The 283,611-nt window shown below is 38.5% G+C and overlaps 1 protein-coding gene across 1 annotated transcript; it reads left to right on the forward strand.

Moving 5' to 3' along the window:
* The first annotated feature begins 118,267 nt into the window (after positions 1-118,267).
* On the forward strand, positions 118,268-243,323 carry LOC120519065. The gene is made up of 22 exons (XM_039742152.1): positions 118,268-118,310; positions 118,899-118,949; positions 124,027-124,290; positions 137,637-137,915; positions 146,823-147,110; positions 148,359-148,634; positions 157,731-157,847; positions 164,578-164,727; positions 169,635-169,784; positions 179,813-179,899; positions 181,773-181,823; positions 195,823-196,110; positions 198,090-198,377; positions 199,599-199,874; positions 218,533-218,805; positions 225,496-225,585; positions 226,618-226,648; positions 228,646-228,719; positions 240,843-240,914; positions 241,145-241,207; positions 242,524-242,585; positions 242,895-243,323. Exons 1-22 carry the CDS (start codon positions 118,280-118,282, stop codon positions 242,898-242,900), a joined length of 3,267 nt encoding a protein of 1,088 aa, XP_039598086.1. The 5' UTR covers positions 118,268-118,279; the 3' UTR covers positions 242,901-243,323.
* Positions 243,324-283,611: the final 40,288 nt, after the last annotated feature.

Here is a 283,611-nt window from a genome sequence, read left to right on the forward strand (position 1 = left end):
TAATGTATGCTTACTCATCTACATATCTTTACCTACAAAAGGTGAACATAAACAAAATTGGACATGAGTGTCAGTAGGCTAGAAACCAAGTTATGCAAACTATTCTATAACATTTCAGTAATTATTTACTGCTTTAATGCTGATCTTTCCGATCATAAAATAGGTCATTACGACCCTAAAACGGCGAGATCTGTCAAAAACCGGGATCAAACTTTTTGACAAATCTAAAGTTTTCATTCTTCCCCCATAGACGATAGATTATGGTGAGGGACGGTGCAAATTAAAAAAATGTCTGATAGTTTTATTTTTAACTGATGATTGTTGTATAAGGCAAAAATGTGCTTAATGAAACAGACAAAAAAGCTTGGTTGGCAAATGGCCATTCACAGATATAAAACACTCCAGCAAAATCCCACAATAAGACTAAAAGAGAATAAATACCTCTTAAAATTAGTGAGTCAAATAATCAAAACTTTACCGAAATGTTTTGGTGTTGACTTGAAATGGGAGCACCATGTATGTAAAAAAGTCCCCAAACATTAGGCATATATAAAATTTCTAAGTCAGCCAATAAAAGGAACTGAAGACTATCTAACCACAGGGTGACACTCAAGCCACTGGAACAGTAGGGTATGAGATCATTTATTAGAGTTTCTATTCCAGACACAGGTGATGTTTTAATTTAAACAAGTTTAGTGCAAAAAAAATGTTCTCAGTCAGTCTGCCTTTTCCCACAGTTATCAGAGCTTGTGCCCTGGTTGTCAGACTTGAGTTTCTCTTTGTAACACATAGTATCTCTTAGCTATACTATACTAGGATCTTCCTCTATCTTTGTCAGAAGTAAATTGAACTCCCTTTCCAAAGTTATTTTATTCTGGATCTGAGTCACAAGTTGCATGTTGAAATGTTGGACTATCTTTTTGTTATGACCTTATGAAGTGTGGTTGTATTCTGCTATCTTTTCGTTCCCTTTATGTTTATACACCGTCCCTTCCAGTCCCCTCTTGTAAAGAGAGAGGAGCAAATTTTGAGGCATTTGGTAAAGTTCTCCTCTTCTTCCTCATGCTCGGGCTCTCCCTGTGCTCTTTTATCAGTCCTTACATAGAAAAGGGGTGAACTCAGACAACTGTTTCAAGAAATATTTACACCATACATTGAAACCAGAGATGTACTTACCGTTTTACAGTCACTCTGAGATTGTCACAAATAATAACTCACCATTCCAGAGTTCTGAGTTCCAACTTCATCTGAGTGAAGTTTGCATAGTCTGTGTGTGTTCACTTGAGTTCCACCTGGCTATCCCTCACATCTCATATAAGAGGTTGATTGGTACCAAAGCCTAATCTGTCAGCACAGAGACTAAGGCAGGGGAGAGCCCAGTACAGAGTGCAAGTCCATCGCAGGACCCACTAACACTCACACAGAGACATTTAGAAATTCCCAATTAAATCAGATTGCCTGTTTTTTACTGATGTGCAAGGGGATCCCAGACAGATACAGAAAAAACATGCAAATCCTACGCAGGCAACAACAAAATGGAGGATTTAGGTGCCATTATGATAAACCTGTAATGCAGAAACACCGAACACAATGCTACCATGCCATCCAGAAACCTTTTTTGGCTTTTAGCTTTTTCATTGAGACACCTAAAGGTCACAACCCATTAAGATGTCCCAAGAAAAAAAAAAAACACTAAATGGAAGGACTCTTCCAAGTGTATGATTAAATTATATTTTAATTTATAACCATTTTCAAAAAATAAATTATACAGTTCAGTAATAAAAACAGAAAACTGATTATATATTCACTGTACAAAAGTTATAAACAGAACCGGCCCTTCTTATATGCACATCATACACTGTGTGGGTCACGTGATCCTAGGACCAATTAGAGACGTGCCGCAGACATCTGCAGCTTTGCGATTCAGAAGCTCCACTAGACAGCCAATTGGATTGCATGTTTTTGTCACTTGGTTTACTTGACTTGAATCAGAAAACCCTCTCACCACCCTAATCTTAACCATAGTGAAATCAGTCGTATCGTGTAACATCACTTAAGATGATGTAAAGCAACAATCTCTTCAATGCAGCAGGGCTCTGGAGGTCCATAGCTAGACTTTGTTGGGGTTATTGCTGTTTCATGACATTGTTGACTGTCATCTGGCTTTCATTTATAGGGACATAAGGACATAAATCACTTTGTATGTCATTGTGATTAAATACCCATTGTAACAAAAGGCAATATATAGGCGCCTGACCCAACACAGATGGACATGGAGGCACGTATAAAATAAAAAGACTTTTATTCTTCTTCAGCTGGAGGGCACGTCTTCCCCTTGTCCCCCAGTCAAACACAGTCCCAAAAGCACCAACAAACCACTTTATTCTCCTGCACCACCACACATCCCAGGCAACCTCGTCGTCCTCCACCCGACTCTGGCTCCTGAGTGGTGGTTGCTGGCCCCTTTTATTGGGCACCCAGAAGTGATCCAGGTGCTTGATTGTCGACATCCGGCTGCACTTCTGGGTGTGGCTAAACTTGTGCCCAGAAGGGTCCAGCAGCTCCTGCTGCAGCACCCCTTGGTGGAACCTGCAGAACTCAACAGGGCTGCACAAAACTCTAACCCCGATGAAGCCCTGGGGGAGTCCAAGGCACCGCTGCAACCCAGGGAGGCTGCTATCTAGTGTCAAGGGGGAGATACTGGGTTTCCCATCCTTGCTCCCCCAGAATATATGCTGCAGGGGTGTCCGTCACACCATAAAGTCCAAAACTATGGATTGCAGCAACCCTTACAGCTACAGCTGCATCTCCCGAGCCAAGTTAAAAACATGTAAGCTCTTCAAGACATAATTGAGGACATCCTTGGAAAAAGAACGTATGAGCAGCTTGGCTGTCAACAGCATCAATTTAGACCTCACACAGATTTGTAAGCTTAATGCAGTTGTTGAGGGGACAATTCTTTCAGGCAGGGATTTTGGTTTATTAAAGTAGACCAGGCAGAGGCCATGAGTGAATAGAGCAGTTGCACTGTGAACAGATTTCTAAAAAAGATACTATTTGAGCCTAATAAGAGCAAAGTCCAAATATAACATAACTCAGATGGTAGTTACTCATATCTGGAAAGTTTAATAAAAAAACTTACTGAATATGCAAAATGTGTGAGTATTTAAAATGGTGGGGGACATTTTAGAAGATAGAAGCCATCTGCAAGAAGAATGCCTGCCTTCCACCAGACTTTATGTACAATCATCAGCATTCCCCACTGAAGAACTGGCTGATGATTGTACTGTTACAATGACTTCTCTTTGGCATTGATATGTATGTAAAAATGATTATATTATACTCTATATTGTGAGTGAAAGCTGCATTTTAAAGCAAGTTAAACATATGTGTATCTCTTTTTGTTTCTTATTTCTCTCGTCTGATCAATCAATCAGGTTTCTAAATTAATAATCACAGACCTAGTGCTATGTCTCTCTGACAGTGGAATAAAAAACATATTTAACATAAAAACAATCAGTGAGCATTATAATGAATGTGTCTGAATGACCATCAAAAATAAAATGCACAAAAATAAAACAAACTAAGATCTAAGAAATGTTCACATCTGGTTATAGTTAATACTTCTGACTCCCTTTCTGATAAGAATCAGTTTTTGCTTGACATACAAAGAAACAAGGAACTATTTTGAGGTCTCTAAAAATGGACTTCCTTATTTCTGTCATTAAAGGCAATCATGCTTTTTCTAGTTTAGAAGAGTTTAGACTAAAAGAAGCCACATCTGAAGATATGTTTTACCTTTGAAACAGACAATCGCATGCTAGAATCATCACAGCTCCTTTGGAGTCTCTTCATCTTTTTTATTTTTTGTGATTTTTAAAATGTGAAGTCTATATTTGTCCCTGTATCATTATGTTACTAGAGTTTATATACCTCTTTGTCTGATTCCTTTTCTAATCTGTTGTTATTTTCGTTATTTGATGAGGGTACACTTAGAAAATTAACTAAATCCACCATACAATAAAATAAAGTTTTTTGATCAGTTGACATTTTTCAAAGTAATAAATGAAAAGAGCTTGTATGTATTCCAGTCTGAAATTAAATATGTATAGACACAGAGAATACAGTCCTCTCTGTACTGAACAAGGTATTAGAATAAAACATGCCACTTATCTGACACAATGAAATTGGGAAGTGTGGTATTGTTGACAGTTCTTTGTAAATCAGGTTGAGATGATGATGATGATACTGTCAGAGGTGTTGAATGAAATAATTAATGAGTTGATTGATAGATTATCATCATTATGAAGACGCTAAGCAGTGGAACAAGTCTCATTTGAAGGTTAGCATATAACATCTTCTGCAAATGCAGTGGGCACTACAAATCTGACTGATCATGCAAACCGTGGCCATTTAGAAGGCAGAATCATGAGTGATACCCAATCTGGCAAACATTAGCTGCCTGTTAAATTCTGGCAGTTTAGTATGACTCCTTTTTGACTCAGTACTAAACTGCTGCACCATGATAATAAAAAGCCATCAGTCGTCAGTCGTCTTCCAACCCGCTATATCCTAACACAGGGTCATGGGGGTCTGCTGGAGCCAATCCCAGCCTGCACACGACTCAAGGCAGGAACAAACCCCAGGCAGGGTGTCAGCCCACCGCAGGGATAATAAAAAGCATTCAAATTAATTTTATAACATTGAAAACAAATATAGGAAACAAGTATAAAATGACAAGGAGGCATAGGTAAACTGTAACACATTCAAAGCAATTTCTGTCTCAGACCAACATCACTTGTGGTCATTTCCTGAAAGCTAATACACTAAAACCGTTGATTGGTACTTTTACATTTTTACACTCATGGTGTTTATTTCTGCTTGAGAACAAGTGCAGGATGCAGACTTCTGAACTTTGCCTCTTGATTTGTAAGTATGGATCTTAATAGTAAAGATTTTAATTGAATGCCTGTTTGACTAGAGTCAGATGCTAGTCTTTTGCAGTTGTTATTAAAGTGGCTTTGGTTAAAAAGAAAATTTCAATAGCAGAACATTCAAAATGATTAATCATTTAAGGAGTGGGTTATTAAAGCAAACTAGTGTGAGAGACATGGAGTAAACTTTTAGGGTTAAACTGTCTTTCCAAAAAGCAATTAAAAGATTTTATCATTGGAAAGCACTGTCATTGTGTTGAAGAATAATCTCAAGGTAAACATACAGAAAAAATCATCTGTGGGCATATGCAAAAATAAAGAAAATTAGGACAACATATAATTTAGGAAAAGACAAATATGATAATGTAAACAGAAATAGCACAGAGTGAGTTAGCTGTCAGTAACATACTGCATGTAGCTCTGTGGTTATTGCTGCAGTCCCAGAGTTGCCCCGTTTTTACATCTGATCAGTTTGTGATGTGTGTGGAGTTAGGGTGAAAGAAATGCATGTTTAGATAACTGATGACTCTTCACCTTCCTCAGTATAATTGAGTGTGTATACTTTGATGGGTTGCTGCCCCCATACTTGGTTTGTTGCTACTGAGCAACATGTAATGTCTACAAAAAATAACGAAGTTCTTTTTGTGCTCATTCTTACTTTGACAGTACATATTTCTCTCATTTTAAGCTTTACTCTGGGGATGTAAACATACACACTCCTTCAAATGGTCTGTGTAAACGTTAACTTTGAATGGACTGATTCATCTAATATGCTTCAGTTATTTAGGAGTTGTAGACAAACAAAAGGCTATGAGATGTAATTGGTGTTTATAGGAAACTCCTAATTTCCTCAATACTTATATTAACTTTAAAATTAAAAAGATGCTTAAAAATCTCAACAATAAGGTCTTATGCATTGATGGTTTACATTCTGTGTCTTTTTTAATCCAAAGACCCTGCACTTTATATAAGCTTGCTGTTTTTATTGATATGTCAGACAGCTCAGCTGTGAAGAGAAGATCCAATTTGTTGTTGTTCAACTGTGTTACCTGGACATCTACAGAAATATAATAAGGATGAAAGAGTTTTTCTTTTCAATCCAGGTCCTCCCATGAGCTTCATGCTTTATTTTACTAAAGATATTAGTGGTGAGTCCACTTCTGCCTCACATATTCAGTGTCTTCGGACCCAGTTGTTGTCTCTCTGGAGTTAACTCAATCTGTCTGTGTCTGTAAGGGTTAACCTGTTGGAACTCTGTTTCTTCTCCAACACACCAAAAGTAGAACGTTGTGTGTGTATGTGTGTATCTGCCTCATGATAGACTGATGCCCTGTCAAGGGCTGTTTCCCATCTTATGCCTACTGTAGAAATAACATGACGGGCACTGCTACCCACAACCCTGGATGTAGTTAATTAATTAATCTTAAGATGAACAGCACAAAAATACGACTCTCTTTTAATTGGTACCCCCCAATAACTTAATTCCTCCATAAATTGTATTACATTTTCTGGTCATACCATTATTTTCTCCCCTCCAATGGAAAAGGCAGGTGCCATCTCCGGGCATGGAAACCACTCGGTAAGTGACGGTTCTTTGATCGATGGTGATCACCTCGATAGACATGTTAATGCGGGTACGGTTGGAACGATAAAGGAAATGGATACCTGAACAATGTAAAGTAAGTCTAAAATACCTACACAATAACTATAATCATAATAAATGAACAATAAAGCAGCGGAGAAGCCGTGGATTAAATAAAAAGGCTGTTCCCAATCCCCAGTCCATGTGATTCAATATTACTTCCGGGTCAGGTACAAATCCTTCTTCTTCACCCCGGAAGCACGTCACTCTTCCTTTGATGCACTTCCGGATTATAGGGAACAAATAAGTCTTCGGTCCTCCCTGCAGCTCCCTCTTGCGGCCCCTGTAGTACCCAGCAGGGCTGAGGATAAAAACTACAAAGTCCATGACTCCCTGCTGGTCTTCAGGGCACCTCCATACTGCAGGGAGGGCTCCATCAAGCGGCCTGGGGGAATTGGCCGGGATGACAAGCCAGCCAAATACGCAGCCCGGACACAGACAGGTAGACATCGTTTTAAGCACCACAACACACGCTTATTTACAATATATACAATGGTGAACACACACAACCCAGTGCCGAAGCACCAATCACCCCTCAATGTCCAGGCCCTTATACAATGCCTTGTCTCTCTTCAGGTCCACCTCCACTCCTCTGCTCTGAGCTTTGTCCTCTTCCACCCGACTCCAGCCATCGAATGGAGGGAGGCGGCCTCTTATATACATGCCCGGATGTGATCCAGGTGCTTCGCGACACTCTTCCGCCGGCACTCTCCTGTGTGGCGGAAGTGCCGGCTGCGCACCCGGAAGCACTCCTGGTGTCCTCGGTCCTCTTCCCCCCAGGACTTCCAAGTGTGGCGTAAGTGCTGAGGTCCATGGCTCCAAAGGCACTGAGGCGCCCCCTGGCGGTCCCCAAAGCAACCAGGGTGGTCACCCCTTCGTGGTCTGGAGGAGGCGCAAGCCCTCCTCCGGTCCTCCTGGGCATCCTGGCTGGGTACCACCCCAATTTTTAGAAATTAGAATGGTATTTTTATAAGGCTCAGTTTTGCGTAACTAATTTTTTGAATGTACAAATGGAAATAAACTATCAAACTATAATAACTATGAGATAAACTGTTATTATTATATTTACTGTACATATACTCTTTAAAACATTTCTAATAATGAATTGCAAAAACCATTTAATACCTTCTAATATGAGTGTGTTGTTACCGTATTGTATTTATATGATGAACAAGAGAATCACCAGTAGCAGAGGGAATCAGTTGAAGCTCAAATTAATCTAATCTGACAGGTGTTACTTGCACATTTGCCTTAAACATATACATGGTGAATATATAGTATAGAAATTGGCATGCAAAAGTTTGGGCACAACTGGTGAAAATTTCTGGATTTAAGGTCTCAAACAACGTTTACCAAGGTCCTAGACCCTAATTAGCTCCATTGGGTTATGGACTGTTCACAGTCATCATTAGGAAAGGTCATGTGATGCAAACTTCAAGCTGTATAACTACTCAACTCCTCAAACCTTGCCCCAGAAGCAGTCATGGGCTCCTTAAAGTAATTGCCTGGCACTCTGAAAATAACACTAACAGTCCCATGACTTAAACATCACTGAAAATCTGTGAACAGACTTCAAAAGAGAAGTGCATTCATAATGGACCAATAAATCTTACAGAACTAGAAGCCTTTTACAATGATGAATGGGTAAAAGTCCTCCAAAAAGATCTGAAAAACATGTAGGTGGCTACAAGCAGCATTTACAAGTTGTGATATTTGCTAAAAGAAGTGTTACTAAGTAATGACAATGCCTGGTGCCCAAACATTTGCTTTGGGCCTTTTCCCTTTTTTGTTATTTTGAAACTGTAAATGATACAAAAAAAAAAAGTAATCTTGGTTAAATAATTGAAGAAATGTGTCATCTTTAACTTTATACCTTTTGGAAATCAGGTCATCTTTTACTTGCTTTGGGGTGCTATATGAGTTGCATTGTATAAAATTATGAAGATACAGGTCAGGAGCTTCAGTTAATGTTCATATCAAACACCAGAATGGGGAAAAATATGATGTGAGTGACTGCAACCATGATTGTTGGTACCAAACAAGTATTTCTGTAACTGCTGATCTATTGGGACTAACATGCACAACAGTCTCTAAATTTTACCATGAATAGTGCAAAAGACAAAAAACGTTAAGTGAGCAACAGTTCTTCGGACACAAATGCTTTGTTGAAGAGACAGGTCAGAGGAAAATGGCTGGACTAGTTTGAGCTCACAGAAAAGTGATTAGTACAACTCAGAGAATCACTCTGTACAACTGTGGGGAGCAGAAAAGCATCTCAGAATGAACAAGAGCTAAGGGTGGGGATCGATCTGTTCTTAGCATAATTCTTTTTTTTTTTGTAAAAACTTGATTGCTATGTATTGATTGTAATAAAATTAATAAATAAAAATAAAAAAAAAAAAAAAACAATGAACAAGAGCAGAAGGCCAGGTCAGGGTTTTTATTTACATTTTTATTTTCCACTCCTGTCAGTCAAAAATTGAAAGCGGAGGATGCAGTGGGCACAGGCTCACCAAAACTGTACAGCTGAAGACTGGAACAGTGTAGCCTATTCTGAAGAATCTTATATTTTTGCTGAGGCACACAGATAGTAGGGTTAGAATTTTGCACCAAAAGCATGAATCCATACACCCATCCTGACTAGTTCTAACTTTAAAGCTAGTGGTACTGGTGTAATGATGTGGAGACTGTGTTCTTCACACACTTTAAGGGTAGTTAATGCCAATCAGGTATCACTTGAATGCCATTGCCTATTTGAGCATGGTTGCATCTCTTAATGGCCACAATTTGCCCATTTCCAAATGTCCACTTCCAGCATTATAATCAGAGGTGGGTAGTAACGAGTTACATTTACTCTGTTACATTTACTTGAGTAACTTTTTAAACAAATTGTACTTCTAAGAGTATTTTTACTGCACCATACTTTTTACTTTTACTTGAGTACGTTTGTGAAGAAGAAACGCTCCTCTTACTCTGCTACATTGGGCAACACTCGAATCGGTACTTTTTTTCCATTATATACACTATATTTTTTCTGGAGAGAAGCCGCCAGTGGATCTATTGCATGACTGTTTCGCCAATCAGATGTAGCTATAATAATCACAAGACTCCGTTTCATCAATCAGATATAACAACAATAATACATGGCTCTTTTTCACAAATCAGACGTAGCCATAAAGTCACATGACCACACTCAAACTATGGCGGCACAAACTCCTCACAGACAGCGGACAGGGAAAGAAAGAATGAAAGATGAAAAATGAAAGCCAACTCCTGCTGAAGCTTAACTATCACTACACTGAGTGAAGAACAAGCTTGTTTTAACCAAACACGCACAGACACAAACAGTCAAGGTAAAGTGAGACTTCTTGGACGTGCACAAGCTGCCTTGTTCTGATGTTATTTTCTATCAGCTGTGCTATTTGGAGGGTAAGTGAATATGCAGTATTATACGGTCAGTGTACAGTCCGTATATCTCGTCACTGTAAGTAGTCTGCACTGTTCAAACACTCATGTCACCTACTGTAGGTATCGGCTTCAAAAGCTTTGTTGTGAAAAGCTGAGATTTGGAACTTTGTGTTATTTGTGCATCTTTTTCATAAAGATGTTATTTATTTTTACTCATTTTTTTATTTTATTATTTGGAAATAGCAGAATTTGCACATTATTTTATATTTTTGTCTATCTTATTACACTCAGTACTTGAGAAGTCTTTTCACCAAATACTTTTTTATTCTTACTTGAGTCATTTTTTGGATGACTACTTTTTACTTCTACTCAAGTAATATTATTTTGAAGTAACGCTACTCTTACTTGAGTACAATTTTTGGCTACTCTACTCACCTCTGATTATAATGCATCATGTCAGAAAGCAAACCGGTTTCATGAACATGGCAATGAGTTCAGTGACCTTCAGTGGCCTTCCCTGTCACTGGATCTGAATCCAATAGATCACTTTTGGAGTAGAACGGGAAATTCACAGCACAAATTTGCAGCTGAGAAATCTGCTGAGATTGTGGGATGCAAACTGTCAACATGGACCAGAAGTGGGGCCATTTTTGAGAGAAAACGGAGGCTTTACCCAGTATTAATATAGTATAAATATATACTGTATACTGTATGCATATATAGTTTTCTTATGACTTCATAGTTCTTCAAGTGATACATGACTGTGTCTCTTCTTTATGCTGCCCACTTTGCACTGCGCCGTATCCGAAAAGTTTTCCAAAAATGTTTGTAATAACTTTAAAAACCATTGGTGGCTTTGCTGCAATTCTGGTGTCTAAAAAGGGTAACATTAATAATATCAATACCCAGATACAGGAGGACCTTCACCACAATACACAATTCTATCCATCCTGTCACACATAGTCAATAAGCACAATTTTAAACCATTCTTTGGAACCAGTTGAAATGCCACAACACAGATTGACTAGTTTAACTAGCTTAACTTGTTTAAGATAGTAAGTTATACAATGTTAAAAGGAAAAGTGCCGATATATTCACTGCATAAAAAGACTATGTTGTACAAAACAGTTAAAATTTGTTATGTGTAAACAGTGACTTTTTTTAGTTAATATTTGTATTATATTGGTTGTTTATTGTTGATTTGGTTAATGTTTAGAAGGCTGTCCTTCCATTTTGAAGATTTATAATAAAACAAAAAAAAAATCTACTTGTGATTGAGAATAGTTATATAAATTATATATCAAGAGATTAATTACAGATGTGATCTCAATTGTCTAATTTCAGAGTTAGGGTTTTATTTTTCCAGACTAATGATGAAATGAGCTTGTAGATCAGGCAGTGACCCTGCTGGAGATAAACTGCACCACTACATGAATGGACTGCTTTTTTCAGGTTTTACTCTCATTAATTAAATTTAAACCGACTTCTTCTATTTTAGTGGACTATACGACAGAGAACAGCCTTCGACTTGGAGCATCAGGTCTGATGATGATTGTGTTGCTGATCATAATAAGCGAGTTTTTTTGGACCAGAGTGAGTTCAACCAGTGGATCCAGTGATGATAAATAAACTTTAGGCCAGCAGTGGGCTCAGAAAGATCCCTCAAAATGTAAGTGAAACAGAGACAGAAATTTGAGTTTCCTGTATAATAATAACACTTTACATTTATATAGTGTTTTTCTCACTACTCTACTCCACTTCAGCACCACCAATGTGTAGCATCCACCTTGAAGATAAAACGACTGCAGCCATTTTTGAACCAGCACACTCACCACACATTAGCTATTAGATGGTGAACAGATATGTGAAAAAGTCAATTAGTGACAGGGGATGATTAGAAGCCAGAATAACCAGGCAGAGCTGGGCGATTTAGCCTGTATTTCAGAATACACCATACTCTTTACAAAGGATGCAAAAGGATCTTTTGTGAACACAGTGAGTCAGGACCTTGGTTTCATGCCTCATCCGAAGGATGGTGACATTTGTATAGCAGAGTTCCCCTTTACTGCACCAGGGTATTGGGATCCACATTCATTCCACAGGGTAAGCACCGCCTGCTGGCTTCGCCAACACCTCTTTGAGCAGCAAGCCAAGCTTCCCATCCAGGCACTGGCCACACCCAAACATGGTTAGCTTCAGGTGGATGACCTGTTCTGAAGTGCATGTGTTATGGCTATATAGCATAATGTGAAACTATCTGGTGAAATCTGCCCTGTTTTAACATGTGATGTGTTGATTTACAGTCGGAGAGAGAAATGAATGAGGATGTCCAAGAACCAAAGTGAACAACATGAAGGAATGGATGAATGAGGAGGAGCAGCTGACCAAATGCTCAAAATCGCTGGATGTCATCTTTTATATACCTTATGTCACAATGTATACTATCACAATAATGTACGGTATATCACAATACTATACAACTCTGTGAGAAGAGATGAAGGGAAAGAAGAAGATGATGATATGTCATAACGTATAACATCAAAAAAATTCTGAAAACAAACTTTTACAAGCAGTATTGTTGATAAATTGATATGTCAGTTAGCAATGTGATTAAACCAGGGGTGTCGAACTCCAGTCCTGGAGGGCCGCAGTGGCTGCAGGTTTTCATTCTAACCATCTTCTTCATTAGTGACCAGTGTTTGATGCTAATTAACTTCTTTAGCCTTAGCTTTAATTAGCTTGACTCAGGCCCCTTAGTTGTTTTTTCCTTAATTAGCAGCCGGACAGTACTGACACATAAAACGAGCAGGACATGACCAGCTCACCCGTATCCATCAAATAAAATCTGAAAATAAAGATAAAGGTCTCAGTAAGGTTGATCCCTCAGGTTACCAAAACAGTTTAGGAGTTCTTAGAAAAAAACAGAATATCAACAGTTTTGGAAATGTCTGCTGTGGCAAAAAGAGAGCAGCAAAAAACCATAGAATTGAATAATGGGTTTAATTAACAACAAGAATCAGCTTCTCATTAAGGAAATGGCTGGAGTTTGAAGCCCCAATTTAGCTGGTCATCTGTTGGCTCGTTTCATGTCTCATTTCTGTTTGGCTGTTATTTAATGAAGAAAAGAATCAACTCAGAAGACTTAATCTTTAAAAACAGGGCTATTAAAATAGAGGGAAAAGAAGTTAATTAGCAGTGAAAACTGGGCACTGATTAGGAAAAGAGTTAGAAAGAAAACCTGAACCCACTGCGGCCCTCCAGGCCTGGAGTTTGACACCCGTGGATTAAACGTAACAACAGTTCAGCTCTGAATCACTACTTGTTTTGATACGATAGTAAGTGGTAGCCAATTCTTGCACCTTAATTACATTCTTATTTTTGTAAACTAGAGGGCTCTGCCACCTGATCGCTTTGCTCAACCACCCCGGGTTTAGTTTCATGACCGTGGTCTTGTTTGAAAATAGTTGTAAGTAGGGCATGACTTGAAAGAATCTCATGTTAAAAGTCTCTGTCTCCCAGGACTTCATACCGCAACAGTGTTTTTGGAATCTTTTAATTCTCGCTGGCAACACGAATTAGACTGTCTACATGTCTCCGATGTAAAGTTTAAATCCAAACAATATATTTGATCTCTTTTCCCTGTTCCGTTATTTCACCGAGTAATAATTTCTGTTTGTTTGCACTAATGCAATCTTTCCTATCCTTTTTTTGAGACTTTGGAATTTCCATACTTCCATTTTCTCTAACCTGCTGTGCATGTGTACCACACCAACATTTTTAAATCTGCATCAATCATTTAAAAGCCCGTACAGCAGCTGTCCTTTTGCCTCACTGCTTTGTCTCGCGTGATGTCAAAGTGTCTTCCGAGAAGATGACGTCTAGTCTCCCTTGTCTCCCTTGCAAGATTTTTTTTTTATAATAGAGAGATAGCATGTTTTGACTTGAAGACAATTTCATTACAAAGGGGTAAAATAAAATTTTAAAAAATATATGGTGACTAGACGGCATGGTGGCACAATGGTAGTACTGTTGCCTCACAGTGAGGAGAAAAGTGTTCACATGACGGATCCTACTTGGGTGGAGTTTGCATGTTCTCCTTTTGTCTACTTGGGTCTCCTTCAGATGCTCTGGTTTCTATCATTGTCTCAAGACACAGAAGTTAGGTGAATTAGCTATGCTAAATTGACCCTAGTATATTGATTAATGTTCACCTTGCAATTGACTGGTGTCCTGTGCAGGGTTTGTTCCTGCTTTGTACCTTATGTTTGCTGGGATAAGCTCCATTCCAAACCCCCACCCCCAAACCCAGCGATCCTGGTCTGGATTAAGCAGGTTAGACAATGACATGACAGGCTTAATGGCAACATAAGTACAACAGAAGGTTGGCCAGTGGACTGGAAATTTCTTGTAATTATGGCAATTCAAAATACTAAGGACTAACAATTGCAAAAAAATAAAAACATATAATTACAAGTTGATGGCATAAATATTTTTTTTTAATATTTCAAGGTTTTAAGGTACTCTTTTATTGTACTTGTGGTCTCATTTTACTTCAAAACAGGTTGTTTGCAATTAGAAATGCATGTAGAGGTAAATACAGTGTGTTTATTGAAAACACTTTTACTATTTTTTTTAAATCAAGAAGAAAAAATGGCAGTATGTCCTCCCAAACCTGCCTTATTTGTGCAGTTTTGTTGTAATGGGAAGGTTCAGTGTGTTGTGTTTCCCCAGTTATTGCTGTTTTACTTCTGTGGTGGTTGTTGAAAAAATTAAACATAATAGGAATATGAATGAAGGTCATGGCAGACAAATATTTTGCCAATTGTAAATGTGTAGTGATTAACAATGTTCTGTCATTTGAGCTAAGGTTTCTGTAACTTAACAGTAAAGCAGCTAATAATTTAGTCAAATATATTAATGTTGGACATCACATTGTGTACAGCAACCAACTGACTGATTGTCACTTCTCAAACTTTCATTACTGCTGCCATTATTCTTTAACATAGTCAAAGGAAAAGCAGCTTGCAGCAATGGAGCCTGCAACTCACTTAAAAAGGTCCTTTGGTAAGCAATTAATCTCAAACAATATTTTAATCCTTTGAATTGTAGACTTTGCACTACTTATTACATAGTAACTCTGAGATTTGGAGTCTCACAATGTTTCAGTTAGATAGATAGATAGATAGATAGATAGATAGATAGATAGATAGATAGATAGATAGATAGATAGATAGATAGATAGATAGATAGATAGATAGATAGACTTTTTTTGCCTCCGGGGGAAATTTGGCAAGCAAATTTAAAAAAATAAAAGAAGCAAAACAGTAGGGATGATTAGCAAAGACTTTGTGGATGAATGGATAGACTCATTTTTGTCAGTCTGATGTTCCTAATTTGTTCGTGTATCGTTTTCTTATTTTGCAGTGCAGGGTGCTGCACATTACTGGGCAATGTGTTGAATGGTCCTCCTATAAACACAGCAGGGATCACAAAGTGTCGAACTTTAAATTTTAAAACATTCAAAAGAAAGAGTTCAAGAACGATTTGTCTTTAGTAATAAAAAAATAATTAGTAACAATTTCAGTTTTGACTTCTTACAGCTGTGACCATAGCCTAGCACATTTACAATTGACTTTCGTCTCTCCTTTTTCTATACTGACCATTTTTCTTGTTTTTTTTTTTTGTTGGCTATTTCCTATAACTGAAATGACAAATCTGTTCTCTGTCACATTTTAAACCACTGATTGATTGTGATCGATTAAATTTACATCCAGCCCACCTGCCTGCCTGATATATTTAATATGCAGAAAGAAGCTGTTAGCCATCAATTAGCAAAATATTGTTAAAGATTTCAAAACTGACCATTAATTTTACTGACAGAATCTCACTGGACATGCCTGGAAATTGTGAATGTCTGAGCTAAAGCTTAAAGCAGAGCAGACAAAGACTATATTATTATTAGGAATGAAAAACCAAAAAAGAGATCTCCTTAATATGTTTTTGGTACAACAATGAGATCAGATAGAAATAAAAAGGAGTCATGTTCTTTTATCTCATGCTTCTCAGAGTTTTCTTCTAAGAAAAATGACTCTGGTATTCTTATAAGTGTCTTCTCTTGAGTTTCAGCAGAGATCTTAGCAAAAATCACATGATGGGCTCAGATTTTCCAAAGATTGTCTTGACAGATTTTTACAATATTAAAGTATTTGCATTGTGTGCTCAGTAATATATGATGAAATGTATGGGCAGTTACTTGTGGTAATGAAATACTTTACTAAGATTACAAAAACTGTAGTAGTTGTTGTAATTTATATTGCTGTGCTACAATTAGATCATACTTATTCTTGAAGACAATGCAGGCTGGGTGGTATAGTGGTTAAGATGTTGGTTTTCAAGCCCTGAGGGTGTGGGTCTAAGTCCTAATACTGACACTGTGTGACCCTGAGCGAGTCACCTGACCTGCCTGTTCTCCAATCGTAAAAACAAAAGAAATGTAACCAACTGTGTATCAAATGTTGTAAATCACCTTGGATAAAAGTCTCATAAAGTAAAAACATGAAGTCTTAAGAAAGATTAAAACAATACTAGAAAGAGATCTCACAAAATTCTCAATTTTGACTCCTTTTCTCTCAGTTGTATATCATGTCTCCTTTTTGTCTAAAGTTATTTCTCCTAAAGAATTTTAACAAAATTGAATGAAACAAAAATGAGAATCTCTATTAAGCCTCTTCAAAGCCATCAAAATCAGCTGTTGAGCAGTAAAACGTGCCAATGAGTGTTGCTGCAAACTTTATAGCATTTTCACAAATGATCAAACACAGAGAGCTATACATGGACACAGATGCTGTGGTTCATACTGCCTTATCATTGATTTGTTTATTTTTAAATGGGGAAGCTTAAATACCACTTTGGGTGGGCTGGTCCAAGAAAACCTCTCACACAGACACACAATACTGAGATAAATATCTCAACTGCATTATCTGAATTATTTACAAAAGAAACAAATATACTATACATAAAACATAATAATCAAACTTTCTCCTAATAACCCAAAACAAAGACACACAATAAACTGCTAAAGACATAGAAGGGCAGTCCCAAACAAAATCCAGACTGCAAAAAATTGCAAGATACAGATACAAATGAGGAATAGAAGTTGCCCCTGTGAACAGCCCTTTGGAAATGAGATAACTTTCTCCAGTGATGATTTGTGATGTCGGGTGTGCAGTCCAAACATGCAGTTCCAAAGCAATGGATTTGTGAATGCCCTTAAAACACTGTTGACATTATGTATTCAGAAGTGTCATGAGTGATGTGAGGTAAAATTGTCAGCAAGAGAAAATTACATACAAAAGCAAGTAAAAGGAAAAGGTGCAAATCCTGCCGTTGGTCAGAGGATCCAAACTTTGAACCTTATTTCTGCTGAGGAGTTTACGATGGATAAAAATGATGACTTAATACAACTGGAAACACCCACCAGTGTCATTTAAAAAGGACTTACCAGTGCACTGATGCTATGGAACAGGGGTCACCAAGTCCGGTCCTGGAGGACCACCGTGGCTGCAGGTTTTCATTCTAACCCTTTTTTTAATGAGTGCCCTGTTTGTGTTGCTATTTAACTTCTTGTGAATTCATTTTAGTTGAATTGCTTTTTTAAGATTTGTTCCCCTGAATTTCTTCATCCTTCCTCTGAATTGCTTCATTTCTTTCCTTAAATGGCACCCAAACAGAAATGAAATGTGAAGTGAGTGAGCCAACAGAAGACCAATAAAGTCAGGGCCTCAAACTCCAACCTATTTCACTCCAACCAGCTGTTTAATGAGGTGCCAATTCTTGTCATTAATTAAACCCATTCGTTAATTCTGTGGCTTGTCGCTGCTCTCGTGGTGCATTATCAGATATTTCTGAAATTGTTGATTTTCTCTTTTTAAGATGTTAAAAAGTTTTGGGGACCGGAGCAGACCAACATTCCTGAGACCTTCATCTGTATTTATTTTCAGATATTGTATGGTGAACACCAGTTGTTTTGGCTCATTTTGTATCTCGTTATTGTTTGGCTGCTAATTAAGGAAAAAGAAACAATTAAAAAGTCTGAGTCTTTAAGCGCAAGTCCATTAAAATTACTTCAAAAGAAGTTAATTAGCAGCAAAAGCAGGTCACTCATTAAGAAAAGGGTTGGAATGAAAACCTGCAGCCATGGTGGTCTTTCAGGACCGGAGTTGCGGCTCCTGCTATTGAATGATTTGTGGTTTACATGATCAGCCTCTAAAGAGCCTGGCAGTGCTGTTATTTTCAAAAAAGTGCCATCTATTGCACCTGTGATATTTGGGAAGGCTATAGAACAGGACAACTCAACTACGGTCCTGAAGGTCCACAGTGTCTGAAGGTTTTTGCCTGAACCAAAGTTTGAATTAGACCCTCTTTATTTGCTGCTAAAGCACTATGTATTTAGGGCCGTAGTTTTAGTTAATTCGTTTGTTACAATTCAAAACCATTAATTGCCTGTTTTATTTTTAAACAGCTGAATTAAGTTTTTAATTGTTTTCTTTCACCAGCCAGCAGTTAATAATGAGGTGCAACTGACAAAGAAACCAGCTGCTCTCCAGCTAATGTGCTCCCATTTACACCTGGGTATATTTATTATGAAGGACCCGTGTTAAAACAATGTTTTTGAAATAAGTGAGAGAGAAGGGAAGGACAGAGAGGTACAAATCTGGTCCAGACCACAAAACATATGGATAATGTTCTCAGAAAATGAAAAATCTATACTGTGGTTAAGAACTGTCTTGGAAGAATGAAAGCTCTACGTCTTAGAATTAAATATCAAGTTTTATTATCTGCTAGGCCTGATATCTAATTACGAAACTGATTGGAATCAAAACCTTTCAGAGTCCAGTACCCCTGCTAGAGAATATTATCTAATATCACTGATAAAACATAAACTTGGGATAAATGCTTTTTACTTTTCATTGGATACACAAACTAGAATCATTATTTGCTTAAAAAATTACAGTAATGGACAACTTTAATAGTTAATTTTCCTCTTGCAAAAATGGATTACTGTTTTCTCAAGTGCAGAATATTTTAGGTTTACATTCAGAAAGTAAAAATCTCCAGAGAATAATTTTTTTTATAATGGCTTGAAATGGAAAATCTTATTGTAAGAATAAAATTCCAAACAACTCAGAGCTTTAGGCTCTTAATTATCAATTATTGATCAATTTGTTATGTTGAGATATATCTGCATATATGAAGACACTGCGGATGCAGCCATTACCACACGTTAGATTGTGTTTGGGTTTTGTGGAGTAATGTATTATATCAAGTGTCTACTAAATTATATGTTTCTGAGTGAAAGGAACAAGAAGGCCTGATAGTAAAGTCAAGAGAGAAGCGTTAGAAGTATGCTTTATGGTGTACTTTTTAATTTTTAGCATTCTAAATAGTTTCTACTTTCTGTTTATCTAACAGGTCAGTTTGCACTTATTTTCAATACTAATTTTTATAAGAAAAGACTTTTCTTTACTTGCATTATTTTTACTTGTATTAAAGGTTACTATCGTGCACACAATCTGTCTTTTTGTTAATATTATTTAATACTTTGAGAACTGCTTTTCATCAGAGTACAGATTTGGCTTTTGGTGCCCCTCACATGTGTTTTACACGCATTCTGTTTTGTCTGAAAAAAACAAAAATAAAAACTATCAATCTGCTGATCCTCTCAAGCTTATCCCAAAACTGGTATTCAGCAGGTAGTTGTAGATTCCTGATAATTTGTCTCTTTTCTGTAGTGCTAGACAGAAACACAAAATGGTATTGTTCTCAATACTATCTGACCCAATTGAAGGCCACGGGGGACAGAGCCCATTTGGTCCACACTGGGTGAAAGGCTAAAAGAGCTCAGGACAGAACAGTCCATCAGAGTGCCAACTCACAAATACACCAACTTGTAAAAAGTTCAATTTGGAATTACCAGGTTGCCGAAACTAAACAGTTTTGGGAATGTCAGAGGAAACCTGAAATAATGAGGGAAAACCCCCACATTCACATGGGAGAATGTAGAAATTCCAAGCAGATAAAAGAGTGCAGAATTTGAACAAAGGATGTTGTGTCCATGAAGCAGCAGCACTAATCTACTGTACTGATATTATGGAGTGAATTTTATTTTTTCAAAATGCTATATCCTCTCTCAGACAAAGAAAAAAATTACAATGCCACTGAACCATTTTTAAGAAGCTTGCTGTCCTTAGGAAATCCATACAACTGTAGAAGACTTTTGTTTTTTATAGGCTGCTCTTCAGCTGGCTCTGAAGCTGCTCATTTGCATTATGGAAAGTGAGCTCATACTATTGATGATTTAACTTCTCAGAACCATTAACAGCCGTTTGAAGTCACTGTTCCCAGCAAACACTTCTAATTTCTTGCAATGGCAAACAAATTCTTAGAAACAGACAGGTGGTCTTCTCTTTCACTGTATTTATTTGAGTGGTGACAAGAGTACAAGAGAAGTGATCTTGAGCACTCTGTTGGCAGGTTGCAGAGCCCAGAGGTTAAGTGCTGGAGAGTTGTTATGTGGTGCACAAGAGGTGTTAGATCTTGCAGCTCTGTGCAGTTTTTGCAGGCAGGCGAACCTCCTTGTGTGACTATCTTCCCTCCTGAATCAGCATTCTGGATCTCAGATCTCTGCTTTGTGTCTATCCCTCCTGAACTGCTCTTGCGTTGTGCCTCATCCTTTGCCTGTGCATTCTTTTTTTCACACACTCCCCTGGGGTCATTGTCAATATGATTTGCTAGACGTTTTCCGTCTTCATGTGTAGATTCAAGCTAGGATTTTTTCCAAAACTCTGCTGGTATCTACGCACCCAGGCCAGCGGACCTTAACAGTGAAACAAGCATTGGTGGAGGTGCAAAGTTAGCATTCTCTTGGCTGTCTTGCTTCCTGTATTTGTTGTGAAAATCTGCCATGAGTGAAGTTGAGCAGATAAAATCGAACAGTTCAAAAGCTTTAACTAGCTGGCTGAGAATTGAGGATCCTGCAGCAAGGGTCTTCGTCTTCTTAATTTGAGACTTTCTGTAAATCACAAGAATATGTGAGGAAATGTTTGACACAGTCAGGCAGCCAAGTAGACTTAGTTCCCTTTCAGTGTGGTTAAATATAGAACTTTGAGGACATTTTAGAATGTAATTTCTTAGCATTTCTGAACATGTATCAACAAGATACATTGATCTTAAGTATTATTTTTAAATATTACACCGGAATTGGAATGGTCACAACTGTAATGGAAACTTCTTTTTAATGCCTTCACACTGCCCATATTAGGGCCGCAGAAATGAAAAAAAAAAAAATGAACACAGTGAACAAAAAAAAGATCCATGTTGAGATTAAAGTTGAAAAATCGACTGAACACTCTGTTGTGCTTTCTTACCTTTAAGTATATTTTCTAAGTTGAGTTTTCTGTACCGATTCTTGTATCATAAATCTACTGTTTAGCCATCCAGTCTCCCTAACCCTAACCCTGTCCTGTCATTACATGTTCATTCAGATTCTTTTGTTTTCTTTGTTGTCTATCATGTATATAATGATTTTGTGTTTTAACATGTTACATATTTTTCTTCAGGTTGCTATGTAATATAAGGATTGATTCATTATTTCTTTTCAAATTAATTGAAAATGATTTTTGGTTTTACTGAATATTTACTTAAACACTTCACAAAATAATTAACACAAAATATGACCCAGTAGATGTGGTTATAATTAATATTCTGATTCCACCAGCCTGTCTTCTGTGTTATTCCATACCCTTGAACAGTCTTGGATGAAGAAGAGGCACAGCAGAATTATCCTTTACTTAGAATTTTGTGTCTTAACTGAGACAATCCCTTAAACTTCAGGTGTGGCAGCACAGCAGTCTTATGGTTAGTACTGCTGTGGCTCATCTCCAGGACACTGGGTTGCAAAGATCACTTTCTCAATTTGAGATCTATCATAATTTTCACATATGTCATTCACAAGTATATGTGAGGAAAAGTTTCACATAGTGGACAGCAGCAAACTGAAACTTGTGCTAAAGCTCGATGGTTAAAAGTAGAAATGTGAGGACATTTAGATTGTCACGTGATGGGATTTTGAACACACTTGGTGAATAATATTATAAAAGCTGGTTTGCTCTTGTTTAAAAGATTATTATAGTCTTTAGTTCTCCAATAAAACACTTTGACCTAATGGCAAAAGTTGGAAAATTAAAGAATTATTTTTTTTATTTTTAGCAGATGTGTGATACTAAGTGACCTGGAATAAAGTTGGTCTGGTTGCCACTGTGCTAAAAACTTTTTCAGTTTTTAATGCCTGTGAGTTGCCCACACGATCACATTGAGCGTTTCTGACATTTTTGCCTTTGAGATGTCCCTATTCTTTTCCTTCCTTCTCCTTAAGTAAAATCCAGCAAATGGAATAATTTTCCTTGTACAACTTTATTTTATTTTGGTTCATATGTTTACTACCTGCCTTCCACCTACTTTAGATGTTTAAGTTTCTGATTTATATTTATGTCATTCTTAGTAAACGTTTAGTTTTGCTCTCAGTTATGTTATATGTGAAAAGCTAATAAGACAAAGAATAGTTGTACTAATGTTGCTGAACCAATTACATTGTCCCAAGACCCAAATTCTAGCTATGTGAGCAAAGATTTACATAACATCAATACCACATTGAAGGTGCAAAATATTTTTATTGTGACAAAAAAAAACAACAACAATTAAGACAAAGAAAAACAGAAATCATATATGTACATAGGTATTCAGCCCCCACAATTAAAACATTGTAGAGCCACCTTTAGCTACGATTACAGCTGCAAATCTCTTGGGGAATGTCTCTATTAGTTTAGCACATCTTGCCACTAGGATTTTCACCCATTCCTCAACAAGACTGCTACATTTCCTTCAAGTTAGATGGGTTGTGTTGGTGTACAGCAATCTTTAAGTCATGCCACACATTCTTAATTAGACTGAGATCTGGGTTTTAATCAGGCCATTCCAAGAAATATAAATGTTTCCCTTTAAACCACTCCAGTGTAGTATTGTAGCAGTATGTTTAGGGTCACTGTCCTGCTAGAAGGTGAACCTTCATCTGAGTCTCAAATTGTGGTCTGTATTTAGTGTCATGCTTCTTTCCTGCAATCCTGACCAGTTTTCTTGTCCCTGCTGATGAAAATCATCCCCACAGCATGATGCTGCCACCACCATGCTTCACTGTGGGAATGGTATTCTCAGGGTGAAGGGAAGTGTTGGGTCTGCATATTTAGACTCATGTGACAAGAGAGCCTTCTTCCATGTGTTTGGGTTGTCTATTACATGTTGTTGGGCAAACTCCAAGCATGTTTTCTTATTTTTTTCTTTAACAATGATTTTTTTTTTTTCTGGTCACTATTCTTTAAAGACCCACTCTGCTTCTGGTGCTGCATTGACATCATGCACCAGAAGGCGTGAACTTATTCAGTGCAAGCAGGAACACGCGGGTGGCCGGTTGCTTGTTCTATAACAAGCTTGACCTGGCGGCAATCATCGCACATGTACTGTATAAGGAATTTTTATACAAAATAAAAGTGAAAAAAAAACCACAAAGTTTTACAAGTAGTATGAATTTAAACCAGCTGTTACAGGTACAATTTAAATATATATGTTGTGACAGATAGGGGGTGCCGTCGTCCCCTTGAACCCTCAGACAATACGTCAGACACCAAGTAAAAGTCCAATTCTTATTTATTTGGACAATACAGTAGTGCACAAGCACCCTCCACTCCACAATACTCATATAAATCATGATCAATACTCCAATAATCACTACAATAACAATTCTCCAACTCCCAGATGTGTTGCCACCCTTCCACCCAGCTCAGCTCAACTCTGGGATCTCCCACAGTCCTTTATATAGTCCGTGACCCGAAAGTGCTTCTGAACCTCTGTCCATGTGACTTCCTAGCACTTCCGGGTCAGATGAAAACTCTTCTTTTCGTCCCGGAAGTACATCATTCCTCCTGTCGCTGTGACTAAGACGTACTTCCGGATTATAGGGCATGTAAGAGTCTCTGCGCCTCCCTGCTTTAATAGCGCACCCTGAAGTGCTGCAGGTGCTTTATGATCTGAATCTGGCTGCACTTCTGGGTGTTGCTGCATTGCTGCCCAGACTGGCTCAGGAAGCCAAGGAGCTCCTCCTTGTGGTGGCCACGGAGCCCAGCAAGGCTGAGCTCCAAAGTCCCATGCCTGTGGCCCCGATGCAGGTGGGCTGCCACCAAGCGTTCCAGGGAAAGTAGTGTGTAGCCCATGGCTGTTCTCTTGGACCAAGTGTCGAAGGGGCATCCCGGATGGTCATGGGCCCTGGCCATCTGCCACAATGTAAAATGTGAAATTGACACTTAATTAGTTTGGTTAAGAGAGCAAAATCTATAAAAGCTTTTGATGTGAGCCTACCAATAAAATTAACTAACATACTGAAATGCCAAAATGTAAGAAATATTTACCCTTAAATAAGAAGGAGTGAGGCACGGTGGCACAGTGGCTACCACAGTAAGGAGACGTGGATTCGCTTCCCAGGTCCTCCCTGCGTGGAGTTTAAATGTTCTCCCCATGTCTGCATGGGTTTCCTCCCATAGTCCTAAGACATGCAGGTTAGGTGAATTTGAAATCCTAAATTGTCCTTTAGGTAGGACAGTGTGTGTGTGTGTGTGTGTCCAGCGGTGGGCTTGCACCCTCCCCGGCATTTGTTCCTGCCTTGTACCCTGTGTTGGCTGGGATTGGCTCCAGCAGACCCCCGTGACCCTGTGTTAGGATGTAGCAGGTTGGACAATGACTGACTGACTAAGAAGGAAGATCAATTGATCAAGTATGACTCTACAAACTGCACATACCAGTTTATTTGTATGCAGGTTGTTAATTCCAATAAAAATGTTATCCATCTCTCAGTACTTCAATGACCTCCTATTCCAAGATATCCATGTTACTCTTCATCATTGTTTGTAACTGTGTGACTATGACTCTTAAATTAAGTCTGCTTCCTGGGGAGTGGTAGTGTATATATTTTAGGTCTTAACCTGCACATCTTTCTCTTTAGATACATGGCTAGCTTTTGACCACAAAGATCAAATGACAAGTGGTTCACAGACAGCACATCTACTAGAAAAATATGACAGCACTGAGCCAAGGAAGAATTTATAAGTTTGATGCAAATCCTTATTATGATCTATTGCTATGCGTGCAGGAGTCTGAGCTATATTTTACAGTTTATTTATATATTTGTTTAAAGTGTGCTTTGGCCTCTTATGGTCTGCTGGTGGTTTTACTATCATTAGCCACAACTGTGAGAGCATATGGCTGTGCAGTGGTGCCATTTGCTTGTAAGTCTGACAATGCTGAGAGTCTGAGTCAAAAATGAGATCAAAATGGAAAAAAATGTAACTCTTTTTATGTGTTTTGGAAAAAAAGTCATAGATTATCAAGCATGGAGGCACCACATTTTTTGTCCTCTCTCTGATTGGCTGTTGTTTAATTTGTTGTTTCTTTCATCTCCTGGCCTTCTTCATTTCTTTCCTCATTTTTTCACAGTGAATGTTTGTCTGATTTTTCCTCATCATTGCAATTTACAAAAATCACACTTTGTAAACTGGAGACCTGACTAAGAATGTCATTTCTTTTGATTTTTTGTTTTGATAAAATTGGAAGTGGAACGTCTCTCTGACAGTGAAAAAAAAAAATCAATCAGTGAGCATTATAATAAATATGTTCGAGTAACCATTAAAAAAACCAAAAATAAAATAAAAATACCCAGATTTTAAGGATTTTTTTAAATCTGCTTGTATTTAACCCTTCCTATACGTTTTCAGATCATCTGACTGTCTGACTGGAATCAGCTTTTGCTTGACAGACACAAGAACAAGGAACTGCTTTGAGATGTCAAAACATTGACTTCCTTATTTCTATCAATTAAGCAGTCCTTTCTTCCAATTTAGCAAGAATAGTTTGACGAGAATAAACTGCAGTATAAACAGAAAACTGAAGAAATTTTTGTCTTTGAAATCTAAAACTTCATGCTAAAATCATCACACATCTTTTGGAGTCTCTCCATCTTTTTTAATCTTGTCATTTCTAAAATGTATATTCTATAATTTGATGCATATTACAATAATACTACAGTTTATTTGTCTCCTTATCTTGCTCCTTTCTAAATGATTGTCTCCCTACTCTGTCCGTAAGGATACTTTTCAAAAAATAAATTAACTGAATCATACAGTACTATAAGATGAAGCATTGTGATCGGTCAAAATAAAATATTTGATAAGAGAAATGAGCCTTTAAAAGAAAGTTATGTTTTTCCTGTTTGAAATTAACTTTGTGCAAACACAAAGAACACTGAACTTTTCTGAACTGAACACGATTTTGAATGAAACACAGTCCTGATCTACAATTAGTTAGGTGTGCTCTTTTTGACAGTTCTTTGTTAAGCAGTTTGTGATTGTCCTTACAGTATATTGTGAAAGATATCAAAAGAAAAAATTAATCAGTTGGCTGATTCATAGATTATCATCATTAAGAAGAAGTTAGTCAGCTAAACAAATCGTGTGTGGAGACATCCATATAATATGTACAAATGCAGTGTGTGCTACAAATGTGTCCCGAATGTCAAATGTGATCATGCAAACTGTGGCCATTTGGACAACATAATCATAGCTGCCAATAAAATTCAGTTTAGACTCCTTCTTGACAAACCCCTGAAAGGACCAGCAGCCACGCCGCATTGTAACTCATTACAGTGATTGACATAAATTATAATAATAAGTCTCAAATCTTTCTCTAAATTTAATCTAGTTGAAATAATTAAAAACAACTGTAACTGCCTGCTTACACTACCTGTGCAATAAGTGAGTGAGGGGGTGAATAACCATTTACATTTATTTACATTTACATTTATTTGCAGACACTTTTTTCCAAATGAGACTCACAAAGGAAGTACACATAATCCAGTAACATCAGGTTAGGGCCTGTTTGTTCAGCATGTGTAATAGGACAGATAGCAAAAGATGATTGGCTCAAGTTAGAGATGTAATAACTAATAAATTTACATACATAGATTAAGAATCGGTAAAGCAATTAAACTTAATGTAAGAACAAAGCGACTAACAGTATGAAAGGTCACAGAGGGATTTTTTTCAATCAATTAGACAGATTTCCACAGAACAGATGGTTTTCAATTGTTTCTTATACACATTGAGGGAGTCAGCAGTTCGGATGAAGGTGGGCAGCTTGTTTCACCAACTAGGAACTACACAGGAATAGAGTCTGGATTGAAATGTGATACCACGCAGAGGCGGCATCACCAGATGTTTTTCCCTGGCAGACCTGGTCATGAGATGGTAGCAGAAGGGGCATATAATGAACCAGTCGAACACTGTATACCAGTCTACCTTGAGCCACACTCACACCCATTTGCTTTGCTTGGCCAACTTAACACAACCTCAAAAACACATTTGAGATGTGTGAGGAAACAGGAGTCTGCAATTAAACCCTTGTCAGTAACTCCAGTTGAAGTCCTCAGCAGCTTAGAGGCAGCAGTACTAAGAAACTGAATCATAATAAAAAAATTCACATACATTTTAAAACATTGAAAATAACTAAATTAGAAAAAGTAGCAAATGAGGAGGAGCCGTTGGTAAAGTGTAACAAATTTAAAGCAATTTTCTCCTTCAGACCAGAGTCACTTGTGGTCATTTCCTGAAAGCTAACAGGCTACAATTGTTGACTGACATCAAACCTTTTGCACCAAATGTGTGTTCATTTCTGTTTGAAGACAAGTTCAAGATGCAGACGTTTGAACTTTGCCTCTTGCTTTGTAAGTATGGGTCAAAATTTAAAATGTTTTAATTGAAAGCATGTTTGAAAGATGTACAGTATATGTGTATGTGATATGTGTCTTTTGTGGTCAGTAATAAAGTGGATTTGGTAAAAAAAGAAATTTATAATGGCAGAAAATATTTGATCATATGTGTGGTGGGGGGAATTAGAGAAAATATGTTGAGAGACATGGAGTCAAATTTTAGGATTAAACTGGTTCTCCATTAAAGATTAAAAAATGCAAAACAAAGGTCTTACTACTGGTAGTGATGTTCTAGAAAACAACCACCTATGTGATGAAAAATAATGAGGAACGTTGACATGCAGAAAAAATTTACTTTGAACAAATGTAATAATGTAGACAATAAGGACAACACATAGTTTAGGAGAATTGAACAGTTCTGATATAAAAAACAGTAAAGAAACAGCATGAAGTCAATTAATTGTCAAAGTAGCTCAGTGGTTATTGCTGCTATCCCAGAGCTCCAAAGACCAGAGTTTTACATCTGACGACATTGTTATATGTATGAAGTTAGGATGAAAAAATAATGCTAAATATAATTAATGACCCTTCATTTTCCTCAGTTTGATTGAGTGTGTATATAAATACTGTGATGGATTATTAATGGCGGCACGGTGGTGCAGTGGGTAGTGTTGCTGCTTCGCAGTTAGGAGACCTGGGTTCACTTCCTGGGTCCTCCCTGCGTGGAGTTTGCATGTTCTCCCCGTGTCTGTGTGGGTTTCCTCCCAAAGACATGCAGGTTAGGTGTATTGGTGATTCCAAACTGTCCCTAGTGTGTGTTATGTGTGTGCGCGCACTGTGGTGGGCCTGGGATTGGCTCTTTCCTGCCTTGCCCCTGTGTTGACCAGCAGATCTGTATTGTAGTTAGGATATAGTGGATTGGATAATGGATGGATTATTATCTCCTTCTTGGTTTGTGACTGCTTGGCACAGTGTAATGTCTACAAGAGGTAACACAATTTTTCTTGTGCTCACTCACTTAGTTTTAGTGTATTCTTTTTTGGTTGTGCCAGTGATCTTTACTTTGTGTTATTAGATATTCACACTCCTCAGATACTCTGTGTAAATCTTAACTCTGAATTGAGCGATTCATCCACTGCATGTAAATCCTATAAACAAAACAGACAAAAGCCTATAAGGTTAAATTAGTGTTTATTACTTCACTACTTTGTATACAACGTTTACATTAAATATTAATTGACCAAATAAACTATAAACTCTAAAATTACTTATGCAGTGATAGTTTACACTTTGTGTCTTTTTTAACTAAAGCACTTTATAGCATCTTTATGTTTTTAAGGCAGCATCAGAGAGCTGAGTGGTGTGGAGAATTTTCAGCATAAATAAAATTAGTTTGCTGTTTTGTGTGCAACTGTGTCCTCTAGACATTTACATTATAAGGATGTAATAAGGATGAGAGATATTGTTTTCAATTCAGATCTTTCTCCAAGTTTCATGCTTTATTTTACTGATGAGACATTGGTGGTAAGTCCTGCTGGCACACAAATTCAGTGTCCTCAGTATTTGTTTAATATGAAAGTACTAATCATTCAAAGTCCATTGGGTTAAACACTGTTATATATAAAACACTTCAACTATCAATCCATGGGCTGCATTTCCTGATGATAAAAATGACTTTGGCAGTAAGAAAATATTTGTTAACATTAATAAATAATACTAACTTCTGATCTGACCTAAAACTTGGAGGAATCTGCTATTATGCTTCACAATTTTTTTGTTTGTTTGCCTGCATGATTGTCCACAGAGCATCCAGTAGATTTCTTCAGTAATCTGCTTTTATCACATCTTACTAAGATTTTTTTTGTTTGTTTGCCTGCAGTGATTGTCTCAGCCTCATCCCAAGGTGCAGGAGATAAAGGTAACAGAGTGACGTTTCCATTGTCACACTCATCTCTCTTCTGCTACTCTGTGATAGCCCTGTAGTGTTTCTGTTAACCAGTGCGGATTTGTTTTCTCCATACATTTATTGTGAGTTTATCAGTGCTCAGAACACCATTATTTTGCACTGCATTTGTCTATAATGTAATACATATTATTTCAGGAATTTTATGTCTGTAGTACTAAGGTGTTTGATTACATCTTGCCTGAAATAGGGGCCTGAGTTGCCTCAAAAGCATGCATATTGTAATCTTTTTAGTTTGCCAATGAAAGGTGTCATTTTGCTTGACTTTTCAGGAATTTTAAGTGAAATTCTATGTTTGCTAATATTGCGTTCAGTATTGTATGGCTTTCTCATCCACCCCAAAGCTTCTTGTAATAGACATTTACCCAGGTTACCCCACAGCTCTAACATGCAAGATGTTGTTCAAAACAAAATTCAACACAAAGCATTGGAGAACTCTGAAATAAACAGAAAGAAGTTTGACTTAGTATACAGTTCAAATTCCTTACCATTACAGTATAAGTTGGTGAGAGCTTATTTTGGGACTCATAAAACAAAAATTGACTTTAAATCCTTCATTGTACTAATTTGCTGCAAGTATGTTATTTAAAATTAATTTATTTTCATATATTTTCCCCACCAGTGTAATATTCCACCCCTCAGAAAAAAACACTGTAATGGTAGCTTTAAAAGGTGACTGCTCTAGGAATCAAAAAATCCTACCTAAAATTCTTTTTTACCATAAATAGAGTGGAAAAGCCTGGCCAACAGAATCTTATTTCAGACTAAGCAGGTGTAGAGATTTTGTGGGTGAGAAGAACGTATTGATTGACATTAGCCATTTGAAATATTAATTACAGGTTTTGCCTTTGATAATTCACTATGTCTCATCCTTAATCGTCCTAGTATTCCTTGTAGTTGCCGTTTCCGGGCTGTTAGACTTAAGCACATTTGTTTTTTGAAACAAAGTTTTACAATTTATTGATAAGCACAAGTATATAAAAATACAGTAATCACTTAAATATCAATATAAAGGACGGGAGACAAGACAGACAAGAAAGATTAACAAACACATAAGGCAGAAGAGGCTAACAGTTCTTAATTCATTTAAAGGTTTTCTAGATTTATCGGTGTTAAAAGCTATTCAGTTTAGTGTTTCACAATTGGAACTGATCTTGTTTTACTGTGCAGTCCTGTGTGAATGATTCAGGGCTTTTTGTCTCTAAAGTTTTCAATGCTTGCAAAAGCTAGATGTTTAAATTACACAGCTATGATCACACATAAGAAAGGTGGTCTTTATCTGGCATTTTTCTAACTTTTAATAGTTCTGTTTTATCTTGCCATAAATAATGGCTTCTGATATCAGGCCTTTAAGGATGATATAAGACGGTGTATGGAGTTTCCTGTCATGGCTCCAGGTTTGAGCAGAGGACCCTTTTTCAAATGCAGAGTTCTTTTTGTCTTTTGCCATGTGGTCATTTGTACTTGGTATGGTGTTGCTGTCCTCAGCTTGCCATTAGACTTGTTGTCGTGTCCTCTAAGCCTCTCTGTTTTCCCAGAAACAGTTGAGTTTGAGCTTTGGTGCAGCCATCCATGAAAGAGGAGCAGTACTCTCATGTTAATGCACATGTAAATTGGTCTCAGCTTTTAATGAGGAGCCTGGCTCGGTTTACAAATGCCTCTGTATTACAGCTTCCATGTATATTTTTCCAGTGGTCTTTTCCAACAAGTAATAAGTAATAAGACGTGCTCTGCATCTTTGTCTTTCACACAAATGCTGAACACGTTTCCGAAAAGTGTAATTCAATAAAACTGGCACTTATTAAAATAAGGAAATCCCAACACAGAAACTTCATACTTAGCTAATATGGTGTAGTCGATGCTATTCACCATTTCACGTTGAATTCACAGGAAGATGTACACCACTATAACTGTTTCTGAGGTTTCAGCCAGCTTGCATTGACCTGCTCACTAGCGGAATATGAAGTTACTAGGAGAATGAAGTTGCACTCATGATGCAGCGAATAAAATAAATGTGTCACAACACAAATAACTTTATACAGAGATTATGTAGCGTACTGTAAAAAGTCAATGATCATTTTTATTATTTTTTTAAATTTATTTTTTATTTTTCCATGTTGAAATCAAAAGCAGCTGAACAGCTCTCTTCTGTCCTATGTTGCAAATAAACTTATTATGAGACAAATAATATTTTGATACTGAGTTTATAGCACACTGTGAATGGCTGCAATCTTTTTGTATAATTTTATATATTTGTGTACAAAGTTTTTTTCCTATACAGAGTTCAAATTCAGAAACATTACTTTCTTTTTTTCTCTCACAGTGTGTTATTTTACTTCTTGCAAATGTATGATGTTGTGTGCTTATTCTGTGCATGTTTCTTGCTCCGAAAATATCTGTCTAGTAATCCAGAAGTATATCTCTGCTTCGCTTCAATTGATGACTCTGGGTGGGTTTGTTACTTGATCGTAGGTTTGAATTGACCACCCCAGTACATATTCAGCAGACAGACACCATTGTCAGCTTTTCTCAAAATATAATATTAGCAAGAAAAGGATTTTAGCATGTTTTATGCTGTTTTCAGTTGATTATCTAAAATATACTTTATTATGTTCAGGTACTCAAGACATTGAAGAACAAACTTCAATTATCAAAAAGCTTTGCTACAATAAACTAATAGATATTTTCACGAAATTCCTGAAAATGTTGAGAACCACTGTGTATAATTTTTGCACTTTGCAGCAGTTAAGAAGCTGAATATAATCCTGGCTCACTTACTGTTTATATGTTATTGTAGCTGAATTTGTGTTGAAAACAAAAATATTTAACATGTTGGAATTATTATTTGAAAAGTTGATGAAATTTACACAAATGTCAGAGAATGGCTGAATCACCAAAGTTCTTTATTTTAATTTGAGACTGTAGTCAGTATGTGTGCCCTTGAAGTCTGCCATCTTCTTTTCACAGGTGGTTGAGGTTTAACGTATTGAGGGCTGTTTGTCTGTTAGCTTGGGTCTAGAAATGTCCTTAAATATGGTGACTGCTTTATTTTAATCATCGCTTATGTTGACCCTTGCATTCTCTAATCAGAATTCTGTCTTCCCCTCTGATTAAGACTCTGGTGTCATTTTATACACATCTAGATCTGATACCTACCTGCTCTGACATTAATTTCTGGTTGTTCCCGTCATCAATTATAATCTAAAAAGTGTATCACATTTTCTCAATAACCTCAGTTTTCATTCCAAATATAAATAAAATATGAATTTCTGTATTACTGAAGTACCCGTAACTTGAAAAAATAATTTAATTGACCCCGCTGTTCATTCATTTGCCAAGCTGAAAAGTTTGGCAAATGAAGTTAGAATGGAAATGAAATGGAAAATGAGTGAAAATGCAAAAACTCCAAAAGAGCAAACCAAATAATTCTCAAAAGCCCAAAACACTAACCTTTTTATCTAAACAGAAACCTAACTAGAACTGCAAAATCAATTTACTGTAATATTCATCTAGAAACTTGGACAGCTGGCAATAACAACTGCCACTATCTTAAATACTTGCAACCTGATGACATTATAATTTCTTGGAGACACGTTACAACAATGGGAGCCAATACTAACAACAAACAACTCAGAAAAGGCACAAAATGGTGGCACCCAAAAATGAAAGTGAGACCCTGTGAAATGGAAAATGGTTGATTATGTTTTTTTGGTCACAACAGACACCCTGCGCTCTGTGATACGATGGATCAGTGATTAATTATTAGATGACAGACCTGTGGCGGACATCACAAAGACAGTAATGAACGGTGCTTACAGTTGGCCAAGTCAGGACTTTCTGCTGTAACGCTTATCTTTCTCTCAGTGCTCCCCATCTGTGGGACACGGTAACCAAATTCACTGCACGCTCTTTGAGAACAGTCAAAGTGAGACTGTTGTATTATATAAGCAAGTGCTGCCGTTTGGTCAGGTATGAAGTATTGAGCTGTAAAATAATTTAAATTTTAAATAGTACTTTCAGCTTTTATTTTTCAACTTATATCACAGGAAATTTAATGAAAATACACAGCAAGAATAGTTGTGTTAGTGAAGAGACTGTATGCATTTAGACAGAGGAAATTATGCTTCACTTATTAAAATAAATAAATATGTACATCCATCCATTATGGAAGTGGATTCATTTATTCTGGCACTGTCTAATGCAGTGTATTACTCTCTGGTATATATGAGCCAGAGTGTCTCTCCTGGCTGGGGTTCAAAATATTCTATGTCCCTTTTGCTAATTTCTGATACATTTCTTTATATTAACCATTCTTTTGTTTATATTCTGTTTTGTTTATGTGCTTGTGTTATGGGCTTTGTGCTTTAAGAGTGGCTCCCCAAAAACAGAGACCATCTTCCAGTCACCAGCAGGAATTTCCCCTCTGCACTATAAATCTGGAGGGTCTCCCACAGTTCATTGCTTTTCATTTCAATTGTGCTTGGTAGTGCTTGGTGAGTTCTGTGATTCCTCCCTGATTATTGTAATTACTACATTGTTGAACCAGTGCTCTGTTTTTTGACTTTATTGGGACATTTTTTACTTTGGAGGTCCTTATTTCTTCAGGCAATTCCTTTCCCTTCGGTCCTTGATAGAGCTTGCTTTTGTTTCAGAGCATTTTTGTTACAAATAAATCTTTTACTTTGTAAAGAGTCTTTGGAGCCCTTTTTGTGTTTAGCACAGGTTTTTGATGGTGTTTCCACCCTAATGAGTATTGTTGGGGAGCGTTTTTGGAACATATTGGCTTTGGCACTCCCATTCATCATGTCCTAACTTGGACAGGTTGCCGTCCTTTCCAGGTTACTAAAGGTCACAACAGGCCTTTTTTGGATTTGACATGTCAAACTAATAAACTCATCTAATGAGAGTGAGGAGAAAAACAAAATACCCAGAGAAAAATGCAAATAGATACAGGGACAACATCCATACTCCATACAAACTGTGAATGGGACAGGATTTGAACCCAGTCTCTTGGAACTTAAAGGCAGTATCACTTACTAATATAACACTATATTACCTAAAGTGAAAACACCTTATTAAGAAAAAAACCTTAATTCGGCACTGAACCTTTTACCGTAAACCCCATCTCATCACAGACAGCACAATGCCATATTTGTTAAGAAAGTTACAATTTTAAAAGATAATGTGACTTATCCACATCATAGAATGAGCATTTAGTAATGGCTGAAGATGTAGCCTGAGGTTTTCAGGCTGCTTCCTCAGACAATAAGACACACTGCTTGAAGAATCCAGTTCAGGGGCACAGAGAGTTCACGGGCACAGAGTTCATGGGCACAAAGAGCTCATGCCAATGCCAACAGCACTGGGTGTAAGGGAATGAATACCCAAAGACAAGGTGCCAGTCCATCACAAGATTCACTGACACACACTAATACTTATATACTGAGCCATATTAGGTTTGCAAATAAATCTTATATGCACATCTTTTGAATAGAGAAAGAAAACTTGAGTATCTAGGGAGAAAAAAAAAAAACAAGTCAAACACCCAAAGACAAGATGGAGACTGAACACAAACAGCAGCCAGATTTAGGGGTCATGGACTGGCCTCTGAAAAGTTTAGGTGGTAGCACGAACCACTGCACCTCCACAACACAATTGCATAAAAGAAAAAAATCAACAGCAAATAAATATAAGTCACTGGATAAATGTGAAGGTCATAAATTAGTCATATTTTCTTCTTGATTTCTTTGCTTATTATTTTTAGGTAGCAGTTCTATTGTTTTGAATTCTATCAACTAACCCATGAACCTTCATTTTATTGAAATGTTCAGTGATTCATATTTAAATAATAGTTGATTTGCAAAATAAATCATTCTAGCGGTTGGTTTGAAACCTGAAATAAAATCACTAATATAGATGTTAAAAAATTGTGCTACTTAATGCAACATCATTGTCTTATCAGAGCAAGAACAGCTGCTGTGTACCTCTCTGTCAGCTCTGTTTCAATCTGTTATCCTGATTTTTTCTTCCATGCAGAGAAGCAAGTGTTGACAGTGAAGATCAAAAACGAGAATAAGCCAGTGTACATTGGAGACACAGTGACACTGGAATGCAGCATCGATATTGAGAAGAGTGACACTACAGGCTGGACATACTGGTGGTACAAAAATGAGGGTCAGTCATCAAAGGGCCAGCAGATTGAAGAAGTCACTGTGACTCAGTCTGGCAGCAGTTCATACCAGTGTATGCTTCAAAAAGATCATTCCCACTCCAGACATGACAGTGAAACTGTTACACTGAATGTACTGGGTGAGTATGCGACTGCAGGAATGTTTGTATTAATCTGCAGTCACTAACTGTATAGATGAAGAGTAGATTAGCTTGTCTCTCACAAGGTTGCTCAGTGGCTTTAGAGGAGGGAGGTTTACTTCACTGAAGGATTGATGGCTTTTTTTGATGAATTTCTACAATATTTGACAGCATTTTTGTACAAAATACAACTGATACACATCACGCTTGTGTCTTTGATTTTCTTTAAGCTCTCTGGATTCACTGCAAAGAAAGAAACATAAAGCTAGAAACAATTACTTAATTTATTTACATTCTCTTTTTAGTACGTCAATCAGTTAGAATTTTTTGTCACTTATTTATTTATGCAACTGTGGATCTCTGGATGATATTAATTTTTAATTGTAGTCCTGTTTGTTTAGCAGGTCCAGAGTTTCTGCTTTAGCTCAGTTAAAAATTTTAACATTCTCTTATAAACCACACAGAAAGATTACATTTTACATTGTCTTTACTATGCTAATGTGGTGCAATTCCTGTTTTGAAAATTAACTCTATTTTGGAAAGAGAAGTGACAGAGCTGGAGTCACAGAACAGCAGGATGACCACAGCATTCATAGTGGTGCTGGACACAAGAGCAACTCTGAATGTGATGCTCACGGCTGAATAAATCAACACAGGTGAAGGTTCAGTTAGGACTGAGATTTTCCAATAAGAATGTGTCCACTAAGGTAATGTCTACCCTGAGCTGTCTTCTATAAAACATTGTAGGAATTACACCTACTCAGGAAGTCATATGAAAAAATGACACCTGATGCCCATGTAGAATTGATACTGGCCAACTTCTTTTTGGTTAAGTTGGGGTACACAAGATAATCTCCCAGGTCACACTGGGACTGTGTCTTTCAGTAAATCTCACATCATCTCTTTGAGCTAAAAAAATCCACTCTATAGGTACAGAAGCAGAGCCATCTTGATTCAAATCTTGATCCATGTTCACTCATTTTGAGCCCAGGCTACACTCAGAAAGCTTCTCACATTTTGCTGTTTGAAGTTTTATAGAGTAATACTGTCATCTTTTCATTTTGTCATTTTCAGAGAGAACATCCAAACTTGTGAAGCCAGATGGACTGATATTTGAAGGAGACCAGGTGAGTCTCCATTGCAAGGTTGATGGAGATCCTGTTGGGTGGACATATGAGCTGTACAGGAGTGGAGACACATACCTTTATGAAACACGCACAGATTCCACCTTCACCATCAGCCCTGTGACTCTTTTACACAATGGGGAGTACAGATGTCGAGCTGTAAAAGGAGAGCTTAACTCGAAAATTAGTGAGACTGTTCAGTTAGCAGTATTAGGTAAGAGACTTTTTTTAAGGTAACACATTTTAATTCCTATTTTCTTCTTTGTAAGAAACCAAATCACCTAAAACAGAGAGTCTACTGCAATACCTGGCAATAAATTTTCTGTATTTGTGGATTTCTCTTGAAGAAATGTTTTGCAATATTTGTGTAAAATTTACCTTAACAATATCTCAGCTCATGTTTTTTCTGAAAAAACACATCTTAAAGAAACAGTTAACATCCACCATACCAGTTCATTTTATACTTTTAAGCACAGCTGTCTTGTCACCTTTTAATCTTTGAAAACATAAACCAAAAAGTGTTTCAACACCCTCAGTCTTTCCTCATAGTGCCTAGCAGCACTTCTCTAGTTTCTTTAGTGCTGACAAAACTGCACTCAAAATTCAAGATGTGAACTTGTAAATGTGTGGTACAGCATAAGAATAACCATCTTGACTTGTACTTAACATATTGAAGTTTCTAATCCATCCTTCTGTTACTGTTTTAGTCGCTTCTGAACTTTTTCATATCCTGTTTTTATATTTATATTATTACACATTTAATGTATATCATATCCATATGAGTCTTCCTCATATCCTGTATTTTCAAATTTCCATCCTTTAACTATATAATTTTATCACATTTTACTTCTTATCTGTAAAATTTCTCATTTGTTTACATTAAGCTTCATCTTCAAAACATTCACTCAAGTCTGAATTCTGACCAGTAACATCAGTTAGGATTCTCGTGTCAGCCATTGCATATAGTTTGGAGTCATTTTTAAATTCAATTAATTTATTAGGAACATTTTAGGCAAGATGATTTACTTAGATTAATTAGAGGAGTGTTCTCAGCACTGAAACCTGTGAGACCATATTTTATCAGAATCAACTTAATTTTTCTGTTGCAGTTGGCCTAAAGATTATAGTCCTACTAGGGCTGTGTAATGTTTTAAAGAGTCACATCGTCATTTCATAACATTAAAGGTGTTTATTACCATCATTTCTAGAGTAGGGATGCTTGTGGATTACAAATAATTAGCTGCTCCATCCATGTACTGCAGAAAGTGTCTACAATAGGGTGTGTGTAGTTGTTAGTTGGGAATTGGTGTGCAGGCATTTAGCTCGGTACACAGTTGTTTTGTGTCTCACAGGCTAATGCAACTCAGAACATGGCAACGGTATTCAGTAACATTGTGCCAATGATCCAAAGCTGATTCATTCCAAGTTAATTTAAAATTGCTACAAATCATGATGCTGTGTTAGTATGAAACTCTAAAATTAGATCTACCTCATCATAAAATGGATTTGAATAAATATTTACCAATAGGAAAGTAGAAGTTATTGATTACTTGTATTCACTCAAACACAGCATCCTCATTTGCTCTTTTTCCACCATCTTCTGAACTGAAAATGTCACTCAGCATGTGTTGTTTCATTGTGGCTTGGCTATAGCACATATTTTTCCATTTCTTGTTATGCTTTTAAATACATGCTGATGTAGGAAGTGCATAGCGGAGCACAATGGCAATGTCTTTGAAAAAATGTAGGGCACTGCTTTGATATACAGTGTAATTTGTTTTTTGTTTCAGATTTATTATCTTGTGAACACAGTACAACAGCATTTTTTAACCTTTAAGTATTTGCGACCCATGTTTTCATAACAGTTTTAATTGCGCCCCCCCACTAACGTTATTTTTGAAACGTTGATGCATAGTTTATTATACCTACTTAACTTTTATCAACATTTATCTAAATCTATATTTATTTTTCTAGTATCAGAATGTAGTTTAAGTTAATTTGTTTTGGTTTCAACAGATTTTTTTTCATATTTTTGCTTCGTTTTCTTTTTTTACATCTTCGCGCCCCCCTTTTTGTTACTTCGTGCCCCCCTAGGGGGGCCCACCCCACAGGCTGAGAACCACTGCAGTACAATTATACTCCTATTTGGCTTCAAGCTGTGCTGGAAGTAGAATCAACTTACTGGCCGTACTCTGTTTAGTCAGCATCTTGTTCCTCCTCTAGTTCGTCATTAGTTTTATACAACGGGTCAGGGGGCTTGCACTTTGAGTTTAAAGTGTATGTTTGTTATTATAAGATATCAAAGGGAGTGGATTCCACTTTAAGCTCCAAACACCATTAATACAAGCAGACTTCAAGCGCTACCCACCATGGTGCCACTTTCCTTGTCCAGCACCTGAATCTCACTGCATAGGTTATGTGAAATATAAAACCACAAGGATAGCATCCAGCTGCCGCGTGACCCAGCCTAGGATTAGGAGGTTAATTAAAAATGGTAAATGAAAAATATTGTAATGTTGCTGACAGCTTGCAGTTGCCTGGGAATCAGTCATCCACAGTTTGGGCTGACATTCCATCTTGCAAATGAGTGACTTCAGTGAAGCCTTTAAAAGGATAAAACCTTCCAAAGTCACAAAAGCATTCCAGCTTCTGTGGCCATGAGAAAACATTTTAAGGATAGAGAGATACCTGAAAGAGTGAAGTAAAGGATGAGAAATCATGGGCACATGGAGTCTATGAACACCAAAGTGATGTGGTGATACAAATATAATTGCACTCATCCCATTCAATCATTGTGCATGACACACTGACCAGGCTGTCTTCCCTCAGCTAGAGGTTACTCTTGATAAACTAGCATAGCACAGGAATTTCATGTGCCTCCTACTGCAAATATGAGTGTCTAAAAGGCTGTCTTTTGAGATGCACGAGATAAGGAAAAAAAATATGATGACAGTAGTTTGGTGCATTGAGAAAATTTATGCCAATGTTTGGAGTCAATTAAGGATGTTTATTTACATGGACGATGTGTCCAGCCAATCAGCAATGGACAATATCATAGACCATCTGCTGAGCTCTAGGTACTACAATTTCAAAATAACCCAATTTCACATCTTAATAAGAGGCCATTAAATTCTGATTCACTGTAAAACATCACCTAGAAAATAATGAATCATAAATGTATTACTGCATTATGTTAAGCCTTTATTTGATTAGTGTTAAGAAGAATCTGTGTTTAAATTCTGCTTCAATATACAATGCATCAGTATTTTGAAATCCTATCTTCTATAGGTACAGGATTAAAAGAAATATAAAGGAATGTGTAGAGAATAACAATGCAGGATTCATCAGGTGCTGAAACAATGAAAAGAGTAACTGTTTGAAATAAAACTTTGTTCAATTTCTTAAAAACAAATCCTAATCTAAAATAACCATCCTCTTTAAACATAAAAATTAAAGCAATGATAGGAGGCTTAATGGGTCCAATTTTTTTTTCTTTTAAAAAACTGATTTTTCTTGTATATTGCCTTCTCTTCTCAAATTCTAAAATCCAGACAGATGAGGTTTAGCCAAAGAACCACATGAAACTGTTCTCTTGCTGGTAACCCAAGAGTGAGGCACTTTGACTTCATTCACATGTTTGTATAAATGACAGCTTAGCTAATTGTACATCACTCGTAATTTCTCAGTTTCCATTATGAAGACTCACAGCCAGGCTAAGTGAAGGTCCTCTGAGTTTGATATCAGGCAACAGCACTCCTCGGTTGGCAGCGCTGGTGTAGAGACTCTCTTGTTGGAAAGTCCCTAGCTTTCTTTCTTTTCTGGAAATTTTCTTTTTACAATTTGATCATCCTCAGGCTTTCCACCTTGCAGGTTGATGTGTTATGTGTCCCAAAATTGAGAAACAGATGTAATTTAGTAAACTAGCAGGCAAATGGGTGTCTGGTGATCTGTGATGTTTACAGTTCTGTCTACTAGTTTTTTTATCTCCCTACTTTCGTTTTTCACACCTTGATTGCAGGCTGCTATCTGCTATCTTGTGGTAGTCACATTGACTCTCATTTATATTTGATATTTTTTAAATCCTTAAATGACGGCGGTTAAGTGGGTGGGAATGTTTTTAATGTATACTTTTTTTAAAGTTATTACCACGTTTTGGTCTTGTTTAGTTTTCTTAACTTTAGCGGAAATGTGATCACAAACAACGGAATAGTGACGGATAGTTTATAGATATTTAAAAGTTTTAATATTTGAGCCTTCTTATTTTTTTTGTAAATACTTTTGTTTGCATATTTTGGATATATGCACAAATGACTTTTTTTCTTTTCATGATCTTTATTCTATTTATTCTGCTATTATTGTCCTTAATAATTTGATTGTCTATTTTAAATTGTACCCTTTTTCACAGCTTTTGGTTACATTAAGGGCTGGGTGTCTGCTTAAAGGAAAAGATGAGAAGGGAAATGCAGTATACAAGGTCAAGACAGAATTTTGATTTGGGCTAGGACCACCAATGTCTTAAGGAATAAAGTGCAGGAGGGGCTGAACCACTGCGGCTTTCTTTCTAATCTGATACAATTAAAAACTGTGTACTGGTGAAGGTGCTTAATGACTCAATTGGGCTGTTATACTTACAATCAGAGGGACTGTGGTGTGCCAAGAATGATTTCTGTTTGTGGATTCTAATGCTCTTCACATTTGTGTGTCTATAGTTCTTCTCTTTGGTCTTGTTTGGATTGATTTAAGGATGCAGTCCAAAAAATATGCAAGGTTTGGTGTTTATCGGACAACAACAGAACAGGAACTTGCTAAAGGCAGTTGTGCAGGGGCCCAAGAATGAAAAGAGCCCACAAGAATATATTGAAAGAGAATCTCAAGCAGTTTTGTTTAACCCGAGATCACCAAACAAAACTATGTCTATTTTTAGGATATCATTTCAAGGACAAACTTCTCTTGACATAAAGTTTAATTTTCATAATTGTTATATGTAGCCATTTCTGTTATTGGCTCATGTTTTTCCCTGGAAAGGGTGTGACAGTCTCTGTAACCCTAAAAATGGATTAGGTGGATTTAGTAAATTGATACAGTAAGAAATAATTGAGCTTTAATGTGTGAAAAAATGAAGGCATGATGGACTGGCATCTCATTCAGCGTTGGTTTCTTCCTTATGCTGTGTGCTGCAGGAGTAAATCTGTGACTCACATGACCCTGTACCAGTTACACTTGATTTAATAATAAGTTAGATGAAGGGAAGAATGAATGAGTGTAGTAGTGTCTAGTGGCAGACTTGAGTCAAATACAGAGGAGGAAGTAAGGAGCACACACTGATACTGCAAATTGCTGCATCCTCCACATGACGAATCAACTCAGGATCCCAGATTGGAAGCTGAGTGAAGCCAAGCAGAGGGTGACAGAGTTGCATCTGATTTGTCCGTTTCTATTGCAGTGTAGTCTGGACACCAATAAACCTTTACTGAGTTCAGCTGTTTGGGAAATGAATAAACCAATGAAAGTACAGATTAGGAATATTGACTAAAAAAAACTAAAGAATGACTCGGATGTTCAATGACATAAAAGAAGCAACAGTGTTTGATGCCAGATGTTACCTGCTAAATGTGTGCTGGACTAAAATTTAGATTCTAACTTTAAAACCATCAGTATTTCTATTTCTAAGAACATTCAGGATTGTTTTTATCTGTTTCCTTATTGCTTGAACTTTGCTCCTTGCACATTCGCTGTACTTCACTCTGAATTTAGTTCTTTCAACAACAATATGCAAAGCAAGTTTATTTACTATCATCTTCGTGGCAACATACACTTCCTAATGGAAAAAAAGTGACAGCGCGCAATGTTTACTATAACCAATAATAAGACTTTATTACTGGTCTGTCTTGTAAAAAATATAGTTAAAAGCAGGCGCTCACCAGTTTTAGCAATTATTAGGGCCATTGCATCACTTCTGATTAGGAAAAGATGGGTGGTGAGGGTGCCCCTGTGTTTTTTGAGCAGTCAAAGAGCGTGAGGTGTGTTTCCTAAGGGGTTTTTGCACAGTTGAATAGCAGGTGGAGGGATTACTTGTGGGAATTTCCGTGCATATCAGAAAGAAGTGCGGGAGAATGTTGGGGGATTGGGGACAGGGCTCTCGAAGATTAGGGGTCAGGGGCTGGATTCTTTAGATCATAGAATGGGGTAGGGGTTTTCTCAAAGATTAGGGGCTGTAATCCTGAGTTTAAAGGCCATAACCTCAGAAGCACCACTAAGAAAACGACATCACTGTTTTAAAGGCCAAATGTTCAGTGCTGATTTTCTTAAGCATTGTGACTGACAAACACTATTTTAGACAGACTACAACTACCCAATGCTCAGTAACAGTCATCCCTTTATCATAATTTAAAGAAACTCTCTAATGACCCCTAGGTCATCTGTTTGTGGGCCATATATTGATGCCCAAGGGATATCCGAACTATTGGCCTAAACTACGTACTTTACCCTTCTCATCTTGATTAAAAAATGCAGCAATTCTACACCAAAATCCTAATGTATTGCAAAGGTTATCACCCTATAATGGCAATGGAGCCAAAGAACACCATAGCTTTATTTTGGATGACTTTACAAACAAATGACATTCTTTTAATCACTTCCCAGAATCTGTGGCTGTGGATGGAAAACTAGACTGACCAACAAATCAATACAGACAGATACAGAAACAGACAGACAGAGGCCTAGTAAGTGATATAATAATGGCTACTGTAGCAGTCAGTTGGTTAGTTTCATGATCACTCCACTGTTAAGACATGCAAATCATAAAACATCAACAATATTTATTTATATAGCACATTTTCTCAATGTGCTTTACAAGATGAAGAAAGAAACGTTTATATGAAATAAAAATAAGATTAGGCAATACTAAGTAACAAAGAATAAAGTATCTTCAGATGGCCAAGAGGACAGAAAAAAAGACAGACTGGAAAAAAACAAAATCTGCAGTGGTTCCAAGGCCAAGAGACCACCCAAACCCCACTGGCCATTCTACCTAACATAAACGACCTAAATCAGTCCTCATGGTTTTCAGGCTTCACATGAAAGAATTTGATGAAGATGGTCATGCGGACATCTGGCCTTCAATCCATAAATGTAGGGACTGTATGGTGCCTTCATAAAATCTGGAAAAAGAAGAGCAGAGAATAGCAGGGTTTAGTACAGATTGCAAAGCCTTGATGAAAATGGTAATTCAATGCATATATAGTTTAACAGGGATACACTAAAATGTAGCTATGAGAAAGCCATGTTAATATAATGGGTTTTTAGCATTTTTTTAAACACTTCTCCGTATTAGCCTGATGAATTTCTGTTGGTAAACTATTCCAGATTTTAGGTACATAACAGCAGAAAGTCACCTCACCACTTCATCTAAATTTAGCTCTGGACTTAAGCAGACAGTCATTCGAAGATCAAAGGTTACTATTTGTAGAGTAAGGTGACAGGCATTTGAAAATATAGGACAGAGCGAGATTATTTAAGGCTTTGTAAACCATTAGCAGTATTTTAGTCCATGTTGAATGGCACAGGAAACCAATGTAATGACATGAAAACTTGAGAGATGTGCTCAGAGATCATAGGTAATGCCCAAATTTACAAAATATATGTTGACTCTCATGTCCTATATATATCTGTGCAAGGACAAACATCCAGACTACTGTTCTACATGTTCTACAGACAGGACAGAACTTGCATCTTTTTCTCCAACTATCAAAAGTAGTCTCCCTTCCATTACACCAGTATAGACCTTCCAGAATTGAATAGTTTGATACCTTGGTAACTGAGCCATGCTGCTTGTCTTCTATTTCTGTCTCCATGTCTCTATCCAGAAGGCACCCAAAGCATTTGAGCACAGTAAGGTGACAATACTGTCTTGTACACCACTGTGCCACGATAAGAGCAAAACGTCAGATTTTATCAAGTCAAGATTGAAATTGCAATTTAAACCCACTGACTTGACTGACTCGGAGATACTGTTGTGTTTACTCTGTGAAACATCCAGTGGCAGGGCATGCTGTTACTGGCTACATATAAAATAAGTATGATTTGATTAATAAACACACATACATGGGTTCAATTCCCATCACTGTTAGATTCTCAGTTTAAATGTTGTCTCTTTGTCCACATGAGTTTTGCACAGGGATCAAATTTATTTCTGACATTCCACAGATGGAATTGTAAGTGAATGGTGATTGTTAATTGGCTTTGTGTAAATTACCCTGGCATTAACTTTCATCTTGTCCAGGCTTTGTTCCTCCTATTTCTCTCAGGTCAGGTTTTGTCATCTCAACACTGCTTTGGATTATGTTTCATAAGTGTAAGGATGAAATCATTTTCACATTTATTTGCTCAGGGATGGTTATGGAAGAGTTGCACTAATTTTGAAAGCTGCTACTAGAAAGAAGTGACTAGCCTGGTGGCACTTTGGTTTCCTTTGCTGCCTCAAACATCTAGCATCCTAAATTTAAATTATGCACTCAGTCACTGTTTATATGAATGTTGCACATTCTTACTGTGCTTATGCTGTTTTCCTCTCACATCTCCAAAGACATACAAGTTAGGTTAGTTGGAGATTCAAAATCAAGCTCATGTGTGTATGTGTGAGTGAGAGTGGGCTTTGCAAATGAACTAGTTGCTGTTTGTGCTCTGTGCTGTAATGATAGGCTATGGTTTTCTACAACTCTGAACAAGATAAAGTTCATTTCAAAATGTTTTATTTTTGAATATAAATGAAGAGAAATTTAACCAATATCTAAATCTGAATTTTACTTAGACATCCAGATTAAACATTTCACATATAAACATTTGCATTTCCATACATTCTAATGCCTTATCCATTATCAACTTTCAAACACTTTGCCCAATTTGTCTTACTCCACTCAATTGCCATCTGACTGAAACTTTTTCATTAACCCGCCTGGTACCAATTTGGGAATATTTCATTCTTCCTCGAGTTATTCTTTATGTAATGTTCACTTACGCTGAAAAAAGCAGAACATTTAGAAATGCTTAAGACAATCACCAAAGACACTTTCATGGTGGTCTGCTATTTGTGCTGTAGGAGGCACATAATATAAAAGGAATATAAAAGGCATCCTGGCCAACAGAGGGAAGGCTGTCCTAATGGGTCGATGAACATTCCAGCTATTCATTAGTAAAAATTACAAAATTCAAAGCCTTTGTGGAGATCAAGCATGCAATGAGAATGTGTCAACAAGCTGTGATGGGCAAAGAGTCTGCAGGCTGGGTAATAATTCCTGCTTCGAGAATAAGCCAAAGGGAAAACCTTATACTAATGAGTGTTAGTGTTCAGTCAGGCATAAATTATCAAATTTTGAATGAAGTTTGGTTCATGTCTTATTATTCAGATGCTATAATTTTTTTATCCGTTGCCTCACAGAGCCAGAGCCAGTCTTGGCAACATCAGGCACAAGGCCATTTATAGGGTACACTCACAGATGTACTCAACATGCATATCTTTGGAATGTGGAGGATAAATGGAAATGCATTGAGAAAAATCCAAAGGTACAGGGAGATCATGCAGATTCAGAAAATAATGAGCTCAGGACTTGGACCTAGTACCTTGAAGCTTTTAAGCAATGGTAGTGTGTATTTATTTTTTATCATTTCTCTTTCATTAATCACAGTACATTAGCAAACAAAAAACATTCTTTAATATTGTACATTTATATAAAACTCCACCTCATCAGGTATAGTACTGCACCACTTTTGTTACTAGTAGCATAATACTCACACCATGACACTTTAGAGTAACCAGGGTTTGGCTGCATGTCTTAATTCACTGAGTACAAACCTGTGTTCTCTGCCCTGTTATAACAACAGCTCCTTATGAAAGGAACGATAATCTGAAGCTTAAACAGGTCTGTAGGCTGGCAATGCCAATTGCTACTCCATTATGCTACTAAAAAAATAAATCCACCTTTAGTCGGCCATAATTAAAATGGCATTTTAATCTCCATAAGCAGATGTAATTTCAGTTCTGAATTTTCTCTATCAATTGTATTGTAATGGTATGTGTTTATAACGATGGTTTAAAATGGAGACTGAAGATGGTTATGAAAGAATGAATGTGGCTGTGAGAGGCTTATGAATAGCACCATGCATCATCGACATCAATTTATTTAAAGAATTATCATGTCCTTTAGAATTTTAAAATGTAACAATACAAATACATTTTACCAGATGCTTCCTCATATAGGTGTTATCGGAAAGATGTTTTAATGCAGCATGATTATGAAAGGAGTCACAGGTTCAAGCACTATAGTCATGTTAGCCAACATAGACAGAACAGGCCAGTATAATATTCAATTTGTGCTGATTTTATTTTTAAAGCCAGAATAATTAAATCAAACAAATTAGATGAGAAAACGCAACCATAAACCATTAGAGAGTCAAGCAAGCCTAAATAAATAATTGGCATCTTAACTAATGGTGTCAGTTCTTCCATTACCTAAATCCTAAATCCACAGAAAACTCTTCAGTGTGGTTTCTCTGTTTTTGAGTGTTCACAACTGAAACACTCTGTACAGTCCTTTATGTTCCAGAATATTTTGCTGTGTCTTTCAGGTTTTGTATTATCATTTATCATTTTACTATTGTGGAAGCCAGCCCGGACACAGACAGACAGGCACCTCCATGTCTACAAAAGCATACGTTTATTTACAGTACACTCCATAGCACACGGTGCCCCCGCACCAATCCTTCTTTTTCCTCTGTGCTTCAAAAGGTCCTTAATTGCCTCCACTCCTCTCCTCCAAGCTCTGTCCTCTTCCTCCCGACTACAGCCCCCGAATGGAGTGAGGCGGCCCCTTTTATTCAGGCCTGGATGTGCTCCAGGTGCCTGATGATCCCAGTGTCACGAAAATGCTGCCCTTGCTCCTGGAAGCACTCCAGTCATAAATCATCCCTGGTTTGTCAGCACTTCCTGGCATCCCAGAAGTGCTGTCCCCCAGGGATCAAGGACCGGCCAGGTACCCAGGGAAAAGAAGTGCTGCTCTCCTGGTTTCTCCTTCCTAAAGGGGATCCCGGCGAGGAAGGGCTCCTGGCCGTCTATCACACTATTTTGACTTTATGAAAAATTCACACTGAATTTTTATGAATTTCCAGTTAAACTACTTTTAGCTGTAAACATTTTATTACCTCCTCATTCCAAAACAAAACCTGTGACCTACAGGTAATGAGAAAAAATAGGGATGAAACATGCAGTCAGGCTTGTGTTTTCTTTACCAGGTAATTCAGACTAAATAAATTTCTTTTCTAAAAATATGTGGGCACTGAAAGACAAATGTGCTGTTTGAACAAATTACATTTTTTACAGAAAACTACAAAGAGTATTTCACACATATGGAAGGAAGTGAGAAGCACAGAATACATTTTATGTATGACTAGCAAAATACCCGCGCTTCGCAGCGGAGAAGTAGTGTGTTAAAGAAGCAATGAAAAAGAAAAGCAAACATTTTGAAAATAACGTAACATGATTGTCAATGTTAAGTTTTTGTCACTGTTGTGAGTGATGAGTGTTGTTGTCATATATATATATATATAAATATAAATATAAATATATATATATATTTACACACACACACAAACATATATATATACATATCTATACATATACACATACATATACATACACACATACATACACACACATATATACACACAAATACATATATATATACATACATACACACACACATATATAAACATATATATACATATACATACATATCTACATATATACACACACAGCTATTTCAGATCAGTGCAATACGCTGCTTGTTAAAATGGATAACTCCCGCTCTTACGTGCAAGTCTGCGTGGATATTATGAACTATCGTATTTGTTCAAGTTCTATTTAAATTTTAAATAGAAGGAATTTTGATTTAGTCGACAGAAATATCTTTGGTAGGAATGGTAAAACAGACAGGAATATTATTCCTGAATAAATCAACTCAAACCTTAAACAACTTATAATATTTTGCTCTCCATAAAAATATATCCTGTCTAAATTATACAAGTTAGAAATAAAGTAAACATTAAAAGAACAAACATTCAAATTTCTTTACTCTTATGTAATTTAATATTTTATAAAAAATAAACTTAGATTTTAAATATCCCAAAAGATTTTGCTCTCCATAAAAATATATCCTGTCAAAATTAGACAAATTCAAATATGAACATGCTGCATAACAAAACCTAGAAATATAAATAAAATGTGTTCCTTTCAGCAATAACAAATCATTCAGTTGTCTTTGCTCATATGTCATTTTAGAGCTGGACGCCTGGCATCTTTTTTTGGCAACAAGTTCGTTTCTGTTTGGTGTGAGGTTCTGTGTTGTGGAGATTCTCAGGATGGATTGCAGGGGCTCATCAGTGAGGCGACTCCTGTGAGCTGTTTTGTTAGTCTTTATCACTGAGAAGAGCTTCTCACACAGATATGTGCTACCAAACATGCACAAGGTTCGAACCGCATGTAGACGGACTTTTTTTGTTCTTCAAAGTCACCAAAGCGCCGTGCAAACTCAGTGCGCTCAGTTTATCAGCAAAGTGCGTATTTGGGAACACAGTAGTGACGACTTGGTTTAACATTACTTGGTAATAGGGAAAGTGGGGCAAGTGGTTGTGTCTCCCATAAAAGCAGCCTCAATTGAAATCACTTTGTGATTGTGCACGGGTAAAAACGTCCTCTGAAGTGTCAGATTCTTATTTAATTTTTCTGCTTTCTGTATCTTCTGCATTGCATTCAGGTCTTTCAGCCTCACTGATGAGCACCTGCAATCCATCCTGAGAATCTCCACAACACAGAACTCCCTGATGTTTTGTCTCATAGTGCCGTCTTAGATTAAATTCTGTAATTACAGCCACATTCGCTCCAGAAATGAGACACACGGGTTCAGTAAACATATACTCAGCCTCCCATCGGTTTTTAAAGGCTCTATTTTCAGAATCAACTTTTCTCTTCAGCATCGTGTGAGCTAGCTTCGCAATAACTTGCAGCATCTTAAGGTAGACTTGATTAACGCGGTAACTGTTCGGCAAGGCAGCTGAAGCGCTGCATTATGGGATCTGTAGTTTATTGTGTTACCAGCGCTTCATATACCCGGGCTTTAATAACAATAATACAGTATATAAAATGATCTCGGGGCGGATATAATTACACGCGGGCGGATGTGGCCTGCCCTTGAGTTTGACACATATGGTCTAAATAGAACTTGAAAAGATATATTTTTCAAATGTGATCGCAATTCAGATAGAGTTGACGCAAGACTACAGCCTGCATGCCTCAATGAGTCATCCTCCCCTTGCCCTTACTTTTTTACCGTTCATCTAATGAATACACTGAGTATGGCTTTACCAAAACAATCACTGATGGCGAATAAAGTATCCATTATTCGAGTATGTAGATCGGGTTATATATATATATATATATATATATATACATATATATATATATATATATATATATATACCCATATCAGCGAGAAGTAGTGTGTTAAAAAAGCTAGAAAAAGAAAAGGGAACATTTTAAAAATAACGTAACATGACTGTCAATATACAGTATTTGTTTTGTGAGTGTTACTGAGTGTTGCTGTCATCAAGGATTTGATTATCATTATTTCTTTCAATCAGGTTCGTATTTGTAGGATGTGTTGTGTTCAACTTACCTTCCGTGTTTGTCAATCGTCATAAAGATGACAGGTTTTATTCATCGATTCGTTTCTTACTGCATCAATAAACAGCTCGTCTTCTTCTTTATCTGAGACCTGACACACTGCATGCACGGGTTTTTTTTTTACACTGTCTTCCTTTAGCGGGACATTGACTTTTTCCACCGTGTGCTTTGTTTCCACAGTAGCTGCATTTATGAATATGCTTGTATGTATGAGACGCTTCATATTTTTGCTGCCTTTTCAATTGTGTAATTCGGTTTTGTTCAGCTCTTTGGAACTGTTGCCTTTTATCTGTACACTGCGTCAGTTCACGCGAGCCACTCGGTGTTCATGCATCGAAGGTTCCCAGCTGTGCTGGTGCCATCTCGTGCTATGTCCATGGCTGTATTTAATGTTACCTTAGTCCTGGCACTTAAAACTTTCTCTCGCAGTTTCGCTGAGTTTGTGTCAAACACCACCCTGACCATCTCATCTTCCTCTCCATAAGCACAGTCCTTCACCCGTGAATATTTACCCGTGGCAGTTTGCTATTGGATTGCCGCTGACGGACGGCCTTATATGGGCAGGCACTAAATTACAAACGCCAGCGCAGCCTGTCTATGAACTTAATTTAAAGTGTAGGTTTACATCGTGTTTTGTTTCCGAAGTAGCAGAACTCATGAATATGGTTGTATATGTCACTCGCTCGCTTCTTATTGTTTCGCTGCCTTCTCAATTATATAATGCATGTTTTCTTCAGCGCTTTTTGAGGTCTTCCTGGTTTTCTATGTACTGCGTGATTACGCGGGAGGCGTGATGATGTCACACGAAACTCCGCCCCAACGGCGTTGAAGCTCATCTCCATTACAGTAAATGGAGAAAAACTGCTTCCAGTTATGACCATTACGCGTAGAATTTCGATATAAAACCTGCCCAACTTTTGTAAGGAAGCTGTAAGGAATGAACCTGCCAAATTTCAGCCTTCCACCCACACGGGAAGTTGGAGAATTAGTGATGAGTCAGTGAGTGAGTGAGTGAGTGAGTGAGTGAATAAGTGAGTGAGTGAGTGAGGGCTTTGCCTTTTATTAGTATAGATACGTCACATCACTGTGTACACTGCACATTTTCATGCATTTCTCTATATCCCGTTTACTAAACCCTCTTAAAATCAGTTTGAGTCCTAAGCAGCAATCGGTATGAAGCAACCCTATAGTGTCCACTGAAGTGCATTTTTACTCACAAACTCACAGTACACCCACTCATATCATGCCAGTTTAAATCCATAAATCAACCTTTTGGTCCTTTTTTTTGGTCCAGTCCCAACAGAGCTTCTCAAAGTCTGATGTGCTTACTGATACTGCTTTGGGCAGAGGAAACTCTTCATTAGATACTGGGGTATCTCCAGGTTCTCTAAAGACTGGAAAAGCTGAACCCCAGTTCTACAAAAATAATCTTGAATCTTCTGTCTTGGCAATTTTTGATCTATTTTAACCATTTTTGTTAGGTAAAATTCTAGACAAGTTGTTTAACAATTAGGTGATTACTTGAATACCAATTCTGCTCTTGATAAGTTTCAGTCAGGTTTTAAAACAAATTACTGCCACTATTTAAAGCAGTAAATGACTTGGTAGTTAATGCTGACACAGGCCACATATATTTGTTCTTGTTGTATTAGACTTTAGTACAGAATATGACTCCAAAGACAAGAGTATTACCTAAATCACCTTGGACAATGGGTGGGCCTCTCTAACAGTGCATTAAATTGGTTTCTGCCTTGTACAACTGACATACGTAGCATTGCTTATCTATAGCACTTGAGGACCCCGACTCTCTAAGTCCTCTTATCCAATGTCTTGCTTGTGTTTCTGAATGGATGGGTGGTCATTTACTAAAACTAAATTGCAGTGCATACTGACACAAACACCCACTTTACAAACAAGCCTTTGAAATGTGGGAGAAAAAACAGAATCCCTGGAGGAAAACACAAACAGAGAGACAGGCAGAATATGCAAACACCACAAACTCAGTGTCTGAGTTCACTGCCATGACCTTTGTAAGTCACTACCAAAAACCATCTCACCACTCGTCTAACTTTGGGCAAGGAGATGATTATGAAAAGAATTATGTCCCAGAGAGGAATGTGAAAGTGATAATAAACTTGTCACCACCTCCTACTTATTATTTTTATACTGTTATTCTTTCCTGATGACTACAAAGATTTTTTGTTTTAACTAATGTCAAGTAGATATTGATCTTCCATTATTGAAATGTTTAATCATTCATGTTGAAGCAGGGAATGCTTTGTAAAAACATTTTTGATATTTCTCATTTGGAAAGGTAATGTGTAGAATGAGTAATTATTGATTGATATTTTAAAATGCCACAGTAAAGCACAGTGTCATCATTTAATCAACATAAGGGTGCCAGTTGTGTTTATCTTACTCAGCTTGATTTTAGCTGGTAATTCTGATTTGTCATTTCTTGTAGAAAACCCAAAGGCAACACTGAAGTTAACAAATTTGTGGAACTCCCTGTATGTTGGAGACACAATGACCCTGGAGTGCAGTATTGAGGGTTACGATACAGGCTGGAGATATCAATGGTACAAAGGGAGCAACATATACCAGAGATTTCTTATTGAAGGATTCACTGGACAGACTTATACAGTTCAGTCTGTAACTCAGCCAGACAGCAGCACTTACTGGTGTTCTGCCACAAGAGATGGTTCTCCTCGTTGCTCAAAGGACAGCAATGACATTAAAGTGATTATTTATGGTGAGTGTCTTATTGCAAAGGGCAGTAGTCACTCACTGTCCAGTACAGTCAGGATATTTGGGGAACTTTATCACCACATGGCTACTCAGACGTCTTACAGAAGGGAAGTTTAAAACATTTATTTATTGAAAGATGTTTTTATGAATTTATATAAAGTCTGACATAAGACTTCGGCAAGACATCATAGACTAGTTGTAAGGTGGCACTCATACAATTCACCTCTTCAGATTTTCTTTGAGCTCACTGATTTATAATAAAGCAATAAACACCAACCAGCACTGAAAACTCCAATACATTACTGAATTTATTGTAAATCTCTTGCTGATGACAAGCTCAGTTCCACTTTTTCTACTATTCATCTGTCAGTTTATGAAGTGCTGGATGCTATGGGCCATTTCCTGCAGTTTTTCTTGGTCAACCGTACTTCTGTATTTCAGATGTTAGATTTGCTGCTTGTGTTTTTGTATCTCTGTGAAGTTTAGTGGAAACATGAAAAATTAATTCATGCCTGACACATCAGTCTCATTTTAAACAGTCTCTACTATCTTAATCCTGTCTTCGTTGTCTATTTTCTTTTTTAAATTGTTTCTCAAGGCTGGACACACAGATTCAACAAAACTGAAGTGTCAGAACAGCTAAATGACCACAAAAGTCATAATGGTGATGGACGCAGCAGTAATTTGGCAGTTTAATCTCACAATAAATAAATCCATTGATCAGTTAGGATGTGAATTTTTTTTCCCAAACAACAGGGTGTCAATCTTGAGCTGACTGCTCATAATGTCAAACTTCCAAATATGAAATCTTGACTCTTCTATCTTTGGCAATTTCAGATCTATTTCTAACCATTGTTGTTAGGTAAAATATCTAGACAAGTGGTTTTTAGCAATTAGGTAATTACTTGAATACCAATTCTGCTCTTGATAAGTTTCAGTCAGGTTTTAAAATAAATGATAGTACAGAAACTGCATTATTTAAAGCAGTAAATGACTTGCTAGTTAATGCTGACACAGGCCACATATATTTGTTCTTGTTGTATTAGACTTTAGTGCAGAATATGACACTAAAGACAACAGTATTACCTAAATTACCTTGGACAATGGGTGGGCCTCTCTGGCAGTGCATTAAATTGGTTTCTGTCTTGTACAACTGACATACGTAGCATTATTTATCTATAGCACTTGAGGACCCCGACTCTCTAAGTCCTCTTATCCAATGTCCTGCTTATGTTTCTGAATGGATTGATTGTAATTTACTCAAACTAAATTGCAAAGCATACTGACACAAACACCCACTTTAGAAACAAGCCTTTGAAATGTGGGAGAAAAAACAGAATCTGCAGAAGAAAATGCAAACAGAGAGACAGGCAGAATATGCAAACACCACACACTCAGTGTCTGAGTTCACAGCCATGACCTTTGTAAGTCACTAGCATACACCATCTCAGCACTCGTCTAACTTTGGGCAAGGAGATGATTTTGAAAACAAATGATTACATCCTAGAGAGGATTGTGAAAGTGATAAACTTGCCACCACCTCCTACTTATTATTTTATACTGTTATTCTTTGTTAATGACTCCAGAGACTTTTTTTGAATTACTGTCAAGTCGATATATGATCTTCCATTATTGAAATGTTTAATCATTCATGTTGAAGCAGGGAATGCTTTGTAAAATACTTTTTGATATTTCTTATTTGAAAAGGTAATATGTAGAATGAGTAATTATTGATTGATATTTTAAAATGCTAAAGTAAAGCATAGTGTCATCGTTTAATCAACATAAAGGGTGCCAGTTGTGTTTATCTTACTCGGCTTGAATTTAGATGGTAATTTTGATTTGTCATTTCTTGTAGAAAACCCAAAGGTAACGCTGAAGTTAAAAAATGAGTGGAAACGTCTGTATATTGGAGACACAATGACCCTGGAGTGCAGCATTGAAGGTTACTATACAGGCCAGAGATATCAATGGTATAAAAGGAGCAACATAAACCAGCGGTTTCTAATTGAAGGATTCACTGGATCGACTTATACAGTTCAGTCTGTAACTCAGCCAGACAGCAACACTTACTGGTGTTCTGCCACAATAGATGGTTCTCCTCGTTACTCAAAGTACAGTAATGACATTAAAGTGACTATTTATGGTGAGTGTCTTATTGCAGAGGGCAGTGGTCCAGTACAGTCAGGATATTTGGGGAACTTTATCACCACATGGCTACTCAGAGTTCTTGCAGAAGGGAAGTTTAAAACATTTATTTATTTTAAGATGTTTTTATTAATTTATATAAAGTCTGACATAAGATTTCGGCAAGACATCACAGACTAGTTGTAAGGTGGCACTCATCCAATTCACCTCTTCAAATTTCCTTTGAGCTCACTGATTTATAATAAAGCAATAAACAACCACCAGCACTGAAAACCCCAATACATTACTGAATTTCTTGTAAATCTCTTGCTGATGACAAGCTCATTTCCAGTTTTTCTACTATTCATCTGTCAGTTTATGAAGTGCTGGATGCTGTGGACCTTTTCGTGCAGTTTTGCTTGGTCAACCGTACTTCTGTATTTCAGATGTTAGATTTGATGCTTGTGTTTTTGTATCTCTGTGAAGTTTAGTGGAACCATGAAAAATGAATTCATGCCTGGCACATCAGTCTCATTTTAAACAGTCTCTACTATCTTAATCCTGTCTTAGATGTCTATTTTCACTTTTAAATTGTTTCTCAAGCCTGGACACACAGATTCAACAAAACTGAAGTGTCAGAACAGCTAAATGACCACAACAGTCATAATGGTGATGGACGCAGCAGTAATTTGGCAGTTTAATCTCACAATACATAAATCCATTGATCAGTTAGGATGTGAATTTTTTTTTCCCAACAACAGGGTGTCCACCTTGAGCTGACTGCTCTAAAACATTCTTCACAGTAAGTTACACCTACTCAGGCTGTCATATGGAAAAAAATGGATTTAAGCATCCTCAAAAATCAACTTTTAGTTCAAATGTTGAGTAATTTATTGCTGCATAATGTCAAACTTCCAAATATGAAATCTTGACTCTTCCATCTTTGGCAATTTCAGATCTATTTCTAACCATTGTTGTTAGGTAAAATTCTAGACAAGTGGTTTTTAGCAATTAGGTGATTACTTGAATACCAATTCTGCTCTTGAGTCAAGTTTTAGAACAAATCATATTACAGAAACTGCACTATTTAAAGCAGTAAATGACTTGCTAGTTAATGCTGACACAGGCCACATACTGTATATCTGTTCTATTTGTATTAGACTTGAGTGCAGAATATGACACTAAAGACAACAGTATCACCTATATTACCTTGGACAATGGGTGGGCCTCTCTGGCAGTGCATTAAATTGGTTTCTGTCTTGTACAACTGACTTACGTAGCATTGCTTATCTATAGCACTTGAGGACCCCAACTCTCTAAGCCCTCTGATCCAATGTCTTGCTTGTGTTTCTGAATGGATGAGTGGCAATTTACTCAAACTAAATTGCAATGCATGCTGACACAAACACCCACTTTACAAACAAGGCATTGGAATGTAGAAGAAAAAACAGAATCCCTGGTGGAAAACACAAACAGAGAGACAGGCAGAATAAGCAAACACCACACACTCAGTGTCTGAGTTCACAGCCATGACCTTTGTAAGTCACTAGCATACACCACCTCACCACTCGTCTAACTTTGGGCAAAGAGATGATTTTGAAAACAAATGATTACATCCTAGAGAGGAATGTGAAAGTGATAATAAACTTGTTACCAACTCCTACTTATAATTTTATACTGTTATTCTTTATTGATGACTCCAGAGACATTTTTTTAATTACAGTCAAGTAGATATTGATTTTCCATTATTGAAATGTTTAATCATTCATGTTGAAGCAGGGAATACTTTGCAAAATACTTTTTGATACTTCTCATTTGGAAAGGTAATGTGTAGAATGAGTAATTATTGATTGATATTTTAAAATGCTGAACTAAAGCATAGTGTCATTGTTTAATCAACGTAAAGGGGGCCAGTTGTTTTCATCTTACTCAGCTTGAATTTAGATGGTAATTTTGATTTGTCATTTCTTGTAAAATACCCAAAGGCCACACTGAAGTTAAAAAATGACTGGAACTCCCTGTATATTTGAGACACAATGACCCTGGAGTGCAGTATTTAGGGTGACTATACAGGCTGGAAATATCAATGGTACAAAGGGAGCAACATATACCAGAGATTTCTTATTGAAGGATTCACTGGACAGACTTATACAGTTCAGTCTGTAAGGCAGCATGGCAGCAACACTTACTGGTGTTCTGCCACAAGAGATGGTTCTCCTCATTACTCACATAAGAGCAGTGACATTAAAGTGACTATTTATGGTGAGTGTCTTATTGCAGAGGGCAGTGGTTACTCAAAGTCAGGATATTTGGGGAACTTTATCACCACATGGCTACTCAGAGGTCTTACAGAAGGGAAGTTTAAATCATTTATGTATTGATAGATTTTTTAAATTAATTTATATAAAGTCTGACAGAAGTTTTTGGCAAGACATCAGAGACTTCTTTTGACATCAGAGTCCAATTATAAGGTGGCACTCATCCAATTCACGTCTTTAATTTCCTTTGAGCTCACTGAGTTATCAATCAATCAATCAACATTTATTTATATAGCACATATTCATACAAAAAAATGTAGCTCAAAGTGCTTTACAAAATGAATAGAGAAATAGAAGACACAATAAAAGATAAACATAAGTCAACATTAATTAACATAGAATAAGAGTAAGGTCCGATGGCCAGGGTGGACAGAAAAAACAAAAAAACTCCAAAGGCTGGAGAAAAAATAAAATCTGTAGGGTTCCATACCAAGAGACCGCCCAGTCCCCTCTGGGCAATCTACCTAACATAAATCAAACAGTCCTCTTTGTATTTAGCGTTTTCATCGAAGGACCTGATGATGATGGTCACGTAGACTTCTGGCTTTCAGTCCATCAATGTTGGTGCATCATGATGCTTTGAGTAGGTGGTGGTGCAGGCCGCCACCACAAAGAAACCGGAAAAAGAAACAGAAGAGAGAGTTGGGGTCAGCACGGATTTTAGAGCCACCATGAATAGTTATTATGAAGAATTGAACATACAGAGTATCAGTATTAAGTTAAAGTGAAGTTATAAAAAGGCCATGTTAAAGTAATGTGTTTTCAGCAGTGTTTTAAAGTGCTCTACTGTATCAGCCTGGCGAATTCCTATTGGCAGGCTATTCCAGATTTTGAGTGCATAGCAGCAGAAGGCCGCCTCACCACTTCTTTTAAGTTTAGCTTTTGGAATTATAAGGAGACACTCATTTGAAGATCTAAGGTTACGATTTGGAATATAACGTGTCCGGCATTCCGATATATAAGATAGAGCGAGATTATTTAAGGCTTTATAAACCATAAGCAGTATTTTAAAGTCAATCCTGAATGACACAGGCAACCAGTGTATTGACATCAAAACTGGAGAAATGTGTTCGGATTTTCTTTTCCCAGTTAGGATTCTAGCAGCTGCATTCTGCACTCGTTGCAAATGATTTATGTCTTTTTTGGGTAGTCCTGAGAGGAGTGCGTTACAGAAATCTAGTCTACTGAAAACAAAAGCGTGAATTAATTTCTCAGCATCTTTCAATGATATAAGAGGTCTAACTTTAGCTATGTTTCTTAAGTGAAAAAATGCTGTCCTAGTGGTCTGATGAATATGCGATTTAAAATTCAGATTACAGTCAACGGTTACCCCTAAATTTTTTACTTCCGTCTTAACTTTTAATCCTAGTGCATTAAGTTTATTTCTGATAACCTCGCTGAATCCATTATTGCCAATTACCAAAATTTCAGTTTTCTCTTTATTTAGTTTGAGAAAATTACTATTCATCCATTCAGAAATACCAGTAAGACATTGTGTTAGTGTATCGAAAGAGTCGGAGTCATCAGGTGCTATAGATAAGTACAGCTGTGTGTCATCAGCATAGCTGTGGTAGCTCACGTTGTAACCTGAGATAATCTGACCTAACGGAAGCATGTAGATTGAGAATAACAGCGGACCCAGGATAGAGCCTTGTGGAACACCATATCGGATATCATGTGTCTTCGAGTTGTAATTCCCACAACTCACAAAGAATTTTCTCCCTGCCAGGTAGGATTCAAACCAATTTAAGACACTGCCAGAGAGGCCCACCCATTGACTAAGGCGATTTCTAAGAATATTATGATCAATGGTGTCAAATGCAGCACTCAGATCTAAGAGGATGAGAACAGATAAATGACCTCTGTCTGCATTTACCCGCAAGTCATTTACTACTTTAACAAGTGCAGTTTCTGTACTGTGATTTGTTCTGAAGCCTGACTGAAAAGTATCAAGAATAGCAGGTTTATTTAGGTGGTCATTTAACTGCAGTTATAACAAAGCAATAAACAACGACCAGCACTGAAAACCCCAATACTGAATTTATTGTAAATCTCTTGCTGATAACAAGCTCATTTCCACTTTTTCTCTCATTCATCTCTCAGTTTATGAAGTGCTGGATGCTATGGACCCTTGACCTGTTTTTAGTATCTCTGTTTTAATTCTCTCTTAATGTTTATTTTTAATATTTTGCTTTTAGTCCTGCTTGTTGTAACTGTACAGCGCTTTGGTCAGTTGTAATGCTGTGTTTTTAAGCGCTCAACAAATAAATATGGTATGGTATGGTATGGTATGGACGTTTTCGTGCAGTTTTGCTTGGTCACCAGTAATTGTGTAATTGAGATGTTAGGTTTGCTGCTTGTCTTTTTGTGTTTCTGTGAAGTTTAGTGGAAACATGAAAAATGTCTTCATGCCTGACACATCAGTCTCATTTGAAACTGTCTCTACTATCTTAATGCTGTCTTCCATGTCCATTTTCTCTTTTAAAATGTTTTTCAAGGTTGGACACACAGATCCAACAAAACTGTAAATGTGAGAACAGCTAAGTGACCACAACTGTCATAATGGTGAATAACATAACAGTAATGTGGCAGTTTTATCTCACAATGAATAACTCCATTGATCTGTTAGGATGTCAAAATTTGTTTTTTTTCCCCAACAACAAGGTGTCCACCCTGAGCTGACTGCTCTAAAATATTTTTAACAGTAAGGTATACCTACCCAGAATGTCACATGGAAAGAAATGGATTTAATCATCCCCAAAAATTATTTTTAGGTTTAAAGCAATTCATTGCTGCAGAATGTCAAACTTCCTCATTTGAAATCTGGACTCATCCCACTCATAGTTGTGTCTTGTATAACTGATGAACTGCTAGTCTTAATTGCATCTGTTTGTCTCAGTAAATCTCAGTTTTCCTTACAAATCTCGATCCATGTTGTTTATTTTCCAATTCAGAATAAAGTCTTTGTTTTTACGTTCAGTAGATGAGATTGATGGTTGGTTTAAAGTTTACTTCAGTAATGCGGATCCTTTAATCTGTAATAAGAGTATGTGAAAACCACAGGAATTTTTTGTTTCTCAGGTTATTTTTACACTTACCTTTGATTTCTCATCCTGTCAACTTTCACTTTTAGAGAGGACAACCAAACTAGAAGTAAAGTCAAACGATACACATGGAGAGGTATATGAAAGTGAACAGGTCAGTCTGCACTGTGGGGTTGATGGAGATCCTGATGGTTGGACATATGAGCTGTACAAGACTGGGGATAGAAACCCTTATAAAACACAAATGGAGCACATCTTCACCATCAGCTCTGTGAATATCTCACACAGTGGAGAGTATTGGTGTCGCGCTGGAAAAGAAAAGCTTTACTCAAAAGCTAGTGATCCTGTTCAGTTACAAGTATCAGGTATGAGACTTATCTCTTGCATGCTTTATGCTCTTTGATTCATAGCAGTTACAATCAGATGTACACAAACTACTTCTGTTAATATTATTATAAATTCAGGTTCACCATATAGAATTTCTCTTCACAAACTGCTCCTGGATGTTCATGAACAAACTCTGGCTCTTTGGTCCTTTGCTGACATTTCATTCAGTGGAGTTTTAAAGCTTCTTTTCTGTTAAACCTTTTCCCTCACTCAGTCTACAAGGCTTTTTCTGTGATAATATTCAAATGATGCCTTCTATGTATGTTTTATTTTTCAAATTTTAGACTGTGTAGGACTGTAATGATTTTATTATCTACTGTAATTGACTCTTGTGTTCCTGTTGTGCTGAAACTGATCAATTAAGTTGTGTAAAACTCTTAGACATGGTGTACTTTTGGTACAATCACTAACTCATTGATTTTAGTTTTTTTTTTTTAAATCTACCATTTAATTTTTTTATAATTTATCTTCCATTTGCATTATCATTTATTGTGTTTACCCTCAGCACTGAACTTGAGTTAATGCCATTGTCAAGATATTATTCCCAGAGTTAACTTTAAAAGATCCCTACTCACCCTATTGCTCCTTCTTACTAGTCAGAGGTTTATCCTTCATTGTCCTGATCTGTTTAGAATGGCAGCAGACCTCAGTTACAGTGGTGTGAAAAACTATTTGCCCCCTTCCTGATTTCTTATTCTTTTGCATGTTTGTCACACAAAATGTTTCTGATCATCAAACACATTTAACCATTAGTCAAATATAACACAAGTAAACACAAAATGCAGTTTTTAAATGATGGTTTTTATTATTTAGGGAGAAAAAAAATCCAAATCTACATGGCCCTGTGTGAAAAGTAATTGCCCCTTGTTAAAAATAACCTAACTGTGGTGTATCACACCTGAGTTCAATTTCCGTAGCCACCCCCAGGCCTGATTACTGCCACACCTGTTTCAATCAAGAAATCACTTAAATAGGAGCTGCCTGACACAGAGAAGTAGACCAAAAGCACCCCAAAAGCTAGACATCATGCCAAGATCCAAAAAAATTCAGGAACAAATGAGAGCAGAAGTAATTGAGATCTGTCAGTCTTGTAAAGGTTATAAAGCCATTTCTAAAGCTTTGGGACTCCAGCGAACCACAGTGAGAGCCATTATCCACAAATGGCAAAAACATGGAACAGTGGTGAACCTTCCCAGGAGTGGCCGGCCGACCAAAATTACCCCAAGAGCGCAGAGACAAGGGGGCAATTACTTTTTCACACAGGGCCATGTAGGTTTGGATTTGTTTTCCTCCCTAAATAATAAAAACCATCATTTAAAAACTGCATTTTGTGTTTACTTGTGTTATATTTGACTAATGGTTAAATGTGTTTGATGATCAGAAACATTTTATGTGACAAACATGCAAAAGAATAAGAAATCAGGAAGGGGGCAAATAGTTTTTCACACCACTGTATACCATCCTGTTCTGCTCTTTGACATTGATAGACAGAAGCATAGATAGATAGATAGATAGATAGATAGATAGATAGATAGATAGATAGATAGATAGATAGATATGGAGATAGAAAGATAGACAGAAGCATTTACAGACAGACAGACAGATAGATAGACAGATAGATATTTGTCATTTTGCTTTTTACAGAAGCTTAATAAATAAATAAATGAATATTATATTATGGAAAACACCAACACATAAACAACCAACCCACCTCTCAGCTATACACCAGTATAACTAAAACAAATGAATACATCTGACTTGGCTAAAGGTAAAAAGCAGTTGATGCTAGTATGTCAGAGACAGGCAAAAGACACTCATCTCACCTTCAGGTTTGGATAACTTGATTTATGTGTGGCATTCATTCAGTAAAAGAGCCATGATGTCCTACCACACTGGGTTTCCCATAATATCTGAAATTGTCCTCATCTGCAGTGTATATTACATGCAATTGTTTGTGACAATTTGAATGTCAAGTCTGTAAAGTTGCAATAGAAAATTATAACATCTGATACAAAGCCTCTTAGTTCAATTCAATTCAGAGTCAAAGAGGCTGGAGCCTAACCTGGCATCAATTGGCACTAGGATGGAAACAACTCTGGATACAGGATGCCCATCGATCCTGCACCCCTTTATCACACCCCCACACACTCACATGTGTCCAATGTTTGATCACTTGTTCAGGTGTAGCTTGTATCAGTGGTTGGAAGGTTCGTCTTGTTGCAATCTCTAGTTGTAGATGGTAAAGGTTTTGGCACATATTTGTCTTTATTAGAACAATTGTGACAAGAACAGGAAGCAGACATTTTTCACCTTGTTATTACTTTAAACTGACGTTAAGTTTCAACTCACCAAGTTCCACTACAGCCTTACATCTCCTAACCAGCAACTCAATAAGATCCTGGACTATTAATGTACTCCAATTTATTGCTTTTAATCAAAAAGAACAGTTTTATTTCTATGGGATGAAATAATTATATTTTTTTGTAATATCTGAGTTAGCCTCTCTTAGTATTGTTTGCAAAGCTTTAGGTTATATACTGTGGCAGGTGGCCGGGGTCCATGCCCAGCCTGGATGCCCCTGCACTTTAAATTCAGGGGGAGCAAGCCTTGGACGGTGCAATACTTCCCCCTGGACACTAGATGGCCACCCGCCTGGGTTGAAGCGGTGTTTCGGTTTCCGGAAGGGCTCCATGGGAATTGGAGTTGGGTGCAACACTCGAGGCTCCCGTAGGCACCGCCAGGGGGTGCTGCAGCTTGGACTCCTGAGCCCGTATGGGCAACATATTCACCACACCGAGAAGTGCAGCCGGACTACGGCAATCAAGCACCTGGAACACTTCCGGGTGAACTATAAAAGGAGCCAGAATTGGGAGGAGGAGGACGCAGATGCCAGGAAGGAGTGGCGGAGGAAGAGAAAGAGTGCTGTATTGTGTGTGTTTGTGTTTGCGACTGTGTTGTGCCTGTGGGGATTATGGGGAAAATGTGCCCCACAGGTAAAGAAAAATAAAAGTCTTTTGTGTTTTTACACGTGCCTCCGTGTGAATCTGTGCCGTGTCGGGCACAATACAGCGCCTTTGTAACAATACGTACCCCTAAAAAGAAATATGACTAGGACTAATAGTTTATTTTCATTTTCTAACATTTGTGTGAAATTTACCCTTAACAAGTTTCAATCCATATTCCCATGTGTTTGTTGAAAAATGTATTTTAAAGTAACAGCTGGGATCCACTGTTGTAATTCCCTTCATAAATTTAAACTTCTTCAATCTCTCCTCATAATACGTACTTCTGGGTCCCAAAGTTAGCCTAGCTGCTCTTCTCTAGACATTCTTTCGCATGTGTATGTCTTTCTTGTAATAAAATAACATTTAAAGATAATGGATACAGTGCTTGAGAGGGTGGGACCGTCATTCTGCTACACAACTTGAATGTTCAAAGCCCTGAAAAGTGTGTGATTGAAAACTGCCTGCCAGATCTGGGTTTTTGTGTTAAATTATTATTGGATTCCTGTGCTAGTAATGGATTGTCCATAACAAACCCTATGTTTTAGCACAAGGCTGCTCATAACAGTAACTACAGTACTCTTGTATACAGGTCAATCATTTTTTTTGTTTTTGTGCCAACTCAGTTTGAGCAATATGTTATGGATTGTTGCAAAAAGACTAGTGCTAAACTGTCAATTGATCACCACTTAGAAGAGTCAGCTAATAAACCATGGAAGACCTAATAAGATTTTGAAGGTGTGGTAGGAAATTCTAAGGCATATATCATTTTTTTTAAATAATTTTAAACCTCACCTCTAGAATTGCTTCTCTTGTATAATTTTTTCAGAAGGATGGAGTTAAAGTGGATGCCAATTTCTCAGCAGTGGAAGCAGCAGGGAAGTATTGTCCTTTCTTGGCAACACTCTTAACACATGCTGCTCTACACCTTCTTCTTATTCTTTTTCTTTTGGCTGCTCCCATTTAGGGCTTGCCACAGTGGATCATCCTTCTCCATCAATCCCTGTCTTTTACATCATTTTCTGCCACGCCGACTGCCTTCATGTCTTAAACCTTTTCTTTTGCATTCCTCTTGCCTGGCAGTTCCATTCTCAGAATTCTTTTCACAATGAACCCCTAGCCTCTCCTCTGCATGTGCCCAAACCATCTCAATCTAACCTCCCTCACTTTGTTACCAAACTGTCATACCTGTGTTGTCTCACTAATATACTCACTCCTAATCCTGTTTACCCTAATTACTCTGAGCAAAAATCATAACATCTTCAACTCTGCCACGTGCAACTCTGTCTTCTGTTTTTTCATCAGTGCCACCATCTCTAAATCATGCAACATAACTGGTTTTGCTGCCGTTTTATAGACTTTCCCTTTCAATCTTACTCTTCTATCACAAATCACTCCTGTCACTCTTCTTCACCCAGTCCAAACTCTCATTTCCCCCTCTGTTGCACTCTCAGTTGCTTTGGACTACTGAACCCAAATATTTAAAATTTGTGTACTTTCACCACCCCTACTCCTTGCAGTTGCACCCTTCCGCTACCTTCCCTGTCATTGACACAAAGTCTTACTGACTTTCATTCCCCTTCTCTCCAGTGCATACCACATCAAAGGAGAATAAAGGGGTTAACTTAGGGCCAAGGCCTTCTACTTAGTATTAGTAGGAGGTTCTTCAGAAATTAGTTTGTCAAGACCACTGTGAATGACTTTTGAATGCCCTCAAATAGTGATAGAAGTGAAAAAACGTGATGGTACTTAAGTTGGGAGGGCCTCTCTCAGAAGATATTAGCTAAATAATTCAATAATTTGCTCACCATTTTCCATTCACACACACACACACACAAAGAGTGAGAACTAAATGCACATAATTAATGAAAGAGGGACCCAAAAGGGGACAATATGAAAACGAATTTGTCTTCTAAATTACAAAAATAAAAAGTAAAAAATTCCACATGCTGTCATGTTTGTCAGCTGATACTACCAAATCAAAATCATAGTACATTTTGAAATTTTCTTATGTAGTTACCAGGAGATACTACAAATGCTAATATTATTTGATCTTTAATAAAAAGTAGAGCATTTGCTGCTTTAACTGTCAGTCTGGCTGTTCATTATCTCTAATATTGTTGTTATCAGTACCTACAGTACATCAACAGGCTCTTTACTAATATTACTGATAGGGCAGGCACTCACTTGCTGAGACTGCTGACGGCGCTGACTACCAGTACTCACTTGGATTTTGAAGTGGTGATTTTTCTTTTCCCTTGGCTTTTATTCCTCATGCAACAAGGCACACATTACCTCAGACCTTCTTACCCTGTTTGCTACCAGCCGGACAGAAAAGAAGCAGGAAAAATGAAATAATGAAATGTATGCTAATTTGCAATACGTAGCACATTCTGGGTAATTAAGTTTAGCAAATACTTCATTTCCAGCATACAGTTCATACTCCAAAGTACCAGGACTACAAACTGGCAATCAGCGGCTAACTTTAAACATTGCCAGTATGCAAGAAAAACTCCCAGTTCTCCAAAGAGCAGAACATACATGTGCTGATATAGAGTAGTGGTGAGTACTGGCCCACTGGCCTCAATGAGATTTTGGGGAACCATTCAACCACATTGAAGGGAGAGGCAGGACATTCTTAGCAAGTACACAGAAACACTAGCAGTGAGTGGGGATGTCACTGAGAGATGGAAGGAGCACTCCTAACCCTAGTGGAATGAATGGTTGAAAGTATTTTTTAAATGATATTGCATGGCTAACTTAGTCAGTCCAACAAACCTCAATATCTTGATATGAAAATTTACATTAAAATATCCAGCAGTCACTTTTTTGGTATTTCAGTCATGGTCCTAGTAGTAGTTATGATTTTTTTTTGTTTGATTTCCTTTTTTCTCTGCCATTTCTAGTTAAGACATCATTGGGGAATGTTTTCGTTATTTCAGTTTATTTTTGGATGAATGACCAAAGTTAATTTTGATGTTATAAATTTTTATTATTACTTTCTTAGGTGGCACAAAGTGGATGACAGTAGCAGCATCCATTATCCATCTCACACCTGCATTTTGGATGTAAAACCTTAAACAACATGAGTTAGGGTGATTCTGTTCTAAAAGGCATGAAAATAATCCTTGATGACAAATTTGGTATGTGTGTCAGCATTAGAGACCCATACCTGCAAAAACAACTTTCCACTGTATACCTTCTAAAGGATCAAAGGCCTCATGTATAACACAGTGCGTTGAATTCACACTAAAGCATAGCGTACAGACAATGTGTGTACGCACAAAAAAATTCAAATGCACAAAACTGTGCCTAAGTCAACTTCCATTAACTTCTGCTCCATAAATCCCAATCAGCGTGAAAAGTAACATATATGCACGTGCCTGCCACCCTACCAAATCAATATAAATAGCCCCTTATGTTCAGCGTTTTTGTGAAAAGACAATGACAAAAGCACAACGAAAACAGAAGAATTTCAGCGAATGCAAGGTGGAGACAAGTAAAAACATACAACTCGTTGGCTTATGCTGTGCTATAAGCAACAAAAGTGTGTCGGGGACACTCTAAAGTTCAAATTCGCACAGTGCCCGAAAGAAAAGAGAAGTGGTCAGATATAGTCGATGTGAAATGGGCGAGTCATAGCCCACCATCTGAGTGTCATACAGAAGTGTATTAGGGCACTGAGAAAAGAAAAATATAGGGACAACATGAAGAAAGAAAAGTTTAAAATTTCGACTTTAATCTTGAGATTTCCACTTTAATTTTGTAATTTATTTTGTCATTAAAGTTGAACGTCGTAAACTTCTTAACATCAATGTTTCATTTACTAGTTTCTCAAATTTCATCTTTTACTAAAGTAGCATGTTAAATGCTTTGAATTCTAGGTGTTCTATGTGTGTGAATCACTACGTGCACCTTAAACGGGCTTTCTAGATGCAGGCAGGAGTGCACAGGTACTGATGTCCACACAGAATACATTACATTCATGATATTACAGCTCTCTGAACATTTTTGAATACTAACATGTATACTTGATCATTTTCATGATGAAATTCTTTAAAGCATGCATTAAACATGGGGGCATGGTGGCATATTGTGCAGAGAGTACAAATGGTTCATAAAGTGGCAAAGGCTGTGCAATATTACAGCTGTAGTGCAAGTTAACAGTGAGGTAATTGTAATTATAAGTACAAACAGTTCTACCGGGAGCACTTGATGAACTGATTGAGTGTTTATCTTGGGATGAAACTGTTTCTAAGCTTCGAGGTCCATGCAGGAAAGGCTCTGAAGCATTTGCTGGATGGGAGAAGTTCACATAGACTGTGTGCATGGCTGAGTGGAATTCATGTAGATCGTGGAGGCTTTCCTGAGGCAGCATGTGCTATAAATGTCCTCCATGGCTGGAAGCTGCATCCCGAAAATCCTCAACGCTTTCAACACAATCCACTGTAGAGCATTCTTATCAGCTGCTCTAGAGCTGCAAGTCCATGCTCAGATACAATGGGTTACAATACTCTAATAGGTGCACTTAGAGTAACAATGTTAAAGCAGCTGTGGTATTTGAAATAGCTTGGCTATCCCATGCACCATTATATTGTTACAGGTTGATTACAATCAGGTGACTTAAATTTCTAAACAATATGCGGTTAATTTCAATGTATTTGATAAAGCCTGAGTCATGGATGTGAATCTAAAAAAGAAAGGGAAACCACAACGGGACAGTAGCACTGCTTTGACACTGTGTGCCGCCAATTTGCAAAACCGAGCAGAAATGTGCATACGCAAAGGGGGAGCTGCTGTGAGAATTTGCCTGGCTTTATGCATAGTTTAGTTTCTATACATCTCGATGTGAGTGTGGAATCCGGCATACATATCATTTTTGTGCATACACGACGTTTATACATGAGCCCCCTGGTGCATGATCTCTTCTAATCAAATCCTATACACACCAAACCATTTCAGGAAATAAGAACAAATTAGCAAAGTGCAAAAAGGACAAGTTCATTTTAGAAAGATGCTGAATCAGCACTACTCACACCATGTCACTTTAGAGTAACCTGTCAAGTTGGCTGTATGCCTTTATTCAATGAGTGCAAACCCGTTATAACAGGGCAGAGAACACAACAACACCATATGAATGGATCAATAATCTGAAGCAGAAATAGGTTTACAAGGTGGCAATGCCAATTGCTACTCCATTGTGCCACTCAAAAAATTAATCCACTTTAGTAGTCATAATTAAAATGCCATTTTAATTTCACTAAGTAGATGTAATTTCACCTCTGAATTTACTGCATGACTTGTATTATAATGGTATGTGTTGATAATGATGGTATAAAATGGAGACTGAAGATGGTAATGAAAGAATAAATGTGACTGTGAGAGGCTTATGAATATCACCATTTATCATTAATTAATTCTTTTAAGAATTATTGTGTACTTTTTAATTTTAAAATGTAAAAAAATTATAATATATTTTACCAGATACTACCTCATATAGGTGGTATCACAAAGATGTTATGATGCAATATGATTATGAAAAGGAGTCATAGGTTTAAGCAGTTACAATATTCAAGGTGTTCTGATTTTGCATACTTTATTTTAAGCTATAATATTTAAATACGAACAATAAGAAAATGCAACAATAAACCATTAGAGTATGGAGCAATCCTGACATTACGATTGTCATATTAACTAACAATGTCGGCTCTTACATTACCCGGCCAAATCCATAGAAACCGATTCAGCATGCTTTTTCTATTATTGACTGGCCACTGCTGAAACACTCTGCAAATTGCTTTGTGCCCCAGGATATTTTCTAGTGCCTTTCAGTTTATGCATTTTCATAATTTTGTAATAATTTTACTATTTTGATTTCATGAGAAATCTGTACTGAATTATTTTACATTTCCAGTTCATGCACATGTAGCTGTACATGTTATTATGTCTTCACTGCACAACACTAAACCTGTGACCTACAGATGATGAAAACATAGCTGAAGATGTGAAAAAATATGGCTGAAACATGCAGTCAGGGTTTGTTTGTTTTCTTGCAGGTAACTCAGACTAAATAAATTGTATTCTAAAAAGGTGTGTGCACTGAAAGTCAAATGTGTTGTTTGAGCAAATTACCTTTTTCATTTTTTTACAGTAGTACTAGTGTGTTGTACCATGTTAGCCATGCAAAATGACACATTTTATTAGCTAACTAAAAAGATTACAATGATTTCTCACTACACTTTTTTACAGTAAAACTACAAAGAGTATGCCTCACATATGGAAGGAAGTGAAAAGCACAGAATGCATTTTCAGGATTATATGTCGCACCACTGTGTACAAAACAAAATGCTGATCACTGGTTAAAGAAAAATTCCACATTTCCTATCTGCAGAGCAGATGCTGCATCAAACATATTGTGAAAGACCACATGATGACACACCAACCTCTCTGGGTTCATGGCTTTATTTTGTTCGTATTTGTTGGATACTCAGGGAATTAATATCAAAATGTTGTATGTTGTCATTCTGTTTTTAATATATAATTGTGTGGAAATGCTTTTCTTTTTAATATTTAATTTTTCAAATAAAACTGTGTTCTCATTTTAGCCGGTCCAAATAAACACAAACTGCTAAACTGATGTAACAATTCAGGTTGTACTCTGCCAAGGGGCAGATGATGTGTAACATTAGTATTTTATATAATAAAACCTATCATTTTTGATAGAAAAATGTATATACCGTATGCACATTGTTTATTTTCATTTTTTCTCTTACATTTTTTTAAGATGCCTCATTTAATTTCAAGAAATTTATTCCATTTACAGGCAGATTTCTAATCAGTGAACTTGGTAGACTTTGGGACTAAAAAATAAAAGTTTCACATACTCTTGTTGGTCTTTTATTCTTTGAATTATTCTTAGACAATGTCCACAGATTTGTGAAATACCCTTGTCATTACATTCAGAGGTAATATTTTTTCATAATTGTGGATTAAGCCCCCACTTTTAGATGAGTTGCTTGTTCTGGTTTAAATAAAACAGTGAGGCCAATGAAAGTGGTAAGAATTACTTCCATAATGAACAAGAAATAAACCCAGCATACTTTATATAGCCACAGCTATGGCCTGGACTACAAACAATTATTTAAATAATTAGCCATTAAAAGATCTGTGAATGATAAGACAACTGTTGATGGAAAAAGTGACATTAACAAAGCTTTCAGAAATTACTGCTGCATACGAGAAAAGGAACAACTGCCAAAATGAACAGAGTGCAGTAAAAGACTGCCGCTAGAGAGGGGTGTTCTGTAAACCTGGTACAGTGAATTTCCTCTCACTAGTATCTTATGAATATGTTTGTAGACTTTGTCTGAAATACTAAATACAGTAAACGCTCCCTTCAATGAATCTGCCACGTAGTGTAATTTTGGAATGTGTTTTGTTTTTTTGCCCTGTGTATGTGATGTTAACGACATGGTGAAGATAAACTTTGTTGCCCTAAATGGATATTTCAGTTTGCCATATATGTTAAAATTAAACAGAAGTCATTATTTTTGGTCCTATCACATCTGCAGTTGAAATCGGCATGCACTTAGGACCAGTGGCAGCAATGATTCATAATGATATCAGAAACCTACGTATCATCTTTGAGTCATCACTAAGTTTTGAAAAACAAATCTCCATGGTTGGGCAGCATGGAGGCGCAGTGGTAACACTGCTGCCTCGCAGTTAGGAGACCCACGTTCGCTTCCCGGGTCCTCCCTGCGTGGAGTTTGCATGTTCTCCCCGTGTCTGCGTGGGTTTCCTCCCACAGTCCAAAGACATGCAGCCAGACAGGAACACTTACTAGTGTTCTGCCACAAGAGATGGTTCTCCTCATTACTCAAAGGACAGCACTGACATTAAAGTGACTATTTATGGGGAGTGTCTTAATGCAGAGGGCAGTGGTAAATCACTGTCCAGTACAGTCTGGATATTTGGGGATCTTCATCACCACATGGCTACTCAGAGGTCTTACAGAAGAGAAGTTGCTGGTTAGGTGCATTGGTGATTCTAAATTGTCCCTAGTGTGTGCTTGGTGTGCGTGTGTGTGTGTGTGGCTGGCACCCTATCTGGGGGTTTTTTCCTGCCTTGTGCCCTGTGTTGGCTGGGATTGGCTCCAGCAGACCCCTGTGACCCTGTGGTTAGGATATAGCAGGTTGGATAATGGATGGATGGATGTATTGAAAGACTTTTTTTTTTATTAATTTATATAAAGTTTGACAGAAGTTTTTGGCAAGACATCAGTGACTTCTTTTGACATCAGAGTCCAATTATAAGGTGTCACTCATACAATTCACATCTTTAATTTCCTTTGATCTCACTGAGTTATAACAGAGTAATAAACAATGACCAGCACTGAAAGCACAATACATTACTCTATTTATTGTAAATCTCTTGCTGATGACAAGCTCATTTCCACTTTTTCTCTCATTAATCTCTCAGCTTATGAAGTAGTTGATGCTATGGACGATTTTGTGCAGTTTTGCTTGGTCAGCAGTAGTTGTGTAATTGAGATGTTAGGTCTGCTGCTTGTGTTTTTGTGTCTCTGTAAAGTTTAGTGGAAAAATGAAAAAATTTTTCATGCCTGACATATCAGTCAAATTTTAAACTTTCTCAACTATCTTAATGCTGTCTTCCATGTCCATTTTCTCTTTTAAAATGTTTCTCAAGGTAGGACACACAGATCTAACAAAACTGAAATGCTAGAACAACTAATTGACCACAACAGTCATAATGGTGAAAGCCATAACAGTAATGTATCAGTTTAATCTCACAATGAATGAATCCATTGATCAGTTAGGATGTCAAAATTTGTTTTTTTTTCCAAAAACAAGGTGTCCACCCTGAGGGGACTGGGCGGTCTTGTGGCCTGGAACCCCTACAGATTTTATTTTTTTTCTCCATCCCTTGGAGTTTTTTTTTGTTTTTTCTGTCCACCCTGGCCATTGAACCTTACTTATTCTTTGTTAATTAATGTTGACTTATGTTTATTTTTTATTGTCTCTTCTATTTTTCTATTTATTTTGTAAAGCACTTTGAGCTACATTTTTTGTATGAATATGTGCTATATAAATAAATGTTGATTGATTGATTGATTGATTGAAATGAATGCTCTAAATTTTTTTAACAGTAAGTTACACCTACCCAGGCTGTCACATGGAAAAAAATGGATTTAATCATCCCCAAAAATTAACTTTTAGTTTAAAGTAATTTATTGATGCAGAATGTCAAGTTTCCTCACATGAAATCTGGACTCATCCCACTCATAGTTGTGTCTTGTACAACTGATGTACTGCTAGTCTTAATTGCATCTGTTTGTCTCAGTAAATATCAGTGTACCGTACAAATCTCGATCCATGTTGTCCATTTTTCCATTCAGAATAAAGTCTTTGTTTTTACGTTCAGTAGGTGAGGAGACTTAGTGTTGGTTTAAAGTTTACTTCATTAATGCTGATCCTTATAATATGTAATAAGAGTAAGATGAAGCCACAGGAAGTTTTTGCTTCTCAGGTTATTTTCATGCTTACCATTGATTTCTCTTCCGGTCAAGTTTCACTTTTAGAGAGGACAACCAAACTAGAAGTAAAATCTAGTATAGTATAGTATATGAAAAAGAACAGGTCAGTCTGCACTGTGGGGTTGACGGAGATCCTGTTGGTTGGTCATATGAACTGAACAAGACTGGGCATAGAAACCCTTATAAAACACAAAAGGAGAGCATCTTCATCTCTCTGTGAAAATCTCACACAATGGGGAGTATTGGTGTCGCGCTGGAAAAGAAAAGCTTTACTCAAAAGCTAGTGATCCTGTTCACTTACAAATATCAGGTATGAGACTTATCTCTAGCATGCTTTCGGCCACCACCCAACTCACACTGCACCCGACCTCCCTGGCCCCTCCCATAGGTGGTGAGTCCATGGGATGGGAGACCTACATTGCCTCTTCGGGCTGTGCCCGGTCGAAACCCATGAGTGCAGGCCCGGCCACCAGGCGCTCGCCATCGAGTTAACAATGGTACAGAGTATTTATTTTTCATCATTTCTCCTTCATTAATCATAGTACATTAGCAAACAAAAAACATAATTTAATATTGTACATTTATATAAAACTCCACCTCATCAGGTATAGTACTGCACCACTTTTGTTACTAGTAGCGCACTACTCACACCATGACTCTTTAGAGTAACCAGGTGAGTTGGTTGCATGCCTTTATTCACTGATTAGAAACCTGTGTTCTCTGCCCTGTTATAACAACATCTCCTTATGAAAGGAACGATAATCTGAAACTTAAAGGTCTTTAGGCTGGCAATGCCAATTGCTACTCCATTGTGCCACTAAAAAAATAAATCCACCTTTAGGCAGCCGTAATTAAAATGGCATTTTAATCTCACTAAGCAGATATAATTTCACTTCTGAATTTTCTCTATCAATTGTATTGTAATGGTATGTGTCTATAAGGATGGTTTAAAATAGAAACTGAAGATGGTTATGAAAGATTGAATTATGGCTGTGAGACGCTTATGAATTTTTTTCAAGAATTATCATGTCCCTGCGGTGAGCGGGTGCCATGCCCGGGGTTTATTTCCTGCCTTGTGCCCTATGTTGGCTGGGATTAGCTCCAGCAGACCCCCATGACCCTGTAGTTAGGATATAGCGGGTTGGATAATGGATGGATGGATTTTTTTAGGTACCACAATGTGGTTGACAGCGGTATCCATTATCCATCTCGCACCTGCATTTTGGATGTAAAACCTCAAACAACTTGAGTTAGGGTGATTCTGTTGTAAAAGGCATTAAAATAATGAAAGAGTTTACTTTGATAATGACTTGGTTGAGATCCTTGATGAGAACTTTGGTATGTGTGTCAGCGTTAGAGACCCTTACCTGCAAAAATAACTCTCCACTATATACCTTCTAAATTTTTTAAGGTCTCATGTATAACACAGTGCATTGAATTCACACTAAAACATAGCATACAGACATTGTGTGTACACACAAAAAAATTAAAATGCACAAAACTGTGCCTAAGTCAACTTCCATGCACTTCTGCTTCATAAATCCTTGTCATCGTGAAAAATAACGTATGTGCACATGCCTGCCACCCCACCAAATCAATATAAATAGCCCCTTATGTTCAGCATTTTTGTGAAAAGACAATGGCAAAAGCACAAGAAAAAAAGAAGAATTTCAGCGAATGCAAAGTGGAGACAAGGAAAAACATACTACTTGTTGGCTTAGACAGTGGCATAAGCAACAAAAGTGTGGCAGAGACACTCAAAAGTTCAAATTCAGAAAGTCACACAGTGCCCAAAAGAAAAGAGAAGTGGTCAGATATAGCCGATGTGAAAAGGGCGAGTCATAGCCCACCATCTGAGTGTCATACAGAAGTGCATTAGGGCACAGAGAAAAGCAAAAAAAAAAATAGGGACACAGTGAAGAAAAAAAGTTTGAAATGTTAACTTTAATCTTGAAATTTCCACTTTAATTTTGTAATTTATTTTGTCATTAAAGTTAAACGTCGTAAACTTCATCTTATAAATCAATGTTTAATTTACTAGTTTCTCAAATTTCATCATAACTAAAGCAGCATGTTAAATGCTTTGAATTCTATGTGTTCTATGTGTGTGAATCACTACGTGCTCCTTAAATGGGCTTTCTAGATCGCAGGCAGGAGTGCACAGGTACTGATCTCCCCACAGAATACATTACATTCATGATATTACAGCTCTCTGAACATTTTATAATACTAACATGTATACTTGATGATTTTCATGATGAAATTCATTAAAACATGCATTAAACATGGGGGCACTGTGGCATATTGTGCAGAGAGTACAGATGGTTCATAAAGTGGCAAAGGTTGTGTAAAATTACAGCTGTAGTGCAAGTTAACAGTGAGATAATTGTAATTATAAGTACAAACAGTTCTACCGGGAGCACTTGATGAACTGATTGAGTGTTTATCTTGGGATGAACCTATTTCTAAGCCTCGAGGTACGTGCAGGAAAGCCTCTGAAGCATTTTCTGGATGTGGGAAGTTCACATAGACTGTGCATGGCTGAGTGGGATTCATGCAGATGCTGGAGGCTTTCCTGAGGCAGCGTGTGCTATAAATGTTCTTCAGGGCTGGAAGCTGTATCCCGATAATCCTCTACGCTTTCAACACAATCCACTGTAGAGCACTCTGATCAGTTGCTGTAGAGTTGTAATACCATGGGTTAAAATACTCTAATAGGTGCACTGAAAGTAACAATGTTAAAGCAGCTGTGGTATTTGAAGTATCTTGGCTATTCCATGCACCATTATATTCTTACAGGTTGATTACAGTCCGGTGACTTAAATTTATAAACGATATGCGGTTAATTTCAATGTATTTGATAAAGCCGGAGTCATGGATGTAAATCTAAAAAAGAAAGGGAAACCACACCAGAACAGTAGCACTGCTTTGACACTGTGTGCCGCCAATTTGCAAAACCAAGCAGAAACGTGCATACGCAAAGGGGGTGCTGCTGTGAGAATTTGCATGGCTTTATGCCAAGTTTAGTTTCTTTACATCTCGATATGAGTGTGGAATCCAGCATATATATCATTTTTGTGCATACACGATGTTTATACATGAGACCCCTGGTGCATGATCTCTTCTAATCAAATCCTATACACACACCAAACCATTTCCATTCAGGAAATTAGAACAAATTAGCAAAGTGCAAAAAGGACAAATTCATTTTAGACAGATGCTGAATGAGGGTGCAGAGCTCTACTCACACCATGTCACTTTAGAGTTACCTGGTGAGTTGGCTGTATGCCTTTTTAGCGGTCAGGGGCCAGTAAGTTTCACACCGTCAATGTGACAGTGATTTATTTATTTTAGTGGAAGATTACCAGGGACAACCCCAGCCTTGGAACGACACACACACACACAAACACTACAGAGACCAAATAAAGCACACTGGGAACATTAAACGATAAAGAATATAATGAAATTAAATTACCTAAATAAAAACAATAAAACCACCCCTGACCCCTTCGGTGATATTACATTTAACATATAAACACAATAAACACACAGCAAAGTCCATGAAAAAACCAAACCGGATGAAATGAGAAGTGACAAGATTGAGTCCAGCGATCTGTATGTAGAAAGGCAATGGAAAACACAGTCCTACCGTTAGTTGCTGAAAGGATGACGACAGATGGATGGTTCAGGAGCGGTTCACTATTCCGGGAAAGCCAATGAATCCCAACACAGTCCTCAGTGCACAGGTAGAGAGACGATCCAGACCCCAACAAACAAATACAGTCCAGGACACAATGATTAATTAAGGTTCAAATAATAGCAGGCAGCACGACAGATAAACGTAACACACAACACAACAAAACAAACTTTTTTTCTTTTTCTTGACACCTGCCCTCCTTTAAAACCACTCTGGCCACCTTTGACCCCAACAGCCCATGCAAGGACTGCTGGGAGATGCAGTTCTAACTACTAGTAGCATTGCTACACCTTTATTCAATGAGTGCAAACCCGTTATAACAGGGCAGAGAACACAACAACACCATATGAATGAATCAATAGTCTGAAGCTGAAATAGGTTTGCAAGGTGGCAATGCCAATTGCTACTCCATTGTGCCACTCAAAAAATGAATCCACTTTAGTAGCCATAATTAGAATGCCATTTTAATTTCACTAAGATGATGTAATTTCACCTCTGAATTTACTGTATGGCTTGTATTATAATGGTATGTATTGATAATGATGGTATAAAATGGAGACTGAAGATGGTAATGAAGGAATGAACGTGGCTGTGAGAGGCTTATGAATATCACCATTTATCATTACGATTAATTTTTTAAGAATTATTTATTGTGTACTTTTCAATTTTAAAATGTAAAAAATTATAATACATTTTACCAGATACTACCTCATATAGGTGGTATCATAAAGATGTTTTGATGCAATATGATTATGAAAAGGAGTCACAGGTTTAAGCAGTTACAATATTCAAGGTGTTCTGACTTTGGATATTTTATTTTAAGCTATAAAATTTAAATACGAACAATAAGAAAATGCAACCATAAACCATTAGAGTATTGAGCAATCCTGACATTATGATTGTCATATTAACTAACAATGTCGGCTCTTGCATTACCCGGCTAAATCCATAGAAAGCGATTCAGCATGATTTCTTCATTTTTGACTGGCCACTGCTGAAACACTCTGTAAATTGTTTTGTGCCCAAGGCTATTTTCTAGTGCCTTTCAGTTTATGCATTTTCATAATTTTGTAATAATTTTACTATTTTGATTTCATGAGAAGTCTGTACTGAATTATTTTAAATTTCCAGTTCATGCACATGTAGCTGTACCCGTTATTATGTCTTCACTGCACAACTCTAAACCTGTGACCTACAGATGATGAAAACACAACTGAAGATGTAAAAAATATGGCTGAAACATGCAGTCAGGGTTTGTTTGTTTTCCTGCAGGTAACTCAGACTAAATAAATTGTATTCTAAAAAGGTGTGTGCACTGAAAGTCAAATGTGTTGTTTGACCAAATTACCTTTTTCATTTTTGTACAGTAGTATTAGTGTGTTGTACCATGTTAGCCATGCAAAAATGACACCTTTTATTGGCTAACTAAAAAGATTACAATGATTTCTCACTACATTTTTTACAGTAAAACTACAAAGAGTATGCCTCACATATGGAAGGAAGTGAAAAGCACAGAATGCATCTTCAGGATTATATGTCGCACCACTGTGTACAAAGCAAAATGCTGATCACTGGTTAAAGAAAAATTCCACATTTCCTATCTGCAGAGCAGATGCTGCATCAAACATATTGTGAAAGACCACATGATGACACACCAGCCTCTCTGGGTTCATAGCTTTATTTTGTTCGTATTTGTTGGATACTCTGGGAATTAATATCAAAATGTTGTATGTTGTCATTTTGTTTTTAATATATAATTGTTGGGAAATGCTTTTTAATATTTAATTTTTCAAATAAAACTATGTTCTCATTTTAGCCGGTGCAAATAAACACAAACTGCTAAACTGTTGTAACAATTCAGGTTGTACTCTGCCAAGGGGCAGATGATGTGTAACATTAGTATTTTATATAATAAAACCTATCATTGTTGATAGGAAAGCGTATATACTGTATGTACATTGTTTATTTTCATTTTTCCTCTTAAAGTTTTTTAAAGATGCCTTCATTTAATTTCAAGACATTTATTCCATTTACAGACAGATTTCTAATCAGTGAACTTAGTAGACTTTGGGATTAAAAAATAAAAATTTTACATACTCTTGTTGGCCTTTTATTCTTTGAATTATGCTCATGTGGAAAAATCGTAAATAAGACAATGTCCACAGATTTGTGAAATACCCTTGTCATTAAATTCAGAGGTATTATTTTTTCATAATTGTGGATTAAGCCCCCACTTTTAGATGAGTTGCTTGTTCTGGTTTAAATAAAACAGTGAGGCCAATGAAAGTGGTAAGAATTACTTCCATAATGAACAAGAAATAAACCCAGCATACTTTATATAGCCACAGCCGTGACCTGGACTACAAACAATTATTTAAATAATTAGCCATTAAAAGATCTGTGAATGATAAGACAACTGTTGATGGAAAAAGTGGCATTAACAAAGCTTTCAGAAGTTACTGCTGCATACGAGAAAAGGAACAACTGCCAAAATGAACAGAGTGCAGTAAATGACTACCGCTAGAGAGGGGTGTTCCGTGAACCTGGTACAGTGAATTTCCTCTTACTAGTATCTTAAGAATGCCCATGTCCGTAGACTTTGTCTGAAATGCTAAATACAGTAAACGCTCCCTTCAATGAATCTGCCACGTAGTGTAATTTTGGAATTTATTTTGTTTTTTTGCCCTGTGTATGTGCTGTTAACGACATGGTGAAGATAAACTTTGTTGCCCTAAATGGATAATTCAGTTTGCCATATGTGTTAAAATAAAACAGAAGTCATTATTTTTGCTCCTACCACATCCGCATTTGAAATCGGCATGCACTTAGGACCTTTGGCAGCAATGATTCATAATGATGTCAGAAACCTAGGTATCATCTTTGATTCATCACTAAGTTTTGAAAAACACATCTCAATGGTAGTAAAGTCCAGTTTTTACCAACTGAGGCAAATTTCTAAACTAAAATCCTTTCTATCATAGAAGGACTTGGAAACAGTCATTCATGCCTTTATTACATCTTGACTAGATTATTGTAATTCCTTATATGTGGGTCTGCCAAAATCTGCTCTGTCGCACCTTCAGCTGGTTCAGAACGCGGCAGCTAGATTTTTGATTGGGTCGAGAAAACGGGATCACATCACCCCCATTTTAGCCCCTCTCTCCACTGGCAACCAGTGAGGTGTCGCATTGATTTTAAAATCTTGTTGTTTGTTTTTAAAGCCTTGCATGGTCTCGCTCCAAAATATATCTGTGACCTCCTTCACCCCTATGTACCACCAAAAGTACTGAGGTCATCTGGATGACTGCTCCTTGTAGTGCCATGATCTCGGCTGAAGTCTTAGGGGAGACAGAGCTTTTTCAGTTCTTGCTCCTAGGCTTTGGAATGAATTGCTTCTGCACATCAGGTCTTCATCCTCGATCGAAGTTTTTAAAAGTCGCCTTAAGACCTACTTGTTTTCTTCTGTCTTTCATTGTGTATGATGGGATTTTGGTGGATGTTACAATTGGTTGTTTTATTAATCTGCTTTTGTATGTGATTGTTTGTATTGTGTTTATTTTAATGCTTTTTTGTACAGCACTTTGGCGCAACCTCTGTTGTTTTAAATGTGCTTTTATAAATAAATGATCTAATCTAATCTTGTCCATATTCCATTTGCTAAACCTTCTTAAAATCAGTTTGAGTCCTGGGCAGCAATCAGTATGAAGCAACTCTGTAGTGTTTACTGTATTACATTGTCACTCACACACCTACATTACACCAGTTTAGATCCATAAATCAACCTTCTTCATCTTCTTCTTCTTTCGGCTGCTCCCATTAGGAGTTACCACAGCGGATCATCTTCTTCCATATCTTTCTGTCTTCTGTATCTTGTTCCATTACACCCATCACCTGCATGTCCACTCTTACCACATCCATAAACCTTCTCTTAGGCCTTCCTCTTTTCCTCTTCCCTGGAAGCTCTATCCTTAGCATCCTTCGCCCAATATACTCAGCATCTCTCCTCTGCACATGTCCAACCCAACGCAATCTCGCCTCTCTGACTTTTTCTCCCAACCGTCCAACTTGAGCTGACCCTCTAATGTCCTCATTTCTAATCCTATCCATCCTCGTCACACCCAGTGCAAATCTTAGCATCTTTAACTCTGCCACCTCCAGCTCTGTCTCCTGCTTTCTGGTCAGTGCCACGGTCTCCAACCCATATAACATAGCTGGTCTCACTACTGTCCTGTAGACCTTCCCTTTCACTCTTGCTGATACCTGTCTGTCACAAATCACTCCTGACACTCTTCTCCACCCATTCCACCCTGCCTGCACTCTTTTTCACCTCCCTTCCACAATCCCCATTACTCTGTACTGTTGATCCCAAGTATTTAAACTCATCCAACTTTGCCAACTCCACTACATGCACCCTCTTCATTCCACTGACCTCCCTCTTATTCAAACACATGTATTCTGTCTTGTCTGACCTTCATTCCTCTCGTCTCTAGAGCATATCTCCAGGGTCTCCTCAACCAGCCCCCCTACTATCGCTACAGATCACAATGTCATCATATGTTCCGTACTGACCCCTTCTCTCTCTTCTGTTTCTTTTTCCGGTTTCTTTGTGGTGGTGGCCTGCGCCACCACCACCTACTCAAAGCATCATGATGCTCCAACAATGATGGATGGATTAAAAGCCAGAAGTCTACGTGACCATCATCATCAAGTTTTTCCGTGAGAACCCTAAATCCAAAGAGGACTGTTTCATTTATGTTAGGTAGAATGCCCAGAGGGGACTGGGCAGTCTAATGGTCTAGAATTTTTTTTTCTCCAGCCGTCTGGAGTTTTTTTTTTTTTGTTTTTTCTGTCCACCCTGGCCATTGGACCTTACTCCTATTCTATGTTAATTAATGTTGACTTATTTTATTTTCTTACTGTGTCTTTTATTTTTCTATTCTTCATTATGTAAAGCACTGAGCTACTTTTTGTATGAAAATGTGCTATATAAATAAATGTTGTTGTTGTTGATCATCAAACATCATAGTCCACGAGGACTCCTGTCTAATCTTATCTGTATCACAATTGCAAATAAGAAAGGGCTCAGAGGCGATCCCAAATTTAACCACTATAACAGCGAGATATGGCTTTCTAGATCATTAAACTTAATGTCGATTATGTATGCATTACAAAGGCAAAGGGTACAGAACAATAAACCTTTTAAGAAAAGGAAAATTTAAAAAATATATTTTCTTTTTTTTTTCTTTTGCACTAGCAACTCTGACTGGCCCTGCAAGTTCAGAGTTTCAAAATGAGTACTGTAAGACAGCACACAATCTCCATGTCTCTTAAAGTTCTCCATTTGACAACTCTGTTCTCTGCTGTAGTCAACTAGACATGAATTATGGAGTTCATGCACCAATCAGTCCTACCTTGATCTTCTCCTACATTTCATGTACTGATACTCTTTGTGTTCTTTTTTCAGCTGTGAAAGTCACTTTGTCAGCATCTCCTAGCAGATATGTGAAGGTTGGGGACTTCCTAAACCTGACCTGCACATGGGCAGGGAACCAAAGCTCTGTCTCAACTTTAAAGTTCAGCTTTCTAAGAAATAATGTGACTGTGAAGAACAGCAGTGACTCAGCAGTGTTTAGCATCAAGCAGTTTAATGCAAGCCAGATTGGGAAATACAAGTGTGCTGTAGAAACACCAGGAGGAGGAAAAGCTTACAGCAATGAAATAGAGATTGAAGTGAAAGGTAAGAAGAAACATCTAACATGGAAGGTCACAGCTGGTGTGCACAAAAAAAAAAACAGAATTGGATACAGTAAAAAGTTTGTTTTTCATATTGTTAGAGCATAATGAAAAACTTGCAAAGCATTTCTCGTTGCTTTTCTTAACTTCATCTGAATTTCTAATCTCTATTAGGACTTTCAAAGTTTAGGCTCACCTTACACACCCTTTTCTTAGCCAGATTTTTTTTCAGAACTTAAGCCTAAAATAATTTAATACTGCTTTGTGTTGGTGATAAATTTAATTCTAGTATCTGTTCAATATCGTAAACAGTATGTATTCATATATAACTGTTACAAGCTAATATTGAAGTGTTTTTTTTCCTTTTCCTTCAGATCTTTTAAGTTGGCTCTGTTTCTCAGCTCATAAAGCTGTGGCCTCAACTAATGCTCTTATTTAGCCAAAGATTTTGGCACAACCTAAGTACAAAATACTACTTGTGTGTAAGGAAAATTAAACCTAAGTTCCCAATGCTTATTTACAAGTATAACATTCTTTTATAACCAGGCCTTTCAAAATCAAAATTATTAAAATGCCCTTATCTAAAAGTATGCAATTGAAATCTTTTGTTTAAAATGCTGGCAAAATTGTAGGTACTCTGTGTCTGTCCTGAGACACAGACTGGCCTTTTTCCATTTATTTATTGTAAATAAATTTATCAATTTATATAAAGCATGTTGTTGGGCAAAAAGTAAGCCTCTTCTGATAGAAAGAGGAAATGGACCTCACACAACCTCAGGTAAAATAAGTGTGTTTCGGTCACTGAAGTATAGCACTTGATGCTTATTGAAAGTCTGAGAGAAATGTAGCAGGCCTCAACCAGTATACACAACAATGCAAAATGGCCGTAAAATAGCACTGGGCCTATTTCCTTCAATTTTAGACAGCTGCTTTAAAATATAAACAAACTACAAATTTATTAAAGTGCTTTTCACAAATTTTATTTTCCTACCAGATTTACAGGGTACATATCAATATTAGACTATTATTGTCACATTAATTAGTACATCTGCCTCACAGATCTTAAGTTTTCGGTTTGAATTTTGTCTCAATTTCTGTCAGTGTGGAGTCTGTACACTCTCCCTGTGTCTCAATTGCATTTTCTTTGAGTACTCAGATTTTTTTCTTGCCTACATCCTAAAAGCATACATCAGGCTAATTGGGAACTCTTAATTGGGCCAGTATAAGTGAAGGTGGTGGATGCGTGTGTATCTGCTGTAATTGTCTGGTACAGAACTGGATCCTACCTTGTACATGATGCTGCGAAAAGGTACCAAATTTCCACTCCCGTTAATGAATAAGTGGGTTTTAAAATGGATGGATGTTGTTCTATTTTGACACAGATATGATTTACACCAAGATGAGTAATAAAAAGAAAAAGAGAAAAAAATTAAAGTGAGCAGAGAAACAAAAAGCACCACTACATCCAATGTGTGGCTCATAAATATGTACTGTATGTGTTAATTGTTTTGGATATGTTGTGATGAATATCTTCTGTATAAGTACTTTAGTTATTCTGATTTCAATATATTTTACTTCTTTAAACTTTATACTGCAGATCTTAAGTGCTAATCATATGGTTAGGAGGAGGTTTAATGATTGGTCTGATGTGGACCTTATGGTCCTGAAATCTTCAGTTACTTGGTTTTATTTTAGTCATTGTGATAGATACATTAAATTTAGAAAAAATTAACAAATCCAAAATAAAAATTATCAACACACAAAAACAAAAGTAAACCCCTTATAGTAATTTTACATGTCAGTGAAATTCAGTTTGTCTAAACCGTCTTTTTTTGTTTTGGTTATTAGGAGATTTATTGATATTTGCTGAAATCCTGTGGCCAGGTGTTGCCTGTGTTCATTTTTAAAGTTTTTTCTTTTCTGCCAAGTACTCCAGTATTCCTTCCGAATCTTTAAAGAAATGCTGGTTAGATTTATTGGCAGCTCCAAAATGGCCCTATGTGAGTATGAGTGGATGCATGAGTGGGTCCGGCAGTAGACTGACAACCTGCCTAAGGATAATTCCTGCCTTGCACTTAATGTTGCCATGATAAGCTTTGGTTCATCTCACTCTGAATATGTTCTGTGTTATGTTGTTTCAGTTTTTTAGGCTTTAGGTTACCCTGACCTTAGTCTGATTACAAATAATTTTTAGAAGCCTCTGTAAAATGGACTGTACTGAGTTTTAAGGGAAGTTCAGTACCTTTTAAATAATTTTGTATGCATTTTTCTCCAGACATCAAACCTCTCACTTCCATACAATGCATTTTTAGCCTTCATTTTAAAGATTATACCATATGATTAAACCTTACAGAGACACACAGATTGTACTATATCATAGTCTAAAACAGTTGTGCCACACAGAAGCACTCCATCTGTCATTTCTGTCACTTGGTTAGACAGTATATGGTATTTTAGCAAAGGTGATATTTACTTTCGTATTCCTATATTTTGTAATACTAGCCCAATGTTTTTCATTTGTGTAAACCGTAGAAGGTTTTTGACATTTTCTGTGTGATTTGACACGGGGTAGAAGAGCTCTGTAGATCACTGAGAAAAATAATTCCCAATTTAATTTCAAATATAAAATCTGAAGCATCACAATAAGAAGAAAAAATGCTGGACTCTGTTGTTGATTTTTAAGTTAATATAATATTTCTGAAATGGCAGAAGTAGTTGCAAACCAAGAACTAGCCAAGTATGGAACACAACAACAACAACAACATTTATTTATATAGCACATTTTCATACAAACAGTAGCTCAAAGTGCTTTACATATTAAAGAATAGAAAAATGAAAGACACAATTATAAAACAAAATAAATCAACATTAATTAACATCGAATAAGAGTAAGGTTCAATGGCCGGGGGGACAGAAAAACAAAAAAACTCCAGACGGCTGGAGAAAAAATAAAATCTGTAGGGATTCCAGACCATGAGATAAATAAAATGAAACAGTCCTCTTTGGATTTAGGATTCTCACGGAAGGGCTTGATGATGATGATGGTCACGCAGACTTCTGCCTTTTAATCCGTCCATCATTGTTGGAGCATCATGAAGCTTTGAGTAGGTGGTGGTGGCGCAGGCCACCACCACAAAGAAACCGGAAAAAGAAACAGAAAAGAGAGTAGGGGTCAGTACCGATTTTAGAGCCACCATGAATAGTTATTTTGAGGAAATTGAACATATAGAGTATCAGGAATCCATTGTAAACCTCTATCACATACAAAACCAAATGTACAAACAATATGCAGTCATTAGCATTAGCATTAGGAATGTGGGAAGAAAACCAGAATTGTTTTAGATAAAGCAATAAGCTAAGTAAATATAATGCATCAAATGCTGTACTGATTCTTATCATCATAAACATGTTTTTTTTTCTCTTCTCAGGGTCTCCTCTTGCCATTATTTTAGCTAGCGTTGGATTTGGTCTGTTTCTTCTAGTAGTTCTGCTGCTGTTTGTATACCACAGGACTCGAGGTGAGTGGACATCAATTATTATTCCATTGAATTGTGGGTCACTCATTACACTGTAGCTTTTGTTAGCAAACTATCATTCCTCGAGACTAAAAAACAGACTAAATGTGTCAGTGAAAAAGTGCTTGGAGGTCAAGAACATAAAGGGGGTCAGGGAGATGGAAGGGCCTTTAGATTGTTGCAGAATATTCTCCCAAGCCAGGGAATCATGCGGATTCTAAAGCCTTCTGGTTTCAGTCAGACTTTATTAAAGGATAACTAAGTCCTGCTTGGTCCAAGGGGAAAGCCACTATTTCAAGGCATGGAGGGATCTTTATACAAAACTTAACATAGACAAGATACTTAGATACTCATACTGCTTATGCTAAAGGACAACACCTAATGGCATTTCATCACTATTATCTGATCACCCTTCACTGAAGCCCACTTTACATTAGGTTATGCCCATTCATGTACAATATTCATTATGCTAATGGACAACACCTTTTGGTATTTCACCACTATTGTTTCTCAACCTTTCAATCATGCCTAGTTTCCATTTGGTATTGCCCATTTTTCCACCCAATCTTTGGCATCAGCTTTCAATGTGTCATTTTATATTGGTGGAATAGTTACATGTAAGACTTACTTAAAACACTGGACTGCACTTATATGCACTATCCAGTGCCTAAACTATATTGTTGTTGAGATTACAATATATTTTAAAAATAATAAATTCCTCAATGGTGCAGAATCACATAGTAGTATAAGTGCTTAATTATAAATTCTAATTTCTGTGCCAAATTATCCAATGTATTTTATGCAGATATTCCCATAAGATGAGTAACTTTTAAGCAAGTCTGCTGCAGAACGATAAGATTATAGGAGATACTAAAGAAAGTGAAGACAAAGTTTGGCATTATTGCATTCCAAGCTCCATTTCTAGAGATCTGACCTCACCTGTTGCCCATGTTTAATGTGCTCATCAGCAGTAAAGCATAATGCTTGCACAATGAAGATTTTTTTTTTTTTTTTTACAACAGGTTTCCCAAGCTTTGGTGGTATAAAGTGCAGGTGAGTCTTCCTAATGTCTACAAATTATAATTTATATCACAAGGGACCAGGGAATTAATCTTACCCAACTAAATTTACAAAAATAATGTATTTTCTTTATAATAACATTTCATTAACTTTACAAACAGTACAAAACACTGCAACTGCTAAAAATGGCTAGAAGACTTCTTTTTGGAGATTAATATATCAGCTAAAGGCAAAATTTGATTTCATTCTTCCTATTAACTTCGTTTTAAGGAATCCTTTCAAAATTGCTTACTAAAAACACGAAATTGGCAACCTTCTCAATGCTCTGGCTTACTTTTTCAGTGCCGCATAATAAATTTCCTTTCCGTCATTGGAAATCAGTTAAGGAGGCATGGTGGCAAATGCTGATAATGAGTGTTCCACCATGACCATCTGCCTAAGTAGAAAGTTTATAGTGGTTTGCAAACAACCAGTTATTCATGCAAGTGCACCCTATTTATGGAGGCATCTGCATAGGGATCTTGTCTTCAGACTGGTACTGATGATTGGATGAGCAATTCCTCATTATGATACACTAGCCAACCCGCAGCGTACCATACGCCGCATAATCAGGCCGGTTTTTTAATGATTTTTAAGCACAGGGAGAAAATTAACATTTGAAAAATCGGTAATGAAATAAATAAGCAAGAAAAGCAACATTGTAACAATGCACGGAACGAACCAACACACAATCGTCCGTGACAGAAAACTGGTGGAACGCCATCGCTCATGTGCCCACCTCCAACTCGTCACTTGAGTCGTTGTCATCTTTGCACAGTCCAGATGCACGTGTGACTCACGTAGACTTTCCGTGTTCCTCCAGGAGCATCCAAGAAGACGCACGTTTGTCGCGGATGAGAATTGCTGTATGTAGCGTATAAAACAGTTTGCTATGGTGCACGCGGTCTTGCGTCGTAACCGAAAACTCGGTTTTTAAAGACTGCTTACTTCATTGTGTTTCAACCTCAGTTGTAAAGGATTGTTTTAAGGATCCCATGAAATACCCCTCGCAAACCGTTTTACACGCTGCATGTGGCGATTCATCTCCGCGAGAAACATGCCTCTATGAACAGTCAACGTGGCTCGGAGGTGCAAGGAGTTGGTAGGCATGGCTCCTTCCTGCATGCGCCATAGGTGTCTTACTTGTCCAATTGTATCCGGCTGCTCAGTGACTCCACGCCCCTTCCGGCGTGCTTTCCATGGTTGTCTTGCCTTAGTGAATTATATATATATATATATAGATAATGACACATACACTAATCAACCATGAAAAAAGCTATAATCCCTAAAATCCATGAGCATTGATACCTACCTTTACTACAATATTAAGTTTGGCAAACCAATCCATATTTTTGTTTCATGTGGAACATTTCATAGTTAATTCCAAAACCAGGAAATATAATGGCTCTACTGTTTTGTTAAGGGGGCGGCATGGTGGCGCAGTGGTAGTGCTGCTGCCTCGCAGTTAGAAGACCTGGGTTCACTTCCCAGGTCCCCCCTGTGTGGAGTTTGCATGTTCTGTGTGGGTTTCCTCCCACAGTCCAAAGACATGCAGGTTAGGTCCAGGCCTGGCGCCCTGTGTTGGCTGGGATTGGCTCCAGCAGACCCCCATGACCCTGTGTTCGGATTCAGCAGGTTGGAAAATGGATGTTTTGTTAAGATTTTTTTTACGCTTTGTTTATTCTTAAAATGATCACTCATTTTTACAAAGAGCTAAAAATGATCCCTTTCAAATGTCCAATTAAACTGTTGTTGTCTTAAACTAATGGAAGTGACAGTCAAAGTGCTGGGTGTCTAAGAGCCATGACTGATGAGCATTTTTATGTAAATCCTCTTCAAATCAGCCTAACACTTAATTCAGAATTTTCATATGTAGATGATTTATGTTTATCTTAAGGATGACCACTTGTAGCATAAAAAAATCATGTACTACTTTAACAGAAATTAAAGAGAAGATGCTAACCCAGACAGCATTGTGGTGTTGAACTATCCAAGACCATTCCAGATTCTTCCAGAATATAAGTGTACCTGTTTGACTTAATTACTGTATATTTCAGTATCCTTATGTATGCATAGCAATGATATAGTATTTGCTGCTGCCTTTGCTACTAAAATGAATGTATTCTATCTTATCTGTTTTAACTTAGTAGTTAAGTTTTTAGCGCTATGTGCAAGGAAATCTAACACATAAAATAATTTACACAATTAATTCCTATTGATTTGTAGCATGGACTATTGCAGTGATTTGTGCTACCATCTCACACACCCAATGTCCAGAGTTCAATTTCCACCCCTAGTCTGTTTATATGTATTTTACATTTTCATTCTGTATGAGATTTTCCTCCAGTCTTCCATCCTTATGAAGTTAAAGTTGATTGAAGATTATAAACTTGCACAGTGAATTAGTGCAAAAGTGGGCCCTGGATGGACTGGCACCCTGTTCAGGGCTAATTCCTGTGTTGTATCCAGACTTTTCTTTGTCCATCCATGTACCTAAATTGGATTAGGTTGTTTGGAGAATGTTATGTTACTTTGTTCCTATTGACTCAAGCTGTTTGTTTCAAACTTTTACAATACATTTTGAAGCTTAATATAGACATAAAGCTTCTTGCAGCTGCAAAAATCAGTCCTAAAGAGAAGTCACTGGATGGTGCAATTGGCGGTCTATCCAAAAAAAAAAAAATTGAGAAGAAGGCAAATACAGCCTTTCTCAGTCCTCTGTGTAATACAAATGAAATTTGGCTTCAATCAGCATTTTGTTTTATAATTCATGTTTTTCACAGCAGAGAAGAGAAGGGAGCAGATGCGATTACCCCTTGTGGAGGAGCTATGCAAATGGATCCACTCAATAAGGAAGGTGTGAGAGTTTACATCAGTTTATTTTTGCACTGGCATAGGGGGACAACATTGATTTATAAATATAATGCAACAACAGTAAAATGTATAAAAATTCAAGTATTTGCAGATTTAAACAGAAATATCTAGTGTGGACGCTAGGGGTCACTGTTGCCCCTTAAACCCAACAGACAGACACACAAGACACATGGTAAAAGCACCAAGTCATTTAATTCTTTTTTCTTCCTTCTTAGTGTGCTCTTCAAGCACCACAGCAAAAAAAAAAACACAAGAAAATACTACAATAATCATAATTCTGTCTTTCTCTTTCTCCTCCTCACCTCCCAGCAAGCTTCGTCCACCTCCACCCGTCTGGATCGCTTGCTGGGTGTTCCGCAGTCCTTTGTATACAGTAATCCCTCGCTATATCGCGCTTTGACTTTCGCGGTTTCACTCTATCGCGGATTTTAAATGTAAGCACATCTAAATATATATCACGGATTTTTCGCTGATTCGCCGCTTTCTGTGGACAATGGGTCTTTTAATTTAGGTTACATGCTTCCTCAGTTTGATTGCCCAGTTGATTTCATACAAGGGACGCTATTGGCGGATGGCTTAGAAGCTACCCAATCAGAGCATGTATTACATATTAACTAAAACTCCTCAATGCTTCCCGCGTGGCGCTTGTTTTGTTTGCTTCTCTCTGTCTCTCATTCTCTCTGCCTGACGGAGGGGGTGTGAGCAGAGGGGGCTGTTTACACAGTGGCTGTTTGCCTAGAAGATAGGACGCTCCTCTACAAAATGCCGCTTTATCGCGGTGCTTCTGTATACTTAAAAGCAGGTATTGATTTTTTGATTGTTTGTTTGCTTTTCTTAGAGCGCTCTCTCTGACATTATCTGCTCTTCACGGTGCTCCTTTGAAGATAAGATATGTTTGCATTCTTTTAGTTGTGAGAAAGAACTGCCATCTCTGTCTTGTAATGAAGCACAGTTTAAACGTTTGACTAAAGGGTGTTATTTCATGTCTAGAGGGCTCTAATAATGTTAACAGTGTGGGAGAGTTTATAAGGGCTTAAAATATACAAAAATAACCATACAAACATATGGTTTCTACTTCGCGGAATTTCACCTATCGCGGGGGGGTCTGGAACGCAACCCCCGCGATCGAGGAGGGATTACTGTATTCCTCGACCTGGAAGTACTTCTGCTCTTCCGTCCACGTGACCTGCCAGCACTTCTGGGTCAGATGAAAAATTCAAGTTTTTAACCTACTTTCCTAATACTTCCGTGCTATAAGGGAAGCATGCATCCCCAGGTCCTTCCACAGCATCCCCTAGTGGCACCCACAGCACCGAACAGGACTGAGATACCAAACTCAAAGTCCCAGGATGCCCTGTGGGAATCCAGGGCACCACTACACTCCAGGGGAACTGCCATCTAGCGTCTTGAGGGAGGCAGTGTCCAAAAGTACCTGCCTTACCCCATCCTTCTATTCTCAGGGCATCCCGGCCGTGTCTTACACTAGTTAAATTAAAAAAACACTCAACATACTGGGTTAAAATGTAAACCAACGTCTGGTAACATTCATTAAATGGCCAAAGGTATGTGGACCCCACTCCAAATCACTTAGTTCACATGTTTAAGCCGCATCCATAGTTAACAGGTGCAGAAATTCAAGAACGTAGCCATGCAATCTCCATTGTCAAACATACTGATCATACTCATCATACTGAAGAGTTCAATGACTTTAAATGTGGCACTGTCATAAATGTCACCTTTGCTTCAAATCAATACATGCAATTTCTTCTCTGCTAGATCTGCTCTGGTCAGCTGTAAGTGCTCTTTATATGAAGATGAAGAGTTGGGGACCCAACAGCTCTGCCATAAAGTGATAGATCACGCATACTCACAGAGGGACTCCAGCAAATGCTGAATCACATTGTACATATAGTTTGCTGTCTTTTGTTGCAGAGTTCCAAACTGCTTTTGGAAGTACAGTATCATTAGCACAAGAATTGTGCATCAGGACCTTCACAAAATGGGCCAACTCATACTAGTTTTAGAAAAGGATATTCAACAAGCTCACAGAGGTGTGATGGATAGATGTCCACAACCATTTGGCCATACAATATACAATATGTATATTATACAGTACAGTATATACAGTATGTTCAGGTTAACAGATGCAGGTAGGCAACACAAGGGAAGATGAACACAAGAACTTCAGTCAATTGCATTGTGTAAAAAAAACCTTTGGAGGATACCTGTCTTCTTTTATAACACATGTATTTACAGATTAAGGCACTATATAAATTAAATTTGTTATTGTTATTAATATTATTATTATTATTAGATTGTCACAACTGGGACTTTTAGCTAACTTTCACCTTCTTGGCCTCCTACAGTTTTACTTGCACATAGCAAAGTCCACTGCTGTTCAACCAGTAGATGACATGGGGTTATTAGTAATTGTTGGGACCTGAAGTTCTTGATCACTCCAATGTCACATTACTTGTGAAGGATGGTTTTATTTATTTAATGAGATCCACAAGGAAGGTTCCAATGATGGCACAAAATTTATGAAAAATGAAGAAACTGAAGTCAATCTGAACCATTATATACAGGATATGTTGTTGTCTGGTACATGAGTGTCATCCTCACTTCTCTGCTTTCCAATATCATAACCATTTACACTCTATCTTCTGATCGGTCCGGCTCATTCTTTTCTAGTCTCTCATCTTTAGCAACTGTAAACCTTTGTTTAAAACTCTTTGAAACTCTAGAAGCAGCTTTGAGATACCCTATATACTCGCAGATAAATTCTCCAGCAGATAAGTCAGGGCTTGATTTTACCTTATACTTTCTGGTATTTTATAACGTCGGTCGCATAAGTTGAATGCAGAAAACTCACGCTATTGATCCATGACCACACAGTAATACCCAAACTATTCTGAAGTGACGTTTGCACGGTTTTGTGTTTTTTGTATCTCACACCCTCATAAACCTTTATTGTAAGAGCATTCCTTATCTTTGATGGAGTGTTCGATCAGAAGAAAATATGAAGCTGGTTTTAAATTAAAAGTCATTGACGTAGTGAAAGAAATTGGTAACTGCGTTGCTGCAACAAAATTCGATGTGTCTGAGAAACTGGTGCGAGATTGGAGGAAGCAAGAAGATGTAAAAAAAAAAAAATTAAGGGTCACATTTTTGAACGGTGCGGTGGGCTGGCGCCCCGCCTGGGGTTTGTCTCCTGCCTTGCGCCCTCTGTTGGCTAGGATTGGCTCCGGCAGACCCCCATAACCCTGTAGTTAGGATATAGTGGGTTGGATGATGGATGGATGGATTTTTGAAAGGGCACATAAGTCAGGGTCTGATTTCATGATTGATTTTTTGGGTTTCAAGACCCGACTTATATGTGAGTATATACGGTAGTTACATTTATGTGGTGCTTTTCTAGACATTCAAAGTGCTCTACATAGACAGTACATGAGCCATTTCAGCCACCATCAATGTGCAGCATTCACCTGGATGATGCAATGGCAGCTATTTTTGTGATAGTGCACTCACTAAATATAAGCTATTAGGTTGCAGATAGTTAGCTACTTAGAGATAATGGATGACTAGGAAGCCAAAATGGTCAAGATTGTGGTGGTCAATTTAGCCAGGATGTCATGTACACTCTACCCTTTTCAAAGGATCACTAGAGATCTTTTATGATGAAAGAGAGTCAGGGCCTTGGTTTTACATATCACCCGGAGGACAGCACTATTTTTACAGCACAGTGTCCTGGCATTGAGATTCACAAACAAACCACAGGGTAAGCAACCCAAGATGGCCTCACCAATACCTCCACCTCTTCCAGCAGCAAACCAAGGTTTTCATAATTTGTCTCCTATCAACGTACTGGCCAGGCCCAAATAGGCTTAGATGCAGGTAGATGACCAGGGGCCTTATATATAATGTAGTGCATAGAATTCATTCTAAAACATGGTATATGGACAAAATTAGAAATGTGTGTATGCACAAAAAAATTCAGATGCATTAAACTGTGCATAGCTCCCCTTTATAAACCTCAATCAATATGAATTTTAACACACATGCATGCACGCCTATTGCTCCACCCCAACTCCTCCCAGAAGTTTAGATATTTGAATATGCAAATCAATATAAATAGACCCTTCTATTCAGTGTTTTGTTAAAAGACAATGGTAAAAGCACGTGTAAAAAAGAGAATTTCACCGAATGCGAAGTGGAGGTCCTACTCATTGAAGTGGAGGCAAGGAATAATGTACTATTTGGTTGCTTAGACAGTTGTATGAGCTTCAAAGATCAAGTTCAGAAAGTTGCACAGTGCCAGAAATAAAAAAGAAGTGGTCAGATGTCAAAGTTGACATGAAAAGGCGAGTGTCTGAGTATAACATGGAAGCACATTAGGGTCACTGCAAAGAAAAAACAAAATAGGGACACATTGAAGAAAAGAAAAGGTCTATGTTGAAATTAAAGATGAAATGCAGACATTAACCTCGAAATTTCCACTTTAATCTTGTAGTTTATTTTGCCATTAAAGTAGAACATCATAAATGTCATCTTAAAATCGATTTTTAATTTACTAGAGTTAGTCATACCCCATCATAACTAAAGTAGCATGTTAAATATTTCGCATTAACCCAGTCGTTAATCACTAAGTGCTTCTTAAACGGGCGTTCAATTACACTGACAGGAGCACACATGCAGTGATTGCCACACAGAATACATTACATTTGTGATACTACAGCTCTCCAAACATTTTAGAATACTAAGATGTATACTTGATATAATTTTCATGATGAAATGCATTAAAGCATGTATTAAACACATGGGGACATGGTGATCTGGTGTCCCATCCAGGGATTATTCCTGTCTCCTGCAAGATGCTTGCTGGTGACATGCATGACCCTGAATGGAATAATTTATATACAGAGACAACAGTATTGTCTCTGTCAAATGTTCTTCTGCTTTCTTTCTCCATGTAACCAATCACCACACAATAAGCGTCTGTAATAAATGTAAAACCAGCTGTAAGCTTAGAATGCCAATTCTTCAAAACTTTTATAGAACATTAAAAAATCTTCATTATACATGTTTAATCATTCCATCCATCAGTTCATCTATCTATCCAGGGTCGTGTCAGTCCAGCAAGCATATAGAATGAGGCAGGAACAACCCCTAGATGGGGCACCTGGTTATCGTTACTGCTACACTACCGTGCCCCCACATGTTTAATTATTAACAGTAAACCTTATTTAAACGAAGTTCACAATTTATCAGCAAAATGAAATATACATACTATAAATATACATACATTACCATAAAAATGATATGAAGTATACTTCCTAGTATTCTAACAGCACACAGGATTGCCCTTGGAAATCTAAATCGACGTAGAAGCCAGGGAACATCATATGTAAATATGCGCTCTCTTTTATTGAAATGTGCAGATTTTCCTATAAAATTATAAAATAACAATAATAATAATACGATTAAAACAAAAATATATAATATGAAAGCATAAGTACAATATACATGTACATACAGTGCACATAGTGAAAATTGTTCCTAAAGTAGCTCAGGTTATGCAATATTACAGTTGTAGTGCACGTTTACAGTGAGGTAATTATAATTATAAGTACAAGTAGTTCTACTGGGAGCACTTGATGGACAGATTGAGTGTGTTTATAGCTCTTGGGATGAAACTGTTTCTGAGCTTCGAGGTCTGTGCAGGAAAAGCTCTGAAGTGTTTGCCAGATGGGAGAAGTTCAAATATACTGTGCGCATGGCTGAGTGGAATCCATGCAGATGATGGTGATTTTCTTGAGGCAGTCTATGCTATAAATGTCCTCCAGTGCTCTCTGATCAACTGCTGCACAGCTGTGGACTCCACACACTGATACAATTGGTTAAAATACTCTGAGTGGTGCACTGAGAGTAACAGCATAAAGCTCCAAAAGGATAGCTCTTGGAAATCTAAATCAACTTAGAAGCGAGTCATCACCATCTGTAAATACGCACTCTCTTCTAATTCTTCCATTTGCGATGTCTTCTAACAATGCTAAAGCAGCTATGGTATTTGGAATAGTTTGGCTATTCCATGCACCATTATATTGTTACAGGATGATTAAAATCAAGTACCTTTGTAATTAATTAATTAATTTCAGTGTATTTGATACAGCCTGTGTCACTGATGCGAATCTGAAAAAATTGAAACCACACAGAAAAGGTACCACTGCTTTGACTCTGGTTTCCAGCAGTTTGCAAAACCGAGCAGAAAAGTGTGTATGCAAGGTGAGGGGCTACAATAAAAATGTATGTGGCTTTAAAGCAAGTTTAGTTTTTATATGTCTCAAAGTGAGCGTGGGTCACCCTTTTATGTGTGAAGGAGCAAATTTCAGTGAAATCCAGGGATAGTAAAGCCTGGAATTTCCTAATATAAGAGCGAAAGGGTGTACAGTCTGCATCTTTATGTGGACACATTACACATTGTGACAAAGAACAAACAGAGTATTATGACAGTTATTTGATATACAGTCTGTGAAATATAAAACAATGAAATCATTATTCATACCATGCTAACATGCTTATTTTGGAGGTGCACTATAAAGTGGCTGTTATTTGCTATTTTTTTGTTATTTTTAGGTGATTCTGCTGCAGCGTCCAATGATGTTGTTTATTCAGAACTTGTACAAGAAAAAATAATGAAAAAGCGAGGTGGGTCTGCTTCATTTAAACTGCCAATCAAGCTAATTTATCTTTTCATTGACAATAGACACCAGTTTCAACATTTGTTACAAAATGTCACTCTTCTGTAATTAGTCATTTAATTTGTGCAACTGTGATTCTTTTGTGACTGTCAAGTCATTATTTACTTTTTAACCTCTTTTATAACATTGTTACATGTTTGCCTTGAAAACAGTAATCTGAATGTGTTTACCTTGACAGGAAAAATATCAGCAGAGACCACAAATGTCACATACTCTGATGTCAAATTGAAGAATGCCAAAGGTAAGACAGAATGGGTGGGCACACAAACAAAAAAAGTCTAGGATTCTAATATATGTATTGTAGTAATACACGTAACTCTAATGGCTACTTTATTAGGTATAGTATTCAGATGTTGCTCTATTCATATGCAAATGACTTCAAGAAGCATGCCAAATTACACTTCACACCATTCCACCGCTTGGTTTACCATTAACAGGAACAATTTTGAAAAAATGTTGCCCTGTAATTAGTTTAAATTAATATGCATCCAATTGTGATATTTTTGAAACTTTAGTGTCTTGTATCTGTGTTCTTCTGCTGGGTTGCTGAGTGCCATACTGTATCCATGATAAAGTATAATAAGTACAGTAGATGAGATGTGCATTCTGATACGTCTCTTTTAGCCCTGCTGTTGTTCTCAGCTGTTCAGTCATGTCAGCTTCTTTCATTGTTGATCAAGAACACCATTAGTTGGATGACTTTTGGGTGAAACTCCTTACTCTTGTTTACTCTGGCAAGCAAATGCCAACCGAGTTGAAAAAGTCAAATACTCTGATGTCAATATCAAGAATAACATAGTTACATCTAAATGGGCAATGGAACTTAATAAAACAGACTTTTTGCAGAAGTGAGTCACAGAGAGTAACAGTGGTACAGTGGAACAGCATATACCCCCCAGGCTCTATTCGAGCATGTCCATCACTTGATCTATCTTAGTCAGCAATTTTGGTGTTAAAAATATTTTCCACAGTGTTATTTCTCTTTCTTTGTCATCATCTGTTAATAAACACATGCATTTTTGCAGGTGCACCCTTTTCAACTGCCTCAGATCGTCTTTATGCTTCTGTTCTCCCACTAAAAGGCAAGGTAATTGATATTAAAAAAGTACTGTTATTCCTTTGAACCACTAGGAAAGACCACTATTTCCCAGCGGTCTGTGGCACAGCCTCTTATTTAAAGTCAGTTGGTATGCCATAGCCATCTTTGCTGCTACTTCTGCTTTATAAATATAAGTGTAAGCAATGTGAAGTCTTTTAGTGTTTATATTTTGAATGAATAAAACACAGCTTTAGAATTAAAGTGAGCTTCTTCTGTAATGATTTCCTTCTCTTGGTCATGGCTGCTGACTGATTTTATTGTTCTTTTTCTTTGTTTTGTTTGACAGAAGTAACACATTGTGGTTTCTGGTGTCACATCTGCAAAGCTGCAGCCACCTCAAGATCTTCATATGACACATTTTTGCTTATCTGCTTTTCCTGATATTCCAAGTTGGTCTGTTCTTATCTACAATATGTGGAGGTCTGATTGTGTGGCCTGTCTATCACGGTGAACACAACCATACAATATGGAAAGAAAGAATGCAAGGAACACTCGATAAGAACAGATCCATCTAAAGCAATGCAAGCAATCGTGGCTTTTTCACTTGGCCGTCATCTAAACAAAATCAAGCTGGTCATTAGAGTGCTGCTTTCATGTCAGCTTCTTTCATTGTTGATCAAGAACACCATTAGTTGAATGACTAATATATGTACATACAGAGTGAGCCAAAGAGAAGTACCACATTTCAAATATTTATTCTACAATAATGCTACAAGATAAAATACATTTCATTACAACACAACAAAGGGTATAGAAAATAGATTTTTTTCACTGTGTCTTAAAAATGATGTCATCAAGGTGGTGGCCATCATTAGCGATACACTCTTTGAGATGATTTCTGAATACTCACATGACTCATTCAGCCATTTCAAGGGGAATAGCGGCGACTTTGTGGCGAATAGTGTCCTTGAGGTCGGTGTGTGTATACCTTCGACCTGAGCTAGCCCCACAAGAAGAAATTGCATGGAGCGAGATCAGGTGAATGTTAAGGCCACCCAACGTCACCACGCAGGAAGATCAGCTTTTGCCTGAAACATCTCCCACAAATCTTGCATGGAACTCCGAGCAGTATAAGCTATTGCTCCATCCTCTTGAAACCAGGCATCCACAACATCCATTACTTCCAGTTGGGTGCGCAAAAGTTCTCTAGCATTTCAATGTAATGTTCTGAAGTGACGGTGACCATTGCCCTCCCACTCCTTAAAAAAGTAAGGGCCTACAATGCCAAATTCTGCAATGGTGCACCAAACTGTAAAATGCTCACTGCACAGGGGTGCCTGATGAAGTTCACAAGGGTTGGTTTCAGCCCAGTAGTGAAAGTTTCACTGCACATGATGATGGCATCTCGAGGAACAGTTTACAGAATGTTCGCGCACAACTCTCTATGGCTCTCCCAGTCTCTCTCAGTGAGTTCCTGCACTACCATCATTTTGTATTGTTGGAAATCAAGGTCCTCATGCAAAATCCTCCTCAAAGACATGTTGTAAATGCCAAAGGAGACTGCAAAATTGATGCCAATACAGCTTAGGTTGTTTTTAGGCATTTGTACAGTCTGAAGATGGCTTGGAGATTTTCTGTTCAATGTAGTACCCGTCAGTCTAAATTTAGCCACCCACTGAAGAGTTGTTTTCTGATTTGGAACGTCACCCTTAGAAAGAATGCTGAAGTGCTTTCAGAAGGCGCGTTGCGTAGTGATAAAGGATTTGATGTTTTTGAAGAACACTTCAACAGCGAAAGCACAGTGCGCACCAGACCAAGGCATGTTGCTGACTGAAAAATACAAGGGATCGCTTATCAAAGGACCCCCATTCCAACTCACTTCGCTGCCTTTACCTCATTAAATGATCTTGAGAAAAATGGTACTTCATTTTGGCTCACCCTGTGTGTATATATATATAAATAACCTAGTATGTCATTGACCTGAACTAAGTTTTTGTCCTTCTTTTCTTTGACATTTCAGGCACTTATACTAGTGTAACTGCTGCTGTACTGTAATACATTTACCTTGTCTTGATGACCTTTACCTATGCACATGGTTTTAATTGTCCTTTTTTTGTTATATAGTATGGCTAGTTATGTGGTTACATTTTATTTTCCCCATAATTTTCTCCTCCTCCTCTCCTACATATTACCTCTAAATTACATCTGCTTAACCAAAACGAGCAGAACTTTCTAAATTCAATTTTCTCCACATATATTTTAACTATGGTGTAGTAAAGAAGCTTGAAACCTGCCTGTTAGAATATACTGGGCTCCTTCAACTCTAAACCCAAGCTTTGCCTCGAAGTGAGGCCTCCAGGCTTCCCTGAGGCCTATTTATCATATAACTTTGCCTTACCTCACACTTGTGAAACAAGCTTATGGCTTACACACACCATAAAATGGTAAAAGCTTAAAGTAAACATCAAAAATTCATAAAAAGGAGAAAAGAAAGTTTAAAAACACTTGGTCCATGATAAATTAAAATCAGAAAATTCATGAGATACATACAAAAATTGAAATCCACAAAGAGAAAAAAAAAAACAGAAGTTTTAAAGATAAAGCAATAGCAAGTCCCATAGTCTCTACTGCTTCCCCTGACTCTACAGCTGTAGATTTAGGGGGTCCCACCTCCTTAGGCTAAAGGTAAAAATGACAAGGCAAACATCATAAAGAATAACTGAACATACTGTTAACATAGAATATGTTGGAGAGGAACTATTATGGAAGGAAAAAACTTTTTTTGTAACATTTAAAAAGGTAACCTTTTATAAAGATACTTTATTTTTTTAATGCAAAAACTGCTTGATATGTTAGAACAGCTTTATGTGTTACTTGACTACTGAAACTGCAACTTGTCTGTTACTGCTTTGCTGTTTTCTTAATTACCTGAATGTTTTTAGAATTAGTTTAAGTAAAAATGGTTATAGCCCTTTAGTATTGTAAGTCTACAATTTTAGGAATGCTACAGTGATTACAAAGTACAATTTGTGCTAACACAAGAGTGCTTCTTATAACCCCTTTTTCATAGTTACACAAGCATGCCACACTATAGCGTTCTGACTCTAAGGACAGAAGCATATGAGCTCTGAAAGCACTTTCTCAAGACAAGAATTTTAATTTTAAAAAAGGCAAAGTGGTCTTGGAGACAAGATGACCACATCATACCTAGAGTATTTTGACATGATCAGCAAAAGAGATGATCAGTGACAAGAGGCAGGATGGGAAATAAAATCTAAGAGTGCTGTGAATTACTGCTGACACTTCAAGCAATGCAAGAAATGGGCCACCTGGAAAGACAAAACACCTAGCAGTGAAAGGTTGTATGGTGTTCACAATTTATTTCGATTTTGTTTGTGGCACTATCCGTTTGAACAAAAATATATTAAAGTCTGCTTTCCTACCTGCATAACTGCACTGTTCTGCCAATGTGTTTGGGGTGAATGGGTGCACTGGGAACTAAGTTCCTTTCTCAGCTTGGTCAATCCAGGTGTGGGAAGGGGAAAACTCCCAATGGGGAGGCTATAGTGACAGTCATACCAGGGTGAAGTCTGAAGAAAATTTGTGCAGAAGATAGTGGACTACCATCCTGGGTGCAAGTACATTACAACTGTAAACTGTATATTCGCAAAGGTTAGTAAATGTAAAATTAGGCAAATTAAAGTAGTACACAGAATGAAACATGTGCATTTGATAAAGGAGATTCTGTATATGTTTTAAAGAGTTGTTTCCCCAAAAAACTTTCCATGATAAAACACCATAAAATTAATAAGCACAAACAATATTCAATATTAACACAATTGATAGAAAAACTTACAAAATACAATAAACAGAAAAAAAGAAAAGATATCTAGGCCAAGGATGAAATCCTGACTATTTCTTAACACTGGCCATGTCCTGTTTATAACTATGTTCTTTGCAAATTCGAAATCAGAGTTACAGCAACTTTGAAAGTTTGTGCTCTCAATTCCTCTCATTCTGTCTTTTATTTCTGCTTGTCTGGAGTGTTTATATCTTTCTGTCTTGACTTAATTGATAATAATATTTTGATCTTCTTAAGTTTATTTATATTACTTAAAATTCTTACTATTTTGGCTTTGTGCACTGATAATTTGTGTTCGTTATAATGACCCACCATCATTAAGGCATGTTCTGTGTACATATTTATAACAGCCATGCAAGAACATATTGACTTATTTTCTGAATTTTATTTTGATAATGGAAGATTTCTTTGTTTATGTTAGCATGAGTTAGGGGTAAGTGTATAGAAAATGGGAGTGTTTAAGATACATTAATTACATTTATGTCAGCAAAAAACTGCTATTTATTCATGGAAAGGAACAACTTCTTTTGTATGATGTTGACACAGCTAGTAAATGTCCAACCCTTCCAAATTGACAATCTTCCTGTTTTAAATCACCAGAGATCTTTGGTATTCATTTAATATAATGTCTATGATTTGATATTTTCATAGGCATGTTTGATCTAAAATTAATTCTAATGTCATGGTGAATGTTTGAGGTTATTGTCAGAAGGGTACACTTCTCTTATAATATTCTCAGAAAGTCTTACTATAAAATACGCTCACTAATGAAGCAAAGGCTCAGATATATTTTCTCAGGGGTAAAGCTGTGAGTTAATGACATGCATATGTTGAGTCAGTTTCCTTTCACTTTCACTGGTGATAACTCTTTTGAAGTGTAAAGGGTCTCACTTTGTTACAATAGATGAGCTTTGATCTCAGACTTTAAATATTTAGTTTTAGGTTCTCATAATGTACAAAAAGGATAAGTTTGAATCTATAAAGGGAAGATATGCAGTCCAGATGGAATGCATGTGTATGTATTTCTAGCATTTTTTATTCAGCTGTTTTATAACTTATTTTTACATTCATATAATTTTGAGTTTACCAGTAATACATTTTCAATTATTGTAAGATTATTGTAAGACTGTATATACGCCTGTTATCATTGCTATGAATGCTAACTAAGGTATAGCTCTTGTCTGCAGACATATGCTGGAACTCAGTTTGTAATGTTTGTGATTTGAACATTCATATTTGATGAGTATTCTTTATTAGCTATGCTTCGGGTTAAATGTAACATGCACTAAGTTTAGCTACTTAATCGCCAAGGTTTTATTTTAAAGCACACACTCAGGGAAAGGCACTTAGCCTTCGAGGTTGTATGTTAGTTATGATATATGTAACATAGTACACGATCCATAGTACAACACACCAGTCTCTTAGCTTCCACTACATAAACTTGGATGAATTGGAAGTGTTCATTGTGACCTCTATTCCAATGACCACATTATGTCACAGCCACTCAGTTCTGGGTTGTTTACCTAATAAGATTGTAGTGATTGCTCCACAAAATGGCGGCATTGAAAAAAGCAAAAAATAAATCAACTAAATTTAATAAAGTCCAAATAGGAAAACCATTATTAGAATTAGAATCTACATGCTCCAAAACCTAAAATGAATATGAAAAAGCCCACTCAAGTACTACACAAGGAAGCCCTAGAAAATTAGAAATTAAACTCATAATACTGATATAAAATTTGAATAGCTGATTTCTTACTTGGTTACATTTCTACAGAGCTCCTTAGAAATGTCGTAAGGAACTACTGAATAAATCAACATCTGATGTAGTCATGAATGTTTATTTTCTGTGGAGAAACTTTGGTGTGCCCAAAATGAGAAACCTCTACCCCGGCCAAACTAGGGGCTAATACTGTATATACCTTACATCTTTTAGATTCTCATCCCTGTTACAATCTTGATTTAACTAATATTAGTCCTGTTTGGTTCTGTTTGATGGCTCTAAATTTTTTATATAGAAATTAATTTTATTTTGAATTTTGTTTACATTGTCTTGTTAGATTTAATTAAGTAATGATGTTTCTGTTTCCTCCATATGATGCTTCATTGATTGTAGACACAACTAAGTATGCAGGTGATATGACATGTGGTGTCACAGCAGCCATTTTATTAAAGAGAGAGTTGTTTTAAAAATAAATGGATATTCAGGTAAAAACAGTAACTGTATAAGCATTTCAAATTAAGAGAAATTCAGCTTTTGATCATTTATCTAATAAAACAGCTTTGGGTTTGCTTGTGTATATTTGTTTTATTAAACCATGGTTCTACTAGCTTCTCTATCTGTTGTTCATTCTTAAAAGAATATCTGCTATTCCCAAAAACCTAAACTTCTTTAGATGATTCATTTTGTGAAAAAGTTTAAATGGTTTTGACAATCCCATTTTAATTCATCTTCAAAAAACAATATTACCTATAACCTTCAATTGCTTTAATACACTTAGTTAATTTTCATATTCTTACCAATGGCAGGTTCAGTGTTGCACTGATTAGCACTATTTCTTTAATCTTCTGGAGACTCAGGTTAATCCAAGCCTTTGTGTCTTCTTTGTGTTGCTTTGTTCTCCTTTTTTTCATGCGTATTTTTCAGTGTTCAGAGTACACTGTATTTGTTAATTAAATGGCAAGGCAATTTTATTTTGGCCCAATATAAGTGTGGGTGTGAGTGAGATTGTTACCAAATGGACTGTGATCAATTACCAAATGAAAGAGCTAGATGAAATCCAAAGTTGGAAACAAACACCAAAAGTAAAAAAAAGAATATATATATATATATATATATATATATATATATATATATATATATATATATATATATATATATATATATATATATCCTTTGTGGGAAATTAAGCATTTTGTTTATTTAGGTAGTTTGTGTAAAGGCAGTACTCTCTTATAAGTTTGGCTGTTATGACATCCCATGCTTCCCCCAGCAATCATAGCAACACTTTTAAAAATTGTCTACATGATAACATCAACAATTAGTATCAAAACAATGAAACAAATAAACAGGACTGACTCCAGTCAGAGCTCCCAGTGACCATGAGATGTGCAGAGCAGGTTTAAAATAAATGAGTGTGGCATTGTGAATTGAATGAATGAATTGTGTCTGATTTTTTATATTTTTTTTATTTCTGATGTAATTTTAATACTTAACTATCTTGTATCCTTGGGTTATCTGGTTGGGCACTTATAAATGAATGTTACTACTGTGACTTGAACCTTTGCCTTTCATTAGCCCTTCTATTATGTAAGATGCTATTTATATCTATAAACAATTAATCATCATTAATAAATATTATGTTGTCATTTTTAGAGTGCATAAGATCATATTTTTAAATGATTCTAAAATTCTAGGATGTGCTTTTTTAATGAAAAAATAATTTTTCTTTATTTCACTCTATGGTCTGTTATTATTGGCTTTCCGATTCTTAACATACATTTCCTCTTTTATTCAAAATAGATTGGCTTTTACTGATAAAAAAATATATATATATATATATATATATATATATATATATATATATATATATATATATATATATTGTATTATCCTGTAATTGCATTACATGTACAAGCATTAATTGCATTTCACTAAATGACAAATACAATAAAGTGATCTGGTGATTTGCATTACTGTTGTCTGTGCTTCTTTCCACACATTTGGCAGATTCTACTTTGCATCTATTCTAGTCACCAGCACTTTAAGTCATAATCAATTCTCAACCCCACCAATGTTTTAAGAAGGCTCAGCAGTGCTTTTATTTTATTAGAAAGTTTAAGGCCACGCCACATTAGATGACTTTCCAGTGATTTTCAGTTGTAGTTTTCATTAATATTATCTTAGCGATTTAGAGGAAATTGGCGGTGCAGTCACATGAAGTGCAGTTGCGTAATGTGACACACCCAGAGACTCACTCCAGCTAGGCCATGACTCACCCTGACAAAATCAAGCCAGTTTGATTTTGTCCTTAGTCGTAGGTGTGGACTCTGTGTACTGTGGAGAGGACTGACAACCAATGTATGCTCTCCCAGAACTACAATACATATAATGACAAATGAGGAACACAAGTGTTTTGAACCCCACAAACTAAAGAAAAGCTTGTCTGTCTGATGAGGACAGATACTGTATTGCAGCTGAACACACCATACCTGTTAACCCTTCATAGAGTGCCAACTCCATCAGGCAGCAAGTTATTGGCTGTATTAAAAAGGGGCGGGCACTACTGTGTTGCAAGGTCAAAATGCAGTCACTAAATTTGATATGCCCAGTGATTTTTAGCCATGTAAAATAACACAAATCAGCAACTGCATTAAGCAAGTCTCACATACCCTGTGGCTAGAAGTTGTGTAATGTAACATTGACTTTAGGGAATTCAATATGTCCCCCATATTGTCAACTGACCATCAGAAAGATCTTGATGAAATCAGGCCATTCAGCCCAACCAGATCACCAATCCTATACATTTGATTTCTCCAAAATTAAATCAAGTCAAGTTTTTAAAGGTCCCAAAAGTTCTACTGTCTACTACACTATTTAGTGCTGACAGTTATCTTTGTGAAAAACAGCTTTAAGTTTTTCTCAATCTGCCCTTAATGAGTTTCCATCTTTCCACCTTTGTTCTTGTTGAAGAATTTATTTAAAACTAGACATTAAGCCTGTTACAATAACGGGCGCTATTGCATAAACATTATTAGGAACAGTCTATATTAAATGGCAAGGGACCTTGACCTCATTCTGTTTGTTGTCTTAATTTTTTTGTTAAAAATATTTTTGCAAGAAGCCTAAAATAAAATAATATTAAAAATAAAATAGAAACGTATATGACAATACAGTAAGTATAATTAATATTGTCTTAGTGTAAAACTTTATAACAATCTGTAATACACAATATCTGAAGAAGATATTTAGGAAAATGTTTTATTTTTTTTACCTCAGGAAGTTCTTCAATAAAATTTCATTATAGACAACATTTTTTGTAAACACTTTTCTTCAGGACCATCTACAACATTGACAACAACATCTGTAAAACTTCTAACTCTTGATAATGCAATATATAACTGACCGTGGCTGAATGCTGGTTCTGGCAAGTAAATGGCAACTTTTTCTAAGGTTTGCCCTTGAGCTTTATTAATTGTTATGGCAAAGGCTAATGTAGCTGGAAATTGTCGCCTTCTTATGGTAAAGGGTAAATTAGTAGAGGATAGAGCCAAATCAATACGTGGAATATTCTGACGCTCATTTTCTTTTTTACAATCGATCTATTTGCTCGTATTTTTCTTTGTCTTTCAGCCTTTCTTTTGTTGATGTTTAATTGCTGAGCTGACAGTTCTTGCAGGAGATGTTGCTTATATACGATTTGAGTGTCTGTGTCTTTTGTCCTACTTGACGTGTCCTTTTTTTTGGGTGGCATGTTGTTAGTAGATAGTTAGTTAATAAACACGCGTGGGCAGTATGTGTGGCGTCTCCCCAGCAACAAATTTTATGTGCGCGGCCGCGATTACCCAATCAGCACTCTCCCCAGCAATGCTGTCCTTTATTTGCCTATTATGTGCGGCTACGTCATTCACTGTGTGCCCAGCTTCCAGTGTGTGTGTGCGTCCACGGTCTCCCCAGCAATGATGTCCTTTATTTGCTTATCATGCGCGGCTACGCCATTCGCTGTGTGCTCAGCTTCCAGTGTGTGTGCGTCCACGATGCTGGTCGTGGGTGTTGCACCGAGCCTCACGCATGCGCACTTCACCAAAAGACACACACACACACGGACACCTGGACGCACACAGGGGTTTTATTAAAGAGGATAACAACTGGGGCCTTCTGTTTGCTTAAATTGAAAAGGTTCAACTCCTTCAATCTCTAGTTAACATTCATAACCTGCAATCCTTTGAACAGTCCAGTCGCACTTCTCTGGAGTTTATCTAGTGCTGCTATGTTTGTGTGTGTGTGTTTTTATTTTTAATACAGAGACCAAAACTGTAAATGATACTTTAAAACAGGTCTTATTAGTGCATTACGCAGTAAAACTTAAGACTGACCTCCATTGCACTCCCTACATTGTATTTATAATTTAGTATCTTATTAGCCTTCTGAATAACCTCTGTCCAATGTTTGGACATTGATAGGTCCTTTGAATAAGTAGTACTTTGATATTTCACACCTCCCATTGGGTATTCAAATCTAACATTGTTACATCCTACATGTAATTTGTTATATTTACCGACATTGAGCTTTATCTGTCAAAAATCTGCCCACACCTGTATTCTGTCAACTATTCATTTAATTCCAAATTATCTGCCATTCCAAGTAGTTTGGCATCATCTGCAGACTTAACCAGCTTGTTATTTGTATTCCTATTCAAATAATTGATAAAAAAGTGGCAGTGACCCCAGCACTTTTATCATCACCTAAAGCACTCAAGGTTTCTGTCACCTTAGCCTGGTTATTTTTGTGTTTAAGTCAGTGTTAGACCCCCTCACACCCCCACCCCGACCCTCACACACAAAATGCAACCTCAAATGTCAGTGGTAATGGAAATATCAAGTATGACCTAAAAGTTATTTATTATTCTAATTTCTGATTTTTGCAGATGATGTTGTCCTGTTTGCTTCATCAGGCCGTGATCTTCAGCTCTCTCTGGATCGGTTCGCAGCTGAGTGTGAAGCGGCTGGGATGAGAATCAGCACCTCCAAATCCGAGAGCATGGTCCTCAGCCGGAAAAGGGTGGAGTGCCCTCTCAGGGTTGGGGGAGAGATCCTGCCCCAAGTGGAGGAGTTCAAGTATCTCGGGTCTTGTTCACGAGTGAGGGAAGAATGGAGCGTGAGATCGACAGGCGGATCGGTGCGGCATCCACAGTGATGCGGGCTCTGCATCGGTCTATCGTGGTGAAAAAGGAGCTGAGCCGTAAGGCAAAGCTCTCAATTTACCAGTTGATCTACCTTCCTACCCTCACCTATGGTCATGAGCTATGGGTAGTGACCGAAAGAACGAGATCGCGAATACAAGCGGCTGAAATGAGTTTCCTCCGCAGGGTGTCTGGGCTTTCCCTTAAAGATAGGGTGAGAAGCTCAGTCATCCGGGAGGGGCTCAGAGTAGAGCCGCTGCTCCTCCGCATCGAGAGGAGTCAGATGAGGTGGCTCGGGCATCTGATCAGGATGCCTCCTGGACGCCTCCCTGGTGAGGTGTTCCGGCACGTCCAACCGGGAGGAGGCCCGGGGAAGACCCAGGACACGCTGGAGGGACTATGTCTCCCGGCTGGCCTGGGAACGCCTTGGGATTCTCCCGGAAGAGCTGGAAGAAGTGGCCGGGGAGAGGGAAGTCTGGGCCTCTCTGCTTAAGCTGCTGCCCCCGCGACCCGACCCTCGGATAAGCGGAAGAGAATGGATGGATGGATGAATTTCTGATTTTGATTCGTGCCCATGGTGTTTCACAAACACATCGTCTAAGAGCACTTTATCATTATTATTATCTATTATAAAAAAAAATCATAGGATGAGACAAGACTTTTTTTTTCCTGTGACGAGTCGTGATCTTTTGAAGAGAGACAGAGAGACACTTTCACGTCCCGTGAGACAGTCAAGTCACGCCCTACTTACAACCATTTTCAGGGAGCGTACTGTTATTTAATGTGCTGGATCTTTTAACTTCATCCAAGACATTTAACACATACGGTTGTCATTTTTTTTTAAAACTCTAACACTGAATATGCATAATTTGTGTGTTTTACATTTACATTTTCACTTTTTTTTCAAAAATATTATACGCAGTTATAATTTTGCCATTTGTCTGGAGAACATACTGTATTATGTTAATATTGTATTTTTTAAACCTGTATTGAAATTGGTGGATTAGTACAATAGATAGGGGATTACTGCATAAAAAAAAATTCTTTTGACATGAAACAAATGCAGTGAAGTAATTTTCATATTTATTTAACTTGAACACTGGTAAGTAAAGTGAGTTATGCAGTGGAGATTAAATTAGTAACTCACAACATTACCACAAGATGGTGACAACCTAAAACAAAATTTCCTGTCTCATTTTCTTATTGCAAAATTGGATTTTTAGACATTCATTTCTTTTAATCTTTATGTATTCATTTTCCATAATAAACTTAAAAGGCCAATTTGTACAGCTGGAATACTGGTATATGATATGACTACAGTAACTTGGGTTGGGTTAAACGGAGAGATAGTGGCATAGCCCAAACTGGCAGGGCTGTAATTTTAAATAAGGCCTTTCCATGCCGAATACCAAATAAATATTTTTAAAAAGACTGACATTCTTCACTTATTTGTTGGCGCTCATCAGTGCTAGATGCTCCGAGTCGCACATTGTAATGCAGGATGGCAATAATGGCCATTTAACTAATAATCTGGCTTTCTGAATTTGCAAAAGTATCCACAAGAGGGAGACAGTAGGCATCAGATTTCAAACTTCATTGATATGCATTGCTCTTGACCTTGAGCACTGCTTAAAATGAAATAATTTTTAATATTTCTGCAACTGGAGAACTGGAAGGTGAAGTGACTTTTTCTTCAATGCATTGTTTTGAAAGAGTGAATAGGCAATGTTGTGATTTTATATAGTGCCTTTCCACAGTGAGTACTATCCAAAGGTGCTCTGCAGGTGAATTCAGATCATTCTCTTATCTTTACAATATGAGGCTGATTTCTCCCAGTGATGTGCATGTATCTGGCATTTTCATTCTTTGTAGCCTTACGCCTTAAATTGTTAAAAATCATAAACAATGCCTTTATTTGTTATTGAAAATTATTATTAATTTAATAACTTTTACATGTTCAAAGTGCCATGCACTACAATAAAACGCACTGTCTTATGTCAACAGAAATATGAACTAATTTCACCTTGGTTATGCTGCTTCTGTGGAGTTGTCATGAGAGTCAAGTATGGACATTACCTTATATAAGCTTCCTTATGTGTACAGAAACCTGAGCTGATTTCAACCTGCTTATACTGCCTAAGTGGAACTGTCATGAGAGTTAAGTGTGGCCCTTAGGAATTCCATGCACACACATCCAGCACCGTTTATATGCTATCTTTTAAAATGGTGAGAAGTGTTTTTATTTTAAAAGTTTTGTTAAAAAAAAAGTTTTAAAACTCACTTAACGCAGTGGGCAACACTTCGTTGCAGGGCACGCGCTAGAGAGTGAAAATGAAAAGCTATACGTCTAAGAATTCGTCTTCCTAATTTTCACGTAATCTATATATATATAAATACTGTACTGATTATGTCATTTTGTACAATTTTGGTAATTTCTGGAATACTATTAAGATGTCCATCTCATGCACAATGCCTTTCAAATGCCTCATAATTTCGAAACAAATGTGTTTAGACTGTAAAGATCTATAAAATGAAACTGAGCGTAAGGTGATAGGTAACACTGGACCTAGGAGAAAACCACAGAGGCAAGGCCCGCGCTGCTTCCGGGAAGGGGAGGAGCCACGAGAAATGAGTGACATGTAAAGGGAGTGGGACAACTGCCTACCAAACTCCTATCCCGCTTTGAAGACCTGCTAGGGTGATTAACGAGAAGTGATTGGGAAACCGCACTGCTGGACGACTCATGAAACCCAACGACTTTGATCGCTCGTGGTGGCTTTTCTTGTGATGCTAACTACAAGTGTACCATCACTACCTGTGGCGTCTCCTTTGGCCATACAGGTGGCGCATCGAAGCGGCTTGTGTCCATAACAGAACACATAATAACAATCCTTAACAATGGCTTCTGTTTCTGGATGTTCTTCCTACAGTTGAGTCATTGCAGTGTTTGTTTAAATAGGCGCGCAAAAAGCCAAACGTTCGTTACGCAACCTTTACGAGTGGTGGGGGCGACAAGAAAATGTACCTTACATCAGGCGTCTTTCTGTTATTTAATACGCTGGTTTTGTGAACGACATCCAAGATAAGGAACAAATACAGTTAAAAGTCATTTCCATTTTTCTGTAACTAGAACGGTGGAAATGCATAATTTGTGAGTTTGATTTCTATACTTTACATTTTTTTTCGAAAATAATATATGGCTCATTTGTGCGTTTATTAATTATTAACGTTTGAAAATTCACGAAACAGTGTGCCCTTACACCCTCCGCGCTCGAGAATAAGATCGGCGCATGCGAATTTCAAATGCTTTCTGTACACGCCTGTCTAGTTTTGCATATATCGTAGGCCTATATATTGGTTATATCATTTTATACAGTTTTGGTAATTTCTTTCATATTGTTGTATACCGTCTTGAAAAATGCCTCTTTTGAAACACAAGTGTTTTGTTATAAACGGCTGGAAACTTTTAACTTGCGAAACAGAAGTTGAATGTGTCACGATGTGTAAAGGCGGACCTAGGAGGAAACTATTATCTTTTTAAAGGCGTCTGCATTTTGAAACACGCGTGTACGCTTAAAGAAAAAGCAAGGCAGCCGTCTTTATGATTGTCAGACGCCACTCGCAACAGAGTTGATATCTGCTCAGCGTTTGGGAAGGGGCGGTGTTACGACGGCTGAGTGACATGAAAACGGGTCGCGACAGCAGTCGGTCAAACCCTGTTGAAGAACAGTTTCGACGGTAATCGAGCTGACTACGGGATGGAGCGCTGCACTGCTGTATGTCGGCTGAAGCGTAAAGTTTCAGTCTGTCTAATTAATTTTCTTGTGGTCGTGAGACCATTGAAGCAACTAGCGTCCACAGCAGGGCATGTAATAACGATCCTTAACAATTCTTGCTGTCACTTTGTCTGTTCTTCCTACCGTAGAGTCGTTACTGTGTTAGTTTTTGTAAAGAATTCGCGCTGGATGGGAAAAAAAACCCAGACGTTCGCTTCGCATCCTATTCGGGGGGCGACGGAAAAAGTGTACCTTACCTCAGGCGGTGTTCTGCAACTTACTGCGCTGCCTGAGCGAGCGACATCCAAGACATTCAACAAATACGGTCATTAGGTCATTCCCATTTTCTTGTATAACTGGAATAGTGGAAATGCGTAATTTGTGAGTTTTGCTTGCTTTATATTTGTCTTATTAAAAAATAATATGGTTTATTTTTTGATTATTGATTTTATTTTGTCCGTTGTTCGGAGAATGCACTGTGTCAAATTAGTATTGCTATTGCAATTGGTGGATGAGTGTGCTTTATTTGGTTATCATGCGCGGCCGCGGACAGGCCATTCACTGTGAGCCCAGCTTCCAGCCACACCTGGATGCACACATGAGTTTTATTAAATTTGGTTTACATGATGGCAATAGTGGGCGTTTAACTAAAAATCTGATTTTGTGCACTTTAAAAAATATCCACAAGAGGGAGACACGGTTCATTAATTCTCACACTTCATTGATAGCACATTTTACTTAAACCTGAGCTGATATAAACCTGCGTATTCTGCTCCTGTGGAGTTATGAGAATTTAGGATGGACATTAGGAGTTCCATATACACCCAACGCCTTGTTTGTTTACTATCTTTAAAAGTGGTGAAAACTATTTTTATTTTTATAGTTTCAAAATTAACTTAACGCAGTAGGTAGCTCCTCGGTTCACAACTCGCGCTGGACAATGAAAACGGCGCACGTGCTATTTAAAGCTATACTTGTAAAAATGTTATTGGTATTCGTCTTCCTAATTTTCGCACATCGTTTAAACTAATTAAGTCATTTTGTACCATTTTGGTAACTTCCGGCATACTGTTAGGATGTTATTCACATGTACAATGTCTTTTAATTGGCTCTTAATTTGGATCACCCGTTTTTACTTAAAAACATCTGGAATCTTTCATCCTATAAAACGAGCAATGAAAAATGATGCGAGAGTGTGACGGCGGACCTAGGAGGAAACCGATGCCTTAAATGTCTCTTCATGTTGTAACGTGATTTATTTAAAACGGCAGACGCTATTCAGCTTGTATGTAAAGCATGAAAGTGATGAGGCGGACCATTGAGGAAACCACTCACCATAGGGGTGCGCTCTAAGTAGCGTTTTAGAAGGGGCATAGTCAAGACGGATAAATAACACGAGAAGGAGCTGAGCAGTAGCCTCTCGAACTCAGTTGAAGAACAGCTGTGATGATTAACAAACGGACTACGGATTGTACTGCTGGACAGCGCTTGAGCCTTAAACATTCACTAATCCCGATGACTTCTCCTGTGGCTTTACAGTCGGAGCAATGAAGCGCCACAGAAAAGCATATAGTAGCGGTCCTTAACAGTGACCTTTGTCTCTGAGTATTTTGCAACCATGGACTCGTTAAATTATTTGCTATTCGAGGGGTGATGGAAAAAAATGCATCTTATCTCAGGCAGCAGATAGATAGATAGATAGATACTTTATTAATCCCAAGGATTAATAACTAATCCTAACCTTAACCCTAACCCTGATGAGATCAAAGTGTAACTGTTTTTATGCGTTTTGGAAGAAAAATCATTTTTGTTTTTGATTAGCAAGCATGGAGGCACCATAGAAATTCTTTTTCCTCTCTCTGATTGGCTGTTGTTTGATTTGTAGTTTCTTTTATCTCCGGGCCTTTGAGCCTTCCTCATTTTTTCACAGTGAATGTTTGTCTGACTTTTCCTCATCATTTCAATTTACAAATATCTCACTTTTTACTCTGGAGACCTGACTAAGAATGTCATTCCTTTTGATTTTTTGTTTTGGTTATTATGTTTCTAAAATAATAATCAGAGTACAAGTGTTACATCTCTCTGATAGTGGAATAAAAAATCAATCAGTGAGCATCATTAAAAATAAAAAATAAAAATACCCAGATTTTAAGATTTTTTTTAAAAAATCTGCTTGTATTTAACACTTCCTTTACGTTTTCAGATTATCTGACTGTCTGATTGGAATCAGCTTTTGCTTAAAAGACACAAGAACAAGGAACTGCTTTGAGATCTCAAGAAATGGACTTCCTTATTTCTATCAATAAAGCAGTCCTTTCTTCCAATTTAGCAAGAATAGTTTTGATGAGAATAAGCTGCAGTATAAACAGAAAGCTGAACATATTTTTGCCTTTGAAATCTAAAACTTCATGCTAAAATCATCACACATCTTTTGGGGTCTCTCCATCTTTTTTAATCTTGTCATTTCTAAAATGTCAATTCTATAATTTGATGCATATTACTATAATACTATCATTTGTCTCCTTATCTTCTTCCTTTCTAAATTATTGTCTCCCTATTCTGTCCTTAAGGATACTTTTCAAAAACTGAATAACTGAATTATACTATAAGATGAAGCATTGTGATCGGACAAAATAAAATATTTGATAAGGGAAATGAGCCTGTAAAAGAAAGCTATGTTTTTCCTGTATGAAATTAACTTTGTGTAAACACAAAGAACACTGGCTTCTCTGAACTGAACACGATTTTGAACCAAACACAGTCCTGATCTACAATTAGTTAGGTGTGCTCTTTTTAACAGTTCTTTGTTACACAGTTTGTGATGGTCCTTACAGTATATTGTGAAAGATATCAAAAGAAAAAAAATGAATCAATTGGCTTATTCATAGATTATCATCATTAAGAAAAAGTCAATCAGCCGAACAAATCATGTGTGAAGACAAGCATATAACATCTTCTACAAATGCAGTGTGGGCTACAAATGTGACCTGAATGTCAAATGTGACCTATCATTAAAACTGTGGCCATTTGGATAGCATAATCATATAGCTGCCAATAAAATTCTAGTAGAATCCTAAATTTACAAACCCCTGAAAGGAACAGCAGCCACGCTGTATTGTAACTCATTACAGTGTTTGACATAAATTATAATAATGATTCTCAAATCTTTCTTTAAATTTAATCTAGTTGAAATAATGAAAAAAATGGACCACAGGGTAACTGCCTGCTTACACTACCTGTGCAATAAGCAAGTGAGGGTGTGAATAACCATTTACATTTATTTACATTTACATGTATTTGTTTGCCAGACACTTTTTTCCAACTGAGACTCACAAAGGAGGTAAATATAATCCAGTAACATCAAGTTAGGGCCTGTTTGTTCAGTATGTGTTGTAGGACAGGTAACAAAAGTTGATTGCCTCAAGTAAAAGATGTCAAAACTAGTCAATTTACATACATAGATAAACAACCGATAAAGCAATTAAACTTAATGTAACAACAAGCGACCAACAATATGAAAGGTCACAGAGTAATTTTTTTCCAATCAATTAGACAGATTTAGAACAGATGTTTTTCTTCCTATACACATTGAGGAAGTCAGCAGTTCGGATGGAGGTGGGCAGCTTGTTCCACCAACTAGGAAGCAGTAATCCCTCCTCGATCGCGGGGGCTGCGTTCCAGAACCCCCCACGATAGATGAAAATCCGCGAAGTAGAAACCATATGTTTGTATGGTTATTTTTATATATTTTAAGCCCTTATAAACTCTCCCACACTGTTAACATTATTAGAGCCCTCTAGACATGAAATAACACCCTTTAGTCAAAAGTTTAAACTGTGCTCCATGACAAGACAGAGATGACAGTTCTTTCTCACAATTAAAAGAATGCAAACATATCTTCCTCTTCAAAGAATGCGTGTCAGGAGCAGAGAATGTCAGAGAGAGAGAGAGAGATAAAAGCAAACAATCAAAAAATCAATATGTGCTTTTGGGCTTTTAAGTATGCCGAAGCACCGCGATAAAGCGGCATTTTGTAGAGGAGCATCCGTATCCTCTAGGCAAACAGCCTCTGTGCAAACAGCCCTCTGCTCACACCCCCTCCGTCAGGCAGAGAGAGAGAGAGACAGAAAAAAGCAAACAATCAAGCACCGCGCGGGAAGCACATCGTATATCATTGAGGAGTTTTATTTAATATGTAATACATGCTCTGATTGGGTAGGTTCTAAGCCATCCGCCAATAGCGTCCCTTGTATGAAATCAACTGGGCAAACAAAATGAGGAAGCATGTACCATAAATTAAAAGACCCATTGTCCACAGAAATCCACGAACCAGCGAAAAATCTGTGATATATATTTAGATATGGTTACATTTAAAATCTGCGATGGAGTGAATCCACGAAAGTCGAAGCGTGATATAGTGAGGGATCACTGTACACATGAAAAGAGTCTGGATTGAAATATGATACCACGCAGAGGCGGCATCACCAGATGCTGTTCCCTGGCAGACCTGGTCACAAGATGGTAGTAGAAGGGGCATATAATGAACCAGTCCAGCACTGTACACTAATTTGCTTTGCTTGGCCAACTTAACACAACCACAAAAACACATTTGAGATGTGTGAGGAAACAGGAGTCTACAACTAAACCTTGTCAGTAATTCCAGTTGAAGTTTTCAGCAGCTTGGAGGCAACAATACTAAGCAACTGAACCATAATAAAAAAACATTCAAATAAATTTTAAAACATTGAAAATAACTATATTAGAAAGAAGTATAGTGTAACAAATTCAAAGCAATTTTCTCCCTCACTTGTGGTCATTTCCTGAAAGCTAACAGACTGCAATTGTTGACTGACGTCAAGCCTTTTGCACCAAGTGTTTGTTCATTTCTGTTTGAAGACAAGTGCAAGATGCAGACTTCTGAACTTTGCCTCTTGCTTTGTAAGTATGGGTCTAAATTTTAAATGTTTTAATTAAAAGCATGTTTGAAAGATGTACAGTATATATGTATGAGATATGGGTCTTTTGTAGTCAATAGTAAAGTGGATTTGGTAAAAATATAAATTTATAATGCCAGAAAATATTTGATCATATATATGGTGGCGGGTATTGGAGAAAATATGTTGAGAGACATGGACTCAAATTTTGGGGTTAAACTGGCTCTACATTAAAGATTTAAAAAATGCAACACAAAGGCTTTACTACAGGTAGTGATGTTCTAGAAAGCACCACCTATGCCATGAAAAATAATGTGAACGTCGACATGCAGAGAAAATTTACTGTGAACATATGCAATAATGTAGACAATGAGGATGACACATAGTTTAGGAGAATAGAACAGTTCTGATATAAAAAAAAACAGTAAAGAAACAGCATGAAGTCAATTAATTGGTAAAGTGGCTCAGTGGTTATTGCTGCTATCCCAGAGCTCCAAAGACCATGTTTTTACATCTGGCCACTTTCTGACATGTGTGGAGTTAGGATGAAAAAATTATGCTAATATAATTAATTATTTTTTTGTTTGTTTAGGTCTGCCTGCAGTGATTGTCTCAGTCTCATCCAAAGGTGCGGGAGATAAAGGTAACAGAGTGACGTTTCCATTGTCACACTCATCTCTCTTCTGCTACTCTGTGATTGTCCTGTAGTGTTTCTGTTAACCAGTGTGGATTTGTTTTCTCCATACAGTTTATCAGTCCTCAGAACACCATTATGTGTTCTGTCTTCATGCACTGTTCTTATTTACTGTTCTTCAACAGTTGTAGGTACATTGTTCAATGCACTTGAATTTTTCTTAATTGTGACACAGATATGCACTTTATGTAATTTTTGTAACACAGTAGTTACAAACTTGTTTTGTTTTTCAATACCATTTATTGATTTTGCAGCTCATACTATCATTACAGTCTCCACCTCCTTATACTCTTGTAATAGGCTTAGTAGGTTAGGAAACTATGTGGATGGATTTTTTAGTTATTTGTTCCAATTGATGCAAACCACCAATCAAAAAATCAAATATTTATTATTCTTCATCAGTAAAATGATGTGAACATAATGCATTTGTCTATACTGTAATACATATTAATTCATGAATTTTATGTCTGTAGTACTAGGGTGTTTGATTACATCTTGCCTGAAATAAGGGCCTGAGTTACCTCGAAAGATTGCATATTGTAATCTTTTTAGTTAGCCAATAAAAGGTGTCATTTTGCTTGACTTTTCAGGAATTTTAAGTGAAATTCTATGTTTGCTAATCTTGCATTAAGTGTTGCATGGCATTCTTATCCACCCCAATGCTTCTTGTAATAGAAATTCACCCAAGTTACCCCACAGCTCTAATTTGCAAGATGATGTTCAAAACAAAATTCAACACAAAGCATTGGAGAATTCTGAAATAAACAGAAAGAAGTATGACTTAGTATACAGTTTAAATTCCTTACCATTATAAATTGGTGAGAGCTTATTTTGGGACTCATAAAACAAAAATTGACTTTAAATCCTTCATTGTACTAATTTGTTGCATGTATGTAATTTTAAATTAATTTATTTTCATATATATGTAGGTGAGAAGAACTTATTTATTGACTTTAGCCATTTGAATCATTAATTACAGGTTTTGCCTTTGATAATTCACTAAGACTCATCCTCAATCTTCCTAATATTCCCTGTAGTTGCTGTTTCCGGGCTGTTAGACTTATGTCAATGTCATTGAAGCACATTTGTTTTTTGAAACAAAGTTAGACAATTTATTGATAAACACAAATATATAAAAATATAGTAACCACTTATATATCAATATAAAGGACGGGACACAAGACAGACATGAAAGATTAACAAACACATAAGGCAGAAGAGTCTAACAGTTCTTACTTCATTTAAAGGTTTTTTAGATTTTTCGGTGTTAAAAGCTTTCTAGATTAGTGTTTCACAATTGGAACTGATCTTGTTTTACTGCGCAGTCTTGTGCGAATGAGGGCTGATTCAAGGCTTTTTGTCTCTAAAGTTTTCAATGCTTGCAAAACCTAGATGTTTAAATTACACAGCTATGATCTTGTTACACAGTAAGTATCACACATAAGAAAGGTGGTCTTTATCTGGCATTTTTCTCACTTTTGAGCATTCTGTTTTATCTTGCCACAAATAAAGGCTTCTGATATCAAGTCTTTAAGGATGATATAAGACGGTGTGTGGAGTTTCCTGTCATGGCTGCAGGCTTGAGTAGAGAACTCTTTGTCAAGTGCAGAGTTCTTTTTGTCTTTTGCCATGTAGTCCTTTGTACTTGGTATGGTGTTGCTCTCCTCAACTTGCCATTAGGCTCATTGTTGTGTCCTCCAAGCTTCTCTCTTTTCTCAGAAACAGTCGAGTTTGAGCTTTGGGGCACCCATCTATAAAAGAGGAGCAGTACTCTCATGCTAATGCATATGTAAATTGGTCTCAGCTTCTAATGAGGAGCCTGGCTCAGTTTACAAATGCCTCTGTATTACAACTTTCGTGTATATTTTCCAGCAAGAAACAAGTAATAAAACGTGCTCTGCATCTTTGTCTTTCACACAAATGCTGAACACGTTTCCGAAAAGTGTACTGTAATTCAGTAAAACTGGAACTGTCATATGTTGCAAATACATTTATCATGAGACAAATAATATTTTGATACTAATCTTATAGCACAATGTGAATGGCTGCAATCTTTTTGTATAATTTTATATATTTGTATACAAAGCTTTTTTTCCTGTACAGAGTTCAAATTCAGAAACATTGCTATCTTTCCTTCTCTCACAGTGTGTTATTTTACTTCTTGCAAATGTATGATGTTGTGTGCTTATTCTGTGCGTGTTTCTTGCTCCAAAAATATCTACCTGTTTAATAATCCAGAACTATATCTCTGCTTCGCTTCCTTGATGAGCCTGGGTGGGTTTGTTGCCTGATCGTAGGTGTGAATCTAACACTCCAGTACATATTCAGCAGACAGACACCATTGTCAGCTTTTCTCAAAACATAATATTGACAAGAAAAGGGTTTTAGCATGTTTTATGTCTTTTTAAGTAGATTATCTAAAATATACTTTGGTGTGGTCAAGTACTCAAGACATTGAAGAACAAACTTCAATTATCAAAAAGCTTTGCCACAACAAAACTAATAGATATTTTCACAAAATTCCTGAAAATGTTTATAATTTTTGTACTTTTGCAGCAGTTAAGAAGCTGAATATAATCCTGGCCCACTTACTGTCTCAATGTTATTGTAGTTGAGTTTGTGTTGAAAATAAAAATATTTAACATGTTGGAATTATTATTTGAAAAGTTGATGAAATTTACACAAATGTCAGAGAATGGCTGAATCACCAAATTTCCTTATTTTAGTCTGAGACTGTTGTCATTATGTGTGCCCTTTAAGTCTGCCATCTTTTTTTCACAGGTGGTTGAGGTTTAATGTATTGAGGGCTGTTTGTCTGTTACCTGGGTCTAGAAATTTCCTTAAATATGGTGACTGCATTATTTTAATAATTGCTTATGTTGACCCATTCAGTCTCTAATCAGAATTCTGTCTTCCCCTCTGATTAAAACTCGTGTCATTTTATACACATCTGGATCTGATACCTACCTGCTCTGACATTAATTTCTGGTTGTTCCCATCTTCAATTATAATCTAAAAATGTATGTCATTTTCTCAATAACCTCAGTTTTCATTCCTAATATAAATAAAATATGAATTTCTGTATTACTGAAGTACTTGTAACTTGAAAAAATAATTTAATTGACCCCGCTGTTCATTAATTTGCCATGTTGAAAAGTTTGGCAAATGAAGTTAGAATGGAAAAACTCCAAAAGCGCAAACCAAATAATTCTCAAAAGCCCAAAACACTAACCAAAAATCAATTTTAGAAACTTAACTTCTGACAAAAGCCTTTTTATCTAAAGAGAAACCTAACTAGAACTGCAAAATCTATTTACTGTAAGATTCATCTACAAACTTGGACAGCTGGTAATAACAACTGCCACTATCTTAAATACTTGCAACCTGATGACGCTATAATTTCTCGGTGACATGCGACAAAATGGGAGCCAATATTAACAACAAACAACTCAGAAAAGGCACAAAATGGTGGCATACAAAAATGATAGTGAGACCCTGTGAAATGTAAAATGGTTGATTATGTTTTTTTGGTCACAACAGACACCCTGCTCTCTTTGATGAGATGGATCAGTGATTAATTATTAGATGACAGACCTGTGGTGGACATCACAAAGACAGTAATGAATGGTGCTAACAGTTGGGCAAGTTAGGAGTTTCTGCTGTAACGCTTATTTTTCTCTCAGTGCACACCATCTGTGGGACACAGTAACCAAATTCACTGCACGCTGTTTGAGAACAGTCAAAATGACACTGTTGTATTATTTAAGCAAGTGCCGCTATTTAGTCAGGTATGAAGTATTGAGCCATAAAATTACTTTTATTTTCAATAGTACTTTTCAGCTGTTAGAATTTCTTTTCCAGTTATTTTTCAGCTTATATCACAGTAAATTTAATGCAATTTTAAGGAAAATACACAGCAAGAATAGTTGTGTTAGTGAAGAGACAGAATGTATTTAGACAGAGGAAATTATGCTTGAATTATTAACATAAAAAATATATATACATCCATTATGGAATTATCTTAATTTAGTCTGGCATTGTCTAATGCAGTGTATTACTTTCTGCTTGTAATAAATTTCTATAATATTTCACAGCATGTTTGTACAAAATACAACTGACACACATCCCGCTTATGTCTTTGATTTTCTTTAAATGATTTTTTTAAGCTCACTCGATTCACTGAAAAGAAAGAATCATAAAGCTTAAAACAATTACTGAATTTATTTAAATTCTCTTTTTAGTAAGTCGATCAGTTAGAATTTTTTGTCACTTATCTATTTATGCAGCTCTAGTTCTCTGGATGCCATTCATTTTTTATTGTAATCCTGTTTGTTTAGCAGGTTCAGAGTATCTGCTTTAGCATCTCTGTGAAGTTCAGTTAAAAATTTGAAGATTCTCTTATAAACCACACAGAAAAATAAAATTTTACATCGTCTTTACTATGCTAATGTGGTGCAATTCCTATTTTGAAAATTAACTCCATTTTGGACAGAGAAGTGACAGAGCTGGAGTCACGGAACAGTAGGATGACTACAATATTCATAGTGGTGATGGACACAAGAGCATCTCAGAATGTGGTGCTCACGGCTGAATAAATCAACACAGGTGAATGTTCAGTTAGGACTGAGATTTTCCAATAAGAATGTGTTCACTAAGCTACTGGTCACTCTGAGCTGTCTTCTATAAAACTTATAGGAATTGCAGATACTCAGGAAGTCATATGAAAGCATGACAACTGATGCCCATGTAGAATTGATACTGGGCCAACATTTTTTTGGTTATGTTGGGGTACACAAGATGCTCTCCCATGTCACACTGGGACTGTGTCTTTCAGTAAATGTCACATCACCTCTTTGAGCTAAATAAAATCCACACTGTAGGATCAGAAGCAGAGCCATCTTGTTTGAAACCCTGATCCAAGTGCAGTCATTTTGAACCCAGGCTATACACTCAAAAGGCTGCTCACATTCTGTTGTTTGAAGTTTTATAGAGTAATGCTTTCATCTTGTCATCTTGTCATTTCCAGAGAGAACAGCCAAACTTGTGAAGCCAGATGGACTGATATTTGAAGGAGACCTGGTGAGTCTCCATTGTAAGGTTGATGGAGATCCTGCTGGGTGGATATATCAGCTGTACAAGAGTACAGACACATACCTTTATGAAGCACGCACAGATTCCACCTTCACCATCAGCCCTGTGACTCTTTCACACAATGGGGAGTACAGATGTCGAGCTGTAAAAGGAGAACTTTACTCGAAAATGAGTGAGACTGTTCAGTTAGCAGTATCAGGTAAGAGACTTTTTTAAGGTAACACATTTTTTAATTCTTATTTTCTTCTTTTTAAGAAACAAAATCACCTAAAACAGATCTACTATATTACCTGGCAAAACATTCTCTGTATTTGTGAATCTCTCTTGAAGAAATGTTTTATACTGTAATTTTGTAAAATTTACTTTAACCAATTTTCAGCTCATGTTTTTCCTGAAAAACATATCTTAAAGTAACAGTTAACATCCACCATACCACTTCATTTTATACTTTTAAGCACGGCAGTCTTGTCACCTTTTAATCTTTGAAAACATAAACCAAAAGTGTTTGAACACCACCAGTTTTTCCTCATATTCCATTTTAAAATAATCCTAGCAGCACTTCTCTGGACTTTCCTTAGTACCGACCAAACTACATTCAAAATTCAAATTGTATGTGTTGTACAGCATAAGAATAACCATCTTGACTTGTACTTAACATTTTGAAGTTTCTAACCCATCCTCCTGTTATTGTTTCAGTCACTTCTGAACTTTTTCATATCCTGTTTTTATATTCATACTAGCAGAATACCCGCGCTTCGCAGCGGAGAAGTAGTGTGTTAAAGAAGTTATGAAAAAGAAAAGGAAACATTTTAAAAATAACGTAAGATGATTGTTAATGTAATTGTTTTGTCATTGATATGAGTGTTATTGTCATATCTATCTATATATCTATATATATATATATATATATATATATATATATATATATATATATATATATATATATATATATATATATATATATATATAGTAAAATATCCAAGGCAGCGGAGAAGAAAAAAGAAAAGGAAACATTTTAATAATAACGTAACATGATTGACAATGTAATTGTTTTGTCATTGTCATGAGTGTTGCTGACATATATATATATATATATATATATATTGTGAACGCCACCCGGGCACAGACAGGCGGACATCTTGTTTTAAAACACCACCACACGCTTATTATACAAAATATTTACAATAATGGGTCACTAAGACCCCAGCCAATGGTCACTCAGACCTCAGTCACGTGCACAAACCCCAAAACAGTCACAGTCCTGGCCACAATGCCTTGTCTTCGGGCCGCCTCCACAACTCCTCTTGCCTCGTCCTTCTTCCACCCGACTCTAGCCCGAATGAATGGAGACGGCCCTTTATGGAGGACCCGGATGAGCCCCAGGTGTTCCCGCAATCTTCTGGCCACGCCCAAGTGTGGCGGAAGTGCCGGCTGTCCTCCCGCTGCTCTCCGGCCCGTCATAAATCTTCCCCAGCACTTCCTGGTGTGGCGGGAGTGCTGGGGAAACAAGTCCCAAGGCATTGGGCGCTCCTGGCGGTGACCACGGGCCCCTACAGGGAAGGGCTTCCATGCCCTTGACCCGTGGCCCCAAAGCAACCCGGAAGGCAAACCCCACGGGTCCAGGCAGGGCTCTGACCCTCTTCCGTCCCTCCTGGCGCCCCGGCCGGGTCATAGCCCCTGGCATCCCTGACAGTGCCCCACAGCCAGCGAAGACCACTCGTGGGTAAGAGCGACCCGTCCCGCGAGGGCAGCAGAGCCCCGAAACGGGTCCCACTCGAGGATAGCCGGGTCCGCCCGCACTCCTAGCAGGGACAGGGCGGAGACACAATCCGAGCACCAACCCATGGTGCATCCCTGCGCCTCGCACAGGTTGTGCTCCCCTTTACCGCACCCCGGGCCTCCTCGGTAGGCACCCTCCGGGACCTCCACGCCTTTGTTCCGAGCCACTGGTTCCCCGCTGGCTCCTCCAGCTGTGAGCGCACCTGCGCACCGCAGAGATCATTCTGCAGACGGCCCGACATCAGAGGGCTGTTCCGCCACGGGGGTTCCTTCAACTCGCCCGGGTCCGCCCCTACAAAAGAGAATACAGGGCAGAACCGCTGCCAAAGCACCCAGCTCGTGCCACGCACGGGCAGCGCCCTCCAACCGCACCCCGCACTTGCCTGTTCGGCACCCTCTCCGCGCTTCCGTGTCCCTCTCGATAGTGGAACTGTCGGCACCGCCTGCTCTCTCACCGCCGCCTCAGGGATTCCCTCTGCTCCCTCAGAGGGCGGCCAGCCGCACGCTGCACCCAGCAACGCTGCCTCACTGTATTGGAGGAGGCGGCACCCAGCCGCTTAATCCTCCCTTCACTTTCGGACGCCTTGACGATATGCGACCCGTATAACCAACACGAGCCCCTTTCCGCTCTGCCTCAGAACATATCGGAGGAATCGGCACCCAGCCTCTTATTCCTCCGTTCACTCTGGGACACCATGACGCTTTGAGACTCCTTATGGAAATGAAGGCGCCTCTTTCCCGCCTGCGCCCCTATAGTGCGGCGCGAAGACCGCAGCCACTCGGGCGAGGGCGCTAGGACCCGGGCACTTAGCAGCCCGGTTCATTCAGCGCCCTCACGGACTCCCCTCGCCAGCGCATACAGCCCGCGGCGCCGCATCTCCTGTCGGAGGGCTGCTTACTCGAACTGATCGCTGTCATCATAGCCTTTTCAGCAGACCCTCCCGATGCTTTACGGAGTCGGCTGTACTCACCGCCTCCGCTGTACCCTCCAGCTGGAGATTCCAGCGCCGCCGCCCCGCTGTTGATTGAAACGTTCTCAGCGCCAAGAGCGCCTTCCTCTCCAGTTCCAGCACCTCAGCCCGGAGGGCACATAGCACCTGCAACACACGCTGCCCGGCGGGCTGAAGGGACACCCCAGCTCCGCAAAGCAGCCGGCAAAGACGGAAGTGAAGCGACGCGAGCCTACCTTTCTGTCAGCCTCCAGCGCCGCCACTTCCTGTGGGCCTTCTCCTCCGCCCAATCGGGTCTCCCCTGCCCGTGATGGACATTCCCTGGTCCCGCCTCTGCAGTCATCGGCGGCCCGCAAGACACACCGCCCAATCGCGGCCTGTCAGGGGAGGGACTTCTGGTCCGCGCCATCTTGCCTCCCCTTCTGCGGTGGCGACGTGCCTGCCGGCAGCCCTGCTGTTGCCAGCGCCTTCGAGCTGCAGCGCTCCTCCTCCACAGCCCTCGCGGCTGCCGCCACGCTGCCGGAGCCCCGCAGACCAGCATGCGCCTGCCACCGACGTGGATCCGGAGGTCCCTGCCTGCAAAGAGAAAACACGCCCGACCCCATGGGCCGGCTGCCGCTAGGCAGGGAACTCACCTTCCCGACTCGCCAAACCGAGGACACCGGCGTGGCCTTTCTTGACGCCATGCGGTCCCGGCGCCTTCAGCAACGGCCTGCTTGTAGGAGACCGCTGCACTCGCTGTAGGCACGCCACCTGCCCGCATCAGGGAAACATGGTCTTCCTGCGGACCCCTGGTGGTCCGTGGGGTTCTTTACCGCTGGGCTGTGTGCACGCAGCACCCGCGGTACGTGGGTGGGGTCCCTGCTGCACCGGGCCGTCCACAACAATATTTTTTAGATCAGGTCTCCGCCTTGAAACAGGCGGAGCATCCTGCCGCTACGCCAGATGTGAACGCCACCCGGGCACAGACAGGCGGACATCTTGTTTTAAAACACCACCACACGCTTATTATACAAAATATTTACAATAATGGGTCACTAAGACCCCAGCCAATGGTCACTCAGACCTCAGTCACGTGCACAAACCCCAAAACAGTCACAGTCCTGGCCACAATGCCTTGTCTTCGGCCGCCCCACAACTCCTCTTGCCTCGCCCTTCTTCCACCCGACTCTAGCCCCGAATGAATGGAGACGGCCCCTTTATGGAGGACCCGGATGAGCCCCAGGTGTTCCCGCAATCTTCTGGCCACGCCCAAGTGTGGCGGAAGTGCCGGCTGTCCTCCCGCTGCTCTCCGGCGCCCATAATCTTCCCCAGCACTTCCTGGTGTGGCGGGAGTGCTGGGGAAACAAGTCCCCAAGGCATTGGGGCGCCTCCTGGCGGTGACCACGGGCCCCTACAGGGAAGGGCTTCCATGCCCTTGACCCGTGGCCCCAAAGCAACCCGGAAGGCAAACCCCACGCGGTCCAGGCAGGGCTCTGACCCTCTTCCGTCCCTCCTGGCCCCGCCGGGTCATAGCCCCTGGCATCCCTGACAATATATATATATATATATATAATATTTGTATATATACACACAGACACATACACACACATATATAAACATATATACACACATCATATATATATATATATATACATATATATTCATATATATACACACACACACATATATATATACATATACATATCTACATATATACTGTATATACACATATATATACAAAAATACATATATATCTACATATATATGTTAGGGGTGGGACTCGATTAAAAAAATTAATCCAATTAATTAGAGGCTGTGTAATAATTAATCTTGATTAATCATATGTAATCACACATGAAAATTTGCCCCAAATCGCAAATGTTTTTTTTAATTTAAAAGGGTTTTAGTGGGCGCAGAATCAAATAATAGACATGGACATGAATATTGTAAACTCAAGCTCTTTTAATTTCTGAAAAAAAAAATGTTTTTAAACTGCATTTGAATTCAAAACAGAAACAAAAATATCATCCCTGGTTAAAATTGGGCAGACTTAAAAATAAACTGGTAGTTTAAGTACTTGAAGTACATTTTCAGAATGGTATTGTCTTTAAATAATAATAACAAAAATTTCAACATAAAGTGCAGTTTTTCTTCTTAAAAAAATAAGTCAGAAACATAAAAGGTAATTTGACCAACTTAATCTTTAAACTCTGAGTAACCTTAGCCAAAATTATTTTGTACATTAGGCTAAAACAGTGTGATCATTGAACATTTTGTAATTAGATGTAATTAGAATTACTAACGGTCACGGAAGTCCAATGATCCCCACTAAGAGCCACAAAGTCCGCTTTCTGTAATGCATCTAATTTTGCTTGCTTTTCAGTGTGCACAAAACCATGCTTTTATCAAGGCTTCGGTCGGGTAGTCTTTTGAAATGAAATTTTCCTCCGATCAGTCGTAGGAACGCGCTTTATTCCGACTCTAACATTTTTGTAGCTGTGATGTGTGCATCAGTGTAATCGTGTACCAGGAAATCATGCATTGACAAAAGTTCCCCTTTGCTTAGAATTGAAAGTGTGATTAAATGCGTTATTTTTTTTAACGCGTTATGGACTACATGCATCGAAGCTTCTCAGCTGTGTTTGTGCTAAGAAAAGGAAACATTTTAAAAATAACGTAACATGATTCTGCGTTAACCGCATATTTTTTCATACATCCCAAACCAAGGAGATGCGAGGGTAAATGAATCGGAAGCGCGCGTACATACTCAGTGCATCCCCTGTCGGGAATCGAACCTCGGAATGTCGGCGCTACCTCTACAATTGCGCCACGGCGCGTGGCTTGTCTATTTGAGAGTATGTAGATCGGGGTATATATATATATATTCGCAGCAGAGAAGTAGTGTGATAAAGAAGATATGAAAAAGAAAAGGGAACATTTTAAAAATAACGTAACATGATTGTCAATATACAGTAATTGTTTTGTGAGTGTTATTGAGTGTTGCTGTCATCAAGGATTTGATTATCATTATTTCTTTCAATCAGGGTCGTATTTGTACGATGTGTTGTGTTCAAGTTACATTCCATGTTTGTCAATCGTTATAAAGATAAGAGGTTTCATTCTTCGATTTGTTTCTTACTGCATCAATAAACAGCTTGTCTTCCTCTTTATCTGAGATGTGACACACTGCATGCACAGGTTTTTTTTTACACTGTCTTCCTTTAGCGGGACATTGACTTTTTCCACCGTGTGCTTTGTTTCCGCAGTAGCTGCACTTATGAATATGCTTGTATGTATCAGACGCTTCATATTTTTTTGATGCCTTCTTAATTGTGTAATTCGGTTTTTGTTCAGCACTCTTTGGAACTGTTGCTTTTTGTCTGTGCACTGCGTCAGTTCACGTGAGCCGCTCGGTGTTCTTGCATCAAAGGTTCCCAGCTGTGCTGGTGCCATGTCGTGCTATGTCCACGGCTGTATGTAATGTTAGCTAAGACCCGGCACTTAAAAGTTTCTGTCGCAGTTTCGCTGAGTTTGTGCCAAACACCACCCTGACTATCTCATCTTCCTCTGCATAAGCATAGTCCTTCACCCGTGAATATTTAGCTTTCAGTGTTTCTATTGGATTGCCGCTGACGGGCGGCCTTATATGGGCAGGCACTAAATTACAAACGCCAGCAGCAGCCTGTCTATGAACTTAATTTAAACTTTAGGTTTACACCGTGCTTTGTTTCCGAAGTAGCAGCACTCATGAATATGGTTGTATATGTCAGTCGCTCGCTTCTTATTTTTTCGCTGCCTTCACAATTATATAATGCATGTTTTCTTCAGCGCTTTTTTGAGCTCTTCCTGGTTTTCTACATACTGCGTTGATAGTCAGTTCACGTGATTACGTGGGAGGTGTGATGATGTCACACGAAACTCCACCCCCCACGGCCATCCAGCTCAACTCCATTACAGTATATGGAGGAAAATAGCTTCAAGTTATGACCATTACGCGTAGAATTCTGCCCAACTTTTGTAAGTAAGCTGTAAAGAATGAGCCTGCCAAATTTCAGCCTTCTACCTACACGGGAAGTTGGAGAATTAGTGATGAGTCAGTGAGTGAGTGAGTCAGTCAGTCAGTCAGTCAGTGAGGGCTTTGCCTTTTATTAGTATAGATTATAATACATTTACTGTATTACACATTTACTGTATATCATATCCATTGTGGTACTTGTGCCTCCTCCAGACCGCGAGGGGGCGTCCGCCCTGGTTATGTTGGGGGCCTTGGGTAAAGGGCTTGGAAGCCCAGCCCTGTAGGGACCCGTGGCCACCGCCAGGCGGCACCCCAGTGCCTGAATATCCCGAGAGCCTCAGCACTTCCGCCACACCAGGAAGTGCTGGCTGAAAGACTTTGGGAGACACCCGGAGAGCTGCCGGGAGGACAGCCAGCACTTCCACCACGCTGGGGCGTGGCCAAGGAAGGAATGCCGGGAACACCTGTGGCTCATCCGGGGAGCTGTATATAAGGGGTCGCCTCCCTCCAGTCATTAGTGGATGTCGGGTGGAAGAGGACAGAGCTGGAGTGAGGACTGGAGGCGGCCAGGAGAGAGAGGCACGAAAGACTGTGTGGCCTGGACATTGGGGAATCGGTGCTGGAGGCACTGGGGCTGTGAGTGCACGTAATTTGTAAATAAGTAGTGTAAATAAAACAGTGTGTGGTGGAACAACGATGTCCGTCTGTCTGTGTCCGGGCCAGCGTCCACACCATATATGAGTCTTCCTCATATCCTTTTTTTTTCAAATTTCCATCCTTGAACTATATAATTATATCACGTTTTACTTCATATCTGTAAATTTCATATTTGTTTACATTAAGCTACTTCTTCAACACATTCACTCAAGTCTGAATTCTAACCGGTAACATCTGTTAGGTTTCTCTTGACAGTCATTGCACCTAGTTTGGAGTCATTTTTAAATTTAACCAATTTATTAGCACCTTTTTAAGCAAAATGATTTACTTAGATTGATAGGTAGAATGCCAAGAGGAGTGTGGGTGGTCTTGTTGCTTCGGAACCCCTGCACATTTTATTTTTTTCTCCAGCCGTCTGAAGTTTTTTTTTTTGTTTTTTCTGTTCTCCCTGGCCATCGGACTTTACTTTTATTCTATGTTAATTAGTGTTCCCTAACTCTATTTTCTTATTTATTTTGTCTTTTTTTCACTTTCTTCATCATGTAAAAAACTTTGAGCTACTTTACCAATCCATCCATTATCCAACCCACTATATTCTAACTACAGGGTCACGGGGGTCTGATGGAGCCAATCCAAGCCAACACAGGGCACAAGGCTGGGAGCAAATCCTGGAAAGGGCACCAGCCCACTGCAGGACACACACACCCCCACACATTAGGGACAATTTAGAATCACTAATGCACCTAACCTGCATGTCTTAGGACTGTGGGAGGAAACCAGAGCACCCGGAGGAAACCCACGCTGACACAGGGAGAACATGTAAACTCCACGCAGGGAGGACCCATGAAGCGAACCCAGGTCTCCTTACTACGAGGCAGCAGCGCTACCACTGCGTCACCGTGCCATCCTTGAGCTACATCATGTGTATGAAAATGTGCTATATAAATAAATGTTGTTGTTATTGTTGTTGTTGTTGATTAGAGGAGTGTTCTCAGCACTGAAACCTGTGAGACCATATTTTATCAGAATCAACTTATTTTTTCTGTTGAAGATGGCCTAAAGATTATAATCCTAATAGGGCTACACAGTGTTTTAAAGAGTTACATCGTCATTTCAAAACATCAAAGGTGTATATTACCATCATTACTTGTGTAGAGAAGCTTGTGGATTACAAATAATGACCTTTTCCGCCCTTGTACTGTAGAAAGCGTCTACAATGGGTGGTGGGAAAGAGGGGTTTGGTGGGGAATTGATGTGCAGGCATTTAGCTCAATGCACAGTTGTTTTGTTGTCTCACAGACTGATGCAACTCAGCACATGGCAATGGTATTCAGTGAGGTTATTTAGATGATTCAAAGGTGATTCATTCCAAGTTAATTTAAAATTGCTACAAATCATGATGCCGTATTAACATGAAACTGTAAAATTATATCTACCTCATCATAAAATAGATTTGAATAAATGTCTACCAATAGAAAAGTAAAAGTTACTAATTACATTTATTCACTCAAACACAGCATCCTCAGTTGTTCTTTTTCTACCATCTTCTGAGCAAAAAATGCGACTCGGCATGTGTTGTTTCATCGTGGCTTCGCTATAGCATATTATGAATTTCCCCTTGGGATTAATAAAGTATCTATCTATCTATCTATCTATCTATCTATCTATCTATCTATCTATCTATCTATCTATCTATCTATCTAGCACATATGTTTCCATTTCTTATTATGCTTTCAAATACATGCTGATGTAGGAAGTGCATAGAGGAGCACAATGGCAATGGCTTTTTAAAAAATGTAAGGTACAGCTTTGATATGCAGTGTAATTTGTTTTTTACAGATTTATTATCTTGTGAACACAGTGCAATTATACTTCTATTTGGCCTCAAGCTGTGCTTAAAGTGGAAGCAAATTACTGGCAGTACTCTGCTTAGTCAGCATCTTGTTCCTCCTCCAGTTTATCATTACTTTTATACAACAGGTCACCGGGCTCCCACTTGGAGGTTAAAGTGTGTGTATATTAGTTTAAGATATCAAAGGTAGGGGACTCCTCTTGAAGCTCCAAGCACCATTAATATCGGCAGACTTCAGGTGCTGCCCACCATGGTGCCACTTTCATTGTCCAGCACCTGAATCTCACTGCATAGGTTATGTAAAATATAACACCACAAGAATAGCATCTAGCTGCCACATAACCCAGCCCAGGATTAGTGGGTTAACTAAAAATGGTAAATGAAAAATATTGTAATATTGAGCATGAAACACTGACCAGGCTGTCTTCCCTCAGCTAGAGGTTACTCTTGATAAACTAGCATAGCACAGGAATTTCATGTGCCTCCTACTGCAAATATGAGTGTCTAACAGCTTTATTTTGAGGTGTGCGAGATAAGGAAAAAAATATGATGACAGTCATTTTGTGCATTGAGAAAATTTATGCCAATGTTTGGAGCCAATTAACAATGTTTATTTACATGGACGATGTGTCCAGCCAATCAGCAATGGACAATATCATAGACCACCTGCAGAGCCCTAGGTACTACAATTTCATCCATCTATCCATCCATTATCCAACCCGCTATATCCTAACTACAGGGTCACGGGGGTCTGCTAGAGCCAATCCCAGCCAACACATGGCGCAAGGCAGGAAACAAACCCGAGGCAGGGCGCCATCTCACCGCAGGGCACACACACACACCAGGGACAATTTAGGATCGCCAATGCACCTAACCTGCATGTCTTTGGACTGTGGGAGGAAACCCACACAGACACGGGGAGAAGATGCAAACTCCATGCAGGGAGGACCCGGGAAATGAACCCGGGTCTCCTAAAATCTTATGAAGAGGCCATTAAATTCTGATTCACTGTAAAACATCACCTAGAAAATGATGAATCATAAATGTATTACTGCATCATTTTGTTCACCCTTTATTTGATTAGTGTTAAGAAGAATCTGTGTCTAAATTTTGCATTACCTGCTTCAATATACAATGCACCAGTATTTTGAAATTCTATCTTCTATAGGTACAGGATTAAAAGAAATATAAAGGAATATGCAGAGAATAACAATGCAGGATTCACCAGGTGCTGAAACAATGAAAAGAGCAATTGTTTGAAATAAAAGTTTCCTCAATTTCTTTAAAACAAAGCCTAATCTAAAATAACCATCTTCTTTAAACATAAAAACTAAAGCAATGACAGGAGGCTTACTGGGTCAAAATCAATTAATTTTTTAAAAACTTTCTTGAATTTTCTTGTATATCGCCTTCTCTTAAATACTTAAAACCAGACAGATGAGGTTTAGCCAAAGAACCACATGAAATTGTTCTCTTGCTGGTAACTCAACAGTGAGGCACTTTAACTTCATTCACTTAACACGTTTGCATAAATGAGAGCTTAGCTAATTGTATGTCACTCATAATTTCTCAGTTTCCATTATGAAGACTCACAGCCAGGCTAAGTGAAGGTCCTCTGAATTAGACATCAAGCAACAGCACTCCTCGGTTGGCAGCGCTGGTGTAGAGACTCTCTTGTTGCAAAGTCCCTAGCTCTCTTTCTTTTCTGGAAATCTTCTTTTTACAATTTGATCATCCTCAGGCTTTCCACCTTGCAGGTTGATGTGTTATGTGGTCCCAAAATTGAGAAACAGATGTAATTTAGTAAACTAGAAGGTGAATGGGTGACTGATGATCTGTGATGTTTACAGTTCTGTCTACTAGTTTTTATATCTCCCTACTTTTGTTTTTCACACCTTGATCACAGGCGGCTATCTGCTATCTTGTGGTAGTCACATTAACTCCCATTTATATTTGATATTTATTAAATCCTCACATGACAGGGGTTAGGTGGGTGGGATTGTCTTAAATGTATGCTTTTTTTAAAGCTATTATCGTGTTTTGGTCTTGTTTAGTTTTGTTAACTTTAGTGGAAATGTGATCACAAACAAAGGTATAGAACCGGGTAGTTTATAGATATTTATAAGTGTTAATATTTCAGCCTTATTATTTTTTTGTAAATACTTTTGTTTGCATATTTTGGATATATGCACAAATTACTTTTTTCTTTTCATGATCTTTATTCTACTTATTCTGCTATTAATGTCCTTAATCATTTGATTGTCTGCTTAAAATTGTACCCTTTTTCACAGCTTTTGGTTACATTAAGGGCTGGGTGTCTGCTTAAAGGAAAAGATGAGATGGGAAATGTAGTATACAAGGTCAAGACAGGGTGGGGGGGTTTTGGAGGCCCCCCTCAATTAATTTTTTTTTGGAGGGGCTGAACCACTGCGACTTTAGTCCTAATCTGATACGATTAAAGACTGTGTACTGGTGGAGGTGCTTAATGACTCCATTGGGCTGTTATAGTTACTTTTAGAGGGACTGTGGAATGCCAAGAACAATTTCTGTTTGTGGATTCTAATGTTCTTCACTTTTGTGTGTCTTTAGTTCTTGTCTTTGGTCTGGTTTGGATTGATTTAAGGATGCAGTCCAATAAATATGCAAGGTGTGGTGTTTATCAGACAACAACAGAACAGGAACCTGCTAAAGGCAGTTGTGCAGGGACCCAAGTGTAAAAAGAGCCCACAGGGAGAAATTAAAAGAGAATCTCAAACAGTTTTGTTTTTACCCAAGATCACCAAACCAAACTATGTCCATTTTTAGGATAACATTTCAAGGGCAAACTTCCTTGACATAAAGTTTAATTTTCATAATTGCTATATGTAGTCATTTCTGTTTCATGGCTCCTGTTTGTCCCATCCTGGTTAGGTTCCTGAGTCATGATTAGTATTCGTGGGAAAAGATGTGACGGTCTCTGTCACCCTAAAAATGGATTAGGTGGAGTTAGTAAATTGTAACAGGAAGAGTTGAGTGTGCATGTGTGAAAAAATGCAGCCATGATGGACTGGCACCTCATTCAGAGTTGGTTTCTTCTTTATGCTGTGTGCTACAGGAGTAAATCTGTGACTCCCATGACCCTGTACCAATTATACTTGGTTTAATAATAAGATAGATGAAGAGAAGAATGAATGAGTGTAGTTGTGTCTAGTGGTAGACTTAAGTCAAAAGCCGCACCCACCACATGACAAACCAACTCAGGATCCCATATTGGAACCCAAGTGAAGCCAAGCAGCGTGTGACAGAGTTGCATCTGATTTGTCTGTTGCTATTGTAGTGTAGTCTGGACACCAATAAACCTTTACTGAGTTCAGCTTTTTGGAAAATGAATAAACCAATGAAAGTACAAATTAGGCATATTGATTAAAAAAACTAAAGAATGACCCGGATGTTCAATGACATAAAGGAAGCAACAGTGTTTGATGCCAGATGTAAACTGCTAAATGTGTGCTGGGCTACAATTTAGATTCTAACTTTAAAACCATCAGTATTTGTATTTCTAAGAACATTCAGGATTGTTTTTATCTGTTTCCTTATTGCTTGAAATTTGCTTCTAGCACATTCACTGTACAGCACTCTGAATTTTGTTCTTTCAACATCAATATGCAAAGCAAGTTTATTTACTATCATCTTCATGGCATCATACACTTCCTAATAGACCAGCGTTTGATTTACTTTACGTAGTAAGCAAGAACATATTTATGTATTTATTTTCTGTTCTTCATTTCTCCAATCTACAGCTGCAGTGAATCAAATACTTTGTAAACACATAAAGTACAAGAGAGAAAAATCAGCCATGGAAGGGTAGCCAGTCCATTACAGAAAGACAGTAACTGACTGACAGATGAAGGAAGACCACGCAAACACAAGAGAAACATGGAAACGTCACACACAGAATACACATCAGCTAGGAACTGAACAGTTCTCTTAACCAAACATATCAATTTAACTCGTAATATTTGAAAATAAAATTGATATTGTTTTATTTCTGAACAGAATGCTGATGTGCTGAACGAAGGATTTTTATATGCTCACAAGTGTGCATTTCATTAAATGTAAGGAAGCCAATAATTGTCAGTAATAATTTATTGCATTTTCAACACTTTTAATATAGCTTGTGTTTTTAGTGGCATTGAGCTTAGACATGTATAGCACGTCATTTGTTTAATACCACAATATAATTGTCCAAAACTCAGTTTTTATAGTTAAATATGCAGAACTTCTTAGTTACAGTTTCAGTGTTTTGTTTTTCTGCCCTTTTTCCTCAACAGAGCTCTTTAGTAAGCCCACCCTAACAGTCCTGCCCGGTAATACAGTGTGGGAAGGGGACACCGTGACTGTGAGGTGTCAGTCAACAAGTGGAGTGCAAAGTCCTCAACTGACTTACAGATTCTACAGTGGAGAGACATCTGTGAGTCACCAAACTCGGAATGATTTCACAATACAGACAGCTCGACAGAGCCATACTGGGAGTTACTGGTGTGAGGTGGAGGCAGAAGGGAAGAGGATTGACAAGAAAAAAAGTGACATCACGCAGGTAACTGTGAATGGTAAGTGCATAAGTCTCCTCCACAGATTCACGTCTCATGATTGATGACATTAACTTTTCTTTAATGGTGCCTCATACATAATTATGATTTAACTTTTCACAATGCTTTCTCTTCAATATTCGTATGACATATCCTGTTGTTTCTCTAAAGAGTCTCTGTGATGTCAACAAGAAGCTCTGAAATGTTTACTATAACCAATAATAAGACTTTATTAATGGTCTGTCTTGTAAAAGATATAGTTGAAAGCAGGCATTCACTAGCTTTATCAATTATTAGGGCCATTGCATTCTGTATGATTATGAAAAGATGGGTGGTGAGGGTCGCCCCTGTGTTTTTCGTGCAGTCAAAGAGCATGAGGGGTGTTTTGCCCAGCTGAATAGCAGGTGGGGGGATTACTTGCGGGGATTTCCATGCATATCAGAAAAAAGTGCGGGAGGTTGGGAGGGACTGGGCTTTCGAAGATTAGGGGTCAGGGGCTGGATGCTTCAGATCATAGAATGGGGTAGGGGTTTTCTCAAAGATTAGGGGCTGTAATCCTGAGCTTAAAGGTTAAAACCTCAGAAGCACCACTAAGAAAACGACACCACTGGTTGAAAGGCCAAATGTTCAGTCCTGATTCTCATAAGCGTTGTGACTGAAAAACAGACTACAACTACCCAATGCTCAGTAACAGTCATATATTATAATCATAATTTAAAGAATCTCTCTACTGTGCCCTAGGTCTTCTGTTTGTGGGCCATATACGGATGCGCAAGAGATATCCTAGCTATTGGCCTAAACTACTTTACCATTCTCATCTTGATTCAAAAATGCTGCAGAATCCTAATGTATTGCAATAGTTATCACCCTATAATTGCAATGGAGCCAAAGAACACCACAGCCTTATTTTATATAACTTTACACACAATGACATTCTTTTAATCACTACCCAGAATCTGTGGCTGTGGATGGAAAACTAGACTGACCAATGAATCAATACAGACAGATATCGACAGACAGATACAGAAACCGACAGACAGAGGCCTAGTTAGTGATATTATGGCTACTGTAGCAGTCAGTTGGTGAGTTTCATGATCACTCCACTGTTAAGGCATGCAAATCATACAACATCAACAATATTTATTTATATAGCACATTATCACACAAAAGGTGTCAAAGTGCTTACAAGATGAAAAAAGAAATGTTTTTATGAAATACAAAAATAACATTAGGCAATACTAAGTAACAAAGAATAAAGTTTGTTCAGATTGTCAAGAGGACAGAAAAAACAAAAAAAAAAAAAACTCCAGAAAGACTGGGGGTAAAAAAAAAAACAAAATCTGCAGGGGTTCCAAGGCCAAGAGACCACTAGGCCCCTACTGGCCATTCCACCTAACATAATTTATCAAAATCATTCCACTTGATTTTCAGGGTTCACGTGAAAGAATTTGATGAAGATGGTCATGTGGACATCTGGCCTTCAATCCATCAATGTAGGGACTGCATGGTGCCTTGATCAGGGGGTGGTGGCGCACATCACCACCACAGAACATCTGGAAGAAGAACAGCAGAGACTAGTAGGGATTAGAACAGATTGCAAAGCCTTGATGAAAATAATAATTCAATGCATATATAGTTTAACAGGGATACACTAAAATGTAGCTATGAGAAAGCCATGTTAATTTAATGGATTTTTAGCATTTTTTTAAAATGTTCCTCCATTATAGGCTGATAAATTTCTGTTGGTAAACTATTCCAGATTTTAGGTATATAACAGTAGAAAGTCACTTCACCACTTCATCTACATTTAGCTTTGGACTTATCAGCAGACTCTCATTCAAAGATCTAAGGTTACGATTTGAAGAGTAAGGTGACAGGCATTTCAAAATATAGGACAGAGCGAGATAATTTAAGGCTTTGTAAACCATTAGCAGTATTTTAGTCAATTTTGAATGGCACGGGAAACCAATGTAATGATAGGAAAACTTGAGAGATGTGCTCAGAGATCATAGGTGATCCCCAAATTTACAAAATATATGTTGACTCTCATGTCCCCATAAATATCTGTGCAAGGACAAACATCCAGCCTACTGTTCTACATGTTCTACAGACAGGACAGAACTTGCATCTCTTTCTCCAGCTATCAAAAATAGTCTCCAATCCATTATACCAGTATAGACCTTCCAGAGTTATTGAAGAGTTTGATCCCTTGGTTATTGACCAATACTGCTTGTCTTCTATTTCTGTCTCCATGTCTCTATCCAGAAGGCACCCAAAGCATTTGAGCTCAGTAAGGTGACAATACTGTCTTATGCTGTTAATGGCTACATATAAAACAAGTATTGATTGATTAATAAACACATACATGGGTTCAATTCCCATCACTGTTAGTTTCTCAGTATAAATGTTGTCTCTTGCTCCACATGCGTTTTGTACATGGATCAAATTTTTTTCTGACATTCCACAGACAGAATTGTAAGTGAATGGTGATTGTTAATTGGCTTTGTATAAATTTACCTTGGTTTTAACTTTCATCTTGTCCAGACTTTGTTCCACCTATTGCTCTCAGGGCAGGTTCTGTCATCTCAACACTACTTTGGATTATGTTTTAAAAGTGTAAGGATGAAGTGATTTTCACATTTATTTCCTCAGGAATGGTTATGGAAGAGTTGCAGTAATGTTGAAAGCTGCTATTAGAAAGAAGTGACTAAAATGGTTGCACTTTGGTTTCCTTGCTGCTTCAAACATCTAGCATCCTAAATTTAAATTATGTGCTCAGTCGCTGTTTATATGAATGTTGCACATTCTCGCTGAGCTTGTGCTGTTTTCCTCTCACATCTCCAAAAACAGACAAGTTAGGTTAATTGGAGGCTCTAAATCAAGTTCATGTGTATATGTCTGAATGTGAGCGGGCTTCGCAAATGAACTAGTTGCTGTTTGTGCTCAGTGCTGTAATGATAGACTATGGTTTTCTGTGATTCTGAACAGGATAAAGTACATTTCAAAATGTTTCATTTTTGAATATAAATGAAGATCAATTTGACCAATATCTAAATCCTACTTAGACATTCAGATTAAACATCCATCCATTTTCCAACCCGCTGAATCCAAACACAGGGGTCTGCTGGAGACAATCCCAGCCAACACAGGGCACAAGGCAGGAACCAATCCCGGGCAGGGTGCCAACCCACCACAGGACACACACAAACACACACTAGGGCCAATTTAGAATCGCCAATCCACCTAACCTGCATGTCTTTGGACTGTGGGAGGAAACCCACACAGATACGGGGAGAACATGCAAACTCCACGCAGGGAGGACCCGGGAAGCGAACCCGGGTCTCCTAACTGCGAGGCAGCAGCACCACCGTGCCGCTCTCAGATTAAGCATTTCACACATAAACATTTGTATTTCCAAACATTCCAATGCCTTATCCATTATCAACTTTTAAACACTTTGCCCATTCTGTCTTAATCCATTGCCCTCCGGCTGATACTTTTTTCATTCAGATGCCGGGCACCAATTTAGGAATATTTAATTCTTCCTCAAGTTATTCTTTATGTAATGTTTACGTAAGCTGAAAAAGCAAAAAATGTAGAAATGCTTAAGACTATTTGTGCTGTAGGAGGCACACAGGATGGACAAACAACCTGGCCAGGAGTCCAGAAGATCCCTTACAGAGGGAAGGAGGTCGCATCTGGACTAGACTGCCCTATTGGGTTGCCGAACATTCCAGCCATTCATTAGTAAAAATGACAAAATTCACAACCTTTGTGGATCTCAAGCATGCAATGAGAATGTGTTATCAAGCTATGATGGGCTAAATGACCTCAGGTTGTGTAATAATACCTGCTTCAAGAAAAAGCCAAAGAGAAAACCTTATACTAATGAGTGTTGGTGTTCAGTCAGGCATAAATTATGAAATTTTGAATCAAGTTTGGTTTATGTCTTATTATTCAGGTGCTGTAATATTTTTATCCATTGCCTCACAGGGCCAGAGCCAGTCTTGGCAACATCAGACACAAGGCCTTTATAGGGTACACTCACAGATGAACTCAACATGCATGTCTTTGGAATGTGAAGGGTAAATGGGAATGCATAGAGAAAAATCCAAAGGTACAGGGAGATCATGCAAATTCAGAAAATGATGAGCTCAGGATTGGACCTAGTGTCTTGAAGCTATTAAGCAATGTTATTGAGTATTTATTTTTCGTAGTTTCTCCTTCATTAATCACAGTACATTAGCAAACAAAAACATAATTTAATATCGTACATTTATATAAAACTTCACTTCATCAGGTATTGTACTGCACCACTTTTGTTACTAGTAGCATACACTCACACCATGTCACTTTAGAGTAACCAGGAGTTGGCTGCATGCCTTTATTCACTGATTACAAACCTATGTTCTCTGTCCTGTTATAACAACACCTCGTTATGCTTAAACAGGTCTGTAGGCTGGTAATGCCAATTGCTACTTCATTGTGCCACTTAAAAATATATAAACACCTTTAGTTGGACAAATTAAAATGGAATTTTAATCTCACTAAGCAGATGTAATTTCACTTTTGAATTTTCTCTATCAATTGTAAATATCTGGGAGTGCAGCTGGATGACAAATTGGACTGGACTGCCAATACTGATGCTCTGTGTAAGAAAGGTCAGAGCCAACTATACTTTCTTAGAAGGTTGGTGTCCTTCAACATCTGCAATAAGATGCTGCAGATGTTCTACCAGACGGTTGTTGCAAGTGCCCTCTTCTACGCGGTGGTGTGCTGGGGAGGCAGCATAAAGATGAAAGACGCCTCACGCCTGGACAAACTTGTTACGAAGGCAGGCTCTATTGTAGGAGTAAAGTTGGACAGTTTAACATCTGTGGCAGAGTGACGGGCATTAAGTAAACTCCTGTCAATCATGAAGAATCCACTGCATCCACTTAACAGTGTCATTTCCAGGCAGAGGAGCAGCTTCAGTGACAGACTTTTGTCACTGTCTTGCTCCCCTGACAGACTGAGGAGATCGTTCCTCCCCCACACTATGCGACTCTTCAATTCCATCCGGCGGAGTAAATGCTAACATTATATAAAGTTATTGTCTGCTTTTACATGCATTTTTATTACTATTTAATTTAATATTGTTTCTTTGTATCAGTATACTGCTGCTGGATTATGTGAATTTCCCCTTGGGATTAATAAAGTATCTATCTATCTATCTATCTATCTATCTATCTATCTATCTATCTATCTATCTATCTATCTATCTATCTATCTATCTATCTAGCACATATGTTTCCATTTCTTATTATGCTTTCAAATACATGCTGATGTAGGAAGTGCATAGAGGAGCACAATGGCAATGGCTTTTTAAAAAATGTAAGGTACAGCTTTGATATGCAGTGTAATTTGTTTTTTACAGATTTATTATCTTGTGAACACAGTGCAATTATACTTCTATTTGGCCTCAAGCTGTGCTTAAAGTGGAAGCAAATTACTGGCAGTACTCTGCTTAGTCAGCATCTTGTTCCTCCTCCAGTTTATCATTACTTTTATACAACAGGTCACCGGGCTCCCACTTGGAGGTTAAAGTGTGTGTATATTAGTTTAAGATATCAAAGGTAGGGGACTCCTCTTGAAGCTCCAAACACCATTAATATCGGCAGACTTCAGGTGCTGCCCACCATGGTGCCACTTTCATTGTCCAGCACCTGAATCTCACTGCATAGGTTATGTAAAATATAACACCACAAGAATAGCATCTAGCTGCCACATAACCCAGCCCAGGATTAGTGGGTTAACTAAAAATGGTAAATGAAAAATATTGTAATATAGCACCATGCGTCATCGACATTCATTTATTTAAAGAATAATCATGACCTTTAAAATATTAAAATGTAACAAATTCTAATACATTTTACCAGATGCTTACTCTTATAGATGTTATCAGAAAGATGTTTTAATGCAGCATGATTATGAAAGGAGTTACAGGTTCAAGCACTATAGTCATGTTAACCAAGGTAGACAGAACAGGCCAGTATAATATTAAATGTGTGCTGATTTTATTTTTTAAGCTGGAATAATTATATTGAAGAGATTAGATTAGAAAACACAACCATAAACAATTAGAGAATCAAGCAAGCTTAAATAAATGATTGGCATCTTAACTAACGGTGTCAGCACTTCCATTACCTATTTCCTAAATCCACAACAAATGCTTCAATATGGTTTCTCAATTTTTGAGTCGTCACGATGGAAACACTCTGTAGAGTCCTTTGTGCTCCAGAATATTTTGCTGTGTCTTTCAGTTTTTGTATTTTCATATATCATTTTACTATTTTGACTTTATGAGAAATTCACACTAAATTCATATTATTCCAGTTTAAATCCATAAATCAACCTTTTGGTCCTTTTTTGGGATAATCCAGTCCCAACAGAGTTTTTCAAATTCTGATGTGCTTATTGATACTGTATTTGACAGAGGTAAACACTTCATTAGATACTGGGGTATCTCCAGTTTCTCTAAAGACTGGAAAATTGAATCGCAGTTCAAGAAAAATAATCTTGACTCTTCAATCTTTTAGATCTATTTCTAACCATTGTTGTTAGGTAAAATTATAGACAAGTGTTTTTTTTAGCAATTAGGTGATTACTTGAGGGCGGCACGGTGGCGCAGTGGTAGCGCTGCTGCCTCGCAGTTAGGAGACCTGGGTTCGCTTCCCGGGTCCTCCCTGCGTGGAGTTTGCATGTTCTCCCCGTGTCTGCGTGGGTTTCCTCCCACAATCCAAAGACATGCAGGTTAGGTGGATTGGCGATTCTAAATTGGCCCTAGTGTGTGCTTGGTGTTTGAGTGTGTCCTGCAGTGGGTTGGCACCCTGCCCAGGATTGGTTCCTGCCCTGTGTTGGCTGGGATTGGCTCCAGAAGACCCCTGTGACCCTGTATTCGGATTCAGCGGGTTAGAAAATGGATGGATGGATGATTACTTGAATACCAATTTTGCTTTTGATAAGTTTCAGTCAGGTTTTTGAATAAATCATAGTACAGAAACTGCACAATTTAAAGCAGTAAATGACTTGCTAGTTAATGCTGACACAGGCCACATATATTTGTTCTTGTATTAGATTTGAGTGCAGAATATGACACCAAAGACAACAGTATCACCTAAATCACCTTGGATAATGGGTGGGCCTCTCTGGCAGTGCATTAAATTGGTTTCCGTCTTGTATACCTGACATACGTAGCATTGCTTATCTATAGCACTTGAGGGCCCCAACTCTCTAAGCCCTCTGATCCAATGTCTTCCTTGTGTTTCTGAATGGATGGATGGCAATTTACTCAAACTAAATTGCAATGCATACTGACATAAACACCTACTTTAAAAACGAGCCTTTGGAATGTGATAGAAAAAACAGGATCAGCAGAAGAAAACACAAACAGAGACAGGCAGAATAAGCAAACACCACACACTCAGTGTCTGAGTTCACAGCCATGACCCCGAAGCTGTAGGTCACTAACACAAACCACTGTACCACTTGTCCAACTTTGTGCAAGGTGATGATTTTGAAAACAAATGATTATATCCTAGTGATGAATGTGAAAGTGATAATAAACTTGCCACCACCTCCTAATTTTTATTTTGTTATTCTTTCCTGATGACTCCAGTGATGTTTTTTTCTTTAACTACTATCAAGTGGATATGTGATCTCCCATTATTGAAATGTTTAGGCCTTGTTCACACGGGCGTTAAAATCGAGCGTTTTTTTTGCGTTCGTAGCGTCAGGTGAGCGCGGATCAAGCGCCGAGTGTTTTCTACACATTGGAGTCAATGAGAGTGTTCACACGGGCTTTGGTGACGTGCGTTTGTCCGGCAGCGCGTTTATACGGCATCAAAAAAACGTTGCATGCAGCTTTTTCTTGGCGTTCAAAACCCAACGAACGCAAAGAAACCGCTTCTAGTTCGTTTTCTGCGCGTTTATTTTACGCTTTGGAGGACCGGATATTTTTATGTTTTCATATACAACATATATATTTTCATATTGCTTATTTTATTTTATTGTCTCATGTATTTTGTAAACCATGAACCTATTAATTTATGTTCTAATATAATATTTGATAACGATTATGTAGGGGGGCATTTCAGTGCATAACACCGGTGTAAGCGCACACTCGACTACTGTTTCCTTACCTCAAAAAAGTGACAAGTAGTTTCTCTTTGGGGCTAACACCAAGTCGCATATTGGTTGATCGGCGTGCAATGTGGCATTGCACCAGCTGCAGCAGACAATCAAAAGTGGAAACCGACATCCGACAGTAATTAAAAAACTTGCACGGAAATTTTCGCATTTCTTCATAAAGCACAAAAAAACTTCCTTTAACCCGACGTTGTGCAGTCAGAGGATGAACCCAGTAGCGGCGGCGATTTTTTCTCTCCCTATGTCGCCGTATTACGAGTATTTTTGAAACAAGAAGATTAATATCTAACATAGCAAAATGGTCCATATTGAAAGGAGGCACCTCAAATAAAACGACAAGGGCTTTCATATCCAGTTCCCGACACTGCCTCCACAGGTTAACACACAAACTACAATTTGGGCTGCAGGCTGGCGTTAGACAGGGACAAACGAACGCCGGTGTAGAAGTCAATCGATCGCCACCACAAAATGCAACATAAACGTCTAGGACGTTCAGAGCAAGTTCGTTTATTCAAAAACTTAACGCCCGTGTGAACAAGGCCTTAATCATTCATGTTGAAGCATTTGTTGCTTTGTAAAATACTTTTTGATATTTCTCATTTGGAAAGGTGCAGTGTAGAATTAATAATTATTGATGGATATTTCAAAATGCCGCAGTAAAGTACAGTGTCACGGTGCCATTTGTGTTCAACTTATTCATCTTGATTTTAGCTGGTAATTCTGATTTGTTATTTCTTCTAGAAATCCCAAAGGCAACACTGAACTTAAAAAATAAGTGGAAACGTCTGTATATTGGAGACACAATGACCCTGGAGTGCAGCATTGAGGGTTACTATACAGGCTGGAAATATCAATGGTACAAAGGGAGCAACATATACCAGAGGTTTCTTATTGAAGGATTCACTGGACCGACTTATACAGTTCAGTCTGTAACTCAGCCTGGCATCAAAGGTTACTTCTGTTATGCCACAAGAGATGGTTCTCCTCGTTACTCAAAGCACAGCAATGACATTAAAGTGACTATTTATGGTAAGTGTCTTATTGCAGAGAGCAGTGGTCAGTCACTGTCCAGTACAGTCAGGATATTTGGGGATGTTTATCACCACATGGCTACTCAGAGGTCTTACAGAAGGGAAGTTTAAATCATTAATTTATTGATAGATGTTTTAATTAATTTATATAAAGTCTGACATTTTTTCAGCAAGACATCAGCGACTTCTTTTGACATTATAGTCCAGTTGTAAGATGGCACTCATCCAATTCACGTCTTTAATTTCCTTTGAGCTCACTGAGTTATAAGAGAGCAATAAACAACGACCAGCACTGAAAGCCCAATACATTACTGTATTTCTTGTAAATCTCTTGTTGATGACAAGCTCATTTCCACTTTTTCTTCTATTCATCTGTCAGTTTATGAAGTGCTGGATGCTTTTGAAATTTTTGTGCAGTTTTGCTTGGTCAACCATAATTCTGTAATTGAGATGTTAGATTTGCTGCTTGTGTTTTTGTGTCTCTGTGAAGTTTAGTGGAAACATGAAAAATTTCTTCATGCCTGACACATCAGTCTCAATTTAAACTGTCTCTACTATCTTAATGCTGCCTTCCATGTCCATTTTCTCTTTTAAAATGTTTCTCAAGGTTGGACACACAGATCCAACAAAACTGAAGTGTCAGAACAGCTAAGTGACCACAACAGTCATAATGGTGATGGACACAACAGTAATGTGGTAGTTTAATCTCACGATAAATAAACCATTGATCAGTTAGGATGTCAAAGTTTGTTTTTTTTCCAACAACAAAGTGTTCTCTCTGAGCTGAATGCTATAAAATAATCTTCACAGTAAGTTACACCTACCTAGGCTGTCACATGGAAAAAATTGGATTTAGGCATCCACAAAAATGAACTTTTAGTTCAAAGGCTGAGTAATTTACTGCTGCAGAATGTCAAAATTCCTCATATTAAATCTGAACATCGCACTCATAGTTGTGTCTCGTACAACCGATGACCTCTTAGTCATAATCAGGACTGTTTGTCTCAGTAAATCTCAGTTTACCTTACAAATCTTGATCCTTCTTGTCCATTTTTCCATTCAGAATGAAGTCTTTATTTTTACCTTCAGTAGATGAGGAGACGTATTGTTTGTTTAAAGTTTACTGCGGTAATTCTGACTCTTATCATCTGTAACAAGAGTAAGAGGAAGCCACAGGAAGTTTTTGTTTTTTATGTTATTTCCATGCTTACCATTGATTTCTCATCCTGTCATCTTTCACTTTTAGAGAGGACAACCAAACTAGAAGTAAAGTCAAAAAATACACATGGAGAGGTATATGAAAGTGAACAGGTCAGCCTGCACTGTGGGGTTGATGGAGATCCTGTTGGTTGGATATATGAGCTGTACAAGACTGGGGATAGAAACCCTTATAAAACACAAATGGAGCACATCTTCACCATCAGCTCTGTGAATATATCGCACAGTGGGGAGTATTGGTGTCGCGCTGGAAAAGAAAAGCTTTACTCAAAAGCTAGTGATCCTGTTCAGTTACAAGTATCAGGTATGAGACTTATCTCTAGCATGCTTTATGCTCTTTGATTCATAGCAGTTACAATCAGATGCACACAAACTACTTCTGTTAATAATATTATTATAAATTCAGATTCACCATATTGAATTTCTCTTCACAAACTGCTCCTGGATGTTCATGAACAAACTCTGGCTCTTTGGTCCTCTGCTGACGTCTCAGCCAGTGGAGTTTTAAAGCTCCTTTTTTGTAAAAGCTTTTCCCTCACTTAGTCTGCAAGGCTTTCTCTGTGTTAATATTCAAAGTATGCCTTCTATGTGTATTTTATTTTTCAACTTTTAGACTGGCTATGACTGTAATGATTTTATTATTCACTGTAATTGACTCTTGTGTTCCTGTTGTGCTGAAACTGACCAATTAAGTTCTGTAAAACTCTGAGAGATGGTGTACCTTTGGTACTATCACTAACTCATTGATTGAGTTTTTGACTGCACATTCTAAAATTGTAACCTCTAAATTCTACCATTTTATTTTTATAATTTATCTTCCATTTGCGTTGTCATTTATAATGTTTACCCTCAGCACTGAATTGAAGTTAATGCCGCTGTCAAGTTATTATTCCCAGACTTAACTTTATAAGATCCCTGGTTCCACTGATTCTCCTTCTTACTAGTCAGAGGTTTATTCTTCATTGTCCTGATCTGATTAGAATGACAGCAGAACTTAGTTGTACCATCCTGTTCTGTTCTTTGTCATACATAGATAGAAACATATAGAGATAGATGGGAAAGGCACTATAAGATAGATAGATAGATAGATAGATAGATAGATAGATAGATAGATAGATAGATAGATAGATAGATAGATAGATCAATTATTTGTCTTTTGACTTTTTACAGAAGCTCAATAAATAAATAAATATTATGTTATGAAACCACCAACACATAAACAACCAACCCACCTCTCAGCTATATACCAGTATAACTAAAACCAAAGAAAACATCTGACTTGGCTAAAGGTAAAAAACAGTTGGTGTTAGTATGTCGGAGAGAGGATGTGCAGCATTGTTCATAATGTCATTCAGTTTTATTTTCATTCTGTCTTTTACTACTACCTTCAAGGAGTAAAACACACTCATCTCACCTTCAGGTTTGGAAAACTTGGTTTATGTGTTGCATTCATTCTGTAAAAGAGCAATGATGTCCTTCCATGTTGGGTTTCCCATAATATCTGAAATTGTCCTCATCTGTACTGTAAGTTAAATGCAATTACTTGTGATAATTTGAGCCTCAAATCTGTAAAGTTGCAATAGAAAATTTCAACATCTGATACAAAGCTCCTTATTCAATTCAATTCACAGTCGAAGAGGCTGAAGCCTATCCTGGCAGCACTTGGCACTAGATTGGAAACAACTCTGGATATAGGATGTCCATCGATCCTGCACCCCTTTATCTCACCCTGACATATTTACATATGTCCAATTTTTAATCACATGTTCAGGTGTCGCTTGTATCAGTGGATGGATTGATTGTTCATCTGAATGCAATCTCTAGTTGTAGAAAGTAAAGTTTTTGGCACATATTTGTCTTTATCAGAACAATTGTGACAAGAACAGGCGGCAGGCATTTTTTACCGGGGTATTACTTTAAACTAATTTTAAGTTTCAACTTAAGTTTTATGTTAAATTATTCCTGTGCTAGTAATGGATTGTCCATAACAAACCCTATGTTTTAGCACAAGGCTGCTCATAACAGCAATTATAGTACTCTTGTATACAGGTCAATATTTTTTTGTTTTTGTGCCATCTCAGTTTGAGCAATATGTTATGGATAGTTGCAAAATGACTAGTGCTAAGCTGTCAACTGATCACCACTTAGAAGAATCAGCTAATAAACCATGGAAGACCCAATACGATTTTGAAGGTGTGGTAGGAATTAGAGTGACACTGCCAATAATGGTGAAAGCAAGCAATTTTAGAAATTAGAATGATATTTTTATAAGGCTCGGTTTTGTGTAACTAATTTTTTGAATGTACAAAGGGAAATAAACTATCAAACTATAATAACTATCAGATAAACTGTCATTATTATATATACAAATACTCTTTAAAACATTTCTAATAATGAATTGCACAAAACAATGAATACTTTCTAATATAAGTGTGTTGTTACCGTATTGTACTTTGATGAACAAGAGAATCATCAGTGGCAGAGTGAATCAGTTCAAGCTCATATGAATCTAATCTTACAGGTGTTACTTGCACATTTGCCTTAAACATATACAGTGTGTATACATAGTATATACAGTGGCATGCAAAAGTTTAGGTGCTACTGGTGAAAATTTCTGGATTTAAGGTCTCAAACAACTGTTATCAAGGTCCTAAGCCTTAATTAGCTCCTTTGGGCTATGGGTTGTTCGCAGTCATCATTAGGAAAAGCCATGTGATGCAAATTTCGCTGTATAACTTCTCAGACGCCTGAAAACTTGCCCCAAAAAGAAGCAGCCATGGGCTCCTCAAAGTAATAGCCTGGCACTCTGAAAATGACACTAACAGTCCCTTGACTTAAACATCATCTGTGAACAAACCTCAAAAGAGCAGTGCATTCATGATGGACAAATAAATCTCACAGAACTAGAGGCCTTTTGCAACGATGAATCCTCCAAATAAGATCTGAAAAACACGTAGGTGGCTCCAAGCAGCATTTACAAGTTGTAATATTTGCTAAAAGGAGTATTACTAAGTACTGACCATGCCAGGTGCCCAGAACTTTTGCTTCGAGCATTTTCCCTTTTTTGTTATTTTGAAACTGTAACTGATACAAAAAAAGTAATCTTGGTTAAAACATTAAAGAAATGTGTCATCTTTAACTTTATACCTTTTGGAAATCAGGTCATCTTTTACTTCTGCTCTATGAGTTGAATTGCATAAAATTATGAAGATATGGGTCAGGAGCTTCAGTTAATGTTCACATCAAACACCAGAATGGTGAAAAACGTGATCTGAGTGATTGCAGCCACAGCATGATTGTTGGTGCCAAACACGTATTTCTGTAACTGCTGATCTCTTGGGACTTTCATGCACAACAGTCTCTAAATTTTACCATGAGTAGTGCAAAAAACAAAAAACCTTAAGTGAGCAACAGTTCTGCAGACACAACCGCTTCATTGAGAATACAGATGGCTGGACTGGTTTGAACTGACAGAAAGTCTACTATAACTCAGACAATCACTCTGTACAAATGTGGTGTGTTGAAAAGCGTCTCAGAATGAACAGCATGTCAAACCTTAAGTACAGATGGGCTTCAGCATCAGAAGACCAGGTCGGGTTTTTTATTTATATTTTATTTTCGACTCCTGTCACTCAAAAATAGAAAGCTGAGGATGCAGTGGGCACAGGCTCACCAAAACTGTACAGCTGTACAGCCTATTCTGAAGAATCTCATATGTCTGCCGTGGCACAAAGATAGTAGGGTTAGAATTTTGCATCAAAAGCATGAATTCATGCACCCAACCTGACTTGTTCCAACTTTAAAGCTAGTAGTACTGGTATAATGGTGTGGAGACTTTGTTCTTGACACACTTTAAGGCCAGTTAATACCAATCAGTTATCACTTGAAAGTCATTGCCTATTTGAGCATGGTTGCATCTCTTCATGGCCACAATTGACCCATTTCCAAATGTCCACTTCCAGTATTATAAGGCATCATGTCACAAAGCCAACAGGTTTCATGAACATGGCAATGAGCTCAGTGGTCCTTCAGTGGCCTTCCCTGTCACTGGATCTGAATCCAATTGACCACTTTTGGCATGGAGTAAAAGAGATAGATAGATACTTCATTAACGGGAGATTCACAGCACTAATTTGCAGCTGAGAGATCTACAGAGATTGTGGGATGCAAACTGTCAACACAGAGGAGAAGTGAGACCATTTTTGAGAGAAAAATGAGGCCTTACCCCGTATTAATATAGTATATATATATATATATATATATATATATATATATATAGCTTTCTTACGAGTTCATAATTCTTCAAGTGATACGCGACTGTGTCTCTTTTTTTTCGTAAAAACTTTAAAAACCATTGGTGGCATTGCAGCAATTCTGGTGCCTGAAAAGGGGAACATTAATAATATCAATATCCAGATACAGGAGGTGCTTCACCACAATACACAATTCTATCCATCCTGTCATAGATAGTCAATAAGCACTATTTTAAACCTTTGAGTTTCTAAATTCATTGGAACCAGTTGATATGCCACAACACAGATTATTTTTGAAAATGCAGTCACCAATATTGTTATCACATAATATTGTCACATCAAAATTGTGCAAAAGAATAAAGCCTGCGTTAAGAAACTCATGCCAAATGTGATCAAAACAATAATTTTTACAGACAATGATAAAGGAGAAGATTTCATGCTTTCTTACAACACCTATTGACATGCCTTTTAATGTTAATTAACTACAATATCCAGTGTGATTTGCATTTGCTATGGCAATAAAAAAGACTCAAGGACAGTCCCTCAAGGTAGCAGGCATTAACTGAGAAAGTCCATGCTTTTCCCATGGTTGGCCATATTTGGCTTCCTCTAGAGTTGGCACACCAAAACATCTATACAGTTATGCACAAGACTGGAAGACTAAAAATATTGAATATTGCAAAGCATTGCATTAATTAATTGCAATTATACATGTAGGTATTTAGTATAGAAAATCAAAATAATACACTATATGAATCTTTAAATTAAATATAACTCAATTAATCTAAGTATGTTTTTATTTTATTTTCACATTTCCACAAATACTGATATTCTAGGTATAAGAAGCCAGGTCAATACTAGGAAGTTTAAGCTAGTAAGTTAAACAATGTTAAAAGGAAAAGTGCCGATATATTCACTGCATAAAATTACTAAATATGTTCTACAAATCAATTAAAATTTGTGATGTGTAAACAGTGATTTTTTAGGTAATATTTGTATGCTATTGGTTGTTTTCTGTTTATTTGGTTAATTTTTAGAACGTTGACCATCCATTTTTAAGATCTATATATATATAATTCACTAAGGGCACACTAGACAGTGAGTGCCAGATAGTGAGCGCAAGCAAGACAGAGAGTGTACGCAAGACAGAGAGCCACGCCCACCAACTCACAGAGCCCCGCCCGGCAACTCTAAGACCATGAGATATGCTCAACAGAGCCCCGCCCGCCAACTCTAACTAAGGAAAGGCAAGACAGAGAGCCATGCCCACCAAAGCCCACCCGCCAACTCTAACTAAGGGCAAGCAAGACAGAGAGCGCACGCAAGACAGAGAGCCACGCCTGCCAACTCACAGAGCCCCGCCCACCAACTCTAAGACCATGGGATACTCATGACAGAGCCCCTCCCGCTGTCTCTAATCCTACTTCCGTGTCCACCATCGCTCTTGATCAAACAGCAATAATTAGCAAACAAACAAAGATAACTGGCAGTAACAGTGCAAAATTCACAATAGGTATGCCAGTTTGAAAAGATAAGTTTTGAGGGTAGTTTTAAAATGTGTTATTGAATCAAGCTGATGTATATGAGAACGAAGAGATTTCCCAAGTTGAGGAGCACCAGGAGAGACGCCCGAGCTCCCATAGCACAGAGTTTGATGTGTGGTACAGAAAGTACAGCTGCAGATGAGAATCAGAGTGAGTGAGAGGAGTGTCAGTCTGTAGGAGATCAGTGAGGTTGTGGAAAGCTTTAAATGTTAAGAGCGGTATTTAGTATTGTATTCTGTAGTTAACAGGGAGCCAGTAAAGTTGAGAGAGAATCGGTGTGATATGTTCAGTGGATTTAGAACAGCAGGTTATTATCCTGGCAGCAGAATTTTGAATAAACTGTAAGTGATGGATACGTTTTTGTGGGATGACAGATAAAATAGCATTACAGTAATCTATACGTGAGGTGACTCGGTCATTAACCAATACTTTAGTACTGTGTTGCATAAGAACAGGACGAAGTCTAGAAATGTTTTGGTGACTGAAGAAGGCAGTCGGAGAAATGTTACTTATACGGGAGGAATTATTTAATAATAATAATAATTATTATTATTTAATAATTGCCATTATTAGTGTATAAATGGATATAAATAATTGCATGTAAACGATTCACCAAAATCTGTTCTATGTAAACGATACTGTTTAAAACGTTATTGTTTTTTCATCAGAAAACCTGCTTTCCACATCTACCTGTATTAGTTTAAATGGCACTTTTGCCACTCGCAATAGGTTGGACACGCTGACTTATCGTGTCGACTGGGCAAAACAGTGAATGTGGTGTCTATCTATATATGTCTATGTTTTCCATAGCCTGCTACAGGAAGGTACTCTCTCAACCATTGGCATTGGTTTCGCTCCTTGCTATTTTTGTTATACTGTGACGGTGGTTTTCTAAGCCGTTGTTGTTATGGTGTATAAAATCTGTACATTTTGGTTTCCATTATATTTTGTTCAAGACAAGACAACAGATGAAATTAAATTAAAGCAGGTTTTCTTCCCTTACACCTTACTTTTATAACACTTGTTCATAGCTTCATGCTAATTTGGTTTTATAGCCTGGGAAAGGATGCTGAGCTGATACCTCAGGCTATTGATGGATGGACATCTGGAACAACAATTTGCTTTATAGCCTAGGACAGGAAGAACTACTAATGCCTCCGAGTACATCAAAGGTTTTGTTGTGTGGGAAAACGGACATTGAATTAATTCATCAATCATTTGGACAGCCAGCCAATCAGGTGCATGTGTTTTGAAACCAAGGCTTGACATTTCATAATAAATATGCCTTGGTTTGGAAAGAAGAAGAGAGAAGCAAAGGGAGAAGAAAGAGAAGCAAAGGGAGAAGAAGAAAGAAGAAGAGGAATGGACGAAGACGGCCCTGGTCAAAATCAAATCAAACGCCTCCCTGGGACATTCATCCTTGTCATCTGTAACTTTTTCGTAAGCTTTTTTCTAAAGACTATATATATTCAGACTTTCCTATCACTACCTATTTTCTAGTATTCTTTGTTCTTGTGGTATTATTATTCTTGTAATAAATACCATGCTGCTTTTAACTTTCAATGCTTTGTCTTAATGTCTAGAGTGATTGAAGTAATAAGTTAGATTTCTTTGAGCACCTGGTGACAGCCGGATTTTTGCCATTATTTCTGTGCTGCGAGGTTTATATGGCTGAGAGTGAAGAGCGCTATACTCAACAGAAGGGACAGATACGATAAAGAAGGTATTCTTGGCTGATGAATGGCTTATAGTCAAGAGTGCTGAGTCTTTGTATGTTTAAATGTATTCTTGTAGACCAAAAGTAATATTTAGGTCTGAGATATCACTAAAACTTCGTATTGTTGTTCTTGCCGAAAATAAGTAAGTCTCTTGAAGTGCTGAATCACAGGCTGTTATTCCTATAGCACTTGTGTGGTTTAAAGTGCTAAGGGTTAATCAGCGTGTGTGTGTCATTCATGGAGCACTGTTGTGGTTAGGGTCTGTGTGTGTGTTTATCTATGTGTGTGTGTGTTCATCTTAAAGTGCAACAGTAGACCAACCCGATAACGAACTTGACGAGAATCCTTACCCTTGAGGAAACAGGTAAAAGGGCAAGTGGAGGGAAATATTTTTTATCTTGGTAGAGTAATATTGTATTGCTCTACTTTCCCCTATTGTATTATTAATATGCAGCCTTAGAATTCCTAATCTCACAGACTTACCACTGTTTATAACTTATCCCCACCTTCCCTTCTATATCTATAACCTCAGGCAATTAGATGTAGTAAAAAGACAAGCAGGAGTTAAGTTACAAATAAAATAATGTATTACTGATAATATTCATAAATAATAACAAAATGCAAAGTACATTTGAATATTGGCAACCATACAACCTGATAAAATGGTGATGTGCAATTCAGGTGGCACACAGACTTGCAGTTACTTAAAATGTCTCTAGTTAAGGCATCGTTGGTGCTCAGCTTTCAGCCACATGTCTGTTCAATATGGCTGCTGAGCTGTGCTCTTCATTGTGTTGTCTTCATCATCACAGGTTAGCAAGAGAGATGCTTCTATCATCATATGTTGGTTAGAGAGAGAGAATGTGGTTGAGCAAGCAGATTTATAGGTTTTCTGTCCAACTCCCTACAGCGAATAGGATTTCATGGTACTTGAAGGCCTCTGAGACAAGCCAATTCCAAACAGCCATACCTCAGACCAATGGGTGAAATAGAACATCTTATCTCCTGCACAACCAAGACCATATATTACACTAACCTGGTTTTGTGTGGGTGATGGGAGAAAAGACTTTAGCAAAGAAATGCTCATCAAACTGGTTTAAGACACATCCCCCAAATCCTGTCGTAAACTTACAAAGAAAAGTCGTAAACATGGGGGATAAACAAGAATGCCTCTCACCAAGGTACCACTAAATTACATTGGTTTGCCTAAATTATAAATAAAGACATACAAAACATTTATCAAGTTATATGCAAAATGTTACATCACAACAGTTGTTATACTGAATTCCTTTCTCGCCGTTTTCCGTTCATATTCTTACACTGCTGTATGCTACAGCAGGCTTCGGCTAGTTTATAATAAAACATAAAAGAATCTACTTCCATCCATTCATCCATTTTCCAACCCACTATATCCTAACACAGGGTTAACGGGGTCTGCTGGAGCCAACACAGGGTGTAAAGCAGGAACCAATCCCGGGCTGGGCGCCAACCCACCACAGGACACACTCACTAGGGACAATTTAGGATCGCCAGTGTACCTAACCTGTATCTCTTTGGAGTGTAGGAGGAAACCCACGCAGACACGGGGAGATCATGCAAACTCCACGCAGTGAGGACTTGGGAAGCGAACCCGGGTCTCCTTACTGCAAGGCAGCAGCGCTACCACTGCACCACCATGCCACCCTAAGAAATCTACTTGTTACAGATGTGATCTCAAATGTCTAATTTCAGAGTCAGGGTTTTATTTTTCCAGACTAATGATGAAATGAGCTTGAAGATCAGGCAGTGACCTTGCTGGTGATGAACTGCACCACTTCATGAATGGACTGCTTTTTTCAGGTTTTATTCTCATTAATTAAATTTAAACCGACTTCTTCTATTTTAGTGGACTACACGACAGAGAACAGCCTTCGACTTGGAGCATCAGGTCTGGTGATGATTGTGCTGCTGATCATAATAAGCGAGTCTTTTTGGACCAGAGTGAGTTCAGCCAGTGGATCCAGTGATGACACATAAACTTTAGGCCAGCAGTGGGCACAGAAAGAGCCTTCAAAACGTAAGTGAAACAGAGACAGAAATTTGAGTTTCCTGCATAATAATAACACTTTACATTTATATAGTGCTTTTCTCACTACTCAAAGTGCTTCAGTGAGTGGGGAGCCACTTCAGACACCACCACTGTGTAGCATCCACTTGGACAAAATGACTGCAGCCATTTTTGAGCCAGCACGCTCACCACACATTAGCTATTAGGTGGTGAACACATGAGAGAAATAGTCAATTAGAGACAGGGGATGATTAGGGGGCCAGAATAACTAGGCCATGGTGGGTAATTTAGCCTGTGTATCGGAATACACCCTACTTTTTAAAAAGGATGCAATAGGATCTTTTGTGACTACAGTGAGTCAGGACTTTGGTTTCACGCCTCATCCGAAGGAGAGCGACATTTGTATAGCAGTGTCGCCATCACTGCACTGGGGCATTGGGATCCACATTCATACCACAGGGTAAGCACCCCCTGTTGGCCTCGCCAACACCTCTTCCAGCATCAAACTATGCTGTCCAAGATGGTCTCCCATCCAAGCACTGGCCAGACCCAAACATGGATAGCTTCAGGTGGATGACCTCTTCTGAAGTTCATGTGTTAGCAAAATGTGAAGCTATCTGGTGAAATCTGCCCTGTTTTAACTGGTGATGTGTTGATTTACAGGAGCAGGAGAGGAAAATGAATGAGGATGTCCAAGAACCAAAGTGAACGACATGAATGGATGGATGAATGAATGAGCAGGAGCAGCTGACCAAATATTCAAAATCGCTGGATGTGATCTTTTAAGATCGACTTTCATATACCTTACATCACAATGTCTACTGTCACAATAATGCATATCACAATACTATACAACCCTGTGAGAAGAGATGAAGGGAAAGAAGAAGAAGATGATATGTCATAATGTATAACATCAAAATGATACTGAAAACAAACTTTTACAAGCAGTTTTGTTGACACATTGATATTTCAAGCAGCGATGTGATTAAAAGTAACAACAGTTCAGCTCTAAATAACTATTTGTTTTGATACGATAGTAAGGGGTAGCCTGTTCTCACTGCACCTTGATTACATTATTTTTGTAAATAGCATGTTTTGATTTGGAGACATTTTCATTACAACGAGGTAAAATAAAAAAAACATATGGTGACTAGACGGCATGGTACTGCTGTTGCCTTGCTGTAAGGAGATCATAGTTTACATGACGGATCCTACCTGTGTGGAATTTGCATGTTCTCCTGTTTTCTACATAGGTATCCTCCAGATGCTCTGGTTTCTACCACTGTCCCAAGACTTGCATGTTAGGTGAATTAGCTGTGCTAAATTGGCCCTGGTATATGGGGATGTGTGTGCAGGTGTTCACCTTGAGATGGACTGGTGTCCTGCCCAGGGTTTGTTCCTGCTCTGTGCCTTATGTTTGCTGGGATAGGCTCAAGCCCAAACCCCCACCCACAAACCCAGTTATCCTGGTCTGGTTGAAGCAGGTTAGACAATGACATGACAGGCTTAATGACAACATAAGTACAACAGAAAGTTGGCCAGTGGACTGGAAATTTCTTGTAATTATGGCAATTCAAAATACTGAGGACTAACATTTGAAAAAAAAACATGTTGATGGCATAAAGATTTTTTTAATATTTCAAGCTTTTATTGTACTTGTGGTCTCATTTCACTTCAAAACAGGTCAAAACAGCAATACACTTACTGGTAGAGGTAAATGCAGTGTGTTTATTGAAAACACTTTTACTAATTATTTAAAATCAAGAAGAAAACAAGGCAGTCTGTCCTCCCACATCTGCCTTATTTCTGCAGTTTTGTTGTAATTGGAAGGTTCAGTGTGTCCTGTTTCCCAAATATTTGCTGTTTTACATCTGTGGTGGTTGTTGCAAAAATTAAACTTCACAGGAATATGAATGAAGGTCATGGCAGAGAAATATTTTGCCAGTTGTAAATGTATAGTGATTAACAATGTTCTGTCACTTGAACTAAGGTTTCTGTAACTTAACAGTAAAGCAGCTCATACTTTATTCAAAAATATGCTGCAACCAACTGACTGTATGTCTCTTCTCAAACTTTCATTATTGCTGCCATTATTCTTTAACATAGTCAAAGGAAAAGTAACTTGTAGCAATGGAGCCTGCAGTTCACTTGCAATTTTGAGGCATACAGAATTAGTTCAAAAATAATTAAACCAATAGTGAATAAACTATGCTTAAAAAGGTCCTTTGGTAAGCAATTAATCTTAAACAATGTTTTAATCATTTGAGTCATAGACTATGCACACCTTGTTACATAGTAATTCTGAGATTTTGATTGATAGATAGATAGATAGATAGATAGATAGATAGATAGATAGATAGATAGAATTGTTAGGCATTATATGATAGACAGATAGAGGGTGGCACGGAGGCGGAGTGGGTAGCGCTGCTGCCTCGCATTTAGGAGACACAGGTTCACTTCCCGGGTCCTCCCTGCGTGGATGTTGCATGTCTGCGTGGGTTTCCTCCGGGTACTCCGGTTTCCTCCCACAGTTCAAAGACATGCAGATTAGGTGCCTTGGCGATTCTAAATTTACCCTAGTGTGTGCTTGGTGTGTGGTGTGTGTGTGTGCCCTGCGGTGGGCTTGCACCCTGTGTTGGCTGGGATTGGCTCCAGCAGACCCCCGTGACCCTGTAGTTAGGATATAGTGGGTTGGAAAATAGATAGATAGATAGATATGAAAGGCCCTATTAAATAGATAGATAGATAGATAGATAGATATGAAAGGCCCTATATGATAGATAGATGTGAAAGGCACTATATAATAGATAAATAGGTAGATAGATATGAAAGACCCTATATGATTGATAGATAGATAGAAAAGACTGTTCTTTACTTGCATTATATTTACTTGTATTAAAGATTACAATCACACACACAATCACACAATGTGAATACTGCTTTCATCAGAGTACAAATTTGGCATTTGGTGCCCCCCACGTGTCTTTTGCATGCATTGTGTTTTGTTGGATAAAAAAACAATCAGTCTGCTAATCCTCTCAAGTTTATTCCAAAACTGGTACTCAGCAGGTAGTGCTAGATGTCTGACAATTTGTCTCTTTTCTGGAGTGCTAGAGAGAAACACAAAATTGTGTTGTTCTCAAAATCACCTGATCCAATTTAAGGTCATGGGGGACAGAGCCCATTCACTCCACACTGGGTGTAAAGCAAAAAGAGCCCAGGACAGGGATGCCTGTCCACCAGAGTGCCAACTCACAAATACACCAACTACAAGGGAGAATGTACAAATTCCAAGCAGACGTACGAGTGAAGAATTTAAACAAAGAATGCTGAGTCCATGAACTTTACTGATATTATACAGTGAAATGTTTTTTTAAAATGCTATTTCCTCCCTTAGACAAAAAATAAATAAATAAATTACAATGAAAATACGGGCATATTTATTTTAATGCTTACTGGCAATAAATACAACAGGAAGAAGATCTCTTGGTTTGGTTGAAATTGTTTAGCCATTTTCAGAGAGACATGTTCCTTTGTCTATTGGCAGGCCTCTGGCATTCAAAGCCTACTTCATATTGTATATATGGGGGTATTGGTCGTAACGTTTTGTTTATTATGAATATGTTCTATATATATATATCTTGTCGCACACGTGCACTTATGAGGCAGCTAAAGTGCTTGAGTAAGGGCAATTCCAAATCAGACCGGAATGTGGCAGAGTCGACTGATTCTTTTTCTCCCTTTCCTGCAGACCATTCACGGGAGATTCCACCTGGCCCTGTTGACATCACTTCTGGGGTCTGAGCCTATGGAAGAAGACCTTGCCAGCTCTGACTCCTTAGATGTCACGTCCGAGCTCGAGCCCATGGCTGAAGACCCTTAGAAGCCCGACCCCTATGATCTCACTTCCTGTCTTCCCCTTTAAAAGACTCCACCTTTTCCCTATTCCCTCAGTTCTGTTTTGGACTCGGCTTTGTGCACGTCAGTGCTGTATACATTTTTGCGACTTTTTAGCTAGGATACAAAATATATACGGGTAGCTGCACCAAATCTTGCTATGGCTCACTGTGGAGTATGTGACAATATATACAGTATATATATTAAAATTCCATTTTAGTCACTTGTCACACCACTTCTTCCATTCCTGTTAATATTTCCTGTACTCATCTTTTATTACTGTGTCTAGAGCACTCTTTTTTCTGGGTTTCTTCCATGGTAGTAAAGCGTCATCTTTTCAGTCTCAGTTTTAATTTGGGGGTAATGGGGAAGAAGTCACAGGAAGTGATATCTAGCAAACTCAGCAACAAACACTGTGGACGCGGCCCGGACACAGACAGGCGGACATGTTGTTTTCCACCACCACACGTTTATTATACAACTAATATTTACAATAATCCAGTGCACAAACAAACCCCACAAAGTCCTGGCCACACAATGCCTTCTTCTTCGGGCCGCCTCCTCTCTCTCTCTTCTCCTGCCTTGTCCTGCCTCCACCCGACTCCAGCCTCGAATGAAGGGAGACGGCCCCTTTTATATCATCCTGGATGAGCTCCAGGTGTGTCCCGGCATTCCTCCCTGGACACGCCCCAGTGTGGCTGAAATGCCGGCTGTTCTCCCGGAAGATCTCCGGGTGTCCCTTTTCTTCTTCAAGGCATTGGGGCACCCAACGGGCCCCTTCAGGGTTGGGCTTCCAAGCCCTCTACCCGTGGCCCCACAAGCAACCAGGAAGGCAGCCCCCACGTGATCCAGGTTGGGCATTGACCCTCTTCCAGTCACCTCAAGGCGTCCCGGCCGGGTCGTTGCCCCTGGCATCCCTGACACCACATTGCTTTGAGCACTTTGACTGACAATGCTTTGCGTGCTGACAGGTGAGCTGTCATGATTCAAAATTTAGTTTTGCATGTGCCACTGCTCCAAACGTTTTTTCTTGATGTTTTCTCATAGACGTCTCAACATTTCAATGAGATGTTGCTGAATAACAAGTTTAATTGATGATTAACTCTTCATTAATAAGTCTGTCACTTTGTCAAAATACAGTCATCTCTGTGTTGATGTTCAATATGCCCTGATATATTTTTTGGATTGGAAAAAAAAATCACTGAAGTCATGTACTTGATTGTAGAAAAAATTTCAGAAGTATGCACTTGATCAACTCAGAACAATGCCACTCGGCTTATGATACCTAGCAGGAAAGTTAACAACTACAGTCTCCTCCTATGTGACTGATTGATTCTGGGGATTTTTAATTACCTCTTCAAATACGTAGTAGAGATGCACAGATGCTTGCTGCCACTGACCCCATTGGATTCTTTCTCTATATATTGCTTTTTTAAGAAGCTTGCTGTCCTTAGGAAATCCATACGACTGTGGCAGACTTTTGTTTTTTATAAGCTGCTCTTCAGCTGCCTCTGAATCTGCTCATTTGCATGATAGAAAGTCAGCTCATACTATTTGTGACTCATAACTGACTCCTGCCTTAAGCTGATACAACTTCTCAAAAACATTAACAGTCTTTTCAAGTTGCTGTCACCAGCAAATATTTCTAATTTCTTGCAATGGCACACAAATTCTTCAAAACAACGAGGCATTCTTCTCTTCCACTGTATTCATGTGGCTGGAGACAAAAGCACAAGGGAAATGATCTTGAGCACTCTGTTGACAGATTGCACAGCACAAAGTGCTGGACTGTTATGTGGTGCAGCAGAGGTGTTAGATGTTTTTGTGGACAGGCAAACCTCATTGTGTGACTATCTTCCTTCCTGGACAAGTGTTCTGGGTCCTGAATCTTCACAACAAGACTCTCCATTCTGAACTGCTGTGTAATGTTGCTGAGGTCTGCCTCATCTTTTCCTGTGCAGTCTTGCCTCATACACTCCCCTGGGGTCATTGTCAACATGATTTGCCACACTTTTTACACCTTCATGAGTAGATCCCAGCTAGGCTCCATCCAGGCACTGATTGTCTTGCTTCCTGTACTTGTTGAGAAATCCCACCATGAAATACCAAAACAAGGCAAAGTCTTGAGGCCTACTATTCAAAATGGCTTCTGCATGAAACATTAAATATGCTTCAGCCTACAAAGGTAAAAAAGTGGCAAGCCTACAACAAAACAATCCTTAAATATCTTCTGAAGCAAAAAATAACATATAGAAAGCTCATTTAAAATAACATGATGTATTTATCAAAAGGAAAAAGAAGAGCAAAAAAAGGCAAAACACAGAGTTTGGTGACCCATGCAAAAAAAAAAAAAATTGAGTCCACAGAAACACCAGAAAAAAGGTACTCACAGAAGGAAGGGTCCACTAGAATACTTCAGAATCTTCAAAAGTAATTATTAAACAAAATAAAATTCAATAAAGGACACAAAGTATAACATGCACAATAAAAAATCTTAAATAACAACAAAAGAGTACAATAAATGAAACTACATTTAGGCCAAGGTCAGACATGATAGAACTGAGGCTGTAACCCATCATTCCAGACCTCAGATCTCAATGTCGAGACTCTCCAGCAACTCCTCAGAAGTTCCCGAAAAGTCAATTTTGGGCCTCCACGACACTCAGTGTTTTTGCTGAGTTGGACGGTAGGTTTTCTCCTCATTCCACTCCAGACACCAATATAGCACTGTGTGGCACTCACCAGTGTGACCCAATGAATTCTTGATCTTTTTACATTGGTCTTATAGGTAGCTTGCTGTCTTTAGAAGGACGGCTTGTTTTAGCCGCACTAGTTGGAAATCTGTATGGATGTGTCAGGCTTGCCATTTTTATAGGCTCCCCAGCAGTTGGCTTAGAAGCTGCTCGTTTTAATGTTAAAATGCCAGCTCATATTGTGGGTGACTCAGTGTTGATGCCTTTCTTTTGTTGCAGCGTGTCAGCACCATTGTGATATATATTTATGATATGATATAAAATTATTTTTAACCATTTTTTGTTCCAGAATCAATCACTCATATGAGGTGTTAAATAAATATATTATTTGCATTCTTTCCCTTCTGTAGCATGCTAGCTACCGGAGTTGGTAGAATTATCTAATAAGGCCTAGCCTTGCTCATGCCATTTATTAATACTCTTAACAGAAAAAAGCATTTAGCATAATTCATTTTATATGTGGAGAATAACAGCTATGCATATCATTCACAGTGCTACATACACTAACTAAACCAGCTCGTCAGTCTGAGCCCAATGTCAACTGGTTTGGTATGTCCAGCTTTCACACATAATTTTAAATTAGCACAAATTGATCAGTTCACAGATTTAGCAGAGGTAGTTTATGGATGATATGCGGCACTGTGATGAAGTGGAGAGCATTGGTTTGTTCCACTTCTGTCCGCCTGACTTTCATGTTCAGCCACGTTACAGATGATTTGGTGACTAAACATTCTCACCATGTCCTATACATAAGAATTTTTGTTATTTTGCTTTCTGGCCTCCTATAGGGGATTTGTGTACTGTAGTGGTGGGCAGGATGGCAGGGCAGACTCTGACTCCTCCTGACTCCAAAGTAATTTTAACTGAGTTCAGAATTTGGATGGATGGATGAAATTTATAAATAAGTCTGCAAAGATATCAGCCTGAGGGATGCAAATAAGTGAAGTTGAGCAGACAAAATTGAGCAGTTCAAAGGCTTTAACTTAGCTTGCTGAGAATTGAGGTTCCTGCACCAAGTGTCCTGGTGCGTCTTAATTTGGGACTTTCTGTAATTCTCACATATGTCATTCACAGGAATATGTGAGAAAATGTTTTACACAGAGTCGTACAGCCAAGTATAATTAGTTTCATTTTGATGTGGTTAAGTTTACAACTTTGAGAACATTTTAGCGGCCCCTTCTTAGCATTTTTAAACTTGCATCAACAAGATAAGTATTATTTATAAATATTAGACCTGTGATACATATTGCCCTCAGATGCAGTTTTAATAAGAGCACATCAGAATGGTCACCACTGTAATGGAAACTTCTTGTTAATGCCTTCACACTGCCCTGATGGTCGTTGTTTTTTATTTAATGTCTTTGAGATATCCCAATATTGGCCTTTTAAAAATCATAAGCATAGCAACTGTCACTTAGTGACATCATATTTTGATTCAAATACTTTACCAGTATGTGGTAACAATTGGTGTAAGATGGAGTCAGGAACATGATAAAGTGAGTTGAGGCCTCCAGAATGACCACAAAATAGGCCAGGATCACCACTGGCCAGCTCAGAAACTGTTCACTCAAGTCAGACAGACATTCTCCAACTACCACCAGCAGACTAAAAAATGGGAACTGCCTTTAAAAATTCAAAATATGCAGTATAGTCCAAATTTCATAAAAGTTCCTTGCAAGGAACAGAACTCATAAAAGTCTGGGTTGTACTGGCAATGCAAACTGTAATTTTTATAAATGAAGAGTATTAGTAAAACTGGAAACTATAACAAAATCTCTAAAGAGGAAAAACTGCAAAATGATTTGGCTAAAAAGACAATCCAAGGCAAACAAGTCCCAACACTCAATCCGACGAGCAGAACCCAGAGACAAAAGCAATATAATTTGAAAATAAATTTAGAAACACTCAGTGTTGGGTTCTCTATTTGGTAAGTTTATAATGCCATAAAGAGGATCCAGTAGCAGTGATGTCAGGGTGGGTCCGCCTTTAGGTATTTCACCCACAAAGTTCACGGAATGGCTAAACATTTAAAGGAGCAGTACATCGTTGACAAGTTATAAAGAAAACTGACATAAATTACATAAACTTGTAAAAAATAATAGTTCATACATAACAAAACAACAAAAATAAATAACTACAAGCCAAATTAAAAGCCTTGACTTTAACACAACAAACACTGAAAATATTCGATCTTTAGGGCCTCATGTATAATGCCGTGTGTAGAATTCATAATAAAATGTGCCATATGGACAAAACTAGAAAGGAGCTTACATGGAAAAAAATTCAAGTTCAGATGTATGAAATTGTGCGTAAGCAAAGTTCTGTGCACTTTCCCTTTATAAATCTCAATCAACGTGAATTTTAATGCGTGTGAATGCGCCTACAGCCCCTCCCTGACTCCTCCCAGAATTTTACTTATTTGAATATGCAAATCAATATAAATAATCCCTTCCGTTCAGTGTTTTGTTAAAAGATAATGGCAGAAGCACAAGGAAAAAAAAGAATATCAGTGAATGCGAAATGGAGGTCCTGCGCAGTGAAGCAGAGGCAAGGAAAAACATACTCTCTGGTGGCTTAAGCATTGGTATAAGTAACAAAAGGAAATTGATGGAGTGGTACAGCGTGGCAGATGCACTCAAAAGTTCAAGTTCATAAAGTTGCACAGTGCCCGAATTAAAAAAGAAGTCAATATCAAAGACGCCGTGAAAATACGAGTCACAGCACATCATCTGAGTGTCATACAGAAGCATATTAGGGCCACAGAAATGAGAAAAAAACTAGGGACACAGTGAAGAAAAAAAGGTCTATGTTGAGATTAAAGTCGAAATGTCAACTCAACACTCTGTTGTGTTTTCTTACGTTTAAGTATATTTTGTAAGTTGAGTTTTCTGCATCAATTCTTGTAATCCTAAATCTACTGTTTAGCCTTCCAGTCCCCATCACTTCACCCTGTCCTGTCATTACATGTTCATTCAGATTCTTTTGTTTACTTTGCTGTTTATCATGCATATAATGATTTTATGTTTTAACTTGTTACATATTTTTCTTTGGGTTGCTATGTAAAATAAAGATTGATTCATTATCCATCCATTTTCCAACCCGCTGAATCCAAACACAGGGTCATGGGGGTCTGCTGGAGCCAATCTCAGCCAACACATGGCATAAGGCAGGAAACAAACCCCAGACAGGGCACCAGTCCACCGCAGCGCACACACCAAGCACAATTTAGGATTGCCAATGAACCTAACCTGCATGTCTTTGGACTGAAGGAGGAAACCCACGAAGACACGGAGAGAACATGCAAACTCCACGCAGGGAGGACCTGGGAAGCGAATATAGGTCTCCTTACTGCAAGGCAGCAGCGCTACCAATGCACCACCGTGCCGCCCACCATTAAATGTGGTTATGATTGATATTCTGATACCACCAGCCTGTCTTCTGTATTATTACATACCCTTGAACATTCTTGGATGAAGAAGAGACACAGCAGAATTATCCATTATCCAGAATTTTGAGTCTTAACTGAGACAGTCCCTTAAACCTCCAGTGTGGCAGCACAGCAGGCTTATGGTTAGTACGGCTGTCTCAGCTCCAGGACACTGGGTTCGAAACCAGTCTAGTTTCCACATATGGACTGACTCCTCACAATCCTAAATTAGATCATAGCAAGTTTAGAAAACTGAAGGATGATTCAGAATGCCCCCATTGGATTCTTTCTCTATATATTGCTTTTTTAAGAAGCTTGCTGTCCTTAGGAAATCCATACGACTGTGGCAGACTTTTGTTTTTTATAAGCTGCTCTTCAGCTGCCTCTGAATCTGCTCATTTGCATGATAGAAAGTCAGCTCATACTATTTGTGACTCATAACTGACTCCTGCCTTAAGCTGATACAACTTCTCAAAAACATTAACAGTCTTTTCAAGTTGCTGTCACCAGCAAATATTTCTAATTTCTTGCAATGGCACACAAATTCTTCAAAACAACGAGGCATTCTTCTCTTCCACTGTATTCATGTGGCTGGAGACAAAAGCACAAGGGAAATGATCTTGAGCACTCTGTTGACAGATTGCACAGCACAAAGTGCTGGACTGTTATGTGGTGCAGCAGAGGTGTTAGATGTTTTTGTGGACAGGCAAACCTCATTGTGTGACTATCTTCCTTCCTGGACAAGTGTTCTGGGTCCTGAATCTTCACAACAAGACTCTCCATTCTGAACTGCTGTGTAATGTTGCTGAGGTCTGCCTCATCTTTTTCCTGTGCAGTCTTGCCTCATACACTCCCCTGGGGTCATTGTCAACATGATTTGCCACACTTTTTACACCTTCATGAGTAGATCCCAGCTAGGCTCCATCCAGGCACTGATTGTCTTGCTTCCTGTACTTGTTGAGAAATCCCACCATGAAATACCAAAACAAGGCAAAGTCTTGAGGCCTACTATTCAAAATGGCTTCTGCATGAAACATTAAATATGCTTCAGCCTACAAAGGTAAAAAAGTGGCAAGCCTACAACAAAACAATCCTTAAATATCTTCTGAAGCAAAAAATAACATATAGAAAGCTCATTTAAAATAACATGATGTATTTATCAAAAGGAAAAAGAAGAGCAAAAAAAGGCAAAACACAGAGTTTGGTGACCCATGCAAAAAAAAAAAAATTGAGTCCACAGAAACACCAGAAAAAAGGTACTCACAGAAGGAAGGGTCCACTAGAATACTTCAGAATCTTCAAAAGTAATTATTAAACAAAATAAAATTCAATAAAGGACACAAAGTATAACATGCACAATAAAAAAAAACTTAAATAACAACAAAAAGAGTACAATAAATGAAACTACATTTAGGCCAAGGTCAGACATGATAGAACTGAGGCTGTAACCCATCATTCCAGACCTCAGATCTCAATGTCGAGACTCTCCAGCAACTCCTCAGAAGTTCCCGAAAAGTCAATTTTGGGCCTCCACGACACTCAGTGTTTTTGCTGAGTTGGACGGTAGGTTTTCTCCTCATTCCACTCCAGACACCAATATAGCACTGTGTGGCACTCACCAGTGTGACCCAATGAATTCTTGATCTTTTTACATTGGTCTTATAGGTAGCTTGCTGTCTTTAGAAGGACGGCTTGTTTTAGCCGCACTAGTTGGAAATCTGTATGGATGTGTCAGGCTTGCCATTTTTATAGGCTCCCCAGCAGTTGGCTTAGAAGCTGCTCGTTTAATTGTTAAAATGCCAGCTCATATTGTGGGTGACTCAGTGTTGATGCCTTTCTTTTGTTGCAGCATGTCAGCACCATTGTGATATATATTTATGATATGATATAAAATTATTTTTAACCATTTTTTGTTCCAGAATCAATCACTCATATGAGGTGTTAAATAAATATATTATTTGCATTCTTTCCCTTCTGTAGCATGCTAGCTACCGGAGTTGGTAGAATTATCTAATAAGGCCTAGCCTTGCTGATGCCATTTATTAATACTCTTAACAGAAAAAAGCATTTAGCATAATTCATTTTATATGTGGAGAATAACAGCTATGCATATCATTCACAGTGCTACATACACTAACTAAACCAGCTCGTCAGTCTGAGCCCAATGTCAACTGGTTTGGTATGTCCAGCTTTCACACATAATTTTAAATTAGCACAAATTGATCAGTTCACAGATTTAGCAGAGGTAGTTTATGGATGATATGCGGCACTGTGATGAAGTGGAGAGCATTGGTTTGTTCCACTTCTGTCCGCCTGACTTTCATGTTCAGCCACGTTACAGATGATTTGGTGACTAAACATTCTCACCATGTCCTATACATAAGAATTTTTGTTATTTTGCTTTCTGGCCTCCTATAGGGGATTTGTGTACTGTAGTGGTGGGCAGGATGGCAGGGCAGACTCTGACTCCTCCTGACTCCAAAGTAATTTTAACTGAGTTCAGAATTTGGATGGATGGATGAAATTTATAAATAAGTCTGTAAAGATATCAGCCTGAGGGATGCAAATAAGTGAAGTTGAGCAGACAAAATTGAGCAGTTCAAAGGCTTTAATTTAGCTTGCTGAGAAGTGAGGTTCCTGCACCAAGTGTCCTGGTCATCTTAATTTGGGACTTTCTGTAATTCTCACATATGTCATTCACAGGAATATGTGAGAAAATGTTTTACACAGAGTCGTACAGCCAAGTATAATTAGTTTCATTTTGATGTGGTTAAGTTTACAACTTTGAGAACATTTTAGCGGCCCCTTCTTAGCATTTTTAAACTTGCATCAACAAGATAAGTATTATTTATAAATATTAGACCTGTGATACATATTGCCCTCAGATGCAGTTTTAATAAGAGCACATCAGAATGGTCACCACTGTAATGGAAACTTCTTGTTAATGCCTTCACACTGCCCTGATGGTCGTTGTTTTTTATTTAATGTCTTTGAGATATCCCAATATTGGCCTTTTAAAAATCATAAGCATAGCAACTGTCACTTAGTGACATCATATTTTGATTCAAATACTTTACCAGTATGTGGTAACAATTGGTGTAAGATGGAGTCAGGAACATGATAAAGTGAGTTGAGGCCTCCAGAATGACCACAAAATAGGCCAGGATCACCACTGGCCAGCTCAGAAACTGTTCACTCAAGTCAGACAGACATTCTCCAACTACCACCAGCAGACTAAAAAATGGGAACTGCCTTTAAAAATTCAAAATATGCAGTATAGTCCAAATTTCATAAAAGTTCCTTGCAAGGAACAGAACTCATAAAAGTCTGGGTTGTACTGGCAATGCAAACTGTAATTTTTATAAATGAAGAGTAAATTAGTAAAAACTGGAAACTATAACAAAATCTCTAAAGAGGAAAAACTGCAAAATGATTTGGCTAAAAAGACAATCCAAGGCAAACAAGTCCCAACACTCAATCCGACGAGCAGAACCCAGAGACAAAAGCAATATAATTTGAAAATAAATTTAGAAACACTCAGTGTTGGGTTCTCTATTTGGTAAGTTTATAATGCCATAAAGAGGATCCAGTAGCAGTGATGTCAGGGTGGGTCCGCCTTTAGGTATTTCACCCACAAAGTTCACGGAATGGCTAAACATTTAAAGGAGCAGTACATCGTTGACAAGTTATAAAGAAAACTGACATAAATTACATAAACTTGTAAAAAATAATAGTTCATACATAACAAAACAACAAAAATAAATAACTACAAGCCAAATTAAAAGCCTTGACTTTAACACAACAAACACTGAAAATATTCGATCTTTAGGGGCCTCATGTATAATGCCGTGTGTAGAATTCATAATAAAATGTGCCATATGGACAAAACTAGAAAGGAGCTTACATGGAAAAAAATTCAAGTTCAGATGTATGAAATTGTGCGTAAGCAAAGTTCTGTGCACTTTCCCTTTATAAATCTCAATCAACGTGAATTTTAATGCGTGTGAATGCCCCTACAGCCCCTCCCTGACTCCTCCCAGAATTTTACTTATTTGAATATGCAAATCAATATAAATAATCCCTTCCGTTCAGTGTTTTGTTAAAAGATAATGGCAGAAGCACAAGGAAAAAAAAGAATATCAGTGAATGCGAAATGGAGGTCCTGCGCAGTGAAGCAGAGGCAAGGAAAAACATACTCTCTGGTGGCTTAAGCATTGGTATAAGTAACAAAAGGAAATTGATGGAGTGGTACAGCGTGGCAGATGCACTCAAAAGTTCAAGTTCATAAAGTTGCACAGTGCCCGAATTAAAAAAGAAGTCAATATCAAAGACGCCGTGAAAATACGAGTCACAGCACATTATCTGAGTGTCATACAGAAGCATATTAGGGCCACAGAAATGAGAAAAAAACTAGGGACACAGTGAAGAAAAAAAGGTCTATGTTGAGATTAAAGTCGAAATGTCAACTCAACACTCTGTTGTGTTTTCTTACGTTTAAGTATATTTTGTAAGTTGAGTTTTCTGCATCAATTCTTGTAATCCTAAATCTACTGTTTAGCCTTCCAGTCCCCATCACTTCACCCTGTCCTGTCATTACATGTTCATTCAAATTCTTTTGTTTACTTTGCTGTTTATCATGCATATAATGATTTTATGTTTTAACTTGTTACATATTTTTCTTTGGGTTGCTATGTAAAATAAAGATTGATTCCTTATCCATCCATTTTCCAACCCGCTGAATCCAAACACAGGGTCATGGGGGTCTGCTGGAGCCAATCTCAGCCAACACATGGCATAAGGCAGGAAACAAACCCCAGACAGGGCACCAGTCCACCGCAGCGCACACACACCAAGCACAATTTAGGATTGCCAATGAACCTAACCTGCATGTCTTTGGACTGAAGGAGGAAACCCACGAAGACACGGAGAGAACATGCAAACTCCACGCAGGGAGGACCTGGGAAGCGAATATAGGTCTCCTTACTGCAAGGCAGCAGCGCTACCAAAGCGCCACCGTGCCGCCCACCATTAAATGTGGTTATGATTGATATTCTGATACCACCAGCCTGTCTTCTGTATTATTACATACCCTTGAACATTCTTGGATGAAGAAGAGACACAGCAGAATTATCCATTATCCAGAATTTTGAGTCTTAACTGAGACAGTCCCTTAAACCTCCAGTGTGGCAGCAGAGCAGGCTTATGGTTAGTACGGCTGTCTCAGCTCCAGGACACTGGGTTCGAAACCAGTCCAGTTTCCACATATGGACTGACTCCTCACAATCCTAAATTAGATCATAGCAAGTTTAGAAAACTGAAGGATGATTCAGATTGCTTGGCCTTTTCTACCAGAAATGTGTGTACACTAAGGTGAGAGCGGGGCATAAAGAATTGATTTGAACTTGTAAATGAAACAAAAGACATTCCTGTTTGTACAAGTGATAGTGGAATTCTGTGACATGACTCCTTCTTGGTCATGTTAATTTTTCACAAAGTAAATTATTCAAAGATTTATCAGATACAATTTCTAAACAGGATGGGGTACCACAGTGAAGTGGTCAACATTGCTGCATTTCACCTCTGAGATCCTGACTTTCATTACTGACGGTGTGGAGACTAAACAATCTCACTGTGTCCTGTAGATGATAGTTTTTGTTCATTTGATGCCTTAAAATTGACAGACTATGAAGTACTTTGTTTTTGCTTTAACACTGGCTGGTGTCCCATTCAGTAATTCTTCCAGATTTGTGTGCTGTGCTGGCAACAAAGGCTCTGAATCTCATTGATTCTAGAAATATTTTGTCTGAGGTTTAGAAAACTGAAGGGATGGATAATATTTAATAAAAAGTCTCCTGAGGTATCAGTCTGAGGGATGTAAACCAGGGTGGCAAAGATCACTTCCTTAATTTGAGATATAACATAATTTTCACATACGTCATTCACAAGTATATGTTAAAAAAGTTTCACAGCATCAAACTAAAACTTGTGCTAAAGCTCTGTGGTTAAAGGTAGAAATGTGAGGACATTTAGATTGTCACGTGATGGTATTTTGAACACACTTGGTGAATAATATTATAACAGCTGATTTGCTCTTTTTTAAAAGATTATGTTAGTCTTTAGTTCTCCAATAAAACACTTTGACCTTGGCATATTAATTGCAAAAGTTGGAAATATAAAGAATTATCTTTTATTATTATCATATGTGAACTGGAATAAAGTTGGGCTGGTCGCCAGTGTACTGAAAACTTTTTCAGTTTTTAATGCCTGTGAGTTGCCCACCTGATCACATTGAGCATTTTTCACAGTTTGTGCTTTGAGATGTCCCGATTCTTTCCCTTGTCAGCACCTCTATCAGCCCCGCCAATGCGGCGCAATTGGTCATCACCGCGGCGTCATGTGTTGGAGGCGTAGCTATCTGGCATGCGGACCTAACCAATACCTCGCCCTTTCGCCCAGCCCTCTCTTTTCTAGTACGGCACAGGTGTCACTTGCCTGTACCACAGCATCCCTCAGGCTGGAGAATCCAGCATCACGCTGTCTCAGCCATTCCAATATGGCTCCTAGCGTCATGCCGATATTTGTCTCCAGCCGCTCCAGAATCTCCTGGAGTGATTGCAGAACCTGACATAAGGACTGTATGGGTTGGAGGATGTCCTCCAGCTCCCATACAGCCGAAAGTAGGTTAGACATAATCCGACCTCGCCCGGTCCAACCACGCCGACTGTGAGCCAGCGAGTGTGGTGTTATGGGTCCACAGCTCGTTGAGCAAAGGCCATTCGTTTTAAATAAATGATCACCGTGCTCGCGGTTTAGCGAGGGGACGTTGGGCCATAGTGGTCCGCGGGGCGATCCATAGTGTGGGCGTTTCTCACCTAGTGCACAGGTGAGGAACTGCCCACATTCATGATTGTCCCGTGGCTAATGCTGCAGCTGCAGTGGCCCTCGTCATTTTAAAAGAAGCGCGAGTCGGTTGTGGAGATCGAGAAAGAAAAAGAAAGAGCGAAAGGAGAGAGGACGGAGGTTACCGGGAGCGAATGAGGAAGCAGGTCGGTGAGAGAGAGAGAGAGAGCCGCGAAGAGCGAGCGAGTGGGCGAGCGAGCGAACGAGCGCTCACGGGCAGCTGCGAGGGCCTGGGGTGTTGGGACTACACCCAGGCAATTGACTTGGATGTCGCTCCCGCTGAGCGATCAGGTAGCGGGAGTGACGAAGGGAAGGCGACTGGCCGCAGAGAGGCCGCGGAAAGGCAGCGGAAGTCGAGAGACTTGGTGCTGGAATCCCCAACGTGGGCGACCTGGCTGTTGTGGGAATCCAAGTCTCTGAGGCTGGGTTGAGTGCCAGACCGAAGCCAGGGATCGGGTGGTCTCCAGTCTCGTGTGAGAGTGAAGGGAAGAGGGCAGCTGCAGCATGAGAGTGGCTCCCCTGTTGCGAAGCCTGGACAGGGAGAAGCAGGGGAGTCCCAAGTTAAAAGATGCACCGGGCTTGTTGTTTGTTTTTTTTTTTTAAAAGACTGCTCCCAAAGAAACATTTTAACCTCGTTTTAAAGGATTGTGTTTTTCTAGTGTTTTAACCTCCACGTTTTCATTTTATGGATTATTTATTTATTGAAGAAAGAACTGCACTTTATTTTGAACACCAGATTGTTGACTGTTTTAAATAAAAGCACTATTGCACCTTTTTTTCTTTAACCATCCCCTTGCTCGAATTATTTGCCTTCACTGACTAGCTCACTCGGTTTCATTATCGACGGTGTTGGGTTCGAGTGCTTCCAAATCAGATGGGAGGGTGGAGCCAGAACCCACATTGTCACAGTGAGGCCCTGTGCTATTCTCGCAGGCCCCTTTGTGTAACTCTCAGGGTTGGGGGGGAGGTTTATCACCCCCGCCTGTATTCTTTTATCGGCCGGGAGCCGACACACATCCCTCACCCCCTTACCTGCTAAGAAGAGAGTTCCCTGCTCCTCCTTGGGTAAAACTGTGCTGTCCAGGGTCGAAGTGGGGGCTCAGGTTGTCCTCGCTCTCGCCAGAGCTCACCCTGCCATTTCGCCACAGACAGGCGCTTACAGGCCACCAAAAGGAATCCAGCCCATCGGCATCTAGGAGGTGGGTGGATGGAAATGCTGTATAACAGGCCTAGGGTTGATTATCCCTGGGCCCGGCACCTACCTTCCTGCGGATTCCGTCATCCTGGATGCGTGGTGTTCCTAGAAGTTTTTCAGTGGTCCTCCACCATGTGTGCGCGCTTCGGTACGCTGTCTTGGGGATGTGTCCTTCGTGCTGCAGTGCCATACACGTGTCTCGCGCTTCTGTGCCGGGTCCCCACACAAAAAAATGTGCAGGTCCCTGTCTCAAGGACAGACAGGAATCCTGCCAACTACGCCACTGTCGCAATAAAGGCACTATATAGGCTCCCGACCTGGCACAGAGAGACAGGGAGGAATATGTAAAAATAAAACAAATATTTATTTATCTTCAGCTGGGGGACACATCTTCCCCGTGCCCCTCAGCCACAGCACAGTCCCATAAGCACAACAGAAAACACAAAAGCCAACACAAGCGTTGTCCTCCTCCTCCCGACTCTGGCTCCCAGAGTTTTGGCTGCTAGCTCCTTTTATAGCCCACTCGGAAGTGCTGCAGTGCTGCAGGTGCTTGATAACCTGCATCTGGCTGCACTTCTGGGTGTGGCTGCATTGCCGCCCAGACGAGCTCAGGAAGCCATGCAGCTCCTCCTGGTGGTGGCCACTGAGCCCAACAAGAATGAGCTCCGATGTCCCATGGGGGGCTTCCACCAAGCGTTCTGGGGGAAGTAGTGTGTAGGCCATGACTGTTCCCCTGGACCAAGTGTCAAAGGGACTTCGGACCCCGACCATCCACCACAGTGTAAAATGTGAAATTGGTACTTAACTAGTTTGGTTAAGAAAGCAAATCTATAAAAGCTTTTGATGTGAGCCTACCAATAAACTGAACTAACATACTGAAATGCCAAAATTTAAGACATATTTACCATTAAATAAGAATCATCTCTGACTGATAATGAACTAGTAATTTTAATGTGGTGAACAAAATAAATACATAAATGAATAAAGAAATAAAATAAGAATGTATAAGAAGGATGGTCAACTGATCAACTATGACTCTACAAACTGCACATACCAATTCATTTGTTTATTTGTATGCAAGTTGTTAATTCCAATAAAAAAGTTATCCATCTCTCAGTACTTCAATGACCTCCTATACCAAGATATTCATGTTGCTCTTCATCTTGTTTGCAACTGAGTGACTATGACTCTTAAATTAAGTTTGCTTCCTGGGAAATGGTAGTGTATATATTTTAGGTTTTAACCTGCACATCTACCTCTTTATATACATTGCTAGCTTGTGACCACAAAGATCAAATGACAAGTGGTTCACAGATAGCAAAAAGTGTGCTTTGGCCTCTTATGCTCTGCTGGTGGTTTTACTATCATTAGCTACAACTGTGAGAGCATATGGCTGTGCAGTGGTGCCGTTTGATTGTAAGTCTGACAATACTGAGAGCCTGAGTCAAAAATGAGATGAAAATGGAAAAAAGTGTAACTCTTTTTATGTGTTTTGGAAGAAAAATCGTTTTTGTTTTTGATTATCAAGCATGGAGGCACCATAGAAATTCTTTTTCCTCTCTCTGAGTGGCTGTTGTTTGATTTGTAGTTTCTTTCATCTCCTGGCATTTCAGCCTTCCTCATTTTTTCACAGTGAATGTTTGTCTGATTTTTCCTCATCATTGCAATTTATAAAAATCTTACTTTGTAATCTGGAGACCTGACTAAGAATGTCATTCCTTTTGATTTTTTGTTTTGGTAATCATGTTTCTAAAATAATAATGAGAGTACAAGTGTTACATATCTCTGACAGTGGAAAAAAATCAATCAGTGAGCATCACAATGAATGTGTCTGAGTAACCTTCAAAAAAATAAAAATACCCAGATTTTAGGATTTATTTTAAAAATCTGCTTGTATTTAACACTTCCTCTAAGTTTTCAAATTATCTGACTGTCTGATTGGAAACAGCTTTTGCTTGACAGACACAAGAACAAGGAACTGCTTGAGATCTCAAACAATTGTCTTCCTTATTTCTATCAATAAAGCAATCCTTTCTTCCAATTTAGCAAGAAGAGTTTTGACGAGAATAAGCTGCAGTATAAATAGAAATATGAAGATATTTTTGCCTTTGAAATCTAAAACTTCATGCTAAAATCATCACACATCTTTTGGGGTCTCTCCATATTTTTTAATCTTGTCATTTCTAAAATGTCAATTCTATAATTTGATGCATATTCCTATAATACTACAGTTTATTTGCCTCCTTATCTAGAAATTAGCCTGTAAAAAAAAGCTATGTTTTTCCTGTTTGAAATTAACTTTGTGCAAACAGAAAGAACACTGACCTCTCTGAACTGAACACGATTTTGAACGAAACACAGTCCTGATCTACAATTAGTTTGGTGTGCTCTTTTTGACAGTTCTTTGTTAAGCAGTTTGTGATTGTCCTTACAGTATATTGTGAAAGATATCAAAGGAAAAAATGAATCAATTGGCTGATTCATAGATTATCATCATTAAGAAGAAGTCAATCAGCCAAACAAATCATGTGTGAAGACAAGCATATAACATCTTCTACAAATGCAGTGTGGGCTACAAATGTGACCCGAATGTCAAATGTGACCTATCATGCAAACTGTGGCTCTTTGGATAGCATAATCATAGCTACCAATAACATTCAGTTAGACTCCTTCTTGACAAACCCTGAAAGGAACGGCAGCCACGCCGTATTGTAAATCATTACAGTGATTGACATAAATTATAATAATAAGTCTCAAATCTTTCTCTAAATTTAATCTAGCTGAAATAATTAAAAACAACTGTAAAAAAAAGACCACAGGGTAACTGACTGCCTACACTATCTGTGCAATAAGTGAGTGAGAGACTGAGTGAGTGAATAACCATTTACATTTATTTACATTTACATTTATTTGCTTGGCAGACACTTTTTTCCAAATGAGACTCACAAAGGAGGTAAACATAATCCAATAACATCAGGTTAGGACCTGTTTGTTCAGTATGTGTAATAGGACAGATAGCAAAAGACAATTGCCTCAAGTGAGAGATGTAATAACTAATAAATTTACATACATAGATTAAGAATCGGTAAAGCAATTAAACTTAATGTAACAACAAAGTGACCAACAATATGAAAGGTCACAGAGTAATTTTTTTCCAATCAATTAGACAGATTTCCACAGAACAGATGGTTTTCAATTGTTTCTTATACACATTGAGGGAGTCAGCAGTTCGGATGAAGGTGGGCAGCTTGTTCCACCAACTAGGAACTACACAGGAAAAGAGTCTGGATTGAAATGTGATACCACGCAGAGGCGGCATCACCAGATGTTGTTCCCTGGCAGACCTGGTCATGAGATGGTAGCAGAAGGGGCATATAATGAACCAGTCCAGCACTGTATACCAGTCCACCTTGAGCCACACTCACACCCATTTGGTTTGCTTGGCCAATTTAACACAACCTCAAAAACACATCTGAGATGTGTGAGGAAACAGGAGTCTGCAATTAAAACCTTGTCAGTAACTCCAGTTGAAGTCCTCAGCAGCTTGGAGGCAGCAGTACTAAGCAACTGAACCATAAAAAAAAATTCACATACATTTTAAAACATTGAAAATAACTATATTAGAAAGAAGTATCAAATGGGGAGGGGCGATTGGTAAAGTGTAACAAATTCAAAGCAATTTTCTCCTTCAGACCAGAGTCACTTGTGGTCATTTCCTGAAAGCTAACAGACTGCAATTGTTGACTGACATCAAACCTTTTTGCACCAAATGTGTGTTCATTTCTTTTTGAAGACAAGTGCAAGATGCAGACTTCTAAACTTTGCCTCTTGCTTTGTAAGTATGGGTCTAAATTTTTAATGTTTAAATTGAAAGCATGTTTGAAAGATGTACAGTATATGTATATGAGTTATGAGCCTTTTGTAGTCAATAGTAAAGTGGATTTGATAAAAAAAGAAATTTATAATGGCAGAAAATATTTGCTCATATGTATGATGGGGGATATTAGAGAAAATATGCTGAAAAACATGGAGTAAAATTTTAGGGTTATACTTGCTCTCCATTAAATATTCCAAAAATGCAACACAAAGGTTTTACTACTGGTAGTGGTGTTCCAGAAAGCACCACCCATGTGATAAAAAATAATGTGAACGTCGACATGCAGGGAAAATTTATTGTGACGTATGCAATAATGCAGACAATCAGGACGACACATAGTTTAGGAAAATGGAATAATTCTGAAGTAAAAAACAATACAGAAACAGCATGAAGTGAAATAAATGTCAAATTGGCTCAGTGGTTATTGCTGCTATCCCAGAGCTCCAGGGGCCAAGTTTTTACATCTGGCCACTTTCTGATATGTGTGCAGTTAGGATGAAAAAATTATGCTAATATAATTAATGACCCTTCATTTTCCTCATTTTGATTTAATGTGTATATAAATACTATGATGGATTGTTGTCCCATTCTTGGTTTGTGACTACTTGGCACAGCGTAATGTCCACAAGACGTAATACAATTTTTCTTGTGCTCACTCTTACTTTTAGTGTATTCTTCTTTGGTTGTATCAGTGATCTTTGCTTTGTAGATTTAAATATTCACACCCCTCAGATATTCTTTGTAAATGTCAACTCTGAATTGAGCGATTCATCCACTGCATTTAAATCATTCATCAGCTGTGGACAGAAAAAAGGTCAGGTCAAGTTAAATTAGTGTTTATTACTTTATTACTTTGTATATAACTTTTAAATTAAATATTAATTGACAAACTAAACCATAAGCTCTAAAATGATGTATGCAATGATGGTTTACACTTTGTGTCTTTTTTAACTAAACCACTTTGCTTTATAGCAGCTTCATGTTTTAAATGATGTGTCAGACACCTGAGCTTTGAGGAGAATTTTCAGAAGAAATAAAATTAGTTTTCTGTTTTGTGTGTAACTGTGTCCTCTACACATTTATGTTATAAGGATATAATAAGGAATCAGAGATATCGTTTTCAATTCAGATCTTTCTCCAAGTTTCATGCTTTATTTTACTGATGAGAAGTTGGTGGTAAGTCCTGCTGCCACACATATTCAGTGTCCTCAGAATTTGTTTAACATAAAAGTACTGATTATTCATAATCCGTTGTGTTAAGCACTGCTATGTGTAACACACTTCAGCTATCAATCCATGGGCTGCATTTCCTGATTACAAAAAGACTTTTGTGGTAAGAAAATATTTGTTAACATTAATAAATAATGCTATCTTCTGGTCAAACCTAAAACGTGGAGGAAGCAATTGCTTCACAATTTGCTTAGGTATTTGCCAATGATGGTCGGCACAGTGGCGCAGTGGTAGCGCTGCTGCCTCGCAGTTAGGAGACCTGGGTTTGCTTCCCGGGTCCTCCCTGCATGGAGTTTGCATGTTCTCTCTGGGTGCTCTGGTTTCCTCTCACAGTCCAAATACATGCAGGTTAGGTGGATTGGCGATTCTAAATTGGTGTTTGTGTGTGTCCTGCGGTGGGTTGGCACTCTGCCCATGATTGGTTCCTGCCTTGTGTCCTGTGTTGGCTGGGTTTGGCTCCAGCAGACTCCTGTGACCCTGTGTTCTAATTCAGCGGGTTGGAAAATGGATGGATGGATGGATATTTACCAATGACTGTCCACAGATTTCTTCAGTGTTCTGCTTTTAGTGCATCTTTCTAAGATTTTTTTTTTTTGTTTAGGGCTGCCTGCAGTGATTGTCTCAGCCTCATCCCAAGATGCAGAAGATACAGGTGACAAAGTGATGTTTCCATTTTATAGACACAAACACACAGATAGACACAGACAGACATAATCCAATTGTCACACTCATCTCTCTTCTGCTACTCTCTGATTGTTTCTGTTAACCAGTGCGTGTTTGTTTTCTCCATACTTTTGCTATGAGGTTTTCAGTGCTGAGAACGCCATCATGTGTTCTGTCTTCAAGTACTGTTCTTATTTACTGTTCTACAACAGCAGTAGGTACATTGCTAAATGCACTTTTCTTTATCTTAATTGTGGTACAGATGTACATTTTATGTAATTTTGAAATACAGTAATTACACAATTGTTTTGTTTTTCAATGCCATTTATTGATTTTGCACTGCAGCCTAACAGAGTGTCGCATCCTGCTTTGCAACTCATGTTGTCATGACAGTCTCCACCTCCCTCTGCTCTTGAATTCAGCTTAGTAGGTTAGGAAAACATGTGGATGGATTTGTTAGTCATTTGTTGCAACTGATGCAAAACAACAATCAAAAACTCAAATATTTATTATTGTTTACATTTATTCTTCAGCACTAAAATGATGTGAATATAATTAATTTGTCTATGCTGTAATTAACATTATGTCAGGAATTTTAGGTGAAATTCTATTTTCGCTAATCTTGCGTTCAGTGTTGCATGGGCTTCTCACCCACCCCAATGCTTCTTATAATAGAAATTCACCTAAGTCACCCCACAGTTCTAACATGCAATATTTTATTCAAAACAAAATGCAAGACAAAGCATTAGAGAACTCTGAAATAAACAGAAAGAAGTATGACTTACTACACAGTTCAAAATTCCTACCATTATAAGTTGGTGAGAGATTATTTTTGGACTCATACAACAAAAATTGAGTTTAAATCCTTCATTGTACTAATTTGTTGCATGTATGCTATTTAAAATGACTTTATTTTCATATATTTTCCCCACCAGAGTAATATTCCACCCCAGCTTTAAAAGGTGACTGCTCTAGGAATCAAAAAATCCTACCTAAAATCCTTTTTTTACCATAGATAGAATGGAAAAGCCTGGCCAACACAATCTTATTTCAGGCTAAGTAGGTGTAGAGATTTTGTGGGTGAGAAAAACTTATGATTAACGTTAGCAATTTGAAACATTAATTTCAGGTTTTGCCTTTGATAATTCACGAAGACTCATCCTTAATCTTCCTAATATTTCCTTGCAGTGGTTGTTTCCGGGCTGTTAGACTTATGTTAATGTGATTGAAGAACATTTATTTTTAGAAACAAAGTTATATAATTTATTGATAAATGCAAGTATATAGAAATATAGTAACCACTTATATACCAATATAGAGGACAGGAGATGAGACAGACAAGAAAGATTAAAAAACACATAACACAGTAGAGGCTAATGGTCCTTAGTTTATTTAAAGGTTTTCTAGATTTTTATGTGTTAAAAGCTTTTCAGTTTAGTGATTCACATTTGAAACTGATCTTGTTTTATTGCACATTCTTGGGCGAATGAGGGCTGATCCATCACGTTGTGATTCAGGGATTTTTGTCTCTAAAGTATTCAATGCTTGCAAAAGCTAGATGTTTACATTACACAGTAAGTATCATCCATAAGAAAGGAGGTCTTTTTTTGCCATTTTTCTATTTAGAGTTTGAATTTATCTTGCTACAAATAAAGGCTTCTGATATCAAGCCTTTAAGGATGATTTAAGGCAGTGTATGGAGTTTCTTGTCATGGTGCCAGGTTTGAACAGACAACTCTTTTTCAAGTGAAGAGTTCTTTTTGTCTTTTGCCATTGGTCCTTTGTACCTGGTACGGTGTTGCCCTCCTCAACCTGCTGTTAGGCTTGTTGTTGTTTCCTCCAAGCCTCTCTCTTTTCCCAGAAAGAGTCGAGTTTGAGCTTTGGTACACCCATCCATGCAAGAGGAGCAGTACTCTCATGCTAAATACACATGCAAATTGGTCTCAGCTTCTAACGAGGATCATGCCTCAGTTCAAAAATGCCTGAGTATTATAACTGCCATGTATATTTTTCCAGTGGTCTTTCCCAACAAGTAATAAGTAATAAGACTTGCTCTGCATGTTTGTCTTTCACACAAATGCTGAACAAATTTCCGAAAAGAGTAATTCAATAAAACTGACACGTATTAAAATAAGGAAATCCCAACACAAAAACTTTGGTTTGCAGGCATTTAGCGTGGTACACAGTTATTTTGTTGTCTCACAGATTGATGCAACTCAGCTCACGGCAACAGTATTCCGTAAGGTTATGTCAATGATTCAAAGGTGATTCATTCCAAGTTCATTTAAAATTGCAACAAATCATGATGCTGTGTTAGCATGAAACAATAAAATTAGATCTACCTCATCATAAAATGGATTTGAATAAATGTCTACCAATAGGAAAGTAGAAGTTACTAATTACTTTTATTCACTCAAACACAGCATTCTCAGTTGTTCTTTTTCCACCATCTTCTAAACAAAAGAAGCAACACGGCAGGTGTTATTTCATCGTGGCTTGGCTATAGCACATATTTTTCCATTTCTTATTATGCTTTCAAATACATACTGATGTAGGGAGTGCATGGAGGAGCACAAAGGCAATGGCTTTTTAAAAAATGTAAGGCACTGCTTTGAAATACAGTGTAATTTTTTTTTTTACGATTTATTATCTTGTGGACACAGTACAATTATACTCCTATTTGGCCTCAAGCTGTGCTTAAAGTGGAACTAAATTACTGGCAGTACTCTGCTTAGTCAGCATCTTGTTCCTCCTCCAGTTCATCATTACTTTAACACAACGGGTCAGGGGGCTTCCACTTGGAGGTTAAAGTGTGTGTATGTTAGTTTAAGATATCGAAGGGAGGGGAATCCTCTTTAAGCTCCAAACACCATTAATACCGGCAGACTTCCAGCGCTGCCCACCATGGTGCCACTTTCATTGTCCAGCACCTGAATCTCACTGCATAGGTTATGTAAAATATAACACCACAAGGATAGTATCCATCTGCCACATGACCCACCCCAGGATTAGCAGGTTAATTAAAAATGGTAAATGAAAAATATTTTAATGTTGCTGACAGCTTGCAGTAGCCTGGGAATTGGTCACCCAGAGTATGAGCTGACATTCCATCTTGCAAATGAGTGACTTCAAGGAACCCTTTAAAAGCAGCAAACCTGCCAAAGTCACAAAAGAATTCCGACTTCTGTTGCCATGAGAAATCATGTTGATGAAAGTGAGCTACCTGAAAGAGCTATGTAAAGCATGAAAACCCACGGGCATTTGGAGTCTGCGAACACCAAAGTAATGTGGTGCTTCAAATATACCTTCACCATTCAAACTTTGTGCATGACACACTGATCAGGCTGTCTTCCCTTAGCTACAGCCCGCTCTTACTACCAATATGAGTGTCTAACAGCTTTCTTTTGAGGTGAGTGAAATAAGAGAAAAAAAGTGACAGCTGCTGTTTGGCACTTTGAGGAATTTCTGCAAATGTATGGAGCCAGTTGATGATGTTTATTTACATGAATGATGTGTCCAGCCAACTAGCAAATAACAATATCATTGACCATCAGCTGAGCCCTAGGTACTACAATTTCAAAATAACCTAATTCCACATCTTATGAAAATGCCATGAAATAAGGACAGCTATGAAGGGGATGATATACCACTTGATATACCTGTGGATGCATGGAGTTGTTTAGGAGAGATGGCAGTGGAGTTTTTAACCAGATTGTTTAATGGAATCTTGGAAAGTGAGAGGATGCCTGAGGAGTGGTGAAGAAGTCTACTGGTGCCAATATTTAATAATAAGGGGGATGTGAAGGACTGTAGTAACTACAGGGGGATAAAATTGATGAGCCACAGCATGAAGTTATGGGAAAGAGTAGTGGAAGCTAGGTTAAGAAGTGAGGTGATGATTAGTGAGCAGCAGTTTGGTTTCATGCTAAGAAAGAGCACTACAGACATGATGTTTGCTCTTAGGATGTTGATGGAGAAGTAGAGAGAAGGCCAGAAGCAGTTGCATTGCGTCTTTGTGGAACGGGAGAAAGCATATGACAGGGTGCCTCGAGAGGAGTTGTGGTATTGTATGAGGAAGTAGGGAGTGGCAGAGAAGTAGGTAAGAGGATATGTATGAGAGAAGTGTGACAGTGGTGAGAATTACAGTAGGAGTGATGGATGCATTTAAGGTGGAGGTGGGTTTACATTAGGGATCGGCTCTGAGCCCTTTTTTTATTTGTAATAGTGATGGACAGGTTGACAGATGAGATTAGACAGGAGTCCCCGTGGACTATGATTTTTGCTGATGAGATTGTGATCTTTAGCGATAGTAGGGAGCAGGTTGAGGAGACTCTGCAGAGGTGGAGATATGCTCTGGAGAGGAGAGGAATGAAGGTCAGTGGGAACAAGACAGAATACATGTGTGTAAATAAGAGGGAGTTCAGTGGAATGGTGAGGATGCAGGGAGTAGAGTTAGTGAAGGTGGATGGGTTTATATACTTGGGATCAACAGTACAGAGTAAAGGAGATTGTGGAAGAGAGGTGAAAAGAGAGTACAGGCAGGGTGAAATAGATGGAGAATCATGTCAGGAGTGATTTGCGACAGACGGATATCAGCAAGAGTAAAAGGGAAGGTCTACAGGACGGTAGTGAGACCAGCTGTGTTATATGGGTTGGAGACGGTGGCACTGACCAGAAAGCAGGATACAGAGCTGGAGGTAGCAGAGTTAAAGATGGTAAGATTTGCATTGGGTGTGACAAAGATGTACAGGATTAGAAATGAGGACATTAGAGGGTCAGTTCAAGTTGGACGGTTGGGAGACAAAGTCAGAGTGGCGAGATTGCATTGATTTGGACATGTGCAGAGGAGAGATGCTGGGTATATTGGGAGAAGGATGCTAAGGATAGAGCTGCTAGGCAAGAGGAGAAGAGAAAGGCCTAAGAGAAGGTTTATGGATGTGGTGAGAGAGGACATGCAGGTGTTGGGTGTAACACAGCAAGATGCAGAGGACAGAAATATTTGGAAGAAGATTATCAGCTGTGGCAACCCCTAACAGGAACAGCTGAAAGAAAAAGAAGAAGTGGAAATGTGATCATAAACAAAGGAATAGTTCTGGAGAGTTTATAGATATTTATAAGTTTTAATATTTCAGCCTTATTATTTTTTTGTAAATACTTTTGTTTGCATATTTAGGATATATGCACAAATGACAAATTACTTTTTTCTTTTCATGATCTTTATTCTACTTATTCTGCTATTAATGCCCTTAATTATTTGATTGTCTGTTTTATATTGTACCCTTTTTCACAGCTTTTGGTTACATTAAGGGCTGGGTGTCTGATTAAAGAAAAAGATGAGATTGGAAATGCAATATACAAGGTCAAAACAGGGTGGGGGTTTTTAGAGGCCCCCCTCAAATAATTTTGATTAGGAGTCCATAATGGCTTGGACCACCATTGGCTTAAGGATTACAGTCCAGGAGGGGCTGAACCACTGTAGGTTTAGTCCTAATCTGATACAATTAAAGACTGTGTACTGGTGGCAGTGCTTAATGACTCAGTTGGGCTGTTATACTTACAATCAGAGGGACTGTGGTATGCCAAAAATGATTTCTGTTTGTGGATTCTAATGTTCTTCACTTTTGTGTGTCTTTAGTTCCTGTCTTTGGTCTGGTTTGGATTGATTTAAGGATGCAGTCCAATAAATATGCAAGGTGTGGTGTTTATCAGACAACAACAGAACAGGAACTTGCTAAAGGCAGTTGTGCAGGGTCCCAAGTGTAAAAAGAGCCCACAAGGAGAAATTAAAAGAGAATCTCAAGCAGTTTTTTTTAACCCAAGATCACCAAACAAAACTATGTCCATTTTTAGGATAACATTTCAAGGGTAAACTTTCCATGACATAAAGTTTAATTTTTATAATTGTTATATTTAGCCATTTCTGTTTCATGGCTCCTGTTTGTCTCATCCTGGTTAGGCTCCTGAGTCGTGATTAGTGTTCCTGGGAAAGGGTGTGACAGTCTCTGTGACCCTAAAAGTGGATTAGGTGGATTTAGTAAATTGATACAGAAAGAAAGAATTGAGCGTGAATGTGTGAAAAAATGTGGGCATGATGGACTGGCACCTCATTCAGGGTTGGTTTCTTCCTTGTGCTGTGTGCTACAGGAGTAAATCTGTGACCCCCATGACCCTGTACCAGTTACACTTGGTTTAATAATAAGATAGATGAAGGGAAGAATGAATGAGTGTAGTTGTGTCTAGTGGTAGACTTAAGTCAAATACAAAGTTGCATCTGATTTGCCCTTTGCTATTGTAGTGTAGTCTGGACACGAATAAACCTTTACTGAGTTCAGCTTATTGGAAAATGAATAAACCAATGAAAGTACAGATTAGGAATATTAATTAAAAAATGTAAAGAATGCAGCAGATGTTCAATGACATAAAGGAAGCAGCATTGTTTGATGTCAGATATAAACTGATAAATATGTGCTGGGCTACAATTTAGAGTCTAAAATTAAAACCATCAGTATTTATATTTTGAAGAATAACCCCTTTCTTTTTTATTTGTTTCTTTATTGCTTGAACTTTGCTTTTTGCACATTCGCTCTACATCACTCAGAATTGAGCTCTTTCAACAACAATATATAAAGCAAGTTTATTTACGATCATCTTCATGGCAACATGCACTTCCTAATAGACCATCATTTGATTTACTTTATGTAGTGAGCAAGAACACATTTATTTATTTATTTTCCCCAAACTACAGCTGCAGTGAATCAAATACTTTGCAAACACATAAAGTACAAGAAAGAAAAATCAGCCATGGAAGGGTAGCCAGTCCATCACAGAAAGACACTGAGTGACAGATGAAGGAAGACCACGCAAACACAAGGGAAACATGGAAACTTCACACACAGAATGCACGTCAGCTGCGAACTGAACAGGAGGCCAAATGCAGCGGTTCTCCTAATCAAGCTTATCAGTTTAAATCATGATATTTGAAAATAAAATTAACATCATTTTACTTCTTAAAAGGACCCTAAGGGGTTTTCGCACAGTTGAATAGCAGGTGGGGGGATTACTTACGGGGATTTCCATGCATATCAGAAAGAACTGCAGGAGGATGGGGGATTGGGCTCTAAAAGATTAGGGCTCAGGGGCTGGATGTTTCAGATCATAGAATGAGGTAGGGGTTTTCTCAAAGATTAGGGGCTGTAATCCTGAGCTTAAAGGCTAAAACCTCAGAAGCACCACTAAGAAAATGACACCACTGGTTGAAAGGCCAAATGTTCAGTTCTGATTCTCATAAGCGTTGTGACTGAAAAACACTATTTCAGACAGACTACAACTACCCAATGCTCAATAACAGTCATCCTTTTATCATAATTTAAAGAAACTCTCTAATGAGCCCAAGGTCTTCTGTTTGTGGGCCATATATTGATACCCAAGAGATATCCTAACTATTGGCCTAAACTACTTTACCTTTCTCATCTTGATTAAAAAATGCAGCAATTCTACTCCAAAATCCTAAAGTTATCACCCGTATAATTGCAATGGAGCCAAAGAACACCACAGCCTTATTTTGGATGACTTTACACACAATGATATTCTTTTAATCACTACCCAGAATCTGTGGCTGTGAATGGAAAACCAGACTAACCAACGAATCAATACAGACAGATATAGACAGACAGATACGGAAACAGACAGACAGAGGCTTAGATAGTGATATTATGGCTACTGTAGCAGTCAGTTGGTTAGTTTCATGATCACTCCATTGTTAAGGCATGCAAATCATACAACATCAACAATATTTATTTATATAGCACATTTTCACACAAAAGGTGTATCTCAAAGTGCTTGCAAGATGAAGAAAGAAAGGTTTATATAAAATACAAAAATAAGATTAGGCAATACTAAGTAACAAAGAATAAAGTATGTTCAGATGGCCAAGAGAATGGAAAAAACAAAAACAAACTACAGACAGACAGGGGAAAAAAAACAAAATTTGCAGGGGTTCCAAGGCCAAGAGACCACCCAGCCCCCACTGGCCATTCTACCTAACATAAACAATCTAAATCAGTCCTCATGGTTTTCAGGCTTCACATGAAAGAATTTGATGAAGATGGTCATGTGGACATCTCGTCTTCAATCCATCGATGTAGGGGCTGCATGGTGCCTTGATCAGGTGGTGGTGGCGCATATCGCCACCACAGAAAATCTGGAAAAAGAACATCAGAGAATAGTAGGGATTAGTACAGATTGCAAAACCTTGATGAAAATGATAATTCGATGCATATATAGTTTAACAGGGATATACTAAAATGTAACTATGAAAAAGACATGTTAATATAATGGATTTTTAGCATTTTTTTAAAATGCTCCTCCGTTATAGCCTGATGAATTTCTGTTGGTAAACTATTCCAGAGTTTAGGTACATAACAGCAGAAAGTCACCTCACCACTTCATCTACATTTAGCTCTGGACTTAAGCAGACACTCATTCGATGATCTAAGGTTACGATTTGAAGAATAAGGTGACAGGCATTTCAAAATATGGGACAGAGCGAGATTATTTTAGGCTTTGTAAACCATCAGCAGTATTTTAGTCAATTTTGAATGTCACGGGTAACCAATGTAATGACATCAAAACTGGAGAGATGTGCTCAGAGATCATAGGTGATCCCCAAATTTACAAAGTATATGCTGACTCTCATATCCCCATAAATATCTGTGCAAGTACAAACATCCAGCCTACTATTTTACATGTTCTACAGACAGGGCAGAACTTGCATCTTTTTCAACAGCTATTAAAAGTAGTCTCCATTCCATTACACCAGCACAGACCTTCCAGAATTTTATCCCTTGGTTATTGAGCAATACTGAAGGCACCCAAAGCATTTCAGCACAGTAAGGTGGCAATACTGTGTTGTCCTCCACTGTGCCACGATAGAGCAAAACTTCAGATTTTATCAAGTTAAGATTGAAATTGCAATTTAAACCCACTGACTTGACTGACTCGGAGATACTGCTGTGTTTACTCTGTGAAACATCCAGTAGCAGGGCATGCTGTTACTGGCTACATATAAAACAAGTATTGACTGATTAAACACACATACATGGGTTCAAACTTCATCAATGTTAGTTTCTCAGTTTAAATGTTGTATCTTTCTCCACATGAGTTTTGTACAGGGATCACATTTTTTGTCTGACATTCCATAGACAGAACTGTAAGTGAATGGTGAGTGTTAATTGGCTTTGTGTAAATTTACCCTGGCATTAAGTTTCATCTTGTCCAGGCTTTGTTCCACCTATTGCTCTCAGGCCGGGTTCTATCATCTCAGCACTGCTTTGGATTACAGTATGTTTCATAAGTGTAGGGATGAAATGATTTTCACATTTATTTGCTCAGGGATGATTATGGAAGAGCTGCACTAATTTTGAAAACTGCTACTAGAAAGAAGTGACTAACATGGTGGCACTTTGGTTTCCTTTGCTGCCTCAAACATCTAGCACCCTAAATTAAAATTATGCACTCAGTCACTGTTTATATGAATGTTACACATTCTCGCTGTGCTTATGCTGTTTTTCTCTCACATCTCCAAAGACATACAGGTTAGGTTAATTGGAGGCTCCAAATCAAGCTCATGTGTGTATGTGTGAGTGAGAGCGGGTTTTGCAAATGAACTAGTTGCAGTGTCTGATCACTGTTGCAATGATAGACTATGGTTTTCTGTGACTCTGAACAGGATAAAGTACATTTCAAAATGTTTCATTTTTTAATATTAATGAAGAGCAATTTGACCAATATCTAAATCTGAATTCTACTTTTACATTCAGATTAAACATTTCGCACATAAACATTTGTATTTCCATACATTGCATTATCTATTATTAACTTTCAAACACTTTGCCCATTCTGTCTTACTCCACTCTATTGTCCTCTGGCTGATACTTTTTCATTCAGACGCCTGGCACCAATTTGGGAATATTTAATTCTTCCTCGAGTCATTCTTTATGTAATGTTTACTTAAGCTGAAAAAAGCAGAAAATTTAGAAATGCTTAAGGCAATCCTCAAAGACTTTTTGATGGTGGTCTGCTATTTGTGCTGTAGGAGGCATACAGGATGGACAAACACCCCAGCCAGGAGTTCAGAAGATCCCTTACCTGGAGGGGATGCCCTGTGGGAATATAAAAGGCATCCTGGCTAACAGATGGAAGGAGGTCACACCTGGACTAGGCAGCTCTAATGGGTCGCCGAACATTCTAGCCATTCATTAGTACAAAATTACAAAATTCACAGCCTTTCTGGAGCTCAAGCATGCAATGAGAATGTGTCAACAAGCTGTGATGGACAAAGTGACCGCAGGCTGTGTAATAATACCTGCTTCAAGAAAAAGCCAAAGGGAAAACCTTATACTAATGAGTGTTGGTGTTCAGTCAGGTATAAATTATCAAATTTTGAATCAAGTTTGGTTTATGTCTTATTATTCAGGTGCTATATATTTTTATCCATTGCCTCACAGGGTCAGAGCCAGTCTTGGCAACATCAGACACAAGGCCATTATAGGGTACACTCACAGATGAACTCAACATGCATGTCTTTGGAATGTGAAGGGTAAATGGTGTGAAGGACAGCCGGGTCCCATGACCGGCAGGGACGCCCCTGCTACTTATGTTCCGGGTGAGCCACCATGGGCGGTCCAATACCTCCCCGGGATGCTTGGTGGCAGCCTCCCGGGCCGATGGTGATTCACCAACCGCCCGCAGGGCTCCATGGGAGATGGAGTCCTCCACAGCTTGGTTGGGGCCCGGGGTGGCCGCTAGGGGGGGCTGTCTGCTTCCCACAGCCCGGCTGGACGAGTCTTCAGCCCCACCCGGAAGTGCAATTAGGACCAGGTAGTTAATCACCTGGACCACATCCGGGTGGGCTATAAAAGGGCCGAGCCACCACTACTCGACGAGCCAGAGTTGGGAGGAAGAAGACGAAGCTTGTCTGGGAAGAGTGGTGGAGCGAGGTGGAGAATTGTTTGTGTTTGGTGCCTTTGGGACTATGTTTGGACTGTGTGGCACGGGGAAGACGTGTCCCACAGCTGAAGAAAAATAAAAGTCTTTTGTACTTTTTATACGTGCCTCTGTGTCTTTCTGTGTCGGGTCAGGCGCCTATATAGCGCCTTTGTTACAATGGGAATGCATGGAGAAAAATCCAAAGGTACAGGGAGATCATGCAAATTCAGAAAATGATAAGCTCAGGATTTGGACCTAGTACCTTGAAGCTATTAAGCAATGGTACTGGTTATTTATTTTTCATCATTTCTCCTTCATTAATCACAGTACATTAGCAAACAAAAAAATACTTTAATAGTGTACATTTATATAAAACTCCACCTCATCAGGTATCGTATTGCACCACTTTTGTTACTAGTAGCGCACTACTCACACCATGTCACTTTAAAATAACCACGTGAGTTGGCTGCATGTCTTTATTCACATTGCACTGTGTCCTCTGCCCTGTTATAACAATAACTCCTTATGAAAGGAACAATAGTCTGAAGCTTAAACAGGTCTGTAGGCCGGTAATGCCAATTGCTACTCCATTGTGCCACTAAAAAAATAAATCCATTTTTAGCTGGCCATAATTAAAATGCCATTTTAATTTCACTAAGCAGATGTAATTTCACTTCTGAATTTTCTCTATCAATTGTATTGTAATGGTATGTGTCTATAACGATGGCTTAAAATGGAGACTGAAGATGGTTATGAAAGAATGAATGTGGCTGTTAGAGGCTTTTGAATAGCACCATGCATCATTGACATTCATTTATTTAAAGAATTATGTCCTTTAAAATTTAACAAATTTTAATAAATTTTACCAGATGCTTACTCTTATAGGTGTTATCAGAAAGATGATTTAATGTAGTATGATTATGAAAGAAGTCACAGGTTCAAGCACTATAGTCATGTTAACCAACATAGACAGAACAGGCCAGTATAATATTCAATGTGTGCTGATTTTATTTTTTAACCTTCATAAATTAAATCAAACAAATTAGATTAGAAAAAGCAAAAATAAACCATTAGGGAATCAAGAAATCCTAAATAAATGATTGGGATCTTAACTAACGGTGTCAGCTCTTCTGTTACCCAGCTAAATCCACAGGAAACGCTTCAGTGTGGTTTCTCTATTTTTGACTGGTCACTACTAAAACACTTTAGAATTCTTTGTGCTCCAGAATATTTTGCTGTGTCTTTCAGTTTTTGTATTTTCATTTATCATTTTACTATTTTGACTTTATGAGAAATTCACACTGAATTATTACGAATTTCCAGTTAATGTACTTTTAGCTGTACACATTTTATTATATCCTCATTACAAAACTAAACCTGTGACCTACAGATAATGAAAACACCCCTGAAGGTGAGAAAAAATATGGATGAAACATGCAGTCAGATTTTACATTTACATTTATTTTCTAAAAAGATGTGGACACTGAAAGACAAATGTGTTGTTAGACCAAATTACCTTTTACATTTTTTACAGTTAAACTACAAAGAGTATTTCACACATTTGGAAGAAAGTGAGAAGCACAGAATATATTTTCTGTATTATACGTCACACCACTGTGAACACTGCAAATCTTCATGCTGTTTGTCCATATCCCATTTACTAATCCCTCTTAAAATCAGTTTGAGTCCTAAGCAGCAGTCGGTATGAAGCAACCCTGTAGTGTTTACTGCAGTACATTGTTACTCACACACTTACAGTACACCCACTCATATCATGCCAGTTCAAATCCATAAATCAACATTTTGGTCCTTTTTTGGAATGATCCAGTCCCAACAGAGTTTTTCAAAGTCTGATGTACTTATTGATACTGTATTTGACATACGTAACTCTTCATTAGATACTGGGGTATCTCCAGATTCTCTAAAGACTGGAAAATTGAAATCCAGTTCAAGAATAATAATCTTGACTCCTCCATTTTTGGCAATTTTAGATCTATTTCTAACCATTTTTGTTAGGTAAAACAATTAGCAATTAGGTGATAATTGAATATCAATTTTGATCTTGAAAAGTTTCAGTCAGGTTTTAGAATAAATCATAGCACAAAAACTGCACTATTTAAAGCAGTAAATGACTTGCTAGTTAATGCTGACACAGGCCACATATATTTGTTCTTGTTATATTAGACTTGAGTGCAGAATATGACATTAAAGACAACAGTATCACCTAAGTCACCTTAGACAATGGGTGGGCCTCTCTGGCAGTGCATTCAATTGGTTTCTGTCTTGTACAACTGACATACGTAGCATTGCTTATCTATAGCACTTGAGGACCCCGACTCTCTAAGCCCTCTGATTCAATGTCTTGCTTGTGTTTCTGAATGGATGAGTGGCAATTTACTCAAACTAAATTGCAATGCATACTGACACAAACACCCACTTTACAAACAAGCCTTTGGAATGTAGAAGAAAAAACAGAATCCCTGGTCGAAAACACAAACAGAGAGACAGGCAGAATAAGCAAACACCACACACTCAGTGTCTGAGTTCACACCCATGACTTTTGTAAGTCACTAGCATACACCATCTCACCACTCGTCTAACTTTGGGCAAGGAGATGATTTTGAAAACAAATGATTATGTCCTAGAGATGAATGTGAAAGTGATAATAAACTTGTCATCACCTCCTACTTATTATTTTTATACTGTTATTCTTTCCTGATGACTCCAGAGATTTTTTTTTAACTACTGTCAAGTCGATATACTATAATCTTCCATAACTAAAATGTTTAATCACTCATGTTGAAGCAGTGAATGCTTTGTAAAATACTTTTTGATGTTTCTCATTTGGAAAGGTAATGTGCAGAATGAGTAATTATTGATTGATATTTCAAAATGCCGTAGAAAAGCACAGTGTCATCGTTTAATCAACATAAGGGTGCCAGTTGCGTTCATCTCACTCAGCTTGATTTTAGCTGGTAATTCTGATTTGTCATTTCTTGTAGAAAACCCAAAGTCAACGCTGAAGTTAAAAAATGAGTGGAACTCCCTGTATATTGGAGACACAATGACCCTGGAGTGCAGCATTGAGGGTTACTATACAGGCTGGAAATATCAATGGTACAAAAGGAGCAACATAAACCAGCAGTTTCTTATTGAAGGATTCACTGGACCGACTTATACAGTTCAGTCTGTAACTCAGCCAGACAGCAGCACTTACTGGTGTTCTGCCACAAGAGATGGTTCTCCTCGTTACTCAAAGGACAGCAATGACATTAAAGTGACTATTTATGGTGAGTGTCTTATTGCAGAGGGCAGTGATCACTCACTGTCCAGTATGGTAAAGATATTTGGGGAACTTTATCACCACATGGCTACTCAGAGGTCTTACAGAAGGGAAGTTTAAATCATTTATGTATTGATAGATTTTTTTTAAATTTATATAAAGTCTGACATAAGTTTTTGGCAAGACATCAGAGACTAGTTGTAAGGAGGCACTCATCTAATTCACATCTTTAATTTCCTTTGAGCTCACTGAGTTAAAACAGAGTAAAAAACAACAACCAGCACTGAAAACCCCAATACATTACTGAATTTATTGTAAATCTCTTTCAAATGACAAGCTCATTTCCACTTTTTCTACTATTCATCTGTCAGTTTATGAAGTGCTGGATACTATGGGCCTTTTCGTGTAGTTTTGCTTGGTCAACCGTACTTCTGTAATTGAGATTTTAGATTTGCTGCTTGTGTTTTTGTGTCTCTGTGAAGTTTAGTGGAAACATGAAAAATTTCTTCACGCCTGACACATCAGTCTCATTTTAAACTGTCTCTGTTATCTTATTGCTGACTTCCATGTCTGTTTTCTCTTTTAAATTGTTTCTCACGTTTGGACACACAGAGTCAACAAAACTTAAGTGTCAGAATAGTTAAGTGACCACAACAGTCATAATGGTGATGGACACAACAGTAATGTGGCAGTTTAATCTCATAATGAATAAATCCATTGATCAGTTAGGATGTCAAAATTTGTTGTTTTTTTTTTCCAACAACAAGGTGTCCACCCTGAGGAAACTGCTCTAAAATATTCTTCACACTAAGTTAAACCTACCCAGGCTGTCATATGGAAAAAATGGATTTAAGCATCCTCAAAAATTAACTTTTAGTTCAAAAGTTGAGTAATTTATTGCTGCATAATGTCTGACTTCCTCATATGAAATCTAGACTCATCCCATATTTGGCAATTTCAGATCTATTTCTAACCATTTCTGTTAAGTTAAATTATAGACAAGCAGTTTTTTAGCAATTAGGTGATTACTTGAATACCAGTTCTGCTCTTGATAAGTTTTAGTCAGGTTTTAGAATAAATCATAGCACAAAAACTGCACTATTTAAAACAGTAAATGACTTGCTAGTTAATGCTGAAACAGGCCACATATATTTGTTCTTGTTGTATTAGACTTGAGTGCAGAATATGACATTAAAGACAACGGTATCACCTAAATCAGCTTGGAAAATGGGTGGGCCTCTCTGGCAGTGCATTCAATTGATTTCTGTCTTGTACAACTGACATACGTAGCATTGCTTATCTATAGCACTTGAGGACCCTGACTCTCTAAGCCCTCTGATCCAGTGTCTTGCTTGTGTTTCTGAATGGATGGGTGGCAATTTACTCAAACTAAATTTCAATGCATACTGACACAAACACCCACTTTACAAGCAAGCCTTTGGAATGAGGGAGACAAAACAGGATCAGCAGAAGAAAACGCAAACAGAGAGACAGGTAGAATAAGCAAACACCACACACTCAGTGTCTGAGTTCACAGCCATGACCTTTGTAAGTCACTAGCATACACCACCTCACCACTCGTCTAACTTTGGGCAAGGAGATGATTTTGAAAACAAATGATTATATCCTAGAGAGGAATGTGAAAGTGATAATAAACTTGTTATCACCTCATACTTATTATTTTTATACTGTTATTCTTTCCTGATGATTCCAGAGATGTTTTTTTTTTATTACTGTCAAGTCGATATTGATCTTCCCTTATTGAAATGTTTAATCATTCATGTTGAAGCAGTGATTGCTTTGTAAAATACTTTTTGATGTTTCTCATTTGGAAAGGTACTGTGCAGAATGAGTAATTATTAATTGATATTTTAAAATGTCTTAGTAAAGCACAGTGTCATTGTATAATAAACATAAGGGTGCTAGTTGTGTTCATCTCATTCAGCTTGATTTTAGCTGGTAATTCAGATTTGTTATTTCTTGTAGAAAACCCAAAGGCAACACTGAAGTTAAAAAATGACTGGAACTCCCTGTATGTTGGAGACACAATGACCCTGGTGTGCAGCATTGAAGGTTACTACACAGGCTGGAAATATCAATGGTACAAAGGGAGCAACATATACCAACGGTTTCTTATTGAAGGATTCACTGGACCGACTTATACAGTTCAGTCTGTAACTGAGCCAGACAGCAACACTTACTGGTGTTCTGCCACAAGAGATGGTTTTCCTCGTTACTCAAAGGACAGCAATGACATTAAAGTGACTATTTATGGTGAGTGTCTTATTGCAGAGGGCAGTGGTCACTCACTGTCCAGTATGGTAAAGATATTTGGGGAACTTTATCACCACATGGCTACTCAGAGGTCTTACAGAAGGGAAGTTTAAATCATTTATGTATTGATAGATTTTTAAAATTAATTTATATAAAGCCTGACCGAAGTTTTCAGCAAGACATCAGAATCCATTTATAAGGTGGCACTCATCCAATTCACGTCTTTAATTTCCTTTGTGCTCACTGAGTTATAACAGAGCAATAAACAATGACCAGCACTGAAAACCCCAATACATTACTGAATTTATTGTAAATCTCAAGCTCATTTCCACTTTTTCTCTCATTCATCTCTCAGCTTATGGAGTGCTGGATGCTATCAATGTTTTCATGCAGTTTTGCTTGGTCAGCAGTAGTTGTGTAATTGAGATGTTAGATTTGCTGCTTGTGTTTTTGTGTCTCTGTGAAGTTTAGTGGAAACATGAAAAATTTCTTCATGCCTGACACATCAGTCTCATTTTAAACAGTCTCTGCTATCTTAATGCTGTCTTCCATGTCCATTTTCTCTTTTAAAATGTTTCTCAAAGTAGGACACACAAATCCAACAAAACTGAAGTGTCAGATCAGCTAAGTGACCACAACAGTCATTATGGTATATAACACAACAGTAATGTAGCAATTTAATTTCACACTCAATATATCCATTGATCAGTTAGGTTGTCAAAATGTAATTGTTTTTCCAACAACAAGGTATCCACCCTGAGCTGAATGCTCTAAGATACTGTATTTTTAACAGTAAGTTACACCTACACAACATGTCACATGGAAAAAAATGGATTTAATCATCCCAAAAAATGAACTTTTAGTTTAAAGTAATTTATTGATGCAGAATGTCAAACTACCTCATATGAAATTTGAACTCATCCCACTCAGTTGTGTCTCATATAACTGATGAACTACTAGTCTTAATTGCATCTGTTTGCCTCAGTAAATCTCAGTGTACTTTACAAATCTTGATCCATGTTGTCCATTTTTCCATTCAGAATAGTCTTTGTTTTTACGTTCAGTAGGTGAGGTGACTTATTGTAGGTTTAAAGTTTACTTCAGTAATGCTGATCCTTATCGTCTGTAATAAGAGTAAGTGGAAGCCACAGGAAGTTTTTGTTTCTCAGGTTATTTTTACGCTTACCATTGATTTCTCATCCTGTCAACTTTCACTTTTAGAGAGGACAACCAAACTAGAAGTAAAGTCAAAAAATATAAATGGAGAGGTATATGAAAGTGAACAGGTCAGTCTGCACTGTGGGGTTGATGGAGATCATGATGGTTGGACATATGAGCTGTACAAGACTGGGGATAGAAACCCTTATACAACACAAATGGAGAACATCTTCACCATCAGCTCTGTGAATATCACGCACAGTGGAGAGTATTGGTGTCGTGCTGGAAAAGAAAAGCTTTATTCAAAAGCTAGTGATCCTGTTCAGTTACAAGTATCAGGTATGAGATTAATCTGTAACATGCTTTTTGCTCATTGATTCACAGCAGTTACAATCAGATGCACACAAACTACTTCTGTTAATATTATTATAAATTCAGATTCACCATTTTGAATCTCTCTTCACAAACTGCTCCTGGATGTTCATGAACAAGCTCTGGCTCTTTGGTGCTCTGCTGACATCTCGGTTAGTGGAGTTTTGCAGCTTCTTTTCTATAAAAGCTTTTCCCTCACTCAGTCTGCAAGGCTTTCTCCATGTTAATATTAAAAGTATGCCTTCTATGTATGTTTTATTTTTGAAATTTTAGACCGGCTAGGACTATAATGATTTTATTATCTACTGTAATTGACTCTTGTGTTCCTTTTGTGCTGAAACTGACCAATTAAGTTTTGTAAAACTCTTAGTGATGGTGTACTTTTGGTACAATCACTGACTCATTGATTTGAGTTTTTGACTGAAAATTCTGACATCTACCATTTAATTTTTTACAATTTATTTTCCATTTGCATTATCATTTACTGTATTATGTTTACCCTCAGCACTGAACTGGAGTTAATGCCATTGTTAAGATATTATTCCCAGAGTTAACTTTAAAAGATCCCTACTCACCCTAATGCTCTTTCTTACTAGTCAGAGGTTTATTCTTCATTGTCCTGATGTGTTTAGAATGACAGCAGAACTTAGTTGTACCATCCTGTTCTGCTCTTTGACATTGATAGACAGAAGCAAATAGAGATAGATGGGAAAGGCACTATAAGATAGATAGATAGATAGATAGATAGATAGATAGATAGATAGATAGATAGATAGATCTTTATTTGTCTTTTTTCTTTTTACAGAAGCTCAATAAATAAATTAATTAATATTACATTATGGAAAATACCAACACATAAACAACCAACCCACCTCTCAGCTATACACCAGTATAACTAAAAACAAATGAACACATCTGACTTGGCTAAAGGTAAAAAGCAGTTGATGCTGTTATGTCAGAGAGTGGCAAAAGACACTCATTTCACCTTCCGGTTTGGATTACTTGATTTATTTTTTGCATTCATTTGGTATAAGAGCCATGATGTCCTACCACACTTGGTTCCATAATATCTGAAATTGTCCTCATCTGCAGTGAAAATTACATACAATTGTTTGTGACAATTTGAATCTCAAGTCTGTGAAGTTGCAATAGAAAATTGAAAATTGAAAAATGAATTTGAATGAATCTGATACAAAGCCTCTTAATTCAATTCAATTCAGAGTCAAATAATGGAGCCTACCCTGGCAGCAATTGGCACTAGGATGGAAAGAACTCTGGAAACAGGATGCCCATCGATCCTGCACCCCTTTATCATACCCCAATCACACTCACATGTGTCCAATGTTTGATCACTTATTCAGGTGAAGCTTGTATCAGTGGATGGAAGGTTCGCCTGAATGCAATCTCTATTTGTAGACTGTAAAGGTTTTGGCACATATTTGTCTTTATTAGAACTACTGTGACAAGAACAGGTAGCAAATATTTTTCACCTGGTTATTACTTTAAACTGATGTTAAGTTTCAACTCACCAAGTTCCACTACAGCCTTACGTCTCCTAACCAGCAACTCAATAAGATCCTGGACCATTAATGTACTCCAATTTATTGCTTTTAATATAAAAGAACAGTTTTATTTCTATGGGATGAAATAATTATATTTTTTTGTAATATCTGAGTTAGCCTTTCTTAGTATTGTTTGCAAAGCTTTAGGTTAATACTGTGGCAGGTGGCTGGGGTCCATGCCCAGCCGGGATGCCCCTGCACTTTATATTCACAGGGAGCAGCCTTGGACGGTGCAATAGCTCCAAATGGACACTAGATGGCAGCCTGCCTGGGTTGAAGCGGTGCTTCGGTTTCCGGTAGTGCTCCATGGGACTTGGAGTTGGGTGCAACCCTGTTGGGTCCCGCAGGCACCTCCAGGGGGTGCTGCAGCTGGGACTCCTGAGCCCGTATGGGCAACGTATTCACCACACCCAGAAGTGCACCTGGAGCACTTCCGGGTGAACTATAAAAGGAGCCAGAATCGGGAGGAGGAGGAGGAGGACGAGGTTGCCAGGGAAGACTGGTGAAGGAAGAGAAAGAGTGCTGTATTGTGTGTGTTTTTTGTTTGCGACTGTGTTGTGCCTGTGGGGATTATGGGGAAAATGTGCCCCACAGGTGAAGAAAAATAAAAGTTTTTTGTGTTTTTACATGTGCCTCCATGTGAGTCTGTGTCGGGTCGGGCGCAATACAGCGCCTTTGTTACAATACGTACCCCTAAAAAGAAATATGACTAGGACTAATAGTTACTTTTTATTTTCTAACATTTGTGTGAAATTTACCCTTAACAAGTTTCAATCCATATTCCCATGTGTTTGTTGAAAAATGTATTTTAAAGTAACAGCTGAGATCCACTATTGTAATCCCCTTCATAAATTTAAACTTCTTCAATCTCTCCTCATATTACGTACATCTCGGTCCCAGAGTTAGCCTAGCTGCATTTCTCTAGACATTCCTTAGCATGTGTATGTCTTTGTTGTAATAAAATAACATTTAAAGGTAATGGATACAGTGCTTGAGAGTGTGAGACTATCATTCTGTTACACAACTTGAATGTTCAAAGCCCTGAAAAGTGTGTGATTGAAACTGCCTGCTAGATCTGGGTTTTTGTGTTAAATTATTATTATTGAATTCCTGTGCTAGTAATGGATTGTCCATAACAAACCTTATGTTTTAGCAGAAGGTTGCTCATAACAGCAACTGAAGTACTCTTGTAAACAGGTCAATATTTTGTTGTTCTTGTGCCAACTCAATATAAGCAATATGTTATGGATTGTTGCAAAAAAACTAGTGCTAAGCTGTCAACTGATCACCACTTAGAAAAGTCAGCTAATAAACCATGGACGACCCAAGAAGATTTTGAAGGTGTGGTAGGAAATTCTAAGGCATATATCTTTTTTTAATGATTTCAAACCTCACATCCAGAATTGCTTCTCTTGCATCATTTTTTCAGAAGGATGGAGTTAAAATGGATGACAATTTCTCAGCAGTACAAGCAGCTAGGAAGTATTGTCCTTTCTTGGCAACACTCTTAACACATGCTGCTGGACACCTTCTTCTTATTCTTTTTCTTTTGGCTGCTCCCATTTAGGGGTTGCCACAGTGGATCATCCTTCTCCCTGTTTTTTACATCACTTTCGGCTACACCGACTGCCTTCATGTCTTCCCTCACCACATTCATAAACATCCTCTTTGGCCTTCCTCTTGCCTGGCAGTTCCATTCTCAGAATTCTTTTCCCAATGAACCCCTAGTCTCTCCTCTGCATGTGCCCAAACAATCTCAATCTAACCTCCCTCACTTTGTTACCAAACTGTCATACCTGTGTTATGCCACTAATATACTCATTCCTAATCCTGTCTACCCTCATTAGTCTGAGCAAAAATCATAGCATCTTCAACTCTGCCTTCTGTTTTTTCATCAGTGCCACCATCTCCAAATCATGCAACATAACTGGTTTTGCTACCGTTTTATAGACTTTCCCTTTCAATCTTACTCTTCAATCACAAATCACTCCTGCCACTCTTCTTCACCCAGTCCACCCATACTGCACTCTCATTTTCCCCTCTGTTGCACTCTCAGTTGCTTTGGACTACTGAACCCAAATATTTAAATTTGTCTACTTTCACCACCCTTACTCCTTGCAGTTGCACCCTTCCGCTACCTTCCCTGTCATTGACACACAAGTCCTACTGACTTTCATTCCCCTTCTCTGCAGTGCATACCACATCAAAGGAGAAGAAAGGAGTTAACTTAAGGACAAGGCCTTCTATTTAATATTAGTAGGAGGTTCTCCAGAAATTAGTTTGTTAAGACCACTGTGAATGACTTTTGAATGGCCTCAAATATTGATAGATTTGGAAGAAACATGATCGTACTCAAGTTGGGAGGGCCTCCCTGAGAAAGATATCAGCTAAATAATTCAATAATTTGCTCAGCATTTTCCTTTCACACACACACACACAAACAGTGAGACCTAAATGCACAAAACTAATGAAAGAGGGACCCAAAGGGACAGAATATGAAAATGAATTTGTCTTCTAAATTACAAAAATAAAAAGTAAAAGAATAATACCACATGCTTGTCAGCCGATACTACCAAATCAAAACCATAGTACATTTTGAAATTCTCTTATGAAGATACCAGGAGATACTACAAATGCTAATATATTTTTCTTTAAAAAAGTACAATTCCAATAATTCAAATGAAAATATGTCTACAATTTTGGTGTATGTGACATCAAAATACACCCCAACTTTTTGTCTTTAAACATTATTTGATCTATACTAATAAAAGGCAAAGCCCTCACTCACTCACTCACTCACTCACTCACTCACTGACTGACTCATCACTAATTCTCCAACTTCCCGTGTGGGTGGAAGGCTGAAATTTGGCAGGTTCATTCCTTACAGCTTTCTTACAAAAGTTGGGCAGGTTTCATTTCGAAATTCTATGCGTAATGGTCATAACTGGAAGCTGTTTTTCTCCATTTACTGTAATGGAGATGAGCTTGAACGCCGTGGGGGCGGAGTTTCGTGTGACATCATCACGCCTCCCACGTAATCACGCAGTACATAGAAAACCAGGAAGACCTCCAAAAAGTGCTGAAGAAAACATGCATTATATAATTGAGAAGGCAGCGAAACAATAAGAAGCGAGCGAGTGACATATACAACCATATTCACGAGTTCTGCTACTTCGTAAACAAAGCACGATGTAAACCTAAACTTTAAATTAATTTCATAGACAGGCTGCCGCTGGCGTTTGTAATTTAGTGCCTGCCCATATAAGGCCGTCCGTCAGTGGCAATCCAATAGCAAACTGCCACTAAATATTCACGGGTGAAGGACTGTGCTTATGCAGAGGAAGATGAGATGGTCAGGGTGGTGTTTGGCACAAACTCAGCGAAACTGCGAGAGAAAGTTTTAAGTGCCAGGACTTCGGTAACATTAAATACAGCCATGGACATAGCACGAGATGGCACCAGCACAGCTGGGAACCTTCGATGCATGTACACCGAGCGGCTCACGTGAACTGGCGCAGTGCACAGACAAAAGCAACAGTTCCAAAGAGCGCTGAACAAAAACACAATTACACAATTGAAAAGGCAGCAAAAAATATGAAGCGTCTGATACATACAAGCATATTCATAAATGCATCTACTGTGGAAACAAAGCACACGGTGGAAAAAGTCAATGTCCCGCTAAAGGAAGACAGTGTAAAAAAAAACCCGTGCATGCAGTGTGTCAGGTCTCAGATAAAGAAGAAGACGAGCTGTTTATTGATGAAGTAAGAAACGAATCGATGAATGAAACCTGTCATCTTTACAACGATTGACAAACACGGAATGTAACTTGAACACAACACATCCTACAAATACAAACCTGATTGAAAGAAATAATGATAATCAAATCCTTGATGATAGCAACACTCAGTAACACTCACAAAACAAATACTGTATATTGACAGTCATGTTATGTTATTTTTAAAATGTTCCCTTTTCTTTTTCATAGCTTTTTTAACACACTACTTCTCCGCTGATACGCGGGTATATATATATATGTATATATATATATACCCCGATCTACATACTCGAATAATGGATACTTTATTCGCCATCAATGATTGTTTTGATAAAGCCATACTCAGTGTATTCATTAGATGAACGGTAAAAAAGTAAGAGCGAGGAGAGGATGACTTATTGAGGCATGCAGGCAAAACCACAATAGCACGCGGGCTCGATGTACGAAAAAATATATCTTTTCAAGTTCTATTTAGTCCATATGTGTCAAACTAAAGGGCCGCGGGCCACATCCGGCCCGGCGTGTAATTATATCCGGCCCGCGAGATCATTTTATATACTGTATTATTGTTATTAATGGCCCGGGTATATGAAGCACTGGTAACACACTAAACTACAGATCCCATAATGCAGCGCTTCAGCTGCCTTGCCGAACACTTACCGCATTAATCAAGTCTAGCTTATGATACTGCAAGTTATTGCGAAGCTAGCCCACACGATGCCGAAGAGAAAAGTTGATTCTGAAAATAGAGCCTTTAAAAAACGATGGGAGGCTGAGTATATGTTTACTGACATTGCCGGTAAACCCGTGTGTCTCATTTGTGGAGCTAATGTGGCTGTAATTACAGAATTTAATCTTTACAACGACTAACAAACACAGAATGTAACTTGAACACAACACATCGTACAAATACGACCCTGATTGAAACAAATAATGATAATCGAATCCTTGATCACAGCAACACTCACAAAACAATTACTGTATATTGACAATCATGTTACGTTATTTTTAAAATGTTCCCTTTTCTTTTTCATAGCTTCTTTAACACACTACGTCTCCGCTGCGAATATATATATATACCCCGATCTACATACTCTCAAATAGATAAGCCACACACTGTGGCGCAATTGTAGAGGCTTCGCCTCTATCGCTTACATCCGAGGTTTGATTCCCGAGAGGGGATGTACTGATTATGTACGCGTGCTTCCCGATTCATTTTACCCTCGCATCTCCTTGGTTTGAGACGTATGAAAAAATATGCGGTTATCGCAGAATCATGTTACGTTATTTTTAAAATCTTTCCTATTCTTAGCACAAGTACAGCTGAGAAGCTTCGATGCATGTACTCCATAACAAAAAATAACGCATTTAATCACACTTTCAATTCCAAGCAAAGGGGATCTTTTGTCAATGCATGATTTCCTGGTAAATCGATTACACTGATGCACACATCACAGCTACAAAAATGTTACACTCGAAATGAAGCGCGTTCCTACGACTGATCGGAGGAAAATTTAATTTCAAAACTACCCGAGCGAAGCCTTGATAAAAGCATGGTTTTGTGCACACTGAAAAGCAAGCAAAATTAGATGCATTACAGATAGCGGACTTTGTGGCTCTTACTGGGCATCATTGGACTTCCGTGACCGTTAGTAATTCTAATTACATCTAATTACAAAATGTTCAATGATCATACTGTTTTAGCCTAATGTACAAAATAATTTTGGCTAAGGTTACTCAGAGTTTAAAGATTAAGTTGGTCAAATTACCTTTTATGTTTCTTATTATTTTTTTAAGAAGAAAAACTGCACTCTATGTTGAAATTTTGGTTATTATTATTTAAAGACAATACCATTCTGAAAATGTACTTAAAAATAAAGTGGTAGTTTAAGTAGTTTAAGTCTGCCCAATTTTAACCAGGGATGATATTTTTGTTTCTGTTTTGAATTCAAATGCAGTTTAAAAGAATTTTTTTTTCAGAAATTAAAAGAGCTTGAGTTTACAATATTCATGTCCATGTCTATTATTTGATTCTGTCGCCCACTAAAACCCTTTTAAATTAAAAAAACACATTTGCGATTTGGGGCAAATTTACGTGTGCGATTACATACGATTAATCAAGATTAATTATTACACAGCCTCTAATTAATTGGATTAATTTTTTTAATCGAGTCCCACCCCTAATATATATATGTAGATATATATGTAGATTTGTATATATATATATATGTGTTTATACAGTATATATGTATATATATATATGTGTATATATGTATATATATTTATATGTATATGTATATATATATATGTTTATATATGTGTGTGTGAGTGTATATATATATGCCAGCAACACTCATGACAATGACAAAACAATTATATTGTCAATTATGTTACGTTATTATTAAAATGTTTCCTTTTCTTTTTACTTCTCTGCTACCAAACGTTGGTATTTTGCTATGTATATATATTGTGGCCCCCGGCCGGGACGCCCGGGAGGACGTGAGGAGGGCTTATGCCTCCTCCAGACCGCGAGGGGGCGTCCGTCCTGGTTCTGTTGGGGGCCACGGGTTGAGGGCATGGAAGCCCTTCCCTGTAGGGGCCCGTGGTCACCGCCAGGCGGCGCCCCGATGCCGGTTTATCCCGTCGCGTTGCCGGTCGGGGCTGGAGCCCGGCCGGGACGCCTTGGAGGACCGGAGGAGGGCGAGTGCCTCCTCCAGACAGAGTGGGGCGTCCGTCCTGGTTAGGCAGGGGGCCTCGGGTACAGGGCTTTGAAGCCCAGCCCTGTAGGGACCCGTGGCCACCGCCAGGCGGCGCCCCGGTGCCTAATTATCCCGGGAGCCCGGCACTTCCGCCACACCAGGAAGTGCCGGGGGGAAGACTTATTGTGGCGACCGGAGAGCTGCCGGGAGGACAGCCGGCACTTCCGCCACGCTGGGGCGTGGCCAAGAGTGGATGCCGGAAACACCTGGTGCTCATCCGGGAGCACTATATAAGGGGCCGCCTCCCTTCAGTCTGGAGCGGAAGTCGGGTGGAAGAGGACGGAGCTAGCGGGAGGACTGGAGGCGGCCAGAGAAAAGAGAGAAAGAGGCATTGTAAGGCCTGGAAAGAGAGACAGAGGCGTTGTAAGGCCTAGAGCTATTGAATCGGTGCAAGAGGCACTGGGGAGTTGAGCGCGGGACAATCTGTAAATAGTGTAAATAAAACGAGTGTGTGGTGAGCAATAATGATGTCTGTCTGCCTGTGTCCTGGGTCAAGTTCACAATATATATATATATATATAGAGAGAGAGAGAGAGAGAGAAAGATATGACAACAACACTCATATCAATGACAAAACAATTACATTAACAATCATGTTACGTTATTTTTAAAATATTTCCTTTTCTTTTTCATAACTTCTTTAACACACTACTTCTCCGCTGCGAAGCGCGTGTATTCTGCTAGTCTTTAATAAAAAGTAGAGCATTTTCTGCTTTAACTGGCAGTCTGGCTGTTCATTAGCTCTAATATTGTTGTTATCATTACCTGCAGTTCATCAACAGGCTCTTTACCAATATTACTGATAGGGCAGGCACTCACTTGCTGAGACTGCTGATGGCGCTGACTACTAGTACTCACTTGGATTTTGAAGTGGTGCTTTTTCTTTTGCCTAGGCTTTTATTTCTCATGTAACAAGGCAAACACGACCTCAGACCTTCTTACCCCGTTTGCTACCAGCAGGACAGGAAAGAAGCAGGAAAAATGAAATAATGAAATGTATGCTAATTTGCAATATGTAGCAGATCCTGGCTAATTAAGTTTAGCAAATACTTCATTTCCAGCATACAGTTCATAGTGTTAGTGGTAAATTAGCATGATTGGCATAATAGTACCAGCAGGTTGTCAGAAGTGCCAATATGAAAGAAAAAGTGATGATACTCCAAAGTACCAGCACTACAAACTGGCAAGCAGCGGCTACCTTTAAACACTGCCAGTATGCAAGAAAAACTCCCAGTACTCCAAAGAGCAGAACATGGAAGTGCTGATATGGAGCAGTGGTGAGTACTGGCCCACTGGCCTCAATGAGATTTTGGGGAACCATTCAACCACATCGAAGGGAGAGGCAGGACATTCTTAGCAAGTACACAGAAACACTGGCAGTGATTGGAGATGTCACTGAGAGATGGAAGGAGCACTCCTAACCCTAGTGGAATGAATGGTTAAAAGTATTCTTTAAATGATATTGCATGGCTAACTTAGTCAGTCCAAACAAACCCCAATATCTTGATATGAATATTTACATTAAAATATCCAGCAGTCATTCTTTTGGCATTTTAATCAGGGTCCTAGTAGTAGTTATGATTTTTTTTGTTTTATTTCCTTTTGTCTCTGCCATTTATAGTTAAGACATCATTGGGGAATGTTTTCATTATTTCAGTTTATTTTTGGATGAATGACAAAGTTAATTTTGACGTTATAAACTTTTATTATTACTTTCTTAGGTGGCACAATGTGGATAACAGTAGCGGCATCCATTATCCATCTTGCAACTGCATTTTGGATGTAAAACCTCAAACAACATGAGTTAGGGTGATTCTGTTTTAAAAGGCATTAAAATAATAAAACAGTTTACTTTGATAATGACTTGGTAGAGAACCTTGATGACATCTTTGGTATGTGTGTCAGTGTTAGAGACCCTTACCTGCAAAAATAACTCTCCACTGTATACCTTCTAAAGGATCAAAGGCCTCATGTATAACACAGTGCATTGAGTTCACACTAAAACATAGCGTACAGACAATGTGTGTACGCACAAAAACATTCAAATGCACAAAACTGTGCCTAAGTCAACTTCCATGCACTTCTGCTCCATAAATCCCAATCAGTGTGAAAAGTAACATATGTGCATGTGCCTGCCACCCTATCAAATCAATATAAATAGCCCCTTATGTTCAGCGTTTTTGTGAAAAGACAATGACAAAAGCACAAGAACAAAAGAAGAATTTCAGCGAATGCAAAGTGGAGATAAGGAAAAACATACTACTTGTTGGCTTACTCAGTGTTATAAGCAACAGAAGTGTGGAGGAGACACTCAAAAGTTCAAATTCAGAAAGTCGCACAGTGCCTGAAAGTAAAGAGAAGTGGTCAGATATAGTCGATGTGAAATGGGCAAGTCATAGCCCACCATCTGAGTGTCATACAGAAGTGTATTAGGGCACAGAGAAAAGAAAAAAAATAGGGACATAGTGAAGAAAAAAAAGTTTGAAATGTCGACTTTAATCTTGAAATTTCCACTTTAATTTTGTAATTTATTTTGTCATTAAAGTTGAACGTCGTAAACTTCATCTTAAAATTAATGTTTCATTTACTAGTTTCTCAAATTTCATCGTAACTAAAGTAGCATGTTAAATGCTTTGAATTCTATGTGTTCTATGTGTGTGAATCACTACGTGCTTCTTAAACGGACTTTCTAGATCGCAGGCAGGAGTGCACAGGTACTGATCTCCACACAGAATACATTACATTCATTATATTATAGCTCTGTGAACATTTTTGAATACTAACATGTATACTTGATCGTTTTCATGATGAAATTCTTTAAAGCATGCATTAAACATGGGGACATGGTGGCATATTGTGCAAATTTATACTAATAAAAGGCAAAGCCCTCACTGACTCACTGACTGACTCACTCACTCACTCACTGACTCACTTATCACTAATTCTCCAAGTTCCCGTGTAGGTAGAAGGCTGAAATTTGGCAGGCTCATTCCTTACAGTTTACTTACAAAAGTTAAGCAGGTTTCATTTCGAAATTCTACACGTAACGGTCATAACGGTCGATAACGGTCGACAACGTCCACCATGTTAAACTTTCTTATTTATGGCCCCATCTTCACGAAATTTGGTAGGTGGCTTCCCGGCGCTAGCCAAAACCGATGTACGTACTTATTTCGGTGGTATGACACCATTGTCGGCCGCCATATTGAATTTTCCACACGTCACTAATTCTCCAACTTCCCGTGTAGGTAGAAGGCTGAAATTTGGCAGGCCCATTCCTTACAGCTTACTTACAAAAGTTAAGCAGGTTTCATTTCGAAATTCTACGCGTAACGGTCATAATGGTCAACAACGTCCGCCATATTGAACTTTCTTATTCATGGCCCCATCTACACGAAATTTGGTAGGCGGCTTCCCTGCGCTAACCAAAACCGATGTACGTACTTATTTCGGTGGTATGATGCCATTGTCGGCCGCCATATTGAATTTTCCAAACGTCACTAATTCTCCAACTTCCCGTGTAGATAGAAGTCTGAAATTTGGCAGGCTCATTCCTTACAGCTTACTTACAACAATTAAGCAGGTTTCATTTCGAACTTGTCCGCGTAACGATCATAACGGTCAACAACGTCCGCCATGTTGAACTTTCTTATTTACAGCCCCATCTTCACGAAATTTGGTAGGTGGCTTCCCTTTGCTAACCGAAACCAATCTACGTGCTTATTTCGGTGGTATGACGCCACTGTCAGCCACCATATTGAATTTTCCAACATCACTAATTCTCCAACTTCCTGTATAGGTAGAAGGCTGAAATTTGCAAGGCTCATTCCTTACAGCTTACTTACAAAAGTTAAGCAGGTTTCATTTCGAAATTCTACGCGTAATGGTCATAACGGTCAACAACGTCCGCCATGTTGAACTTTCTTATTTATGGCCCCATCTTCTTGAAATTTGGTAGGCGGCTTCCCTCCACTAACTGAAACCAATGTACGTACTTATTTCGGTAGTATTATGCCACTGTTGGCCGCCATATTGAACTTTTCAACAGTCTTTGTTACTTATGGGCCCATCTTCAAGAAATTCTATCGATCAAAGAACTGTCACTTACCGAGTGGTTTCCATGCCCGGAGATACTACCTACCTTTTCCATTCTCTTTGTTACATATTGCACGGCCATATCAGGCTCACTCTTGATATCCGGAGGAACATTGTGTCTTATGTATTGAATGACTGGGACAGGTTCAAGGTGTGGACTGATGACGGTACAGGAGATAATTATACTACACAGGAGCACTAGAAGAGTGAAATGCTTAAGCCCATCACCTATGGTTCTGCATGTGAGTTGATGGCTGCCGCTGAATTGTTTGGTTGTCGCTTTCAAGTGTACCGAAATGGCCAAATATTTTACACCTTTCGACAACCGCCAATGCCTCTTAAACATCTTAGATTCACAGGTGACGATTTCAGTAGTAGACACTTTGATGTTTATGAATGTTTAAACTCTCAAAACCTGGATGTGATTTTATCGATGAAACCGGTTGTGTGCTTACAACGCTTGACAGATGCCAAATGTCACTTCAACACAACAAATCCTGCAAATACTGTCGTAATTGAAACAAACCATGAAACTCAAACCGATTATGACAGCAGCAATCCAAGCTGTGAGATTTGAGACAAGATTACTGTTCATATGACCAACTGTAAGTTACATGCTCAAGAGTAAGCTCAGCGCACAGCTTGGTCATGTTACAACCGGAGGGCCGAACTGACAACATGGTATACAAAGAGATCCTTAACAAATAATTATTGGCATATTGTCCCACAGTTTAAAAAGGTTTAATTTTCTTCTTAATAAAAATTTGAATGCAGTAGTTCACCGCTGCGAAGCGCGGGTATTTTGCTAGTGGTTCATAAAGTGGCAAAGGTTGTGCAATATTACAGCTGTAGTGCAAGTTTACAGTGAGGTAATTGTAATTATAAGTACAAACAGTTCTACCGGGAGCACTTGATGAACTGATTGAGTATGTTTATCTTGGGATGAACCTGTTTCTAAGCTTCGAGGTCCGTGCAGAAAAGGCTCTGAAGCATTTGCTGGATGGGAGAAGTTCACATAGACTGTGTGCATGGCTGAGTGGAATTCATGCAGATGCTGGAGGCTTTCCTGAGGCACCATGTGCTATAAATGTCCTCCAGGGCTGGAAACTGCATCCCAAAAATCCTCAACGCTTTCAACACAATCCACTATAGAGCATTCTGTTCAGCTGCTGTAGAGCTGCAATTCCATGTTCAGATGCAATGGGTTACAATACTCAATGTTAAAGCAGCTGTGGTATTTGAAATAGCTTGGCTATTCCATGCACCATTATATTGTTACAAGTTGATTACAAGCAGGTGACTTAAATTTATAAACGATATGCGGTTAATTTCAATGTATTTGATAAAGCCTGAGTCATGGATGTGAATCTAAAAAAGAAAGGGAAACTACACCAGAACAGTAGCACTGCTTTGACACTGTGTGCCACCAATTTTCAAAACCGAGCAGAAACGTGCATATGTAAAGGGGATGCTGCTGTGAGAATTTGCATGACTTTATGCCAAGTTTAGTTTCTATACATCTTGATGTGAGTGTGGAAACCAGCATAAATATCATTTTTGTGCATACAGGCCGTTTATACATGAGACCCCTGGTGCATGATCTCTTCTAATCAAATCCTATACACCAAACAAACCTTTTCTTTTCAGGAAATTAGAACAAAGTGCAAAAAGGACAAATTCATTTTAAACAGATGCTAAACCAGGGTGCAGAGCACTACTCACACCATGTCACTTTAGAGTAACCTGGTGAGTTGGCTGTATGCCTTTATTCAATGAGTGCAAACCCATTATAACAGGGCAGATAACACAACAACACCATATGAATGGATCAATAGTCTGAAGCTGAAATAGATTTGCAAGGTCCAATGCCAATTGCTACTCCATTGTGCCACTCAAAAAATGAATCCACTTTAGCAGGCCATAATTAGAATGCCATTTTAATTTCACTAAGCAGATGTAATTTCACCTCTTAATTTACTGTATGACTTGTATTATAATGGTATGTGTTGATAATGATGGTATAAAATGGAGACTGAAGATGGTAATGAAAGAATGAACATGGCTGTGAGAGGCTTATGAATATCACCATTTATCATTAAGATTAATTTTTTAAGAATTATTATGTACTTTTCAATTTTAAAATGTAAAAAATTATAATACATTTTACCAGATACTACCTTATATAGGTGGTATCACAAAGATGTTTTGATGCAATATGATTATGAAAAGGAGTTACAGGTTTAAGCAGTTACAATATTCAAGGTGTTCTCATTTTGGATATTTTATTTTAAGCTATAATATTTATATACGAATAATAAGAAAATCCTGACATTATGATTGTCATATTAACTAACAATGTCGGCTCTTGCATTACCTGGCCAAATCCATAGAAAGCGATTCGGCATGATTTATCCATTTTTGACTGGCCACTGCTGAAACACTTTGTAAATTGCTTTGTGCCCCTGGATATTTTCTAGTGCCTTTCAGTTTATGCATTTTCATAATTTTGTAATAATTTTACTATTATGATTTCATGAGAAATCTGTACTGAATTATTTTAAATTTCCAGTTCATGCACATGTAGCTGTACACATGTTATTATATCTTCACTGCACAACTCTAAACCTGTGACCTACAGATGATGAAAACACAACTGAAGATGTAAAAAATATGGCTGAAACATGCAGTCAGAAAAAAAAAGATTACAATGATTTCTCACTACATTACATTTACAGTAAAACTAAAAAAGAGTAAGCCTCACATATGGAAGGAAGTGAAAAGCAAAGAATGCATTTTCAGGATTATATGTTGCACCACTGTTTACAAAGCAACATGCTGATCACTGGTTAAAGAAAAATTTCACATGTCCTATCTGCAGAGCAGATGCTGCATCAAACATATTGTGAAAGACCATATGATGACACACCAACCTCTCTGGGTTCACGGCTTTATTTTGTTCGTAATTTGTTGGATATTCAGGGAATTAATATCAAAATGTTGTATGTTGTCATTCTGTTTTTAATATATAATTGTGTGGAAATGCTTTTCTTTTTAATATTGAATTTTTCAAATACTGCGGTGGGTTGGCACCCTGCCCAGGATTGGTTCCTGCCTTGTGCCCTGTGTTGGCTGGGATTGGCTCCAGCAGACCCCCGTGACCCTGTATTCGGATTCAGCGGGTTGGAAAATGGATGGATGGATGGATGGATTTTTCAAATAAAACTGTGTTCTCATTTTAGCCGGTCCAAATAAACACAAACTGCTGAACTGATGTAACAATTCAGGTTGTACTCAGCCAAGGGGCAGATAATGTGTAACATTAGTATTTTATATAATAAAACCATCAATGTACTGTATGTACATTGTTTATTTTAATTTTTCCTCTTAAATTTTTTAAAGATGCCTTAATTTAATTTCAAGACGCTTATTCCATTTACAGGCAGATTTCTAATCAGTGAACTTGGTAGACTTTGGGATTAAACAATAAAAGTTTTACATACTCTTGTTGGTCTTTTATTCTTTGAATTATGCTCATGTGGAAAAATTGTAAATAAGATAATATCCACAGATTTGTGAAATACCCTTGTCATTAAATTCAGAGGTATTATTTTTTCGTAATTGTGGATTAAGCCCACACTTTTAGATGAGTTGTTTGTTCTGGTTTAAATAAAACAGTGAGGCCAATGAAAGTGGTAAGAATTAGTTCCATAATGAACAAGAAAAAAACCCAGCATGCTTTATATAGCCACAGCCATGACTTGGACTACAAACACTTATTTAAATAATTAGCCATAGGAAGATCTGTGAATGATTAGACAACTGTTGATGGAAAAAGTGGCATTAACAAAGCTTTCAGAAGTTACTGCTGCATACGAAAAAAGGAACAACTGCCAAAATTAACAGAGTGCAATAAAAGACTGCTGCTAGAGAGGGATGTTCTGTGAACCTGGTACAGTGAATTTCCTCTCACTAGTATCTTATGAATGCCCATGTCTGTAGTCTTTGTCTGAAATGCTAAATACAGTAAACACTCCCTTCAATGAATCTGCCACGTAGTGTAATTTTGGAATGTGTTTTGTTTATTTGCCCTGTGTATGTGCTGTTAACGGCATGGTGAAGATAAACTGTGTTGCCCTAAATGGATAATTCAGTTTGCCATATGTGTTAAAATAAAACAGAAGTCATTATTTTTGCTCCTACCACATCCGCATTTGAAATCGGCATGCACTTAGGACCTTTGGCAGCAATGATTCATAATGATGTCAGAAACCTAGGTATCATCTTTGATTCATCACTAAGTTTTGAAAAACACATCTCCATGGTAGTAAAGTCCAGTTTTTACCAACTGAGGCACATTTCTAAACTAAAATCCTTTCTATCATAGAAGGACTTGGAAACAGTCATTCATGCCTTTATTACATCTTGACTAGATTATTGTAATTCCTTATATGTGAGTCTGCCAAAATCTGCTCTGTTGCACCTTCAGCTGGTTCAGAATGCGGCAGCTAGATTTTTGATTGGGTCAAGAAAACGGGATCACATCACCTCCATTTTAGCTCCTCTCTCCACTGGCTACCAGTGAGGTGTCGCATTGATTTTAAAATCTTGTTGTTTGTTTTTAAAGCCTTGCATTGTCTCGCTCCAAAATATATCTGTGACCTCCTTCACCCCTATGTGCCACCAAAAGTACTGAGGTCATCTGGATGACTGCTCCTTGTAGTGCCAAGATCTTGGCTGAAGTCTTAGGGGAGACAGAGGTATTTCAGTTGTTGCTCCTAGGCTTTGGAATGAATTGCCTCTTCATATCAGGTCTTCATCCTCGATCAAGGTTTTTAAAAGTCATCTTAAGACCAACTTGTTTTCTTCTGTCTTTCATTGTGTATGATTGGATTTTGGTGGTGTTACAATTGGTTGTTTTATTAATCTGCTTTTGCATGTGTTTGTTTGTATTGTGTTTATTTTAATCAATGCTTTTTTGTACAGCACTTTGGCACAAATTCTGTTGTTTTAAATGTGCTTTTATAAATAAATAATCTAAAGTAATCTAATCTTGTCCATATTCTATTTGCTAAACCTTCTTAAAATCAATTTGAGTTCTGGGCAGCAATCGGTATGAAGCAACTCTGTAGTGTCTACTGCATTACATTGTCACTCACACACCTACATTACACCAGTTTAGATCCATAAATCAACCTTCTTCATCTTCTTCTTCTTTCGGCTGCTCCCATTAGGAGTTACCACAATGGATCATCTTCTTCCATATCTTTCTGTCTTCTGCATCTTGTTCTGTTACACCCATCACTTGCATGTCCTCTCTCACCACATCCATACACCTTCTCTTAGGCCTTCCTCTTTTCCTCTTCACTGGCAGCTCTGTCCTTAGCATCCTTCTCCCAATATACTCAGCATCTCTTCTCTGCACATGTCCAAACCAACACAATCTCACCTCTCTGACTTTTTCTTCCAATTGTCCAACTTGACCTGACCCTCTAATGTCCTCATTTCTAATCCTATCCATCCTCGTCATACTCAGTGCAAATCTTAGCCTCTTTAGCTCTGCCACCTGTCTCCTGCTTTCTGGTCAGTGCCACCGTCTCCAACCCATATAACATAGCTGGTCTCACTACCATCCTGTAGACCTTCCCTTTCACTCTTGCCGATACCCGTCTGTCACAAATCACTCCTGACACTCTTCCCCACTCATTCCACCCTACCTGCACTCTCTTCTTCACGTCTCTTCCACAATCCCCATTACTCTGTACTGTTGATCCCAAGTATTTAAACTCATCCACCTTTGCCAACTCCACTCCATGCACTCTCATCATTCCACTGACCTCCCTCTTATTCATACACTTGTATTCTGTCTTGTTCCTGCTGACCTTCATTCCTCTCCTCTCTAGAGCATATCTCCACCTATCCAGGGTCTCCTCAACCTGCTCCCTACTTTTCGCTACAGAGCACAATGTCATCAGCAAACATTATAGTCCACGGGGACTCCTGTCTAATCTCGTCTGTCAACCTGTCCATCACAATTGCAAATAAAAAAGGGCTCAGAGGCGATCCCAGATTTAACCACTATAACAGCGAGATATGGCTTTCTAGATCATTAAACTTAATGTCGATTATGTATGCATTACAAAGGCAAAGGGTACAGAACAATAAACCTTTTAAGAAAAGGAAAATTTTAAAAATATATTTTCTTATTTTTTCTTTTGCACTAGCAACTCTGACTGGCCCTGCAAGTTCAGAGCTTCAAAATGAGTACTATAAGACAGCACACAATCTCCATGTCTCTTAAAGTTCTCCATTTGATAACTCTGTTCTCTGCTGTAGTCAACTAAACATTAATTATGGAGTTCATGCACCAATCAATCCTACCTTGACCGTCTCCTACATTTCATGTACTGATACTCTTTGTGTTCTTTTTTCAGCTCTGAATGTCACTTTGTCAGCATCTCCTAGAAGATATGTGAAGGTTAAGGACTTCCTAAACCTGAACTGCACATGGGGAGGGAACCAAAGCTCTGTATCAACTTTAAAGTTCAGCTTCCTAAGAAATAATGTGACTGTGAAGAACAGCAGTGACTCTACATTGTTTAGCATCAAGCAGTTTAATGCAAGCCAGACTGGGAAATACAAGTGTGCTGTAGAAACACCAGGAGGAGGGAAAGCTTACAGCAATGAAATAGAGATTGTAATGAAAGGTAAGAAGAAACATTTAACATGGAAGGTCTCAGCTGGTGTGTATGAAAAAAACTGAATTGGATACAGTAAAAAGTTTGTTTTTCATATTGTTAGAGCATAATGAAAAACTTGCAAAGCATTTCTCATTGCTTTTCTTAGCTTCATCTGAATTTATAATCTCTATTAGGACTTTTAAAGTTTAGGCTCACCTTACACACCCTTTTCTTAGCCAGCTTTTTTTCAGAACTTAAGCCTAAAATAATTTTATACTGCTTTGTGTTGGTGATGAAATTTAATTCTAGTATCTGTTCAATATCGTAAACAGTATGTATTCATATATAACTGTTACAAGCTAATATTGAAGGTTGTTTTTTTTTTTTTTCTTTTCCATCAGATCTTTTAAGTTGGTTCTGTTTCTGTTAGAGCTCATAAAGCTGTGGCCTCAACTAATGCTCTTATTTAGCCAAAGATTTCAGCACAACTTAAGTACAAAATACTACTTGTGTGTTTGGAAAATTAAACCTAAGTTCCCAATGCTTATTTACAAGTATAACATTAACCCTTTTATAACCAGCCCTTTCAAAATCAAAATTATTAAAATGCCCTTATCTAAAAGCATGCAGTTGAAATCTTTTGGTTAAAATGCTGGCAAAATTGTAAGTACTCTGTGTCTGTCCTAAGAAATGTTTTCACAAAGAAAGCAAAAACTCTGTAAGCTTCCATTTGTGCTAAAATATACTAAAATAAGTAGATAGATGAAAGTGGCTTTGTTGTGTTTTTGTGCAAACCATTAGACACTTGCATCTTTAAAGATATGAATGAAATATGTCTAAGTTAATCATATTTGCCATCTGGATAGAAAATTATGCATTTAAAAATAGACATTTTATTTTGTGTATAATGTATGACATAAATGTACATAGATGTTAACTGGCATTAATATCATATCTTCAAATTATTTCTGCCTTAACAAGATTGTTTTATAGCCCTCAGTTTTTCTGTCTCTCTATTTTCACATCTTTTGCCCATCTTTTTTATTTATATCTTTCCAATGGTAAATGCAGACTTAATATCAAGTGTCCTCATCCTTCTCTGGTGTAAACAATGTGGTCGCTGTAAGTCAAGAACGACAAAGAGACGGACCCCAATTTAAAATAAAAAGCAATTTCTTTATTCTTGGTGAGTTAGAGAGACTGCAGCCCCATACCCAACCCCCGACCACCAGCTCAGTGCCATTGGCTGGTAAAAGCAGACAACCTTACTTAAAAGAAAAAATTCCTCTTTATATTACTTAGCTTATTCATTAGCCAAAGACAAAAAAAACATGACAGTTCATTTTGAGGTCATATTTAAATTGCTATAAATTACGGTTTCATACTGATTTATTACATGCAGGAGTGCCCAGTTTCATACCAAAATAAAGAGTTATCAGGGCACTCACATTCCTAAAATATGCCGTTATCAGCACACAGACACAAAACCAGTTTAAAGCAGTTTCTTATAGTTCAGTACATTCTTATAGTTTTAATATCTTCATTAGATTTTGTCTGGTTAGATTAATAAATCCTTATTTATTAATCCATAAGGGACATGTTTCTTATAATTTTAAATAAGGATTCAGAAACTATCACATTGATTTATACTATCACAGGGTGTTCTGTTAGTGTCAAGAGGTCAACATTTTCTCATAAAAGAATGCAAGTTAGTCTCATATTCTGTACATAAACTTAATTCCTTTTCCATCTAAATGAAGATCAAATCATATAGAAGTAAAAAATCATATAGCTGTCTGCAGCATGATTAATACAAAATACAATCCTTGAGTTAAATACTTATAATCATTACAGTTAATAATGTTTTTTCTTCCTCAACAAATACATTTCTTACACAAGTCCAAACATTTATCAGAAATGTGTGCCCTACTCTGGAAATTCCTTAAATGTGGAACCTTTTTCAGATTCAGCATAATTTTCAAATTATGAAAATAATTTCAGGGCAGGTTCTGCTATATACAATACTTGCAGAAATTGGAGGTAATCTATTTTTTAGAGACAATGAAATTATTCTTGAAACTGATGCAAATTCATATATGAATGTACTACTAGATAAACCTTTTCATGCCAATCACTTTCTATATGAGTCCACTTCTGGCCATAATCCGATTGACAAAATTCCATTTAATCAACCCCACTCTTATTTTCTTGCACCATGATTGTCAGTCTTGGCTAGACTAAACAATATATGCATATTCAAATTGTTTACCTTTTGACTCCTATGATTTGTTTTTCCCTCACTGATCACAAATTTATTTGCAACTCATTTTCCTTTCCTTTGCTCTCCCCAAAATCATACTGTATGTTGGCATCTTGACCTGAATCTGCTTAAAAATGTTGACTTCTGTTAAAAACTTAGGTCATAACTAGACAAATTCAGCTCTATAGATGTGTCTTGCTATTAAATGTGCATTTTGTGACTTCACAAGTGGCTTAGCTCACTTGAATAGCCAGAAAACTGAGCAATTGAAGTCTCTTCTTGCAGCCTTAGAATTTGCATATCTTTGAAAAATGGTCCCTGATCAAGAAATGCGGACAACCCGTAGTACATAGAACAAGGTTACATTCTTTTCTCATACTAAAGCATTATTTTTATATCCAATTCATCATGGCATAAGACTATAAACCCACTTATTTGCTAGCACTCAATCTCCTCTATTCAAACAAAATCAAGTCACACTGCTAATAAACCCAGTGAAATTAGTAATGTTTCTTAATGTTCAACTAAGAGCATCTTTTCCTAAAAGATGTGGCTGTTCCAAGGATCATTAATACAAATTTCTTTATCCTAGATGCCCCCTGTCTGTGTTAGAACTTAAGAATGTCCTAGATTGTGTAAGAAATAAGAATTTGCCAAGCTCTGATGGGTTTAATAACTTTTTTGGAAAATATCCATCTGTTATGTGTACACACACAGGTACCCAAAGGTTATTGTGAGAGCTTAATGAACTAGGAGATGATAAGAATCATTGTGCAATCTCCCAAATGTATAAGTATAAGTCATAAAAGCAAGGAAGCAAACTTGAACAAAAAATAAACGGTAAAAAGTTAAAGGGGGAGCCATAAAATTTTTTTCTGGAAAAATGAATCCAAAACAGGAAACTAGTGGGAACTGCAAAGATGTTTTTGTACATCCACCGAAGAATAAATGCCACCAAATGTTTATATAATGTACGTTACATTATTGACATGACAGAACGGGTCATGTGACTACCTGATGACATCACATAATAGCAAAATAATGCTATAAAATATTAATGTCATTTAAAATGACATGAAGATCAAAATAAATAAGAGTAAAGTTCACCACAAAGAAATAATAAAAGAGGTCAAGTAAAATATGTATATAATTGACAAAAAAGAAGTAAAAATAATCATAATTATAACACTCTTTGACTGAAGGTTTACATCAAAAGCTCTTGACTATACATTTTTCTCCTCTCCCGCTGAATAAATCTTAATTTTTTACATTGGAGATGACCCACTTAAAGGTTTTCCAATGCTGACTCTGTCCTGATGTCTATATAAGCACTTCAGTTTCTGCATTACATCTTGCCTGATGAAGGGGCCTGAGCTGCCTCGAAAGTTTACATATTGTATCTATTCAGTTAGCCAATAAATAGTGTCATTTTGCTTGACTTCTCATTGCATCCATAATGGCTAACATGGTACAACATTCTACTACTATAGTGAACAAATAAATGTCATTTTACAAATGTGTATTTGTACTTGGTGTTATATACAGTACACATTTAAAAAATTCATTTTATTATATTTTATGAAATATGCTTAAAAATTAACCATGCCTTTAGTTTATAAGCTTTTTTAAGCTTTTATTGTATTTTTGACAGGCTCATTGACCAAACGATTTACTTCTGGCAATGAAAATAATAAAATCAAATAATCAATAATAAATCAAATGAGAATTTGTCAACTACAGATTTGTAATAAATAGTGAAAACAATTTGATAATCTTAATCAACATATAATGTCAATTCAGATACTGGATACTAGTTTTAATCAATGCTTTCCTCTCAATAAAAACATCATCTGATCAGACTAAGTCTCTGATTGTTGAATATTATGTAACACAGTTGTACTGTAAATATTCGGTTTAAATCTTATTGGTTATTGCCATAAAGAAGTAATGTGTGCACCCATGAAATTGTATGTGAATGCCAGCTTTTGTAACACAAAAAACACTTTTATATGAATTAAAAAAAAATACAAAAACACAGAACAATTGATAAATGTAATTAGATTAGCATTTTAAATAACTCAGCATTTTAAATAACAACACCTTCTCACTAGTCAGACACTCACTAGCTTCTTGCAGTCAATAAAGACTTCTGTGGTCTAAAATGAAAGATATAAAATACTAAAAGTACCACAAGCCTTTTTCAATTTATCTATTGTAAATAAATTTATCAATTTATATAAAGCTTGTTGTTAGGCAAAAAGTAAGCCTCTTCTGGCAGAAAGAGGAAATGGACGTCACACAACCTCAGGTAAAATAAGTGTGTTTCTGTCACTGAAGTATAGCACTTGATGCTTATTGAAAGTCTGACAGAAAAGTAGCAGGCATCAACCAGTATACACAACAATGCAAAATGGCTGCCGTAAAATAGTACTGGGCCTATTTCCTTCAATTTTAGACAGCTGCTTTAAAATATAAACAAACTACAAATGTTAAGTACTTTTCACAAATTTTATTTTTCTACCAGATTTACAGGGTACATATTAATATTAGACTATTATTGCCACATTAATTAGTACATCTGCCTCACAGATCTTGAGTTTTCGGCTTGAATGTTGGCTCACTTTCTGTCAGTGTGGAGTCTGTACACTCTCCCTGTGTCTCCATTGCATTTTCTTTGAGTACTCCAATTTTTTCTTGCCTACATCCTAAAAACATGCATCAGGCTAATTGGGAACTCTTAACTGGCCCAGTATAAGTGAGGGTGGTGGATGTGTGTGTATCTACTGTAATTGTCCGGTACAGAACTGGATCATGCCTTGTACATGATGCTGTGAAAAAGTACCAAATCTCCACTCCCGTTAGTGAATAAGTGAGTTTTAAAATGGATTGATGTTATTCTATTTTGACACAGTTATGATTTACACCAAGATGAGTAATAAAATGAAAAAGAGAAAAAAATGAAACTGAGCAGAGAAACAAAAAGCACCACTACATCCAATGAGTGGCTCATAAATATATACTGTATGTGTTAATTGTTTTGGATATGTTTTAATGAATATCTTCTGTATAAGTATTTTAGTTATTATGATTTCAATATATTTTACTTCTTTAAACTTTATACTGAAGATCTTAACTGCTAATAATATGGTTAGGAGGAGATTTAATGATTGGTCTGATGTGGGCCTTATGGTCCTGAAATCTTCAGTTACTTTGTTTTATTTTAGACATTGTGATAGATACATTAAATTTAGGAAAAATAAAAATAAAAATTATCAACACACAAAAACAAAAGTAAACCCCTTATAGTAATTTTACATGTCAGTGAAATTCAGTTTGTCTAAACCGTCTTTTTTTGTTTTGGTTATTAGGAGATTTATTGATATTTGCTGAACTCCTGTGGCCAGGTGTTGCCTGTGTTCATTTTTAAAGTTTTTTCTTTTCTGCCAAGTACTCCAGTTTTCCTTCTGAATCTTTAAAGAAATGCTGGTTAGGTTTATTGGCAGCTCCAAAATGGCCCTATGTGAGTATGAGTGGATGCATGAGTAGGTCTTGCAATAGGTGACTGACACCCTGTCTAAGGATAATTCCTGCCTTGCACTTAATGTTGTCATGATAGGCTTTGGTTCATCTCACTCTGAATATGTTATGTTTTATGTTGTTTCAGATTTATAGGCTTTAGGTTACCCTGACCTTAGTCTGATTACAAATAATTTTTAGAAGTCTCTGTGAAATGGGCTGTACTGAGTTTTAAGGGAAGTTCAGTACCTTTTAAATAATTTTGTATGCATTTTTCTCCAGACATCAAATCTCTCACTTCCATACAATGCATTTTTAGCCTTCATTTTAAAGATTTTACCATATGATTAAGCCTTACAGAGACACACAGATTGTACTATATCACAGTCTAAAACAGTTGTGCCACACAGAAGCACTCCATCTATAATTTCTGTCACTTGGTTAGACAGTATATGGTATTTTAGCAAAGGTGATATTTACTTTTGTATTCCTATATTTTGTAATACTAGCCCAACGTTTTTCATTTGTGTAAACTGTAGAAGGTTTTTGACATTTTCTGTGTGATTTGACACAGGGTAGAAGAGCTCCATAGATCACTGAGAAAAATAATTCCTAATTTAATTTCAAATATAAAATCTGAAGCATCACAAAAGGAAGAAAAAATGCTGGACTCTGTTGTTGATTTTTAAGTTAATATATTTCTCAAATGGCAGAAGTATTTGCAAACCAAGAACTAGCCAAGTATGGAACAAGAATCCATTGTAAACCTCTATCACATACAAAACCAAATCGACAAAAATATGCAGTCATTAGCATTAGCATTAGGGATGTGGGAAGAAAACCAGAATTGTTTTGGATAAAGCAATAAGCTAAATAAATTTAATGCATCAAATGCTGTACTGATTCTTATCATCATAAATGTGTTTTTTCTGTCTTCTCAGAGTCTCCTCTTGCCATTATTTTAGCTAGTGTTGGATTTGGTCTGTTTATTCTAGTAGTTCTGCTGCTCTTTGTATACCACAGGACTCGAGGTGAGTGGACATCACTTATTATTCCATTGAACTGCGGGTAACTCATTACACTGTAGCTTTTGTTAGCAAGCTATCACTCCTCCAGACTACAAAAGAGACTAAATGTGTCAGTGAAAAAGTGCTTGGAGGTCAAGAACATAAAGGGGGTCAGGGAGATGGAAGGGCTTTTAGATTGTTGCAGAATATTCTCCCAAGCCAGGGAATCATGCAGAGTCCAAAGCCTTCTGGTTTCAGTCAGACTTTATTAAAGGATAACTAAGACATGCTTGGTCCAAGGGGAAAGCCACTATTGCTAGGCATGGAGACATCTTTATACAAAACTTAACATAGACAAGATACTTAGATACCCATACTGCTTATGCTAAAGGACAACACCTAATGGCATTTCATCACTATTGTCTCATCACCCTAGCCCACTTTACATTAGGTTATGCCCATCCATGCCCAATATTCATTATGCTAATGGACAACACCTTTTGGTATTTCACCACTATTGTTTCTCAACCTTTCAATCATGCCTAGTTTCCATTTGGTATTGCCCATTTTTCCACCCAATCTTTGGCATCAGCTTTCAATGTGTCATTTTATATTGGTGGAGTAGTTACATGTAAGACTTACTTAAAACACTGGACTGCACTGACATGCACTATCCAGTGCTTAAGCTATATTGGTGGTGAGATTATAATATACTTTAAAAATAATAAATTCCTCAAAGGTACAGAATCACATAGTAGAATAAGTGCTTAATTATAAATTCTAATTTCTGTGCATACTACATTCTAATTTCTGTGCCAAATTATCCAGTGTATGTTATGGAGATATTCCCATAAGATGAGTAACTTTTAAGTAAGTCTGCTGCAGAACGATAAGATTATAGGAAATACTAAAGAAAGTGAAGACAAAACTTGGCATTATTGCATTCTATGCTCCATTTCTAGAGATCTGATCTCACCTGTTGCCCATGTTTAATGTGCTCTTTAGCAGTAAAGCATAATGCTTGCACAATGAAGATTTATTTTTTTTTTACTACAGGTTTCCCAAGCTTTGGTGGTATAAAGTGCAGGTGAGTCTTCCTAATATCTACAAATTATAATTAATATCACAAGGGACCAGTGAATTAATCTTACCCAACTAAATTTACAAAAATAATGTATTTTCTTTATAATGACATTTTATTAACTTTACAAACAGTACAAAACACTGCAACTGCTAAAAATGGCTAGAAGACTTCTTTTTGGAGATTAATATATCAGCTAAAGACAAAATTTGATTTCATTCTTCCTATCAACTTTGTTTTAAAGAATCCTTTCAAATTTGCTTACTAAAAACACAAAATTGGCAACCTTCTCAATGCTCTGGCTTACTTTTTCAGAGCTGCATAATAAATTTCCTTTCCGTCATTGGAAATCAGTTAAGGTGGCATGGTGGCAAATGCTGATAGTGAGCCTGTTATCATGTTCCACTATGACAATCTGCCTTAGTAGAAAGTTTATAGTGGTTTGCAAACAACCAGTTATTCGTGCAAGTGCACCCTATTTATGGAGGCATCTGCATAGGGATCTTGTTTTCAGACTGGTACTGATGATTGGATGAGCAATTCCTCATTATGATACATAATGACACATACACTAATCAATTATGAAAAAAGCTATAATCCCTAAGATCCATGAGCACTGATACCTAGCTTTACTACAATATTAAGTTTGGCAAACCAATCCATATTTTTGTTTCATGTGGAACATTTCATAGTTAATTCCAACACCAGGAAATATAATGGCTCTACTGTTTTGTTAAGGGGGTGGCACAGTGGTAGCGCTGCTGCCTCACAGTTAGGAGACCTGGGCTCGCTTCCCGGGTCCTCCCTGTGTGGAGTTTGCATGTTCTCCCAGTGTCTGCGTGGGTTTCCTCCCACAGTCCAAAGACATGCAGGTTAGGTGGATTGACGATTCTAAATTGACCCTAGTGTGTGTATATGTGTCCTGCGGTGGGTTGGCGCCCTGCCCAGGATTGCTTCCTGCCCTGTGTTGGCCGGGATTGGCTCCAGCAGACCCCTGTGACCCTGTGTTTGGATTCAGTGGGTTGGAAAATGGATGGATGTTTTGTTAAGATTTTTTTAAATGGAAGTGACAGTCAAAGTGCCATGACTGATGAACATTTTTATGTAAATCCACTTCAAATCAGCCTAACACTTAATTCAGAATTGTACTACTTTAACAGAAATTAAAGAGAAGATGCTAACCCAGTCAGCAGTGTGGTGTTGACCCATCCAAGACCATTCTAGATTCTTCCAGAATATAAGTGTACCTGTTTGACTTAATTACTGTATATTTCAGTATCCTTATGTATGCATAGCAATGATATAGTATTTGCTGCTCCCTTTGCTACTAAAATGAATGTATTCTATCTTATCTGTTTTAACTTAGTAATTAAGTTTTTAGCTCTCTGTGCAAGGAAATCTAACACATAAAATAATTTACACAATTAATTCCTATTGATTTGTAGCAAGGGCTATTGCAGTGATTTGTGCTACCACCTCACAATCCAATGTTCAGAGTTCAATTTCCACCCCTAGTCTATTGTTTATATGTATTTTACATTTTCATTCTGTATGATATTTTCCTCCAGTCTTCCATCCTTATGAAGTTAAAGTTGATTGAAGATTATAAATTTGCACAGTGAATTAGTGCAAAAGTGGGCCCTGGATGGACTGGCACCCTGTTCAGGGCTAATTCCTGTGTTGTATCCAGACTTTTTTTTGTCCATCCATGTACCTAAATTGGATTAGGTTGTTTGGAGAATGTTATGTTACTTTGTTCCTATTGACTCAAGCTGTTTGTTTCAAACTTTTACAATACATTTTGAAGCTCCATATAGACATAAACCTTCTTGCAGCTGCAAATATCAGTCCTAAAGAGAAGTCACTGGTTAGTGCATTTGGCGGTCTATCCAAAAAAAAAAAATTGAGAAGAAGGCAAACACAGCCTTTCTCGGTCCTCTGTGTAATACAAATCAAAATTGGCTTCAGTCAGCATTTTGTTTTATAATGTATGTTTTTCACAGGAGAGAAGAAAAGGGAAAGGATGCGATTACCTCTAGTGGAGGAGCTATGCAAATTGATCCACTCAGTAAGGAAGGTATGGAAGTTTACATCAGTTTATTTTTGCACTGGCATAGGGGGAGGACATTGATTTATAAATATAATGCAACAACAGTAAGATGTATAAAAACTCAAGTATTTGCAAATATAAACAGAAATATCTAGTGTGGACGCTAGGGGTCACTGTTGCCCCTTAAACCCAACAGACAGACACACAAAACACAGGGTAAAAGCACCAAGAAGTCATTTAATTCTTTTTTTCTCCCTTCTTAGAGTGCCCTTCAAGCACCACAGCCAAAATAACACAAGAAAATACTACAATAATTATAATTCTCTCTTTCTCTTTCTCCTACACACCTCCCAGCAAGCTTCGTCCACCTTCACCCGAGTCTGACTCGCTTGCTGGGTGTTCCACAGTCCTTTGTATATTCCTCGACCCGGAAGTGCTTCTGTTCTTCCGTCCACATGTCCTGCCAGAACGTCCAGGTCAGATGGAGAATTCAAGTTTTTAATCAGCCCGGAAGTACTTCGGGGCTTCTGTCCTTGTGATTTCCTAGTACTTCCATGCTATAAGGGAAGCATGACTCCCCAAGTTCTTTCACAGCACCCCCTAGCGGCACCCAACAGGACTGAGATACCGAACTCCAAGTCCCAGGATGCCCTGTGGGAATCCGGGGCACCACTACACTCCAGGGGAGCTGCCATCTAGCGTCTTGAGGGAGGCAGTGTCCAAAAGTAGTTGCCCTTCCCCATCCTTCTATTCTCAGGGTATCCCGGCCAGGTTGAGCTGCCAGCCGTCTCTTACACTAGATAAACACAAGAACTTCAGTCAATTGAATTGTGTAAAAAAAACCATTGGAGGATACCTGTGTTCTTTTATAACTCACTAGCAAAATACCTGCACTTCGCAGCGGAGAAGTAGTGTGTTGAAGAAGTAAAGAAAAAGAACAGGAAACATTTTGAAAATAACGGAACATGATTGTCAATGTAATTGTTTTGTCACTGTTATGAGTGTTTCTGTCATATATATATATATATATATATATATATATATATATATATATATACACACACACACACACACACATATAAACATATATATACATATCCATACATATATACATATCTACATATACACACATACATATACATACACACACATATATACACACAAATACATATATATATATATATACATACACACATATATATATAAACATATATATACATACACTGCATCCACTTAACAGTGTCATTTCCAGGCAGAGGAGTAGCTTCAGTGACAGACTTTTGTCACTGTCCTGCTCCACTGACAGACTGAGGAGATCGTTTCTCCCCCACACTATGCGACTCTTCAATTCCACCCGGGGGAGTAAATGCTAACATTAATTTTATTTTAATTTTTTTCATTTTTATTACTATTTAATTTAATATTGTTTCTTTGTATCAGTATACTGCTGCTGGATTATGTGAATTTCCCCTTGGGATTAATAAAGTATCTATCTATCTATCTATCTATCTATCTATCTCTATCTATCTATCTATCTATCTATCTATCTATCTATCTATCTATCTATCTATCTATCTATATCTACTTATATACATATACACACACACACACACATATATACAGTCTTTGGGGTGCGAGCAACTGTTGCTGGGGGTGCCAAAATCCATGAAGGAAGAAAAATGAAAAACATTATTCGTACAAAATCTTAATTTATTTATCCATTCCTAAATAATTAAATGGGCAGGCTATTTCGTATCAGTGCAATACACTGCTTGTTAAAATGGATGACTCCCGCTCTTACGTGCAAGTCTTCGCGGATATTATGAACTATTGTTTCTGTTCAAGTTCTATTTAAATTTTAAATAGAAGGAATTTTTATTTAGTCGACAGAATATTATTCCGGAATAAATCAACTCAAACCTTAAATAACTTATAATATTTTGCTCTCCATAAAAATATATCCTGTCTAAATTATCCATCCATCCATTTTCTAACCCGCTGAATCCGAATACAGGGTCAGGGGGGTCTGCTGGAGCCAATCCCAGCCAACACAGGGCAGGAACCAATCCTGGGCAGGGGGCCAACCCACCGCAGGACACACACAAACCAACCAAGCACACACTAGGGCCAATTTAGAATTGGCAATCCACCTAACCTGCATGTCTTTGGATTGTGGGAGGAAACCAGAGCGCCCGGAGGAAACCCACACAGACACAGGGAGAACATGCAAACTCCACGCAGGGAGGACCCGGGAAGCGAACCCGGATCTCCTAACTGCGAGGCAGCAGCGCTACCACTGCGCCACCTGTCTAAATTATACAAGTTAGAAATAAAGTAAACATTAAAAGAACAAACATTCAAATTTCTTTACTCTTATGTAATTTTATATTAAAAAAACCTTAAATTTTAAATATCCCAAAAGATTTTGCTCTCCATAAAATATATATCCTGCCAAAATTATACAAATTAAAATATGAACATGGAGCGTAACAAAACCTGGAAATATAAATAAAATTTGTTCTTTTCAGCAATAACAAATCAAATCATTCGGTTGTCTTTGCTCTTATGTCATTTGATCAGAGCTGGACACGTGGCATCTTTTTTTGGCAACAAGTTCATTTCTGTTTGGTGTGAGGTTCTGTGTTGTGGAGATTCTCAGGATGGACTGCAGGTGCTCATCAGTGAGGCAACTCCTGTGTGCTGTTTTGTTAGTCTTCATGACTGAGAAGAGCTTCTCACACAGATATGTGCTACCAAACATGCACAAGGTTCGAGCCGCATGTAGACGGAGCTGGAGCATTTGTGCGGGAATGGAGTGAATAAACTGTGCGGGCCATGCAGTATCGTACTTTGCCTTCAGTGTGCCATTACACTGCAGCTCAATCACCTCCATCTGAATCTGCACAGGTGCAGTTTCCACATCGACGGCAAATGGGTTGCGAAACAACTCAAAATTCTTTTTTTGTTCTTCAAAGCCACCAAAGTGTCGTGCGAACTCAGTGCGCTCAGTTTATCAGCAAAGTGCGTATTTGGGAACACCGTAGTGCCGATTTGGTTCAACATTACTTGGCAACAGAGAAAGTGGGGCAAGTTGCACTGGTGCATTTGTGTCTCCCATAAAAGAAGCTTCACTTGAAATCACTTTGTGATTTTGCACGGGTAAAAACGTCTGCTGAAGTGTTAGATTCTTCTTTGACTCTTCTGCTTTCTGTATCTTGTGCATTGCATTCAGGTCTTTCAGGTTATGTTGATGTTTTGTCTCATAGTGCTGTCTTAGATAAAATTCTGTAATTACAGCCACATTAGCTCCACAAATGAGACACACAGGTTTACCGGCAATGTCAGTAAACATATACTCAGCCTCCCATCGGTTTTTAAAGGCTCTATGTTCAGAATCACCTTTTCTCTTTGGCATCGTGTAGGTTGGCTTCGCAATAACTTGCAGCATCATAAGCTAGACTTGATTAACGCGGTAAGTGTTCGGCAAGGCAGCTGAAGCGCTGCATTATGGGATCTGTAGTTTATTGTGTTACCAGCGCTTCATATCCCCGGGCCATTAATAACAATAATACAGTATATAAAATGATCTTGTGGGCCGGATATAATTACACGCCAGACTGGATGTGGCCCGTGGGCCTTGAGTTTGACACATATGGACTAAATAGAACTTGAAAATAAATATTTTTTCGAAAGTAATCGCGCAATTCAGATCGAGTTGACGCAAGCACTACAGTACATCGAGCCCGCGTGCTATTGTGGTTTTGCCTGTGTACCTCAGTAAGTTACCCGCCCCTCGCTCTTACATTTTTACCGTTCATCTAATGAATACACTGAGTATGGCTTTACCAAAACAATCATTGATCGCGAATAAAGTATCCATTATTCATGAAGCTTCAATTGGTGATCTGTCTTTTTGTGTTAACCGCATATGTTTTCATAAGTCTCAAACCAAGGGGATGCGAGGCTAAAATGAATCGAGAAGCGCGCGTACATACTTAGTGCATCTCCTCTCGGGAATCGAACCTCGGCGCTACAGGCGAAGGCTCTACTATTGCGCCACGGCGTGTGGTTTGTCTATTTGAGCGTAGCAGTGTAATTCGGTTTTTGTTCAGCACTCTTTGGAACTGTTGCTTTTTGTCTGAATATGGTTTTATATGTCACTTGCTCGCTTCTAATTGTTTCGCTGACTTCTTAATTATATAATGCATGTTTTCTTCAGCGCTTTTTGTAGCTCTTCCTGGTTTTCTACGTAATGCGTGATTACGTGAGAGGCGTGATGATGTCACACGGAACTCCGCCCCCCACGGCTTTCGAGCTCAACTCCATTACAGTAAATGGAGAAAAATAGCTTCTAGTTATGACCATTATGCATAGAATTTCGAAATGAAACCTGCCCAACTTTTGTAAGGAAGCTGTAAGGAATGAGCCTGCCAAATTTCAGCCTTCTACCTACACGGGAAGTTGGAGAATTAGTGATGAGTCAGTGAGTCAGTCAGTGAGTCAGTGAGGGCTTTGCCTTTTATTAGTATAGATACATTTACAGATTAAGGCACTATATAAATTAAATTTGTTGTTGTTATTAATATTATTATTATTATTATTATTAGATTGTCACAACTGGGACTCCTACCTAACTTTTACCTTCTTGGCCTCGTACAGTTTTACTTGCACATAGCAAAGTCCACTGCTGTTCAACCAGTAGATGACATGGGGTTATTAGTAACTGTTGGGACCTGAAGTTCTTGATCACTCCAATGTCACATTAATTGTGAAGAATGGTTTCATTTATTTAATGAGATCCACAAGGAAGGTACCAATGATGGCACAAAATTTATAAAATAAAGAAACTGAAGTCAGTCTGAACCATTTTATACAGGATATGTTGTTGTCTGGTACATGAGTGGCATCCTCACTTCTCTGATTTCCAATATCATAACCATTTGCACTCTATCTTCTGATCGGTCTGGCTCATTCTTTTCTCTCCTCTTTACCAACTGTAAACCTTTGCTTAAAACTCTTTGAAACTCTAGAAGCAGCTTTGAGATTCCCTATATACTCGCAGATAAATTCTCCTGCAGATAAGTCAGGGCTTGATTTTACCTTATACTTTCCGGTATTTTATAATGTCGATCACATAAGTTGAATGCAGAAAACTCACGCTATTGATCCATGACCACACAGTAATACCCAAACTATTCTGAAGTGATATTTGCACTGTTTTGTGTTTTTTGTATCTCACACCCTCATAAACCTTTATCATAAGAGCATCCCTTACCTTTGATGGAGTGTTCGATCAGAAGAAAATATGAAGCTGGTTTTAAATTAAAAGTCATTGACATGGTGAAAGAACTTGGTAACTGCGTTGCTGCAACGCTGTCTGAGAAACTGGTGCGAGATTTGAGGAAGCAAGAAGATGTAAAAAAAAAAAAATGAAGGGTCGCATTTTTGAATGGTGTGGTGGGCTGGCGCCCCACCCGGGGTTCGTCTCCTGCCTTGCACCCTCTGTTGGCTGGAATTGGCTCCGGCAGACCCTCATGACCCTGTAGTTAGGATATAGTGGGTTGGATAATGGATGGATCGATGGATTTTTGAATGGGCATATAAGCCAGGGTCTGATTTCATGATCGATTTTTTTGGGTTTCAAGACCCGACTTATATTAGAGTATATACAGTAGTTACATTTATGTGGGGCTTTTCTAGACATTCGAAGTGCTCTACATAGACAGTACAGGAGCCATTTCAGCCACCATCAATGTGCAGCATTCACCTGGATGATGCAATGGCAGCTATTTTTGTGATAGTGCACTCACTAAATATAAGCTATTAGGTTCCAGATAGTTACCTACTCTGCGGTGGGTTGGCACCCTGCCCAGGATTGGTTCCTGCCTTGTGCCCTGTGTTGGCTGGGATTGGCTCCAGCAGACCCCCGTGACCCTGTATTCGGATTCAGCGGGTTAGAGAATGGATGGATGGATAGTTACCTACTTAGAGATAATGGATGACTAGGAAGCCAAAATGGTCAAGATTGTGGTGGTCAATTTAGCCAGGATATCATGTACACTCTACCCTTTTCAAAGGATCACTAGAGATCTTTTATGATGAAAGAGAGTCAGGGCCTTGGTTTTACATATCACCCGAAGGACAGCACTATTTTTACAGCACAGTGTCCTGGCATTGAGATTCACAAACAAACCAAGCAACCCAAGAAGGCCTCACCAATACCTCCACCTCTTCCAGCAGCAAACCAAGTTTTTCATAATTGGTCTCCTATCAACGTACTTGCCAGGCACAAATAGGCTTAGATGCAGGTAGATGATCTGGGGCCTTATATATAATGTAGTGCATAGAATTCATTCTAAAACATGGTATATGGACAAAATTAGAAATGTGTGTATGCACAAAAAAATTCAGATGCATTAAACTGTGCATAACTCCCCTTTATAAACCTCAATCAATGTAAATTTTAATACACATGCATGCACACCTATTGCTCCACTTTAACTTTCCACTTTAATCTTGTAGTTTATTTTGCCATTAAAGTAGACATCATAAACATCATCTTAAAATCTATTTTTAATTTACTAGAGTTCCTCATATCTGTGGACGAAAACTCAGACCCGACAGCAGGTGCGGTTATAAAGCAGCTTTATTTTCAGAGTCACGGTGAGAAGCGTTTCAGAAAAGCAGACAATCAAATATACATGACAGCGTCAGGGTTCTTCTGAACCCCGTCTGTTGGGTGGGGTCCAGTTTTATACCCCTAGAATGCGTGATTTAATATCGTTTGTGGCAGTAGGGGGCAGTAGTGCACCCTTGAACCCTCAGGGATGACTCCTGACACCAGGTAATAGTCCACGACCTTTTTATTATTTTCTTTCAGTGCACCAAGCACCTACCACACTCCTCACAAATCACTATCCACTAATAACAACACAATAACCTCTCCTCCTCGCCCAGACACTTTGCTCCTCTCCCACCCAGCACAGCTCAGTGTCTGGACTGAGGCACGGTCCTTTTATAGCCCCTGACCCGGAGGTGTTCCTGTCCCAGCAATCCACAGTTCCTTATTCCTTCCGGGTCAGGGCAATCAGTCTATTATTTCAACCCGGGAGCACGCCATACCTTCCTGTCACGTGACCGTGACGTACTCCCGGGTCATAAGGCACAACAGAGCCCATAAGTCCCCCCACAGCGACTCCTGGTGGCGCCCAAGGTATCCAGCAGGGCTGTGTATAAACACCACAGAGTCCATAAGGCCCTGCTGGACCTCGGGGCACGATCCCGCTGTCGGAGAGCTCCTCCTGTTGGCCTGGGGGTGCGGCCCGGCCTCGGAAGCCGGCAGTCTTCCACAGTTCCCCCCCCTTAGTGACGACTTCTGGGGCGGAGCGTCCGGCCCCGAGAGGGACGTCCTCCTCCAGGAGGACGCGTCATCCGGGCCTTGAATGCGCTTGACCCTGTCCTCGAGCGAACCTTGGGGGGACGGTGTACCTCCTGTCTCCCCGGGGACAATGGCGCCTCACGTGGCCCGGTTGCCGGCAATTATAGCACCGACGAAGCCCTCCTGGTTGCTTCCCTCTGCGGGACCAAAAACATCTCGGGAACTCCGTCAGCGCCGTCTCCGCTCCTTCACCTGCCAGGGAAGTCATCACGGCCGCCTGGCGGCCCTTAAGCCTTCCTTCCATCCTGTTGGGAGACCCACCATTCCTTTTCGGGATCTCCCGCTTAATGTGGGGCTTGCGCTCAGCCTGAGGCCCTCCATGGGAAGAGGAGAGCCTCTGTGCTGTCTGCACACCCGCTACCTTCCGCCTACTGGGAGTCGGCGTCATTTGCACCGTCCCGCACCGATGAACAGCACTATTCAGCTGCACCGCACGGCGGCGCATCCCCCGGCACTCCTACCACCGGCGCTACCCCGCACTTAAGACCGGTCGGGTCCTGGTGAGCCGTACTGCCCCGGAAAGCCACGCCAAGCGCATGCCCCGGGCTGTTTGCTCCAGTCCCCGACCATTCGGTCATCGTGCCCCAGTCTCTTGTCGGGTACACAGTGCTTTGACACGCGCTACTCATTCTCAGCGGTGCCCGACCGCACTGTGTCCCCTTATTCTCTACGACACGGGAGGGACTCACCTGTACTCCCGCATTGATCATCTCCGAGCTTCCGGCCGCTGCACAAAATCCTTCAGCGCCTTTACAGGTGCTGCTGCCGTCGCTCCTAGTTCCTCCACTCGTTCTTTTAGGTCTTCGACACCCTGCAAGAAACGGTGCAGGGGCTCGAGGTATTTCTCGAGACCCCGTAAGTCCAAACAGTCAGTTACTACGGCCGGCTGCATTTTCGCTTCCGCGTTGTGCTTACCTTCCGGCCGGGAACCAATGAGCACGTCTCCCCCAGGCACGTGCTCCGCTGGGTCGCGCAAAGGCCCCTGGGAGTTGGAGTCCTCAGAGGGACGGCTGGCTACTACAAACTGGCTGAGATCTGCCTTTTTCTTTTCCGCGGCAGACCCGTCAGCCACAAGCCGTCCCTCTTTGTCGGAGGCTTTTTGTTTCGGCGGCGCTTCGCCCGCCTTCCCCTCCCTTTCCAGGAGGCTTGGACCCGTTAGGGGATGACCGGCCTCCTCGGAGGACTCCGGGCTCCCTCCACCGTCCCGACATCCACCGCGGGTGACCAGTCTGTTGTCGCCGACCGCGGCTGTCTCTAGCCGTCTTGCGTCGCGACTTGTCTTCTGGGAGCCGCGGCCATTTTGCCGAGGCATGAGGCCGTCATCCAAGACGCCGCTGCAATCCTCCAGGCGGACGTCTGCAAAACAGGATAAGTACAAAGACGGAACGTCGGGCGTTTTACCTGTAGCCGCCTCCGCAATGGAATGCGGCACCCCCGGACCGTCTAGGGAGTATGATGCGCTCGGCAGTTGTCCGTGTCCCGGGTCTTTTGCAGCCCGGGTTTGTTGTGCCCGAATCAGCGCTTTGTCTTCCTCGCTCCCGGTCAGGAGGGTCCAGGACATCGCGGCGTCCGTCATGCCCTGCAGGCGGCTGGGACTGACCTTCTTTTTTCCCGTTTTCTTTCCCATGGCCCTGTAGAGCGGGATAGCACGCACTGTTGCCGCTTCCTTGGCAGCGGGTGGTGTTGTGCACCTCCGGGTAAAAATGTGGAACCCACCGAGGGTTGTCTGCCCACACAAAATTTATTTTTAGCGCAGGTCCCCTGCCAACAGACGGCCAGAGAATCCTGCCGGCTACGCCAGTGTGGCAGTAGGGGGCAGTAGTGCACCCTTGAACCCTCAGGGATGACTCCTGACACCAGGTAATAGTCCACGACCTTTTTATTATTTTCTTTCAGTGCACCAAGCACCTACCACACTCCTCACAAATCACTATCCACTAATAACAACACAATAACCTCTCCTCCTCGCCCAGACACTTTGCTCCTCTCCCACCCAGCACAGCTCAGTGTCTGGACTGAGGCACGGTCCTTTTATAGCCCCTGACCCGGAGGTGTTCCTGTCCCAGCAATCCACAGTTCCTTATTCCTTCCGGGTCAGGGCAATCAGTCTATTATTTCAACCCGGGAGCACGCCATACCTTCCTGTCACGTGACCGTGACGTACTCCCGGGTCATAAGGCACAACAGAGCCCATAAGTCCCCCCACAGCGACTCCTGGTGGCGCCCAAGGTATCCAGCAGGGCTGTGTATAAACACCACAGAGTCCATAAGGCCCTGCTGGACCTCGGGGCACGATCCCGCTGTCGGGAGAGCTCCTCCTGTTGGCCTGGGGGTGCGGCCCGGCCTCGGAAGCCGGCAGTCTTCCACACGTTATAAAATGTAACAGTCAACACTTTATTATACACAATCCTTGAGCCCCTTCAACTCCCCTTATGCAACTTGATTTCTTGGCCCCTTTTGTTATGGCGTTCAGATTTAAGCTAAGGGAAAATGTGATAAGGCAGACTCATGTGTGGAATGCTCAGACCTTGAGTCCTTTGCACAAATATTTTTCTGTTTGCTAAAACAAAGTATGCTATTACATGGTTTTGTAAAGCTTACTTCTCAGACATGAATTAGTACAAGGGAACGAAGAGAACATTCGTCTTCCACATGCCCCATCATAACTAAAGTAGCATGTTAAATATTTTGTATTAACCCAGTCGTTAATCACTAAGTGCTTCTTAAACAGGCTTTCAATTACACTGACAGGAGCACGCAGGCAGTGATTGCCACACAGAATACATTACATTTGTGATACTACAACTCTCCAAACATTTTAGAATACTAAGATGTATACTTGATATAATTTTCATGATGAAATGCATTAAAGCATGTATTAAACACATGGGGACATGGTGATCTGGTGTCCCATCCAGGGATTATTCCTGTCTCCTGCAAGATGCTTGCTGGTGACGTGCATGACCCTGAATGGAATAATTTATATACAAAGACAACAGTATTGTCTCTGTCAAATGTTCTTCTGCTTTCTTTCTCCATGTAACCAATCACTACACAATAAGCGTCTGTAATAAATGTAAAACCAGCTGTAATCTTAGAATGCCAATTCTTCAAAACTTTTATAGAACATTGAAAAATCTTCCTTATACATGTTTAATCATTCTATCCATCTATCTATCCAGGGTCGTGTCAGTCCAGTAAGCATATAGAATGAGGGAGGAACAACCCCTAGATGGGGCACCTGCTTATCGTTTCTGCTACACTACCGTGCCCCCACATGTTTAATTATTAACAGTAAACCTTATTTAAACGAAGTTCACAATTTATCAGCAAAATGAAATATACATACTATAAATATACATACTTTACCATAAAAATTATATGAAGTATACATCCTAGTATTCTAACAGCACACAGGATTGCCCTTGGAAATCTAAATCGATGTAGAAGCCAGGGAACATCATATGTAAATATGCACTCTCTTTTATTGAAATGTGCAGATTTTCCTATAAAATTATAAAATAACAATAATAATAATATGATTAAAACAATTAAAAATATATAATACGAAAGCATAAGTACAATATACAGTACATGTACATACAGTGCACATAATGCAAATTGTTCCTAAAGTAGCTCAGGTTGTGCAATATTACAGTTGTAGTGCACGTTTACAGTGAGGTAATTATAATTATAAGTACAAGCAGTTCTACTGGGAGCAGTTGATGGACAGATTGAGTGTGTTTAAAGCTCTTGGGATGAAACTGTTTTTGAGCTTCGAGGTCTGTGCAGGAAAAGCTCTGAAGTGTTTGCCAGATGGGAAAAGTTCAAATATACTGTGCGCATGGCTGAGTGAAATCCATGCAGATGATGGTGATTTTCTTGAGGCAGTCTATGCTATAAATGTCTTCCAGTGCTCTCTGATCAACTGCTGCACAGCTGTGGACTCCGCACACAGATACAATTGGTTAAAATACTCTGAGTGGTGCACTGAGAGTAACAGCATAAAGGTCCAAAAGGATAGCTCTTGGAAATCTAAATCAACTTAGAAGCGAGTCATCACCATCTGTAAATATACACTCTCTTCTAATTCTTCCATTTGCGATGTCTTCTAACAATGCTAAAGCAGCTATGGTATTTGGAATAGTTTGGCTATTCCATGCACCATTATATTGTTACAGGATTATTAAAATCAAGTACCTTTGTAATTAATTAATTCATTAATTTCAGTGTATTTGATACAGCCGGTGTCACTGATGCAAATCTAAAAAAATGGAAATCACACAGAAAAGGTACCACTATTTTGACTCTGATTTCCATCAGTTTGCAAATCCGAGCAGAAAAGTGTGTATGCAAGGTGAGGGGCTACAGTAAAAATGTATGTGGCTTTACAGCAGGTTTAGTTTTTATATGTCTCCAAGTGAGCGTGGGTCACCCTTTTATGTGTGAAGAAGCAAATTTCAGTGAAATCCAGGGATAGTAAAGCCTGGAATTTCCTAATATAAGAGCGATAGGGTGTACAGTCTGCATCTTCATGTGGACACATTACACATTGTGACAAAGAACAAACAGAGTATTATGACAGTCATTTAATATACAGTCTGTGAAATGTAAAACAATGAAATCATTATTCCCACCATGCTAACATGCTTATTTTGGAGGTGCACTATAAAGTGGCTGTTATTTGCTATTGTTTTTTTTGTTATTTTTAGGTGATTCTGCTGCAGCGTCCAATGATGTTGTTTATTCAGAACTTGTACAAGAAAAAATAATGAAAAAGCGAGGTGGGTCTGCTTCATTTAAACTGCTAATCAAGCTAATTTACCTTTTCATTGCCAATAGACACCAGTTTCAACATTTGTTACAAAATGTCACTCTTCTGTAATTAGTCATTTAATTTGTGCAAATGTGATTCTTTGTGACTGTCAAATCGTTATTTACTTTTTAATCTCTTTTATAACATTATTACATTTTTGCCTTGAACACAGTAATCTGATTGTGTTTACCTTGACAGGAAAAATATCAGCAGAGACCACAAATGTCACATACTCTGATGTCAAATTGAAGAATGCCACAGGTAAGACAGAATAGGTGGGGGCACTAACAAAAAAGTCTAGGATTCTAATATATGTACTGTAGTAATACACATAAGGCTAATGGCTACTTTATTAGGTATAGTATTCAGATGTTGCTCTATTCATATACAAATGACTTCAAAAGAAGCATGCCAAAATACATTTCACACCATTCCACAGTTTGGTTTACCATTAACAGGAACATTTTTTTTTTAAATTTGCCCTGTAATTAGTTTGAATTAATATGCATCCAATTGTGATATTTTTGAAACTTTAGTGTCTTGTATCTGTGTTCGTCAGCTGGGTTGCTGACTGCCATACTGCATCCGTGATAAAGTATGGTAAGTACAGTAGATGAGATGTGCATTCTGATACGTCTCTTTTAGCCCTGCTGTTGTTCTCAGTTGTTCAGTCATGTCGGCTTCTTTCATTGTTGATCAAGAACACCATTAGTTGGATGACTTTTGGGTGATACTCCTAACTCTTGTTTACTCTGGCAAGCAAATGCCAACCTAGTTGGAAAAAGTCAAATACTCTGATGTCAATATCAAGAATAATATAGTTATATCTAAATGGGCAATGGAACTTAATAAAACAGACTTTTTGCAGAAGTGAGTCACAGAGAGTAACAGTGGTACAGTGGAACAGCATATACCCCCTGTGACAGATATGGGGCGCTATTGCTCCCTTGAACCCTTGTCCAAGACGCCAGACACCAGATAAAAGTCCACAAGATGACTGTTTTTATTCTGCACAGTGTACAAAGCACCCTCTCCTCCACAATACTAATTAAACAATACAATACACAATCAATAAACTCTCCACTGCTCCCAGACGCGTTGGCACGCTTCCACCCAGCTCAGCTCACCGTCTGGGAGCTCCCACAATACTTTTATATTTCCTGAACCGGAAGTGTTCCAATCCCCAGTCCATGTGATCTCCTATCACTTCTGGGTCAGAGAAAAAGTATTTTCTTCACCTTGGAAGCACGTCATTCCCCTTGTCCATGTGACTCGGACATACTTCCGGGGCGTAGGGTAAATAACCATTGTTCCTCCCTGCAGCGTCATCTAGTGGCCCCCACGGTATCCTGCTGGTCTTTGGGGCACCTACATGCTGCAGGGAGAGCTCCACCTGGCGGCTTGGGGGTATTGGCCGGGATGAATGGCCAGCCATACACCACACCCTCCAGGCCCTATTCAAGCATGTCCATCACTTGATTTATCTTAGTCAGCCATTTTGATGTTAAGAATATTTTCCACAGTGTTATTTCTCTTTCTTTGTCATCATCTGTTAATAAACACATGCATATTTGCAGGTGCACCCTTTTCAACTGCCTCAGATCATCTTTATGCTTCTGTTCTCCCACGAAAAGGCAAGGTAATTGATATTATAATTTTATCAGCCATAAAAAAGTACTGTTATTCCTTTGAACCACTAGGAAAGACCACTATTTCCCAGCGGTCTGTGGCACAGCCTCTCATTTAAAGTCAGTTGGTACGCCATAGGCATCGTTGCTGCTACTTCTGCTTTATAAATATAAGTGTAAGCAATGTGAAGTCTTTTAGTGTTTATATTTTGAATGAATAAAACAGAGCTTTAGAATTAAAGTGAGCTCCTTCTGTAATGATTTCCTTCTCTTGGACATGGCTGCTGACTGATTTTCTTTTTCTTTGTTTTGCTTGACAGAAGTAACATATTGTGGATTCTGGTGTCACATCTGCAAAGCTGCAGCCACCTCAAGGTCTTCATATGACACATTTTTGCTTATCTGCTTTTCCTGATATTCCAAGTTGGTCTGTTCTAATTTACAATATGTGGAGGTATGACTGTGTGGTCTTTCTATCACAGTGAACACAACTATACAATATGGAAAGAAAGAATGCAAGGAACACTCGATAAGAACAGATCCATCTAAAGCAATGCAAGCGATCGTGGCTTTTTCACTTGGCCGTCATCTAAACAAAATCAAGCTGGTCATTAGAGTGCTGCTTTCATGCCAGCTTCTTTTATTGCTGATCAAGAACACTATTAGTTGAATGACTAATATATGAACATACAGAGTGAGCCAAAGAGAAGTACCACATTTCAAATATTTATTCTACAATAATGCTACAAGATAAAATACATTTCATTACAACACAAGAAAAGGTATACAAAATAGATTTTTTTTCACTGTGTCTTAAAAATGATGTCATCAAGGTGGTGGCCATCATTAGCGATACACTCTTTGAGATGATTTCTGAATACTCACATGACTCATTCAGCCATTTCAAGGGGAATAGCGGCGACTTTGTGGCGAATAGTGTCCTTGAGGGCTCCAAGGTTTTAAGGTCGGCGTGTGTATACCTTCGACCAGAGATGGCCCCACAAGAAGAAATTGCATGGAGTGAGATTAGACAAATGTTAAGGGCACCCAACATCACCGCGCAGGAAGATCAGCTTCCGCCTGAAACATCTTCCGCAAATCTTGCATGGAACTCCGAGCAGTATAAGCTGTTACTCCATCCTCTTGAAACCAGGCATCCACAACATCCATTACTTCCAGTTGGGGGTGCAAAAGTTCTCTAGCATTTCAATGTAATGTTCTGAAGTGACGGTGACCATTACCCTCCCACTCCTTAAAAAAGTAAGGACCTATAATGCCAAATTCTGCAACGGTGCACCAAACTGTAAAATGCTCACTGCACAGGGGTGCCTGATGAAGTTCACAAGGGTTGGTTTCAGCCCAGTAGCGAAAGTTTTATTGCACATAACGATAGCATCTTGAGGAACATTTTACAGAATGTTCGCTCACAACTCTCTATGGCTCTCTCAGTCTCTCTCAGTGAGTTCCTGCACTACCATCATTTTGTATTGTTGGAAATGAAGGTCCTCATGCAAAATCCTCCTCAAAGACATGTAGGAAATGTCAAAGGCAGAAGTAGTTTTGCGTGCTGAACATCTAGGAGACTGCAAAATTGATGCCAATACAGCTTAGGTTGTTTTTAGGCATTTGTACAGTCCGAAGATGGCCTGGAGATTTTCTGTTCAATGTTGTACCCGTCTGTCTAAATTTAGCCACCCACTGAAGAGTTGTTTTCCGATTTGGAACATCACCCTTAGAAGGAATACTGAAGTGCTTTCAGAAGGCGTGTTGCGTAGCGATAATGGATTTGATGTTTTTGAAGAATGCTTCAACAGCGAAAGCACAGTGCGCACCAGACCAAGGCATGATGCTGATTGAAAAATACAAGGGATCGCTTATCAAAGGACCACCATCCCAACCCACTCTGCTGCCTTTACCTCATGAAATGATCTTGAGAAAAGTGGTACTTCATTTTGGCACACCCTGTGTGTATATACAGTATATATAAATAACCTAGTATGTCATTGACCTGAACTAAGTTTTTGTCTCTCTTTTTTTTTGACATTTCAGGCTCTTATACTAGTGTAACTGCTGCTATACTGTAATCCATTTACCTTGCCTTAATGACTTTTACCTATGTATATGGTTTTAATTGTCCTTTTCTTGTTATATAGTGTGGCTAGTGTCAAGGACCGAGGAGACAGCAATAAGGGTTGGGGTTTCCGGCCCCGTATATTGTACAGAACTTTTGCACCAAAGAAAAACAGGTCAAAGCACAAACTAAACAGTTCATAACGCGACGCCGCCTCCTGGCGTCGCGCCATTTTATAGGGTGGAGCCGGAAGTGGAGGACAGCTGGGAAGGACCGCTAGGGAGGATGGGAAGGATGACGTCAGGGCAAGATGGCGGAGGAAGGGCGGAAGTACCGCACTGCGGTCAAACCAAGCCTATGGTGCTGGAAGGTCTCTTTTTCTATAAGGAAGCAGAGGGAGAAAGTTAGTCCCCCGCCATTCCCTGGCGGCGAATGTTTTCCCAGGTGTTCTCGAATCAGTCCGCGGCCTCCTAATCGCTCGTGCGTGACACGATCCCCCCCTTAGCCCAGGACCGTCAGGTCGGGCGGACCTAACCGAGAGGTCGTGAATACGAGAGAGCATCGGCGTTGGCCTGGAAGGGTGCCCCGCCGATAAGTGACAGTGAACTTATACGGCTGCAAGTCCAGAAACCACCTAGTGACTCGCGGATTCGACTCTTTGTGCAGGGACATCCACTGAAGTGCAGCGTGGTCAGTCACCAGAGCGAATTCGCGACCCAGCAGGTAGTAACGGAGGTGGGTCACTGCCCACTTAATGGCCAAGGCCTCCCTCTCCACTGCCGCATACGGGTCTCCCGGTCCATCAGTTCGGCTAAGGTACATCACAGGGTGCTCGACACCATCGGCGCTTTGGCTCAACACGGCGCCCAGGCCTGTGTCCGGCGTCGGTCTGGAGAATAAACGGGAGCCCAAAATCGGGCGTCCGTAACACAGGTGCCGGCGTTAGGGCCTTCTTTAGGTCACTGAACGCTGTTCTGCTTTGTCGGTCCACACCACGCTGAGGGGAGCCCTTTTGTCAGGTCAGTCAAGGGTGCTGCTCTTTGAGAAGCGGGAACAAACCGGCGGTAGTAACCCGCAAGCCCCAAGAAAGCCTGCACCTGTTTCTTGGTATTCGGACGGGCCATTCTAAGATGTCTTTAACTTTGGAGCCTGTGGCGCACCTGTCCTTGTCCCACGAGGTAGCCTAAATATTTGGCCTCCTTTAATCCAAAAACACTTCCGGGGTTTATGCGGAGGCGGCTTTAGCCAGTGTTAGGAGGACAGCGCGACCTGCAGTAGATGCTCCTCCCAGGTGCGGAATAGATGACAACGTCATCCAGGTAGGCGGCACTATAGGACTGATGGGGCTTCAGCACTCTGTCTACCAGGCGTTGGAAGGTCGCCGGGCCCCGTGCAGCCCAAATGGGAGGACCTTGTACTGCCAGTGCCCGCTAGGGGTGCTAAAGGCCGTTTTTTCCTTTGCGGATGCCGTTAAAGGGAATTTGCCAATACCCTTTCGTCATGTCGAGGGTAGTCAAATATCGAGCCGTACCCAGCCGCCAAGGAGGTCGTCAATGCGGGGCATGGGGTAGGCATCGAACTTGGAGATCTGATTCAGGCGTCTAAAGTCGTTACAGAACCTCCAGGAGCCGTCTGGCTTGGAGACGAGGACAATAGGGCTGGACCAGGGACTATGGCTCTCTTCAATTATGTCCATGTCCAACATACGTTTCACCTCCAGTTCGACCTCTGTACGTTTTGCCTCCGGGAGTCTGTAGGGCCTCTCCCGGACGATTACACCGGGTCCGTGACTATATCGTGGGCAATCAGCGGGTCCGGCGGGTGACTCGCTCACCACCTCGGGATGGCACGGAGGGTTGGGCTAACTCCTGCCGCTGCTTGGGGGTCAGCTCTTCTCCGAGGTTAAGGGCAGTTGTGCTCGTGAAGAGGGAGAGGACCTATGGGAGCTGGGAAGCTCCTCTCTATCTCTCAGGGCTTTAACAGGTTGACGTGATAGATCCTCTCGCTCGGTCGGCGATTGGGCTGTTTCACCAAATAGTCGACGCAGCCTTCTCTCCTTAACCTCGTAAGGCCCTTGCCAGTGAGCGAGCAGCTTCGAGTGGGAGGTCGGGCGAGCACCATAACTCGGTCCCCCGGGCGGAACTCCCTGAGGACGGAGTTGCGGTTGTAACACCGGGCCTGCGCTGCTTGCGCACGAGTCACGTGCTCTTTTAGGAGGGGCCTGATCTTTGTGAGTCGGTCACTCAGTTGCGCTATGTACTCCAAAATGTTAGAGGAAGGAAGGGCCTCGGCCTCCCAGCCTTCTTTTAGGATGTCGAGGATTCCCCGGGGTTGTCGACCATATAACAATTCAAAGGGGAGAAGCCAGTAGAGGCCTGGGGTACCTCCCGGTAAGCAAAAAGCACCAGCGGGAGGAGCTGGTCCCAGTTCCTGCCGTCCGCGCTGACTACCTTGCGAGCATCTGCTTAAGCGTCTGGTTAAAGCGTTCCACCAGCCCGTCAGTTTGCGGGTGATAGACAGACGCTTTCAGGTGCTTTATCTGCAGTAATTTGGCTACCTCCCTGAACGTATCCGATGTAAAGGGCGTACCCTGGTCCGTGAGGACCTCCTTGGGTATGCCCACGTGAAAACAAATTAACCAGTTCCGTGCGATGCTTTTAGTATTAGCGGGCGCAGGGGAACCGCCTCTGGGTACCGGGTGGCATAGTCCACCATGACTAGAATATACTTGTGGCCACGGGTTGAGGGCTCCAGGGTCCCACCAGATCGACCCCTATTCTTTCAAAGGGTACATCGACTAGGGGTATAGGGACTAGAGGAGCACGGTCCCTCCTGGGAATCTGGCGGGTCTGGCACTCGGACAGGATTGACAGAACGCCGGACCTCCTCATTAATCCCAGGCCAGTAAACCCGGAGTTTAATTCTCTCCAGCGTTTTTTCGGCCCCGAGGTGGGCGCCTAGGAGGTGAGCATGGGCCAACTCGCATATCTCCCGCCGGAAGGTACGCGGAATTAGCAACAACTTCCGCACCTCGCCCTCATGGGTAGCCACTCGGTACAACAGATCATTTTCGAGGACAAAGAAGGGTTCGCGGTGTGGAACCGTCCGCTGGTGAGCTGTTAGGCAGAACAACCGTTCCGGCAAAGCGCGGGAATCATCATTCCACTGTTCCCTCTTAAAGGAGGCGGCGTGGACCGAAACTGATGGTCCAGGCGCGAGAGGGTCTTGTGGCCTGGGCCGGGAAGAGTTCCCTGGCTAGTCCCTTCCCGCGGAGTCTTCCGGGTCAAGGTCCGTGGCCAGGAAAGTCCCCGAAACACCAGCGCCTAGGGCCTGCCCTTGTGCACGGCGTGGAGGCCGCGGGAGGGTGCCTTTTCCCCTCATCACTAGATCCAACAAGGCCCCGGGAGCGGCGAATGGCTTACCGCTGATTCTTTTAGACCAGTCTTGTCCCAAAATCACTGGGAAGGGGGGTTCCGGTAACACAGCGACCGTCATTTGGGTTGGTTCCCCCTTCCAGGTGACATAGCAGTGAGCGGAACGATAGGACCTAGTCCCCCCATGCACACAAGTGACCAACAAATGCTGGTTTAACCACTGTTGCGGTAAGACAAAGCGGCGAGCGACAATGGTAATGTTGCTGCCGGAATCAAACAAAGCTACCACGGCGTGCCCATTTAGCAACACCACTCCCGTGTTCGGACTCGCCAAGGGATGCGGCGGGATACAATACCTCTCCGACGATGTCCAGGTGCAGTCCATAGGCTCCGGAGCGATGTGGTGGGGCAGGTGGGTAGTAGGTGGCCGGTCTCGCCACACTTGAAACAGCGCGGCGGTCCCGGCTTCTCTCTGGCTCTGGCTGGCGCTTCTGCAGCGCGTCGAGAGGGCTCGGGGGTGGCCGCCCGTCCCTGCCGGTTCCCGCGAGCAGGCCTTTCTGACCCCCCAAGTCGGAGGACCGCCAACTGACGCTCCAGGACGTCGAGGAGGCCCGACATGTTTTGGTAGGCGTGTCCCCGGACCTGCTGGGCGAGGGAACTGGGCATCGCATTGACCAGGCCTTCACAGGCCACCCGCTCGACCACTTTCCGCCCGTCGGGTCCCTCTGGCCGTAGCCAGCCGCCCATCTTGCCCCAGAACTCGAGCGCCTGGGCGCGAAGGGCTTTTCAGGGTCAAGGCCCCGGTTCCGCCATTCGGCCGCCTGCTGGCCCGGGCTAATGCCGTAGCGGGCCAGTATTTCGGGCTTGAGGAGGTCGTAATTAGCGGCCTCCTCCTCAGGGAGGTCATAATAGGCCCGCAGCGCGGGTCCCTTCAGATATGGCGCCAGGATGGGCGCCCACTGGACGCTGCCACTCGTTCCGGGTGGCCGTCCTCTCAAACATGCCCAGGTACGCGTCGACGTCCTCCGAAGGGCCCATCGGGACTAAAGGAGGAGGCGGCTGCCTGGGCGGGTCTGGTCTCGCCCGTTGGGCTTCCACTAACCTGGCCTTCGTGGCCTCCAGCTCCCGGGTGGTGGCGGCTTGCGCAGCTGCAGCGCCTGGAGCTGGTCATTCATAGCTTGTAGCACCGTGTTGAGGTCCTGTCCCTCCGTCATCTCGGGATCTCTCTATCCTGCCGACTACGCCACTTGTCAAGGACCGAGGAGACAGCAATAAGGGTTGGGGTTTCCGGCCCCGTATATTGTACAGAACTTTTGCACCAAAGAAAAACAGGTCAAAGCACAAACTAAACAGTTCATAACGCGACGCCGTCTCCTGGCGTCGCGGCCATTTTATAGGGGTGGAGCCGGAAGTGGAGGACAGCTGGGAAGGACCGCTAGGGAGGATGGGAAGGATGACGTCAGGGCAAGATGGCGGAGGAAGGGCGGAAGTACCGCACTGCGGTCAAACCAGGCCTATGGTGCTGGAAGGTCTCTTTTTCTATAAGGAAGCAGAGGGAGAAAGTTAGTACCCCGCCATTCCCTGGCGGCGAATGTTTTCCCAGGTGTTCTCGAATCAGTCCGCGGCCTCCTAATCGCTCGTGCGTGACACTAGTTATATGGTTAAATTTTATTCTGCCCATAATTTTCTCCTCCTCCTCTCCTACATATTACTTCTAAATTACATCTGCTTAACCAAAATGAGCAGAACTTTCTAAATTCAATTTTCTCCACATATATTTTAACTATGGTGTAGTAAAGAAGCTTGAAACCTGCCTGTTAGAATATACTGTGCTCCTTCAACTCTAAGCCCAAGCTTTGCCTCGAAGTGAGGCCTCCAGGCTCCCCTGAGGCCTATTTACCATATAACTTTGCCTTACCTCACACTTGTGAAACATGCTTATGGCTTACACACACCATAAAATGGTAAAAGCTTAAAGTAAACATAAAAAATTCATAAAAAGGAGAAAAGAAAGTTTAAAAACACTTGGCCCATGATAAATTAAAATCAGAAAATTCATGAAGTATGTACAAAAATTGATATCCACAAAAAAAAAAAAAACTGAAGTTTTAAAGATGAAGCAATAGCAAGTCCCATAGTCTCTACTGCTTCCCCTGACTCTACAGCTGCTGATTTAGGGGGTCCCACCTCCTTAGGCTAAAGGTAAAAATGACAAGGCAAACATCATAAAGAATAACTGAACATACTGTTAACATATAATAGAATATGTTGGAGAGGAACTATTATGGAAGGAAAAAACTTTTTTTGTAACATTTAAAAAGGTAACCTTTTATAAAGATACTTTATTTTTTTAATGCAAAAACTGCTTGATATGTTAGAACAGCTTGATGTGTTACTTGACTACTGAAACTGCAACTTGTCTGTTACTGCTTTGCTGTTTTCTTAATTACCTGAATGTTTTTAGAATTAGTTTAAGTAAAAATGGTAAAAGCCCTTTAATATTGTAAGTCTACAGTTTTAGGAATGCTACAGTGATTATAAAGTACAATTTGTGCTAACACAAAAGTACTTCTTATAACCCCTTTTTCATATTTACACAAGCATGCCTCACTATAGCGTTCTGACTCTAAGGGCAGAAGCATACGAGCTCTGAAACCACATTCTCAAGACAAGAATTTTAATTTTAAAAAAGGCAAAGTGGTCTTGAAGATAAGATGACCACATCATACCTAGAGTATTTTAACATGATCAGCAAAAGAGATGATCAGTGACAAGAGGCAGGAGGGGAAAGAAAATGCAAGAATGCTCTGAATTACTGCTGACACTTTAAGCAATGCAAGTAATGGGCCACCTGGAAAGACAAAACACCTAGCAGTGCCAGGTTTTAGGGTGTTCACAGTTTATTTTGATTTTGTTTGTAGCACTATCTGTTTGAACAAACATATATTAAAGTCTGCTTTCCTACCAGCATAACTGCTCTGTTCTGCCAATGTGTTTGGGGTGAATGGGTTCACTGGGAACTAAGTTCCTTTCTCAGCTTGGTAAATCCAGGTGTTGGGGGGGGAAACTCCCAATGGGGAGGCTATAGTGACAGTCATACCTGGGTGAAGTCTGAAGAAAATTTGTGCAGAAGATAGTGGACTACCATCCTGGGTGCAAGTGTATTACAACTGTAAGCTGTATATTCGCAAAGGTTAGTAAATGTAAAATTAGGCAAATTAAAGTAGTACACAGAATGAAACATTTTATTGTGGGTTCACATTAAAAAGAATGAGCATTTGGTAAAGAAGATATATGTTTTAAAGAGATGTGTCCCCAAAAAACTTTCCATGATAAAACACCATAAAATGAATAAGCACAAACAATATTCAATATTAACACAATTGATAGAAAAACTTACAAAATACAATAAACAAAAAAAAAAAGAAAAGATATCTAGGCCAAGGATGAAATCCTGACTATTTCTTAACACTGGCCATGTCCTGTTTATAACTATGTTCTTTGCAAATTCGAAATCAGAGTTACAGCAACTTTGAAAGTTTGTGCTCTCAATTCCTCTCATTCTGTCTTTTATTTCTGCTTGTTTATATCTTTCTGTCTTGACTTAATTGATAATAATATTTTGATCTTCTTAAGTTTATTTATATTACTTAAAATTCTTACTATTTTGGCTTTGTGCACTGATAATTTGTGTTTGTTATAATGTCCCACCATCATTAAGGCATGTTCTGTGTACACATTTATCACAGCCATGCAAGAACATATTCACTTATTTTCTGAATTATCTTTTGATAATGGAAGATTTCTTTGTTTATGTTAGCATGAGTTAGGGGTAAGTGTATAGAAAACGGGAGCGTTTAAGATAAGGAAATTACATTTATATCAGCAAAAAACTGCTATTTACTCATGGAAAGGAGCAACTGCTTTTATATGATGTGGACACAGCTAGTAAATGTCCAGCCCTTCCAAATTGACAATCCTCCTGTTTTAAATCACCAGAGATCTTTGGTATTAATTTAATATAATTTCTATGATGTGATATGTTCATAGGCATGTTTGATCTAAAATTAATTCTAACGTCATGGTGAATGTTTGAGGTTATTGTCAGAAGGGTACACTTCTCTTATAATATTCTCAGAAAGTCTTACTATAAAATACGCTCACTAATGAAGCAAAGGCTCAGATATATTTTCTCAGGGGTAAAGCTGTGAGTTAATGATATGTATATGTTGAGTCAGTTTCCTTTCACTTTCCCTGGTGATAACTGTTTTGAAGTGAAAAGGGTCACACTTTGTTACAATAGATGAGCTTTGATCTCAGACTTTACATATTTAGTTGTAGGTTCTCACAATGTACAAAAAGGATAAGTTTGAATCTATAAAGGGAAGATCTGCAGTCCAGATGGAATGCATGTGTATGTATTTCTAGCATTTTTTATTCAGCTGTTTTATAACTTTTTTTTACATTACTTCATATAATTTTGAGTTTACCAGTAATACATTTTAAATTATTGTAAGATTATTGTAAGACTGTATAAACGCCTGTTATCATTGCTATGAATGCTAACTAAGGTATAGCTCTTGTCTGCAGACATATGCTGGAACTCAGTCTGTGATGTTTGTGATTTGAACATTCATATTTGATGAGTATTCTTTATTATCTATGCTTCGGGTAGCTACTTAATCGCCAAGGTTTTATTTTAAAGCACACACTCAGGGAAAGGCACTTAGCCTTTGAGGTTGTATGTTAGTTATGATATATGTAACATAGTACACGATCCATAGTACAACACACCAGTCTCTTAGCTTCCACTACATAAACTTGGATGAATTGGAAGTGTTCATTGTGACCTCTATTCCAATGACCACATTATGTCACAGCCACTCAGTTCTGGGTTGTTTACCTAATAAGATTGTAGTGATTGCTCCACAAAATGGTGACTCCACAAAATGGCGGCATTGAAAAAAGCAAAAAATAAATCAACTAAATTTAATAAAGTCCATATAGGAAAACCATTATTAGAATTAGAACCTACATGCTCCAAAACCTAAAATGAATATGAAAAAGCTCACTCAAGTACTACACAAGGTAGCCCTAGAAAATTAAAATCATAATACTGATATAAAATTTGAATAGTTGATTTCTTACTTGGTTACATTTCTACAGAGTTCCTTGGAAATGTTGTAAGGAACTACTGAATAAATCAACATCTGATGTAGCCTTGAATTTTTATTTTCTGTGGAGAAACTTTGGTGTGCCCAAAATGAGAAACCTCTACCCCGGCCAAACTAGGGGCTAATACTGTATATACCTTACATCTTTTAGATTCTCATCCCTGTTACAATCTTGATTTAACTAATATTAGGCCTGTTTGGTTTTGTTTGATGGCTCTAAATTTTTTATATAGAAATTAATTTTATTTTGAATTTTGTTTACATTGTCTTGTTAGATTTAATTAAGTAATGATGTTTCTGTTTCCTCCATATGATGTTTCATTGATTGTAGACACAACTAAGTATGCAGGTGATATGACATGTGGTGTCACAGCAGCCATTTTACTAAAGAGAGAGTTGTTTTAAAAATAAATGGATATTCAGGTAAAAACAGTAACTGTATAAGCATTTCAAATTAAGAGAAATTCAGCTTTTGATCATTTATCTAATAAAACAACGTTGGGTTTGCTTGTGTATATTTGTTTTATTAAACCATGGTTCTACTAGCTTCTCTATCTGTTGTTCATTCTTAAAAGAATATCTGCTATTCCCAAAAACCTAAACTTCTTTAGACGATTCATGTTTGTAAAAAGGTTTAAATGGTTTTGTCAATCCCATTTTAATTTATCTTCAAAAAACAATATTACCTATAACCTTCAAATGCTTTAATACACTTAGTTAATTTTCATATTCTTACCAATGGCAGGCTCAGTGGTGCACTGGTTAGCACTATTTCTTTAATCTACTGGATATATATATCCTCTTTGTGGGAAATTAAGCATTTTGTTTATTTAACAATGAAGTTTAGGTAGTTTGTGTGCAGGCAGTACTCTCTTATAAGTTTGACTGTTATGACATCCCATGCTTCCTCCAGCTATCATACCAACACTTTTAAACGTTGTCTACATTATAATGTCACCAATTAGTACCAAAACAATGATACAAATAAATAGGACTGACTCCACCAGAGCTCCCAGTGACTATGAGATGGGCAGAGCAGGTTTTAAATAAATGTGTGTGGCATTGTGAATGTTCGATTTTTTTATATATTTTTTTATTTTTGATGTTATTTTAATACTTAACTATCTTGTATCCTTGGCTTTACCTTATTGGGCTCTTATAAATGAATGTTACTACTATGACTTGAACCTTTGCTATTCATTAACCCTTCTATTATGTAAGATGCTATTTATATCTATAAACAATTAATCATCATTAATAAATATTATGTTGTCATTTTTTGAGTGCATAAGATCATATTTTTAAATGATTCTAAAATTCTAGGATGTGCTTTTTTATTTCACTCTATGGTCTGTTATTATTGGTTTTCCGATTTTTAACATACATTTCCTCTTTTATTCAAAATACATTGGCTTTTATTGATAAACAAATATATATTGTATTATCCTATAATTGCATTACATATACAAGCATCAATTGCATTTCACGAAATGACAAATACAATAAAGTGATCTGGTGATTTGCATTACTGTTGTCTGTGCTTCTTTCCACACATTTGGCAGATTCTACTTTGCATCTATTCTAGTCAGTAGCACTTTAAGTGTTAATCGATTCTCAACCCCACCAATGTTTTAAGAAGGCTCAGCAGTGCTTTTACTTTATTAGAAAGTTTAAGGCCACGCCACATTAGATGACTTTTCCAGTGATTTTCAGTTGTAGTTTTCATTAATATAATCTTAGTGATTTAGAGGAAATTGGCGGTGCAGTCACATGAAGTGCAGTTGCGTAATGTGACACACCCAGAGACTCACTCCAGCTAGGCCATGACTCACCCTGACAAAATCAAGCCAGTTTGGTTTTGTCCTTAGTCGTAGGTGAGGACTCTGTGTACTGTAGAGAGGACTGACAACTAATGTATGCTCTCCCAGAACTACAATACATATAATGACAAATGAGGAACATGAGTGTTTTGAACCCCACAAACTAAAGAAAAGCTTGTGTGTCTGATGATGACAGAGATTGCAGCTGAACACACCATACCTGTTAACCCTTCATAGAGTGCCAACTCCATCAGGCAGCAAGTTATTGGCTGTATTAAAAAGGGGCGGGCACTACTGTGTTGCAAGGTCAAAATGCAGTCACTAAATTTGATATGCCCAGTGATTTTTAATCATGTGAAATTAACAATATCAGCAACTGTATTAAGCAAGTCTCACATATCCTGTGGATAGAAGTTGTGTAAAGTGACATTGACTTTAGGGAATTCTATATGTCCCCCACATATTATCAACTGACCATCAGAAAGAGATCATTCAGCCCAACCACATCACCAATCCTATACATCTGATTTCTCCAAAATGACATCAAGTCAAGTTTTTAAAGGTCCTTAAAGTTCTACTGTCTACTATAGTATTTAGTTCTGACAGTTATCTTTGTGAAAAATAGCTTTAAGATTTTCTCTATCTGCCCTTAATGAGTTTCCATCTCTCCACCTTTGTTCTTGTTGAAGAATTTATTTAAAACAACAGCTGGGGCCTTCTGTTTGCTTAAACTAAAAAGGTTCAACTCCTTCAATCTCTAGTTAACATTCATAACCTGCAATCCTTTGAACAGTCTAGTCGCACTTCTCTGGAGTTTATCTAGTGCTACTATGTTTATGTGTTTTTTGTTTTTTTAAATATAGAGACCAAAACTGTAGATGATACTTTAAAACAGGACTTATTAGTGCATTATGCAGTAAAACTTAAGACTGACCTCCATTGTACTCTCTACATTGTATTTATAATTTAGTATCTTATTAGTCTTCTGAATAACCTCTGTCCAATGTTTGGACATTCATAGGTCCTTCGCATAAGTAGTACTTTGATATTTCACACCTCCCATTGGGTATTCAAATCTAAAATTGTTACTTTCTACATGTAATTCGTTATATTTACCGACATTGAAATTTATCTTTCAAAAATCTGCCCACACCTGTATTCTGTCAACTATTCATTTAATTCCAAATTATCTGCCATTCCAAGTAGTTTGACATCATCTGCAGACTTAACCAGCTTGTTATTTGTATTCCTATTCAAATAATTGATAAAAAAAGTGTCAGTGACCCCAGCACTGCCACCTGATGGACATCACTTTTATCATCACCTAAAGCACTCAAAGTTTCTGTCACCTTAGCTTGGTTGTTTTTGTGTTTAAGTCAGTGTTAGACCCCCTCACAACCCCACCCCGACCCTCATACACAAAATGCAACCTCAAATGTCAGTGGTAATGAAAATATCAAGTATGACCTAAAAGTTATTTATTATTTTAATTTCTGATTTTGATTCGTGCCCATGGTGTTTCACAAACACATCACCTAAGAGCACTTTATCATTATTATTATCTCTCTATTATAAAAAAAATCATGGGATGAGACGAGACTTTTTTTTTTCTGCGATGAATCGTGATCTTTTGAAGACAGACAGAGAGACACTTTCACGTCCCGCGAGATGGTCAAGTCACGCCCTACTTACAACCATTTTCAGGCAGCGTACTGTTATTTAATGTGCTGGATCTTTTAACTTCATCCAAGACATTTAACACATACGGTTAAGTCATGTCTTTTTTTTTTTTTGATAACTGTAACACTGCAGATGCATAATTTGTGTGTTTTACATTTACATTTTCACATTTTTTTTAAATAATATACACAGTTGAGTTATAATTTTACTATTTATCTGGAGAACATACTGTATTATGTTAATATTGTATTTTTAAACCTGTATTGAAATTGGTGGATTAGTAAAATAGATAGGGGATTACCGCAGAAACAAAAATTCTTGCAATGAAGTCATTTTCATATTTATTTAACTTGAACACTGGTAAGTAAAGTGAGTTATGCAGTGGAGATTAAATTAGTAACTCACAACATCACAACATCACCACAAGATGGTGACAACCTAAAAGAAAATTTCCTGTCTCATTTACTTATTGCAAAATTGAATTTTTAGACATTCCTTTCTTTTAATCTTTATGTATTAAATTTCCATAATAAACTTAAAAGGCCAATTTGTACAGCTGGAGCACTGGTATATGAAATACAGTAAGTGTTGGGTTAAACGAAGAGATAGTGGTATAGCCCAAACTGGCAGGGTTGTAATTTTAAATAAGGCAATTTCCATGCCGAATACCAACTAAGTATTTTTAAAAAGACTGACATTCTTCACTTATTTGTTGGCTCTCATCAGTGCTATATGCTCCGAGTCGCACATTGTAATACAGGATGGCAATAATGGGCATTTAACTAAAAATCTGGTTTCTGAATTTCCAAAAGTATTCACAAGAGGGAGACAGTAGGCATCAGATTTCAAACTTTATTGAAATGAATTAGAATTAGAATTAGAACAATCTAGACGAGAACAGGCCATTCAGCCCAACAAAGCTCGCCAGTCCTATCCACTTGCTTCCTCCAAGAAAACATCAAGTCGAGTTTTGAAAGTCCCTAACGTCTTACTGTCTACCACACTACTTGGTAGCTTATTCCAAGTGTCTATCGTTCTTTGTGTAAAGAAAAACTTCCTAATGTTTGTGCGAAATTTACCCTTAACAAGTTTCCAACTGTGTCCCCATGTTCTTGATGAGCTCATTTTAAAATACAAGTCTCGATCCACTGTACTAATTCCCTTCATAATTTTAAACACTTCAATCATGTCACCTCTTAATCTTCTTTTGCTTAAACTGTAAAGGCTCAGCTCTTTTAATCTTTCCCCATAATTCAACCCCTGTAGACCTGGAATCAGCCTAGTCGCTCTTCTCTGGACCTTTTCAAGTGCTGCTATGTCCTTTTTGTAGCCTGGAGACCAAAACTGCACACAGTACTCAAGATAAGGCCTCACCAGTGCATTATAAAGGTTGAGCATAACCTCCTTGGACTTGTACTCCACAGATCGTGCTATATAACCTAACATTCTGTTAGCCTTCTTAATGGCTTCTGAACACTGTTTGAAGTTGATAGCTTGGAGTCCACTATGACTCCTAAATCCTTCTCATAAGGTGTACTCTCGATTTTCCGACCGCCCATTGTGTATTCAAACCTAATATTTTTACTTCCTATGTGTAATACTTTACATTTACTGACATTAAATTTCATCTGCCACAAATCTGCCCAAGCCTGTATGCTATCCAAGTCCTTCTGTAATGATATAACGGATTCCAAATTATCTGCTAATCCACCTATCTTGGTATCATCTGCAAACTTAACCAGCTTGTTACTTATATTCCTATCTAAATCATTTATATATATTAAAAATAGCAGCGCCCTAGCACTGACCCTTGTGGAACACCACTCTTAACATCGGCCAGTTCTGATGAGGTTCCTCGCACCATCACCCTCTGCTTCCTGTGTCTGAGCCAATTCTGCACCCATCTAAAAACATCACCCTGAACTCCCACTTCTTTTAACTTGATGCCCAACCTCTCATGTGGCACCTTATCAAATGCTTTCTGAAAGTCCAGATAAATAATATTATAAGCTCCACTTTGATTGTATCCTTTTGTTGCCTCCTCATAGAATTCCAACATGTTAGTAAAACACGACCTCCCTCTTCTGAACCCATGCTAACTGTTCAGAATAACTCCTGTCCTTGCCATGTGTTGCTCAATCTTATCCTTAATAATTCCTTCCATTAATTTTCCTGTGATGCTTGTTAAGCTTACTGGCCTATAGTTGCTTGGATCTGCCCTGTCGCCCTTTTTATATAATGGGATGATATTTGCCATTTTCCAGTTCTTTGGAATCTCTCCAGTGCACAGTGACTTCCTAAAAATATGTGTCAAGGGTTTATATATGTACTCACTAGCCTCCTTAAGAACACGAGGATAAATATTATCTGGGCCTGGTGATTTGTTTGATTTCATCTTATTTAATCTGAGCAGCACTTCTCCCTCTACAATTTCCAAATCCCTCAGTACCTCCTTAGTAGTTGCATTTACCTCTGGCAGGTTATCCACTTGACTCTTGACCTTGAGCACTGCTTAAAATGAAATAATTTTTAATATTTCTGCAACTGGAGAACTAGCAGGTGACGTGACTTTTTCTTCAATGCATTGTTTTGAAAGAGTTAATAGGCAATGTTGTGATTTTATATAGTGCCTTTCCACAGTGAGCACTATCCAAAGGTGCTCTGCAGGTGCATTCAGATCATTCTCTTATCTCTACAATGTGAGGCTGATTTCTCCCAGTGATGTGCATGTATCTGGCATTTTCATACTTTGTAGCCTTATACCTTAAATTGTTAAAGCCATAAACTTTGCCTTTATTTGTTATTGAAAATTATTAATTTAATAAATTTACATGTTCAAAGTGCCATGCACTACAGTTAAAAGTGCTGCCTTAGGTCAACAGAAATATGAACTGATTTCACCTTGGTTATGCTGCTTCTGTGGAGTTGTCATGAGAGTCAAGTATGGACATTACCTTCTATAAGCTGCCTTATGTGTACAGAAACCTGAGCTGATTTCAACCTACTTGTAGTGCCTAAGTGGAACTGTCATGAGAGTTAAGTGTGTCCCTTAGGAATTCTATACACACACATCCAGCACCTTGTTTATATGCTATCTTTTAAAATGGTGAGAATTGTTTTTATTTTAAAAGTTAAAAAAAAGTTTTGAAACTCACTTAACGCAGTGGGCAACAATTCGTTGCATGGCACGCGCTAGAGAGTGAAAATGAAAAATGATATACATCTAAGAATTCGTCTTCCTAATTTTCACATTATATATATATATATATATATATATATATATATATATATATATATATATATATATATATATATATATACTGTACTGATTTTGTCATTTTGTACAATTTTGGTAATTTCTGGAATACTATTAAGATGTCAATCTCATGCACAATGTCTTTCAAATGCCTCTTAATTTCGAAACAAATGTGTTTAGACTGTAAAGGCCTATAAAATGAAACTGAACATAAGGCAATAGGTAACAACGGACCTAGGAGAAAACCACGGAGACAAGTCCCGCGCTGCTTCCGGGAAGGGGAGGAGCCACGAAAAATGAGTGACATGAAACGGGGGTGGAACAACTGCCTACTAAACTTCGATCCCGCTTTGAAGACCTGCTAGGTGATTAACGAGGAGTTGATTGGGGAAACCGCGCTGCTGGACGACGCAAGAAACACAAAGACTGACCGCTTGTGGTGGCTTTTCCTGTGGTGCTAACTACAAGCGTACCACCACTACCGGTGGCGTGTCCTGTGGCCATACAGGTGGAGCATCGAAGCGGCTTGTGTCCATAACAGAACACATAATAACGATCCTTAAAAATGGCTTCTGTTTCTGGATGTTCTTCCTACAGTTGAGTCATTGCAGTGTTTGTTTAAATAGACGCGCAAAAAGCCAAACGTTCGTTACGCAACCTTTACGAGTGGTGGGGGCGACGAAAAAATGTACCTTACATCAGGCGGCTTTCTGTTATTTAATACGCTGACTTTGTGAACGACATCCAAGATAACGAACAAATACAGTTAAAAGTCATTTCCATTTTTCTTAAACTAGAACAGTGGAAATGCGCAATTTGTTAGTTTGATTTATATACTTTAATTTTTTTTCGAAAATAATATATGGCTTATTTGTGCGTTTATTAATTTATTATTAGTCTTTGAAAATTCACAAAACAGTGTGCCACTTACACCCTCCGCGCTCGAGAATAAGATCGGAACATGAGAATTTCAAATGTTTTCTGTACACGCCTGTCTAATTTTGTATATATTGTATATGTCATTTTATACAGTTTTGGTAATTACTTTAATATTGTTAAGATGTCACTCATATGTGTTAACGTCTTGAAAAATGCCTCTGTTAAAACACACGTGTTTAGTTATAAACGGCTGGAACCTTTCAACTTACGAGACAGAAGTTGCATGTGCAGCAATGTGTAAAGGCGGACCTAGGAGGAAACTATTATGTTTTTAAATACATCTACATTTTGAAACACGCGTGTTCGCTTAAAGAAAAATCAAGGCAGGCGTCTTCAAGATTGTCAGACACCACTCACGACAGAGCTGATATCTGCACAGCAATTGGGAAAGGGCGGTGTTACGACGGCTGCGTGACATGAAAAGTGGGTCGCGAGAGCAGCCGGTCAAACCCTGTTAAACATTTTTGACGGTAAACAAGCTGACTACGGGATGGAGCGCTGCACTGCTGTACGTCGGCTGAAGCATAAGGTTTCACCTTGTCTAATGGCATTTTCTGTGGTCGTGAGACCATTGAAGCGGCTAGCGTCCACAGCAGGGCATGTAATCACGATCCTTAACAATTCTTGCTATCTCTTTCTCTGTTCTTCCTACCGTGGAGTCGTTACTGTGTTAGTCTTTGTAAAGAATTTGCGCTGGATGGAAATAAACCCAGACGTTCGTTTCGCATCCTATTCGAGGGGCGGCGGGAAAAGTGTACCTTACCTTAGGCGGTGTTCTGCAACTTACTCATTAAGTCATTCCCATTTTCTTGTATAACTGGAATACTGGAAATGCGTAATTTGTGAGTTTTGCTTGCTTTATATTTGTCATATTAAAAAATAATATGGTTTATTTTTTGATTATTGATTTTATTATTTTGTCCGTTGTTCGGAGGATGCACTGTTTCAAATAGGTATTGCTATTGCAATTGGTGGATTCAATGTAATGTGTAAAATATGTGGTGCCTGGCGAAAACTAAATCAGTTTAGCCGTGTGACAAGTGCAGTGAAATAATGTCCGTATTTATTTAACTAGAACAATGCTAAGTATGATGACTCGGTATTATACACTAGACATTCATTTCTTGTAATTTTTATGCAGTATATTTCCCAAATTGACTTCAAAGCCAATATGTATACCTTGAGCACTGGTAAATTAAATAACTTGCTTCAGGTTGCAGCAAAGCTTGGAATTGCGATGTTGTCATTTTAAATTGGGCCTTTCCATACCGAAAAACAACTGAATTTTTAATTAAAAGACTGACATTCGTCACTTATTTCTAGAATAATCTATGCTAGATGTACTTAGTCAGTCATTCTATAACCCGCATATCTCGGGGGTCTGCTGGAGCCTAATACAGCTAGCATAGTGCGCAAAGCAAGAAACACGTCCTGGACAGGACGCCAGTCCATTGCAGGGCGATCAGGCACACTAGAGCCAATTTAGAATTGCCAAATAACTTAACGGTCATGTCTTTGGACTGTAGGAGGAAACCCACGCAGACGCCAGGCAAGGAGGACGCGAACCAGGGTTTACTTACTTTGAGTGGCGCTAGGTGGACGGTCCTAGCCGATGTACGACCGAGTCGTACATTATAATTAATACATGATGGCAATAGTGGGCGTTTAACTAAAAATCTGATTTTGTGCACTTTAAAAAATGTCCACAAGAGGGAGACACGGTTCATTAATTCTCAAACTTCATTGATAGCAAATTTTATTTAAACCTGAGCTAATATAAACCTCCTTATTCTGTGTATCCTGTGGAGTTATGAGGATTTAGTATGGACATTAGGAGTTCCATATACATCCAACGCCTTGTTTGTTTACTATCTTTAAAAGTGGAGAAAGCTTTTTTTATCTTTAAAGTTTCAAAATTAACTTAACGAACTAGGTAGCACCTCGGTGCACAGCTCGCTCTGGACAATGAAAACTGCGCACGTGCTATCTAAAGTTATACTTCTAAGAATTTTATTGGTATTCGTCTTCCTAATTTTCGCACATCGTTTAAACTAGTTAAGCTATTTTGTACCATTTTGATAACTTCCGGCATATTGTACGATGTTATTCACATGTACAATGACTTTTAATTGGCTCTTAATGTTTTTTTTTACTTAAAAACATCTGGAATCTTTCATCCTATAAAACAAATAATGAAATTGATGCGAGAGTGTGACCGCGGACCTAGGAGGAAACCGATGCCTCTTAATGTAACGTGATTTATTTAAAACGGCAGACACCATTCAGCTTCTCGTATGTAAAGCATGAAAGTGATAAGGCGGACCAATGAGGAAACTACTCACCATACGGGTGCGCTCTAAGTAGCTTTTGAGAAGGGGCGTAGTCAAGACGGATAAATAACATGAGAACGAGCTGAGCAGTAGCCTCTCGAACTCAGTTGAAGAACAGCTTTGATGATTAACAAACGGACTACGAATTGTACTACTGGACAGCGCCTGAGGGTTAAACACTCACTAATCCCAATGGCTTCTCCTGTGGCTATACAGTCGGAGCAATGAAGCGGCTCGTGTCCACAGAAAAGCATATAGTAGCGGTCATTAACAGTGACCCTTGTCTCTGGCTATTTTTCAACCATGGACTCGTTAAATTATTTGCTGTTCGAGGGGTGATGGAAAAAATACACCTTATCTCAGGCGGCGTTCTGTTATGTAATGTGCTGGTTCTTTGAACGACATTTAACAAATGCAGTTAGGTAGTTCTCATTTTTTTTAATCTGGAACTGTGGAAATTCGTAATTTGTGAGTTTTACAATTTATATACTTTACACTTCTTACTTTTTTTCTTCCAAAAGTACTATATAGCTTGTTTATTAATTTATTTTGTTAGTTGTTCGGAAGACGCACTGTGTCATGTTTAGTATTTCAATTTGAAGGCTGCATTCCATTTGGTGGATCTAGTGTAACCTGTCGTACCTAGTAAAGATGGGGCTGACGAAAAAGAAATTGTTTTAGACATGAAACAAAAGCAATGTAGTGATTTCCATACTTATTTAACTGGAACAACGGTAAGTAAAGTGTCTCGGTATTATTATACATTGGACATTAAACTAGCACCTTACAACATCACCACAAGACGGCGACAACCTATAAAAAATTCGGTGTCAATTTCTTAATGCAAAATTGGATTTTTAGAAATTTCTGTATTAATTTTCCACAATAAACTTTAAAAGATTATTTGTACAGCTAGAGCACTGATAGGAGAAATAGCATGCTTCGGTTTACATAGAGAGAGCAGCAAAACCGGTAGCGTTGTCATTTTTAATAGGGGTTTTTAACAACGAATAGTAAGTGAATGTTTTATTAAAAGGTTGACATTCTTCACGTATTTGTAGACTCCCCTATATGATAGAGGATTGAGTCGCACGTTATAATGCAGAATGGACTTTAAGTGCGTTTAAACTAGAAATCTGATCTGTACACTTTCAAGACTATACACAAGAGTGAGGCACACTGAACTGCTCACCGGTCACTGATGCCGGTTCTTTTTAAGCTTGAACTGGTGCATGGTGGCGCTGCTGCTTCGCAGTTAGGTGACCTGAATTCGCTTCTCGGGTCCTCCCTGCGTGGAGTTTGCATGTTCTCCCCGTGTCTGCGAGGGTTTCCTCCGGGTGCTCCGGTTTTCTCCTACAGTCCGAAGACATGCAGGTTAGGTGCACTGGCGATCCTAAATTGACCCTGGTGCGTGTGTGTGCCCAGCGATGGGCTGGCACTCGGCCCAGAGATTTGTTCCTGCCTTGCACCCTGTGCTGGAAGACCCCCGTGACCCTGTGTTGGGATATAGCGGGTTGGACAACGACTGGCTGATTGTCGCACTCCTTATGGAGATCAACACAGGGAAAAATAAATCATTACAATATCTCTGCAACTAAAGCACTGGCTGATGAATTGTCTTTTTCTACAGTGCATTGTTTCAAAAGAGTGAACTGGCAATGTTGTGATTTATTTTTATAGCGCCTTTTCACAGTCCGCACTATCCCAATGTGCTCTGCAGGTGCATTCAGATCATTCTGTTATCTCATCGATTTTTCCTACCGGTGTGCATTTACCTGGCATTTTGATAACTTGCAGCCTTACACCTTAAATTGTTAAAGCAATGAGCATTGCCTTTATTTGTTATTAAACATTATCCATCCATCCTCTTCCGCTTTTATTATTCATTTAATACATTTTAGATGTTCAAGGTGCCACGGGCATGCGCTGCAGTTAAAGTGTTGCCTTACGTCAACAGAAATATGAATTGATTTCACCCTGGTTATGCTGCTTCTGTGGAGTTGTCATGAGAGTTAAGTATGGACCACAGTATACAAAAAAGGATATGGCATTCCAATCGTTAAAAACTGAGAAGTATTTTTATTGTAAGTTTCAAAATTCACTCAATACAATGGGCAACACCTCGTTGCACAGCCCGCGCTTGGGAAAGACAGCAGCGCACGCAACATTCAAAAGTATACGTCTAAGAATGCTATTGGTATGCGCCTTCCTAATTTTTCACATATCGTTTAAACTGGTTATGTCATTTTGTGAAATTTTAATAATCTCTGGCAAATTATTAAGTTGTCAGTCACATATACAATGTATTTTAAGTGTCTGTTTTGCAACGCGCGTGTTTTTTTAAAAAACGTGTGGAATATTTAAGCTTATAAAACGGCGATTGAACATGCGGCGCTATTCTATCGACGGACCTAGGAGGAAACCAATATCTTAAACGCCTATTCTCTTCGTCACATGCAGATGTCTTTTAGCTTGCTGGACGGAAACAATTAAAGTTGTGAGGTATTGTAATATCAAATCCATAAGGAAACCTCTCACCACAGAGGTGAACTCCGTGCAGCCTTTCAAGGAGGATAAGTGACATGAAAAGGGACCGACACGGCAGCCTGTCAAACACTGTGGAAAACTCTTGGGATGATTATCGATGATTACGCGTCAGAGGACTGAACTGCTGCACGGCGCCTGAAGCTTGGTGGCCTTACAATGGGAACGCGTATCACAGCAGAGCATATTATAAACTGACCTTTAACAATTTATTGGTGCATCTGTGGCAGTTCTGTCTACCATTAAATCGTTACATTAGTTATACAAGCGTGCAGGATGCGCGAAAGTGCCCCACGTTCGTTTCTCATTCACTTTTGCAATCACAACATTAATAAAAGTAAATGAGGATTCCAAAGAGAAAACATGAAGAATTTATACAGTGATATTCTTTGTGTGTGTTATATTATTTTACAGCTAATCTTACATTGTTTTTTATTTACTGTATTTGGTAACACTGGAAAGTGCCTCAGTATTATACATTTCTTAAATTAGCAACAAACAACTTCATCACTAGAGGGCATCAACATACAAGATATAATTATGCAAAATGGGATTTTTAGACATTCATTTACTTTGAACTTTACTTCATGTACGCATGGTGGCACGGTGTCGCAGTGGGTAGCACTGCTGCCTCGCAGTTAAGACTCAAGTTTGCTTCCTGGGTGCGTCCTGCGCGGAGTTTGCATGTTCTCCCCATGTCTGCGTGAGTTTCCTCCGGGTACTCCGATTTCCTCCCACAGTCCAAAGACATGCAGGTTAGGTGAAGTGGTGATTCTAAATTGTCCCTAGTGTGTGCTTGGTGTGTGTGTGTGTGTGCCCTGCAGTGGGCTGGCACCCTGTCCAGGGTTTGTTTCCTGCCTTGTGCCCTGTGTTGGCTGGGATTGGCTCCAGCAGACCTCCGTGACCCTGCAGTTATAGGATATAGCGGGCTGGATGGATGGATGGATGTATGCATTTTCCATAATAAACATTAAAAGCCAGTTTTTACAGTCAAAGCACTGACAGGAGAAATAACTTGATTAGACTCACACAAAGAAATAGTGGCATAGCTTGAAGTAGCAGTGTTGTTATTTTACATATTGCCTTTCTATACTGAACACCAACTGAATGGTTTTAAAAAAAAGTGACTTTCTTTTCTTAGTAGTAGACTGTGATCAGTGATCTGCAGGTACATTCAGATCATTCACTCACTTCTGTAATGCGAACTCTGGGAGATAGGTTGTGTGCATTGAGCTGGAAAACCGAATGCTTTGCAGTCTCACATCTTACATTCTTAAAGAATTGAATGCTTTGTGATTATTGGAGTTGACTCATATCTCCATATTCATTTTTATAATAATTCAGAGCCACTGACGTTTTTGTTATAAAATGTTATTATCAGTTTGATAAATTTTAAATGATGCGGCACACAAGCACACATACTGCTACAAAAATCTGAGCTCACATTTCAATCTGGTTATGGCCTCTGTGGAGTTGTCATGTTGTCCTGGCACATTTGTGGGGTTTGTCTCGTCACGTCCCAAAATACTCAGGTTAACTGGAATTAATGGGGCAGATGTTGTTTGGGACATTGCTCTGTGATGACTGGTAACCAGTTTTTGCCTACAGCCTATTTATAATATACAGTATCTATCTATCTATTAATATAAAATTGTCACAAGAATACCCAGGAGACATTTGGAAGGTATAATATTTCCCTGTTGCAAAATCTGCCAGAAGACAAAGACATGTTCACACAACTGAGTATCATCTTTAAGGAGGCAGCTTCTAAACCCTCACGTTGATGTCATCCGGACCGGAACCAAGAGTGACAGGGCGGGATTTCCCGAGAATGGTCTGTAAGGAATTGAGAGAGAGAGAATTACAGCATTTCGCCACATCCTGATCTGGCATGAAACTATAACTATACAGTGTGTGTGTGTATATATATATATAATTCTTAATGATATAGATATCAAGTATATCTACCTGTCCCTGATTGACTTGCTGACTGATAGAGAAAAAATTCTTTGTCATTTGTAGACAACCTAAGGAAAAACAGTTTTCTCTAATGAAGCAATGTAATGGCCCTGAGGCCCATAAAAAACCCTCCTGAAGTGTTAAAAAACCAAAATGATGTTTCACATTTAATAGTTGGAAAGTGTGATCTGAAAGTTGGTTTATGGTGGTTGCTGTTTTTTGTGTCCCAAAACATGAAGATTAAAAATTACTAATATTATGTAAATGATATAAAAGAACAAAAAGCATAAAATTTTCTTTTATCATAGAAAAAATATTTTTTCAGGTTGCTCTCAATATTTAAGATGTTCACACTATTCAATCTTTGCACCAGTAAGTTTATGTACTGTATTATTTTGTTGTCTGGAAATATAATAACATTTTTGATTATCTTTGAAATTTCCATTGCTTTTGATTATTTTGTTCTCTGGGCTCAGAGACCAGAAGTTCACCATGAAAAAAAAAAATGTAAAGCAGTAAACCGTTGTTTTGTTCTGCACCTAATCAAGTGCTTTTTTTGTTTTTTAGTTGGCTGCATTGCCCTGCTAGACTCTCCTGACATTTTTTTAATAAAACCTAACCCTTAGAATTAGAGCTTTTGGGCTTTGACCTGTGCTAATTTTAAGTTAAGACCAGATTGCGAAAGACAAGTGGCATGAACCAAGCCTGGACAGGATGCCAGTTTAGCACATGGCACAGTCACATGCGCTCACTCTGCTTGGTTCTACTTAAAGTCATACATTGACCTCACTTACACACACAAACAAATATATTTGGGATGTTGTGAGTTAATTAGGACTCTGCAGAGAAAATTCACCTAGTCAGTGACTTGACATGAAACCTGAACTGTGGTGTCTGTAGCTGTAAGGCAGCAGGACTGACCACTGCACCATCATGATAAAATATTTAAAATAAGAAGTGAGTTGAGAATCAGCTGTTGAGAATTTTATAGCATGTTCAAGGTGTCAGTAGCAGTCATTTACCGAAAGCTTAAAAACTGCAACTAAAATGCTTAATTCTTAAAATTCTTATTATTTTTTCATCTGCAGTGTATTTTCAGGGTGCAGACCTCTGACTTTTACCTCTGAGTTTGCATGTATACATCTTAATTTTAAAATGGGCATTTGAAAATGTGTTTCACTAGTGTTAAACACTGATGTACTCAATATTATAATAGATTTAGTAATAAAATATTTCAATGTCAAAAAAGAAATTTTAAAATAATTTAAGCAAGGCGGCATGGTGAAGCAGTAAGCTGACCAGGGTTGGCGTCCCAGGTTCTTCCTGCATGTGCTTTCTCTGTCTGCATGGGTTTCCTATGTTTGTCCGGTTTCCTCCCATATTTCAAAGACATGCAGTTTAGGTGGATTGTGGATAATAATTGGCCCTAATGTGAGGTTGGGGTGTGTGTGTGTTTGCCCTGTGATGCACTGGTGCCCCATCCATTGTTTGTTCCTTCATTATACTCTATGTTGGGTGGGATAGGCTCCATCCCCAAACGCTGAGTAATTCTGTTCAGGACTAAGTGGGTTAGAAAATGACTGACTGTTTTAAGCAAGATGTGATATATTTGAGCAAACTGGTGTGAGAACATAAAGTGAAATTGTATTGACACACTGCCTTTGCACTAAAACCTATTTCTGTAAACCAGCAAAAAACTTTTACCACTGCTAGTGACGTCCTAGACGTCTGAAATGAGCAAGGAGGACGGCCGTCAACCTGTTGTCGATGAGTTTCTACAATGGTCTGATCATTGCTTTTTACAGCTAAATATCTCCAATAGAAAAGATATGGTCGTAGATCTCAGGTGTTGCCCTTCTTCTACTGTCAATAAAGGAGAGACAATGGAGATGGCAGAGCACTAGAAATATTTGGGGAAAATGTTTAATTACAGACTAAACTTTGATCTTAACACAGAGCAGTTTGTAGGGACTGGTAGACGAGTCTTTTCTATCTGAGGAAGCTCAACTGTTTTAAAGCGGACCAAACTGTAATGCCACTGTTTTACAAGTCTTTTATTGAATCTACTGTTAAATTTGCTTTTATATGTTGGTTTGGAAACCTCAGCATTAAGAACATAAACCTTCTTAACACATTGTAAAAATTAGCAATAAAATTATTGGTTCACAGCAGACCTGTCACTGAACTGTTTCTTAATTCTGACAGACAGTAGCCATCCTCTTTTTAATAAATTCCAGTTGTTGCCACCAGGCTGCAGATTTAGATTTCTGACTGCATAAAGAGCATCAGATTTCAGAACTCTTTTATTCCTGCAGCTATAAGATTTTGAATTCTGTTACTTTTAGGGATGCTGCTAAATTCTAAAGTATTTTGTGTACTGTTAAATGTAAATATTTTTCTTTGTGTGAAGTTATGTTGTCGCTCAAGGATTAAATTAAAGGGGTAAATGTTCATTATATTAGAATGGGGATATGCATATACCTACATTTAGACTTGAATTGTTAATTTCCTTGTTAAGCTGTAATGTGTTAGAAAGTAGTGTTTATAAAGTTAAGCATTCAAGATCTGGGAGGATATTGAGAGGAAGCAAGATGGTTATTGTTTTGATTTGGCCTGCCATGTGCTAGCAGCTGCAGAGAATACGGCCTCTTTTTGAAACAGAAATCTGCCTTCGTCCAGTTCTTTTTGTTCCTAAAAAAGATTTCATCCACCTTAGAAAAGAATCCTCGTTATATTTGTACTAATCTTGAGACTGTGTACATATGATAGCATGGTTGTTAGTTGTTGTATCTTTGTTTATTTTATTGGATCTGTGTAACAATGCCTTATGTTTTGTACTTTTCCTGCTGCAAACCCATTTCCCTCTAGAATAATAATCTCACATAACTTTACCAAATTTCTTAAAATCTTAGTGATGCAAATGAATAAAACCAGATTATGACCAATAAAGAAGAACATTTACAGTGAGCAGTATGAAATAAAGCAGAAAACCAGGGAACCTTACATCTTTGGACAGAGAAATATGCTAACGTTCACAAACAATTTGAAAATTCCATGGAGTAAGTTAAGTATCAGCCATATGTAACTATCACATTTGTTACTGCTAATGTCGAACACTTTAATAGGGCAAAGATTTATTTCTAGACCACTACCACTGAGTGCAGAGGTATCAAAAGACACATGTATTAAGATACTTGATGATCCTAAATCCCCACAAATTGAGTGTGTGTGTGTCTGTAGTCTGCATGTTGTTGTCCTAACCCGAGTTAATGACGTCTTTGCAACTTACAGTACGTCCAGTTCAGCTGCAGCTTCTCATGACCATTAATGCGTGTATACTTTGAAAATTAAATTGCAAAAGAGGGACTGCATTTTCATTTTAGAATTTTCATTTTCATTTTTTGCACAAAATACCACCCATAATCTGACAACACTCATGACAGAGGTGATCTGTGCACCGCGTTTGAGAAGGGGTGGTGTCACGATGGTTGAGCAACATGTGTGGTTGTAATGACCGTCACCCCCTGGGTGACTTAAAACATGTAAGAGAAAACAGGTAAGAGAGAAGTTTAAATCATAAACCATTTATTCTCTTCGAATAGGAAGCACTCCTATTACAGGACGCTGTAACAAGATGCACCCAGCATTCTGCTAGTTGAGGACTTTTTATACACAAGTAAAGGCACAAAATTAGATTACTTACACCATACAAAGCTTTTTCATTATCATTGGTTGCTTCCAGTTGCTAGCAAAACAAAGGCAAAAAGAACCCATACTTTATGATAGGTAAGCATGGTCAGCAAAAACACATACAAATGTCCTATGGACAGATCATTAATTTCCAGCATCGCGTGTGAGCTTTGCCATTTTCAGCTCCTTTCTTTGTCTACACAGAAGCTGAAGGAGTCAACTTCCTTTCTTATGCAGTAAATAAAACAAATAGTTTCCTGCTGGTAGCCTAATGTAGCCTGCTAGCATTCTGTCTCAGCAACCCTAGGTTACTAGAAAACACCTTTCAATCACATAGTAAATGTACTAAGTGTGCTTAATTACTATAAAATATAAAATCCAAAGTTCATAACTATTAAATATAATAACAAGGCAAATTAATTACTACACATGAAAAGGGGCCGAGGTAGCAGTCTATCAAACCATATTGAAATCAGTTGCGACGATAAACGAACTTACTCCAGGATGGAGCACTGCACTGCTGTACAGCGCCTGAAGTTTAAATGCTAACTCTCTCTGATGGCTTTTCTTGTAGTCGTGAGACCTTTGAAGCGGCTAGCGTCCACAGCAGGACATATAATAACGATCTTTAACAGTTCTTTGTGTCTTTTTGGCGGTTCTTCCTACTGTTCAGTTGTTACATTGTTTCTTTTTGTAAAGAATCCCGCAGGATGGACAAAAACCCAAACGTTAGTTTCGCATCCTAGGAGGCGGAAAAAGTGTACGTTACCTCAGGCGGCGTTTTGCTATTCATTGCGGTGGCTCCGTGAGAGAAATCCACAATCAAATAGCGTCATTAAGTAATTTCCATCTTTTATAACTGGAATACTGGAAATCCTTAATTTGCGAGTTTTACTTGCTTTACATTTGTCTTATTAAAAATATGGTTTAGTTTGTTTTATTCGTTGTTCTCAAGACGTACCGTGTCAAATTAGTATTGCTATTACAATTGGTGGATTTAGTATAACGTTGCACGCCTAGTAAAAATACGGGGTGGCTGGCCAAAAATAAATCACTTTGCCTATGTAACAAACGCAGTGAAGTAATTCCCGTATTTATTTAACTAGAGCAATGAAGTATGATATCTCGGTATTATAGACGGGACATTAAATTAGCAAATTACAAAATCACAAGTCGACGACAATTGTGGGTTTTTAAAAATCTGAGTTTGTGCACTTTCAAATATATCCACAAGAGGGAGACAGTGTTCATCAAATCTCAAACTCGATTGATAATGGTTTTATTTCAGCCAGAACTGATATCAACCTGCTCATATTGCCTTTGTGGAGTTATCATGAGAATTTAGCATAGACCTTTGAAATTACATATACATCCAGTGCCTTGTTTGTTTACTATCTTTTAAAATGGTGAAAAGTACTTTCATTTTAAAAGTTTCAAAATTAACGCAGTAGGTAGAATGAAAACGGCGCACTGCTCAATTTAAAGCAATAATTCTAAGAATACCATTGATTATTCATCTTCCTAATTTTCGCATATCGTTTAAACTGTTTGTCATTTTAGTAAATTTCGACATACTGTTAAAATGTCAGTCACATGTACACTGATTTTTAAATGACTGTTGTGCAACGCACGTTTTTAGTGTAAATGTCTTGCATCATCCGATAAAACAAACCATGAAAATGCTACGAGATTGTAAAGACGGACCTAGAAGGAAACCGATGTCTTAATGTTGTAATGCACGTTTTTTGTTTAAAACCGAAGACGTTATTCAACTAATCATACAGAAAGCTTGAAAACAACGATGCGGACCTATGAGGAAACCACTCACCACAGAGATGAACTCTGAGTAGCATTTGAGAAGGCGCGGAGTGAAGACGAATGACTGAGTGACACGAGAAGGGGCCGAGACAGCAGCCTGTCAAACTCAATTGAAGAACAGCTGCAATAACAAACGGATTACGCGACTGCGGATTGCACGGCTGAACAGTACCTGAGTCTTAAACACTCGCTCATCCCGGTGGTTTCTCCTGTGGCCATACAGTCGGAGCACTAAAACGGCTTGTGCCCGTAGCAGAGCATATACAGTAACGATCCTTAACAATGAATTTTGTTTCTTGCTGGTTTTCTTACCATTGACTCTTTACAGTGTTTGTTTAAATAAGCGTGCAAGACGGACAAAAAGCCAAACGTTAGCTTCGCATGCTATTCGAGGCGGTGTTCTGTTATTTCATACGCAGCCTCTGTGAACGACATTTAACAAATACAGTTAGTTCGTTTTCATTTTTGTTTAACTGAAAGAGTGGAAATGCATAATTTGTGCGTTTTATGTTTACGGCTGGCGAAAAAAGAAATTGCTTTAAACACGTAACAAATTCAGTGAAGTAATGTCCATGTTTATTTAACTGGAACAATGCTAAGTAAATTGATATTAAATAAGAATCTTACATCACCACAAGACGATGACAACCAATAACAAAATTTTCTGTGTAATTTTCTTAATGCAAAATTGGATTTTTAGACACTTGTTTATCAATTTTCTATAGAAAGTTTTAAAAATACATTGTACCGCTAGAGCACTGATATGTGAAATAACTTGCTTGTTACACAGAGAGATAGTAGCCTGGCTTGAACTGACATTGTTGTTATTTTTAATTCGGCTTTTCCACATAAAATACGAAGTGAATTGTTATTAAAAGGCTAACATTCTTCACTTATTTCTACACTGTCGTCTATGCTAGATGGACTGAGTCGTACGTTATAATGCAGAATGAACTTTAAGTGAGTTTAACTAGAAATCTAATCTGTGCACTTTATGGAGGGAGAAAGCCTCAACTCCTGAAACGTCATTGATGCGATTTTTTTAAGCTTGAACTGTTGCACTGCTTATGTAGGGTGGTATGTTTGATACTTTGCAGCCTCACACAAATGAACAATGCCTTTATTTGTTATAAAACATTACTATTAAATTAATAAAGTTTACATGTTCAAAGTGCCACAGACATCCACTGCGGTTAAAGTGCTGCCTTACTTAAACAGAAACGTGAACTGTTTTCAACCTGCTTAAGTGGAGTAGTCATGAGAGTCAAGAATTGAACGTAGGAATTCCATACCCATCCAGCGCCTAGTTTGTATACTATCTTTAAAAATTATGAGAAGTATAGTAGATAAGGGCTGGCTTCGTTACTCTAGGCTGGTGCAGGAAATACGGTGAGATAAAGTCCGAAAAATGTCTGGCCACTATTAACTCCTCTGGCCACTATTAACTCCATAGTTGAACAACTTTACTGTTGTAAACTCCCCCTTTCAGGTGGTATAGAAGATAGAAGTAAGAAATCACTCAGAACACAGTCTGAACTCAGAAAGGACTTTAATTCCTGTTGCTGTGGTCTGTAAACAAAGTTAAATACATACGCTAAGTCACATAAACAAATAGACATTTCAACCACTCTGCACATTTTAAGTTTAACAAACAGTTAATTTGTTTTTTAATTCTAGTCTTGTAAAATTGATCTATTTGTATGGAATGTTGTGTGATCTCAATAAAATCAATAAACTGTATTAATAAAAAAGAAAAAAAAAGTTTAACAAACAGTTGAACCTCTTTATATCAAATTATCTAGAATTAATTTAATTTTCTGCAAGGATGCACAGCATTGATGGCTCAGATGATATGGAAAAAGGACACACTGTTCTCACAACTTGCAGTAAGTAAAAAAAGGAACAGAAAAAGTAACGAATCATGAACTTTAACCTGGAAGGATGCAAGAAAAACGTTTTACAAGTGGTTTCCAATGTTTAGCCATTAGAGGTCGCCATTTAATTTGGCAAAGGACTTTCCGACAAGTTTCTTTAAAAATTTACTTAACGCCGTGGGCCACACCTCGCTGCGCTGCCCGCGCTTGGAAAAGAAAACAGCGCACGCACAATTCAAAGGTATACGTTACATATCGTTTAAACTGGTTGTCCTTTTCTGCAGTTATGGTCATCTGTGTCCTATGATTAAGTTGGTAATCTCATGTGCAATGTCTTTTAAGTGTCTCTTACTTTTGCAATGGGCGTGTTTCATTAAAAATGCCTGAAACCTTTGCGCTTGCAAAACAGAGACTGAACATGGGCGCTATTCTCTCGGCGGACCTTGGAGGAAACCAATGTCTATTTATTTTGTAACACGCGGCGTCTTTTAGCTTGCCGAACGGGAACAATAAAAGGTGTGAAGTATTGCAGTACCGTATCAATAAGCAAACCTCTTGCCACAGAGGTGATCAGTGCGTAGCAATTTAGGAGGGAGCGAAATCAAGCGAATAAGTGACATGGAAAGGAACCGAGACAGCCGCCTGTCGGACCCCTTGGAAGAACACTTGTGAAGATTAACGAACAAATTACGCGTCTGCCCACCGAAGTCATCGCAAGAAACTTAGAGGCTCACACCTCACGGTGGCCTCTCATATGGCCATAGACTGGGAATATCGAGTCGTCTCGTGTCCACAGCATACAGTATAATAGAATGATCCTTAACAATGTCTTGGTGCCTCTGTGTCAATTCTGTTTACCATGAAATCGTTACATTATTCAGACAAGCGTGCAGGATGAGCGAAAGAGCCAAATATTCGCTTCTCATTCAATTTCGCAATCACAAAACTTAATAAAAGTACATTCTGAGAATTCCAAGTAGAAAACATGAAGAATTTATACATTGATATTCTTTGTTTTTATTATATTGTTTTAAGTCGAATATTACATTTTTTCAATTTTTTATTTACTGAATTTGGTAACAACGGATAGTAAAGTATCTCAGTATTATACATTTCGCAAATTTGCAACGAACAACTTCACCACTAGATGGCAACAACATACCACAAATATCCCGTCTTCATTTTTTTCAATTAAAAATGTATTTTTAGACATTTATTTACTTTAATCTTTAATTGATGTATGAATTTTCCATAATAAGCATTAAAAGCCAATATGTACAGATGGAACACAGATCTATCTATCTATCTATACTAATAAAAGGCAAAGCCCTCATTGACTCACTCACTCACTGACTCATCACTAATTCTCCAACTTCCCGTGTAGGTAGAAGGCTGAAATTTGACAGGCTCATTCCTTACAGCTTACTTACAAAAGTTGGGCAGGTTTCATTTCGAAATTCTACGCGTAATGGTCATAACTGGAATCTATTTTTCTCCATATAATGTAATGGAGTTGAGCTTGATGGCCGTGGGGGGTGGAGTTTTGTGTGACATCATCACGCCTCCCACGTACTCACGTGAACTGACTGTCAACGCAATACGTAGAAAACAAGGAAGAGCTCCAAAAAGCGCTGAAGAAAACATGCATTATACAATTGAGAAGGCAGCGAAACAATAAGAAGCGACCCAGTCACACATACAACCATATTCATGAGTACAGCTACATTTGGAAACAAAGCACGGTGTAAACCTAAAGTTTAAATTAAGTTCATAGACAGGGTGCCGCTGGTGTTTGTCATACCCACGGCTAATGCAGGATACAAGTTTAATGAGAGGGCGCAGGATATAAACGAGAGTTTTAATCACTTTGTAACTAAGTGTAAAATTACTGGTGAAGGGCTGTGCTTATGCAAATTCCGAGAGACTGTCTTTGTGGGGGGATTGACGGTTAAGGCGGGTGGGAGAGTCACGTCACCATCTTCCCTCCCATTCACCTCATTTCGCTGTGAGCTGAGCTCCACAGCTAACGCAGTCTTCAGGAACCAACTTTGTGATGCTGCCACCAAATAATCACAGAAAAATCCACAAGTTAATACACATGCTATCTCTACAGTTTCTCCACACTCTAAGTCTTCCAGGCACTACTTACAAAAGGTTCCATTGACAATCGTGTTACGTTATTTTTAAAATGTTTCCTTTTCTTAGCACAAGCACAGCTGAGAAGCTTCGATGCATGTGCTCCATAACGCGTTAAAAAAATAACGCATTTAACCTCTTAATGCGCACACGTGCCGGTCCCGGGACATAACAGCGTTTTAAAAACGTTACAGTAATGTGTGCATGCCCATCTGCCATGCATCTCGACACCCTACCCATTAAATGAAACTTCAAAGTCTCGTCTTTCCGATGATATAAACCATTTTGACACACAACAACCACAGCACTGACACTAAAGCCTTTTTTACAGAGAAGTACATACTTTTAAGAGTTGACTGTGCCTACCTTTGAAGACCCCCTGCAAGTCAAACATCAATATTTCCGAGCAGTATTGATCCCATTGTGTCCGTAAGGCTCCAGCGAATATAATCCAGTAAAACAATTTAGGTCCAAAACACACGATATATTCTCAAAGGGACAAAAACTCCAGAAAACGTTTCATAACTTGAGACCACCTACGTAATTTTTTTTCACTTATATTGCTCATATTAGATGTAATTTGTTTCTGTCGGCGATAACCATTCTACCGCATGAAACACGGAAGTTGGAAGTTGGCCAATTACGACGGGTCTGGGGTTGACTGGCACCTCGTATAGCCAACCAGTGTCACAGAAAGCTTTGAGGATGACGTATAGCTCTGAACTCTGGTAGAATCTACCAGTTTGATTGGACACTGTGACTGACACTCAAAACTTACAGCCAATGAGCAGCCGAGCATTTTGATATGTAACTTGCCATACTAACTTGTAAACAAAACGATAGGAGCTGCGTGAAGGTGGCATTTGTGCCAGTCTGCAGAGTTGGTGCGTGGTTGTTTATTGTGATTTCGCCAAGTTTTTTCGCATTTTAAATATGAATAAAAGTAGAAGTTTAAACGTAAATAAACGCTCGATTAAATAATAGATGCATGTACGCGTTGCGAAAGTATTCAACCGGCACAGGGGACTTGTAATGGCGGAGAGCGACGTGCCACGCCCTTGTGCTTTCTGCTTGCTAGTGATTGCTGCCATCAAGTGGCACATGGAAAAACGCTGAGCTGTGTTGTAACAGTTTGTAAAAGAAATATATATAGTTTGTGTGCATTTTATAAAAAAAAAAAGTAAAAAATAAAAAATTTAAATATATTTTTGGCCCATAAGACTTGTATTGACTATTTTTACATAGAAATGTGTATTTTTTATTGTTTTTATTATGGAATATGAATTTCCATAACTAATAGAGTGACACTGTGTGTAGATATAGATTCCTTTAGGTGTAAGCTTTCAGTAGAGCCCTCATTGATATCTGTGGGTTGAAGCATTCAAAAGTTATTACACTTTTAACATACGGTCCAAAATGTGGATAATGGTCCCTCTAAAAAGCCCCTGGACATGCCCACATAAAAACTGGTGTACAAATGTCATTTTCACAGGTATTCTTTTCAAATTTGAAATGTGAGTAGTCAACAAGTTATTCTGTTGGTATATAGTGTGTTTCTGTCCCCACCTACCTACTGCAGCTTTATTTTCCTTTATTTTCATAAAAAAACTTAGGCGAGAACAAAAAAATTTGTTTTTTTTGTGAGTTCTAATGTGCATAACTTTTGATCAGTCACACCTACAGTGATTCTGACTACTAAGGGTGAAACTAGAGAATGTTACCTTTACAAAGAGACCAAACATGTGTTTATACTCCAGATAGTTCAATAACAGCAATGATTCTAATTTGGAGAGGTCGAATTACAAGCAATTTAGCAAAAATGACCCCAAATGATAATTAATCTCACTGCATTACAAGCGAAGGGGAACTTCTGTCAATGAATGATTTCCTGGTACACCGATTACATTGATGTACACATCAGAGCTACAAAAATGTCACAGTCGGAAGAAAGCGCGTTGCTACGACTGATTGGAGGAAAATTTCATTTCAAAAGACTACCCGACGGAAGCCTTGATAAAAGCGTGGTTTTGTGCACATATATATATGTATATACATGTGGATGTATATGTATATATACTGTATATATGTTTGTATATGTATATATATGTTTGTGTGTGTGTATATATATATATATATATATATATATATATATATATGACAGCAACACTCATGACAATGGCAATGTCAATCATGTTACGTTATTTTTTAAAATGTTTCCTTTTCTTTTTCATTACTTCTTTAACACACTACTTCTCTGCTGTGAAGCGGGTATTTTGATATATATATATATATATATATATATATATATATATATATATATATATATATATGAATGACCTCCAAAGAGTGCTGAGACTTTTGATCACGTGAACATGTCTGCAAAAAATGGCGTCTCCTGCCCTACAAAACTCGAGAAGCCAGCGTGCACGCATAGCTGTGCCGGCCTTTGAGACGCTGACTGCGCTTCTGCCTTAAGTCAAAGTGAGCACTTTTAATTTTTTTCATCCTCCCCCTGAGCTATAGCCCAGACAAGTGCAAACACGGGATCCCTTTTCTACACCGCTGCAAACTAATATTAAGGCGCTTCACACTTTCTTTTGCGCGTATACGATTATGAGGTCGTCAGCTCGGATTATGAAGACACGCACAGGAGTGGAGGACCAACAGTGCCATCACAGCCGATTAATGGCAGGGACGTCTCACCAGTCTACACAAGACCCACCGCGACGGTCCCCAAAAGGCGCTTATATCGTCAGCGAAGACATCTCTCTACACTATATAAAAGAAAAAGGCAACTTTCCTTTCTTTACACTTTTTTCCTTTTATCCCAAACCAAAGCCTTTCTCTCTTAACACTGCAGAGGACACAAAACTAATTTTCTTTAATTGCTGGTAATGCCGGTAAGGCACATTACCAGAGGCAGAAATTTGGACGTTCACATAGAAAATGTAATTTCTATACCACAGCTGTCGTGTAGCGCCTTTCAAAAGGGATCTACTACCGACAGATGATCCATATACATTTTAGCTGCTGTTAGTTACTTACCTGTTGTGTTACACCGTCTTTAAAATGTAGTTTACCCGCAACCACTCCAGTAGTGCTCAATGTAGCTTTACTTCTTAAAACGTTAATGTTTTACTGTTTAATAACTTATAGACTACATTTTATTATTTTTCCCTTGCACTCAGTGACCAAAGCTATACACACATATATAGACACATACGTATATATACACATATATACCTGTGTGTATGTTTGTATGTATGTGTATATATATATATATATATATATATATATACACACACACACACCTATCTACATTATACACACACACACACACATATATATACTGTAATTTGTGTGTGTGTATCTATGTATGTGTGTGTGTGTATTGTAATGGATGGCCGGCCATTTATCCCGGCCAATACCCCCAAGCCGCCAGGTGGAGCCCTCCTTGCAGCGTGGAGGTCCCCAGAAGACCAGCAGGGCATAATGGACATTGGAGTTTTTATGCAAAGCCCTGCTGGATGCCGTGGGGCCACAGGAGGGAGCTGCAGGGAGGACCGAGGGCTTCTTCGTGCCCTGTGACCCGGAGGTTCGTCACAGGAAGAGCGACGGACTTCCGGGTTGAAGAAAAGAGCTTTTACCTGACCCGGAAGTGATTGAGGATCACATGGACTGGGGATTGAGAACACTTCCGGGTCAGGGAGTATAAAAGGACTTTGGGAACTCGCAGACAATGAGCTGAGCTGGGTGGAAGGGTGGCAACGCGTCTGGGAGCTGGAGGATTGGTTTATTTGTTTATTATTGTGGTTTATTGTAATTTATGAGTATTGTGGAGGAGAGTGTGCTTTGTGCACTGTGGCAAGAAAATAAAGTCAACTTGAGGACTTTTACCTGGTGTCTGGAGTCGTGGACAGGGGTTCAAGGGAGCGAGGGCGCCCCTATCGTTCACAGTATGTATATATATATATATATATGTATATGTAGATACATATATAGATATGTGTATATGTATATAGATATGAAGATATGTATGTGTAAATAAGGAGGCATGTCAGACGTCGTGGTACATTTTCTGATGCAGCTAGACGAAAACAACTTCGTGACGCTGCCGCCAAATACACAAAACAATTACTTTGACAATCATGTTACTTTATTTTTAAAATGTTTCCTTTTCTTTTTCATAACTTCTTTAACACAAAACTTTGCTGCGAAGCGCGGGTATTTTGCTATATATATATATATATATATATATATGACAGTAACACTCATAACAGTGACAAAACAATTACATTGACAATCATGTTACGTTATTTTCAAAATGTTTTGTTTTCTTTTTCTTCTTTAACACACAACTTCTCCACTGCGAAGCGCGGGTATTTTGCTAGTTTTTACTAAATAACGAGGAGTCATGAAAAGGTCTGTGCAAATGATTTTTGCTTATTGACAAGGCTTTCACATTGACCTAATAAGCTTTCCCACGATTCCCTAAGATTACTGAAGAGTGGATTTGATTTATTTTTTTATACAAATTTTGAAATGCTGTCTGAGTCTTCATCATGACTAACTGGTACTGGCACTAGGATTGATATGGGTGTGAGATGTAGAAATCTGGGTTGGTTTCTTTTAACAAAATTTCTAATTTTTATTAAGGAGAAATAATGTGAAGCTGAAAAGTTAAATTTGAAGCGTAATAAGATGCAAATATGTTATCTTAATCCATAGCGTTTTCCATATGTTAAACTCTGAGTAGGTCTGAAAAGGTTGAAAAAGGTGATTGTCATGTAGAGGAGCAGCAAATAAGAGCTTCCCTACCTTGAAATGTTACCTACATTTGGTTCCATATTTTAAGCAATTTTTAGATGACTGGATTGCTGGTAAATTGACAATTAGGACTGTAAGGAGCACAGCAAGACAAAGGAAGACTTAGAACAGTATTTGTTTTCCATTGCAAGCCAGGCCCGTTTGAATGCATGTATTTCTGATGACTTTGAAGATTTTATTGTGCATACAGCTGATGCTCTGCAGTAAAATGGAAATTTATTTAGTGCCATGCACTTTCTGTGCATTTAAATGCATGATTGTTTTGATGTTTAGATGGATGATGTTATGAGTCTAATTTCTTAAAAATGATTTGTTTTTGATACTCTGAAACAGATACACTAGCTTAAGGTGAGATGGAGAGTGCACCATATGTTAACATTTTGTTTTATTTTATTCATGATGCTTCCAAAATTGCATTGGAAAATATCTTTATATTTACTTGTGACGGTTAACTGCAGACATTTAAACTATTTTTATATTATAAACGAATAGTTATCTTGTATGCCATTCTAGACAATTCACTGGGAAAAGTACAATTTTATTCAGATTAATTTTAAATCCAGAAATTTTATGAAATTATTCTAACATGTTTAAGACTAATGACAGAGATGATATATAAGGATAAGAGATTATATATATATATATATATATATATATATAGTCACACACGTGTGTTTAGGAGACAGCTAAAGGGCTTGAATACATGTAATTCCATGCCAGACCAGGGGGTGGCGAAGTGCACTAATTTTCCCTCTTAATTTTTTGCAGACCATTCTAGGGAAATCCCACCTAGCTCTGGGGCAGCCAATGACGTCACTTCCGGATCCAGTATTGATGACATCACTTCCTGTACTGGCCTTTAAAGCCACCATTTTGTCTCCAGAGAATCAGTTCTGTTTTGGACTCGGTTGAATGCTAATGAATCAGTTTTGCAGATGGGAACAATTATACGGGTGGCTGCCCCAAACCTTTTCAATGTTTGATGGTCGTTTTTGTGACAATATATAGATATACACATATATGTGTGTGTGTGTGTTGTGACAGATAGGTGCCGCTATCACTCCCTTGAACCCCTGTCCAATACTCCAGACACCAGATAAAAGTCCAACAGTTCACTTTATTTATATGCAACAGTGCACAAACCACCCTCTCCTCCACTATACTCATTCAAATACACAATTATAATCATAATAAACTTTCCACCACTCCCAGACGCGTTGCCCTCCTACCACCCAGCTCAGCTCGCCGTCTGAGAGCTGCCACAGTCCTTTTATAGTCCGTGACCCGGAAGTGCTTCTGAACCCTCAGTCCATGTGACTTCTTAGCACTTCCGGATCAGATCAAAATTCTTCTTTTTCTTCACCCCGGAAGCACGTCATTCCCCTTGTCCATGTGATTCGGTCGTACTTCCATGGCGTAGGGCAAATAATATTCATTGCTCCATCTAGCAGCCCCTGGGGTATCCAGCAGGGCTGTGTATGAAAACTTCATTGTCCAGGTTTCTCTGCTGGTCTTCGGGGCACCTTCATGCTGCAGGGAGGGCTC

This window comes from Polypterus senegalus, chromosome 18 (assembly GCF_016835505.1).
Source record: "Polypterus senegalus isolate Bchr_013 chromosome 18, ASM1683550v1, whole genome shotgun sequence".
Classification (NCBI taxonomy): domain Eukaryota; kingdom Metazoa; phylum Chordata; class Cladistia; order Polypteriformes; family Polypteridae; genus Polypterus; species Polypterus senegalus.

Bases quoted from the DNA above. Each gene is read 5' to 3' on its own strand.
- LOC120519065 (XM_039742152.1), top strand. From the start codon at position 118,280: ATGCAGACTTCTGAACTTTGCCTCTTGCTTT. The intron at 147,111-148,358 runs GTAAGTGTCTTA...TTTCACTTTTAG, and splicing joins CATTAAAGTGACTATTTATG to AGAGGACAACCAAACTAGAA. The intron at 169,785-179,812 runs GTGACTCAGTGT...ATTGTTGACTGA, and splicing joins AATGCCAGCTCATATTGTGG to CATCAAACCTTTTTGCACCA.